The sequence below is a fragment of the Hemicordylus capensis genome, chromosome 7 (genome assembly GCF_027244095.1).
Source record: "Hemicordylus capensis ecotype Gifberg chromosome 7, rHemCap1.1.pri, whole genome shotgun sequence".
In the NCBI taxonomy this organism is placed as follows: domain Eukaryota; kingdom Metazoa; phylum Chordata; class Lepidosauria; order Squamata; family Cordylidae; genus Hemicordylus; species Hemicordylus capensis.
The window spans coordinates 14,272,676-14,521,050 of NC_069663.1; the positions used below are offsets into that span (position 1 = coordinate 14,272,676).

Below are 248,375 nucleotides of genomic sequence, written 5' to 3' on the forward strand. Positions count from 1 at the left end.
TACTACGTTTCCAAAGGCTTGCTGAAATCCACCCTGCTCCCAGTAAAGAGGACTGTCTCCTCAATAGAGCATATTCTCTGTCCACAGGAATGTCAGATGGACTCATTCAGAGGGATGTTGGTTTGGGGAAATGGGACTGTAGTTCAGTGGTGGGGCATCGGCTTCACATACAGAAACTCCCAGGTTCAATCCCTGGCAGCACCTCCAGGTAAGCGGAGAGGGACTCCTTTCTGAAACTTTGGAGTGCTGCTGTAGTCAGTGTAGACAATACTGGGCTAGATGGATCAAGGCTCTGACTCCAGTATAAGGGAGCTTCCCATGTTCCTCCTGAACCGGTCTTTCAAGGGACAAGGCCATAGCTCAGTGGTAGAGCATCTGCTTTGCCTGCAGAAGGCCCCAGGTTCAGTCTCGGCATCTACAGGTCTGGTTGGGAGAGACTCCTGCCTGCAGCCTTGGAGAAGCCCCAGCCAGTCAGTGTAGACCAGTGTTTCTCAACCACCGGTCCATGGACCGGTGCTGGTCTGCAAGGTGTTGAGTGCCAGTCCGTGAGGTATCACTAATAAAAATCACCCCTCCAAAAAAAACCAATTTCGGGCCAGCAGGGGCTCTCCAGAGTTCATTTCCAGGCAGTCCTCATTGCTGAATAACCTTCATTCGGTGTTGGGGGCAAGGGGGCGGGGTGACCCCCTTACTAACTGCTCGTCCGAGAAACCGCACATGAATAATGTACCGGTCCATGACTCCAAAAGCGTTGAGAAACACTGGCGTAGACCATAATGAGCTAGATGGACCCACTGCTCTGACTTGGCATGAGGCCACTTCCTATGCTTCTAACTGGATTCCACTGATTTCAAAGGTGCTTCGCCTGGATTCACTCTCAAGGTGTAAACAACAATCAGCTGCAGGCAACTTCCTATGTTCCTAGGAAAGCTCTATGAATGGGCACTGGTGACTCCTATTCTCGCATCTGTACAAATGGAAGAGACTACCACTTCCCGGCTACTGTGTAAAAGATACTTTTTTTATTATACATGGAAGTAAAAGTCCCCCCTCCCCCCACACCCAACCTCCTGGTGTTTTTTTTTTTTAAAGGTTTATAAATTACAATTCCTCGACAAGTATAAACAAATCTTCTTCAAGACCAAAGGGGGGTAGGGGGGAGGGAGGGAGGGAGAGAAAATAAGAAGAAAACCAAAGCGTCTTGAGTTCTAATTTCATCGTGAATAAAGTGGCCACGATGCTCCTCCTTCACTCATTGCATACAGGAAGCGCTGCAGGGCCTCCTACCCTCCCGCTGAGTTTGGGATCCGCAGGAAAGGGGAGGCAACCCCTTCGCGGCTGCAGGTTCCGTGTGCTTGACAGGAGCCCCCGGGGCACACGCTGGCTTGTGGCTTGGAGACGGTGCGCTAGCAACGAGGCAATTACATGGCTTGGATCTCCGAAGAGACACTGTCCAAAGGCTGCCAGTGGCACTCTATCAAGGCATCGTAGAGTTCTTCGCTCTGCTCCATAAACTGTTTGTTGGCTTCACTCACGTCCATCTGGGGCACTGGATCTGAAAGAGAAAAGAAGCCTACAGGAGTGAGTCCTGGGTGAAAACAATGCGCATTTCACTTCCCCAGATCTAGAGATTCTCTGTGTATTCCAGGGATTTTCACTATCTTTTCAAGCGGGGACCACTTTATTATTTGTTTATTTATTTATTACATTTTGATACTGCCCTATCCATCCAAAGGATCTTTGGCAAAAAACCTTCAGTGTGAGAGCCATTTCCCATTGTGCTGGCCTCTGCACAGTACTGCACTTTTCTTAGTGCTGGGACGGCCAGAGACGGAGCCATCTCTCAAGAGTTCTGTTGGGAAAGCCCTGGGAAGGGATACACTCGGTCATGCCTCCCAGGATGGTGCAGGGGCTCAAGAGGGTTCGGTTTCACTTACAGGAGCGCCCCCACCCAGCACTGAGCAAGGTGCAGCACTGCTTTGTACCTTACAAGAACTTGGTTCTCTGAGTGCATTTTCCAGAGGTAGTAGAGGCGACTGTAAACATAATGCTTGGAATTTGGAGCATTACCTGCAGAGCACCGTTCTCCACTTGAGGAGAAGAACCTACAGCGAAATGGAGGTGACCACTGTGGATGTATGGACTCATTTGGTTCGTATTATATCATTCTCCACACTATGGACTTTACGAACTCTCCAATGCCACATATTTAGTTTCATTGATATGTTTCCCAATCATTAATGTTTTGTCCTGTCTTATATTATAAAGATTTTCAATTATAGAACTACACTGGATCAAGTTATTGCTAGCTTTTGACGGCGAAATTCCGGGAATTCTGGGTTTGTTTAATGAGCAGAGGCCATCACCGCCCATCAGGTCCAAGCTTTTATTGATCACAACATGCCGGATGTCTCTCTTCCAAGAGCACACCCTCATGTTTTTGGCAAGAGTCTTTTCTACTGTTTACAGGCTATAGGATTGAGTACAGAGCCTATCAGAGGCCAAAGTTCCGTGGTATACACCAATCATACTAGTACAAGCAGAATAAAGCTTAGCCATTGGTAGACAAGGTGAACAAGGCAGAAACCAGCAGTAATGCACCAATCAGCTTTAGCTGTGCTTATGCCTAGTCAGGGAGGGCAAGCTATGGTCAACAGGTGTTTACTGAGGTGGGGCAGAGTATTGTTTCTAAGAAAAGGGGTCCTTTAACAGCAGGGTGCAGAAACTTGTGACCTATGTAGAGAACACAACTATGTGAAAGGGAATAGTGGAATTTCCCTTCATTACTTTTCATTACATGTTTGTTGGGGATCTTATTGTTTCTTGTTGGTTTCATCTCCACATAGTGACAGAGGGACTGTGCAGACTATTAAAACTTTGGTTGACACTTCACACAGGCCCACTAAACAGTTACTTAGGCCTGATGGGGTCCAGCACACTGGTATATTCCATTTGGAGCATTGTTAGTGACCCAACTCCAAAAGGAGTCAACTCAAAGCCAGCTGGAAAAGTGTTATGGAGAAGTTCTTAAGGGCAGTGTAGAGGGGAAAACATATGCAAAGCGGCATTCCCCAAAGATTTTTAAATGAATGAGCCTTCAGTGCTCAACATTTTGGCCCAGCCAACCACCTGCTCCTTTAATTGCATTCACATTAACAGCTCCAAAATGGCAGCAGCAACCATCTTTCAAGATCTGCACCCCTGGAGATGGAAGATCGGCGAGAGCATTGCAAGACTTCCAGTGTGTTCTCGTGCCTTTATTACCCTGACAATCAGGCCTGCAGCAGACAAGTTGGCAATGGTGTTTTAAAAGCTTTTAAAACACACAAGAACTCCTATAAGCAGCAAAGTAGCCAAATTTTCAGATGGCACTAAACAATTATTTATTTTATTTTATTTTATACCACCCTTCCAAAAACGGCACAGGACGGTTTTCACAGAGAAATAATAAATAAATAAGATAAGATGGAACTCTGTCCCCAAAGGGCTCACAATCTAAAAGAAACATAAGACAGACATCAGCAACAGTCACTGGAGGTCCTGTGCTGGGGGTGGATAGGACCAGTTACTCTCCCCCTGCTAAATAAAGAGAATCACCATGTTAAAAGGTGCCTCTTTGCCAAGTTAGCAGGGTGAAATCTCTAAATAGTCAGAGGAATGGAAGTGAAAATGGGCAGGAATGTCCTCCAAAGATTACTCCATGGAGAGAGCAAAACAATTTGTCCAGTGGTACCCTAATCTTGACCCTAACCTTTTCCCTCTGTGCAAAAATGACTTCCATTTTATCTGAATGGTCTTGGGGCAGCGATAATGGAGGAGAGATCACACACAGGTAAGTGCAACAATGAGATCACCTACATTGCATTTCTAGGGGCATAGACGTTGCCAAAAATCACAAGGTGCATTTGTCCCGAGATGGTACTGATGGCCAAAATTTGTGGGCCCGACTTATGGACTATATGGGGAAACTCAGGAACGATGTGCCCTGAGCTGCCTGGGATTTAAATCCAGACTATTGCTGTATTATGTTACCCACTAGAAAGCTGAATGGCAAGAATGGGGAGAGCTCCAAGTCAGGAGAAACTGAATATTAATGAGACTGATATACACAGGTGTTTCCTCTAAATGATGCTTCTAAATACCAGTTGCAGGGGAGCAACAGCAGGAGAGAAGGCATGCCCGCCCGTCTTGCCAGTAGGCTTCTCAAAGGCATCTGGTGGGCCGCTATGGGAAACAGGATGCTGGATTAGATAGGCCTTGGGCCTGATCCAGCAAGACTGTTCTTATCTTCTCTTACTTGTGAGCCCGGTTATCAGACAATACAGGCCACTGTCCCCATTCAGGCTGCAAAAACAGGATTCCACAGGCAGCTCCACTGCACTGAGCGTACAAAAGCCCTATTCTGTTGAAGGTGGAGAGAGATCCAGCAGTCGGGTAACATATCTACGGTTTCAAAGCTTACTTCATAGGGATCTCCAGGGTCTTCAAGCTTTTGCATTGGGCACCATTCTAGGGCTTCTTGGGACTGGGATTAAAGGCCAGCAAATTGCTATTTCCAATACAGAATTAAAATAAGCAAACTTACCTTCTAGCGCGTCTTCACCAACCTCTTCGTAGTTCTGCAAAAGTGAAAATTGCAAATTGTGAGTGATTGGGTGGTACTTAGCATACCTATTGCAAGAGAGAGGTCTTATTGTCTTGTAGATTTGGCCATCATCCAATGCATTGCAGGACTTTTATGTCAGTATATGCCCCCCAGGAAATATCCACAGGTCAGTGTTCTTCATTGTAACGCCCGGGGGGCCATCGGTGGCCCCCATCAACCCGAAGTGTGGCTTCCTGATTGCTGAAGCGGAATACTCTGCACGGTCCCCCAGCACCATGCAGAGGTGACCCTTCCCATCATGCAGTGTTTTATCCAGCCAGGGAAGGGGGGCTCATTTAAGGGAAAGTGAGGCCCTTTGAGCCTCTGCACCATCTTAGAAGGTGTGCTGGGGAATGTAGCCCTTCCCTGCGCTTTCCTCCTGGAGTTTTTAAGAGAGATCTCTCGTAAAGGGCTCTCCCAGCATGAGAAAAACACAGAGCTGTGCAGAGGTCAGCACAGTGGGAAATGGCTTTCACACTCAAGGCGTTTTTTGTGCAAGGGGCCCATGCTTGAAAAATAGTGAAGATCACCATCACAGGTCATTTTCAGGTTATTTATTTATATTTTTATACCAACCTTTATCCTAAGATCCCAGGACGGTCAATGACAAGATAAAAACTCAATAATAAAATGTCAAAGAACTAGAACATAAAGGTTATATGCATCCCGACAGCCTGCACGTCTGCACAGGTTTTTCTTCTCATTTCTTTCCAGCCACGCTTTTGATTTATGAACTTACAAGCAAGTACAGCAGAACCAAACGTGACTAAATTCAAGAAGATGCTTGAGCTACTAGCACAAAGAAATCAGCATGTAGCTACAGCAAATATTACTTTGCTTTTGCATAATTCTAAGAATTCAGGTAAATAGGAGCTCCCATTTGGAACAGTCTTAACAACAATGTAAAGATGAGCAATTTGTGAGTTTGCTTTGTCCTTACCTGCATGGTGCTTTGTGTGTAGCCGTACTGTGGATAGCTGTAGCTATAACTGCCTGTGTTCTGGTCATATCCCCATTGGGCATAGTAGTTCTGATATTGTTGGTAGTACTGGTTATAGTTATAGTTGTACATCTGATTGTACTCTACTGTCTTAAGTCGGTTCCTTGGGGAAGAAGGGGCAAAAAAGAGGAGTCACAAATACTCCAGAAGATTTACAAACAAACAAACCAAGACAGAAGAGCAAGACAGTTTAATCTTCAGGCAAATCTTATGCGATGGGCTCATTTCAATGCCATTCAAGCTTCTGAGTCTATCGGTACTACCTTTTGGACTGGTTCACACAAATCTTCGAATTTAGCCTTAATGTAGGTTACCAACAGCGTGGTTGTGTGCAGAGGTACTCTTACCCCCAGAACTTGGGGCCCCAGCCTGTGGCCTCCAAGGTCCGGGGGGAACTCCTGCCGCCACCCCACACTGGCTGCCACTGCGAGGCTGAACTGCCATTTTTTCCAACAATTCTAGCCACCGGGTGTGTGTGTGTGAGCCAAGCAGGTCTCCCCGGCCTCCCCCCATGGTGGCAGTGGCAGGTAAAGTGGGAGCAACCACTGAGCCTGACCATCTGGCCCAGTGGCCCCTGAGAACTGCAAGGTGCTCCAGCGTACCTGCACAGTTCTAATAGAGTGTTGTGACATTCTATTCCAAATGCGCAGGTGCGCTGGAGTGCCTTGCAGTTCTCAGGGGCTACTGGGCCGGATGGTCAGGCCCAGTGGCCACTCCCGCTACCACGGGGGAGGCCTGCTTGGCTTACCCACCACCCTCTGGCGGCTAGAATTATTGAAAGAATTGGTAGTTCAGCCTCACTGGGGTGGGGTGGGGGGCTCACGGCAGGTGCGGTCTGAACGCCAAAATTACCTAGGTGCACCACCTAAAGTGTGAACCCACACCAAGGTGATTTATGGCCCAAGATGAATCTGAGACTCCCACTTTGACGTGGGTTCAGACAAGCATGCTAATGTTGGTAACTCACATTAAACCTAGATTTGAATGATTGTATGAACCAGGCTTCAATTTAAGGGTCATTTTACCCAGAGTTAAATGGCTCTCTTTACCCAGAGTTTATCCTTTCCAGCTTTTCCCGATACCTTGCTTCCACACAGTCACTTCTCCTTCCTCCTACCTAGTTGTTTGCTCCCACACAACCAAAAATTGGAAGCACGCACAGCTCCCAAACATGTCCTACCCCACTTTTGGTTGTGTGAATGACTTCACTGTATATTTTGCCCTGCGTCTTCCCACCACCCTACCAGATTCTTTCTCATTTCTTGCCAACATAGTCTCTCTCTCTCTCTCCATTCTTTCCTCTAGCTTCTTTTCCTTATGCCTTGTCATCTCTATGTATTCTTCCCTCACATTTTTAATTCTATGCTCTGTCCCCTTATTTCAACCTCTCCCTGCCTGCCAACATAGCTCCCACTGTCCCTATGCCATTCATGAGGGTCTTCCCAGACATCCCAGACCAGATGGGAACTCCATATCCCCCCACCGCAAGAAGCTGGACTACTTGCAAACATTCTGTTAAGAATTTCTGAACATTCTGAACATTTCTGAGTGTTCCATGACATTGCAACGGCTTAGCCAATGGCTTGCGAAAGTGAATGTGAGGAGCTTATAAACAACATGGCTTATTGACAGGTGGTATTTAGCTTTGAATTATTCTTTTCCAACCAATGAACTAAGCAGCATGCAGTCTAAACTGGTCATGACTAAACACTACTGAACTCAATGAGTCATGACTAACTTAAGCCCCATTAATTTCAACGGAACATAGACACAACTAACTGAGTCTGGCTGCTGCCCACTCCCCCCCCCCCCCGCAAATGGCCTCCTGTGGAAGTAAAGAGCAAATGACAGACTGTGTCACAGGCTACTTTATCTGAGTTCTGAAGGGACTATAGGAAGGTTTGGCAAATCCTAAGCCAGAAAACATCATCTGCTTCAGGGCAGTGAAAGGTCATTCAGTAATGTCCCTGTTAAGGTTACCAGCTCTCTGATGTTTTTTTTCCATATACTTTTAACATTAGTTTTATCGGCAGACATTTCCAGATGAAAATCCTTATTTCCATGTTATGAGAAGCAGCACCTGTGGATTTCTGCAGATTAAACTGCTTTTGCAAATCAAGACACAGAGGGGAGACTAGGCTAGCTTTTTTTTCTGGCCAGCTGACTACCTCAACCTATGGTGTAGCAGTGGTATAAACAAACCTATGGTATGTTTATTTATGTATTCACATTGATATCCTACTCTTCCTGCAAAGAGATCAGAGTGGTGTACATGGTTATGTTTATCCTCATCACAACCCTATGAGGTAGGTTAAGCTGAAAGACAAATGACTGGCCCAGAGTCACCCAGTGAGTTTCATGGCTGAATGGGGATTTGAACTCGGGTCTCTGCAATTCTAGACCAACACTCTACCCCAGGGCTGCTCAACTTCAACCCTCCTGCAGATGTTGGCCTACAATTCCCATAATCCCTGGCTATTGGCCACTGTGGCTAGGGATTATGGGAGTTGTAGTTCAAAAACAGCTGGGGCGCCAAAGTTGAGCAGGCTTGCTCTAACCATTACACCATGCTACACAACCTCCTCCGTTGTCAAACAGAATTAAAGGGAGTTCTGCTTGCAAGAACACAAGTTAAAGGAGGGTGGAGGGACCAATACAGAAGCAAAAGAAAAAAGAAAAAAAGAGTGATTTGGCTCAATGTGATTCTGAAGATTCCTTTTCAGGGACTTGGTCAACAATAATGTGGAAAGGTGTCTAAAACCATACTGTGCAATGCTGCTGCTGCTACTTTTCATGTTACTGTTGCCAAGTTGCGAAAGTGCCCTTGAAAAAGGACTCTTTTGAAGCACTGGGCCAAATAAATCTGTGAATCATCTGAGGAGTTCCTTTTTTTGTTTCGGCTTGCTAGAATAGCCAGAAGACATTTACGGCTTTAAATAATTTTTAATATATTGTTTCCCAGGGTTCAAAGCAGTTTTATATACAACGACGAGAAGGGAAAACACACCTAATAATTAAATGTTTATTCATATTAGCATTAGGTAGTAGCCAAGCGTTAACGTACTACCAGACTTACGCTTTTGGTATGGCAACACTCAAGCGTATCGGTTTAGAACCGAGACCGACGGCCCCTTGGCATTCGACCAAGGCTCTTTTCTGTTCCAATTCATCTGAGAATTTCACAAAACCATAGCCTCTGTCAAAACACAACATACAGTAAGAAACAAAGAGGAAACGAGCAAGGGAAGGAAAAGATGAACAAATCCCCTTCCAAGGCTCAAGAGAAGTACAGTGTTTCCATTCCAATTATCTTCCTACCTATATGAGACTCCTCTTATCCCTGATCTGTAAAACCATCACTAAAAAATCAGCTGAAAGTTAAAGAGTCACGATCTGGAAAGCATCCAGCTACCTGGCTGAGTCCTGGCCCTGGGCTCATGCTCTGACTGAAGGCTCCCTCAGTTTTCATTTTTTTAAACCCAGTTTGGTAGCAAAGACAGCTCCTAGCTCCACACTGAGGAAAGCAATACTTGGGAGTTTAATATATAATATAGCCTATTACAGAATAACCTATTATAGAATAACTCTGTTCATGATTTGAAAATGTAGAAAAGTGCCTATGCGGGTAATACTAATAAGGCAACTGAGATGAGAAATTAGACCTGTTTACTAATCACCAGTAAGCATTTTTATATATAGCTTCTTATACCTCAGATGTTTTTAATCTTTTTACAATCAACTGGAAAAAGTTTTTTATTCACCATAGCTACTGATGGGAAGTTCCAGCAACAAAAACTGGAGGTGGGGAGAGAAAGCCAGCTCCCTTAAAATTCTGATTTAAAACTACTGGGATTTGGAAAGCAAGGAGGTAAAAGCCTGTTGAGTTTAGCAAGCAGCCAATTTAAGGCTTGAGAGCAGCCTTCAGGTAGATTTGCGTATGCTGTGTCCGCTGTTACAATAACCTTGTAGTTGCATATGCTAGAACTGCCCTACACCAAGCAGAATCTCTCTCTCTCTCTCTGTTTCTCTCTCTCTCTCTCTCAGATTTAATCTAACCAAATGTTTTGACTACTTTGTGGTGCAGAATTAATGCAACCACACTTATAGCTTTGATTACTCTTAGGCCTTTCAAAGGAGTACAACAATATTATGCGGGGGAAATGCATCAGCATAATAGAGCAACAGAGTTATGACACCATGGTTTACCCAAGAGATAGAACAAATATTGTCAGACAAATGCTTTAGGTAAGTACACAGGCATATCTTTCTTCTGTCACCCTTACTCCAGATTAATGCCAGAACATTTCATAGAAAATACCTTTTTCTAGAGATGCTATAGAGCCAGCAGAGTTTATTTTATTTTTACATTTCTATCCTGCTCATCCTCTAAGGAGTCCAGAGTGGTGTACATGGCTATGTTTATCCTCACAACAACCCTGTGAGGTAGGTTAGGCTGAGAGAGAAGTGACTGGCCCAGGGTCATGCAACAAGTTTCATGGCTGAAAAGGGATTTGACCTTGGGTCTCCCTGGTCCTAGATCAACACCACTACACCGGCTCCCAAGAGTTAGATCATTCTGGCTTTCATTTCTCTTTGCCAACTCATGGAAGCAAGAAACAAGACTCCCTGCCTTGCAATTTACACAGTACCAAATTCAGAAGGATGAAGTTAGAAGCTTACTTGGAAACGCCTGTCTGGTCCACAACGACTTTGCCACCCCGACATGACGGATACACTTTCACAAAGAATTCATATATCATCCCATCATCTACATCAGGGGAAAGGTCTCCAACAAACAGCGAATATTCTGGGCTATGGGGGCAAAATCAGGAATATGTTTTTGAGAACCGTGCTCGTACAGAAAGTCAGTTAGCAACAGAACTGAGCTATCCACTCAGTTACCATGCATTCGTTATTTGTTACAAGCCTTTACTTGCATTAATGAATCATAACTTGGTGAAACCAGAGGGATAGCTATAGCTGCAGAACTAAAACAATAGTTCTATAATGCATGCAGATATTGCTGCAGGCATATCGTAGGGCATTCCCTTTTCTAAGTGGTTTTTCAAAATGGTTCTTGTATCTACAGGTTTTTTGTTTTGTTTTTCAAATCTGCAGCTGAAGAAACCAGGACATTTCTTCAGCCAATCAAAAGTGTTTTCAATCAATTATTCTAGCCAATTAATTATTGTATTCCTAATTCTTTGGGCCTCAGTCATCTGCAGAGGCTCAAACTAAATCGAGTGCCACCCACTGAAGATGTCAAACATTAATATAAAGCCGGTTCAACACTTGGCATTCCATGTGGCGAGCAGGGATGTGCACGAACCGGCAGATGGTTGGTTCGGCAGCGGTGTGAGGTGTTTACCTTTAAGCAGGAGGGAGGATGCTCTCCCCCACCGCTGGATTGTCGAACCGGACCGGAGATCCGGGAAAGGGCCTTCGAACCGGTTCGTGCACTTCCCTAGTGGCAAGCATGTTGAAAGATATTGCATCCAAGGTGTTACAAGGTACTGTGGAAGATGTAGCCACATGCAAGAATGACTTGGCAATGCCCAAATTCTCACACATGTCAACCAGGGATTTTTGACTTCTTCTTCTTTGGACATCGTCTCCCTGCCCCACCCCAAAACACCATTATCCCAAGTCATATTTTAATGCCCCCCACCCTGTTGAAGAAGTGGGTTTGCCATGTGGAGGGGTGGGGTTGGAGCTCCTGCTCAAGGGACACACAGGCCCACATGAGCAGGTTCTACGGTTTCTTGGATTCCAGTCTGTTTGCCTTACTCCGAGTGCCCCCATCAATGAGGCGAGGAAAGAGGCAACTAGGGAGAAGGCTTTTTTGATGGTGACACCCCATCTATGGAATAGCCTCCCCAGAGAGGCAAGGCTGGCACCACCACTATGCTCTTTTAGCCGCCATGCAAAGACCTTGTTCACGCAGGCTTTTTAAAAAGCCTTTTTAGTCATATTTGTTGGAACCTTTTTGTTTTGTTTGTTTTAATGCTTTTAAAAATTGTATATTTCACTGTTCTGTGAGTCACCCAGAACACAAGTTTATGGGACAGCCACATAATATTTATTAATTATTACTACTATATTACTACTACTACGATGATGTATTTATCCGAACAGAAGATGACTCTGAATTTAAGGCAACTCCCTTAAAGTACAGGTGAAATACAGGTTATACCCCATTTACCCCAAAGACTATGAACTTAAGGCGGCCACCCAATTATGTGTGAGCACTATAAATTCCACCCAGGCCTGTCATCAGTGACTGCGGCAAACTGAGGCATGAGCTTGCTCAATTACACGTTTGTCAACCACCAAGAAGCAACCATCAAAGTGAAGGATTGCTGAGTCTGCAATACAAACCGCTCACTCTTGTTACAACACCTTGGGAACTTACCGTCCTCCCAGGGTTACTTGTGCAACATTGGATGGTGTCACCTTCAGGTGGCCACCTGAATATTCCTAACAGTATTTGGCTTACCTGTTATCCGGCTGCTTTCCATACGTTGCGTAGTTTAATTTAAATCGCTTTGTCTGGAACAGAAAAGCGGAAACCAGATTACAGGTACACTCCCAGCATGTCTCAACAACCATATAAGGAAAAGGCATATCTGAGAGAATTTCTACTCAGCATGGTGAATGGAGTCAATCAGCTGTGGCACCCTGGAATCTTGGCAAGAGTGGTACAGATGTGCACACCCAACTGGTCATGGAACACGATGGGGAGGAGATCTAATTTTGCAGGAGTCAGCACAAACTCTTCCCTTTGCCAAAGCAAGGTCTACCCAGTCTCCCTGGATGGGAGACTACATGTGAGCGCTGTCCGCTGTAAGACATCCCCCTTAGGGGATGGGTCCGCAGCCAAGTGGTAATGAAACGGCTTTGCATGCAAAAGGTTGCAGGTTCAGTCTGGCTTCTCCAGGTAGTGGTGGGGAAAACTCCTTCCTGAAACCATGGAGAACCACTGCCAGTCATGGTCTACACGAGGGGTTCCCAACCTGTGGTGCTCCAGATGTTGCCTAACTACAACTCCCATCACCCCCAAGCCACAATTTCCTATGTTCTTAATGCAGTGGCTTCCTGATTTTAAATGTGATGCAGCTGCAAGCTCCTTCCTTTGGATAAATGTTCTGGTTAGTTGAGTTTTGCCAGAGATCCACTGTCAGGATCCCTTTTATTCTATTTACCCCAGGCCTGCTCAACTTAGGCTCCCCAGTTGTTTTTGGACAACTCCCATAATCCCCAACCACAGTGGCCAATAGCCAGGGATTATGTTGTAGGCCAATATCTGCGTGAGAGCCAAAGTTGAGCAGCCCCGATTTACCCCATCCTACTTCTATGAAGCACAATCCTATGCATGCTTACTCAGAAGCAAGCCTTACCAATTTGGTTTACTCAATTAATTATGCAGATTACTTACAGGTGTGGCACCCGGAAGAGGTTTCCCATTGATTTTATGTAAACACTTTTCTGCAGTGGCTAGATCAGCAAACTCTACAAAGCAGTAGCCTGCCGGAATCCTGGAAAAGAAGCATATTGTGAGATTTGCATTTCTGCAGAGCGAGAATGCATCAAGGCAGGAATTTGACAATTCTTCTCCCAAATGAACCTGCCCAGCATTTTCCTAATTTCAACAGAAGTATTCTCTGGGGTTCCCTTCAGAGGGGAGGCAGGTGGTGCTGGGCCTTTCCAGTTAGTACCCTGCTTAGGGAATGCACTCCTCAGACAAGTTGGAGAGGTATCTATGCTAAGCTCATGAAGGCACCAAGTTAATTTATTCACTCAAGGCAGGGGTTCTCAACCTGTGGTCCTTGAGATGTTGCTGAACTACAACTCCCAACATCCACAGCTGCAATAAACTGCAACTGGGGATGATAGAAGTTGAGTTCAAAGAGCATCTCCCCACCCCTTATGTTGTGCAGGCCTACCATGATGCACTTCAAAGGTAGCGCACACCACCACCAAGGTATTTTTGGCTTCATGCACTTATTCAACAACATTTGGCCATGAAAAAACAGACAACATCCCGCCAGTATCCCAACCCTAGTTTCACAAATGATGTGTTTATCCAATCCATATCCACATTTTAAACAAAGATACCTCCCCAAAGCATACACACAAGGGTGGTGGTGGTGGGTGGGTGAGTGAGGATAAATTACAAAGAAAGCAATACCCTGTCAATCTGTTCCGAATTATTTTTACACTCAGGACTAGCTCTCCCATTGTTGCGAAGGCTCTTGAAATGAAGTTCTCATCCATGTACGGCTCCAGCTAAAGAGGACAAAGTTAAAGGAGAGAGATCAAAATGTAATGTAGCAGTACAGGAAAAGAGTGCCATTAAAACAGTTGTGAGAGTCTTCTTCATAAGCCCTGTATTACATTATAGACTGTAAGCCTCTTGTAGACAAGGATCTCTCCTGGCACTTTAAAACAGGCCTCAGCAAATTTGCTTTGGATCTAGGAGCCACCTCAAAAATTTGGGAGCCAGACAATGGACACTTGACAAAATTACCAGGCTTAGGACTGACACTGTGGAGGGAAATGGACTTTGTTGGAATTATTCAACTTCCCTTAATCCCTTTTACAATTAACGTAGAATAAAGATTTTATGAAATAACTCTACCTCCAAATATCCTAGTCTAGTCACTACCGTTAAGTTTCTAGGCACTATGGCTCCCTGGTGCTTGGGGTTTGTCAAACTCTGGTTTAGAAGGTACCATGGACACTGATGGCGCTATATGGAACGACAACTTGCATACAACGAAAACCAGTTACACAGTTTACGTACGCAAGAGCCCCATTCACACTAGGAGTGTGCATGGACCGTCTGGTGCAGTTTGGTCCCAATTTGAACCGAACCACAGGCATGTGAACCAGTTCAGTTGAACCGACTGGCTGGTCAGTCAGTTCAATGAACTAGTTTGAACTGGTTCAAAGTGGTTTGCGGTGGTCCAGCTCATGATAAAACTGGTTCTTCACATCCCCAATTCACACATTATGTTCAACACTTGTACAATCTGTGTGTGCAGGCACAGATCTGTACACAGACACAGTTATTCATACATTATGTTGACTGCAGCAGTACACTTCCTATCTGTAACCATGCATTTGAGGGGTCTGTACCCAAGCTCACTTTTAAAATGAGTGCAGGAACAGTCATTCACACAAAAACGTGTGTGCACAGACATCTAAACGCAGGTAGAACATAATGTCTGAAGAGGGCTAAGGATTATTGCCAATGTGTTCTGAAATTAGATAAGAATTGTATACTGAAGAGAACTATAGAAATAATATATATTTTAAAATTAATGTTTTTTTACACTGAGGAAGAACTGCTTTCGCTGCAAGCACACTCAACTCTGCCTCTCCAATCTCTACCTCCATTCTCCTCAGCTGTGTCTGCTCTTCATAGAGTAGTCTTCCAACTAAATAAGATACTGTCCGACCCCGCCCGCACGAAACCAGCTCCCCAACTGACCTTATTATTATATTTTATTATGCAAACAACAGTACCTTTAGTAAAAGTCCATTATTGCCAGTGCATGACAAACACAATTAATACACATATACTCACTCGCTATGACTTTAAGAATGGCATTTTTTAAGACATACCAGAAATTGGGGTAGATCTCACTAACTCTACCAAGACCACACACTGCCCTCTCAACCCCTTACTCATACATACATATATACAAGCAGGCCTGCTGGATCAGACCAAAAGGTCATCTAATCCAGCATCTTGTTTCCCAGAGGGGCATGAAAGCAATAGCACTCCTCTGCTGTTGTCTCTCAGTGGCTTTTCAGAGATACAATGCCTCCGAAACTGATAAATGGAAAGTGTGCCATGGAGTTGGCTTTGACTCCTGGCAACCACAGAGCCCTGTGGTGGTCTCTGGTAGAATACAGGAGGGGTTGACCATTGCCTCATCCCGCGCAGTGTGAGATGATGCCTTTCAGCATCTTCCTATATCGCTGCTGCCCAATATAGGAGTTTCCCATACCAGAAGGGATTTGAACTGGCAACCTCTGGCTTGCTAGTCAAGACATTTCCCCACTGCTAAAATGACATCATAGTTGCCATGAATGTGTCTAATCCCCTTTAAAAACTACCCAAGCCAGCCACCATCACCCTATCCTGCAAAGTGAATTCCATAAACTAATTCCTCCTTTTCTGCAAACCTTGCCCTGGCAGTCTGTGAGAACAGACAGGCCCATGGCATCTTCAGCTCTCCACAAAATACGAAGGCCTGAATCAGCCAGCCCCAAACCCAACCTCCACCTCCCTTTTTATTATGTTATTATTACATGCTGTGTATAGTGGTTAGAACGGCGGACTAGATCTGGGTTCAAGTCACCACTCAGTCAAGCTCACTGGATGACTTTGGGCCAGTTATGATCCCTCAGCCCAGCCTGCTTCACAAGCTCCAGATCTGTTGTTTTTGCTGCAACAGACTGAGGGTCTTGTGGTGCCTTAAAGATGAACAACTTTATTTTACCATAAGCTTCCATGGACTTAAGGCCACTTCATCTGATGAAGCATGGAGATGAAGTGGGCTCTAGTTCACCAAAGCATAACAGGCAGAAAGAAGGGTGTCTTTGTCTTCAAGGTACCACAAGGCTCTTTGTTGTTGCTGCTGCTACCCTCACCTGGTTGTTCTGAGGACACAATGGCTGTACCCTCATTGAGCTCTGTAGAGACAGGGCAGGAGAAAAAACAAAATTGCAAAAGAAAAGAAAAATCAGCTGATGATCCCGCAAACTGCATAAAGCACCACATTTTAAACCGATTATTCTCTTCCATGTTTTATTTTGAGGATGCTTTTAATTGATGTTTTATTATATTGTTTGTCCTCTGCTAACTGAGCAAAGAGGCACCTTTTCTAAAGTGGAGACTCTCTTAAGCAGAGAGAGAGAGAGCAGCTGGCCCTATCCATCCCCAGCACAATACCTCCAGTGACGGTTGCTGGTGTCTATCTTATGTTTCCTTTTTAGATCATGAGCCCTTTGGAGACAGGGAGCCATTTTATTTATTATATCTATGTAAACCACTTTAGTAACTTTTTGTTGAAAAGCAGCATATAAATATGTCATATTCTTGTTTTTAATTTACTGTTCACCACCCTGGGATCTTAGAACAAAGAACAGTATAAAAATATAAATAATAAACAAGTGCAGGGGGAAAGGAACTGTCCCTACTCAGTCCAGCATCCACTCCTTGCTGGGAGCTGGAGACTTTCTGTAAGATTTTGCTAACCCTTTTGAGATAGGGAACAATGTTCATTCCTTTTCCTGTGTCGGAGCCCTTATGGGACAGGGAGCCACATTTATTTATTATTCTATGTAAACCACTTGAAAACTTTTGTTGAGAAAGAGTATGTACACATCCAAAGAAGTATTAGCTAATAGTTCTATAGTTGTCATTTCTATAGTAGCGGGTGCTATTTCTCCAACTTTTGTTGAGAAGCAGTATATAAGTATTCTGTATTAGCTGTTGTTTGTGCAGGCGGCACCATCAATGGCCATGGCAGCTTACTGAAATTGCTTAGGCAAAAGCAGACAGGTCCCTGCCCTCAAGGAGCTTACAGTGTAAGAGAGGCGAGAGAAGGAGGCGAGACTTGGACTGTGCCATTAAGACACTCGGGGGGTGGGTGGGCAGAGGTGCCGTGCCGTCTCTTTTCTCTCCCCCCACCCCGGTCTTGGAAGCCTCCGCCAAACTTCCGACCCCTCAGCCCACCCCAGCTGCCCGCTCCCCTGCTCACTCACGTCCCCCATCCACAGGCTGGCGGCCATGCTGCTCCGGCCGTCGCGGGGGCCTGGGCCGGTGGGGGGGCGACGGGGAGGCCTCCCCGCTCAGCCCCACCACCGCCACCGTCTCCTCCTCCTTACGCTGTTTCCTAGCACGGCGCGGCCCGCTCTCTCGCCGCCCCGCTCGGGGCCTCCGGGGACAGGCGCTTCCCCGCCACCTCCTGCTAGAGCGGCTGGACAGGTGTAAGAGGGTGGCCTCGGCTACAAGCTGGCGTCGGCGGCCTCCGCAGCGACTCCTGCCGGCCGGGAGGAGCAGCCGCAGCCCGCCTCGGTCCCCGGCGCCGAGCTCCCTGCAAACTAGAGCAGAAGTTTGGCTTGTGTTGCCGGGGGTGGGGTCTGAAGTGTTATTAACCTTAACATTATAATAATTCTTTATCCCTCGGGGGAAAGAAAAGCAAGCACATGGCCTGAAATTCTTCTTCCTCGAATTATTGTTGTATATTTCTTATCCTATGTTTTTGTGAACCGCCTGGGGCCTTTGGAGTCAGGCGGTATATTAAATAAATGATATTATTATTAGTGTTGCTAAGCATGTGCAGGGTATGGGTGGGGCGGGGGCGGTGTAGCCATAATTGAGCGGGTGGGTTCAAGGAACCTGGGGCCCCCCAGCTAGGGTTGCCAACGTTTCATTGCCAGAATGAGGGACACGAGGGGGTGGGGTGGGGGGGTGGGGTGGGAGGTGTATGCAGTGGCAATCAAGAGCCTGAGTATCATTGACGTATCTGTAATTGAATTATATATGCTACTGAATAAATGAGGGGCAAATGCTGACCCTCTAAGGACCAACATGTCATCCCTGAAATGAGAAACATCCTGCGCAATGAGGGACAATTGGCAACCCTACCCCCAGGTCCACCCCTCCTAGTTTCTTCACTATCTCCCTCACTCCGAGGGTATGGGGGTGATGATGATGATAATTAATAGCAACCATTTCAAGCTGCTGTAAGATATTCCCCAAAGGGGATGGGGCCATAGCTCAGTGGTACAGCTACCTGGTTCATCTCCAGATTGGGTTTGGACTCCTGCCTGAAACTTTGGAAAAGCCCCAGCCAGTCAGTGTAGACAATAATGAGCTAGATGGACCCCTGCTCTGGGTATAAGGCAGCTTCCCGTGTTCCTGTGTTTGATGTTTAAGACTGCAAAGGAGTTCTAAACGCAGCTCTGAAGTACAAGGTAGAAGGTAGCTTCCTGTGTTCCTATGGGATTGCCAGGAGTCAGTGCTTTGGTTACAGAGGGTGGGGCGGGCCTCCCTTTTTGCAGTGTCCCCATACCTTTTGTTTTTAGGAGACATGATTTGGCTAATACTGTGGGGAATCGAGGTGAGGCTTATGGATTTTATTATGGACTCCTTTCCCTTTCCCTCCATAATTCATAAGAACAACATAGGAAGCTGCCATATACTGAGTCAGACTATAGGTCCATCTCACTCAGTATTGTCTACACAGACTGGCAGTGGCTTCTCCAAGGTTGCAGGCAGGAATCTCTCTCAGCCCTATCTTGGAGATGCCAGGGAAGGAACTTGGAGCCTAGATGCTCTTCCCAGAGCAGCTCCATCCCCTAAGGGGAATATCTTACAGAGCTCACACTTCTAGTCTCCATTTTGTATGCAACCAGGGCAGATCCTGCTTAGCTTAAGGGGACAAGTCATGCTTGCTGCCACAAGACCGGCTCTCTTCCCGACAAGACCAGCTCTCCCTGTACTTGTATGGTTCCATGAAAAGGAAGAGAGGGTTATATTACGATAATCCTGCTAGCAAGACCCAGTGCCCAGTCCTATGGCCAGGGGCGTCATTATTTATTTTATTTATTTAAAATATGTATATTTTAATATACATTCCTTCCAGTACACTACTGCTTGGGGTGACTCACAACAATAAATACAATATAAAATAAAAGTAATAAAATTAACCAAATTAAGTTAACAAGTTAAAAGTCAGGCTAAAACCACAATCAGAATTAAGTTTCATATTAAAAGCCACTTTAAAAGCAACAAATTGAGAATTATAAAAACTAAAGAACGTACCAGATATAACCAAAGATGGAACATTAAAAAGCGTCTTTTAAAAGATTTTTTTTTAGTTTTTTAAAAACACTGAGGGAGGGAACATGGCAAAGCTCTTCAGAGAGGGTGTTCCAAAGCCAAGGGGCCACAACTAAAAAGGCCCTGTCTCTAGTCCCCGCCAACCAGATCTCTGTTAGTGGCAGGGCCATGAGCAGGGCCTGAGATGATGAGCTGTCTGCTGCTTCCACCATCAGAGGTGTTCTCCTATAATATCAGAGACTTTTAAAAATACATCATTATTCTTGGGATGGTGGTGGTATGACTGAGTTTAATTCTCAAAGTGCAGGGGGGTGGCTGCGGTCACACGATCTGATTTATTATTTGTTTGTTTTTCTATGTAAACCGCTTTGCAGACTTTTGTTGAAAAGTGGTATATAAATATTGGTAGTGGTACAGGTCACAGGCCCCAGATCATTTACCTAGCAATGCCTCTGCCTATGACTCCTGAAGGCACATGGTTTCAGGCTGCATGGTTCTTCCTAGTTCTGTGGAGGAAACGCCTGAGAAAAAATCTCCCAACATTTCTCCCTGAGAGGAACCCAGAAACACTCTTCAGATTTCCAGCCAAAGTTCTTCCCAAATGGCTCCTCTGTCAGCGATGTACTTGAATGCGCTTTTCTTTTTTTTAGGAATGAGTTTTATTAAAATCAACCATTCTACATAGCGCTCATACAGAGCATGAAAGACATTAAAAGAATACAGCAACTAATAGAATCACTAACGTACTGAAGTTGTGCTAAAAGCCACTAGGAGGAAGCGTCTGCCACGCTGCTGATGGTAAATGTAAATTGGCTGTTCTGTGGTTTGTCTGCATTTTCTTTAATGAGTCAGATACAATTCACATTGAGGAATCAGGGGGGAAATAATCGTCCCCTTTAGCCCTGTTTTGGAGGAAGGACTGTCCACACTCCACATTTCAAGCACACATCCTATTGCTGAACGCATTGCTAAAAAAACAGCTGTATTTTCTTCTAGCCTGGCAATGCCGGCACTCATGTCAAGAGAAGCAGGCAGGGTGATTCTGTGTGGCACCCCAGCTGGCTGGGGCAGAGACTGGTGTGGAGAGGCCAAGGAAGTGTGCAGGAAGGAGGTGGGGCGGCCCCACTCCTGGTGTGAGAGGGCCACACTCTGCCTCATAGGAAGCGGCCTTATACCGAGTCAGACCCTTGGTCTATCTCGCTCAGTATTGTCTACAGAGACTGGCAGTGGCTTCTCCAAGGTTGCAGGCAGGAGACTTTCTCAGCCCTGTCTTGGAGATGCTGCCAGGGAGGGAACTTGGAGCATTCTGCATGCAAGCCAGCAGGTGCTCTTCCCAGAGCGGCCCCGTCCCCGTCCCCTGAGGGGAATGTCTTACAGTGCTGACCAGGCCTGAGCCAGCCTCAAAATTTTGCGGGTGGGATTGCAGAAGTCAGGGGAGGCAGATTATAAAATGTCCAGTGAAAACAGTCAGTGAGGCTGGGAAGGAAAGAGAATGTTTTGGTGTGGCAGGTACACATCATGCCACCAGCTGGCTACAGGCCTGGTGCTCACATGTAGTCTCCCATTCCAATGCAAACCAGGGTGGACTCTGCTTAGTAAAGAGGAAAATGCATGCTTGCTACTATAAGACTAGCTCTCCTCCTCCTCCCCACATGCTTTTTCAGCTTCTCCTGGCCAGCTTGCCACGGTTCACTATCTGCGAGGCTTGTTTTTCTCTCTTGCTCATTTGCAAGATAAAAAGCAACCCTCCCAACTAGTGAACCAGTTCAAGCTGGCCGGGAGAGGTTGAGGTCTCTAATCTATGAATGCAATGAATATTTATATACTGCTTTTCAACCAAAGTGGTTTAGATAGATAGATAGGTAAAAATGGCTCCCTGTCCCCATGGGGCTCCCAATCTAAAAATGAAACCTAAGCTAGACACCAGCAACGGCCACTGGAGGGATGCTGTTCTGGGGATGGATAGGGCCAGTTGATCTCCCCCTGTTTAATAAAGAGAATCACTTTTAAAAGGTGCCTCTTTGCTCAGTTAGCAGGGGAGATGGACCCCTGTTAACTGCCCTGGCTGTAACTTCAGCTCTAAGTCTGTGAACATAAGGGCCCTGCTGGATCAGGCCCAAGGCCCATCTAGTCCGGCATCCTGTTTCCCACCGTGGCCCACCAGATTGCCTCTGGGAAGCCTGCATGCAAGGGCTGAAGGCATGTCTTCTCTACTGCTGTTGCTCCCCTGCAACAGGTATTCAGAGGCACCCTGCCTCTTAGCCTGGAGGTGGCTTATAGCCATGGAGACTAGTAGCCAATGATAGACCTGTCCTCCATGTCTAAGCCCCTTTTAAAGCCATCCAAGCTGGTGGCCATTAAAAGGCCTCTCTAAACAAATGAGTTTTAAGATCTATTTTTAAAACCTTAAAGAAGAGAACACAGTGGAGCTCTTCTGGGAGGGCATTCCAGAGCCAAGATGCCACAACTGAGAAGGTCCTGTCTCTAGTCCCCGCCAACCGAAATTTGGTTAATGGTGGGCCACGAGCAGGACCCAAAATCATGAACAGAGGGCCCTGGTAGACTTGTATGGGTGAATGTGTTCCAAGAGGTACCCAGCCCCAAGCCATGTAGGGCTTTAAAGGTCAAAAATCAGCACTTTTAATCTAGCTTGGAAGCAGTCTGGCACCCAGTGAATGTGCCACAGGATGGGTGTAATAATAAATATTGAATATTTACTCAATGCTAGCACCCTCAAGCACCCTTGCAGCAGCATTCTGGACCAGCTCAAGTTCCAAACTGTCTTCAAGGGCAGCCCCATGTAGAGTGTATTGCAGTAATCCAACCCAGGTTCTGATTGAACCGCTTGGCTGCTGCTCCTATCAACCTTTGAATTGAATCAATCCCAGTATAAGCCCATGTGGTGCTGGTGGCCTGAGGAGGAGAGAGAAAGGAGCTCCTCTGGGCAGGAGTTTTCACTGTGGTAGGACAATGTGGAGCAGAAAATCTATTTTATTTGTTTTTATTGTTAAATTTATATACTGTCTTTCATTAAAAGAATCACAAGGTACAAGCAACAGCCAAGGAGTTCAGAACCTGGGTTGGATTACTGCAATACTCTCTATATGGGGCTGCCCTTGAAGACAGTTTGGAAGCTTCAGCTGGTTCAGAAAAGACTCATGTCAGTAGCTGCTGTCATTAAAGGAGCTGAGTAGGTATTGTATCTCTGGTATTGTCTCCAATATTGTCTCGACTAATCAGGGTCAGGATATTTATTCATTATTTATTTCTGTGCCACTTCTCCATGATAGTACCCAAAGTGGTGTCCAGTTAATATTTGATAAAAACACAATGAAATTAAACATTCAAATAAATGGCCTACATGATGAGGGAATTACTCAGAGCAGCCCCATTGAAATTCAAAGGACATTAGGCATTTGAGCAATAAGATGCCTAATAAAATAATTGCTTTTTAAAATAAAAGCAATAAAAACAGACCATAACAACAAAACTACAAGAGGACAGCACCAGTCAATCGACAGACATCCAGCCTCCTAGTGTCAACAAATGCTTGTCAAAACAGGGAAGTCTTGGTCAAGGAGCAGAAAGATACCATTGAGGGGGCCTGCCAAATTTCTAGTGGGAGGGAGTTCCGCAGCCTAGGTCAAACTCAGCTATGTTAAGGGGTGAACAGGCTTGGAGAAAGACATGGCAGCTTTTCAAAGTAGGAGTCAGAGGCTTGGAACAGCTGTTGCCATCTTACAAAGAAAGCCCTACAGTGAGAATCTGTTTCCTATTATATTCTGTGTGATGAAATGCCTTACACTTCTATCAGCTTTCTTCTTTCCCCCACAGCCCCTGCTTTTATGACAGGGATCATATAATCTGATGGGCCACATAATCTTAAGAATGTTTCCCCAACCAGTGTTTACAAATGATCAGAGACCTGGTGTGGTTTTCAAGAACCATGTTGCTCCTTCACTCACTTGCCAGCCCATCCGCCTTTAGGGACGCTTAAAAGTGGTGGGGAAAGTTCACCATCTGCTGGTTTTATTGCCCATCCCTCATTTGCTCCAGGGCTTTGTAACAGCGATGGCCCCTTGTAGATCGTATTTCAAGGAAGTGGTGGGGCCCTTCATCTACACGCTAGTAACAAAATGCCCAGAGAGCATTTTTGGAGAGGTAGTGAGCACGAATGGTCTCCTTTGATAAGCAATAGCAATAGCAATAGCACTTACATTTATATACCGCTTTATAGCCGGAGCTCTCTAAGCGGTTTACAATGATTTTAGCATATTGCCCCCAACATTCTGGGTACTCATTTTACCAACCTCGGAAGGATGGAAGGCTGAGTCAACCTTGAGCCCCTGGTCAGGATCGAACTTGTAACCTTCTGGTTACAGGGCGGCAGTTTTACCACTGCGCCACCAGGGGCTCTGCCCTGGTTTGCATTTGGATGGGTGAATACATGTGAGTGCCATCTGCTGTAAGATATTCCCTGTAGGGGATGGGGCCGCAGCTCAGTAGTAGAGCATCTGCTTGCATGCTGAAGGCCCCAGGTTTGGTTCCTGGCAGCATCTTCAGGTAGGATTTGGAAAGACTCCTGCCTGAAACCTTGGACAGCCACTGCCAGTAAAAAAATACTGAGCTAGATGGACCAGTGATCCATCTAAGGCAGAGTTTCTATTAGGTTTCTATGTCCCTAAAGGTACAATGGGATATGGCAAGAAACAGGTTCAGATGAAGACCACCAAGAGCTATCATGAACGGTTAAATGAGCTGGATATTAAGGGGAGATATAGTTGTTGTGCCGTCAAGTCGGCGACTACAGAGCCATGTGGTTTTCTTTGGCAGAAAACAGGAGGGGTTTCCCATAGCCATCTTCAAATATTTGAGCACTGTCACATCATGGCTCCTGCTTGAACAGCAGGTGGAGGCCGTGGCCAGGGGTGCCTTTGCCCAGCTTTGGCTGGTTCACCAGTTACGGTTTCTCCTCGACCAGCAGGCCCTGGCAACAGTAACTCATGCCTTTGTTACCTCTCGTTTGGATTACTGAAACACGCTCTACCTGGGGTTGCCTTTGGAAATGATTCGGAAGCCTCAACTAGCCCAGAATGCAGTGGCCCGCCTCCTCAGGGGTGGCCATAGATTTGAGAGTGTCACACCTCTTTTACGGTCACTGCACTGGTTGCCTGTTTGCTTCCGGGTCCAATTTAAAGTGCTGGTTCTCACCTACAAAACCCTCATGGGCTTAGCACCTGTATATCTCTGGGATCGCCTCTCTCGATGCCAGTTGCATCCTGACCTGTGTGGTCTTCTCAGCTGGTCCTCCTCAGTGTCCCGGGCCCTGGTGTAGTGCATGGTGCATGGTGCTTGGGACCGTAGGAGGGCCTTCTCTGTGGCTGCCCCTCTTCTTTGGAACACTCTTCCACCCCCAGATTCGTCCAGCCCCTTCCCTGGCTGTTTTTAAAGCCCTTCTTAAGACCCACCTGTTTTGCCAAGCGTTTGCAATTATTGTTGTTGTTGTTGTTTGTATTGTTGTTCACCACCTAGAGTCTTTGGAGGAGGTGGTAGATATGAAAATTTTAATTAATAAATAACTAGAAGAAGGAGTGGACTTGCTCTCTGTTGCTCTTGAGGTAGTACTAGGGCCAATGGGTTGAAATGGCACCAATACAGATTAAGGCTGGACATCAGGAGGAATTTTTGGACTGCAAGACCTGTTTGATAGTGGAACAGCCTTGCCAAGTGATAGACTCTCCTTCCCGATATGTAAACAGAGATGGGAGTAGCCACCTCTTGGGGATGTTACAGCAGATTCCTGCACCCAGAAGAGGATTGGACTAGAAGACCTCAAAGGGTCTACAAGGGACCTCCAACTCTAAATTCTGTGGTTCTGTGGAATTGTGTCTGCATAGAGCTGAGATCATCCCTGAGTTCCTTGGAGGAAGAGTAGGAGAAATATCTAATAGACATTTAAAGCAGGGCTGCACAACTTTGGCCCTCCTGCAGATGTTGGACTGCAACTCCCATCACCTCTGACTTTTGGCCATTGTCACTGGGGATCATGGGAGTTGCAGTCCAAAAGCAGCTGGGGGCCAAAGTTGTGCAACCCCAATTTAAAGAAACAGATGTAGATGTCATTAGAGGTGCTGGGCCCAATCCTGCCCAGGGAGCCAGTGTCTCCCCTGGTGCTGAACTCTCGGCAGCTGTCTTGTGCCCATAGTGGCCCTGAAGAGTGGCGGATATGCAGAAATCAATACATGAAGGTTTTGAAGCTAAACGTGATCATGTGCTAATTGCTGTGGAGCAAATTGCTGTTAAAAGGAGAGCTAGGAGTGGGGAATTGAGAAGGCAAATTTTGGGGTGAGTGTCTGTCTACCACTCACAGGCTATAATATGGGAGATGCTTACACTGCCACAAATCTCTGGATTAATAGACAACTTTGGTCCTTCAGATTTTATTAGGAATGAATCTTGGAAAAGTTATTGCATTCTGTGTCATCCTTGCCCTTCAAAATCAGAAAAAAGAAGACGAACTTGCAAATATTATGCAAAAAGGTACCATAAAATAATATGAGGGTATATTTCAAGGATCATGACTAGAATACTTTCTCCAGCAGCATTACGTCTTCTCTGTTTACATCTTTCATGAGCATCCCATGGAAGAGAATCAATCAAGCCCTTTTTAGATTTTAGTTGAAAACAGATGGTGGGATCCTTGCCAAGGTGTTGGTGTTTTCATGCTTCAAACAACATGGGCCTGGCGGTAATTGTCTGTGAGGCTGTCCTATGCAAGCTGCTATCTTTGTTAGCTCTACAGTGATAATATCCAGATGGCAGCAGGCTTTGGAGGTCTAGCTTACAGGTCTAGCTTGAGAAGGTGCTGCAATTATTTTCTTGGGGTTAAGCTCCAGATGCTTCAGATCTCAGAACAGGGATGTATATCTGTGGAACTGATTAAAAAGCTCAGTCTGATATTATAGACTGCATCCTGAACTGAAAGACTTGTTAAGTTTCCTTGAGAAACAAATTTACATTTTAAAATGTATTATTAAAGCAAATTGTCTGCCCTTTTGTATGACTGATTTTTGTCTGTTTTAATTATGCCATTGCAAATATAAAAGACTCAGTTAAAAAAGAATACAGCCACAAAGAACATACATTAAATTTGCCATAAACATACCATAAATACATAAACAGTTAAGGAAATACATCAGGCTTTTTGCAACGGGGGGAAGTATGGCCCTAATAAATTATTGCCTTGTCTTAAAAACTTCAGGCCAGTCACTTATGTCTCAGCTGGACCTGCCTCACGGGATTGTTGTGAGGATAAAAAGGCCCATGTGCACCACTCCCTCTCAGCTACAGAGAACATGACCAAATCCAGTTCCAAAAGAATTAAAGCTGTTGCTAGTCCCTTCCATTCTCAAGCAACTCTTTCCAGCCTCCTTAAAGTTCAAAGAGGCATTGCTGGAGTCCTTTCTGCAGTTTTTGTATGGCCAAGGTTCTAATGCTGGGAGTTAGATTTTTGTCCCATTTATTCCTTCACAGCTACACAAGTTACGATGTCTCTGGCTGCCCCACTCCCCTGAGTGGTGAGAAGTCTCATGGGTTCATAGTGCACCTTGATTCTGGTTTCCTTTGGCTGGAGGGTCACTGCAGTGCAGACTGATGATGTCTTTGCGATATTTGGTTTATTTAAACAAATATACAGGCGAAACACTGGATTAAATTGGGTACCACTGTAGCTCAATCACAGAGCATCTGTCTTACATGCAGGAAGGAAGTCCAGGCTCAGTCTCTGGCAACTCCAGGGAATTTGAGTACCTGTTGGACCCAAATGATACACAGTGCTGGGTATGCAGAGTTTTCTCCTAAGCGGAATGGATCTACACTTTCTTAGGTGCCAGCCACATGCAGGGCACCTTGTGAAGGTTGCAACCACAAGCAAAAAGAATAAAGTATCCCAATGCTGCGGTGTAAACATGTAAATATTTTTAAAATATTTTAAAACCTCCCCTGCTAACTGGGCAAAGAGGCACCTTTTAACGTGGTGATTCTCTTTTATTTAGGAGGGGGAGAGTAACTGGCCCTATCCACTCCCAGCACAGCATCCCTCCAGTGGCTGTTGCTGGTGTCTGTCTAATGTTTCTTTTTAGATTGTGAGCCTTTTGGGGACAGGGAGCCATTTAATTTATTTATTTTATTTATTTATTTTTGTATGTAAACCGCTTTGGGAACTTTGGTTGAAAAGCGGTGTATAAATATTCGTTGTGTTGTGCTGTATTGTATCTCCTCTTTTTGTTTTTAGGAGGACCCTGAAGATGTACCTATTTTCACAAGCTTTTAACTGAAATCTAATTTTTAAATTTTAATGTGTTTTTATCTATTGTGATTTTTATCTGTTTTATGAATTTTAGATGTTTTATATTTTATATTATGTTTTAATCTGTACACTACCTAGAGATTTCTATATTAGGCGGTATAGAAAATCAATCGATCAATCAATCAATAAAAATTGACTCAAAACTGCATATTCTACTTGATAGTTATAGTCCATACAATCTTACAAAAAGGAACTTGAGTGCACCCAATAGACAAGGACTATAATTAATGCAATTGCAAATTATTTTATTCTGTTATGGATCTGATTCTGACTTGTGATCAAGATGCATCTAGTCCAGCAGAACCCAAGATGTTAAAGGCTTTTTCTGTCAAAAGGTGGGGAGAGGAATGACACTTGAACTTTTAATTGTGCCTGCACAGAAACCCACTAGAGCTATTTCTCTGAAATGGTGTGGGGTGGGGTGGGGCTGTTGGGTCTCTTTCATGCACTTAATGCACCTTCTGAAACATCCTCATGTCTGCCATGAGGCTTTGTGATTGTGAGCATGAATTGTCCCCTTTGCTAAGCAGGGTCTGCCTTGTTTTGCATTTGGATGGGAGACTACATGTGCGTGCTATAATATATCAGGGGATGGGGGCCATAGCTCAATGGTAGAAAGTCACAGCTTCTATCTCTGGCAACATCTCCGAGTAGGGCTGGGAAAGTCTCCTGCCTGAAGCCTTGGAGAGCCGCTGCCAGTCAGTGTAGACAACACTGAGCTAGATGGACCAATGGTCTGACTCCGTATAAGTCAGTAAGTATATCCTATGTTCCATCTTGAGTAATAGGGCCAGTCTACAAATATTTTGTTTTTCATCCTTTTATTCTTTTCTTTATTACAGTCACTGACCAGTACAGAAAAAGAAAGACACACAGAAGCCCAATAAGATAAATCTAAATTAAGGTAACCATAGAAGATTTTTAAATCAGACTAGACCGTTCATAATAAGCTCCTGGAAGTTTTTCACACAGGCTTTAAAAGCCCTTTAACTTGCATCTCCTCCGGAATGGGTGAGTGTGTGTTCACGTATCAGCCAGATTTACCTCAAAGTCCCTGAGAGTTATCAGGGAGCAGGTTATACATAATTCAGGTTTTTCACTGCACGTTAGAGTGTAGCTCGATTTATATCTGGGGTTAAAAAACCCACTGTTTATGTTTGTTATTTGGAACAACTTTGAGTTTGCAGTAAAGCCTCCCAGTAAGCTTGTGGTAAAGCCTGCTGTGTGTAAAAGTCCCTGGTGAATTTATTCTTATTGTGGGACAATGCTGTGGATTTGAAGTACATGGGAGGTTTAGGGAAATGAGAGGCATTCTTTCCTGATGACCAGTCTGAAAGCTCTGTTTTCTCCATTTCATGTGGCCTGGGAGAGGGATGTGTAGTCGCCCCAGAGACCATTTGTGGTCCCATGGCTAGGCTTCCTTTCTCCTGACCTCTGTTGACCTTTCATACAGCATTCATTTGTCATGTCAAGTGAATGGCCCAAGAGAATTCCCTGAATTGGTACGTGAGCCAGCTGGGGAGGTCAGTACCATCAGGGGCGTAGCAAGGTTGGAGTGGGCCCAGAGACAAGATTTTAAAATGCACCCCCCCACCTCACTGAAGCTCAGCTCAAAAGGTTTTGTAAATTGTGGATGATGCAAATCATTGAATGGTACTAGAGAAAGACATGCTGTTCTGGAAGTCATTTTTAAAATGGAAGTCATTTTTGCACAGATGGAAAGGTTAGGGTCAAGATTAGGGTGCCACCGAACAAATAGTTTTGCTCTCTCCATGGAGTAATCTTCGCAAGACATTCCTGCCCATTTTCACTTCCATTCCTCTGACAATTTCCATTCCTGTGACTTTTTTGGGATGTTACCCTGCTAACTTGGCAAAGAGGCAGCTTTTAGTGTGGTGATTCTCTTTATTTAGCAGGGGGAGAGTAACTGGCCCTCTCCACCCCCAGCACAGTACCTCCAGTGAGTCACTGTTGCTGGTGTCTATTGTGTGTTTATTTTTAGATTGTGAACCCTTTGGGGACAGAGTTCCATCTTATCTTATTTATTTATTATTTCTCCGTGTAAACTGCCCTGAGCCATTTTTGGAACGGCGGTACAGAAAACAATCAATCAATCAAATAAATAAATAAATAAGCAAGCAAGCAAGCAACCAGGGTATTTCTCCTTAGCAAAGGGGACAAGTCATGCTTGCTACCACAAGACCAGCTCTCCTCCTGTGAGATGGCTCTGATGGCCCAAATGTGTGGGCCTGGCTCATGGACTAAATTGATGGGGGGAATAAGTGAGGCGCTTGAAGACTGGGTAGGATGGGGGAACTCCATAAAGCAGATGGGCATTTATTTATTTTTTTAAACCGTGGAAAATTCTGACAACCACCTTGTGGGGCCTTCTGGATCCTCTGTGTGGCATTTGTATATCCTGAGGATAAACATCTTCCAGACACATCCTTCCCCACAGGAGAGTCTGTTTCGACAACTGCTCCACAGCCCTGAGATTCCTTTCCTCCCACAGTCTGACCAAGGCTGTGCATGAAAATATCTTCCTAGAGACTGTGTAAAGACAGATCTGCGGCTGCAGAAGAGGACGCAGGTGTGATTTCCCCCCCACCTCCATCCACCACTTCCTGCCTTCTTCTTCCCCAACCTGTGGGGCAAAATCTGAGTTGTGCTTCCCCACAGCAGGCAGGTGGGGGAGGTGGACCTGAATCCTCATGATGGAGCACCTGAATCCTCATTTTGATGGCGCTTATTCACATGGCCCTTTTGAGGTGTGTAGGAGCAAATAGGGAGAGGCACTGGCATAGAATCATTAGGATGATAAGAGGGATGCTCTCTTTACAAATGCAGATGTAGGTCTTTAGTAATCTCCCCCCCCCCACACCCCATTGGCTAGAAGGAAAACACAAGGCATGCAATGTGAACTTGCACCAAAACAAAACCCGAGAGCAGAAGGGAGGGGCCTGCTTCCCACAATGCCGCGAGTGCAATTCAAAGTGATTTCACTCAACATTTACCCACAGCATGAAGCTATGTGTGAATAATTCCCTGGTTGTAGTCCAACACTCTAACTGCTACATCGCATTGATAAACTATCCAGAAACCCAAAAGAAATCAGGAGGCAACCCATCTAGGCATACACATCCAGCCACTGAGGCAAATTGGCTTGGCATGCTCCTATGCCTTTAAAAGTCATCTGATATGCAAAAATCCTCAAACAAGGCTTTAATGGAGCAAAGCAGAATCTGCTTATTTATTCCTGCAAATTGCTGTTAAAAGACAGTGACAAAAGCTGATAGAAATTTGGCAACCCTAGCAGCCATGTTGCGGTGTGTGGAGAGCTGGTCTTGTGGTAGCAAACATGAGTGGTCATTTTGATAAGCAGGGTTCATCTTGGTTTGCCTTTGGAGGGATGTGTACATGTTAGCACTGTCTGCTGTAAGATATTCCGCTTTGGGGCTGGGGCTGTCACTCAGTGGTAGAGCATCTGTTTGCAGGCAGAAGGTCCCAGGTTCAGCCCCTGGCAGCATCTTCAGGTAGGGCTGGGAGAGATTCCTGCCTGAAACCTTGGAGAGCTGCTGCCAGTCAGTGTAGGCCAGGGCTGCTCAACGTTGGCCCTCCTGCAGATGTTGGCCTACTACTCCCATAATCCCTGGCTATTGGCCACTGTGGCTGGGGATTATGAGAGTTGTAGTTGTAATGGTACCCCGGGGAAGTAACTTGCCTAGGGAGCCAGAGGTTGCCAGTTCAAATCCCCACTGGTTTGTTTCCCAGACTATGGGAAACAGCTATATCGGGCAGCAGCGATATAGGAAGATGCTGAACGGCATCATCTCACACTACGCGGGAGGAGGCAATGGTCAACCCCTCCTGTCTTCTACCAAAGACAACCACAGGGCTCTGTGGTTGCCACTGACTCGATGGCACAACTTTACTTTTACTTTACCCTCACTAGGGCACTTTCCAGACTAGCTGCTCAGCAGCAGCGAAATGCCAGGCAAGTCACATTCGAAACGTAAACAGCAGGGGGAGCAGTCTCCCGGAAATCAACAAGCCCAAAACCCAGCAACTTCCTTACGCCGGATATACGACATCCTAGCTCTATATGGCAGTGATTCAATTCGAAACAAGGCACTGTCAATGTGAACAGCACCCTGCTGTTCGCGTAGGGACTGCGGTGTCACGACACACCACACCGGGAGCGTGGAAGCACACTTCCGAGATCCGACGTGACCCCGTTGCAGAGTCTAATCTGGAAAGCGCCCAAGAGCCGACCCCGACCCGACGGCACAACTTTACTTTTGCTTTAGTCCAAAAACAGCTGGGGCCCTCCTGAATTGAGCAGGCCTGGTGTAGGCAATACTGAGTGAGCTGGACCCATGGTCTGACTTGCTACAAGGCAGCTTCCTATGTGTCATTCCTGGTTTTAATGCCAATCAGGCCCTAACCCTAGCAATAGGGAATGCAGCCCACGGTGGCATGCAATTCTCCTGGCTCCCTGGGCTGAGCAAGGACTGATCGTTTCCCTCCCGAACTCGCAGTGGGTGGTTTTTGTTTTGTTGTTGTTGTGGGACTGTGAACAGAGTCTCCTTTTGGAGTCGTGCCGGGCGGGGGGCAGGGGGATGCCGCCTTCTCCCGAGTTGGCTGGAGATTCTTTATGGGATTCCCAACAACGGCCTCCAGTGCCTGGCTACATCTGCACTCTTGGGATGGTGCAGGGGTGGTGGGTGGTGGCGGCTATTTTTAGTCTCTGTTTATTTGGTCTTTGTGTGTAGCTTGCCAGAAATACCCTCATTGCTGCCTCTACAAACACAACACCCAGGTCATGAAAGAAGAGAGAATTCCCGTCCCACACAAGAAGATGCACAGAGGGACAATTGCCTGGAATTCATCAGCTTCGAGGGATGCTTTCAGAGAACTTAAGGCATGCATGTCAGTTGCCAGCTGTTTCTCTCTCTCCAAGGGCCAAGTTTGAAGCATCCACACCATCCATTTCCTATCGGGTCCTGGGTCAGCATGCCAGATGGGAAGTATATGGCGATGTTTCAAACGTAAGAACATAGGAACAGCCCTGCTGGATCAGGCCCAAGGCCCATCTAGTCCAGCATCCTGGGTCACAAAGTAGCCCACCAGATGCCTCTGAGAAGCCCACGGGCAAGAGGTGAGGGGGCGTGTCCTTTCTCCTACTGTTGCTCCCCTGCAACTGGTATTGAGACTGAGGCATCATTCTGAGGTGGCCTGTAGCCCTCAGAGCAGTAGCCATTGATAGACCTGTCCTCCACGAATTTATCGAAACCCCTCATAAAGCCATCCAAGCAATTTTCTGTCAGAACATCTTGTGGCAGAGAATTCCAAAGGTTGATGTGAAAAAGCTCTTCCTTTTGTCAGTCGTAAATTTCTTGGCAATTGGTTTCATGGGATGACCCCTGGTTCTAGTGTTATGCCAGAGGGAGGAAAATTCCTCTGTGTGAACTTGGAGCCCTTTGAGAGAAACAGCTGGCAATTTGCGGCCCAAAGATGCATTGTTTGTGGTCACCGAGGCTCCAGACTTTCTCCTCCGTTTTAAAACCAAGAGCTGCGTCCTACCCAGCACCTGTTCCCAATCCCAGCTCTTTAAATGTAGAGGGAAAGCCCCCTGAGTCCAACCCAGTGGCTGCTTAGGAGATTGTCATTGCCTTCTGCCTCCCACCGTTCAGCAAATGAGTGCACACAGCTCCCATACTTGGGTAGGATGCATCTCCTGCCCAAGCACCTATCATGTGAACTGCCCTAGTATGTGTTGGAAGTGGGAGGCAAGGGGGCTTCTTCGTTTTTTCTTATGTTGTCATCATTCCTCATGTTTCCCCCTGGAAACTGACTCCCCTTGGTTCTTCCTTGAATTGGTTTGGACTAGATCCTAACCTCAGCTGGCCCCTTGACAGTCCAGAATCACTCCTATCTCTTAGAGGTCATGGAGAGCTGGTCCTGTGCATTGAGGAGAGCTGGTCTTGTGGTAAAGTGTGCCGTCGAGTCGGTGTTGACTCCTGGTGCCCACAGAGCCCTGTGGTTTTCTTTGGTAGAATACAGGAGGGGTTTACCATTGCCTTCTCCTGCGCAGTATGAGATGACGCCTTTCAGCATCTTCCTATATCGCTGCTGCCCGATATAAGTGTTTCCCATAGTCTGGGAAACATACCAGCAGGGATTCGAACCAGCAACCTCTGGCTTGATAATCAAGTCATTTCCCAGCAGTGCCATTAGGTGGCTGGTCTTGTGGTAGCATGAATTGACCCCTTTGGTGAGCAGGGTCTGCCCTGGTTTGCATTTGAATGGGAGACTACATGCGTGAGAACTGTAAGATATTCCCCTTATGGGATGAAGCTGCTCTGGGAAGAGCATCTGGTTCCCTCCCTGGCAGCATCTCCAAGATAGGGCTGAGAGAGACTCCTGTCTGCAACCTTGGAGAAGCCGCTGCCAGTCTGGGTAGACAATACTGAGCTAGATGGACCAAAGGTCTGACTCGTTATAAAGGCAGCTTCCCATGTTCCTATGCTTCCTATGAGTGTCTCCAGATTTACATGGATGTCCATGATCCGAGTTCTAGGCCTGCCAGTTTTGAATAGGGCCTCGTAGCTGTGCCTCTAATAGCAGTTAGGGTGACTCACTAGGTATCATACTGCAGGTGATCACCAGCTCAGCTCATGTCTGCAGACCAAACCTCTTTTATAGGTACAGGAGCAGGCCCTGCCAGAATTTTTCTGGACAATTGGCAACCTTACTTGTAGCATGCAATCAGATTTGGAGAATGTCCTCTTAAAAAGAAAAAGAAATGAAATGCATATTAGTAACTTCCTCTTTAGCAATCCCAGTCATTAGAAGAGAGGGAAACTGTTCTACACTCGAGTATTTTTGAGTTTTTAAAAACCACTCCACATATTTGCATTTTTCAAGTTTGGACAAATAGAAAGCAATCAAACAGCCAGAAGCTGAATATATGCACATCTCAAAAATGCATACATGTAGGAATGTTCTGTTCAGGTAATGGTCTTCAGTTATTTCAAACATTTGGGAGTGGTTAGGTTACCACCCTGTTCCTGAAAGAGCTGTCTCATAAACCTTAAATTATCAGTTTTATGAGAGAGATTCAACAGGTGCCGTTTCCCCAAGCCTAGAGATAGTGTGAGCAAAGTTTTACCTATTGTATTTCTGTCTGGCATGCAGCTGTTAAAAACAGCTGTTGGAAGAAAAAGGAGGGAATTCTTATATTTTTACCCCTCTCTTCTAGGAGTTCAGGGTTCTGCCTCCCCCCATTCGTAACATCTGTGAAGTAGGTTGAGTTGAGAGATAGCAACAGGCCAGGAGCACGTCCTAAAGAGCCAAGGGGGGTGGGCTCTCTCTCTCCCACCCTGCCCGTCCCTGCCTTAACAAGAGCTGTGAAGCCGGGCCATTCGTCAGGGATGGGCTCAGCCTCTGCAGCATTACCTGACAAATGGCCAGCCTGCAGGCTCTTGGCAGCCCCCTTTATGCCGGATATGGGCAGGATCAGGGGCATAGCTAGGGGAGAGGGGGCCCATGTTCACCCCTCTCTCCGGTGGCACCTTGGAGTGAGGGAGATAGTGAAGAAGATCGGGAGGGGTGGATCTGGAGGGCCTTCAGGAGCTGGGGGGCCCGGGGTTCTTTGAGCCCATCAGCTCAATTATAGCTACACCCCTGGGCAGGATGGGAGAGAGAGGAGAGCTGGTCCTGTGGTAGCAAGCATGAGTTGTCCCCTTGGCTAAGCAGAGTCCGCTCTGGTTTGCATTTGAATGGGAGATGTGTGAGCACTGTACGATATTCCCCTTAGGTGACAGGGTTCTTTTGGAATAGCATCTACATGCTTGCTTGCATGCAGAAGGGTCCAAGTTCCCTCCCTGGCAGCATCTCCAAGAAAGGGCTGAGAGAGACTCCTGCCGGCAACCTTGGAGAAGCCGCTGCCAGTCTGTGCAGACAATACTGAGCTGGATGGACCAATGGTCTGACTCGGTATATGGCAGCTTCCTATGTTCCTAAGAGGCACAACTGGAGCGACTGGGAACTAAAGGCAGCTGTGCCTTGTTTGGCGCGTGCGCGCACACACACACACACACACCCCAGTTTGTTAGGATGAGCCTACTGGCCCTGAGATCACTCAGTGAGCTGCAGGCCAGGATGGGACTTGAATCCCAGTCACCCTGTTTTTAGCCCAACAGGCTAACCACTATACGGCACTGTCTCTGTAATCCTTGCAATGACCTTTTGTAACTTCCTCCACCACCACCCCCCATGCCCCTTTTTCATTCTGGTCTTGCAATGCGCAAAGCATGCCTTCATCCCAGATGGCCCTTATGTTACATAGATCTGAGTGGGAGTACAACTTTGGGCCAAATAAGATGTTTGTTCCAGATGTCAATAAATAAAGACGGAGTTGATCAGCTGTGTTGAACGTTGCACAAGATGATGAGGCTCCCGCAGCCTGTAAACAGGGTTGCCGGATCACGTGCTGGAGATCACGGGGGTGTCTTTCTAACCGCTCCAGAGCTGGGCAGAACCATGCTGGTGCAACGTCTTCTATCCTGCCCTGTCCTTTCCCCGCCCCCTCCCTGCCACCACTGTGGGCAATCCGAGGGTCCTGTTGGGACCACAGCAGTTGTGGCGTGATGATGTTTTGATAGCATCGGAAGAGGACTGGGGTGAGAGGGAAGCCAACGCTACATCATCTCCCACAGCTGTAGCTCTGTTAAAGAGATAGCGGTTTCTGAGGGTAGGATTCCTCCACTCGCTGGCATGCCCAGAGCAAATCTAAACAGAGGTGGCTGCCAAAACGCACACCACATCTGGCCAGCATTAACACGAGAGCTGCTGGTTTTGAGCCTCCAAATGGGGTTTCCGGAGGAAAATTTAGAACGGCTCCACGGCAGCTGGTGAGCCATGGAATTGGTGGGGCTGTTGTGGAAACGCACATGTACGAAGCACGTGTATTTGTGTGCACAGCACATGGCCACTACAGCACACGTGCATTTTCCTTGCGTGCATGCAGACACTTCTTAGACACACCCCTCTTCTTCCTGTGACTGAATCATCATTCTTACTCCCAGTTCCCCGGATCAGTTGCTCTAACTTTTTCCGGGGGCTTTTCAGACATATACTGAAAGTGTATTTCTCTCTTATTTATTTATTGTATATATACCTCACTCTTCCCCCAAGGAACTCAGGGTGGTGCACATGGTTATGTTTCTCCTCGCCATGACCCTGAGTGGTAGGCTAGGCTAAGAGAAAAGCGACTGGCACAGAGTCACTCCATGAGCTTTTTGTGGCTCTCGGGGGACTTGAACTCGGGTCTCCCCAGTGCTAATTTGATACTTTAGCCCAGGACCAAGGGTGTAGCTATAACTGAGCAGATGGGCTCCTGAGGGCCCTCCAGCTCCACCCCTCCTGATTTTCTTCATTATCTCTCTCTCCGAAGGGCTATGGGGATTGGGGTGAACACAGGCCCCCTCTCCCCTAGCTATGCCCCTGCCCAGGGCTGCATAACATCGGCCCTCCTGCAGAGGTTGAACTACAAACAGGCTTCCCTGTAACAGAGAGTCCCAGATGTTGGTGACTACAACTCCCATAATCCTCTGCCAACAGCGATTGCAACTGGGGATTATGGGAGTTGTAGTCAACAACATCTGGGAACCCCTGTTACAGGGAACACTGACTACAGCTCCCTCAGCGCCTGACTATTAGCCACTATAGTCAGGTTTTGTGGGAGCTGTAATCCAACATCTGCAGGTGCGAAGTTGTGCAGCCCTGAGATAACCACTACTCTCTATGCTGACTCTTTTCCTTCATAACAGAGTAACTAGATCCGGGCTGCACAACCTTGGCTCTCCAGCTGTTGCTAGACTACAACTCCCAGCATCCTGGACAAGTGGCTACTGTGGCTGGGGATGATGGGAGTTGTAGTTCAACAACAGCTGGTGGGCCAAGGTTGTGCAGCACTGAACTAGGGATGTGCACAGAACCGATTCGAAGGCCCTTTATTGGCCTCCGAATCGGTTCGATGAACTGGGGGTTCCGCCGATTCGAAGGTGGTAGGGGTCTCCCTTTAAGAGCAGTGGGAGGGTGCACTGACCCCTCCTGCTGCAGCGCTGCTTTCCTCCCGCCGGCGTCAGTTTTTTAAAAAGCTCATTGGGGTGGCAGCATACCTCCGTGCCACCCCGTTGTCCTCGTCTTCTGGATCTGACCAGAAGTCGCTGCCGGCATGGGCCAGTTGCGAGCTGCTTCGCACAGGCAGACAGGAGTTCCCTGAAGGGGCAAAGCCCACTCTTCCTGCAGATGACGCCTCTGAGGAGCCCAGAGCTAGATCATATGATCTCACTCCATCTCCCCTGGCACCTGTTCAGGTCCCAGCAACCCCCATCCCCATCTCTCACTCACATCACACCCAGGATCTCAGGGCCATCAGCAACACTGAACCCGGGCTGAGGTTCAAAAAGCATCCATCTGGCCAGGAGTGTTCCCTGCAAGAGGGATTCCCAGAAGTTGTTGACTGCAACTCTCATAATCCCAGCTACAATGGTCTTTGTCTGGGGAATATGGGAGTTGTAGTCAACAACATCTGGGAATACCTCTTGCAGGGAACACTGCTGGCCACCTGAGGCTTACCATCCTATGGGGCTACTCAGGAGGAGGAAGCAAGTCAGGATGCGTTCCTTGGATCAGGACTCAGCTCGCTCCAGGTAGGTGGTGGAGCTTCCTGATCCTTTCTGAGCACTTTCACACCGGCCAGACCTTTGCTAGTGCAACATCTCAGCTTTGGGTGTTCTCTTGAGAATCTGCTCCATGTCCTTTTCTCACTTGAGCTCTTCTCCTGCATCTACCTCTCTTCCTGGGCCCATTCTCACAACCAAAAGCTGGGAAGGAGAAGCATCTGGACTGGCCAGGCTCCAAGCTCCATGAGCACTCCCAAGAAACAGTCATGGGTTGGCAAAAACCGAAGTAGGGCAAAGTGACTGTGTGCTGGCTGTGATCTGGGCAGGACAGCTGCATAGAAACATAGGAAGCTGCCATATACTGAGTCAGACCCTTGGTCCATCTAGCTCAGTATTGTCTACACAGACTGGCAGTGGCTTCTCCAAGGTTGCAGGCAGGAATCTCTCTCAGCCCTATCTTGGCGATGCCAGGGAGGGAACTTGGAACCTTCTGCTCTTCCCAGAGCGGCTTCATCCCCTGAGGGGAGTATCTTACAGTGCTCACATATCAAGTCTCCCATTCATATGCAACTAGGGCAGACCCTGCTTAGCTAAAGGGACAAGTTATGCTTGCTACCACAAGACTAGCTCTCCTTCCTCTCTCTGCAGCCAACCCACCTTGTGCGTATACTACTATGCATATTTAAATACCGCATTTTAACCAAATTTTTTCAAAGTGGTTTACATAGAGAAATAAATAACGAATAAATAAGATGGCTTCCTGCCCCCAAAGGCTCACAGTCTTCAAAACTTAAACATAAGGTAGACACCAGCAACACCCACTGGAGAGAGGCTGTGCTGGGGATGGATAGGGCCAGTTGCTCTCCCTCTGCTAAACATAGAGAATCACCACTTTTAAAAGGTGCCTCTTTGCTCAATTATCTGGGACAAGTTCTTGGCTTCTTCTCCACTCTACATCTTTTGGAGCTAATGGCCAAATCTGGGGACAAAAGTTAATAAATCAAATGCAGGAGAAATGGACTGGCAGTGGCAAGCCACAGAGGTCCAATTCAGAAAGGCATTAACAAGGCAAATTACGCATGGCGGATTCCTTGCTCCAGGAAGACTCTAAGCAAGTTTGAAGTCTGCTTTCTCTTCTCCTTCTGAAGCAGTTTGGGCAAAAAGAAGCAGGGGAACTGAAATTGCCCCAAATGTGAGTGTTGACTCTCTTTGATCATCCTGAGTCTCTCAATCTTCCTTTCTGCACCTCTTGGCTTGGAACAGAGAGAGAAGGTGGGTTTGGTGTGTGGCCCCCTTGTTCTATGAAAGGCCTTGATGATGGGGCTTCACCGGCTTCTTTGCCTTTGTTTTGAAGCCAATTTCCTTCTCTTGCACTTGGTTGGACTTTTTCTCTGTTTCTGAAGGTCAAACCCCAACCATCTTGCCATTGCACTTCCAGAAGAAGTCAACACCCCATAGGAACTTAGGAAGGTGCCTTCAACCAGGTCCGAGCACTGGTCCATCTAGCTCAGCATTGTCTACACAGACTGGCAGCGGCTTCTCCGAGGTGCAGGCAGGAGTCTCTCTCTCAGCCCTACCTTGGAGATGCTGCCAGGGAGGGAACTTGGAACCATCTACAAAGCTCCCATTGGTGCTCACCTGCTTAGTTAGTTTATTTACATGTTTCAAACATATGCATTTGTTTTTAAAATATTTTTTATTGTTATTTTTGTTTAAAAATATTTTTTAATTAAATTTGAATAATGTATAAAACACACAAAATGTCTTTAACTACATACTCTCTTCATAATCTTCATTGAGTATGCTGCTTTTCCATGGCAGATTGTACCCAAAGTTGTTTGTATTAACATCAGAATAGGACAACAGCAATTGCAGAACCGTGATATGTATCAAGAGATAACATTTTATGTATCATAATATCACATTTCAGGCAATCATTCCTATGAGATCATCTGAAGAAATGCAGACAGAACATCAAATCACCTGTTCAATAGACCAATCAAAATATTTTGTCACTAATTCAATATTACAATGAGACTAAATAATCCACTCCTCAGTTCATAATGAATAAGAATCTTCTCCTCAATGGTGTACTCCTCATGGCGTATTGGTTAGAGTGTTCAGCTAGGACCTCAAAGACATGGGTTCAAATCCTCTCTCAGCCATGAAACTCACTGGGTGACTCTGGGCCAGTCACTTATCCCTCACCCTATCCTACCTCACAGGGTTGTTGTGACAATAAACATAACCATGTACACCGCTTTGGGCTCCTTGGAAGAAAAGCAGGAAAGAAATGTATAAATAATTAAAAAATAAAAAGAATAAATGGATTGTGAATTCACTCCTCAGTTCATAATGAATAAGAATCCACTCCTAAATGAATCCACTCCCAAATGAACTCCCCAATTCAGAATGAATAAGGCCTAGATTGCCCCAGCATATCAGGCTAGCCCACCCTACTGGGCTCAATTATATGGTTGCCAACTTGCCAACCCTCCAGAACTGGCATCAGTCTCTTGGTGACTTTTGAAAGCAATCCTGGGAGATTTTAATAGCTTGTGAAAAATATTCAGGGGGGGAAATCTCCAGGAATAGCTTCAGTCAGAGCTGGCAATCCTACTCCACACCACACAGCTGGAGAGCTTCTTGCAAAGTCTGGGTAGGCTGATTCAGCACATCTGAACTTCAACCAAAAAACATTGTGAGCATGCTCTAAAAAAAGCGAGAACATTGGACCCCGAAGAGTCCCAAATCAAGGAGATGCTTTATTTACTCTTAAAAAAAAAAAAAAAGCTTGTTTGAAACACCAATTTTTTCTGGCCAAGCTGTGGAGAAGTGTCTGTAAAAACCTCACAACTGGCATCCCCTCCCTTTTTAAAAAAGCGATTCTTGTGACCCCCAGAACAATTTTACAGGTCAGGAGGTTTCCACCTCATAGTAATCGTTTTTGCTCCATTGGCTCTGCGTTGACTCGGAACAGGTGAGCACAGCCTGCAGAAATGTTGGCATTTCCCCACTTGGAGCATCCACCACACCCCTGATGCTCGGTTGCTGCTACTAGTGGTCCCTTAATTGCTTTCAAGGCAGCTGAACATTCCATCCTGTTCCTCCTTGGCAAGGTGGGCAGGGTAGAGAAATTCACCCTGCACACCTTGAGTTTATTTAACCAGTTGCGCTCTTGCAGCTAATAGAGACGGAAGGGGTGGGGAGCAGGAGGAAAAGGAGGAGGGAGGGAGCCTGCCTGCCTGCAAAGTCATTCCGAGATGACATGCTTCGGGGATTAAGGAAACCTTTTTTTTCAAGGGCTTGGCCAGAGTTGTTGATCTCCCCCCTCCGCCCCCCCCCCAGCGGAATGTTATGTCTGTATTCCAGATTTCACCACCAGGCCCACAGGAATTCTGAAAGTGGGGAGGTGGAAAAAGAAATGCTCTGGAATTCCGTGCATTTTCTGTTGCACCCGATTTGGGCTGCGGTCCAGGTTGTCAGTCACATCCAGGCAGGCACACCCCTTTGGAGGAGGCTATTTAAAAAGGCGCTGGAACTCAGCACCCTCCAAAAGGCATCGAGGAGGGATTTGCAGAGAGCTCAGGATGGATGACAACTCTGGGGCAATCACCACCTTCACTCTCTCCCTTTTCATCTTTGGGCCTGGCTGGGTATGTAATGCACCCTCTCGTCTCCGGGGAGCTCTTGGTGTCGGCCGGATGCATGCATGTGTTTTTTGCAACTGCTCAGATGCTTGCTGGGTATCAGTTGAGTGAAGCAGCACCGCTGGCAAGACTTCTCTGGGGGTTCGGGGTTGGAAGCCGTGCTGCTGCTGAGGAGGAGAGCTGGTCTTGTGGCAGCGAGCATGAATGGTTCCCTTTGCTAAGCAGGTCTGCCCTGGTTTGCATTTGGATGGGAGACTATTGTAAGAGATTCCCCTTAGGGGATGGGGCCTCTCTGGGAAGAGCACCTGCGTGCTTGCACGCAGAAGGTTCCAAGTTCCCTCCTTGGCAGCGTCTCCAAATAGGGCTGAGAGAGACTCCTGCCTGCCTGCAGCCTTGGAGAAGCTGCTGCCAGTTTGTGCAGCCAATACTGAGCTAGATGGACCAATGGTCTGACTCCGTATATGGCAGCTTCCTCTGTTCTGCATGCATCGCTGCAAATCCCAGCATCAGGCGGGGGTCCCAGCATCAAGGTGTATCCTGCATTTTGCCAGTGCAAAGATACCCCAGGTTTGCCACATCCTTTCTGGCCTGTGTCAGGAGCTACGGAAGCATGCCTACAGCTTAGCGAGGCTGGAGCCTGGATTTTAAGTACCATTAATTTCAGTGGCACTTAGTCATAGGAAGCTGCCTTGCACAGAGTCAGACCATTGGTCCGGATAGCTCAGCATTGTCCACTTCAGGGCTGTATAACTTGGGCTCTTCTGCAAATGCTGGACTAATAAAATAATAATTAATAATCCTTATTTGTTAGCCACCCCATAAGAAATTATTCTCTGGGCAGCTCTCAATATAGCATTAAAACATGGAGTCAACACAGAGAACACACATGAAATTGCAACACATTAAAACAAATACAAAATACAGGATAAAACAAGGTAAAAAAAATTGTTAAAAACAAATTTAAAATTTAAAAGGCCTGAGTGAGCAGAAAGGTCTTCACCTAGCGTCTAAAAGAACAAAGTGATGATGCCAGGTGAACCTCACTGGGGAGGCTGTGCCATAAATGGGGTGCAAGCACCGAAAAGGCCCTCTCCCTAGTAGCTACCCACTTCACCTCGTTTGGCAGGTGCCCTCGGAGCAGGGCCTCCAAAGAAGATTTTAAGGTCTGAGTTGGGACATATGGGGCAAGGACTACAACTCCCATCATCCCAGATTCCTGGCCACTGTGATTGGGGGTGATGGGAGCTGTAGTCAACCACAGCTGGAGGGCTGAAGTTGTGCAGCTCTGCATTAGGTTCTGGGGACCATTTTGGAATCCCCAAGTGCCTTCCAAATATCTGCTGAGCTTCATAAGAGCTACCCAAGCTAATCTCCTTAAATGTAATGAATCATGAAACAGCCAAATGGCAGTTGTTGACGCTGCCTGTATCTTAGCACTTTCCCTGAGGTGAGATTGGTGTGGTTCAGTGATCCGATTCAAGGCGTTCGTACAGCTGGAACAGCTGCAGAGGTGCGTGCTGGCTTCTCTTCCAGAAGGCTTTGTGGCGGTGGTGATGAGAGTGATCTGGAGCAGAAAGAACATGACTCATTTGATTTCCCAGGTAGCCTGGCTCAGCCTGCACTGCTGGCAGTTTAATAAAATAAATCTTGTTCTGACTTGTAGGCGGAGCGGAGCAGACCAGGGCATCACTGGCCATAGACATAGAATCCAGCATGATGGTTTTTCACGTGCAGAATGTTTTTATGTGTGCTGCTACTGCTTGGGGTATTGGGAGGCAGGGTTGCCAACATCCCACTGCCTGAATAAGGGGCACCAGGGAGGGAAGTATTCAGGAGTAACTGGGAGTATTCAGGAGTAAGCAGGAGCCTGAGTGCTGTACGTGTTTTTGCCTCTTTTAACTTAAACTACAGTAAGTGGTGCAGCGGGGAAATGCTTGACTAACAAGCAGAAGGTTGCTGGTTAAAATCCCCGCTGGTACTATATTGGGCAGCAATGATATAGGAAGATGCTGAAAGGCATCATCTCATACTGTGCGGGAGGAGGCAATGGTAAACCGCTCCTGTATTCTTCCAAAGAAAACTACAGGGCTCTGTGGGCACAAGGAGTCGAAATCGACTTGACAGCACACTTTACCTTTTTACAGTGTAAGTTACAACCTTGATTGCTTCTCCTCTGCTTATTGATATAACCATGGTTAGCCCAACTGGGTGTGATGTCCTTTTGTTTTCTAGGAAGAGAAGTGTGGTTAGTCAGTAAAAATAGGTTTCACATGTGAGCACTGTCTAGTAGTCATTCCTTGTATGATTTTCATGATCCTGATTCCTGCAGAATGCTAAGTTAAGTTAGCCCGTCATTGATGGCAGCTAATGTTAATCTTCTTGTTAATGTCCCCAATACGGGACTGTTGACTCTGGTAGGGAGAGAGAAGGGGGGAAAGGAGTTGGAGCTCATTAATTACTTCATTATTAGAGCGCATAACTGGTTTGATCTGAGCCATTGGTTCTTCCCATTCGCTGAAAATAAGGGACAAATGGCACCCCGTAAGGGACACTTTTGGGCTGAAATAAGGACGTCCCTGGTAATAAGGGACTGGTGGTAACCCTAGTAGTTTTGCAAATATTGTGCATGATCCATGCATGACTTCACTTGAAGGGAGGGAGAAGAATGTAGCAGTGAGCTGACCATTACATTTAGTAGTGCCTCTTTATTGTTACGAATGGGAGTGAGATCCCATCCTTAGACCCTTCTTTCTGGTTCTTTCCTGTGTTCACTGTTATTCCAGCTTGCTTATAGTTTGTAAATAGCACATTTCTTGGGCCTGCATGTAAAGTGAGTAGGATTTTTATTCTTGTACGGGTCCCTATAGAAAAATGGGACTGAGCACCAATTTTATGGTGCAGTTTTGCTCCCATTGGACATTGTGCATTATTCCTCACTTGTTTAAGAGACTGGGTCTTTTAATCAAAGTAGGTTTTTAATTTTTTAAAATTTTTATTTTACATTTTATATCCCACTCTTCCTCCCAGGAGCCCAGAGCGGTGTACTACATACTTAGGTTTCTCCTCACAACAACCCTGTGGAGTAGGTTAAGCTGAGAGAGAAGTGACTGGCCCAGAGTCACCCAGCAAGTCTCATGGCTGAATGGGGATTTGAACTCGGGTCTCTCCGGTCCTAGTCCAGCACTCTAACCACTACACCACGCTGGCTGGTTTTCTGCAGAAGTCCGCCCCCACCCCTGCTCTGGCCATCTTTGCTGCTCTTCTGAGAGATGTACTTGCTCCATCTCTGGAGTGGATCTTTATAGCTCCTTGCTGTGTTTGGCAAAAACTTCTTTTCTTCAGGCACCATGATTGATTTTTAAAATGTGCATTCTGCTTTTCTACTTGCTGTCTATGAAACAGCTCATGCTGTGTTTAACCACTTAAGCATTGATTCAGTATTTATTTATTGAAAATGTCTTATATACCATCTCCTCCAAAGACACAGTAGCTTTTCTTTTAAGCCAATCTTTTTTTTAAAAGCCCCAAACAATGCTGGGAGGGGCCATGGAGGTCATCTAGTCCAACCTGCTGCTCAGTGCAAGAAACTGCTACAGCACCCCTGAGAGACGGCTGGCGGGCCTCTGTTTGAAAAATGTTTCTCTGGGAGGAGGCAGTGCATGGCTTTGTGATGGGCACACGGGTCAGCCAATAAGCACTCTATACAGCAGATGGGAAGAAGGTGGCTTCCTGATTGCCCCAGGGGCCAGCCAATCAGCACTCCAGCTTTTGGAGGAAAGGTCCATCAGTGGCTACTAGTCCTAATGGCTACAGGACACCGAGTCCAGGCTCAGAGGCAGGCTGCCACTGAATCCCCATGGCAGGGGAGCAACAGCAGGAGAGTGGGCACATCTTCATCTTCGGCTTGTGGGCTTCCCAGAAGCATCTCATGGGCCATGTGTGAAACAGGCTGCTGGGCTCAAGAGCCCTAGGGCCCAATTCATCAAGGCTATCCTTATGTTCTGAAGAGCAGCAGAGCGTTATTCATCTTGGAAACATCGGTCCCAAAGGGCTGGCTGAGTGCAGATCCACAGTGGGCTCATCACCCAAGCAGTCTCTGTCTGTCTTCGCTCTTTTGGAGTGACTGGTTCTGCGAAGGCACTCATCATGTTTATTTTAATTAATTTTTGTTTCAGCTGAGAAATGCCACAGCATTGAATGATAGTATATTATCAAGGATAGGAAGAAAGAAAATTTTAAAAAGACGGGGAAAAGAAGAAAAAAAGCATTAAAATTATTTGAACATTAACATAATATGAACATAATGTGCAAAAAAAATCCCTCCTTCTGAAGGTATATTACTTCAAAGCATGAACAATTCATTAAAATTAGTGCAAATGGCTGAAAATGCCTTTTCTTTACTCCACCAGAAAAAGACACCATTCAAATGCTGACAAGGAGCACATATCAGTTATCCCAAATAGGAATGATTCAAGAGTAAATTTGTCATTCCGGTACTGTGTAATAATCCTTTTGGCAATCCACCGTGCATGCAGAATCCATAATCCTTGACGTGTGATGATCAATGGGGATGTACCAATGTTTTTGCAATGTTTTTGTTTCTCCACCAGGTGGCAGCCCAGGCATGCTCATACCCATGCCATTGCCCCTCGCAGCCCCTCCAGTGTCCTATGGGCATCAGCCTTTTGCTGGATGGCTGCGGTTGCTGCAAAGTGTGTGCAAGGCAGCTGGGCGAGGCATGTTCCCTCCAGAAACCCTGCGATCATCATAAAGGGCTCTACTGCGACTTCTCCAAAATCCACAGGGACAGCGGGATCTGCTTAGGTAAGCAGCTCCATAGGCTCTCTGCCTTGGCCCCCTACTACCAGAGCAAAGAGGCACCTTTTTAAGATGGTGATTCTCTTTACTGAGCAGGGGGAGAGCAACTGGCCCTATCCGTCCCCAGCACAGCATCCCTCCAGTGACTATTGCTGGTGTCTGTCTTATGTTTCTTTTTTAGATTGTGAGCCATTTGGGGACAGGGAGCCATTCTATGTATTTAAATCTATTTAAACGGCTTTGGAAACTATTGTTGAAAAGTGGCATATATAAGTATTTGTACTATCGTCGTATCCGTATCGTATCCTCCTCCCAGGATGTGCTTCCATTTCAAAAGAGGACAACGGGCCCAGTGTGGAACTTATTCTAAAGGACATAACATGTGCAGGGTGGCTCGAGTGATGCAGGCATTAACTGCAGATGGGCCTACTCTTGCCTTACATCGGAATACCTCAGATATTTATATATCGCTTTTCAAAAAAGGTTCCCAAAGCGGTTTACAAACAAACAAACAAACGAATGAATGAATAGCTCCCTGTCCCCAAAGGGCTCACAATCTAGAAAAGAAATGTAAGACAGACACCAGCAACAGCCACTGGAGGGATGCTGTGCTGGGGATGGATAGAGCCAGTTGCTCTCCCCCTGCTCAATAAAGAGAATCACCACTTTGAAAAGCTGCCTCTTTACCCAGTTAGCAGGGGTAATATTTTGGGCTCTTCCAGACAGTGATATATTCCAACGTCAACAGTGCAATTTATAATTATAAATAAAACAAAAAATACAAATGACATAAAAGGGCCTGCTAATTGAGCAAAGGGGCATCTTTTAAAGTGGCGATTCTTTTATATTTAGCAGGAGGAGAGCAGTTGGCCCTATCCATCCCCAGCACAGCATCCCTCCAGTGCCTGCCACTGGTGTCTCCCTTGTGTTTTCTTGAGCCCTTTTGGGACAAGGAACCATCTTTAATATAGTTTTGTTTTAGTTCAGTCATTAGTTATTTTTCTGTGTAAACCACTTTGAACATTTTTGTTGAAAAGCAGTATATAAATGTTTGTTGTAATAATAGTAGGAGTAAGACAGCATGTAATATTCTTAGCTCCACCTGCTGGCAACCTGTGGCAATCTCTGAATAAAAATGGTGCCTTTTCAAGCTCCATCAATTCTAACTTTGAAGGGGGGGAAACCACCAGTAGATGGCGCTAAAGAGTGTTACACAATGTCCTTGTGTGCATTTCTGGTTTTATTTATTGTCCTAATTTGCATTGAAGTTAGATTATATTACCATGTGGAAGAGCCCTTTCCAGGGGAAGGTGCTGAAAAGTACATATCAGTGCACCTGATACCTGAAAGACTGTTTGTAGAATACTTTATACTTAAGTCTTCATACCTGACTACAGAGGGAAATTGGCCTAAGCAACATGAGTTCTTCTACCCAGCAGTTCTCATGAGCCTTTCAAAAACAAGTGGATGTTCTGAGAGTGGTTAGCTTATTCCAGCTGTAATTTTTCATGCAACTACACACTCCTAACATTTCACTATATATATCTCCAGTGGTTCTGTTCATACCAGATCCCTGTATCCAGGTGTAGTGCTCCTGGGTTTTGTTTCCTTTGGATAAAGCATATTAGAGATGTAAGGTGTTTTTATATTTGCTTTCTAACACATATACAAGCAGAGCGAAGCAGAGGAAAACAAGTTGCCTGCTACAGGCAGAAGATGCTCTAGGGCAGGGATTCTCAACATTGGGTCCCCAGACCTTATTGGACTTCAACTCCCATAATCCCCAACCAAAGGCCACTAGGGCTGGGGATTATGGAAGTTGAAGTCCAATAAGAGCTGGGCACCCAACACTGAGAATCACTGCTCTAGGGAGCAACTTAGGCAGCAACCTCCACGCCATACACCCCAAGACTGCATTCCCAGTTTCAGCTAAGTCTGGTTGGCTCTGTCTGCCGACCAGCTTCAAAACATCTGTTTCTCAAGCACAATCTCTGCCCTCCATTGATGGGATGTCACCTTTTCTGTGTTTGGATGGGTATTGCATTCAAGAACACAGAGAGCTCTCCAGGTTATCAAGATCCATCCTAACCATTAGCATTCTGTCCCGCCCCTCCCGCCCACCATATTCATTCCAGCTCTGTTTTCCAAATTCAACCAACTGGTGGCTTCTCACACTCTCCGGCCAGCAATTTAGTTTGTTCTGTTACTCCAGTGAGGTTTGCTGAGATGTCTGTAGAGCAGTGTTCCCTCTCACGGGGATTCCCAGATGTAGTTGACTACAACTCCCATAATCCCCAAGCAAAAGCCTTTGCAGCTGGGGATTCTGGGAGTTGTAGTCAACATCATCTGGGAATCCTTGCTGGAGGGAGTGGGACTGCTGTAGAGTCCCCTTTGGTGCTCACACGGGCCTGTCTTCTGCTCCCTTCAGCCCACGAGGGAGCGACCTGCGATCTGCTGGGGAAGATCTACCAGAATGGCGAGAGCTTCCAGCCCAGCTGCAAGCTGCAATGCATCTGCATGGACGGGGCCATCGGATGCATCCCGTTGTGCAGCGATGGACTGCGGCTCCCTTCCCCCGACTGCCCCTTTCCCCGCCGGGTAAAGGTGCCGCACAAGTGCTGTGAAGAGTGGGTCTGCGAAGGGGGCGGCCAGAAGAAGAACCGCTACGGAAAGGGCCTGGCAGGTGAGGGTCACCTTTGAGGCTGCCCAGGGAAACTGACGGGAGGTGCAGGGTGCGTGGAACAAATATATATATATATATATACACTCTTCTTCTCCATCACCAATAAATGGAAGCCACAAGCATCGGACCCAATGAGGTGATGGCCACCAGCTTGGATGGCTTTAAAAGGGGCTTAGACAGATTCATGGTGGACAGGTCTACCAGTGGCTACTGGTCTGGTGGCGATGGGCCACCTCCAGCCTCAGAGGCAGGATGCCTCTGAATACCAGCTGCAGGGGAGCAACAGCCGGAGAGAGGGCATGCACAAACCTCTTGCCTGTGGGCTTTCCAGAGATATCTGGTGGGCCACTGTGGGAAACAAGATGCTGGACTAGATAGGCTTTGAGCCTGATCCAGAAGGGCTGTTCTTATGTTCCTCACCAACCTAAGTTTTGTGCACTTGGCTTTTCTTGTGAGTTTTCAGTAACAAATAATTTAGTTATTAGAAGAGATCTGCTGTGCACTGTTAGTCTCACACACTCACTAGAACTCTGAGACCTCCTCCTGTTCTTTATTGCTATACAATTTATTTATTCATTCATTTACAAGATTTATATGCTGCCATTCTTCAGAAGGGATTCCGTGGCAGCTTACAAGAAAACTCATTAGAAACCAGAATAAAATGACAGAGTAAAACAACAACCTCTAAAACTGTCGATGTGCAGGATAAGACAGCCATTAAAACAAAGTTAGGGCATGGCCTGCAGGAATGAAAGAAGTCTTCAACTGCCGTTTAAAATTAAACAGGCAGAGGGCAAGGCTAAGATCATGTGGCAGGGAGTTCCAGAGAGCTGGGGCCACCACTGAAAAGGCTTGCCCACGCCAGCCATGCTTCAGAAGGTGGCAAGATGCGCAGGAGAGCTTCTTTGCATGGTCTTAAGGGCAGAGCTATGTGGGAGCCAGCACGGTCCTTCGGGGGCCTTGACCCTAAGCCATTAAGGCTATGCAGCTCCATCTTGCTCACAGAAATCCTCTTGTCTGTCCCAGTGTACAGGAACACGGCAGCCCACAAGCCCAAGCCCAAGCCCCGGCCCACCAACTTGAAGGGAAACTGCCTGGTGCAGACCACGGAGTGGAGCGCGTGCTCCAAGACCTGCGGGATGGGGATCTCCACCCGGGTCACCAATGATAACGCCCAGTGCCGGCTGGAGAAGGAGAACAGGCTGTGCATGGTCCGGCAGTGTGATGCCCGCTTGGAGAAGAACACCAAGGTAATGCGGCGTCTGAGAAGAGTGGGTGGAGACGGGGGGGGGGGAGAGCACATGCCACAGGTGCTCATGGATGAATGGGGGTTGGGGTCCTCCCAGTCCTTGTCTACTCTAACCATGTTGTGTTGTGTTGATGGCCACCAGCTTGGATGGTTTCAAAAGGGGCTCACACAGATTCATGGAGGGCAGGTCCATCAGTGGCTACTAGTCTGGTGGCTATAGGCCAGTTCCAGCCTCAGAGGCACAATGCCTCTCGATACCAGTTGCAGGGGAGCAACGGCAGGAGAGAGGGCATGCAATCACCTCTTGCCTGTATGCTCCCCAGAGGCATCTGGTGGGCCACTGTGTGAAACAGGATGCTGGACTAGATAGGCTTCTTGGGCTTGATCCAGCAGGGCTGTTCTGATGTTCATGTGTGAGAGGCTGGAAGGAGCAGGTGGGGGGACCTCGAGGCCAGCAGTAGGCAACCTTTACCTTTATGTGGACCACTACATCATTGTCAAAAGCTTTTGCAGACCAGTATAGGAACATCTCCCTATCTTGGAGATGCCAGGGAACTTGGAACCTTCTGCCCTTCCCATCCCCTAAGGGGAATATCTTACAGTGCCCACACATGTAGTTTCCCATCCAAATGCAAACCAGGGAGGACCATGCTTAGCAAAGGGGACCATTTATTCTTGCTCCCACAAGAGCAGTTCTCCTCCTATAGACCATGTAAGCAAGTTGTTTTAGACATTTTAAACATAGTCTATGGCTGACGGGAGTCAAACCTATATATCAAGGGGTGTTAAAAATGCAGCTATTTCTAAAAATCTATTATGCTCACTTGCAAACATATTGCACTCATCACAAATCATTTACCTGCAGTAAGCCTATTAGTGGGGAAAACATAACACTTACCTAATGAGAAGGTGACACCTTAAGTGGCGCAGCGGGGAAATGCTTGACTAACAAGCAGAAGGTTGCCGGTTCGAATCCCCACTGGTACTATATTGGGCAGCAGTGATACAGGAAGATGCTAAAAGGCATCATCTCACACTGCGCGGGAGGAGGCAATGGTCAACCCCTCCTCTATTCTACCAAAGGAAACCACAGGGCTCTGTGGTCGCCAGGAGTCAAAATCGACTTGATGGCACACTTTACCTTACCTTTACCTAATCTGGAAAGCGCCTCAATGGAAAACAGGTGGCTGCATTGTTGACCTTGCAGCTCTCTGTGTGCTCTCACCCCTTCTTTCTCCCTACTCACAAGTGATTAGGATAAAACTGCAGTCATTATTCCCCAGAGGAAAGGGTGAGGGTCAGGGGCGTAGCAAGGTTGGAGTGGGCCCAGAGACAAGATTGTAAAATGGGCCCCTCCTCACCGAAGCTCAGCTCATGAAGTAAAGAACTCTTAAATGAGGCTGAATAGTAGTAACAAAAAGCATAGTAAAATTATGTGTGTGTGTGTGTGTATGTGTGTGCGCGCACCTATGTGCCACAATAGAACATCATCCTAAATTATTTTTTGTGGACGATGCAAGTCATTGAAGGGTACTAGAGAGAGACATGCTGTTCTGGTAGCTCCAGGTCTTAACACTCACATCAGTTTTGGAGGATGAATACAACTGAAGGAAGCCCGGGTGGATGTGTGGCTGGGGGACTCAGTCATGTGACTTGCCTCTGGGGACCCCCCCCAAAGCAATGGGCCCCCAGACAACTGTCTCCCCTTGCCCTATTATAGTTATGCCCCTGGTGAGGGTAACAATGGAGAAATGGCTGCTCTCTCTTCATGAAGTGATCTTTGGAAGATGTTCCTGCCCCTTTTCCTTTCCATGCCTCTGCCATGTAGTTTCTGTTTTTGGTTTTACTTTGAAAAGCGTTTAAAGTATTACTGCAGGCCAAACAGTCAGGACAACCAAAGCATGATAACCCAATGAACTGCTTGCATGCAGAAGGTTCCAAGTTCCCTCCCTGGCAGCATCTCCAAGACAGGGCTGAGAGAGCTTCCTGCCTGCAACCTTGGAGAAGCCACTGCCAGTCTGTGTAGACAATTCTGAGCTAGATGGACCAGCGGTCTGACTTGGGATAAGGCAGCTTCCTATGTTCCAGTGACTAGTGTCTCCTGTAACGGGGATTCCCAGCTCTGGTTGACTACAACTCTCATCATCCCTGGCCAAAGGCTATTGCGGCTGAGGATGATGGGAGTTGTAGTCAACCACATCTGGGAATCCCTGTTACAGGGAACCCTGCCCTGACTGTGTTCTGTCTTTTCAGAAGGGGAAGAAGTGTGTGCGGAACCCCAGATCTCGCCAGGCAATCCGCTTCGAGTTCACCGGCTGCACCAGCACCCGCTCCTACCGGCCCAAGTTCTGCGGCAGCTGCACGGACGGCCGCTGCTGCACCCCGCAGACGACCAACACGGCCAAAGTGGAATTCCGGTGCCCGGAGGGAGACTCCTTTGTGCGCAAGATGATGTTCATCAAGTCCTGCTCCTGCCACTATGACTGCCCGGCCGACAACGACATCTTCCTGGCCATCTACCGCCGGCGGATGATTGGGGACCACGTCAAACTCGAGAGGCAGTAGTGCGGACGCCCTGCCCTGCCTCCTAGCTGGCTGTGGCAGGAGCAGCTGAGATTTTTCTGCTGCTGACTCCATGGACAAAGCAGAGACTGAAGGAGGAAGGATTCAGTTGTGGGTCAGCCAGCAGGCGTCAAGGCAGAGGCCTAGCTATAACTGAACGTGTGGAGAGGGGCAAATGTCCCCAGGCTGACGAGGCAGCGGGCCTACTGACTGGGAAACAGCCCGCTCTTCCCTCTGGCCTCTCTCCTCCCCGACTCATGGGCAAGCGCACTCCCTGATAGCTCACAGGGACTTCGGGGTAATTCTGGGCAACTTGCGAATGCTCACTTCGGTTCTGGAGGAGATGTGGACTAAAAGCTGGGTGTGAAAATCTTCCATGTCCCTATAGTTCTTCTGTAGCAGAGACATGGGGGGGGGGGAGAAGAAGAAGGCAGGGGGTCCCATCTTTACTTCTTGCCCCAAGGACCACTTCGACCTTGCTGCACCCATCTGTGGTGCTGTGTGCCACTGCATATAGACAACATTTTTAGGAGGTTTAAGGCTTGATTGCGAGAAAGGAGAGCTGGTCTTGTGGTCGCAAGCATGACTTGTCCCCATAGCTAAGCAGGGTTTGCCCTGGTTGCATATGAATGGGAGACTCGATGTGTGAGCACTGCAAGATATTCCCCTCAGGGGATGGAGCCGCTCTGGGAAGAGCAGAAAGTTTCAAGTTCCCTCCCTGGCTTCTCCAAGATAGGGCTGAGAGAGATTCCTGCAATGCAACCGTGTACACCGCCCTCAACTCCTTGGAGGAACAGCAGGATCTAAATATAAACGATAAATAAAATAAGGGCAGGGTTAAAAGGTCTAGCAGCAACCAACTTGCAGCCGAAAGCCAGATATGAATATTTATACTTGCTTCTCAACAAAAATTCCCAAAGCGGTTTATGTAGATATAAATAAATAAGATGGCTCCCTGTCCCCAAAGGGCTCACAGTCTTAAAAAGACACATAAGTTCGCCACCAGCAACAGCCACTGGAGGGATGCTGTGCTGGGGATGGAGAGGGCCAGTTGCTCTCCCCCTGCTCAATAAAGCATATCACCACTTTAAAAAGATGCTTCTTTGTGCAGTTAGCAGATCCAGACTTCTCTTTCCTCTTAAAGGCCCCAGAAGTTTTGGCCCAGCTCTTAAAACACCTGCACATCAGTCCCAGTCTCAGGTTGGCTTTTGGTAAAGGTAAAGTGTGCTGTTGAATCGGTGTTGACTCCTGGCAACAACAGAGGGGCTGGAGGGGCTTTACCATTGCCTCCTCCTGCACACTATGAGATGATGCCTTTCAGCCTCTTCCGATATCGTTGCTGCCCGATAGTTGTCTTCAAATGGGTGCCATCCGCAGTCCTTTGCTCCATCCATCCCATAACCACCGCTCTGCTCTTCCCTCACTTATGTCAGCAAGGGACAGCAATGCACAGCACGGGGATGCATCCAAACCCTCACATCTGGCTTTGGAGTTGGATGGTGGTTGGGTCTGTTGATGCAGGCATGAAAACAGCTGGGAGGATCATCTCAAGATGATGTGGTCTGCTGACATTGGGAAGGCTGAGCTGCAAAACACAGGCAGTGCTTGGAGGCAACTGGAAACATGGATGATCCTGTGGGATAAAGTCATCCAAGGGTCAAGGCGCTGAGCCCTAGAGGAGCATCTTAGTAGAAGGCAAAGAGGGATAGTGCTCAGAGCGATGCACACACGCATGTTGAGTACTGTATGCCATAAGATACAAATAAAATCTATACAAAAGATATATTGTGATGAACATATCTTGCCATTTACAATAAAGAATGTACTTACGGGATAAAGCCATCCAGATGACAAAGCCATACACATGCCATAGAGGAGATGAGAATCTGGTTGGCAGGAGAGCTGTGGACTGGGGACCAGTGTTCCCTCTAACAGGGATTCCCAGATGTGGTTGACTACAACTCCCAGAATCTCCAGCTGCAATGGCTTTTGCTTGGAGGTTCTAGGAGTTGTAGTCAAAAACATCAAGGAATCCCAACAACAAGGGAACACGGCCGGGGACACTGCCACTGGGCAGTGGTGTTGCATCTGTGATGTTTTGGGTTAACCCATTCCTGGATCCAGGCCAGTTTTTGAATGGGGCTTTAGTTACTTGTACTCCAGTCCTGGAGTAGAGGCGGGGCTAGCAAACAGCCAGCAGCAAGAGCACGGAAATGCAATCTGCACTGGCCTCTCTGCCTATAATATCAGTTTCATTAAACTAGTGAGATTCCTGCTTCCACTCCCCTGCCTTGGCCTTGCATACCACAACTCTTTCCCTTGGATTCTACAGCATCGCACTTCTTAGGATTTGAGTCAATGTCTGGAGTCAGGCTAGAGCTAGGGAGGTGCAGAAACCGTATGACCGACAGTTCGGTGGTGGGGTGTGTGTGTGTGATCTTTAAGAGACTGGGGGTGGGTGTGCTTATCCCCCCCCGCCACGTTTCCCCCACTGGCACTGTGCCAAAAATCACTGCACGGAGGGGCAGCGTGCCTTCTTGCCGCCCCGGTTAGTGTCAGACTGGAAGTGGCCGGTGTGCGCCCGTGACGTGCGCAAACGCACCGGCCATTTTTGGTCTGATGCTGACCAGGAAATGTGAAACACATTTATTATTATTCTTTATTTATTTATTTGCATGTCTATTTCAACTAAAAACTACAGCATTAAATGATCGAGCTTAAGAAAAAGGAAATGAAGGGGGGAAAGGAAGAGAAAAATTAAAAATCCCTTGATCATTCACATAATAGCATCATAATTTTTAAAAACAACCTCCTCCTCCTGAGGATATGTTTCAAGCATCATTTTAAAGGCAAACGAGACAAGCACATTGTTTAACAAAAACCTACATTGTGCTGCATTTGTGTTCCAATGTCTGTCTGCTTGTACATGTGTTTGTGTGAATGAGTGTAGTGCCTGTGTTCATTTTAAGTGCACACCTGGGCAGAGGCCCCCACAAAAGCAGGCTGAAGACAGCAAGTTTACTGCTGGGTGTGCAACAAACATTATGGATGGATAACCCGACCTGTGTACAAGTCTGTGTACAGATTGCTTGAGTGTTGAGAATAACACACGGATAGGGCTATGGCTACCAAACATAGCTTCAGAATTCAGTGACTCAAATTCTCAACACCCTTTTTCTTGGTTTGTTGGATGCTGGAGAAAGAGAGAGAGCATTCTCCAGCATCCCACAAAAATGGCAGCAGTTTCAGAAAACGAGTCTCTAGAATTCCTTGAAGTCAGGGGAATGACATCAGTTTTAAACCTAGTTTAGGTTTGTAATTTAGATATTCCCTATCTGGAAAATAGGGATAATAATAGTGACCTTCCAAGCAGGGTTGGTTATTGGGCGGAGGATGGAAAAAAGAGATAATAGAATGGCTTTGCCCATTAAAGGTGCTAAAGGGCTGATGATGTGAGTTTATTTGTTGAACTGCACATATCAAATCAGCAAATAATAATTTCCATCTCCTGGCAGCAGTAGGGACCATCAGAGCTGGACCGTCCAAGAGAGCTCCATGTCACTTCAGCCATTACAATACTGCCCCCTTGTGGTCAGCACCAGCACTGATGGAACTGGATGGCTGCCTTCCTTTTTAGAGCATATTTCCAAAACAAGCTCCAGTTTTGCTATCTGGAAAAAATCCCACATTTCACTGAGCTCTAGGGTGCATTTCCACCCCTACACCAGCTGAAACTAATTAAAATGGCTGACAGAAAGCAGTCCCATTGCTAACTGAGTAAAGAGGCGCCTTTTTAAAGTGGTGAGTCGCTTTATTTAGCAGGGGGAGAGCAACTGGCCGTATCCATCCCTAGCACAGCATCTCTCCAGTGGCTGCTGTTGGTGTCTATCTTATGTTTCTTTTTAGATTGTGAGCCCTTTGGGGACAGGGAGCCATTTCATTTATTTATTTATAGCTATGTAAACCGCTTTGGGAACTTTTGTTGAAAAGCGGCATATAAATATATGTCATATTCGTATTCCATTGAAATCGATGGGATTTCAGTCCTGCACAGTGGGAGAAGAGGGCAATGCACCCCACCCCTGCTCTTGCCTCATTGCCAGTTTCCAACAGGCTAATCTGATGCCAAATCTATTTTAAAAATATTTTTATACTGATATCTCACTTGTTCTCCGAGGAGCCCAGAGCGCTGCACATGGTTCAATTCATGCTCACAACAACCCTGTGAGGTAGGTTAGGCTGAGAGAAGCAACTGGCCCAAAGTCACCTAGCCAACATCATGGCTGACGGGGATTTGAACTTGGGTATTCCTTAGACCTAGTCCAACGCTCTAATGCAGGGGTGAGCAAACTTCCAGTGGTTGAATTACCATCTGGAAGTTGTTGAACTTCGAGTTGTTGAACTCCCATCGTCTCCAGTGCTGGAGATGAGGGGAACAGGGGTGTAACTAGGGGAGATGGGGGCTGTGTTCACTAGGGCTGCCATATTCTGGCTCTACAAATCTGGGTGCCTAATTTCCATATTGTGTCAATAGTTGTGAAAATAGTTTTTGTTCAATCGTTGTGAAAAAGTTGTGAAAATAGTTTTTGAGCAGAATACTGACTGCATGTTTTTTTTGCTCCATAACTCTGCTTCTACAAGGGCTAGCACTTAGCTCCCCCCCCCCTTTTAAAATGAAAACTGAAATCTGGGTGAATCTGGGTGAGATGCTTAAAATCCGGGTGAAACCCAGAATTTTTGCGGGGGGAGGGCATGGCAACTCTAGTGTTCACCCCTCTCTCTGGTGGCCCCTTGGAGTGAGGAAGTTAATGATGAAAACAGGGTGGGGTTGGGGGCCCCTCAGGAGCTGCCCCCCCCGAGTTCTTTGAATCCATCCGCTCAATTATAGCTCTACCCCTGGAAGGGAGTTGTAGTTAAACAGCAGGGGAGGCAAGTTTGCCTAGCCCTGCTCTAACGACCACACAGTGCTGACTCTCCCTCAAAGAGGCAGTGACCCCCTAACACACACACACACACACACACACACACACACACACACACACACACACACACGCTCAACTGGAGCCAATTTCCTCCTGGCTCTTCTGCTTCCAGAACTGCCTCCTCAGTGCACTGGAGCGAAAGGTGAGACTAAGGCCCTCTCATTGGCCTGGCTGGGACCAATGGGAGAGGAGAGCTGGTCTTGTGGCAGCAAGCATGACTTGTCCCCTTAGCTAAGCAGGGTCTGCCCTGGTTGCATTTGAATGGGAGACCACATGTGAACACTGGAAGATATTCCCCTCAGGGGATGGAGCCATTCTGGGAAGAGCGGAAGGTTCCAAGTTCCCTCCCTGGCTTCTCCAAGATAGAGCTGAGAGAGATTCCTGCCTGCAACCTTGGAGAAGCCGCTGCCAGTCTGGGTAGACAAGACTGAGCTAGATGGACCAATGGCCTTACTCAGTATATGGCAGCTTCCTATGTTCTTAATGGACACCTGGCTCCTCCCCTTGCAGAACTGCTTTCATCAGCACCCATTCCATGTAGTCCTTATGACAATTATGGAACATGACATGAAAATATATACCTGAATTTGTTTCACTCTTGCCTCCTTGCCATTCTCTTCCCGCCGCCCCATTTTTGTATTGCACCATTCGCCATTATTTTGATTTCTAAACTGACTTGAGTAGGAACCCACTACTTTTACACACAGCCTATGCATAGTTAAGCCACCAAATGGCTCAGCAGGGAAGCAACCTGCCTAGAAAGCAGGAGGCTGTTGGTTCAAATCCCCACTGGTATGTTTCCCAGACTATGGGGGACTCCTATATCGGGCTGCAGCAATATAGGAAGGTGCTGAAAGGCATCATCTCATACTGCGCGGGAGGAGGCAATGGTCAACCCCTCCTGTATTCTACCAAAGAAAACCACAAGGCTCTGTGGGTGCCAGGAGTCGACACTGATTCGATGGCACAAGAAACAAGCATAGTTAATTAAAAGGCAAAGTAGAGGGTGATTTATTGGGGAGGAGAGCCGGTCTTGCTGGAGTGAGCATGCATTGTCCCCTGGTTTGCATTTGGATGGGTGACGACAGGGCAGCACTGCAAGATATTCCCCCTAGAGGCCGGGTCTGTAGTTCAGTGGAAGAGCATCTGCATCGGCTGCATCGGCTCACTCTCTGGCAACATCTCCAGGTAGGGATGGGAGAGACTAGGGATGTGCATGGAACCGATTCGGAGGCCCTCCGAACCACCTCCGAACCACCTCCGAACCACCTTGAAAGACTGCCGGTTCAGCTGGTTCAAAGGTGGGGGAGGTATCTTTAAGGATGGGGGAGGGTGCTGTTACCCCTCCCGTGGCATTCCCCCTGCAGGCGCTGCCTTTTAAAACGGTCCAGCAGGGCGGCAGCATACCTCCTTGCTGCCCCGGTGCCTCTTTGGGCTGGAAGTGACTGGAAGCTGCTGCTGCGCATGCGCACGTCACAACAAGGAGCTGCCGCCCCCACCGGACTGTTTTAAAAGATGGGGGGAATGCGGCAGGAGGGGTAAGAGCACCCTCCTTCGCTGTCCTTAAAGAGATCCTCCCCACCTTCGAATCGACAGGCACGGGTTCCATGCACCCCACTAGGAGAGGCTCCTGCCCGAAACCTGGGAGAGCCACTGCCAGTCAGTGAAGATAATACTGAGCTAGATGGACCAAGGCTCCGACTCGACTCGGTAGAAGGCAGCTTCCTGTGTTCATAGGCAGGGACTAGAAAAACAGGGGCAGTCCCTAGGAAGCGGACACAAAAAGACGTCGGAGCCTAAGAGGAAGCTGTCTTATGCCAAGTCGGTCCATTGGTCCGTCTAGCTCGGCAATGCTACGTTTTGTGCACCTCTCCCTTGTGCGCCATCGTAGCGCACGGGAAGGCAGACACGCCAACACCAGATTCTTTCAGAAGCCCACAGTCCCCGCAATGAGCTATAAATAGCCACAGAACAGATGTGCAGCTGGTGCTAATGTGGCCTGAATGCAAGAGACTTTGTGGAGGCTTAGCGGCTTACAGATTCTGCTTGTCGCATCATTCCAGGGAGGGAGCTCGTCCCGCTTGCCTGATCTCTGCGGGATCAGTGATGCTCCCGTATTCTGCTGTCTAGGTACGTCTGCATTCAGCAGCGACGGGGGCTGCCAGAGATTTAGGGCTGGCCGGTCCCGTATAAAACAACAACCCTCTAACCATCTCGTTTAGTGCGAGTGCAGTCCTGACCATAGAGTGGGGTAGGCAAACTTGGCACTCCAGCTGTTGAAATACAACTCCCATCACTGTGGAATGCAATCCTGGACCATCGTATGTACAAATATGACGAATATTTTTATACCGCTTTTCAACAGAAGTTCCCAAAGTGGTTTACATAGATATAAACAAACGAACAAATAAAATGGCTCCCTGGTCCCCAAAGGGCTCACATTCTAAAAAAGCAACATAAGATAGATACCAGCAACAGCCACTGGAGGGATGCTGTGCTGGGGATGGATAGGGCCAGTTGCTCTCCTCCTGTTAAATAAAAGAATCACCCTTTTAAAAATAGGCCTCTTGGCTCAGTTAGCAGTTATGTGGGCCACTCACTTGAGTTTGAGTCTTTTCTCAGTGGTCTCCTTCCCACCAGGGATGATGCTATTAGTCTTCACAACTTTGACCCTCCTGCAGATCTTGGACTACAACTCCCATAATTCCTGACTGATTACTACTGTGGCTGGGATGATGGGAGCTGTAGTCCAAAAATAGCGAGAGAGCCGAAGTTGTGCAGACCTATGATTGCATATACAGCCCATCCTTCCTCCAAAGAGCAAGGGCAATGTCTCTTTCTACTCCATCCTAACAACAACCCTGTGAGGTAGTCTAGGCTGAACTATGGTGACTGGCTAAAAGCAGGGATGGGAAGGACCATAGCTCAATGGAAGGGCATCTGCTGGCATGAAGAAGGTCCCAGGTTCAATCCCTGGAAGCATCTCCAGGAAGGGCAGGGAAGGTCCCCTGTCCCAAGCCTTGTAGAGCTACTGACAGTCAATGCAGGCCATACGTACCGAGCTAGATGGACCAATGATCTGGCTCTGCAAATGGCAGCTTCCTATGACAAATCTGATTCCCACCACCACAACTGGTGCCACCACTATCGAGTGAAATCCAGACAAGCCATGAATGGGTGGCAACAGTGAAGTCCTTCAGAATCCTGAAGTTTGTCAAGGGAAGGTTGCTCACCTTCTTTACAGACATCGGCCACCAGGTGGCAGTATGCAAACAGCAGTCAAGGAGGAACCACCAGAGGAGGGGACGCCCTTGTGTTTTTCAAGACTGACTCACACACACACACTTGCAGCCTGGCACGAGCAGAGGCGTATCTAGGGAAAACAGCGCCTAGGGCAAGCACTGAAATTGCGCCCCCTGTCCAAACATCTGACACCCATCTTTCAAATAACTTTACCATAATATCAGCTCAAAAATACAAGTCAAGCTCGTTCATCTTTTAATATTTCAAAAACTATTTAGCAGTGGACGTAGCCAGACAAAAAATGCTGGAAAACTACAAATTTCAGTATGCTGGGGCTCATGAAATACCCAAATACTATGTGGAGGTGTACTTGGAAAACTAAACAGAAGTGCCTGTCTAATTCTCTGCTATGCATTGTAGCATCACTATTACATAAGGATTTGACTTTTCCCAGATACTCTGAAAATAATTAAAGGATATGCAGAGTAAACTGTGTCAGTGCTTGGAATATATTCTAGTATTTCAGAAAGACAGTTAAAATGAGAGAAAGAGAGCAAGAAACTCCCAGTGGGCCTTAATAATAAGGATTTCACATTGATTCAAAGACAAACTCACCATTAATAGCCATATTATTAAGACATCACATTTAACTCACTTGTCACAAGAAGCAAAGTAAGAGTAAATGAATACAATCCTAGCTCATAAACCTCAGCTCAGTACTCACAAGCCCTGATTCTCTGTACATAGTGCCAAATTGCATATGTGTACAGTGACTTATATTATATTAATTTTTTTAACCTGTAGCCCCTTTGTGGGGGTTCCTAAAGGCTATGGGAGGTCTGCAAAGGTTTCCCCTCCCCCCGCTGGCCTCTAGGGCCTCACAGGAACAAATTTGAGCATGTGTGGTGGCCATTTTTTTTAATGGCTGCTAAAAACAAAATGGCCACCGCACATGCCCAAATGGCCTCTGCGAGGCCTGACATGGCCTAGGGCCTCACAGAGGCCATTTGAGCATGTGCAGTGGCAATTTTGTTGTTGTTGGTCATTTAATATATATTTTTTAACATTTTAAAAAATAGCGCCCCCTTCAAGTGTTGCCCGGGGCACATGCCCTGCCTGCCCTACCCTAGATACACCCCTGAGCACGAAGCGTGTGTGCACGACATGTAGAAGCTCTGCTAAGATCAGCAGAAGGACTTGCTCTCAAGTAAATGTCCTGAGGGTACCTTCATAGATGGGAGCTGTAGCTAGCCACTCCCAGATCTCTGATGGGTGTATCCATACCATCATCTCAGACTGCCCAGGAGGCGGCAATGGTAACCCCTCTCCTGTATTCTACCAAAGAAAACCACATGGCTCTATGGGCGCCAGGAGTCAAAATCGACTTGACGGCACACTTTACCTTTAAAAGCCACCTAATGGCACAGCGGGAAATGCCTAGCAAGCATGAGGCTGCCAGTTCGAATCTCTGCTGGTATGTTTCCCAGACTATGGGAAACACCTATATCAAACATATACTTAAGTCACATATGACTTAATATGCAGGAGAGATTTGAGAAGCTAAATGGAAGTATACTGTAGCCAGTACAGGTACTAGCCCAGAGTTATGAGACAATTTAACACACACCTGATCTAAGCTTTATCATAGGCAAAAACATTTGCTTTGATAGCAGTCTTGCAGGCCAGGGCCTACTTCATCAGGCATATTGGTGATGGAGTTTGGGGGTCAGCAGCTGACCAAGACTCACTGCGGAGTCCCAAGACAAACCCGGGGCCCATAGCCTCCGTGGGGTGACGGTGTCTGACTCTCTCAGGGTCCACCCAGGCAGTTTGTGGAGTACCCTCTCTGTGGTGGATGGCTCAGGCAGCTCATTCACGCAACTATCTCAGCTGTCTAGGAAAAAGACATCGGAACATCAGAGGAAGCTGCTTTATACTGATTCAGTCCACTGCTCCATCTAGCTCGGTATTAATAGTAGAACAAACTTGCTGGATCAGGCCCAAGGCCTAATCAGGGGTGTCCAACACTGTGCTTTGGTGTCCGACTGCTCCCATCAGCCCTGGCTACTGGCCACTGTGTCTGGGCAGGATGGGAGTTGTAGGCCAAAAACAGCTGGACACAGTTGTGGACAACAGCAGTGAGTTGGACACCCCTGGCCTAGCTAGTCCAGCATCCGGTTTCCCACAGTGGCCCACCAGATGCATCTGGGAAGCCCGTAGGCAAGAGAAGAGGGCATGTGAGGTGAGGGAGAGGAGAGCTGGTCTAGGGGGAGGAGAGCTGGTCTTGTGGTAGCAAGCATGACTTGTCCTCTTTGCTAAGCAGGGTCTGCCCTGGTTGCATATGAAAGGCAGACTTGATGTGTGAGCACTGGAAGATATTCCCCTCAAGGGATGGAGCCACTCTACAAAGAGCAGAAGGTTTCAAGCTCCCTCCCTGGAAGCATCTCCAAGATAGTGCTAAGAGAGATTCCTGCCTGCAACCTTGGAGAAGTCGCTGCCAGTCTGTGAAGATAATACTGAACTAGATGGACCAGTGGTCTGACTCAGTTCATGGCAGTTTCCCATGTTCCTATGTTCCCTCTCCTGATGCTGATCCCTGCAACTAGTATTCAGGGGCAGTGTTATCTAACTTAGACAAATATTCACATCACATTCACCTCTGTTTCCACATATACAGCACTGCAGCTTTTTGAATTGCTGAGCACAGCTCTATTTAATATGTGTGTGTGGTGGGGGGTCTTTTTGCTAATAGGCTGCTATTGAGCCTTTGATAGTCATTATTGAATCAAACTGAAATTATTATGGTCACGGACCAGCAATTATTAGACATACAAGAAAAACATCAAATGATACAGATCAGAAAATACAACCCAAATAGAAATCCATATGAATTAAAGTACACTAAAATAGTTGTGCTGCTTAGCATTCACATTGCACAACCATTTTAGGCTAAAACCACCACAGCACAACATTTAAGCATTTTTTTCTGTATTATCTATCTTAGTAGCAGAAGGCAAATATGTGAGATAAAACTCCTCCAATCTGCCTGGCTTTTCCTGCAAAACAGGGTTAATAAGCTTGTAACACACATCGCAAGAGTCATTATCTCATCCCCATCTGCATCTCCTTAACTCTGCTCCTTTAATGTGCATGTGCAAAACATACCGAGTTAGTGACCATACGTTGGAAAGACATGTTTTGAGATGTTGCAAGAGCGCCATCTGTTGGGAAGTCCAATGTCTGCAGCAGTGCCCCCTATGTTCATTCTCTCTCTCTCTCTCTCCCCCACCATCAAGCAGCTGTTGCCCATACTTCATGGTCTTTGGCATGCACATTGACTCCCCTGGCTCCAGCAGCAGTTAATTATACATGGAAACATTTGACTACTCTGATGCCCAGCTTCGATAATGAGCTGAGCTCATCAAACGGGACGTGCTCTTGGTCCCCGCAAGCTGTGCCTGGGACATGGCATTCCCAGCATCTCTCAGCAGGGCCTCCCCGTAAAAAACGGCTCTATCTCTTTATGCCAGGCCGTCCCTGTCCTGTGTGCGCATCGCTGATGAGGCTCATCATGGGTGTGTCAATTTGGCTCCAGCTGCTTCTGACGGGATAAGGGAGCCAGAGGGAGATTCTTAGTATTTGCCATCGAGATGCTGAGTTGAGCCAAAGATGTCACATGTGTCCCCAGAATGGTCTCCTTTCTAGCAAGTAAAGCCGCTTATCAGCCAGGCCCAGCTGCTTCTAGGGGAGGAGAGAGGAGGCTATGTTCAGGTGCACACCATGACTCTTTGTGGCTGAAAATTTAGCTCCCAAACAGGGCAGCGTGACCCCCGTTTGGGAGCTAAATCACTCCCCTGTGTCTGACATGAGACAGGGGTTGCCTGTCTGGGGTGCGAGGCACGGCGGCCTGGGTTCTTTGAACCTGTCCGCTCAATGGTGGCTCCGCCCCTGCCCTCACTCTGGATTTTATTCTCCTGGACTTTCTTCCTTATTTGGAGAGGCCCACCTTCCAAGCAGTTACTGTAATTGAGGCCCTAGTCCTCGCTCAAGCCTGACTATCACTACAAGAGCTGATCGTGTGGACTTAGAATTTCAGGCAATCCTGGGAGTGATTCACGCTTGGCTTCAGGCTTCGGGGTAAATGTTGAGCAAAGCCACTTCGAATTACACTTGCAGCATTGAGGGAAGCCGCCCCTCCCCTCTGCTCTTGGTTTTCTTTTGAAACAAGTCCACATGGCATGCTCAGTGTTTGCCTTCTAGCCAGCGGGAGGCGGGGTCGGGGAGGGAGAGTTCCAGCAAAGATAGATTTGCATTTCTGAAGAGAGCATGCCTCTTATCATGCTAATGATTCTACATCAGTGCCACTCCCATTTGCTCTGGCGTTTTCAGAAAAAGTAGCTTAAAACCAGCATTTTAAAAACCCAGACATACATCCAGATAAGCTGGAATTTGCATCGCAAAGCCCAGTTTGTGTGTGGAGTGGGTCCAAAAATCTCAAGGGACTTTGAGGTAAGTTTGGCTGGTGTGTGAACGCATACACCCTCTTCTGAAGGAGATTCAGGGCAGAAGCCTTGTGTGTAAAGCCTCCTGGTCAACCAGCATCTAACCAGGATTCAATCCAGGTTATCTATCCTGGTTAAAAGCTTGTTAACCAGAGCAGCCAGGATTGCTCTGAAATTAATCAGCTCTGCTGGGCTCACTAACCCTTATTAGCCTTTTAACCAGGACCCTTGTGATAGTTGAATGCAGCCATAACTGTATATTTAAATGACGGCCTATAGCAAAAGGAATCTAATAGAAAACTCCTGGCTTGTTTACAGAGTAGATGAACTTGAGTCTTATGAGAGTGGAGAGAAATATCTCTGCCCATTTTCTCCACACAGCAAATGCTGAGTATGCCTCCTCTTAATTTGAAGTATGCATTGAATCATTTTTAGTTAAATCTATTTTTTACATCCCAGAGTATTTAATATTTCATTAGCTAATGTCCACCAACATTACCTTCACACTGGCACTGCGCATTAAGAACAAAAGCGTATCCACTTTCCACTCGAATTAGCCACAAAAGAGATGCATCTGCTCTCAACACAGAGACCAGCACCATTATCCCCTGCTCCTCTGGCATCAGCCGGGGTAGAGAGAGACACTGTGAGCTCATCCACACCATCAAAAACTGTGTTCTTCCCGGGTTTGGGCGCTGTGTGTGCTCCAATTCTCGGTTGTGTGGAAGCAAAGTAAGAGGAAAATCTGGGTAGAAGTGATTGTGCGGAAGCTTTCCTCTTTCCTTGCTTCCATACAACCAAAAATTGGGAGCACCCACAGATCTCAAATCTCAGTAGAACACAGTTTTTGATGGTGTGAATGACCTCAGTGACTTCTCCTGCTGCCTTCCCATTTGTATACAATTAACTGAAAGGATCAAATTCTATATCAGCATTCCTACACACATATGCACATGCACACACAGAGATGCATATGCATGTGTGTGTGTGTGTGCGCGTACACACACACACACACACACACACACACACACACACACACACACACACTCTTTGTTCCAGTTCACCTCCCACAAGCTTCCTAACACAATACTGATAATGCATTTGCTGTTGGATTCCTTAACTTCATGTGGTCCAAAAGTGGGGAGCACAGCTTTCTTTGCTTCCTTTGCTCCCCACTCTCTCTCGCCCTGTGTGCTGCCTGCAGGCTGGCTATTCATCAGGTATATCATCTGTATAATATGACGCATGGAAGATTTTTGACAGTGAATAAGTTTGTTTTATATACGTTTTATAGGGCAAATAGTTTTCTACATCCTGTTTGGAAGTTTTGAGATTACCGATTTGATTTACAAGAAGTTTCAGCCTTCAGAAGGATTCATTCCACCATAATATTCTACATGGTTCCACTTGATGAAGGTCCTTGCTCAAAATAAAGGTCACCATGTCACCGCAGTGGACTTTTGAATACTTCGTGTGGACTTCGCAGCATATATGGACTCAGTCATAAGTGAATTATTTTCACTTATTTCACCTGTGAATTATTCACGGGAGTAATAATAATTGTATAATATCAGCTGTGCCTGTCATAGTGCGACATCACGTGTGTTTTGAGCAATGCTTGCAACTCACCACCACCACATTTCACGAAGACCTCTCAAGAGGGGTAACAAAATTTACCAGGTTGGTTGCCAAAATATCAGCGCTGTCCCTGATCAATAGGGGCCACTTGAATGTACAGTGCTTCTATACTGACTTTGTGTATGCTCCTTTCAGCCCCCGCCCGCCACTCGCAAGCATTTCAGTTTCCCCGTCCTTGGCCCCCTCCTTTTCCTGCTGTGTCTATTTTTAAGAGCGAGGGCCTAACATCTAAGGACAGCGTTCCAGGTGAGGGCAGCCCACTGCCTTATTTAGACAGACCGTATTTAGAGCTGTAATCCTGATCGACTAAGAAGCAGAAACCTTCCAGGAGCGCAGTGTGTGCAAGTGGAATTCAATCTGCTTCTCAGCCGCATGCCTCTCATTTCTGAATGAATAACTGAGATTTCCTCAGCTTAGCCTGTCCCCAAAGCTATCCATTCCCAAACAACTCTTGTGTCTCTGAGAAAGGGAGAAAAAGGCAGTGGGGTTGTCAGTCGAATAAAGAAATCTGAAAACCCTGTTTACTCATTAGTTATGAGTTAGAATTAGTTATGGTTATGAGGACCAGCCCTCATGTTGGATGCACCCTCCAACGTGACACAGATTTATAGTAGTCTCGTGTACTTAAAACAGGGCTGTACAATGTTGGCCCTCCAGCGGTTGTCGGACTACAACTCCCATCATCCCCAGTCATAGTGGTCAAAGGGAATGATGGGAATTGTAGTCCAGCAACAGCTGGGGTGGCGGGGCAAGGTTTTGTAGCCGGGCATAAAACATCCTTGTTCTTCTTACTCTCAGAATCACTGCCTAAGAGATCCTCTCCCTTAGACACAGTTCTCAGGGCCGGATTATGATATGCTCAGGCCCCCATGCTATGTCAAGCTTAAGAGGCCCCATAGCATTATCCCCCAAAAGTATTATTCCAACAAAAATGACAATGGAAATAGAAATAACAAAGCTTCACTTTTACTTGGCCAAGATGCAATGAAAAACGAATGATCTGTCACACAGTTATCCTGCCATAAGCCTATTTGTATTAGAAATAGCTGTAAATGAAAATACATTATGCAAAACTTGAAATATAGCCGTTTTTCTTTGTACTCAGAGGATCCTTATAATGTGACATCTAAACTAGCCTAAGTTATCTTCTGCTTAAATCTGGCCCTTACTGTTCCTCTCCACCTGTATATTAAACGGACTCTAAAGGTCAAGGTTAAGTGGATTTCGACTCCTGGCACCCACAGAGCCCTGTGGTTGTCTTTGATAGAATACAGGAGGGGTTTCCCATTGCCATTTCCCATGCAGTATGAAATGATGCCTTTCAGCATCTTCCTGTATCGCTGCTGCCTGATATAGTGCCAACGGGGATTTGGACTGTAACAGAGTAGTATTTTGGGGGTGGGGGAAAAAAAAGGAAAATTACAGATATTGGATCTGGTTGCACTTCTTTTGGAATGACTGCAATACACACACATTCAAGAGCATTTGCTGCAGTATTTGGATAGGCAGAGATGTTACTGATGTAACCTGCCACTTTCTGCATGCCAAGCAGGTGCTCTACCACTGAGCTTGGCCCATCCCAAACTGAAATTTTAGCTTACTGAGCACAGAAGCACCTTTGAAGTGGCCATTATGTTTAACAGGAGGAGAGCAACTGGCCCTATCCAGCCCCGGCAGAGCAACCCTCTAGTGGTTGTTGCTGGTGTCGTGTCTCCCTTATGTTTTCTTTTTAAATTGGGAGCCCTTTGGGGACAGGGACCCTTTTTAGTTCTGATTTATTTCTGTTGTTTGTTTCTCATGTAAAGCGCTTCGAGCACTTTTGTTGAAAAGCAGGATATAAACATTCATAGTAGTAGCTTTGCAGAGCATGCTTTGTATTTCTGATCTGCTGGTCAAAGATCGTAATAAAGGAATCTGAATCTGAAAATAGTAGTAGTGGTGAAGAGACAGCACTCCTCATCCCTCTGGAAGGCATCGAACCTGTGACTCATGTGAAAAAAACCCTCCTTCCTTTCTTCTGAAAACCTGTGCAGAAACGGCACTGCTGTCCAGTGGCTGTCAGGAAGATTATGCCGCTTCATCTCAAGCACGCCGCCGCCGGCCTGTTGATCTGCAGTTTGTGTGGTGTTAAACTTGTGCTCACATCCCACCCCCATCCCGCTGCTTTGCTGTGCCACTCTTCTGTTTGTTTGAGCTGAGTTTGTTTTCCGAAGAGCCTTTCATTTGCTCTGTCAGCAGAGCCCCTTGCTGGAGAGCAGTGACTCAGCAAGTCGGGAGGGGCTATGTCCAGAGGTTGCCACTGCGACGGTGCCTGCTCTGTTCCTGCACACGATGCTTCAAGAGAACAAGTGTAAGCACACGTGTGCCTTCACCCCAGAAGATGGACGCTATCTAGATGGTCATAGGAACCTAGGAAGCTGCCATATACTGAGTCAGACCATTGGTCCATCTAGCTCAGTATTGTCTTCACAGACTGGCAGTGACTTGCTTCTCCAAGGCTGCAGGCAGGAGTCCCTCTCGGCCCTCTCTTGGAGATGCTGCCAGGGAGGGGACGTGGAACCTCAGATGCTCTTTGCAGAGTGGCTCCATCTCTGAGTCAGGTCCCCTGAATATGCTGACTGAGGTCTACAAGGTTTGCAGCCGCTGAAAGAGGGAGGGAAGATACTCCCAGGGAGGAGGGGTGGGTGCTTGAGAATGCAAAGGCGTCCGGCAGAGTTTCTGAGCCATCAGAGAGTCCCCAATGAAGAATACAGAAATGAAATGAAATGAAATGAAATGAAATGAAATGAAATGAAATCAATAAAGTCCTGTGTGTTTGTGGGAATGACTGTGTGTTCATTTTAGTAGTGAGCCTGAGTATAGGCCCCCTAAAATGCAGGGTGCAGATAGTAGGCAGATCACTGTTGGACACACTGGATGCTGGACACACTGTGTGAACAACTGTACATGGGCACCTCGGACACACAGATCGTATGTAGTGGGGCTCGGTGTGCACTTTTACTTTGATCATAAGGTTAGACAGTAAGCCCATTCTTATGATCAAAGTAAAAGTTTTGGCTAGCCATGCTAGGAATGTAGGAAGCTGCCCTATACTGAGTCAGGCCATTGGTCCATCTAGCTCAGTGTTGTCTACACAGACTGGCAGCGGCTTATCCAAGTTTGCAGGCAGGGGTCTCTCTCAGCCCTATCTTGGAGATGCTGCCAAGGAGGGAACCTGGGACCTTCTGCATGCAAACAAGCAGATGCTCTTCCCAGCGCGGCCCCATCCCTAAGGGGAATATCTTCCAGTGCTCTCACATGTAGGCTCCCATTCAAATGCAAACCGGGGTAGACCTTGCTTAGCAAAAGGGACAGTTCATACTTGCCACCACAAGACCAGCTCTCCTCCAAGTCCTATGCATGTTCCCAAGAAACAGTTGTGTGTCGGCAAAAATTGGAGGGTAGGGAAGTGATTTAGCCACAATCTGGGTAGGATGGCACAGGACATGCTTTCCATCCACCCTCGATACAATGAATGCTGGTCGCACAAGGTGAGTCTGCCACCACCATCTTACCTGGCTCGCAGCTAGCACATGACCATTCCCTCCTCTTTCAGTTTTTGTCAACACACAGCTGGTGTGTTGACTGGGCTGTCAACCCGGGTGTGTGTCACCAGGTCTTGACAGCCAGTGTGTTGACAGTTCTTGGGAGTGTACATAGGGCTTGGAGCCTGGCTGGATGCTCCTCCTACCCTGATTTGCGTTGTGAGAACAACCTCGGTTTCCATTTCAAAGGGCTGTCTGGGATTGTCCGATTGGCTCTGTTGCTCAGGATTTGTCTGGGATAGGGATTGTCAGCTGCACAGCCAGATTAAGAGGGGGGCACAGTGCCCCTGGCCCCCCACCTCCTCTTGGACCTCAGTGACTTCTGCCTGTTTTGCTCATCTGTCAGTGCTGCTGCCCAGAGATCCTTGGAGACTGTTGTGTGTCCCCAGGTCAGAAAGTGGCCAAGTCCCACCTCCTCACATGATCAGAGCTCCAGACCAAGCGGGCAACACTTGGCATTAACCAATGGGCCATGCACGCTGTCCTTCCTGCAGAGCTCCATCAAGCCTTTGATCCATGGGCTGCTTCTTCCTTCCTTCCTTCCTTTCCCACTTGAGCTTCCTTTTTTGATTGTCCATCCCTGCCCCCAGTGTGAAGGTAATACACTGGGGGCAGTGCAATGTTTTAATTTTGTTTTAAATGTTTAATCTTTTGGGTTGTTTTGTTCTTGTAAACCACCTAGAGACTTAGGTAGTGGGTGGAATAGAAATATGTTTGTTTAAATAAATAAATAAATAAATAAATAAATAGGGGAGATGGCTCGGCAAGGAGGAGAAAGGAGGATATTAGGGTCCTGCCTCTTGGTTTGGAGAGTATCTAAGGAGGGATGGCTGGGAAGGCAAAGTATGCTGTCCAGGATGTTAACCATGTTAATATGGTTAACATCATTAACATATGCAAATTTCATGTAAATTTATGCCACCACCCCCATTTGAGGTCTCTTTTTTATGATGAATGTCCTCTTTTTTTGGTGATGTGTACCCGACCGCCCTATTCGTACATGCCTGGAACATGATGTGCAAATAGGGCTAAGGAGTCTTCTGAAACATGTTGGACATAATAAAAACACTGTAGGTATTTTGAGAAAGTATTTTCTCCTTTTTGTTTTTCTTCTCAAGGAAGGGGGCGACAGGGACCACTTACCCTCAGTGCAAGGGCAGGACCTGATCCAGCTGCCTGCCACTGAATCAGACTACTTAGCCCAGTACTGCTGACGGAGAGATGTCATTGCTATAAGAGCACAACGCAGTTAAAAGAGGCCCAATATCCAGATATATCTATATCTATATCCCAATATCCAGTATACAAAGAGGCCCAATATCCAGACTTGAGAGTGAGTGACTGGTAAGGTTACCCTGTGTCATGGCTGTTTGGGATTTTGACATGGGCGTTGCTGCCTGTTGTTCTTACACCACACTGACTCTCTTTGTCATGTCTTACACCACACTGACTCTCTTAGTCATGTCTAATTGCAACATGTATAAGCACCACACATACATGGTCAATCATCTGGCATGTTGAGGCATCTCTCAGTGGCAGAGCACCTGCTTTGCAGGAAGAACAAGGTACCAGGTTTAATTCCTGGCATCTCCAGGTACAGCTGGGCAACATCCCTGCCTGAAACTCACGCTGCCAGTCAGGGCAGGCAATACTAAGCAAGATGGACCAACAGTCTGACTCAGTACAAGGCAGCATCGTATGAATTAGAACTAGACTGGCCATTTTGGGGGAGACAGGTGATGCATGGCACGCAGAAGGCCCCAGGTTCAATCCTTGACATCTCCAGATGGGGGCGGGGGCTGCCTGAAATCCTGGAGTGCTGCTGCTAATCAGTGCAGACAGTCCTGAACTAGATGGGCCAATGGTTTGATTAGGTATGAAAACACCTCGATAACAAGTGTGGGTGTGTGTACGATTGCATGTTTTATATAGGCATATGTGCTAGCAAATCCTGGTTGGCTGCAACCTGTTTTGCAGTGATGAATACATGTGTTCCACTATAAAATGTATGACACAATCCATGCCGGAAGGACAGCTATGTTGGTCCTGTAGAATAAGAACAACAGTGAGTGAGGCAATTCCATGAATCTGTCTGATTCATGTTCAAAACAATGGCTGTAAGCTTTTGAGTTACACAAGGTTTTTCTTTGGCTGCCAGAGTGCTCTGAGCAAAATGGTCAAGGGCAAGAGAGTGTGTGGTGGGGTGGGGGCAATGATCATTGTTTTAAAATCATTTTTAAATTGTTTTAATGCACTTCCTGCTGAGATGAGAGCTTCTCCATCCCTGTTCGCTTTTAGGAAACAACTAAAGACACATCTCTTCAGCCAAGCTTTTTAGTAGTTGGTGTGTTTTTATGGGTATTTTAATTTGATCTTGTATATGTCTTAACTGTTAAATTCCTGGTTTGTTTTATGCTGTAAATCGCCTAGAGACTTCAATAGTGGGTGGAATAAGCAACCTCACATAGTGAAAACTGTAAACTGTTTTAATTGACCAACTACCAGTCCTACTATTACGTCATGATTCCTCCTAGCCAATTAACAACGGCGAATGTTAAAAGAAGTTAAAAAAAAGTTTTAGAAAACTTCTGTTTTTCAAACTCCTGACTTTGCATTAGCCTCACCCCACCCCGCTTTCTTTCACATGCCCTAGCCCTATTTCACCTTCCAAAGGAGCTTCTGACATCACAGCGATCCCGTCTTCCCCCGGCCCATTGCAGCCGCTAACTTGGGAGAACGCGGTCCCTTAGGAAATGATAGGCGGGGCTGGCAACCAGTGACCGCTGTGAGTGGGGGCGTGGCCGGCTCGCTGGAGTGACGTAGGAGGAGGCGGGTCTCCAGCTGTTGCAGGTGGAAAGGGCTGCTGGCGCTGCTGGCCGGGGAGAGGGAGCGCGGCGACTTCTTAAAGGGCAAGGAGCCTTAACTCTGCCCAGACCTGCAGGGGTCGTCCTGGCCTGCTTGGTGAAGTAGCCGGCTTAGGTAAGGCCAGATCAGGAAGGGGGGCTTGATGCGGAAGGATTATGGGGTGACCCACCGTTGTGTGCAAGGCAGGAGCCAGCAGGGGACTTTTGCACCCCCCTTTAGAGGAAGGCCATTTAGAAAGCAGCCGGTCTCTGAGGACCTCGCGGGTGATCTTTGGGGAGGAGATCCAGGAGGAGCAAAGGAGGGCCAACTTTCAAGGCATGGCTCCCCAGAGAGGTCCCCGGCTGTTCCTCCTCTCCCGGGTCGGCCTGCAACTAAGGACGGAGGGCGAGGAGAGACTAGGGAGAGCCTGCCGGTGAAACGATTACTTTGCAGAAGGCTGGCAGGCTGGCTGGCGAGTTGTTGTGGGTTCTCTGATCTGCATGTAACGCGCACTTCCTCCCCTGCGCCCCAATCCGGCGGCTCTCCGACTTTCTTTCTGTTTCTCTGAGAGTGGTGGGGGGCGATGTGGGGGGGAGGTCCTCCTCTTTTCCTAGACGCCCCCCGCTAGCTAGAGCTGCCTCTTCTGGAGCGCCCCTAACCTGGTCTCTTCTTCCTGGCGCGCCTCCGATGACTTTGCATCTCTGGGCTTGGTTGGGGTGGTGGTGACGTTTCTGCCATTACTCAGCAGAGACTGAGAAAGAGAGAGGGAGAGATCGGGCGAGCGCCTGCCGCTGGAAAACTTCGTTGCGTAAGACGGCGGCTGCCCAGCCAGGCTGTTGGCCCCTCCCTCCTCTCTCCTTGCCACTCTGTACATGCTCGATGATCTTCGCGAACGATCTTCCGCTTCGCCCAACTTTGAGCAGTGGAGCTGGGAGTACCTGTTTGCTGTCTGAGCTCTCTGTCTCCATGGTCGCCCCCCACCGCCCCTCAATCCTCCAGGCTTCCAGCTCCTGCCCATTTCCTTCATCCTGATTGATTTTGGAAGGCCGGATTAAATTATTAATTTAATAGCAAAAACTGCCTTGTAACGCTGCAGACTCAGCAGATCAGGATCCTTTTTTTTTTTGGGTGCTGAAGGGCTGTTGTGGGCTCTGCTGAAAGACTAGCAGATTCCCAGCATAGACAGAAGTCTGTGCCAGCCAGGGTAGCACTGCGGAATTTCTCTCTCTCTCTCTCCTGGAGAACATCCACCCGCTGGCTTGCGTGCCAGCACCAGCCCAGCTTTGCACATTGCCCTGGAATTCGGGGCTCTGCAACCAAGGCAGAGTACAAAGCAAACTTTCCGTCCCAGGAGACAAACCGCAAGAAGTTCTGTTGTCTTTAGCACTGGTTACGTTTGGATTAGCTTCTGGTAACAGGCAGTACCACCCCTGGCAAGTGGGGAGGCCTGGAAGGGACATTTTGGGAGGACACAGACGGCGGCGGGTACAGTTCTGCTCACAGAGTGGGTGTGTGTGTGTCTGGAATTTGGGATTGGAGGAGCCTGTCTTGCCAAGGAGCCAGCCAGGGCTGGTTGGAGTGTGTGTCAAGGGGCAAATTGAGGGGGGCCCCAGAAGAGGCAAATTACTTATATAAGTGGGTGAGTTGTGTCCCACATATTAGAGGAGAGCTGGTCTTGTGGTAGCAAGCAGGACTTGTCCCCTTTGCTAAGCAGGGTCCACTCTGGTTGCATTTGAATGGGAGACTAGAAGTGTGAGCACGGTGAGATATTCCCCTTAGGGGATGGGACGCAGTGGGGAAGTAACCTGCCTAGAGAGCAGGAGGTTGTTGGTTCGAATCCCCACTGGTATGTTTCCCAGAATATGGGGAAATCCTATATTGGGCAGCAGCGATATAGGAAGGTGCTGAAAGGCATCATCTCAGACTGTGCGAGAGGAGGCAATGGTAACCCCCTCCTGGCTGGACCTGTTGTGTATTCATGAATTGAAACGGAAAATAAGACTGCAATCCTAAGCCTGCTTAATTTAAAGTTATGTATGTACTGCTTTTTTGAACAAAAGGTTATCCAAAATGCTTTAAACTGGGGTGGGTGGGTTATAAGAAAATTGTTCCCTGCCCACAAAGGGCTCGCAGTCTAAAAAGAAACACATGTTAATTCCATCAGAACCAATGTGGATTTGCTTCAGAGAAAATATGTTTAGGTTAGGAGCATAAATTCAAAACATGCCATTATCTTTCGTTCAGAAGTCTGACATGTAGGACAAAATTTGCCAGCCCCTGAAATGCACTTTGCCCCTTTCTGTGCCCTCCCCCACCCCCAATATTTGTTTTTCTGGTGCTGCATGGCTTCTTTTGCACAGCAGAGAGCTGGAAAGTGAACTTGTCCTCATACCAGAGGGTTAGCTGTATTGCAAACACACACACACACACACACACACACACACACACACACACACGCCAGTCTCACAGCTGCTTAAAGACGAATTGATTTGTTTTGCATAAGCTCTCACAGACTACAGCCATCCATCCTTTCCATGATCTGCTTTCCTCCATGCACATTTTCCATGCACATTGGTAGAAGAGATGTACATCGACAGGGGAAAGTGAACTGAGAGGCCATAAAGTGCAAGATGTACAAGTCTGTGGTGTTTCTGTGCAAACCTCAAGGGTATGCAAGGTAACCACCATGACCATTTCTACTTCATATAGCAAAATAGTATACTTTCCATGCTAACAACCCTGTTTCCCCGAAAGTGAGACCTACCCCGAAAGTAAGACGTAGCACTAATTTCTGATGTACCGCTAATTGCCCTAGTGCATTTTTTGGGGCTAAAATTAATATAAGATACTGTCTTATTTTCGGGGAAACACGGAAATTCCAGAACGGTAGCCGTATTAGTCTATTACAGAAGATAACACACAGAGATGCAAAAACGTGGCACTGTAGAGACTCATACTTGTGTCTTTCATACAATAAAAAGTTGGAGGTTTTTGTGAGTGTGTGTTTTAACAGTTGCACTTCAGTGCTTAAAATTCTCTAAGGCTATTCACACAACCATGAGGGAGGGTGGGAAGACAGGGTCCAACTCACCGCCCTCACCACCCTGACGATCGTGCACATGCTGGGAATGTGGCTTGCACTTCCAGACGATCCGTGCTGCCCCAGAGGCCTGGACAATGCATGGCAGCCTCTGGATGTCCCACAATACACCATGCAGCGAGTGAGGTGCATTGCACGATTCCCCTGTGAGATGGCCGCTCTAGGTACCCATCTAGGCAGCCCAAACATTCACACAACCCCGCTGCCAGGGTTAAGGCTGTGCTTGTTCCCTTAACCCTGGCTTAAGGCCGGGGTTTAAAGTTGGGCTACTCACGAGGGCAGCACTGGGACTGCGCTAAACCCAGTTAGCTGCCTTCGCCTGAGTTTTGCTGCTCATGTGCACATAGCTTCTGTTTTAGTACATGAGCCAGCTTGGATAGTTGGTACCATCTGGGAATAACAGTCAGTGTGGCGTGGGTGGGTGGTGGGGAAGAGTGTGGGTTGGTGAACACCATGGGGATTATAACCACATTTGTTAAATTGATGTAACTGTTGTGTGAACATGGCCTGAGTTCAGTCAGTGGCCTGGTTCACACAGTCATTCAAATCTAGGTTTAATGTGGGTTACACCTCCTAACCGAGCAAAGAAGCACCTTTGAAAGTGTTGATTTCCTTGTGTTTAGCAGGGGGAGAATAACGGGCCCCAGCATAGCACTGCTTCAGCAGCTGTTGCCGGGGTGGAGCCACCATTGCACGGTAGGGTTCAAAGAACTTGGGCCGCCAATGAAAAGGGCCGCCGCTGCTGCCTTCCTTGTGTGTGATGTCATGCGCAAAGGGGGCATGGCCTGATCGCCAGAGGGCCTGACTCAGCCCCACCCCCACTCATTTCCAGCCAGCGTTTGCTGGCTGGATGCATTTATTTCCCTTGCTCTCCCTTGCTGGAGGGAGATAAAGGGGAATAAACGCAGCTAGCCAGCAAACGCTGGCTGGAAATGAATTCGGGGGAGCTCTCAGGGGCTCACTGGAGCCCGGTCTATGACCCTTTACACATGACGTCATGTGCATGAACGTCATGCACTGGACTACCAGCGGGTGGGACACTGGCCACCCTTCTGCTGGCTATGCCACTGGCTGTTGCTGGTGTCTCCATTGTTGTCTCCATTTCTTTTTAGATTGTGAGCCCCTTTGGAACAGGGAGCCATCTTTATTTTTTGTTGTTTTTCTATGTAATCCACTTTGAGAACTTTTGTTGGGAAGCGTTATATAAACACCCATAGAAGTGTGATAGTGTGAACCCACACCAAGGCGGGAATCTCAGATTCATCTCGGCGTGGGCTCACACAATCAACAACAACATCAAATATTTATATACAGCTTTTCAACAAAAGTTTCCAAAGCGGTTTACAGAGAGAAATAATAAATAAATAAGATGGATCCCTGTCCCCAAAGGGCTCACAATCTAAAAAGAAGATAGACACCAGCAACAGTCACTGGAGGTACTGTGCTGGGAGTGGATAGGGCCAGTTACTCTCCCCCTGCTAAATAAAGAGAATCACCATGTTAAAGAGGTGCCTCTTTGCCCAGTCAGCAGGAGTCATGCCGATGTGGGTAACCCACATTACACTTCAGTTCAAATGATTGTGTGAACTGGGCCACTCTGGTGTCTTCAAGGTTCTGAGCCGGCTCTAGGCTCACAAGGGCCTGTACAAAAAATTGATGCTCTTCTCCCTGCCTGCAGGTGAAAAAAAAAAAGCAAGTATTATTGGTTTTGACCCCAAAGGCAACCCTATAGGGTACCCTGTTTATGCCTCCCGAAGCATGGCACCCTGTCTGTTTAGAGGTTCCACACCCCTAAAGCTGGACCTGTGCACATGTGAGCTAGCAAAGGTGGTGCAGGAAAGGAATATTGGGGAAGGTATGAAATGCCTACGGATATTATTTGCTGTAAAGTTGTCCTCCCTCCCTCCCCCACCTTTCTTGTCACTTTCTTGTTTTGTAAGTGGTGGGGGAAGTTAAAAGGAATGAGTCACATAATGTTGCCTTCAGTGAGGTTTGTTGCCTCAGGTGGGAATTCTGGGAAATGCTTCTAGGGCTCAGTGGTTTCCTTGAGAAATTCCCAGAGTCCATCCCAAATAATCACTCCCGGGTGTGGCAAGGCAAGCCAGTTTCTGTGGTCTACTGTATGTGAGACATAACAATCCTGTTAGTAATATTATCCTTGTTTCTTGTGCCTACTTTTTTTTAAAAAAAGGCCTCTGTTTAGTGTGCAAAAATAAATCAACAACATTCTGCCGCTTGATAAACCAAATCCTCCCCAAACTCCTGCAGCTTGCCACAAGCACAAACTTGAAAAAGGAATAGAAACGGGGAAGTTTATTAAAACATGAAAAAATGTGTAATTAAACGACAGTCTTGAACACTCCGGCCAGGAAAGATAGAAGAGCAGATACACATTTTGTCTTATCTTTCAAATGTATATTAATTTGTTAGCAGTCACATAGACATAGCGGCTTATAAAGTGGTTTAATTCAGTTTCTAAATGGTGCTGCAAAGATTTGAGATTAGATCTTTAATTATATCTTTTCCACAGCTCATGATGGCACACAAGAACCTGTATTACAGATTTAAACCCCGTTCAAATAAAGAGACACTATCAATATTTCAATCTACATTTTAAGAAATCCATTCATTTCAGAATTATAATAGCCTTTAATAAACTTGTCTCCAGTTAAAGTAAAGCGGCTACCAAGCAGCAGCTGGTTCAGAATGAAAATGATCAGGCACTGCACTTTCAGCTGCATGAGTCATGCTTTATTTTCCTCTTTTTAAAATCCCATGTTGAGGCTGTTCTCATGCACAGCCTAACCCAGGTTAGGGACACACAACTTGGGTTAGGCTGCATGTGAGAACTGCTGGGATTGGGCCTGATCCGGGTGGGCCAGTGCCACCTAGCCTGACTTCTTAGCCTGGCTGCTAGCCAAGGTTTGATTTATTTATCTATTTATTTTATCATATTTCTCTGCCGCCCCAAACTTTTGTCTCTAGGAAGTCGACAATTTTTAAAATTTTTTTTAGGGAGCAAGCACTCCCTAAACCTGGGCTACCAGATCATGTGTTCATTGGGCTATATTTAGCCTCAGTGGACTAGGCGCCCGTCTCTTGGGGGAATCCCTCAATGCATTGCGCATGTTGCGTGGTGCATGGTGGGATCTCTGGAGGCCGGGACGTGTCATCTTGGTGTGCGGGGCGCTGTGCTACAGGCACACAGTGTGGATCATCTGGGAGTGCGTTCCGCGCTCCCAGCAATACGGGATCAGTCATCTTGGGGGAGGTGAGTTTCAGAAGCCTTCCCTGCCACACTGCCCACCCCATGTGTGAACGTCCTCCAAATGTGCATTATGATATTTTTCATAATTCATTTTTAATCCCATCGTATGTGTATTATGAAAACCTTACCAAAAAATCAAATACAAACATTTAAAAAAGTTAATACATTTTCCTAAAATCCAATAGTTTTTTATTTTGTAGAGTTGTATGGCAGGTTGGTGTCTGAACCAGAGAGGTAAAAAAAAATACTGATGAATCTGAACTGGAGCAACATTTTGAATGGTTTGACTTCTCCTGTGAATTGTTCAATGCATTTGTGCAGCTGTAGAGTTCTTAGTTGAGGTGCATCTGCATTGCCACTGACTTCACTGAAATTGGAGTTACTTGGAATACTGCAACAGAAGAGTTGTTGTTGGTTTTTTTATAAGAGTACAATTGTTTTTCTTGGAATTCCATCCTGCCTTCCCTGTTTGCCCCTTAGAAAATATATGGAGACTATAGAAAAGGCTTGCATGTTCATGTTACACAGGGCTGGTTGAGATGACTCCAGAGTGGTGTAATGTTTAGAGTGCTGGACTAGGACCGAGGAGACCCGAGTTCAAATCCCCATTCAGCCATGATACTAGCTGGGTGACTCTGGGCCAGTCACTTCTCTCTCAGCCTAGCCTACTTCACAGGGTTGTTGTGAAAGAGAAACTTAAGTATGTAGTACACCGCTCTGGGCTCCTGGGAGGAAGAGTGGGATATAAATGTAATAATAATAATAATAATAATAATAATAATAATGACTTTGGTTGAAAGCCTGGATCCCTGCGATGTCTCTGAGCCTTCAGAGTGTACATGGCCCTCTTTGTGGCTGTGTGAGCATTGCTTCTGATCTAGGTTAAAATAAACCCAGATTGGCTCTGGCATCCAAACTGATCCATGTCTATTTATTCTAACCTACTTACTTCAAATAAATGGGGATCTGTAACTCCCTTCCAACCTTGTTTAGATCTTGGTTTATTTGATGTAAGAAAGTTAGAATAAACAGAGATTGATTGGTTTGGATGCCATAGATGGTCTCAGTTTATTTTAACCTAGCTCAAGAGACCAGGGGAGCGGGGAGTGCATACTTCCAAGCCTTGGGGAGAGTGGCGTAGCAACGTTGGCTTTCTTTTGGTGGGCTCCTGCCCACCCGCTGCTGGCTCCTGCGGCCCTCGCTTACTGCCTCCTTTGTCATCGGCTTGCCTCCCTTTGCTGGCTGAGAGGTGGTATACTGCTGTCATCACCCTGGTGCCTGTTATTGCTGGGATGGGCTTGTAATGTCCTCACACCACATCATGGCTGGCAATGGGAGGCAAGGCGATGGCTGAGGATGCCGGCAGTGAGCAAGGAGAGCTTGTTGTGGTAGAGAGCATGTATTGTTTTCTTTGCTAAGCAGGGTCCATCCTGGTTTGCACTTGAATGGGAGACTATGTGTGGGAGCACTGGAAGATATTCCCCTTAGGGGATGGGGCCGCTCTGGGAAGAGCATCTAGGTTCCAAGTTCCCTCCCTGGCAGCATCTCCAAGATATGGCTGAGAGAGACTCGGGCCTGCCACCTTGGAGAAGCTGCTACCAGACTGTGTAGACAATACTGAGCTAGATGGAGCAGTGGTCTGACTCGGTAGAAGGCAGCTTCCTGTGTGTCGGCCTGTGTGCAGAGCACATGATTGGTCAATTATGGATTAATGGATCGTGTGTCTGCCGCGGCTGCAAGCAGCTGTGACGGGCACTCTCAGGGAGGGGTGGAGAAGAGAAGAGACCCCAGGAATGCACTGCACACTTGCGCAGGGCTCCAGGGGTCGGGGCGCTGCATGGTGGCGCTTCCCTTCACTCGACCCCTGGGCAAGCCGCAGCTGGGCCCAGGAGCACCGGAGAGAAGCCGCCGCTCGTCTGATCAGGCAATCCACCCATTGATCATTTGCGGGAAGAGCGGATCAAGCCCACTCTCCCCACAGAACCCCTTTTGGAGCCTTATAGTCTGCCTTCTTAAAATCAAAATTAAGTCCCTCAAGCTCTTTGCATGTGATAATTAGGATGTGGGGTACCAACCCATTCCTCCTTCCTCCCTGTTCTTGGACCCTGCAGGTTTTCTGTCTAGATAGCTTTTCCTGCCAAACTTTCTGTATAAGATAACTACCTCAGAACTGAATAGAAACATTTTCAAAAGACGTTTCAAAACAGCTACCTGGAAATGTCATGCTAAAAAGAAACAAACAGAAGTTCTCATTCTCGTTTTGGAAAAATCTCCAGTGTTTACTCTCTGTTCGAGACAAAATTCACCTGAAAAGGGCAGCTTTTCTAGAGGATTCTCTTGAACTCTCTGGCTTGGATCAGAAAGTGCTTCCTCATCTGCACCTTTGGCACTGCCAGGGTGACATAATCAAACAAGCCATTTGGGAAAGAGTCCAGCCGGACAGAGCAATTGCCTAGTAACTGAGGGGTTGCCGAATGCCAATGCACAAGTAGTGACGTGACTTTCTTCCTTGTATTTGCTTCTACATTTCTACCCCACATTTCCTCCAAAGAGCCCAAAGCAGTGTCTATGTTTATCCCAACAACCACCCTGTGAGGTAGGTTAGGCTGAGGGATGAGTGATTGGCCCAGAGTCATCAAGTGAGTTACATGAGAACATAGGAAGCTGCCTTCTACCAAGGCAGACCGCTGGTCCATCTAGCTCAGGATTGTCTACACAGACTGGCAGCGGCTTCTCCAAGGTTACAGGCAGGAGTCTCTCTCAGCCCTATCTTGGAGATGCTGCCAGGGAGGGAACTTGGAACCTTCTGCTCTTCCCAGAGCAGCCCCATCCCCTAAGGGGAATATCTTACAGTGCTCACATATGAGGTTTCCCATTCAAATGCAAACCAAGGCAGACCCGGCTTAGCAAAGGGGGCAATTCATGTTCGCTACCACAAGACCAGCCGAATGGGGATTTGAACTTGATTGAACAGTAAAATAGAAAAATGAATGTTTTTGTAATTGCTATGTAGTTACTGATTTCTGCCAATGGGATAATTCTGTTTTGTGCTCTTGGTTATTACGTTTGACGGTAATGGTGTGGTAGGTGCCACAAATGCTCATTATAGCATGATAGACGAAAATGCTCATTCTAGTTCAGGGGTAGGCAACCTTTGGCCCTCCAGCTGTTGTTGAACTACAACTCCCATCATTCCCAGTCACAATGTACTGGAGGGCCAGAAGCCCTGTTCTATCTTGACAGACATGACACATTATGGTCATATAACCATTAACAATAACAAGATCAGAGCAGCATTCCCCGTAACACAGATTCCCAGATGTCATTGACTACAACTCCCATTGACTACAACTCCCTAGCTGCAGTGGTCTTTGGCTGGGAATGATGGGAGTTGTAGTCAAAAACATCTGCGGGTCCCTGTTACAGGGGCCATTGGATCAGAGGTAACAGAACATTTCCTAGCTGCTGGCATCTGACACCTTAAGCCAGGGATTCCCAACCTGTGGTCTTCCAGATGTTGCTGAACTACAACTCCCATCACTCCCAACAGCAGTTTATTGTGTCTGGGGATTATGGGGTTTGTAGTTCAGCAATATCTGGAAGACCACAGGTTGGGAATTCCTGCCTTAAGCCATGGGGTGGGCAGATATCAGGTTTGCAGGTTCCATTTTTCCTTTTACTTGAATCCCAAGGTCTACCAGTCCAGCCAGGTACAAAACAGAGGCTAAAGCTGGTAGACATACATTTAGAAGCAAGGGAAAGGGTGCAGTTAACCCCAATGAAGATGGGTGGGGAAGACTGGTGCCTGTTCCTTTTGTGGGCATGAGTTTCATGACCTGTTAGGGTTGCCAATATTTCATTGCCAGAATGAGGGACACGAGTTGAGCGGGGCGGGGCCTGGGGCTGGCTGGCTGTGGGGGCGGGAGGTGTATGCAGTGGTAATCGAGAGCCTGAGTATCAATGGTATATATGTTATTAAATTATATGTATCCATTCCTTAAATTTTTATTATCAGTTTAGTGCTGCTGTGTGTGCACAACTGAGAAAAAGAGAGAGAGAAAGAGGTTGCTTGCTGCTGTGTAAGCTAGCACAGAGGACCAAGCTGCTAATCTGGCCGCCAGCACCAAAATGCAGGACAAATGCTGTCCCTATAGGGACCAACATTTCACCCCTGAAATGAGGGACGTCCTGCATAATGCAGGACAATTGGCAACCCAGCTGCAGTCACAGTAGCTCTGCAGCCTGAAGATGGCCTTCATGACATCTAGCTGCTTGCATGGTTCTGTCTTTAAACTGCACTGTTGGAAAGGAAGAGGTGCTGGAGAAGCAGAAGCTTGGCATAGGAATGACCAGATCCCTTTGGTGTTCTCTTATAGGTTAATAGACCACACTAGAAAAGTGTATCTGGGCCTGCTTCGGTCACATTAATCTGTGGGATTAAGGTGGCCATGAACTGGCTTTGATATAAGCAGAACTGTGGGGAAATATTTTGAATTCCTAAGCAGTAGAATCAGATTTTTAGGTACTGGGTCTGCACAGGGATCAGAGAAAAATGTCGGTTCCTAGAAGTTGGCATCAGAAGAGAGCCAGAGTGATGTAGTGGTTAGAGTGCTGGACTAGGACCGGGGAGACCCGAGTTCAAATCCCCATTCAGCCATGAGACTTGCTGGGTGACTCTGGGCCAATCACTTCTCTCTCAGCCTAACCTGCTTCACAGGGTTGTTGTGAAAGAGAAACTCAAGTATGTAGTATACCGCTCTGGGCTCCTTGGAGGAAGAGCGGGATATAAATGTAATAATAATAATAATAATAATAATAGACAATAAAATTCTGGCATCCCAGGTCCTTGGGAAGGACTCAATGTATGGATAAAACAAACCAGTCAATAACACCTGTCTGACTGTGTAAACAAGAAATAATAATAAATCACATTCTTAGGGATGTGACTAAAAAGGTTCCTGGCATTTTCACACTTGGTAAATGATTACCTTATATTCACTCATTGGCCAACTTCAGATGTAATCAGAACTTGTTTCTAGGGATGTGCAAACTGGTTTGACATTGAACTTCCGGTTTGGCCCCTGGTTCGGTTTGACCCTGGACCAACATCCACCCCCCTACCCCCCGGCTGTTCAGGTGGTTTGTGAGAATTTTTATGTTAAAAAAATTATTTTTAGTACTCCCCCCCCCCCACTCTGGAGGGCTTCTCCACCGCATATCTGCATTGGGCCCCTGCATGGCCAGGTCATATTTTTTTTTTGGCCGTAAAAATGCTTGTGACTCCCCCAACCCAGACGGGGGGGGGGTGTGTTTCAAGGGGGGGGGGCAAAACCGAACTGGCCCAGTCTGGGTCTGGTTCGAACTCGAATCGAACTGTGGCTCACTTCAGACCACAGTTAGGGAACAAACCAGGATCTGAAACCACCATTTGATTCTTCTTCTTCTTCTTCTGGTTAGGAACATAGGAAGCTGCCTTATATCCAGTCAGACCATCGGTCCATCTAGCTCAGTCTTGTCAACACTGACTGGCAGCGTTTCAAGCAGGTTTCAAGCAGGCGTCTCATCTCAATCCCTGAGATGCTGGCAGGGATTGAACCTGGGAGCTTCTCCATGCAAAGCAGATGCTCTTGCTCTGAGCTTCAGCTCCATCCCCTCAGGGGAATATCCTACAGCAGACCACGCTCACATTTAGTCACCCATCCCAATGCAATCCGGGCATGGGTGCAGCCTCCAGGGTTCACAGGCCACACCGCTCCCACGAGCCACTGCCTCAACCACCTCCTCCTCCTCCTCCTCCTCCTCTCTCCACATCTGCCGCACCCCAGTCCCTCTGGTTTTGACGCGACTGTGGGGTAGGAACATAGGAAGCCGCCATATACGGAGTCAGACCCTTTGTCCATCTAGCTTAGTATTGTCTACCCAGACTGGCAGCGGCTTCTCCAAGGTTGCAGGCAGGGTCTCTCCCAGCCGTGTCTCCCATTCAAATGCAGACCAGGGTGGATCCTGCTTAGCAAAGAGGACAATTCATGCTTGCTACCACAAGACCAGCTCTCCTCCCTAGGGCAAAGCTGGACAGGAATTCTGGCTCATAAGAACATAAGAACAGCCCTGCTGGATCAGGCCCAAGGCCCATCTAGTCCAGCATCCTGTTTCGCACAGTGGCCCACCAGATGCTGCTGGAAGCCACAGGCAGGAGTTGAGGGCATGCCCTCTCTCCTGCTGTTACTCCCCTGCAACTGGTACTCAGAGGCATCCTGCCTTTGAGGCTGGAGGTGGCCCACAGCCCTCCGACTAGTAGCCATTGATAGACCTCTCCTCCATGTAGTTATCCAAACCCTTCTTAAAGCCATCCAGGTTGTTGGCTGTCACCACATCTTGTGGCAGAGAATTCCACAAGTGGATTATGCGTTGTGTGAAAAAGTACTTCCGTTCGTTGGTCCTAGATTTCCCGGCAATCAATTTCATGGGATGACCCCTGGTTCTAGTGTTGTGGGAGAGGGAGTAGAATTTCTCTCTATCCACTTTCTCCACACCATGCATGATTTTATAGACCTCTATCATGTCTCCCTGCAGTCGTCTTTTTTCTAAACTAAAAAGCCCCAGGTGTTGTAGTCTTGCCTCATAAGAAATGTTCTCTAGACCCCTGATCATCTTGGTTGCCCTCTTCTGCACCTTTTCCAGTTCTACAATGTCGTTCTTTAGATGTGGTGACCCGAATTGTACGCAGTACTCCAAGTGTGGCCGCACCATAGTTTTGTATAAGGGCATTATAATATTAGCAGTTTTATTTTCAATCCTCTTCCTAATGATCCCTAGCATGGAACTGGCCTTTTTCACAGCTGCCATACATTGAGGTGACACATTCAATGAGCTGTCCCCCACAACCCCAAGATCCCTCTCCTGGTCAGTCACCCACAGCTCAGATCTCATCAGCGTATACTTGAAGTTGGGGTTCTTCGTCCCAATGTGCATCACTTTACACTTGCCAACATTGAACCGCATTTGCCACTTTGTCGCTCACTCCCCCAGTTTGGAGAGATCCTTTTGGAGCTCCTCGCAATCCGTTTTGGATTTCACTACCCGAAAGAGGTTGGTATCATCTGCAAATATGGCCACCTCGCTGCTTACCCCTACTTACCCCTCGCTGCTTACCCCTACTCTACTCCATAGAGTTATGGAGCAAAACGTGCCGTCACTATTCTGCTCAAAAATTATTTTCAAGCCGATTTACATAATATGCAAATTAGGCACCTGGATTTGGAAAGTCAGACTATGGCAATCCTACTTATATTGGAAGCCACCTAATGGTGCAGTGGTGAAGCGACCCGCCTAGAGAGCAGGAGGTTGTTGGTTTGAATCTCCACTGGTGTGTTTGCCAGAATATAGAAAACTCCTATATCAGCAGCAATATAGGAACCTGCTGAAAGGCATAATCTCATACTGCGTGGGGGAAGGCAATGGTAAACCGCACCTCTGTGGTTGCCAGGAGTCGACACCGACTCAATGGCAGACGCTTCCACTGTTCCCTCTAAGGTGTGCTTATGTGCGCGGGCTCACAGGTTTTTAGATGTCCACTCAGTTCATTTTAGATCCTGCTCAGGTTGAATCAGGAAGGCCCCATTCTGAATGCAGGTGTGCGCACACTGCCTTGATACTGCCGCCCAGAATAAAACTCATTCTGTACAGAGATGAAAAAAATTAGAGGGACCACTGGACCCTTCCTTCCTTTCTGACCTATATCAGGCAGCAGCGATCTAGGAAGATGCTGAAAGGCATCACCTCATACTGCGTGGGAGATGGCAATGGTCAACCCCTCCTGTATTCTACCAAAGACAACCCCAGGGCTCTGTGGTTGCCAGCAGTCGACACCGACTCAAGGGCACAACTTTACCTTTACTACAAGCCCAGCTCTCCTCCCTCTCTCTCCCCAGGTGGTGGTGCTGCTGCTCCATTATATGTTAAGTGCCTAGGGGATTGCGGTGGCCAGACAGGAGGCTCAAATGACATCAGGTCAGGGGGAGCATCTGGTCCCCTTTCAGGGAGGTTGTAGATCACTGTGCCCAATATAACCCTTAGGGCAATGAAAGGAATGTGAGTTTCTGGAGGAAGAGCTGGAAGGAGGCAGACAAATTGCCTCACGGGTAAAGAAACAAGGAGTTTTCCTAGACTACCAGTTCTTAAAGCTAGGTCCGCAAACTAGCTTAGGGGGCTTTCTAAATAAAACCATGTGGCTAAACTGGGGGACTTCTTATGGAATCATGGGAGTGTGATCTCCCCCTTCCCCTTTCTGTATTTGCACTTAAGATTATGAGGTTAATCGCCACACACTCATCTCTATAGTTACCCTTCAGTGTGATTGATGTTTCCCTCTGAGTACTACAAGGACAGCACAGAAAAATTAAAGTAATGAGCTATAATAAGGAAGATCTATCAAAGCTAAAAGGGGTGGGGGATCAAAACACCAAGCCAAGAGCGTGTAGATTAATTTAGTCTCTCGTCCAGGGAGTCAAAACATCGTAGTGTTTGTTTGAAGATCAGTCGTGACTGAAGCTGTTCCAGTGCAGTTTTGATAACTGGCTTGGCACATTTCTCTTGAATTGGTTTAGTCCTGGTTTGCATGAGGGGAACTTGGATATGTTTCACGGTGCTGATTTGCAAAGCAGGGTGAAGCAAGTTAAAGAGGTCATTCACACAATCAAAAACTGTGTTCTACCTGGGTTTGGGAGCTGTGTGTCCTCCCAGTTGTGTGGGAGCAAGGTAAGAGTAAAACCTAGGTAGACGTGATTGTGTGGAAGCACGGTAGGAGGAAATGCTACCCAGCTTTTCCTCCTACCTTCCTTGCACACAAGCGAAAATTGGGAGTACACACAGCTCGCAAACCAGGGTAGAACACAGTTTTTGATTGTGTGTTTGATTGCTTTAACTTGCTCCACCCTGCTTTGCAAATCAGCACCGTGAATCATATCCAAATGTGGTACGATTGTGTGAATGACCTCTATGTTTTTAAGAGAGTGCTGCAGCTGGAGGGGCTTTGCTGTGTGAATGTGCTACTCTGCACTGCCCACCCTGTGATCACTTAAGGGTTAAGGTTCTATTTCAGATCAGGAACAAATAGAGGTTTTGTCCAGTTGGTGGCTCCGGTTTGGTTTGACTGTCTGAGTGTGTCATTTGGTAGTCGTGAGTGTGCCTGTAAGAAGGAACATAGTCATTATTTGTTAACTGTTCTTTATGATTGAGCAAAGATGGCAGTGTATAAGAGAACTAAATGTGGAAGAATGGTAGGGCACACTGGCATGCTTTTTAACTTGGAAATATAGAAACAAGTAATAAACATTTTCAAGAGCTACGCACAGAGGCGGCCCTCTCCTGAGACTAGGTGAGGCAGTTGCCTTGGGTGGCAGATTATTGGGGAGCTGGCAGGACAAGATGCCCCCCCCCCACTGCCGCCATCGGAGCAGCTCTTTGGGGCCGATCTGACCCTGGCAAGTTTTGCAAGGAACATAGGGACCTGACATATACTGAGTCAGACCATTGGTCCATCTAGCTCAGCATTGTCTACACAGACTGGCAGCAGCTTCTCCAAGGTTGCGGGCTGGAGTCTCTCTCAGCCCTATCTTGGAGATGATGCCAGGGAGGGAACTTGGACCTTTCTGCATGCAAGCAAGGAGAGCCTCTCCTCACACTCCATACCGAGCTTGCAGTGGGAGATTTGCACCCTTTGGCATACACTTGCTCGGCAGAGCAGCCTATTAGGGAAGGGAAATCAAATGTTGCACAGGAAATTCAGCCTAAGATTGCTACATAAATGTATTGCTGCTGCCAGAGATATGCCATCTTGCATCACAAACTGACACTGTGAGGTAACTCCGTCTGCTTAAATTACTTTCTCTCAGCGCTGGCAGAGAGCCGTGGTTGCGTGGCCGTTGCCAGCTGGCCGAGGGTGAAAAACGGCTGCAGTTTCCTTGTTCCTAATGGGTTTTGGGTGTTTTACATAATCCGAGACTCGCAAAACTGGCTCTCTGGCCTGGAAAGCTCTGTTTGCTATTGTCCACTGTTCAGAGTGAGGCAAACTTCCTGGATTGACTTCCAGCTCCGCTCCCTGGGCAGCATAGGAGGAAGAGGCACGCTTCTCGGCCAGCATGTGTGGGTGGCAGTTGGCCTCATTCTCTCCCTATTTTCGTGCTTTTTTTGTCCGAGGCTCAGAGTAGCTTTGCAAAGCTCTGCCCTGGGCTGCGAGGGCTCCAGTTTGCTCCAGTTTAGTCGTGTTTTGTTCACCCAAGAGAATCCTCAGATGTCAGGTGATACACGCATAGGCCTGGTACATTCCCTGTAATGGGAAACCAGAGGTCCCTTCACCTGAACGTACGAACCGGGGGAAATGAAGTTTGCGGGGAGAAGCGGCCCACGGTTTCCTTCAGCAAATTGAAGTTTTGCTGTCGCGGACTCCATTTCTGCTGTGCCAGCGTTGTATGCGAACACTGGCATGTCAGTTTGGGCCCCACAGAGCAGGAGTTGAGGGAGGAGGAAGCTCCTCCCTCACTCCGGCTGTCTTGCTGGCTGCAGAGAAACTGCTCTCCCCATCGTCCGAACGTGGATGGGAGAGCGGTGGGGGTGGAACCTGCGGTCTATTGGACCGCGGTTCCGCGTTATGTGTGGCCCGGAGCATACAGTGATATATTTAACCTGGAGAAGGAGGGACAAGCCAGTGGACAGGAGGGTGAACTGAAAATGCCACAATAAGAAGAGATGAAGGCAAACATTGCCAGGCACCTCTTCTCAAGCTTCCTCTTGGTTGTGGATGAGGACTTGGGCATGTTATTTATTCGATCAATAAGTTTATTATGGTTTTTGACCAGCATAAGGCAATAAAATGCAGCATATTGAGGTAGTATAAACAGTAAGAAGGCTATACAATTGCTGAGTGGTTTGAACCTATACAGTTTATAAAGACAGTCTTTAAAATTTATTTGGTGTTATTGTTTGTAATAGAAGTTTGATTGTTTTCTCTTCTACATTTGTTTTAATCTCATGCTGGTCGCTGACCAAAATAGAGATTTGATTGATGTTGATGTTCATTACAGTCTTTGGCTGTCATAAGGTGGCTAGAGCACAGAAACTGTAAGCAGCAGCAGTCTATTTTATTTTAAGTTTATTTATTTATTAGATTTATATACTGCCCTTCCAAACCCCTGCTAACTTGGCAAAGAGGCACCTTTTAACGCAGCTTCCTACACGCAGGCAAGAGCAGGCGTGGCTGCCTTAGAGCACTCTTGGCTGCACGTGTGAACAGTCTCTCTAGTCTGTCAACAGCTGGAGGGCCAAGTTTGGATTGATCACTCCAGCATCTCCTAGGTGTAATACCCCCAAGTACGCAGCTTGGGGGTATTGCTGGACCCGACTCTGCTTTGGGAAGCTCAGGTGGAGGCGGTGGCCAGGGGTGCATTTGCACGGCTTCAGCTAGTGTGCCAGCTGCATCCCTTTCTTGAGAAGGCAGATCTGGCCACAGTTACCCATGGCTTAGTCACATCACGGCTGGATTACTGTAACACGCTCTACGTGGGGCTGCCCTTGAAGAATATTCAGAAACTGCAGCTAGTGCAAAATGCGGCAGCTGGGACTTTATCTGGAGCTACCCGCTGGGATCACATCACACCCATTTTGAAAGAGCTGCACTGACTACCAGTTTGTTTCCGGGTCCAATTCAAGGTGCTGGTTTTGACCCTTAATGGTTTGAGCCTGGGATACCTGAGGGATTGCCTGCTCCCAAGGGTTGTTGCCTGTTTGACGAGGTCATCTGAGGGGGCTCTGTGCTGGTTGCCGACAATGAGGGAGGCTCGGCTGTCATGCACATGGGACAGGGCCTTCTCTGTTGCTGCCCCCAGACTCTGGAATGCTCTCCAGGTGGCTATTTGCTCCTCAGTTTCCATCACAGTTTTTAGAAAGCATGTGAACTTATGGCTTTTTACCCAGGCTTTTATATGATTGTCTCTACTGCCTCTTCTTTGCATTTTGTATGGTTATCTTATGCTTGTATTTTAAATATTTTTAGTCAGATCTATGTTTTTATATTTTAGTTTAATATTTTAACTGTGTATTTTTTATAGTCTTGTTTAAATTTTTGTGTGAACCACCTTGGGATTGTTTTAATGAAAGGTGGTATACAAATTTAACAATAAAATAAATAAACAATGACACTTTTTTTCTTTTCGTCCTCTTGCTGCCACAGGCTAACTGGCTCGGAGTGTGTTCTGAGGACTCAAGGCAAAGCCTAACTTAACCGCCGTGTGGAGAATGACAAATGTCGTGGCAGGCGTATATGCAGATGGATTAAAATATACAGTAAGGTAAGGACTGCAGTAACAGGAATGCGGAACCTTCTTCAGTTACTGGGGTTTCATATGGGAGACAAAGTTTTCAGTGGCAGCGTGAAACGAGTGGTCTTCTGCTCTTCCTGATCGTCTCAATAGTGGAATTAAACCTGATGAAATCACGTGTGCTGGTTTGTGTTTGGACTCTTAAAGACATCGTTGCTGGTTCCTCGACTAACTTATGAGATAAATAAATGGTTTAAAGTCTGCATGTGAGGAAAAAATAACGGTTCTAAAGAGAGAAGCACAATGTCTTTGTTTTTTAGATGTGCATGCATGCCTCCTGGTTTGGGACCCCTTGTACCTTGGGGACCACTAGCTCCCAGTTGAATCTACCCAACTGCTTAGGTTGTCTGGGAGGGCTCTGCTCCGCATGCCAACACCTGCTCTGAGGCCCATTTGTTGAGCATGTGGGACGGGGACGGTGGTTGCCTGCAGGCTGTGGAACTTGCTTGCGGTTGGGATCTACATGGCTCCCTTGCTTCCTGCCTTTGGAGGAAACTGAAGACTGTCCCTCTTATCCAGGTTTTTGGACAAGGTCCTGAGCTCGTTTTTTTAGCTACAGGTGTGTTATTTTTAGGGTGTTGGTTTTTTTAAAAAAAGAACTTTTATTATTATTTTAATCTTGCTGTTAACTGCCCTGGAGTCTTAAGATGAAAGGCGGTATAAAAAGCATGTGACACAGCAGGCATCGTCTTCTAGAATCATAGCGTTGGAAGGGATCTTAAAGGTCTTCGTCCAGCCCGAATCAGGATAAATTAATTCTGTGTGTTTGCCAAGTCAAAGGTGCCACATTCGCTTAAAATTTGGCAGCATATTCAGGCAGCGTCTGCATCGGCATATTTTTTGCCAGAAGTAGGAGACCAAAAACCAGTCCACTCTGTGGTTTGGGGTATTCCCAGTCCACTCTGTGCTGATGTGCAGTCCCCACATGTGTCCCACTTGCATGGGAGTTGATTCGCCCCTGGGTGCCTGTGCCAGCATGCTACTCGAAATGCCAGGCTGGGGTCTACCTCCCTGCAAGGGGATCTCCTGATCAGGAAATGCCCTATCCTGCCTGTTCAGCTTGCAGGGACCAATGCTCCTTACAACGTCTGTCCAGACATCTTGAGGATCGTTGCAGGGAAATGGATTCCTTTAAAACCTGGAGTGAGTGCTTGGAGAAGAGAACTACTATTACTACTACTACTACTACTCAAGATATTTATATACCGACCTTCAACCAAAGTTCTCAGCTGGTCTTGTTGTGGCAGATATGAATTGTCCCCTTTGCTAAGCAAGGGGATCTCCTGACTGTATGGGCGGTTTGATGTGGTAGGCTGTGCTATGCCTTGGTTTGCATTTGGATGGGTGACTGTGTGTTAGTGCTGAATGAGATTCCCTTTAAGGGATGGAGCCAAAGCTCACGGGAAGAGCATTAGCATGAAGAAGGTCCTAGGTCAGGGCTGCTCAACTTCGACCCTCCTGCAGATGTTGGCCTACAACTCCCATAATCCACTATGGCCTGGAATTATGGGAGTTGTAGTTCAAAAACAGCTGGGGGGCCTAGGTTGAGCATGCCTGCCCTAGTTTCAATCCCTGGCGTTTCAAGGTAGAGCTAGGAGAGACCCCTGCCTGAAACCTTGGAGAGCTGATGCCAGTCAGTGTAGATGGAAGGGAGCTAGATGGACCAAGGGTCTGACTCAATATGAGGCAGCTTCCTGTGTTCCCAAGGCAGTTTTCAATTTTTAAAAATAGCTTACAATTTCATAGAAATGATGGGAAAGTGGGTTGGGAAAGGAGGGAAGATGAAAACAAGCAAATCCAGGTCTCAAGTTGACACTTTATTTTGGTACCTGACCAGGAACAGAAAAGAAAATCAAAATGCTGTGCATGTCTAATACAGCTTAAAATTAACATAAAAATAAAAATATCCACTAGTTCATAATAACCGACTAAGCTATAGTATCCAAATAATCAGTCATATCCAAGTTAAACATACCTCCTCAGGGTCTCAAGTTTTTCATACTGTTACAAAATGAAGTTCCAAAATGACCAGGTGGAGTTCGGAGAGGGAGAAGCCGATGGCCATTGATCCCAGTCAGGCTGATGTAGGAGGCTGTTCTGTCTTCCTCTGGTACATCCAGGTAGAATTGCCATTGATGGGGGCAGTTCTGGAGGGCAAGAAACCAATATGAAGACGATGAATAGAAACATAAGATCGACACCAGCAACAGCCACTGGAGGGATGCTGTGCTGGGGATGGATAGAGCCAGTTGCTCTCCTCCTGCTAAATAACGAGAATCACCACTTTAAAAAGGTGCCTCTTTGCTTAGTTAGCATGACTTCTATGAAACAAAGCCTAAAAGTGAATCCTAATTGGGGATACCAACCAAGTTGTCAACACTGTGACATATCGTCTTTTTTACTCTGCTGAAACCTGATTTCTTTTTGTTTTTCACTACTGCGCACACCTTGCCCTATAATATATTTTTTCAAAAAATGTGACTCATCAGTGAGATCCAATAGATCTCTCTTTTTTTACCCTCCTTCCTCGTACAAGATTCCCTTCTTGCCACATATCAGAGGAATGGCACACAGGAAGCCCCAGAAAATCCTCTTCTTAGAAGTGATTTGCAATTCATTTCAGTTAGGCTTGTAGATAGTAATTACTTCTGGCCACAGCTGACCTCGGCCGGATTTGAGCAAGAGATCTAGAGGAGGAATGCTGTGGGTGTCCTTAACAACTCCCGGAGCGAGCTCTTCCTCCTGCCAGCTTCAGCGCGAGTGATGCTTGGAGGCGGGTTCTAGAAGCTGGTTCATAGGAACATAGGAAGCTGCCATATACCGAGTCAGACTATTGGTCCATCAAGCTCATTATGGTCTACACTGACTGGCAGTGGCTCTCCAAGGTTTCAGGCAGGAGTCTCTCTCAACGCTTCCTGGAGATGCTGCCAAGCATTGAACCTGGGACCTTCTGCATGTAAGCAGATGCTCTTCCACTGAGCTATGGCCCCATCCCCTAACTGGAGCATCTTACAGCACTTGCATGTAGTCAACTATCCAAATGCGAACCTGGGCAGATCTTACTTAGCAAAGTGGACAGCTGGGGGACCTAGGTTGCATGCCTTTCATGCTACCACAAGACCAGCGCTCCTAATTACTGTTCAGTCAATGAGTGGCTGCATGTAGAGAACATCAGGGATGTTTAGACTGTGAGCCTTTTGGGGACAAGGATCCCTCTTATTTATTTATTATTTCTCTGTGTAAACTGCTTTGGAGACTTTGGCTGAAAAGCGGTATGCCAATAGTTGTTGTTTAGTCACCCCCCCACCCCCACCCCTGAGGTTCACTGAATGTGTGAAGGGGAAATAGGGCAATGCCTGTTCCTAGAGGAGAGCTGGTTTTGTGGTAGCAAGCATAGATGGTTCCCTTTCCTAAGCAGGATCTGCCCTGGTTTGCATTTGGATGGGAGACTACATGTGTGAGCACTGTAAGATATCCGCTTGAGGGAACAGGGCTGCTCTGGGAAGAGCATCGGTGTGCTTGCATGCAGGAGGTTCCAAGTTCCCTCCCTGGCAGCATCTCCAAGAAAGGAGATGAGACTTCTGCCTGCAACCTTGGAGAATCCGCTGCCAGACTGGATGGGCCAACGGTCCGACTTGGTAGAAGGCAGCTTCCTATGTAATGTCTCCATAGCTGCACAGGTGTAGGAGATCTGGGAAGGGACTATATTTTGACAGGTGTAGATATATTGGGACTTTTGATCATGCCTTGGTCGTCTGCAGAAAGCAGTCTGGATGCCGTGATGAAAGTCACGGATGCAGGCTAGCTGAGAACCGGAGTTCGCCTGTGTTTAAGCTTTGCAGACTGCTGGGCCGTCTAGGGATTCCACAACACCAAATGGCCATTTAAAGCATTCCTCGGCTAAAGAACAAATGCATTTTCCGTGTCTGGAAGGAGTCTTGATCTGAAGAGATAATGGAAATGTACATTGATTAGGCAGTGGTGGGATGGAGGGCGAAACATGAGAGAAAGACGAATGGTGACCCGGGCCAGGGCAGTGGCTCTCCGTACAGGAGCCAGGATTCCTGTCCAGCTTTGCTCTGGGGAGGAGAGCTGGCCTTGTGAATGGTCCCCTCTCCTAAGCAGAGTCTGCCCTGGTTGGTATTTGAATGGGAGACGACATGTATGAGCACTGTGCTATCTTAGGGGATGGGGCTGCTCTGGGAAGAGCATCCGAGGCTCCAAGTTCCCTCCCTGGCAGCATCTCCAAGATAGGCCTTAGAGAAACTCCTGCCTCTAACCTTGGAGAAGGTGCTACCGGTCTGTGTGGACAATACGGGGCTAGATGGACCAATGGTCTGACTCGGTATATGGCAGCTTCCTATGTTCCTATGGTTGGATGACTACATGTGAGTGCTGTAAGATATTCCTCGTAGGGGATGGGGCCCATATGTCAGCGGAAGAGCATTTGCATGCAGAAGGTCCGAGGTTCACTCCCTGGCATCTTCAGGTAAGATTGGAACTCAATTCAGGCATAATGCTGTGTGAGTGTACAGATGATTGTACACTCGTATACGTGTTTGTGTGAATGACTGCCCCTATGTCCATTTAAAAAGTGGACGATATGCACCCAACTTGGCCAGGTATCGAAAGTCACTGGGAGGTCCATGAGAATTAACAAGGTTGCACTCCCCTTGTCTCTCTCTGCACAGGTCATCCCACAGGGGTGACCAAATCAGTTTCTGTTCCAAAGCCAGGCCTGAAGCCTGATTGAAATGGATCTAGATGATCCATTTCCTCCAAGAGTGTCTGGAGCTGGTCAGCCACTACACACTCAAGGACCTTGCCCAGGAAGGGAATATTGGCCACAGGCCTATAGTGGTTTGCATCCTCTGGGTGCAGACTAGGTTTCTTTAGGAGTGGTCGAATAATACCTTTCTTCAGCAAAGCTGGGATCACTTTCTTTCTCAGTGAAGCATTTAGAATCTGCTGGACCCAGCTAAAAATGCCCTCCCAACCAGATTTAAGAAGCCATGAAGGGCAAGGGTCAAGTGTGCACATGGTTGGCTGAACTTGATTGAACACCTTGTCCACTTCCTCAGGCACCAATAATTGAAACTCTTCCAGCAAAACTGGACAGTTTTGTACTCTGGACCCCTCTCCCAAAGACACTGCATCAGCTGTAGAGTCCAACTCTTGGCAAATACTAGCAACTTTACCCTCAATGTGCTGTGCAAATGCATCGCAGTGTGCTATCAAGGGTTCTAACACATCCTGCCCGGGGCCAGATTTCAAGAGGCCCCACCCAGTGTTCCCTCTAACAGGGGTTCCCAGATGTTGTTGACTACAACTCCCAGAATCCCCAGCCAAAGGTCATTGCAGCAGGGGATGCTGGAAATCCCTGTTAGAGGGAACACTGGCCCCACACCACGCAGTGGGCCTTATACAGAGTCAGGCCATTGGTCTTTCTAGCTCAGTATTGCCTACACTGACTGGCAGCAGCTCTCCAAGGCTTCAGGCAGGAGTCTCTCCCGGCCCTACCTGGAGATGCTGCCAGGGAATGAACCCGGAACCTTCTACATGTGAACCAGGTATTCTTTCACTGAGCTACGACCCCATCCTCTAAGGAGAATATCTACTAGCAGACATGCTCACTCATCCAAATGCAAACCAAGGCAAACCCTGCTTAGCAAAGGAGGCAATTCATGCTCTTCTCCAGTGGCAGGCATGCCTAGCAGATAAACCTGCACTGAAAGGGCTGCTTGCTGGCTTTCAAAATACTTACCAATGGCCTATAAAACACTGTTCTTGGTGCCCCAAGGTTTGCAGTTTTCCACTAGTCAGGGATGCTGGGATCAAAGAAATGGGTGGGGTGGGGTAGGATAGATGAGGAAGAGGGAAGCAATAAAATTGAATGAATGAATTTTATTACAGTCAATGACCAGCAATTCAAAGATAAAATAGAAAATACAATTAAAGTAAAATCAAATCAAAACAACAGGACTGGGCAATTGATCATCAGAACATATAATTTGTTAGCTGCCGCAAAACAAATTGTTATCTGGGCGACTCACAACAGAGGATTAAAACATACATATAAATACATACGAGGTCTCAATTACAATTGATCAACAGCTCCCATCTCAGTTTACATGCTGCTGCACAGGATCTTGCTACCCCAGCTGAAATTTCTTTATACTGATCTGCCAGTAGGAAGGAAGTGTAATACTCTTCTGATCGGCCTGGCATGTTTTTTAGAAGTGGTTCAGTCCAGGCAATGCAAATGTCCCTATAATAGTATTATAAAAGAACATGTGAGATGGACTCAATATTGCATGGACATTGCCAGTTCCTGAGTGGTATTCTCTTAAATCTGCCATCCAGAACGGCAGGAGGTAGGACATTTGGAGTAAAATTGTTTTGCCAAACTATTGGCACTTCGGGATGAGGAGAGTTTTCATCAAAGTGGAAATTCTCATGGTTCTTAAGCTCAGCTTGCAAATAAAATTTGCAGTAAAAAACCACAACGGCCCAGAAATAAGAAGAATCTGCTTTTAAAAAAAACCAAAAACCAACCAAGCTAATGGTGAACAATACTATATTAAGTCCATGCACCAAGAGATCCTGAGTCTTTGAGGACCGTTAGCATTCGGAATAGTAAACATCTGATTAAGAGCTTCTCTCCGGTGCAAGCCCTGTTAATTACAGCATTAGGCCTCCAAGTACGCGAGGGCAAAACGTGACCCACTTCCTTGCTTCCTCCCCCACGTTGTGCTGTAACGTGACTTCCCCGCAGTGTTGTTGATGTTGTGACCAACGCACGTGTCTGTGACGTGAAGGTAAACCTCTCGTGGATGGTACAGCTTGTCCTCCTCCAATCCGCGGGCTTGCGAGCGGCCTGAATCTTCAGGCAGGCAGATGGGGTCAGCACTGCTTGGGGATTTCCTCAGATGCAGGGTGGGGAATGGACGAAATTGTCCCGAATAACGCTGCAGATGAGTGAGCTGAAACACTCTCTGACCGTGAGTGTGCTTGTATTAGTAGAGAATGTGTGTGGCCACATGTGTACACACGTGCATGTATACCCCCCCTCCCCCCCCACACACCCCAGCTTTCTGATTTCTCCTTATGTAGTGTGAAGATCAAGAACAACTATGTCTTTTGGGAAGGTGAGGGAGGAAGGAATGGACATGGATAGCCTGTGTAAGAGAGCTGGTCCTGTGGTAGCTAGCATGACTTGCTCCCTTTGCTAAGCAGGGCCCATCCTGGTTTGCATTTGAATGGGAGACTGCATGTGGGCACTGTAAGATATCACACTTAGGGGATGGGGCGACTCTGGGAAGAACACCTGCATGCTTGCAGGCAGAAGGTTCCAAGTGCCCTCCCTGGCAGCATCTCCAAGATAGGGTTGAGAGAGACTCCTGCCTGCAGCCGTGGAGAAGCCGCTGCCAGCCAGCCAGCCAGCCAGCCAGCCAGCCATTTTATTACAATCAGCGACCAGACTAAAAGTAGTTATAAACATACAATGGAAATAGAGTAAAACAACACTGCCAGTCTGCAGTAGACAATACTGAGCTAGATGGATCAGTGGTCAGAAGGCAGCTTCCTGGAGTATAAAATATACTTTTTAAAAATCTTCAGCACCTTTGTGGGCTCACTTTCTGTTGTGCCTTTGGCATTGCCTTTCCACCTTCCTGCTTGAGAGCCCTGGGGGTCCAGTGTAAAAGTGGAACAGAAGTCTTGTAATGAGAAGTGAAGACTGTGGGACACCTCTAGCCTCAAAGGCAGGATGCCTCTGAGTACCAGTTGCAGGGGAGTAACAGCAGGAGGGAGGGCACGCCCTCAAATTCTGCCTGTGGCTTCCAGCGGCATCTGGTGGGCCACTGTGTGAAATAGGATGCTGGACTAGATGGGCCTTGGGCCTGATCCAGCAGGGCTGTTCTTATGTTCTTATCATGAATGTGTCATGGTACCTTAGGCAAAACACACAGGATCCTGATCCCAAGGAGCATCCAAAAGAAGACAATTATATAGGCAAACATAGGAAGCTGCCTTATACTGAGTCAGACCATTGGTCCATCTCGCTCAGTATTGTCTACCCAGATTGGCAGTGGCCTCTCCAAGGTTGCAGGCAGGAGTCTCTCTCAGTCCTATCTTGGAGATGCCAGGGAGGGGGCTTGGAACCTTCTGCAAGCAAACATACAGGTGCTCTTCCCAGAGCAACCACATCCCCTAAGGGGAATATCTTACAGTACTCACATGTAGTCTCCCATTCAAATGCAAACCAGGACAGACTCTGCTTAGCAAAGGGGACAATTCATGCTTGCTACCACAAGAGCAGCTCTCCACCCCAACAGGCAGGTCCCTGGCCTCAAGGAGCTTACAACCTAAGATGGACAATGGGGAAAATGATGGAAGGGAAAGATCAAAATAGGGTGGGAAGAATGTGGTCAAATGCAGTTGCATGAATGGAAAACTTTTTTACAGCTTTGGAAATATACAATTCTGCTGGTTTTGGTTTTTGCCATTCAGAATTTTGAGTGATAAACTTTGAAGCCAAATGATCATTTTGTATGTGCAATCTCAAGCTCAGCATTCAGGAGCTTTATATCCAGCATGCCTCAGTGCAAAGAACATCTGAAAGAAAGCTTGCTCCAGCTCATGTATGTGGGGGCAAGGATTGGCTTTCAGATGCCTACATTGTGCCCAGAATGGCACTGGTGCTGCCATTCCCACGTTAACACAAACTATATGTAGAAGCCTCTCTACCCAGGGTTGGGTGAACCCCTGCCCCATCAGTAAATACTGGCTCAGATTTAGCCCAGCTGAATGGATTCTGATCTGGCCTGGATGGGAGTGGGGGGGAAGGAGCTGAATTCTCCTCTAGATCAGATTTAAAATCTGAGCCAGAGAAGAATTATGAGGGAGGAGGATTTGCCCCAATTGGAGACTCAATTGATTGTCCCCATCACTGTTTCCTCTAACATGGATTTCCAGATGTTGTTCACTACAACTCCCAGCATCCCCAGCTGCAATGGCCTTTGGCTGGGGATTATGGGAGTTGTAGTCAACAGCATCTGGGAATCCCTGTTAGAGGGAACACTGGTCCCCATAGTTATTTATTATTTATCATATTTCCATACCGCCTGATACAGACATATCTAGGCGGTGTGCAAAGTTAAAAACATAGCAAATGTAAAACAATATAAAACCAGTTAAGATTCACGAAGCAAGTAAAAACAATCTCAGAAGATAAAAACAAATTAAGAATTTAAAATTTCAGTTAAAAGCCTGGGGAAAGAGGTACCTCCTCAGTCTCCCTTAAAGGGCCCTTCCAGCACTCCCAGAAAAGTAGTATGTAGTTGCTACTTTTCCTGGGACGGAAACGCCTACATTTAACTTTAACATGTAGATTAGCCTTCCGAAGGAAGTACCACTGAGTTCATTGTAAGCAAGTGAGCCTGGGATGTTGACTGCAATTTTTGCAGAAAATATTATTAAACTGAATAACTCTTTGGAAGTCTTCTGCACACTGGTGTATGCAGGGCTTTGTTTTCATCTGTGCCCACTGAGACCTCTGCTAAATAATCTCTCAAATCATGCAGATTCTAGTTTTATCACCAGAAGTGACATTAATGGCACAGAACCAAGAGTGTAGGAAGGACCAGCACCATTTCTTATCCCACTTTATCTTGTAGACCAAGCCTACGGATTGCTGAAGCATGCATGATTGCCTTATTTCAGAAGCAAAAGGCCCAGGCCTTTTTCATGAGATAATGCTGAACCTTCCCCCTAGCATGATCAACCCCAGCTGCAGGGTTTCCAGTGAGAGTAGGTCTGTTGCCCAGTGTGGCCTCCCAAATGCTTGTGGTCCTTCGCAGACGATGAAAACCCTAAACGAATAGGAAATCTGATGGCGAATGTTGCCATGGGCAGAAGGCGAACTGGCTCGTCCAGTTCCCAGCTCTGCCTCTCTCTTTCCCTTTCCCCTTCTTTTGAAAGCACGCTTCAGTTGTGCATAGCAGGACACCAGAGGTAAACAATTTGTAATGACCCCGTCCCAGCACCAGCCTTTGGCAGCACCTGGCAGCCCTGGGCGGGCTGAATGGGGAAGCTCATTTGCACAGCCATGTTTAATTCCGTCTATGTTATAATCTCCGGGACCATCTGTGTCCCTGCCTAGGCTGGGGAGGCCAAAAGCTCTTGGGATTTATTCCAGAAGGTGAACGTCGAGAGGGCTGTTTATTCACTGGCTGCCCAGATAACATCCCCCAGGTCAGAGGAGGACAGTTTTGTTTGCTTTTGAAATCGCCGCTGAGCCGCTCTCATCCAGGCAGGGAGCCCAGCCCTCTGAGCAGCCAGGCATTAGGGGAGCGCTATGACGCTTGGGCCCTAGGAAGGATGTTATCTACGGTCCTTGCCCGCCACTGTGCATTCAGGGTTCTTTGTCTTCAGTGCTTTGAAGGAGAGAGGGAGAGGAGGAGGAGGAGGAGGAGGAGGAGGAGGCAGTAGACAGCTGGTCTTATGGTAGCCAGCTCCTCTTTACTAAGCAGGGTCTGCCTTGGTTTGCATTTGATGGGTAACTACCAATGTTCCCTGTGCCAAGGATTCCTAGGTGTTGTTGACTACATCTTCCATCATTTTCAGCTGCAGTGGCTTTTGGCTGGGCATTATGGAAGCCGTAGCCAACCACATCTGGGAATCCCTGTTGCAAGGAACACTGGTGACTGCCTGTGAGTGCTGCAAGATGTTCCCCAGAGGGGATTGGGCCATAGCTCAGTGGAAGAGCATCTACATGCATTCATGCAGAAGGTTCCAGGTTTATTCCTTGACATCTCCAGGCAGGGCTGGGAGAGACTCCTGCCGGCAAGCCTGGAGAGTGACTCAGTGTGGGGATTCTCAGAGTTGGTTCGCCAGATGTTGTTAGATGATAGCTCCCATAATCCCCAGCCACAATGGCCATAGGCTGGGGCTTATGGGACTTGTAGTCCAAGAAACAACTGGGGACCCAAATTTGAGAACCCCTCGGGTTGGGGTGTGCCCGAACCAGTTCAGTGCCTAAGGATGGAAGCGCCGAACTGGTTCAGGAGAGCGTACCCAAGTCAGTCAGTCTGGTGAGGGGGGAATCGGTGCTTACCTGCTCTTCCCAGCTCGGCCCCACTGCTCATCCGGTGCCAGAGCTGGTGTGCAAAAGACCATGCACGGTTGCTTCCTTGTTCCCAGCAGCCTGTGTGGCGGTCACGTGCGTGGTCAGCAACACCATGCTGACCATTCTGCAATATGTGTAGACTTGGCTGTAGGAACCGTCACGGACTCCGAGGGAAGCAGGGCAGAACATTCCACTGAGAGGAAGGGTCCTGTTCTTGTTGTTGTGTCTGTTTAAGGCAGAGGGATCATGGCCCAGAGAGGGGCCCCTAGCACATGCGCTGTGTGTAGAAGGCCTCCCATTCAATCCTTGGCATCTCCAGATAAGGCTGCCTGTCATCGTGGATGGTGCTGAGTTAGACGAATGGTCGGGCTTCCTCTTGGGCAGCTTCCTGTGTATATATGGTAGCACTCGGGGGCTTTTACAGGGGAGCTCTGACCCCATCCCTGAAGAGGAATATCTGATAGCAGACAGTGCTCACAGGGAGTCACCCACCAACATTCATTCATTCATTCATTCATTCATTCATTTTGATTTATATACTGCTTTTCATTAAAGTAAGCTCAAAGTGGTTTACAATATAATTAAAACAATGCATCATTAAAATACAAAAGTACGGATAATATAAATATAAAAAAATAACATCTCTATTTAAAAACCCATTAGAAAAAATGGTATATAAAAACACAAAGCAGCAGCAGTAAAAACAATACTTTCATTGAAAAGCCTGGGTGAAGAGCCACGTCTTTACTTGTTTCAGAAAAATTGTCATGGAGGCTGAGGAGTGGATGCCAGCCGGGAGAGCATTCCAAAGCCTGGGGGCAGTGACTGAGAAGGCCCTGTCCCGTGTGCTCAACAACCGAGCCTCTCTGTCAGCACACGGAGTAGAGCCCCCTCCAATGATCTTGTCGAGCGGGCAGAAGCCCTTGGGAGCAGGCAGTCCTTCAGATATCCACGGCCCAAACTGTTGAGGGCTTTCAAAGTCAAAACCAGCAGCTTGAATTGGACCCAGAAACAAATAGGTAGCCAGTTCAGCTCTTTCAGAATGGGTGTAATATGATCCCAGTGTGTAGCTCTGGATAAAATCCAAGTGGAAACCACTGTGAATCCTGCTTTGTAAGGGGAGCAATTTAATGCTGGCTACTGCAAGATCAGCCACCTAATGGCGCAGCGGGGAAATGGCTTGACTGCCAAGCCAGAAGTTGCCGGTTCGAATCCCCGCTGGTATGTTTCCCAGACTTTGGGAAACCCCTATATCGGGCAGCAGTGATATAGGAAGATGCTGAAAGGCATCATCTCCCGCTGCGTGGGAGGAGGCAATGGTCAACCCGACCTGTATTCTACCAAAGACAACCACAGGGCTCTGTGGGCGCTGGGAGTCAACTCCTACTCGACGGCACACTTTACCTTTTACTGCAAGACCAGCTCTCTGCCCCTCACAGAGTAGCTGAGCCCTAATAACATTGGGCTGCATAGAATTAGCAGGTCTAGGATACAGTGCTGTGTGCAACCACTGAAGGAGTCTGGTGGTCTGAGCACCAACCATGAAAACGGGAAACCCTGTGTATTTACTTGATACTGCTTTTCAGGGGAGGATTTGGGATTACTGCCTGACTCAATGTGTTAATTTAATTAAAAATTATATTTTTTAGAGAGGGGGGATCTGCTAGACGGCTCAGTCAGAACCCATTAGAGCTACAGTTGCCCAAACGCAGACCCCCACTTCCCTACCACTGCCTTATATAACTGATCCAGGCTTAGCCAGACCTAGCAAGCAGAAGTATGCGGTCAAACTGCTCCCCCCCCCCGCCGTCAGTCTCCAAATTCCAATGGCCTCGTCCCCCCTCCTTTTCCCCCACACAGTGCTGTCATTCCTTTGCTCTCCTTTCGGGTTTTGTACTCTTGGGGTTGTGAAAATTGGATCCATGTGTGAGATTTCCACCCAAAGCTGTTGATAAACCCTCGCTGCTGAGACTAGAAGGCAAGGAACATTGCCGTCACGATTGGGCACATTTGGGGGGGCGCGTTTGCCTATGTGTTAAATAACCCGGGGCCGACCTTAATCCTCTGGCCCAATCTTTTTATTAGTAATGAAGGGGGAAAAGGGCTGGTATGAAACTCTCGTAGGTTCAGCTCTCTTACTCTCCTGGGAAATTTAAGAAACGCCTTCTTTGCCAGACTTTAGAAAAAGGAAGTTTGTAGGTATGCACTCTTCGCTTTGTGGATTAAAGACTCTGGGTTTTTTGTTTAAAGCTGCAGTGCCTGGCTAACCGATATATTCCCTTTCCATCTTTTCCATGTGTCGCTTCTCTGATGGGTCCTGCGGGCTCACCTGTGGGCTGCCTCTGATTGGCTCCTCTTTTTGGTGAGTACGTTTTGTTTTGCTTCGTTACATTGCTAATGAGTGGAAAGAGTCCTCCTGGGCCGCTGCTGCGATTTGTTTCCCCCTAATTCAATTATTTGTATTTTTACCTTCAGCACTTCCCTTCTAATGCAATTGTAAGACTAATGTTGTTGGATTCATTTGTGCAGGGCACTTGCCAAATAGGAGATGACGTGAAATGAGACGGCATTCTAGAAATTAGTGAATTGTTCTTCTGCAATGCAGTGTTGTCTCTGTTTTGTTCCTTGGAACTCATTTCTCGATTATCCCCTGCTAACTGAGCAAAGAGGCACCTTTTTAAAAGTGGTGATTCGCTTTATTGAGCAGGGGGAGAGCAACTGGCCCTATCCATCCCCAGAACAGTATCCCTTCAGTGGCTGTTGTGGGTGTCTGCCTTATGTTTCTTTTTAGATTGTGAGTCCTTTGGGGACAGGGATCCGTCTTCATTTTTATTTCTCTATGTAAACCGCTTTGGGAACTTTTGTTGAAAAGCGGTATATAAATATCCGTTGTTGTTGTTTGTTTATAATTCATCTTGAGTTGTGCCATCGAATCATTGTAGACTCCTGGCAACCACACAGCCCTGTGGTTTTCTTTGGTAGAATACAGGAGGGGTTTCCCATTGCCATCTCCAGTATGAGATGATGCCTTTCAGTACCTTCCTATATCGCTGCTGCCCGATAAAGGTGTTTCCTGTATTCTGGGAAATCTACCAGCGGGGATTTGAACCAGCAGCCTCTTGCTCCCTAGGCAAGTTACTTTCATGCTGCGCCATTAGGTGGTTTCACCTTGAGTAGAAGTACCATATTTACCTGAACCTAAGACCAATTTCCCACTAAATTGTTTGATGTTAGAAATGGTGTGTGTGTGTGTGTGTGTCTTGAATTCAGAATCCTCTTCTTTTTGGGTGAATACAGATACCCCATCCCCAATAAATAAATAAATAAAAATAAATATGGAAATAATTTTAGAGTAGTCCTCGAGTCGGATAATTAAAGTACTTTTAGCACTGGTGGAATCTTCTGAATGCCGGTGATTATAAAACCCTGATCCTAAACATGTGCAGAAATAAATCTTGCTGATGCATCCATTGGTAGGAGTTTGTTCCAAGCAGGTGGACTTTAGAATTGCAGCTGTGAAATGAGACCTGAAGCATATTTACTCAGAGGTAAGCCCCATGGAGCTCAATGGGATTTACAGCTTGCTATGTGTGCTTTGGATGACAGCCAGAGTAGTGGGGAATACTTCTCTTCCTAGATTTCACAGAAGTTTGTTTGTTGATGCTACCCTGGGTGCTTCCACATTAGCCATTTCCTCTGGTGGAAATGGCTAATGTGATAGGAAATGTAATAGGAAACTGCTGTCTACTGAATCCGACCATTGGTCCGTGTAGCTCAGTATTGTCTACACAGACTGGCAGCAACTTCTGCAGGCAGGAGTCTCTCTCAGCCCTACCTTGGAGATGCTGCCAAGGAGGGAACTTGGGACCTTCTGCATGCAAGCAAGCAGATGCTCTTCCCAGGAAGCCCCATCCCCTAAGTAAAATATTACAGTGCTCATACATGTAGTCTCCCATTCAAATGCAAACCAGGGCAGGCCCTGCTTAGAAAGGGGACAATTCAGCCACCCCAAGACCAGCCCTTCTCTCATCTAGTGTTGACACCACTGGCTAACTTATTCCAGATCATCGAGCTGAAGATCCCCCCAACCCATTGCATTCTCTGTTGTCCTGCTGTCCTCTCTTAACTGCTGATGCACCGTGCTATTTTTTCTTTGCATGCTAGTACGCCTTCACCTCTTGCCTGTGGGCTTCCCGGAGGCATCTAATGGGCCACTGTGTGAAACAGGATGCTGGACTAGATAGGCCTTGGGCCTCATCCAGCAAGGCTGTTCTTATGTAGTTTAATCCTTGCAGGTGGGAGGTGACTGTTGCATCATTTGGTGTAGAGCACTGCTGGTGGCTGGCTTTAATCTCACCCTTGCAGTCTTCTCCAGGGATACCCACCCATCTCCTGCCACAATCATTTAAAAAAACAAACCCAAAAAGCAGCAGTGAATTTGATAAGGCTCCCTCTACCAACTCAGCAACAGAGCTGAAAAACATAAGAACAGCCCTGCTGGATCAGGCCCAAGGCCTATCCAGTTCAGCATCCTGTTTCCAACAGTGGGCCACCAGATGCCTCTGAGAAGTGCACAGGGAAGAGCTGAAGGCATGCCCTCTCTCCTACTGTTTCTCCCCTGCAACTGATATTTAGAGGCATCTTGCCTCTGAGGCTGGAGGTGGCCTATAGGCATCAGACCAGTAGCCACTGATAGACCTCTTCTCCATGAATTTGTCTAAGGCATCCAGATTGGTAGCCATTGCTATGTCCTTGGTAAAACTGTGCCAGTTTTACCAGGCTTCGCTGAACTCGCTGCAGCGATGAGGGCAAAGTCACATCAGTTTCACCCAAGAAATTTTGCTTACACAAATATGACTATGTGCTTCAGCTCTGACACACACACACACACACACACACACACACACACACACGGCAAAGTGACAGGCTTTTTGACAAAGCTTTCCCAACACCTGTGTAGTGAGTCTGGAGAAACCGGGTGAAACTGACATAGTTTGAAAGTTTCACCAGATTTATCCAAATTCACTGCCGTAGCAGGCAGGGGATTATCTATCTGTCTGTCTATTTTATACCGCCCTTCCAAAAATGGCTCAGGGCAGTTTACCATTAGTTTTCGTGCGGCTGCTTCTTATGGCAGAGGACATGCGGGAGATGGAGAGAGCTACTTTTGCACTCAGCCAAGATAATGCATATTTACTACTGAACAGGGTTCACACTACTACAGCATTGATTGATTGATTAAGTGTCATCAAGTTGGTGTCGACTCTTAGTGGCCACATAGATAGCATTAGTCAAACAAATTTTATAGTAAACCACCACAAGATTTATTGAATGGTGGTATATACATGTAATAAATAAATAAATTGCTCTTTTTGTCGTTATCAGAAGCATCCTGTTTCATTATGCCATAGAGGTTTCCAATCTTTTCTAATAAGTGTAACCTTTCTGTCACAAACCTTCAAGTTGGGTACCCCAGAGAGATTTTGTAGCATGTACGTACGTGCGCGCGTATACACACACACACGAGTTAATAGGGTTCCTAACCAGGGTTGTTCCAGATGTTGTTGAACTACAACTCTCATCACCCCCAGTTACAACTAATTGTGGCTAGGGATAGGCTACTCCAGTCACTGGCTTACATCTGATCTTGGGTTACTCATGAGTACTCCCATTGAAATTAATGGGGCACATAACTTGTCCCATTAATTTCAGTAAGTCTGCTTATGAGTAACTTAAGCCAGTGATGGGAGTAGCTCAGGGCTGCTCAACTTCGGCCCTCCTGCGGATGTTGGCCTACAACTCGCATAATCCCTGGCTATTGGCCACTGTGACTGGGATTATAGGAGTTGTAGTCCAAAAACAGCGTAAGTTGAGTAGGCCTAGAGTAGCTGAATAGGCAGTTTTGGGTGGTACTGATTTTCTAGATATATTTCAAACTGGCTTTAGGGCAGGCTATGGGGTGGAGACAGCCTTGGTCGGCCTGATGGATGATCTCTTTCGAAAGCTGCAGAAAAGTCCAAAAGAACCAACAGTGTCACACTCCCTCTGTCCATTCCTTGGTAGAGATCATCCATCAGGCCGACCAAGGCTTTCTCCACCCCATTGCCTGCCCTAAAGCCAGTTTGAAATATATCTAGATAATCAGTACCATCCAAAACTGCCTATTCAGCTACTCATCACTGCCTTAAGTTACTCATAAGCAGTCTTACTGAAATTAATGGGATAGGTTTATCGACCTTCCTTCTGAATTGCTTGGGAGATTTGGGAATAGGTGGCACTGCTTTGCAGCGGTTCTGTTCCTGTCTCTCTGGTGGATTTCAGATGGTGTTGCTCAGAGATAGTTGTTCTCTGAAATGAGAGTTATTGTATGGTTACAATACAATACAATACAATCCCTCAGGACTTCATCCCGTCTCTGATGCTTTCTAACATCTACATGAAACCGCTGGGCGAGATCATCAGGAGATTTGGAGCAGAGTGTTATCAATATGCTGATGACACCCAAATCTTTTTCTCCATGACATCATCATCAGGAAATGGCATAGCCCCACAAATGCCTGCCTACAGGTAGTAATGGACTGGATGAGGGATAATAAATTGAAGCTGAATCCAAGCAAGACTGAGGTACTCATGGTGAGGGGCCATTCTTTGAGGGACGTGATAGATCTTCCTGTTCTGGATGGAGTTGCACTCCTCCTGAAGGAACAGGTGCATAGCTTGGGAGTACTTCTTCACCCAGGCCTCACTCTGGATTCTCAGATTGAGGTTATGGCCAGAAGCACATTCTATCAACTTTGGTTGATATGGCAGCTGCATCCATTCTTTGAAGATAATGATCTTAAAACTGTGGTGCACTCTCTGATAATCTCTATGCTTTACTGCAATGCGCTCTACATGGGGCTGGCTTTGTATGTAGTTCTGAAACTTCAGTTGGTTCAAAATGCAGCTGCTAGTCTGGTCTCCGGGGTGTCTTGGAGAGACCATATTATGCCTGTTTTAAAGCAGTTGCATTGGCTGCCAGTAAGTTTCTGGGCAAAATACAAAGTGCTGGTAATTACTTTTAAAGCCCGAAGTGGCTTAGGACTGGGTTACCTGGGAGAGTGCTTCGTTCTACATGATCTCCACCGCACATTAAGATAATCAAGAGAGGTCCGTCTCCATATGCCGCCAGCTCATCTGGCGGTGATTCAGAAGTGAGCCTTCTCTGTAGAAGCTCTTGGGCTGTGGAATGCGCTCCCTATAGACATTTGTGGTTTAAAATCTTTACCAGCCTTCAAAAGAGCCCTTAAGACACATTTTTAGTCAGCCTTTTAGTAATTTCTGAGTTTTAAATTTTTAATTGTTTAGATCTTTTAATTGCTGTAATTTTTGAATGTGTTAGATTCTTAATTCTTGTTTTAATAGCTGTTCTTGTTTGTCTTTGTGAACTGCCTGGAGCCTCTGGAGTCAGGCGGTATATAAATAAATAAATAAATAATAGTGGGGGGAGGCAGGATAAAGGATCACCTTTATCCACATGCCTGTTGACACTCTCAGAGAACTCCAAAATGTTCGTGAGGCAAGACGTGCCCTTGCAGAAGCCATGCTGGTTCTCCTTTAGCAAGGCCTGTTCTTCTATATTTTTCACAATTTTGTCCTTAAGTATGCTTTCCATCCGTTTGCCCGGCACAGACATTAAGTTAACCGGCCTATAATTTCCCAGACCCCGCTGCATCCCTTTTGAAAATGGGATATACATTAGTTGCTTTCCAGTCCTCTGGTACAGAGCCTGATTGTAGGAACAAGTTACATATTATGAGTACCTCCTTGGAGCCCAAAAGGTTGTCTTTTGAGCAGATTTGATTTGACTGATGGTTTTCAACTGCATTCTTGCAATGCGTCATCCAGTTGCCTCCCCCAGCATCATGCTTGCTGTACGTGTACACACACACACACACACACACAGAGACACACACAGAGCAGTATAAGGAAGTATTGATTTTCTTTATCACATCTATATTAGGCATGTGCCCGAAACGTTTCGGAGGCCATTGTAAAGGCCTCCGAAACGTTTCGGCGCTGGGGCGGTATTCGGTGTTTCGGCTTCAAGCCCCTCAGGGCGGCAGCATTCCTCCCTGCCGCCCTGTTCCCCCTGTCGGCCGGAAGTGGCCGGAAGTTGCGAGCGCGCATGCGCCCATTGTGCGTGCAAAGAGGGGCTGCCGTGCTCCACTCGCCTGCTGCCTCTCTTCCCCCCCATCCCGGGCGTCATCTCCACAGTGGCTTCACTAAATCTGAAGTGGCTGTGGTTGGTTAGCTAAGGTCTGCCAGCCATGGCATGGTATAATGATGTCATGGCCTGGCGCCTGCCTATGATGTCATCATACCGTGCTGCAGCCGGCAGACTTTAGCAAACTAGCTGCGGCCACTACATATTGAGTGAAGCCGCTGTGGAGGCAACGGGGAAGAGGTGGCTGTAGGGCCCAGGGAGGAGTGGAAAGGTGGCAAGTGACTGTGGCTGTGGTGGTGGCCACTAAATCTTGAACAAGGGCTAGCATTGCTACGCCACTGGTTTATGGATCCGTGTTTGTCCAGAGTCTCCCCCACCACCCTGGGAGCCGTTTACCTTCTAAAGAGGAAAGCAGAAGTCCTCGTCCCAACATGTGGAGCAGCCTTGCCCACGGGGGAAATGTGCCTTCCCTTTTTTACTTCTTGCAGGCTGAGCAAGCCTAACAGCCAGACAAAGCAGCTTGATAAACGACACGTCCAGGGTGGGTTGTACATCAAGGAGAGCCATGACAGCTTTGAAAGAGCTAACCTGCTGAGAAAACCTCTGCGGGTTCGTTTTGTATGTCTTGATATAACAATGCGCGCAGCTACGCAAACGTCGGTCTGCGGCGCCTGCTGCTAACCGTCTTAATTATGTTCTTCTTGCCAACGAAAATAAACTGGGCACAGAGGAATGGTTTTTGAAGGAGCTGCCATGCTTAGGAAGGCTTCTAAAGCATCCTAAAGTCATTTTTATATCTTCAGGTGTCCAAAAACAGTCTCTGCCGTTCTCCGTTTGGGGCTTCAGTTTTCCATGCCTGGTCTTTGAATGTAAATGGCAGGAGTTATTTATAGCCTCGGAATAAAATCCTTTTGCTTTTCATGTTCCAGACCACAAGAGGCAGCCAGATTCGATTCTCATTATTTTGTTATGAGCTCTGCGGTACTGTATTTTCTCCCCCTCTCCAAATCCCAGCTCCTGAAGAGCTATGATGAAACATTCTCAATTATACAGCTTTGTTTTGCCATCACTGTGAAAACGAAGCTTCTAAATGTACATTTAGAAACCATTTTTTTTTAAGAGAGAGAGAAATTAAACTTGAGGCCAGCGGTATGATTAAGGAGATTTTTTTTAAAAAAACAACACACTAACATTTCTTGCAATGTTGAAGCAAGCGGCTGATATAAGCTAGTTACAATTTAATTTGCAGGGATTTAGGGAGTTTTGCATCTGCTGGTTTGGTGTGTTGTCAAAGAGCCTTTTTATTGTTCTAAAATTATTTCCCCTGACCCTTAAGGTTGGAGAAAAGATGGTTTGTGTGGGGGCGGAGGGACTTTAAATCAAGGTAAATGTACTAGACAGAACTGTCTTCTTAGGATTTAAGTTAAGTTCAAAAGTGTCAAACTGATTTCTGTAGAGTGTGTGTCTTTCCGTATACAACATGTTTGTCACCTAATTCTAGTATGTTTGAACTGCAAACCAAGCCAAATCCAGTTATTGACCGAGTGCTTTTTAACTTCATTCGTCTCTCTTCCCCCATAGATCTGCTTTTGAGAAGGCTTCATTTTTACGAGGATGGGTGTTGATTGTATAATACCTGACATTCTCATGACTCTGTTATGGCTGGCTACTTTAGTGGCAATAGAATAATTTTTATCCCTAATATATATAAAAAATTTCCCTCCCCATCCTACTAAGGTGGCAGCAACTTATGGGTTGAATGTGGTTCAGGGGCATTGCTAGGTACTAAAAAGATCTGGGGCCCAGGCCCACGGCCCTGCTTTTGATAATTAAATGCAATCATACTCCACCCCCCCAAGAATAATTATGTATGTTTTTCAAAGTCTCTAATATTAGAATTCAGCACCTCTGAAGGTGGAAGCAGCAGAGAGTTAGGTGAAGCCGGGAGCTCTCTCCCCTTCTCTGTGCAGGTGCCTCCACAGCTGCACTTCTTTTCTGGAAGAGGTCGTGGAAGAGAAAGGTGGCCAATGAGATTCGGGGGTGTGAGCAATTCACTGGGGGCCTGGCCCCATGCTCTTCTCCCTAATGTTGCCCCTCATGTAGTTTCAGGGACAACTTTGTTTACCCTTTGACTGACATGGAGACTTTCTGTTCATTTTTATGTGCAGTAAAATTGTATCTAATCCATCAACCAGTGTTAGTGAAGTGGTGTTCCAAAGTAACATCAGATGCCATTTCTCCCATTTTAAAAATTTAATCCATGCCGTCTGACATTTTGGAGATGAAAACAGGGATACACAACTCCCTTCCTTCCCCCCCTGCCCTCCGATACAAACACACAAGCTGTTTTCTGTTGAGCCAGCTCGCTGGTCCATCTCACTCCCTATTGTGTACAACATTGACTGGTAGCAGCATTCCAGGGCTACCGATGGAAGTCCTTCCCTGCTGGCAGCCCAAGACATTTTGCTGCTTGAGGCAGAGGATGGCATGACACTCCCTGCATCTCTGGGTGGACCCTCTGCATTCGCAGGCCATGCTGCCAAGGGACAGGTGGTGATGGGACATTCCTGGTTCAAGTGGGGCAGGAGAAGAGGTGTGCCCCAGCAGTGCGAGGAAGGGAAAACTGAACAGTGTGCCCTGGTGGGTGAGGAAAGGCAGTGGTAGTGGACAGTGGGATGGCACCCATGGTAATGGGGGACTCAGATCTTGGAGTAAAGAAAACATTAGAGACCGGCTCCTTGTATGGGATGCTTGCAGAGATGCCACCATGGTAGAGCTCTCAAGGTTTTCAGTTTGGTACTGCTAGTTTAAGAAACATAGAAGCTTCTTGTGGCACCTGGTTGATCTTACCTGCGTATCACTGAAGAAGGCTTTCATAGCCTTCTGCTTCCAAACTGTGTCCACGGCATATCTCGAAGGGACATCAGTTTTCAGTGGAACAGCGCCTTTGCCCCTGTGGTGGTGGCCAAGTGGAGGATATTACACACTCTGTCTTTTACTGTCCCTTCTGTGATGTGATTAGGAGGAAAAACATTGAGACAGGTCATAGAAAAATTCAAGGGCTCAGATGTGGAATGTCTGATTTATCTTCTTGCAGATGTGATCCCATACGTTAGCTACCAAGCTGCCACATTTAGGAACATAGGAAGCTGCCATACCATTGGTCCATCTAGCTCAGTATTGTCTTCACAGACTGGCAGTGGCTTCTTCAAGGTTGTAGGCAGGAATCTCTCTCAGGAGATTCCAGGGAGGGAACTTGGAACCTAGATGCTCTAGGTTGCCTTGCTTTCTTTTAAATTTAGAAAGAAATTTACATCTATGATGCTTTGTTCCAAATTGGAGAGCTGATCTCAGCTTAACTAATTCTATATCATTATTTGCTGAATTTTATTGTATGCTGGGTTTTGTTTTAATGTTGTTCTTTTTAAGTTGTGTTACAACCAGTGGTTACAACAATAAACTTCTTACTACTAGTAGTAGTAGTGGGGGACCCAGCAAATGCTGCCCCCTGTACCCCTTTCTTCACCTGAGGCAGTGCTTCACCCTGCCTCGTAGAAGGGTCGCCCCTGCTCCCAGCCCTACCTGGGGATGCCAGGGATTGAACTTGGGACCTTCTGTATGCAAAGCAAAGGGCTCTGCCACTGGGCTGCAGCTCCTCCCCAAATCGCAGCCCAGGGCCTCCCCCTTCACCCAACACTAAGCATTTGCTGAAGGCTCTTCTCCATCTGCGGGATCCATTTGCCCTGTAATAGCTGCCCTCCAGTGATTTAAAAGCTGAAAGGGTATTTGCTCTGTGGGTCAAAGATAGACTTCAAAAAACGTAATTGTCCTATTGTTTATCAGCATTCCGAATATCCCTCCACAGCTGCAGAGAGAGAGAGAGAGAGTGTGTGTGTGTGTGATAGAGAGAGAGAGGGGTAGGTGGGTGGGGGGGTGGCAAGCTGTACAAGGCATGGGGCCTTAGTGCTTATGTGCATGCATTTCAATGCAGGTGTATGGGAAATGAGATTACTCCCTCCCTGACTCGGACTAAACAGCTAGAGGCCTGGAGTAAGGGCCTGAAACCTAAAAAACAGAAAATTTATAATTTCCCTTTAACAACATTATAACAAGGCATCTACAAAAGGCAAAAATAGGGACAGTGCTTTACCAGAGACAGGGGCTAGAAAATAGGAAGGAAGTTCGTGTAATCAACATTAGGGCGGGAGAAGCCTCCTGTTTGGGAACTTTGTGCTGAACTAGAGGTCACTCCAGATTTGTTTACTGATTCTTCTTTGATCTATTGCTACTTTAAATCATATTCATAATTAGCCACGTTATCTTTATGTTTGGGTCCTAAAAACACATCCTGAAAAACAACCAGTTCACATAAGCATCTCTGAAAAACACTGAGTTGCAACAAAGAGTGTAGGTTTAAAAAAAGGTTACAGGTAGGTGCTCATCTCTAGGCCCAGGGTCAAATTAAATAAGGAATTTGGTGTGATTTTATTCCTAATATCCATGTCACCCCACCTTGTCCTCCACACAATAGGAGTGATTAGAATGGTAAAGGATTCTTTTCCCCCTGCAAATGATTTCAGTGCCTCAGTGATCACAATCTGTTCAAGAGATTGTGAGGGCAGAATCAGGATTTAACTGAAGTGGAATATATGTGAAATGATGTGGATGCTCACATCTTCAGTTGGTGAATGCTGACTCTCCCAGGCAAACGTACGTGTGTGTGTGTGTGTGTGTGTGTGTGTGTGTGTGTGTGTGTGAGTGAGAGAGAGAGAGAGAGAGAGAGAGAGAGAGAGAGAGAGAGAGAGAAATATTAAGGTCTGTTTGAATTTATAGAAATTTGCAAGGAAAATTTGGCTTGAGCGCTGAACAACTGTCACTATTTTTCCTTCCTGAAATGTGACTGGTTTGAAACTGACACAATTTGATAAATGCATACATAAAATAAAATCTTATTAAAATAATAACTGTACTGAGAGATAAAATGCCATTTTTATCAAAAGCAAATTTTGTTCAACTGTGTTCCTGTCTCTCCCCACCGCCCACCCCTCGGGTGTTGTTTCTTATGAACCAATAAACTTCCTCCGTCTCTTTGCTTGGCTGCTCTTTCTTTCATGATAATCCTTTCACCTCTTATCCTCTTAACTATTAGCTCTTGGAGGATTCACTCCTCTAATCATGTCATTTCAACCCCTCTCTTAATGACCAATGTTTGTTTTGTGTTGGATGACAAGTTGAAAGAATCTAGGATTCAGCGGCAACGCCTCCTCAAATGGCATCCATTCAAGAAACTGTCAAGCAGTGAATCTGTTTAATATAGTCAAATGTCTTTATTTTTGGAAATCTTTCTAGTAGGCTGTAGTTATTAATATGCATGACCAGAAACATTCCCCCCCCAAAGGCCTTTAGCACATGGGGGGGGGGTTGCATCTGTGTGCTTTTTGGTGACATAAGCAGTCTATTGTTGGCAACTAGCATCTCCTGTGGTGCTGTCTGTGACATGGAGCCCCAAGAGAGGAGGGGAAATGTTTTGAAAATTCCCACTACACAGATTTGCAGCCAGCTGGCTCTGACATACAAATGAAGGTGAAAGGATGACTCCTCGGAGTGTGAATGGAGCCCTTTTGGTTTCTTTTCCTTTTCCTCTGGGAAAAGTGTATATATACATGTAAACTTCCTTTTTTAGGAGACAATCTAATATTTTTGCATGTATTGGTGGCAAAGTGTCCTAATGCATATATTAGTGACAAATTAAGTGTAATTCAGTCTAGAAGACTCCTACTACGCCTATTTATATAACACTTTTCAACCAAAGTTTTCAGAGTGGTTTACACAGTGGTTTACACAGAAAAATAAACATGACTAAAATGGTTCTCTGTCCTCAAAGGGCTCACAGTCTTTAAAACAAAAACAAAAGGTAGACGCCAGCAACAGCCACTGGAGGGTTGCTGTGCTGGGGCTGGATGGGGCCAGTTGCTCTCTCCCTGCTAAATATAAGAGAATCACCACTTGAAAAAAGTGTCTGCTCGGTTAGCACTGCAGGGTGGGTACAACAGAGCATGTGCAAAAGTGAAACACATATCCATGGTGCCTCTTAAACCCTATATATACTGAATATATGGCATACATGTTTAAAGGAAGGTGTTTAATATTTCCTCCTCCAAACCCCTTACCACTTTGCTCAGGTGTCCCCCCCCCACTCAGGTTAACTAAATTTGGATATACTAGGGCTGTACTTACAACCATTAAGTGGGTAGGTGTGCTAACTGAGCAAAGAGGCACCTTTTAAAAGTAGTGATTCTCTTTATTGAGCAGGGGGAGAGCAACTGGCCCTATCCACCCCCAGCACAGTACCTCCAGTGACTGTTGCTGGTGTCTATCTTATGTTTCATTTTAGATTGTGAGGCCTTTGGGGGACAGGGAACCATTTTATTTATTTATATCTATGTAAACTGCTTTGGGAACCTTTGTTGAAAAGCGGCATATAAATATTCATCATCTTCGTATTAGGTAGGACAAGCATCCTACCCACTTTCGGGAGTTGTGTGCACTCCTGATTTTTGGTCGTGTGTAAGTTAAGTCGGAGAAGAGGAAAGAGGAAAGTGACCGTGTGGGAGGTAGGCACAGGCTTCAATGGCGTCCTCCTACCCAGCACCTTTGCCGAGCATATGATCAAGGAAACGCCACTGGAGCCCATGCCTGCCTCCCACACAGTCACTCCCCCATCCTCCAACCTAGCTCCTAACACACCTCCCAAATGTGGTAGGATGCTTGTCTTAACAGTCATGAGAACAGCCCTCATAACTGTTACCAGGATAATGTGAGGGAAGACTCTGTTCCTCACTGTTTGCCTTCCGAGTCCAGGGATGATCCACACTGAATTGGATCAAACAGCATTTCTTCAAACGTACAATCATAGGAGAGTGACAGATTTCTTGTGCTCACATATCTCCCATTCAAGTGCAAAGCAGGGCAGACCCTGCTTAGCAAAGGAGACAATTCATGCTTGCTACCACAAGACCAGCTCTCCTCAAAGGATATTCACAAATGGGAGCAGTTAACCTGAAGTGTGTTAAATCTCATAGGGTTTTTGGTGTTTGTTTTTAGTAAACAACGCGTTGTGATTTTTGCACACCAGTGTTTCACACACCATTGTGTTTGTGTGTGTGATTTGTGTTTTTCTGTTGGCTTTGAGAACATTGTTATATGTCTTTGTGGTTGGAACTGTAGTTTTAATAGGAGCCAAAGCCTGCTTAACATTGGCAATGGCCTGGACGGAAAGACTTGGATTACAACCCACAAACATTTGATTCTTTCATTACAGCCGAATCCATATCTGTCTATTGCTGCCTCCTCAGAGCTGCATACTTAAGGCTGTTCGTCAAGTTACATTGCTAGCAGGCATATGTTACAGACTGCTAGAAGTACAGCTTGGAGGAGCAACAGCTCTTTCAGTCCGCGTGTAATAGAGTTATGCGAAGAAAAGAGCTGCAGTTCTAGATGGCTCCTCCTGTGTACATCCATGATGTACTTGCATTTTTTTTTAAAGGGTGATGCATTGTCACTTCAGCTGTTAGTTTTCACATATGCATCATGTGGATCTGTACAGTAGTTCTAAGTCCAAAGCTGTTGTCACAATTGCTTGAGGGCTGGTACAGTGTAGAGGCTAAAGCAGGTGCATGGCTATAATTGAACAGGGTGGGGGGATAAATGTGCCTGGGCCCCTGAGGGAGGGGGCCCTGCTGACTTGCTCTCCCTCTCATGCTCCTCTGAAGAAGAGGAGAGCTGTTCTTGTAGCAGTCAGCATGAATTGTCCTCTTTGCAAAGCAGGGTCCAGCCTGGTTGCATTTGAATGGGAGACTAGAAGTGTGAGACTATTGTAAGATATTCCCCTTGGGGGATGGGAGTCCCCGCTCTGGGAAGAGCAGAAGGTTCCAAGTTCCCTCCCTGGCAGCATCTCCAAGAGAGGGCTGAGAGAGACTCCTGCCCGCAACCTTGGAGAAGCCGCTGCCAGTCTGGGTAGACAATACTGAGCTAGATGGGCCAAGGGTCTGACTCAGTTTAAGGCAGCTTCCTATGTTCCTAAGATGGTGGGGCAAGGGGGAGAGATTGGCAGGGATCCATCTTCACTTGAAGATGGACAGAACAAACCTTTTGTCTCAGTCTCCAATCTTGTTATGCTTCAAGTTCTGGCTAAGAAACTAATCAGGAAGTGCCCACCCCCATTGAATATTGAGTATCACCTCTGCCATGAAATCACCTTTCATCAAGTCAAAGCCTCATTCCCTGTCCCCTGATCTGCAACATGGAGATAATACTCTCCTATCTTGCAGAGCTTTGAAAGATTGCTGAGGTAAAGTTATTCTGCCTCCCAGCTCACAACAACCCTGTGAGACGGGTCTCACGATCAAGGACACCCGCCTTGAGAAGGTTAGCGGCCGCCCACATGACTGCCGGCTCCGTCATGGAGCCTGCAGGGGCTGGGGAGTTTGCAGGCCGCGCGGCCCCCGGAAGCTCCAGCATGCCCTGCGCAAGTGCGCAGGGCATGCTGGAGAGACCCCCAAGCCAGGAGGCTGCTTTTGAGCATCCCGGTCGGGGGTCTACTTGTGAGTTGCTGCGGCACGGAGTTGCACTGTGGCAACACACAGTTGAAAAAAACGGGTTTTGGCACTGGGCTACTTAAGCGGGTGATCCACTTAGGAACGGTGGTTCTCCCATCGTGTGAATAGCCTCAGTGTGAGTTGAGAATGTTATTGGCTCAAGTTCATCCATTGTGGGTCATGGCTGAATGGGGATTTGAACCCAGTCCTAGTCAAACATTCTGACTACAGCCTTGCACTGTGTGGTAACTACGTACGTCACCAGAATGATATTATTTTGCAGGATAGGCATTTGCAGGACAGGACAGAACGAACCTTGGGTCCCCAGATGTTGATGGACTCCAACTCCCATCACCCCCAGCCACAATTTTATTTATTTATTTATTTAAACATTTCTATTCCGCTCTTCCTCGAAGGAGAACATAGTTATGTTTCTCCTCACAACAACCCTGTGAGGTAGGTTAGAATGGCTTTCAGCCTTAACCATTTCCGCTTAAAACCTTAACCCTGTGACTGTTTTAAGTGGGGCTTATGAAGTTCTCCTCTGCTGTCATAAGTTTGGGTGATTTGCCCTTTTCTTACATTTCAACAAGATAACTCTGCTAGTAAAATAGATTACTACAAAAAAGAAAGTCACTCAGGGTTATACCCAGACTGGATGACTGCAATGTGCTCTACGTGCAGCTTTTCCTTGAAGGCTGTTTAGAAGCTTCAGCTAGTCAGAATGCGGATGCAAAGATGCGACAGTGAGTATTACATGCATTCTGTGGAAGCTTCACTTGTTGCCAGTCTGCTTCATGGCTAGATTTTGCTAAAGCCCTTCATGATATCTGTCAGGCCACATTTAACCCGTACGGATCTGCCAGGGTTCTCTCTTCTGCATTACAGGGCCTCCTTGTAGACCCTCTGCTGTCTTGGATTCAGTTGGAAGAGATTAGGGACAGGGCCTCTTAGGTTGTGGCTCCTTGCTTTAGAATACCTTCCTGGAGGAGCTTCACCAGGCTCTCTTTCTTAGGGTTTCTAAAAGTATTTAAAGACCCACCTCTTTAGAGAGACTTTTTAGTGCTTTTTTCTATTGTCTGTATATGATGAGTTTTACATTTGATTTTAATATACGTTCTCTTCTTGTCTAGTTTTTTTACACTATCCAGGCAGGCCAGACAACATTTATGTAAATCTTCTTCTTTCTGACTCTGTAGCCCAGTTTTATACTACTCTGCTGCTTGTTTTTACTTTTAATTTTTATGTTATTGACTTTGATCTATTATTCTTGTGTCTTGCCCCAAGCAGCATTGCATTGGAGGAGTGGGATATAAATATTTTAAAATAAATTTTAACTTACCTAGGTGCAAAAACAAGTGCTTTCTGGTATGTCGCTTAGGTAATACGTCTGCAAGCACTGGCACAAATGTCAGAGGAAGGTCTGGGGCTGACCCACTGAATACTTGTAAGCCTGCATATTTGCCTAAGAAAAGGACATGCTTGCTTTTTTCTTTTCTATGCTATTCCGAAATATTAGATACAAGGCTAAAGTCCTCAGTGCCTAAACAAGCAAGCCTTGGACTAATTTTATTTGTCAACATGTGTGGGAGGAGAGCTGGTCTTGTGGTAGTAAGGATAAATTGTCCATCTGCTAAGCAGTATCTATCTTGGTTTGCATTTGGATGGGCAATTACATGTGAATGCTGTGAGATATTCCTCTTAGGGGATGGAGCCATAGCTCAGTGGTAAAGCATCTGCTTTGCATGCAAAAGGTCCAGGTTCACTCCCTGGCATTTCCAGGTAGGTCTGGGAAAGACCCCTGCGTGAAACCTTGGCAAGTCAGTGCCAGTCAATACTGAGCTAGACAAAAAAATGGTCTGACTCGGTATAGTCGGCTTCCTATCTGCCAACATGTGTGTAATATAATCATCAGATGCCCATTTGTTTTAATGGAATACACCTTTTTAACATGCCACCACAGATCATAAGAAATAAGGATATATATATGTTTAAGTATCCTACCCTGCCTTTCTTGACTATACCTAGCTAGTAGAGATATGCAGAACCACTTTTTGAACCAGGCCGGTTGGAGTGGTTCAGTTCCAAACTGCTTTGAGCTGGTTTGTCAAACTGATCGGCCCAACCGATCGGTTCGACCAAACTGGTTCACATACCTTGGTCTGAATTTGGACCAAACTGTGTCACACAGTCTGTGCACACACCTAGCTAGCATACAACAGTTCAAACAAATGCTGGAGATGAAGGGACCTGGTGTATTTATTTCGGAGCTGCTGCACACCAGCAGCAGTCCTAGGCTGCCAAGCTCTTATTCTAGACTTCGCCTACCAAGCTGTTGCTCTGGATATGTTTTCCTTAAACACAGCCATTTGGTGGAAGCTGTTCCTTCTTCACGCAGAGGCCTCAGTCTTATTACAACTTCCTCAGAGCTGAGTTAAACATGACCTTGTGGTTCAGATTCAGCTTATTTTTTAAAACAAACAAGCCTAGGCACATGCACAATCCAGTACAGATAATTCAAGGGCAATTCTTCCTGACTTTAAATGAACAATTCTAGTAAATAATATACAGTGCTGTCAGTGTGCATGGTACTTTACAAAGTAAAAGAGAACAGGTCTCTGCCCTGGGGAGTCTACAGTAGTTTACAGTCTAAAATATTAGGAATATATCTTCTGTCCTCCTGCTTCTCAAAGCAGTAGGATCTCTTCTCACAAGAGCAGGATCTCTCCTTACTCTTCTCCTTCCCTTCTTAAAAAAAAAGTTGATGTAGTATTCATCGATCAGTTCCTGATGTGGCATTTTCCTGTACTGCCTCCTTTCCCCCAAGGTAACCCTACCATTGTGGGGCAGTATCCATTTTTCCCACTTGAGGAAGTATTCCTTATCTGAATCTCTGGCAGCTGTGGCCCTCTCCTGTAAGTTTAGACAGGGTCAGATGTGAAGAGCTGAAAGCCTGGTCTTTCCTCTTGTTTGCGAGCTCCAGCAGAAGTCTTAATGATGAATGGGATGTAGGAAGCGAACCCACCCCAGCATTGCACCATTAAGGCTGCTGGCTCAGGTGTAGCCCCATTTCTTTCTAGACCCATGATGATGAATGGGGTGAGTGGCTGGAGAATAGGAACTGAAACACAGGAGACAGTAGGAGAAGGTTAAGGGGAAAGAGAAAGGATGGAACTTCCCTCCACCACAAGTACAATTACTCTACACTAGAGTAATTAGTGATCAGTCTCAGAGGAGCCGCCAAGTGGACTAAAGATTGAAAAGCAGTGTGCATGTTAAAAACAATATAAGTTAGGATGATGATTTTTAAAAAGAAAGGTCCTTGCTGGAGCTGTTTCCTTCTGGCATTGTTCTGCTGTTATGGGGAAGTGAAATAAGTAGCAGGGAGTTTCTTTGTTGATATCGGAAGTGGATGGAAAATGAGGATTAATTCTTGTGTATCAATATGGATCTGCTGATAACCTGATAATGTATGTATTAGAATTTTGGAGTTATACAGTTACATTGATTGGCAGATGTAGGACAAAGAGAGGATCTCTCCCCCTCCTCCAGATATTAAAGGTAAGTAAAGGTAAAGTGTGCGGTCAAGTCAATTTCTACTTCTAGTGCCCACAGAGCCCTGTGATAAGGTTTCCTTTGGTAGAATACAGGAGGGGTTTACCATTGCTTCCTCCTGTGCAGTGTGAGATATCACTGCTGCCTGATATAGTACCAGTGGAGATTCAAACCAGCAACCTTCTGCTTGTTAGGCATATCCCTGCTACACTACTTAAGGTGACAGACCTCCACATATTGCATTATTAATATTCCATATAGAATTTGCTGCAACATATTAATATTCCTTATTATGCATGGAATTTGCTGCTACAAGGTGTAGCGATGGCCACTGGAGATGGGGGCTAAAGACCAATTAATGCAGAAGCGGTCTTTGCCTTTCTGTATTTTCAACAAAGCCTCCCTGTTCAGAGGCACTGTACCTTGGAAGGCATAATGAGGCACAGACAGTGAGGGAGGATTCTTGCCTGCCTGTGGGCGTCCTAGAAGCATCTGATTGGCCACTGTCACTGTGTGAGAAATGGTGGGCTAAGGTATCGACCTTTTGGTCTGACCCATCCAGGACCCTCCTTAGGTGGTCCTCCAGGCGCCCTCGCACTTCAAGCCGGTCTCGCGTTTAATGGCTTTGCTGCGTTTTACACCGTGGTCAAGGCTCGCGCCTTTCTGAGGAAGGGTCTGGGTGGCAGAAATGTTATTATTATTATTTTAATCTCCCGCACAGTATCCCCCTCCCCTCCCTTTGTAGACCGGGGCGAGGGAAGAAAGGGGAGGCCGACGACGCTTCTCCAGGCGGCCTTTTCTTCTCCCAGGCTTGAACAAGATTAATGCGGGCGACGGGGTGGGGGGCGCTCGCTGGTCCGCGCGCGCAGCCCTCACTGACCCAGATGGCGGTTGGGCTCTCCAGCCTCTCGGAAGCGCCCCGTGCGCGCGCGCGCGCTTTTACCCCCCCCCCCGCACCCGGCGCGCGCTTTGATCCCCCTTCGCCCCTCTTTCAATAAACCCTCCTCCCCTTCGCGTGCCGCGCGCGCGGAGCCTCTCTCTCTCACACACACACGTCCCCCCCCCCAACACCTTGGTCCCTTTTCTCATCCAATAACTGAGCGACTTAGCGGCCCCGCCTCCCCGCCTGGGCCAATCGAAACTTACTACTATGTTATGGGGCGGCGGGAAGGAAGGGGGAGAAGGTGGTAGGGGAGAGCGAGCGAACGACACGGGGAGCCAGGGCCCTATTCCTCCTTCTCCTCCGTCGTCGCTGGCTCCGTGGCTTGTGCGCTCTTCTCAGCAGCAGCCCCAAGGCTGAGCGCAAGGAAGACAACGGGCTCCCCTCCGCGCCGCTTCTTCGTTTTACCTCCGCGCGGTGCGTGTGTGGAGAGAGACGGACGGTGAGCGCGGAGGGAGAGGGCTGGTTGGCGGGCGCGGCGGCACACACGGGCACCGAAAAGAAGCTCCTCCCGGCAGCGGCGGCGGCTGGGTGCGGAGGATGATGCGTGGCGCCGGGAGTCAGTCGGGCACTGGGCTGCGTGTGGTGCCGTTTGGCCTGGCTGGGAGGCAGCTCTGCGGGAGGAGGAGGGTCCTGCGTGCTGGTGCCAAGTGGGGCATCAGCATGTGGCGCAGGGAAGGTGCGGGATGGAGGCCGTGGAGGAGAAGGGAGGCGCAGGAGCTGCTGGGCTCCTGCCTGGCTTTGTAGAAGAGAGACCACGTTATTAGCCAGCCTCGGGAAAATCGCCTCTGTGTGTGTGTGTGTGTGCGCGCGCGCGGCTTTCATCGGTATCTGAGGATGGAGAGAATTATGGGATGGAAGGCTGTGACTCAGTAAGGAGATCGCCTTGGATTTGGTGGTGGTGGGGCGGGGGGAGAGAAGAGGGGCGGGTGGGATGGGAGATTAAAGGCAGAGATGGCGGGTTAGCGGCAGAGATGGCATCCATTTAGTCTCCCACTCTTCTCGCCTCCCCCCCCCCGCCGCCACCGCCCATTCTCTCCACTCCTGGGGGTTGCTTACAGGGGGATGGTGGCACCGTATGTGAAAGCTCCCCCCCCATCCATGATAACCTCCTGTAGTTTGCCGTATTGACAGGAGCGCGGGGGGGGGGAGGATGGTGGGCAGACGGATATGGCAGTGACAGGTTTGAATTGGAAGGGGAGGGGGGCGCTCCAGCAGTTGTATAAGCATTTGGAGGGGGTGAACAAAGCAGCTCAGGTGGAGGGGATGTCGCGCACGTTGCAATGGAGCCGATGCAGTTGTTGTTTAGCCTGAGCAGGGCAGCTTGCAGGGAACGTTGTCGCTGATTTAAAATGACAATGAAAAGTGGGCATATGCAGAATGAATTCTTAACACCCCTGTTTAAATGTTTTGGGGACTGAATTAGGATTATATCAGTTGCCTCATCCTACATTTTGGTTATATTTAAGTATTCCTAAATGCAGTTTAGAAGTATTTTCTGATTTCATTTCTGGTATGTGTAGGTAGGGGTACTGTACTGTTAGGATACATTATTTTGGGGGGGGAAATAAAGTCTAAAATGACATTTAACATGACCTAAAGCTTAGAGAGAGCCAGTCTTCTGAATTCTGTACTTGTCATTCTTAGAAGTGAGTTTATGGAAAATCTGTTGAGATGTTGGTTCTTTAATTGGTTGTGATACTTATTTGCTGCAGGATGTATATAGTTCCTGTTTTTACATCAACAAGGAAATGAGATAAGTGATTTGTTTCTAAATGTGTTTTCTGCACATTTATACAAACTTTGAAATTGAAGTGATACACAGAATTGCTTTATATTTTATTCTCTTCTGATGAGTTATATTTGTGTTCATTGTAATGGAGCAGAATTTTCACTTTATTGTAACAGAATCCAATATATTTCAGTTTAAGGGTTACATATACCCATGTCATCTTTTCCGTTGTTGTTGAAAAAGCTTTCATTCAAGTAAATGGTTGAATGAAATCCAGCCATCCATGTTATGGATATGCAGGGAAGCAATTTGATGCAGCAGTTTAACTACGTTCATCTAGCAACTAGTACATGTAAAAAACATAGTAGATGAATGAATCTGATGAATTGGGCTTTGGCCCATGAAAGCTCTTGTCCCACTAAATGTGGCATAAGGTGGTACTTAAGGAATGACAAAACTCTCCATTGTGTTTGCTGCAACAGATAAATCCAGTTACCCTTCTGGAAATAGTAAACTTTGATGTTATGAAATTTATATTCAATATATGTGTGTTACCATGGACAGCCAGGAAAACAAACAAATGGATCATAGAACAAATCAATCCAGAATTTTTACTCGAAGCATAAATGGCCAGGCTCAAACTATCATACTTTGGACACATTATGCGAAGACCCAACTCCCTTGAGAACTCCATAATGCTGGGAAAAGTTGAAAGAAAGAGAGTCCATCCAGCAGCAAGGTTGGACTTGATTACAACAGCAGTGAATGCACCACTGAGAGACCTTAAAGGCCAAGTTGAAGACAGATCATCCTGGAAAGAATCTATGTGGTCGCTAAGAGTTGATACTGACTTTACGGCACTTAATCAATCAATGTTTGTTAATAAGAAATTACATGCCTAATATCTGGGACTAGCATATCTGTAGAACTTCCAATATACCATACAGCTTTACATTTCTAATATAAACTGGTAATAAGAATTGTATATTATAAATAACATACTTCTATCTTGATAAAATATTGCATCAAAATATTCAAAAGATAGGTTCAAGAGAGAGAATATTTCCCCCCCACGCATCTAGTATTGAGGGCTTCAGCAAATATCCACTTTTATCTCGAATCCACTGGCAGCTTTATCAGTTGTGCCAGCTGTCAGAGTTTTGTTTAATGATGTAATCCTGAGTTAATAAGAGAATTCCAGCTGCTGAATGTGTTGAACCAGAGTGTTGCATCTACACTGAGCATAGCCTTTTGTAGACAGAAATCTGTGAGGCCCTGAACCTGTATAATTTCTGCAGATGTCTTAATTTTATCAATCTTAGAGTATATTAAAATGTATAAAAAGCCAAGCAGCTTCTTTGGAACCCTCAATGCAACCCATTTGTTGTATCAAGCTATATTTTACTGTCCCATTGAGTAAATTTGTGAGGTATGCCATTTGTGGGTCATGTTACTTTACTAGCTGAGGCATTAGATTTTATAAATTCATTCTCTGCAGATCAAATATCACAGCAGGGCCAGTCCTACTATGAGGCAGAGTAAGATGATGTAGGTGAAACATTTTGGGGGTCATGGCTAGCTCCAGAAGGTGATAAAGTTGGGCACTTTCTGGAGCCCCTAGATCAGGAAAGAACCTAGTGCTACAACAGTGTTGCCCCTCTCACTTTAAACGGAGCAGCTAAAAACTGCAGAAGCCACATGAGCATTCTTGGTTTCCCTGTTCCACCTCTTCCAGAATTATGGGGCTCCACCAAAGATTCCTTCTACAGTGACCCCCAGAATGGTAGCATTGGCATTGTTTGGGTTACCATTAAAGGGCTGCAAGTTCTGGTGTTTTTTTTAAATTACTATATTCTTATCAGCATGGGGTGCACTATTAGGATTTTATGCTTCGTTCACCAAAGGGTTTGGATTATTTCTGTTCCGCAGTGTAAAAAGTAAGAAACTGCAGGCTCTGCAGATATCTGTGTGCTTCAGATATGTTCTTGTATATTATGAGGTAAACTTTTCCTTTGCATGATTTACATTAGACTTTGGGCAACCTGGACGAGAATCAGCTATTGCATCCTCCCTTTGTATTGCTACTGCTGCTTCACACGTCAGTCCCAGCTTGACTGTTTTCCTGGTTCAGGGGACAGTGTACTATTTATGGCAAAATCGACAGCACAACTTCTATATGGAATGCAATTAGGCCCTTATTCCAACTTTGGGCCTCTTGAAAAAGTGCAGTCAGGGTTTTTAAGATCTCTGTTTTTAACCCTAGATGTGTTCCTAACACGGCCGTGAAATTGGAGGCTGGGCTGCTTAGAATTGAAGCTAAAGCTTGGCTAGTAATTCTATCTGCATGGCTAAGGTTAAATCTGATTGGGTTGATTTCCTTAATACTGTCCAATAATTACTGATCAACTTGGTGGTGGTGAGGCTTTATATACAAACTCCTTTCATATGGCCTTTGATGTTGATATTTTGATCTGTCCTACTAGAATTGGATTATTGTTTACTGAAGAGTTGGTATGGTATTATGGAAGTATTAAAGGCTATGTTTCAGCACATAGATCCCATCTAGAACCTTTGCACAGATAATGTTCCTGTTTTAAAGAAGTTGTACTGATTTCAGTGGCTGGCATCCAAATGAAGCACACATGCTTTGAGCCTCTGCAGGCATGTAGCGGGAGCCCTTGCCCAACTCCCCCAGTCGTCTAGCATGTGCACTATTGCACAAGAGCCCTAATACTTAAGAGCACTGCTTGCACTTCAGAAGCACTCTGTACCATTTGAAACAGGTTGATGACCCTTGGAGATGTTTTTCTGAATGTACAGAGTGCTTTTGGAGCATGGGCAGAGCTCAGAAGTATTAGGGCTCTTGCACAATAGTGCGTATGCTGGTGGACAGGTGGTGTTGTGTGAGGGCTGCTGCTGTGTGCTCGCAGAGACTCAAAGCACATGCTCTTGGTTAGTATCTCTGAAACCTGATTACATCCTCTCCCTATTTTATTCTGTGGTTATGAAATTATTTTTTTAAAAGTTGGTTCAAAAGTTGGTATCTCTGCTGAATTGTGGCTTGGAATATGGAATAAGAATAAATAGACAAGATAATTTATCCATTTGTTTTATGTGCTTCAATTGGTTTATATGCTTAGTATGTGCTTGCGAGTCACTGTGTGCAAATGTGAGGTACAGAGGTTTTCCAACTGTGTTCTAGGGAACTCTGAAAATTTATTGGGGTTCTTCAGTGAGAAGATCAGTAATATGCTTCCCTGAAAGACAACTTGTTCATGATTATTGATTTTCCATTGCACTGTGCTGTTGCATGGGAGTATTGGGTATAATCTTGGTCACACGTTTGGACATTCAGTGCAATGGCAAATCTCAACGGGCTTGGCCAATGCACTGCATGAACTGTGCCCTAGATTGTATGCCATAATCCTTTGCAATACACTGTTTTTTTATGGCAGATGTTTAGGGATTCCTTGACAAATAACAGATGAGTCAGTCAGTATGGAAAGGGTTCCTTGAGAGTAGACAGTTTCAAAACTAATTGCTGCTGGAGAGAATGAGATGATTAATTTTAGCATTGGATTGTATTCTTCTGTGCCAAGTGGCTTGATATCCAACAGGAAGACCACTCAAAACTTTATACAATTCTCTGAAGAAGTAAATGAGGTTCAGGTGGAATTAGCTTAATTCATTTAATGGATTAGACAGGACTGTTATGGTTTATAGTTAATCCAAATAATATTAGTAGTTAATGCTTGTCCTGTTTAAACTTCCAGCTGTTAATGAATGCAGTTCTAACTTTCATATAAGGAAGCAGTTCTATGTCAATTCTATATTCCTTTTTGAATTGCTAGGTTTCTGGGTTGCAAGAGACAGCTGGATTGTGACAGACTCTTGTAAATTGTGTAAGCTTATTATAATCACTTTATTTCTTATATTATGCATACATTGTCTAGGTAATGTTATTGCATTGTTTTGATATGTAACTTATCTGCAAGTGGAAATCCCTCCCCTGGGAAGCCCATCTGGCCTCCTTGATTGCTGTTTTTAGGAGTATAGTTTAAAGTGCCCTGTTCTACCAGGTTTTTGACCTTGTGTGTGGACTGCTAACTGGATAGCTTCCAGTCCGTGACTATTGATTTGTTCATTTTTAGTGATCTATGTAGTTTTGTCTATTTTTGCATTTTAAGATTCTGTAGTGTTTGAAAAAACAGGTAGTTGATAATCTTTTTAACATAAAGTAAACTTAAAATGATCTGTTGGACAGGAGAGCATATCTTGTATGTATCTGTGTTCCTCCTTGTGTTCATAGTGAAAGTAGCTGTGCTTGTAAAACATGCAACTCTTTGCATCATGTGATGTGTTCACCTAAGTATGTATTATGAAGTGTAGATTCTTCCATCTGCTGTTGGGAAGCTCTGATGTTTCCTGTTGTTCGGTTACTTGTACTGTACATGGAATTGCAGTTCAGCAATCTTTTCTTAGGAGGAACAAAGTTAGTAAATACTGGAAATTCTGCCAAAGATGTATTTAGTACTGGCATTTATGGCATTATGCTACCATTGGTCTTCAGAATGTTGTCTATGTGAAAAGGTAGACAACAGGTAGATCAAGATGTTCTCCCTTTGGGTGTTTGAATGGAATAGGCAATGTCTATGACTATAATAGTCTCACAGGCAGACTGGATATTTTGTGATTATCGTAGGTAATCCCTAAATTCTACAACATCTGCTTCTAACAATGTTTCTTCTATGCTGGCTGTTCTCTCCTACTTTCTTGAAGGGCTGAGAATAACTATTCTTATCTTGGCTGCAAAGGGAAATCTATTTTAAGTTTCATTGAAAGGCATATGAAGTGCATTTTCCACAAATTTTAAGCATTCCACAAATTTGTACACAAGTCCTACTGAAATCAGTTTGACTTAGTGCAAGATAACGTAGTGCATGCATTATGAACAATGGTGTGGGGACTCCCAGACCCCACTCAGTAACAGTTGAAAGAATTGGGTCATGGCTGGTGACATGGCTACTTCTCAAGCCTACTTCACCCCTCTCTGGTAGTGTTCTCTATAACAGGGATTCCCAGATGATGTTGACTACAACTCCCGTAATCCCCAGCCAAAGGTCATTGCAGTTGGAAATGCTGAAAGTCATCAGCATCTGGGAATCCCTATTACAGGGAACACTGCTCCCTGAGGACCAGTGACATTTGTTATGAAAAATAACCATTTCATTGGCTGTTCTCAATAATCAATTTATTTCAAACATTCCCAGAAGTGATATGAGAGCAACCACAACACACCAGCTTCTATATTTCTTACAATTATATATTGTATTTTGTTAGTACATTTATATACTGCCAAAAATAAGAGTCTTATGGTGGTTTACAATGGGTTAAAACTATAACAATAAATCAACAATAAAAAACAAATGATCAAAATTAAAATTACATTTAAAATAACATTCAAAATTCAATGAAAAGCCTAACTGAATAGGTAGTCTCCGGTGCTCTTCTGAAGGCCATCAGAGATGGTGCATCTCTAACTTCTATATGGAGTATGTTCCACAGCCCTGGGGCAACTACAGAAAAGGCTTGCTGCTGAGTCACCACCAGATGAGCCAGCGGCAACCGCAGACAAACCTCCTCAGATCTTAATTGATGGCGGGGATGATATTGAAGAAGGCATTCTCTATACCGTACATGCATCAGGTTGCAGTATAAGTGATCAATGGTATTTGTGTTGGAACTATAACAATAACATTTCCAAAAGACATTTCCAAAAATGTTGGAACTATGTCTTCTATAGGTTATATAGTTTCTAAAAACATTATCAAATGTTGCTGGAGTAAATGGCTTGCTATTCGTGGTATTGGGATGAGGAGTTGATCAAGAACCATAGTCATGGCTGTAGCATTGCATGGTAGTACCTCCAGTGACTGTTGCTGGTTTCTGTCTTATGTTTCTTTTAGATTGTGAGCCTTTTGGGGATAGGGATCCATCTTATTATTTCTCTATGTAAACCGCCCTGAGCCATTTTTGGAAGGGCGATTTAGAAATTGAATTAATAATAATAATATTCTGTTCTATATTGTGATGCACTAAGGGATTAAGTGTTGGAGGGAGCCTCCAGCAGTGATTTTGAGCTTCCTGCATATTGCAGAGGAGCAAGAAAGGCAGAGCAAACCCTCTGATGTTTTTGATTGAACTATGCAGATCCTTAGGAAAGGCACAGAAGGGGGGAAGAAGCATTAAGGGTCTAGAAAAGGAGAAGGTAGCAAATCAAGGGAAGCAGGCTGGACCTGGGAAAGGAGGGCAAGTGAGTGGTGAAATGGAGAAGGCCAGAAAGGGGAGTCTGGGAGAGACGGGAAAAGGACAATGAATGACCAGAAAAGAGAGGTGTTAAAGCTTATGCATTGTTTTGAAATAATAAGCTAAAATGTTACCTGTAGGTGTTCTATTGCATTCTCTCTCTTTTAAAAAAATTGGTAGTTACTGTGGCTGTGTCCACAGTATAATTAAAATATTATATTGAGGGCTCTATTGCGTTAAAAGGTGCACACACATTAAACCTTCTGTTTTGCAACACAGCTTAGAATTGTATTCTGGAAGTGAGGAAGTTGTGCTAGTTATGCTCCCCGCTGTTTTAGGGTTGGCTCCCCAATGAGGCAAGATGAAGCGATAGCCTTAGGCAGCAAGTGTGCCTTGGGATGGTGAATGCCCGATTGCAGATGTCACTCAACTACCTGGAACTGCCATCCCTGGTGTTCTCAATCCTGGTGTGCCCCCTCCTCTCTGGACAAACTGTCACTGACTGCTTCTCTTCCTCTTTGCCTTTTGGGTGTGTGCCGGCCCTTGTGTGCCAAATGCTTTCTTCAGCATCAGAAGCCAACAAGCTTTGTGCTAAAATGGAGAACACAGCGGCACCTGGACACAGAGGCTGTTTTTGGTGTTGGAAGAGAGAGCACATTGCCAACAAGTTATAGGGACCGACCCAGCAAAAGTGGACGCAGTCCAGCTAATGTAGTAAGGAGTGGTGCATGCCAGTCCCAGAACAAGAGTGGCGCATGAACTGCTTGTTGCCTGATACAGCAAGGAGCAAGCAACACAATCTCTTCTGTTATGCTGGAACCAATGCATGTCGCCACTCCTTGCTATACCAGCTGGGCTGTCTCCAGTTTTGCAAAGTTGGCCCATGTGTTTTGTTGCCGCTTCCAACATCAAAAGTAGACATGCTTGGAGTTGGAGCATTGTGGCAACAAGAAACAGGGGCCTGTGAAATTGGAGGGTTACTGATATTTTCACAAGCTGTATAGATTTGCTCAAATTAATTACTATGTGTGCTTCTAACTCATTCAGATTCTTGTGGATTTCCACTGCCCTTGAGAGTTTGAATTCTACATTGACTGCATTTCTCAGCTTTTCATATTGTGTTTTGTTGAATGAACTGAATATTGAGTAATTCATCCCTATAAATGTTGTTACAGCAATGGATATGAATGAACGCACATGGACACTACTCTTTCAGTGAGCAACCCTTTTCGTAGTGGCAGGGAACAATTTTATTGCACATATTGCTCTTCCCGTTTCAGTGTATTCTGCTATCTTCTTTTGCCATGGATTGTCCATAAAGGATGATTCCTCTTCTCCGCTTCTTGCCCCAAGATAGTTTGCTTATGGAAGGAGACACTTGGTTTTTATCCTTTCAAGGGATGCTCTTCAGCTTTTGACAGTTTTGATAACTTTACTGGAATGTATTCACTATGCGCTCAACTCTCTCTCTCCCTTTTAGTATTATCCATATCCTGACACAGAAATCACTGACCCAGTTGCTGACTAACTTATCCGTTGGAAGTTAGTATGGAATTTATTAACTGTTGCAAAGATATTAATCACAACTGAGGGGTGTCCCCTAAGAATCTGAGATTTTCCTCAGTGTTGGGTGACTAAAGTAGTTTTGCAGTCAACTACCTCCTAAACTCACTCTTCTTAACTGCGTCATTTCACCAGAAATGAGTGTGGTATGGTCTCAGTGCAGTATTGCAGAGGCCAAGTGTATTTATGTATCCTGTCCAAATACATTTTGCTGCATTAAAAGTTAATTATAGATAAGTTTTTATAGCTATACGTAATTTGTAGATAACTTAGTCCTTTTTCATTAGTGTGGTTTTCCTGCAAAATTGAGAAGTTTCAAAACCTAAATCATAATTATTTTGCAAAACAATGACCTTTGTTTATATCACACATTTTGGTAAATCCCATTTGATCACTTTAATCTGGCAGAACACTTTTAATTCATGTGAAAACCCAAGTATATTTTCTGGGTAATCAGTTGTGATGAGGCATACTGTTGGCATGAGTCACCAAGGACTAAATGGATGAAGCTGCTTTAATCTTAGCTTCTCCACAGAAGAGTTAGGAGGACACCATAACAATAGAGTAAACCTGTCTTGTTGTAATGTTAAAAAGGTCCAACTCTGTTTAGGTTATAAGTTTTATTTTTAATTTTTAAAATTGCTTTCTGCATCTTTAAATTCCAGTTAATAGTGTCAGTCTTGACATTCTATACCTCCTTAAATGCCCTTTAGACAAAGAACAGTAGAATCTCACATGCCAGGGTTTGCTTGTTCTTGTGCTTGGTTCTCATTTCAAATTGCACTTCTATCATGCAGCAGATCTTATGATATTTTATAATATAGAGCAATTTTCATGAGGCGAGATAAAGGTATATATGCTTTCACTCAAGTACAGTAGTTATTTTGCCATGACAAATATTGTGAACACCCTTGGGAAATAAAGAGATCTGGGGAATAACTAGATCTGCAACAACTCCTGCTTGCCCAGCTGCCTGAACAGGAAACAAGTGAATACTGCCCCTACATGGTCATTGTCTTGTGGCATGATGAGAGAGGCAATGTCTGAGTTTTCCCTGCCCCAATCCAGTTAACTCTGGGTAGGTGAGTCAGACACGGTTCCAAGGGTGTCCTGTCCTATTTCTTGGGTGTGAAACCTTGCTGGTTTAAGAAATGCTCCTTCATCTTTGTTTTGAAGGATTGAGGTCAGTGTGCCCCCTCCTCAATTTTCTCCCACCAGCTTGATCAGTTAACTTGATGAGGGTGGGGTGGAGTTTAAATTTGGATCCAAGAAAATACTTTTTCCTTTCATTCCTATTAGCCATCCCAAAGGCCCCTAAGTTATGTGTTTAAAAAAAGAAAGAAAGGCAGACCTCCCCCCAGTTACTTAAAGGGGGATTTGGAGTAGGGGGATAGACATCTTCCAGTCCCAGTTTCCCTCTTCATATTAACCCTAGGCTGAAAGGTGTAAGTAGCAGTTTTCTTGCTTCCCTTCAGTTGAATGGCACCCAGTACATGGAGGGCTTGTGCCCCCCCCTTCTGCATACTTGTGGTTTAAACCCAGGTACAAAGAAGTCACCCAGGTACAAAGAAGTTTCTGGACTCAATTCTTTGTTATACTGGTTGCCAAGGGGCCACCCACTTTGTTTTTGGAAGCAAAAGATGCTAAAAAAAATCATTTCAGAATAAAATGGTCTGATACAGTTGGTCAGATGTTTATGTATCTATATAATTAATTCTCCAAGATGGGATGCGTGGGGGCGTGGCAGAAAGGAGACGATTGGCTGACAGAGAGCGTGCGAAGGTTCCAGCATTGAAGTGGAGAGAAATAATGGCGGCGGTGAGGAGGTGGGCAAAGCCCTACCCATGGATTCCCCTGAAGTAGCTCTTTGTATCCTGGCCACCTGTGTTTCTTTTGAATGAAACCCAGATGCATGCTTCTTGAACATGCTTTGTTCTAAAATCTTTAAGGACAGCGAACCTGTCCCTCTTATCTTTTTTATACTTAATGTTGATAATAAAAACAGACCATGACCCCTGATTTGTGTTAATAAGTTACTGTTTTGTGGATGAACAAAAGTAAAACAAAGCCAGCATTTTATTTTGAAGTGTTGCAAGCAAAACACACAGGCATTTCTCAGGTAATTCTGAAATAACCAAGCCTGCAGTGCTATTCACATTGGCAGTAAGCTCCATTGAGTGTGTTGCTGGGTAAACATAGGATCAGGCTGTTAAGTCTTGCAGCATGATCCTAAGAATGTCCCCACCTCCCACCCCCAAAGTCCTAATTAGCTCAATGGGATTTAAATTTGAGTGTGTGTGTGTTTAGGATTGGAGCTTTTATTCAACATGCTGGACAGCTCCTTACCAATATTAAAGCTATAAAACATTATGAAAGGACAAGGAGGATCACTCACATACACTGCAAAGCCAGCAGAGGAAGAGAGTTAGTGCCTGCAACTCTTTGCACCACTGCAAAAAGCTAAGCTTGCCAAAAAGAAAGAGTCGAGGGACTCTCACAGTGATGTGGGCTGCATAGTATATATGCAGGGAGAGGGGGAAAGTCTGGAAACTTGAATAGTGCCTCTAGTAGAAGGCGTCTGCCCATTTCTGGCCTCTCTGCCTTGCCGCCTGCCCTCAGCACTGCCCACATTATTTTGCCCAGAGTCCTCAACCTTTTCGGCAGGCTTATGGAGCTGCAGCAGCACTAAGAGTTGCTTGTGCTAGCTCTCTTATGCTGGTTGTGTGTGTGAGCCAATATCCTTTTGTTGTTACCTATCATGTGAAAAATTTGTGGCCTCTTGATGACCATCCTCGCTGTATTTTGGCACTTGCAGAATGTTAGTTCTGCGTCCAGTAATGTATCTTACCAGATGCAATTAAGTTAAATATTTTTCTTCTTCTTTACCTTCAGTTCCATAATATTTATTCTGTAGAAGTGATCACTTAGTTGTGATTACTTTGTTCTTATAACAGTTTACCAAAGGAAATTGTTTCAATTTGCTTTTGAGGAAATCTAGAAGGGGTGTTTTTAAAATAAGGTTTTCATTGCATAGGTAGAAAGCTATACAAAAACTGTTACACAAGCCATTTGTCTGACTGAGGCCGAGTGTAATCATAGCTGGCTTTCGGTCCCTTGCTGTGTTTTCACCCTGGATTCATTTGAAGGGGATTCCTTGCTGTGGCTTTAATTCTGACAATGATATCAACCATGCTTGCAGAAAAGAGGATTTGTGTGGCTTTTTATTCCTTTATGCTCCATGAATGTGGATTTTGACAAAATTGTCTTGTTGGCTTTATTGTCAGCTACATACTGAAACTAATAGATCATTTGTCTGGTATTATGCCTTTAACAGTCAGAATTATTTTGGATCTGGGTATAACATATCAGGAGCAATTTTTAAAACTGTGTAAGTTGAAACTATTAGCTGTTTGGAGGCTGTGTTACTAGTCAATAACATACTTTGTTATCAAATGCCTTGGCAACAAGCAAGATATGCACTGATTTTTAAAAAGTGCACCAAGGGCATTAAATAATAGCTTCATTACCTGGCATTAAAATTGATTCTGCAGTTGGATAAGGCACTACCAGTTCGGTGATGGTTATCATGAAGTATAGGGCTGCATTAACTTGTGCAAAATGTCTCTGGCTTTGCCAAGCTTGTGAAACAGTCTCTTCACATCTTTTTAGGTGAAAAACAATCAAGGGAGCCTGTGAACTTGGCCAGAGTGGTGGTGAAGTGGGTGGGGGTGCTTTTCCCAATCAAAATTGCCCTCCCTAACCTACTTTTCCACCTGCAGAGGAATAGTTTGGATATCTTTCCCCCACAAATGGAAAATAAGGTTGGGGAGAGTGCTTTTTATTTTTTATTTAAAAAAAACATCCTCCACCACCACTCCTCCAAAACGTGACTGTTCGTGACTGTTCTTCATAAAAAGAAAATAAAGCAAAATTTGGAGACTATTACATGGCAGGTGCTTGTAGTATCTACTTTTGTCCTAGAAGGTGTAAACAAGATTAACTAAAACTAAAGACAGCATTGCTGTTTACTAAAGTGAGAATTCCACTGGTTCTAGGAACACACATGGGGAGTATGCAGCACTAAATGCACAGAGGAGCTCCTCCACTATTCTTCCTCCGAACAAGAGGTGGCCACGATATACCTGCAGAGCGCAAACTGTATGAAGCTAAGCCGATGGTACAGTTACTCTACGGTGCCCAGCTCGACCCCTTCCCCAACTTTACTCTGGAACACATGCAGTCAGTAATAAGCATCTTATATGCTTATTAGAAGACAGGGACCCAACAAAATCCCTGGCGGTTGCTAAATTTTGTTATACATTGACCAAACTAAGAGAAGCTAGAGCACAGCAATTGGTTACTGTCAAAGATTCCTGATTTTATATATTTGATGACATTTTAGACTTTGTTTCCATTATTTTCTTTTTACTGTGTATATTCTGCGTATATTGATGTTTGATCTAAGATCGTAAATAAACAACAACAACATGCAGTCAAAGTTCCTAAGAGCAGTTCTTCAAGTACCAAGATGTCTGTCTAATGCTATCCTGCAACTAGAGACAGGCCTGATGAAAGTGGAGGCAAGGATATGGATGACCATACTGAACTACTGGCTAAAACTCTCCCTTTCTCTCTCAGGCCTAGCCCCCTAACGCTATGTGATGACTTCCAGTCCAGTTGGAAACAGACAACTATGAATAAAATAAAGTCCCAGGGTCTATCCCCACTTCACTTAGTTAACTTGGGGTACGACCCGGCCAAGGCACTCATCAAACAATGTATTACAGATATAGAGTGCCAATCTGACATAGGCAAGACCCCAAACTTCCTTGTCAATGAAGGACTCAGGTATGTCAGCTCCCCTTTGCCACACCTAATGCAATTGGAAGTCCCAAAGCACAGGTGAGCACAGGTGGGCCGTTACACTGGTGCGCTACCATGTTATTCCCTCAGCCGTGCTTGAAGGTCGCTATAGGAAGATCCAAATCTCAGGGCGCAAGTGCCCCGTGGCTCAGGGCAGGTAGAAACAACAGGACACATTCTCCTGCAGTGCCTGTTCTACAGGGACATCCATGCCTTCCTCATCTTACCACTATTACATGGCTCTCCTGAGTGAACGGACCAGTTTTACACCTCTTTGTTGCTCTTCGTTAGCAATCCTACTGCCACCTTCAGTATTACCAGGTTCTTTGTGGCAGCAGTTAATATCCAGTGAACGATGACCACCTATGCATGCCCAGAGCCCACCTCTATGAACTAGAGGACAGCCACAGCTACTGCCTTAGTGTGGCAGCCCAACAACCTATAGATCCGCAACTTCCTGACTATTACTTATTATTTCTGTGTGCCTTTTATGTCCTTATATTCGGCTGGCGGGCAGGGAGGGAAAGAGGCGGCCAGGCCGGCGGGACTGGGAAAGCGGATTCGGAGGGGGAGAATGGACTGGGGCTGAAGACAACATGAAGATGGCAGGGAGAACTAGGGGGTGCAGATGCTCTGCGTTGGATCAGCTAGTTTTGAAATAAAGTAGCATTTTAGTATCTAAATTTTGTTTTTATCATGGTTTGTGTAAATCTATGTTCTGTCATCTCTCATTATCTTGTATTCCTGTTTAAAATCTTTTGAATTTGTCCTTCTTTGTGCTTTGTTTTTGCCATTAGCTAAATGGTGATTATTTCCATGTCTGTGTGGATGTAATGTTTCCTGTTTGGATTAAGGTCTTGGGAAAGGTGCAGTCTTTTAAAACAAAAATTGAAAATTGTAGGTTGGTTGTCAGAAGTTGCCCTGTTCCAAAGGAAATCTGCATCTAGCATAACTGTAATAGGAGAATCAAAAGCTAGTTTAGAAACTGACCTGGGTTTTCATAGCATATGCCCCCTTGTTGTCTGCCTGGCAACATCTGCGTTGGAGGTTCCCTTAAATGGAGATGGGGGTATTAAGCATTTCCCAGTTGAGTGTGTTTAATACAAAATGAAACAGAAGCTTAATAGGGCAGCTGGTGGGGACCAGGGATACACTGGGGAAATCTTCATCAGCTGGATCTATATTGGAAGAGAGGACCTGAACAGAAGGGGGAGGTAAATCCAGAATTAATGGTAAGAACAAAGAGAAAACAAGCACAACTATAAACCATTGTGGGGAAGAGGGGAGCAGTGTTGACTGACAAAGGGCTAGACTAAAGAAGTTCAAAATGAGCATCGATGCACAAATTACATTATTGTATCAGACAGTGTCTAAATAGATTAGAACATATTCTGAGGTGAGCATTAATATATCAAATAATTAATGTGCGTGTTGAGGATTGAATAACTGAATCTGCTGAATGGAGAAACTTATACATCACAAATGTAATAAAGCTAGTTATAAGCTAGTTCTTGCTATCGGAAATATTTTTTGATCACACTTTGAACTGTGTCAGTTCAGGAGGTTTTTGGGCTCCATTCTATGACAGTATCAAACAGCATTTTATGGTAGTTTAAATATTAGAATTTATGCCAGAAACAAAAAAGCATGAATATGACTGGCTGAAATCCTTTATCCAATATAATGCCAAACAGTTAAGCATGTAATACATAATATCTGCAGCCTGTTAAAAGCTAGGAGGGATATCAGGTATAAAACCACAGCATGAGTTACTTGTGTTCACATTTTTCTTGGGTTATTCCTCCTTTCAGGCTTACATTGCCCAAAGTGCAAGTTAGTCAGTTAGTCATGAAGAAAGATCTGCCATGAAGGTAGATTTAGATTTAGATTTAGATTTAGATTTAGATTTAGATTTAGATTTAGATTTATTTATATATATATATATATATATATATATATATATACACATACACACACACACACACACACACACCACAAGACAGATCTTTATGTGTACTTTAAATCAAGGGTTTGAACTTTGAGATGAAAGTAACCTCATTTGCCAAGTGTTCTCTTACTTATTTTACACTCATTTATAGTACAGCTGAGTGTACATCTGGTGTGGAGTACCTAATTCTTCTGCTTGCTTCTCTCTGTTACAGAGGAAACAAATGTCATACTGGTACTCAGGTGCAGTGGCAGGGTGATGTATTACTACATTGGGTCACAAATTTGATAAACTGGTTTTAAGGCACACATGAAAACAAGCCCCCTGCCATTAACAGTTTTGCATCTCAATGGTAAGGCAGAAGGGGCCAGCATAATTATGTTAGTCATAAGAATTGGGGACAATAAATAAAGTCTGACTGTGTAGTCTACCACAGGCATCAGTGAGATTCCTGATAACTGAATAACTAAAATACAAGGGTAACATTCTCCCCTGCAATAAGTAGTGTATGAGTATTAGTCAGTTTCTAATCTATTATACAATGCCATATTTATATCTTGTTCTATGTATTGTGTTCTGTTAACTTAAATGTCACACAAAACAATGATTTGTTGGGGCACAAGGATAAACAGTTGTAGTAATTTCTTGCTTTGGGCCAGAATGATTCTGATTGTGTAGTTACCCACATCCTAATTGCGTAGTTAAACTTTGTTTAATAAGGCTCAGTGCCTTCAAAACTTGAAAGTTTAAACAGAGAATTGTGCACACTTAATAGACATTTTCAAAGTGGGTTTACCATGACTATTGTCTTACTGCAAGGTATTCTTGTAAATGTATATGAGCAGTTTGATCCACTCGGGAATGGGCTGTGTGAAAGATACGTATTGCCATCGGGGACCAGAGTGAGTGTGGCAAATGTGTCCTCCCCACCGCCCCAGACAAGATATTATTTACATATAGATAGATGAATAAATCAAGAAATTACAAAACCAAACCAAACCATGTCAGTTCTTCCATGAATGACACACATTTGGAAATAGAATAGTCTTTGGAGTCTAAATGAGCTTACAAATGTATTGCATCTTCTGTTACAATTCTGTTCATGTGATTAAGAGAAGAAAGCTTGACCCATACACTCGATTATTGTTTCTGAATAGCCAGATTGGTTGTGTGTTACTTTCTGATAGAATGAGCCCCTTAATTGGGGAAGCAGGCTATAGCTTCTATTACTGTGTGAGTTCTTTGGTGTGGAGGCCTTTGAAGAAAAAAGTAGCTTAATGAGAGAGAGCGAGAGGGAGAGAGGGAGCCAAATGTAGGGGCAAATTGGACATTAACACTTTTAAGGCTATTTGAATTTAGCTTGTTGATCAACCTCCTTCCTTTGTGGACACTGTGTGTGTGCGTTTGTGCATGCGCATGCGCCACATCAAGAGCATTTCAAAACGAGGACCCATGGCATCTGTCTCTACACAGCAAGTTATTTGTGCACCAGTGGTTCGTGTGGATTAGAAGCATGCCACTGCAGGATTGGAAAAAGAAGATAAAATTGGTCAAATTTCTCCCAATCAGTGTTTCAAGTTAGTACTCAAGAAGAATTCACCACTTACAGCTAGCCATCACAGAGGATAATTTTACTTCACCTCCCTGTAGCAACCATATCATGCATTCCAATTCTCCAGCTGTTGGCTTTGAGTTTACTTTTTGCTGGAGAGAAATATTTTAAAGTTTCTCCTTATTTTAATGTGTGCTTTAATGTTTGTTTGTTTGTTTGTTTAAAAGTCAAATCTATTAATATGATATGTTTCTTATAGGGGAATGCAAATCTACTCAATAGCAAACTGAATGTGTTCCTTAATGTTTATACTCTCTTTTGGTAAACAGACAATTTAGCTTTTGTGATTACTTTGTGCATGCCAAGATTCTTTACTTTTTTATTTTCTGTTGTGTCTTATTTCCTGCTTTTACGTGGGCCAGCAACAAATAGTTTAATTTTCAAATATACTACTTCTAAGTCCTAGCTTCCCTTTTTTTTCTGTAGAAGATGACATAATGTATGCAATACATTTTGTTTGTTTCCGCTTGGCCTTCCTGTATACAAAGTGTTATGTGCTGCCAAACTTGAGCCAGAAGCCTTGTGGATCAGACATTGGCTCTTTGCTCCTTATTTCATAGAGACTGCTGATCAGATGAGATGCATGCCACTGGGGCACACCACTGCCCCAAATCCTCCTGGCCTGGAAAGTCAGTTGACACCAGAGGGCTAATATTTTGCACTGCTGATACAAAGTTTCTAGGGTGCTGCCTTCCTTCGGACTGAGCAGCTTGTGTACTGAGGGAGGTCCCTGGATCCTCCTGCTGTGCAACTAGACTTTAGCCTGCCTGGTCTGCCTATAAAATAAAGTGTGCCATCAAGTCAATTTTGACTCCAGGAGCCCATAGAGCCCTGTGGTTTTCTTTGGTAGAATACAGGAGGGGTTTACCATTGCCTACTCTCTGACAGTATGAGATGATGCCTTTCAGCATCTTCCTGCCCGATAGCTTCCTGCCCGATTGCTGCCCGATATAGTACCAGCAGGGATTTGAACTGGCAACCTTCTGCTTGTTAGTCAAGAATTTCCCCGCTGCGCCACTTAAGGTGGCTGGTCCGCCCATAGTGCAGGTCAAACCGGCATATGTACCTCTACCACAGGGCTTCAGCCCTCCTGCTGTTTTTTTGACTACAATTCCTAGAATCCCCAGCCACAGTGGCCAGTAGTCAGCAATTATGGGAGTTGTAGGCCAACATCTACAGGAGGGCTGTAATTATGCAGCCCTATTCTGTCATCTAGGAAGTGTGACAATACCCAGCCTTTCTTCCAGCCTTGAACCTGGAGAAATGGTAGAGGTCATCCTGGCACATTCTCAGTAATCCCTGTCCAGTGTTCCCTCTAATTTTTATCATAGGTGAGTGGAAAGAGTTTTGTTCTGGGAGGCAGTATCAAGGCACACATAACTGTCACACAAATACACACACACACACACACACACACACACACACACACACAGAATTAATAATTTTATATAAAATTTTATATATATATATATATATATATATATATATATATATATACATTTATTAAACAGTTTTCAGCTGTTTTTGTTGGAAATAAAACCACCTTGATATGTTACAATTTGGTGGTAAATAAATAAAGCAAGTAGGCAGTCCTTTAGATAAGTGCTTAGGGCCACGTTAAGGTCTTTAAATGTCAAAACCAGTGCCTGAGACATTTTTGCACAGCCTACAGAACCAAAGTAGTTTAAGAAAGCCTTAATTCCATGTGTTTAAGCTATTTCTACAGAACCCACCCACAGGTATGCTGACCAACTTTGATATCATCCAGTACATTAATTTGCAGTAGGGGAGAGAGACAGCATTTTAACCCACAACAACACTTTTTCTTCTCTTCACAACCCCATCCCTGAACAATTTTCTTCACTCCAAACTTACCAGTGGCAGAGACAAGACTCCCCCCACCTCCAGATCCCCACTTTGACAGGTTTTAATTAATTTTTTTAAAAAACTGCAGCTGCAGTAGCTGCAGGGATGGGTGTGTGTGAGGGGAATGTTCCCTCTTTTACCCCCTAATGATCACCGCTGATGGTGGTGGGATGGGACATGGTGGTGGCGCCTGGCTGTAGAGAGGGTGGGGGGTAAGGAGGGCCCCCCTTTTAATATCTGAAAGCCTGCTGCTCTGCAGTGCGGCAGGAGGGCGGGTGGCGAGCTCGTCCCACCTCCCAAGTGTCTGCAAGGGCTCTGCTCTCTGCAGTCTTTTTCCGGCTTTCCTCCACATGAAACCTGACAGTAGGTAGCATCAACTAATCGAGCACTTCCATTATGAACATCAACCACTCTATGTACACAGTAACATCAAGTACTTCAGTCTAGGCAAAACCTGGGTCTACCTACTGTAGCTGTCTATGGGTAGACCTGGTGTCCGTGTTCCCTGCCAGCTGCACTGGGAGATGTCCTGTTCCTTACCTGGCCCACCCCCTTTCCTGGGCTTAATTCTCCATTTTCCCCATGCCCCCTGCATCCAGCCCGGACCCCTTTCCAGGTTTAATTCTCTACTTTTTTAAGGGGAAAGGACCAAGTCCACCCACTGTAGCCTTCTACAGGTAGACCAGGTGGCTAGCCAGCTGGGTAAACCACGTGTCTGCATTGTCTGCCAGCCACACATGGGGATTCCTATTCTTCCTCCTGATATCCCCGCTCGAGCCCATTCCCGGGCTTAACTGTCCATTTTTCCTGGCCTGCCACCAGCTAAGCCCTTGCCTAGATTAGCAGTATAGGAAGCCTTCATCTTTTTCGAAGTTCTTGGCAGGCTTCGTGGGGGCCTCTTGGTGCCCGGCTTATTGCCCCTTGACCGCCTTGTCCTTGCTGTCCTGTTGCTGCTTCTTGTTGAACTTGAAAGACTAGCCCGAGGTGCCCGTGCCTTGGGTCTGCACCAGTGTGCCTTTGCTGACTAGGCTCTTGAGGCCCAGCTTGATGCGGCTGTCGTTCAGGCAGTGGAGGCCAGGTTGACAGGCCCAGCCCATTTCTTTCTCCTGGGCCGGCCTCTGCCTCTCTCCCTGACCTCCTTCCCGGGCTTAATTCTCCACTTTCCCCGGCCTGCTGCCACTGGCAGGTGGCAGCCTTCCTTCCTTCCATGCACTCGCACCACCACATCCTCCAGCTCCAGCAGCAGGTGCTCTCATGCTAGCAAGCACCACTTCTCCCCTTTGCAGAGCAAGCTGAATGTGCCATCCAGGCTCCAAAGCATTGGGTGTGGGGATGACCTCCTCCGGGGTGCATGCAATGCAGAAGAGGGATCGGGGAGAGGTTTTGGCCTCCCAACTTCCTTTGTCCTGCCTCATCTGGCTTTTCCATTCTGGCGAAAGTGAGTTCTCCCCTCCCATCCCGCAAAGAAAATGGGATTCCATCCCCCGCTCCTGGATCGGAGTTTGCATGGTGCTTTCGGGGCAGGCCTCATTTTTATATCCCATCCCCCTCAGAGGATGAGCCAGAGGCACAATGAGTTACCCAGACCCAACCAGCAGCACCCAGAGGCACAATGAGTTACCTGGTCCCACCCAGCAAAAAGGCAGCTAATAAAAACAGAAAAAGATGGTATCTTATGTCTGGCATATTGAATGTTCATTACTGCTATCTCAGGTACATGCCAGAGGTATACAAAGGCAAGCTCTGATCATTGATTGATTGATTGTTAAATTTTTATACCGCCTTTCATTAAAACAATCCCAAGGCGGTTTACAGCAAAATTTAAAAACAAGATCATAAAAAAGACACAATTAAAATATTAAGCTAAAATATAAAACAAATCTGATTAAAAATTTTAAAACACAAGCATAAAAGCAATACAGAGTACAAAGAGCAGCAGCAGAGACAATCAAATAAAAGCCTGGTTTAAAAAAAACAAATAAAACAAATAAAAGCCTGGATAAAAAGCCATGATTTAACATGCTTTCTAAAAGCTGTGATGGAGACTGAGGAGTGAATAGCAACCAGGAGAGCATTCCATAGTCTGGGGGCAGCAACAGAGAAGGCCCTGTCCTGCGTGCATGACAGCCAAGCCTCCCTCATTGTCGGCACCTGGAGCAGAGCCCCCTCAGATGACCTCCTCAAGCAGGCAGCAACCCTTGGGAGCAGGCAGTCCCTCAGGTATCCCAGGCCCAAACCGTTAAGGGCTTTAAAGGTCAAAACCAGCACCTTGAATTGGACCCGGAAACAAACTGGTAGCCACTGCAGCTCTTTTAAAACGGGTGTGATGTGCTCCCACCGGGCAGCTCCAGATAAAACCCTCGCTGCCGCATTTTGCACTAGCTGCAGTTTCCGGATATTCTTCAAGGGCAGCCCCACGTAGAGCGTGTTACAGTAATCCAGCGGTGACATGACTAAGGCATGGGTAACTGTGTCCTTCTCGAGAAAGGGGCGCAGCTGGCACTCTAGCCGAAGCTGGGCAAAAGGCACCCCTGGCCACCGCCTCCGCCTGAGCTTCCCTAAGCAGAGTCGGGTCCAGTAATATCCCCAAGCTGCGTACTTGCTCCTTCCAGGGGAGTGCAACCCCATCTAGAACAGGTAGAATCTCCTCATCACAATTGGCTCTCCTACTGACCAACATTATCTCCGTCTTGTCTGGATTCAATTTCAGTTTATTAGCTCACATCCAACCCATCACGGCCTCCAGCCCCCCGATTCGTGACAACCACCACCTCCCTAGGATCAGGTGACAAGGAGAGATAGAGCTGAGTGTCATCGGCATATGATCTTCATCAGTAGTGGAATGTGAGAAAATGCACAACTGGTAAACTGAGAAATCTCTTGATTTTGCCCCCTCTAACTTGGGTTATAAAAACATTTTATAAAAAGCTGAAATAGAATGAATGTAATGAATGAGAAAGAAGAGCATAGGACAAAGAATTGCGTGTACATGTGGATGTTTGCATCCTTAAATTTTTTTTAATGGTTTGCTTATTAGTTGAAGCCACTAAGGCTTCACTGTAAAAAAGCAAAGTTATGAAGCAATTCCCATTCAGTTATGATTTTTTTTTTAATGGTTCGCTTATTAGCTGAAGCTACTGGGGTTTCACTGTGAAAAAGCAGTTATGAAGCAATTCATTCAGCTAATCAAGCTCCACCTATGAGTTCCTTTCAAAGGTGCATATCTTATGGACATGCCAAGCCAGTATAAACAGGCAGCCCTGCAAACAGACTTTTTTCTGAGATTGTATTTTAAAATAGATGTGTGTTTGTCCTGGGGTCTGTCTTGTTTACTTTGCTGAAATAACCAGAAGGGGTGTAGTTGTTTGTAAGACATTCTCTACTTCAAAGCCTTGGACGCTGGGAGATCTATAAAGCATGATGTTTTTGTTTGTATTTTCCCAAGTGAACACAATGGAAAACCAGTAACAAAGCAGGTAGTTCTGGCAATCGGCCCAAAATGTAGCTTGGTGGCCCCCTCTCACTGCTGAATGTGAACGCATCCATGTTATGTGCATTCTGCATTGTAATAAGTAAACACAAGCTGAATAGGGGCAAGCACAGTAGGATGATAGAAACGTGTTTTATCAGAGATATGGTTGCTTTAGACAGTATAGTATTCAAGAACTTTTGTCAGCTCCTGTTAACACTATATATCTAATGTAATTAAAAATTGTATACCATTATTAAAAGCATATGTCATTTCTAAACTACTTGTTCCAGGGGTATATGGGTGGCGAGTTGTATACATTTGGCAAAGAAGATTGACTAGTTTAAAAAGACAGGGAAGTTTTCGCTGGTATGGCAATCAATTACCAATTTGCATCTGGGTTGACATTTTTTTAATTTTACAAGATGGAATATAGGAAATGTTCCAGTTTCAGGAAATAAGTTTGAAGTTTGCTGTTGCTCAGTTTTGAGGGAAATGGTAAAGTTCAAAATGCTAAATGGTCAGAGGTCCAGTCTTAGGGTTAGGCTGCATATTATTTTAAGCACATTCCTTTTAAAAAAAGGTTAAATGGTGAAGGATTTGGGCACCTTGTGGATTGGAATTGTGGCAGTGTGGACTTGAACCTCTGACTGCTGTTAACCAAGGGACTAAAGCTCTCATTGCCCCCACCCAGCCCCCCACCCTTTGCTGTGTTTCTAATCTATAGATGGGTGGTCTGGCTTGTTTAAACCACCATGTAACCTGACCCTCAAGATGTTCCTTGAGTAGCAAATGAAAAAAGTTTCAAATGAGTGGTTTCATTTTAGGGTTTGAACTATAGAGAACTGAAATAATAATATTGATTTTGTTCTCTCCCCCCGCCCCTGTGTAGGTAGCAGTAACTTACTGAGATGCAACTTAGATGCGTCAGAAGCAACTAGATGATTTGTTCCATCCCCTCAGAATCAGGATTGTAATGTTTTATGCTAAGTATTGAGCTGGTGGTTATGGCTGACCAGGAATTCCCCAGTTCAAATGTGGCCTCAGCCACCAACTCACTAGATAATCTTAAATAACCAACACTTACTTTTTCACAACCTACCATCTACAATGTGTGGATAGTGATACTGACCTATTGGAAGATTGTTGTAAGGATCACTGAGTTTAATTTAAAATATTTAATACAAAAGGCATATATTTGTGAAGCCACAGGACCTTAAAATGTACTGTATAAGTAATAACTACAATTCATATGACACTTATCTTAGCAGCTATGCTAAATATTTGTGTAACTGATTTTATGAACTAGCTATCTCTTAACAGAAAACATACATTCAGAGACTTGAAATATATTTATTCTCTCTCTCTCTCGCTTTCAATGAAAGTATAGCATCAAACAGAGCTGCACACCTCCATTCCCTCAGTTCAGTGTGATAGGATAAAGTCAAACTGCTTAAAGGAAGTGTGTTTTCACCTAACCTTAAGAAACATTATTGCCCTGAACTCTTTTATAGAGCAGAAGCAGAGCTAGTGCAGTGGATAGAGTGATGAACCTGGAGACCTGTATTCAAATCTCGGATTACCTTGGGAGGTCATTGTGATAGCCTAACCTACCATGCAGAGCTATTGTGAGGGTAAAATGAAACAATCCTATGTGCATCATTCTGAGCTCCTTGGAGGAGTTGTTGGTAGAAATGTGATAAACTTACAAAAGAAAGGAAGAGGCTTGTGTTTGCTATATGTGCATTTTTACTGAACATGGATGGTATTTCTTTTTTACTCCAGAGATTCCTTGGTATATGGACTTGTTTGCAAGGGATATGTTTGTTTGTTCTGGAGCCTTGTGTTCTGTTGCTGCAACTTGTTCTACAGAGTACCCCAGTTCACACAGGACATTGGCCAGTCCTTTTATGCCTCACTGTTGCCTTGTGTGAGCTATGAGGGCACTGAAATACATGGAACTCTCCCCTCTGGCTGCATTTTGTAGGGCTAGATTGGTAGTGATGGAGATGCTGCCTTTCAGGGAGGTTGGTCCATTATTTCTGAAGTTGTCATTGAGGACCTTCTGAGGAGTTTCCAAGGAATCTCAGGGTTCCCAAGAACACAGTTTGAAAACTACTGGTATAGCTTATAGAAGGATAATGTGTTAGGTATCAACATTTTATTAACCCATTTTAAGACTTTGATCATATTCTTGCATATGAAAGGAAATATTTGAGGGACTGTACATGATCACAACACAGAAAGCTTTATGACAATGGTAAAGATAAAGTGTGCCATCGATTTCGCCTCCTGGCGTCTACAGAGCCTTGTGGGGTTTTTTGGTAGAATGCCGGAAGAATTTACCATTGCCGCCTCCTGCGCAGTATGAGATGATGCCTTTCAGCACCTTCCTATATCGCTGCTGCCTGATATAGTACCAGTGGGGATTCAAACCAGCAACCTTTTGCTTGTTAGTCAAGCATTTCCCCTCTGCGCCTCTTAAGTACCAAGCAAATAAACTGAATAAAACTACTACATTTAAAAAAAACAACCATTATTGTGGTCTTACAAGAATACAGGAGAAAAGTTAAACTTTCCATACAGTAGCTCTATCCAACAAGCAGTGATTTAATAGACTTGGGCTATGCTGCAGGAGAACAGTTAAGTGATAGGCAGATAGGCAAATAAGAATATGTCTTAAGTCATCAGCATTACAATGGGACCCTCTTGTGGCTATCAGTTGGAGTTCATGGTCAGTTCTACAAGTTTTACAAATTAAGAGCCAGTTTCAACTTGGCAGTGCTATGGTCACAGATTAACTTTTAAAAGCGGTATTGTAAATGCTTACATATGCAGATGCTTTATGGAAATTTTATCTGTAAAACACTTCTGTTTTACTTCTGTTCATGGATTATGCTGCAAATAGGTTAGAACTTTCTCTCTCTCACAACATAGAAAGAAGAATCTTGGATAACATCTTCACATTTAAATTTTAAATTTAGTGTTGTAAGCCATTTTGCAGATTGCAGAAAAAGTGGAGTAGATTTTTTAAAAACGAAAACAAATAAATGTAGTCACTGAGTGGATCACTTCAAAAAGCAAATACATGACTGTCAGAATATTACATGGATATTAGCTTATAGTTAAAAGCAGAGTGTGGGGTAACGCTTGAAACAGGTGACCAGAATTTTGTATCGGAGTTAGTCTGTTCATCAACAAATAATTCAGTACCAAGTGAGGTGTATACAGTGTATTCTGGGTAAAATTGTGATAAGAAGGATTCAAAGCTTTAATTCTGTACTGTCACTTCAAGATTTACCCAGGGATGTACTGTGTCATCAATCACTTGGCCTCCGTGACATATTTTTATGTTGATAGCAGAGAATACTTATTGCAGAATAGTCATTCAGAAGAAAGCTCATTCTGAAATGAGATCTTCAGTTTCTGGTTGTGCTGCATTGTTGTTTAGAGATTGTTGCTCAAGAGCAGTGTTGGGACTGTATTGTTAATAGGTCAGTGTGAAGATTTGTGCCCTTTGAGAGTTCTCAGATTAGTTCTTCTTGTGTATTTGTCCACAACTGTACAATAAAAACAATCTGCTATGCAGTAAACTTAGTTCTGATACTGATGTTATAATAGCAATTTCTAGGGTGATGCATTAAAGTCATGACACTTAATTAGCAGCTAGTTTGGCAGAGCTGCTAACTTATCTTTGTGCTGCTCCTGTAATCCTAATTGTGAATGTAACTGGATGATTATCTAATTGTAACTGGACGAGCTTGGATTTTTAAAATTCTGAATTAGATACTTCTATACATACATAAAAATACACATTTGCATACAAACCTAGACTTGTATGTTAAAACAATTTTTCATTTAAAATTGTGGATTCCATAAAGTTTAGCTGTCCGTGGGCACCTGATAGGAGATGAAGCCTGGTCTAATTTTGGGTTTTGTTATTGGCTTGCAGAGGTTTTGACTTGTTAAGTTACATTTCTTACAAATATCTGTCAACAGAAACATCATGACAACTGAAAAGAGTTTAGTGGCAGAGGCTGAGACGCCTAAGCAGCATCAGCCAAAAGAGGAGGAGGTAGTTGCTGAAACGGGAACACAAGAAGCTTCTTTGGAAAAAGTACCTGAGGGAGATAATCAATCAAAGAAGAAGCTGAAAGCATCCAATGGTGACACGCCCACACGAGAGGACCAGAACAAGAACAAAGAGCGCACTTCTGAAAGTCGGGGTCTGTCACGCCTGTTTTCATCATTCCTCAAGAGACCCAAATCTCAGGTCTCTGAGGAAGAAGGCAACGAGGCAGAAACAAAGCAAGGTGAAGGAGGTCAGATAGAAACAGATATAGGAGTTGATCTCAGTGAAGAGATTCTTCTGAAAGCCCCAATAGCAGCTCCTGAACCTGAGCTCAGAACTGACCCATCATTAGATCTTCACTCACTCAGCAGTGCAGAAACACAGGTAAGTATGACATAAGCTAGTTTTGTTTGGGTATATACTGGTTAAGAGACATCCAAGAAGACTCTTATCTGTTCAGCTTTATCCTATGCATGTTTATTCGGAAATAAGTGTCTGATTTTGCAATACAGGTAAGAATGACACAAACTAATTATGTCTGGAATTTTGCATTGCAGCCTTAGTATCTAACTGGTGAAGCAATTTAACCAGTTCCAGTTTGTAAGATCTGACATACCTGTGCAATGCATATTCACACAGAATAGGTCCTGCTGTGTTCAGTGGTACTGTATTTCCTAAAAAGGATTGACGTCTTAGTGTAGAACTTTGAAGACTTATGAAACCACTGCCACATCTAGCTAGAGTGCTGGGTTTGAATGAGGGAAGCCCAAATTCAAATACCTGCTCAGATCAGGGAAGTCACTGAGTGACTTTGGGTAAGTTACTGTCTAGCCTGCCTCTTTTGTTTCAAACAAAGATAAGTTGCTGAAGGCTGACTGACAACTAATCTTGCAAGTGTCCTGAAAATCCAGGTGGTGGGGAAGGACTTCTTTAAAAACTAGAACAAAAAATACCACCACCACCACCCCGAATTCCTAGCAATCATATTTTTAAAATTATGTTCTTGGTCCTTTTCTTTCACAAAATGCATGTTCTGAATTTAGGGCTGGCCATTTGTTTGATCAGAAAATACTTGTTCTTTTGATTAGTCAAGTATTTTAAAGCATTAATTTAGTACGATGAATGAAAAGATTTAGGCTGATTACAATGCCCTGAATTAGTTCAGTTGTGAAATGACATTAAATTCTGAACCATTGTAGTCATTTATTTATAGCTAGCAATTTTATGCAAATACAAATTTGTGTAATTCAAGAGATTGTACTGTTCTTCTTGGCTTTTATCCTAGAAAACCAAGAATAGTGCAAACACTTTGCTTCAAATGAAATTAAACATAACACATGGCAACTATAAAAGATCAATGTTGATTTTATAACATGTTTGTGTAGGGCAGGATACATCTGTTCCGAAATGAAGTTTTGGTGTCTGTACACAGAATTCTGAAGGACTGGGACAGAAGGAACCCTCATCCATGCCCTTGCTATCTTTGACTCCATGATGCAATTTTAAAAATTAGTCCACCACTAGCAATGGCACTGTTTTGCTTCATTGAATATTTGACTGCAGTATTTTAAAGCAGTCAAGGTCAATACTTGACCCTTAACCCAACCCAACCCAACCCAACTTGAATTTATTTATTCAGTTATTGACTTAATGCCCTGTTCCAAAGGCATAGGCAAGACTTATTTGACTATCCAGAGAAATGTTTTGCCAAGCTTTTTTCACTTGGCATTCTAGAAGAAGATGATATATACTTCCAAGCTTTCATCAGGTATAGGCTTTCACCATAACATTACATATTTTGTTGAAGATTGATTGATACTAGCTTTCAGTTCAAAGTTAACATTTAGTTGAACTGCCATTATTAATGTTAAACTGAGCCATTGTTTCTACAAAATTTTCTTCAGAAAAAGATTTTAAAATTCCCAAGATACTAAAATTCTATATCTGATAAAGTTGTTTGCTTTGTTGTGAGATCATGTTCAAATGATAAAAGTAATTGTGTTCTATATGTTTGCTTGTACAAACAATCAGCCAGCATTGCGATTGTTAAATACTATATAGCAAAATACAGTTTTGTTAAAACCAAACAAAACCTAGCTGACATCTAAACTGTTCAGAAGTAGTTCTGTTGAAATTAATGGGACAAGTTAGTCATGCCAAGCTCCCAATAATTTCAGTGGGATTACTTCTGAGTAGTTGTCTGGATAATAATCACTAAATTTTGTCATTCTGTGGTTCCAGCCTGCTCAAGAAGATAGGAGAGAAGATCCAGATCCAGATCCAGAGTGCAGAGATCTTGAGATTAAGGAAGGGGAAGAGCAGGTGGAGTGCTCCAATACAGACGAAAGAAAAGAAAACACCAGAGTGAAAGCAGACAAAGAACTAAAAAGTGCACAGAAAACCGCAAGGAGACCCAGAAACAGCATGCACTGCAAGGTTTCTTTGCTGGATGATACCACCTTTGAGTGTTCTCTGGATGTAAGTGTCTATCTGTATTGGGAAGTTTTGTGTTAAGCATCTAGTTTTGTTTGCTAAGATCAGTTCCCACCTGAAACCGGGGCCTCTATTGTGCTAGGCGTGATGGGGGAGTGGTAGTGTGTTTGGTCAGAGCATAGTTGGGGGGCAAACCAGGTAGATTACTCTTCTCCCATTCATTCTTAAGCTTCAAAAAGGATAGGGCTAATTGAAAAGGCCTCAGTGTGGCTACTCTATTTTTCAGCATATGGAGCTTAGTCCATAGTGAGACATTTTTTCCAACTAAATAAAATAGGGGCTAGGAACACCTGACAGGCTTTGGTGGCCTGGATTTTCTCCTTCCACAAAACAATCTCTAGGTTTTTGTGCTTTGCATATCTTGTCATAACTGATATCCGTGGAGGATACCTCAGAGGTTTTAGACTGCAAACTATCTAACAACTGGGCAGTATAATAATTGTACTCCCAGGATAGTGTCTAGGAACAGCAGGAACAACTTCTTTTTCTTGTCCCGTTCACCCTCACACGGGAAACAGTTTGCTTAGCAGGCAGGCTGGGCAAAAGGGCCCAACAATACTAGGCTTCTCTTGCTGTCTTATGCCAATCCATTGGAAGCTGTTGTTGGTTAAAGCTGTGGCTTGTTTTTACCTCAGATCAGCACACTGGTAACAGCTCTCTGTTACCTTTCTTCTGCACCCCTCTGCGAGCACAGTCCAGGTGCTACAGAGTGCACCTATAAGAGTTAATCTGTTTTTTCAACAGAACACTGAACTCTAATCTGAAACTTCCATGTGATTTCCATGTGATTTTAGTTAGATTTCTAAATCCTAAAAAAGAAAAGAGAAAAGCAGTGAGTATATTAACCTTGGAAGAATGCCAAATACAGTTTAAGGAATATAAATCACAGTTATTAATCAGTTGCTATAGTAATTCTGGGAAACCCATAATATCTGTAGTATTTATTTTAGATTTATATCCCACCTGATCTCAAGATGATCTTCGGTTGTATAGTATTGATTTTCATTAGAAATGCACATTTTTATCCCTGAGTGCTTGCCATCTAGCTACCCTTAGGTAAATAAGGGACTTGGTGAATAAAGGGGACAAACTATTGTCACAGTAAAGAAATTTAAAAGTAACATTTTACAGAGTGCTTTGTAATCTCTCCTTTTGCACAAGAAGATTCCATATGTGTGTTTGTGTACACAAACACACACACAAACGTATCTGAAAGGTTAACCAAAATTCTTTGTCTGTCTTTTACTTAGCACCAATCCTTTCCTGAGCTTATTAATTACCCTGATTAAATCTGGATGCACATACGTGTGCTCGTTAGGTGTCGATGGTTGCTTGGGCAAAACAATGACCTTAATTGCTCTGGTATAAATAGGTCAGTGGTTCTGTGTACTACTACACTACTATTGCTAACACATCTTAACAGGTAAAAGCTAACCTTATAATAGTGAGTTCACGTCATCTTCTTGTTCCTGTGTGCTGAGCATGGAACTCTGCTCGGCTTCTGACATAGAAACAGAAGCTACTAGATGCTACATGATATAGGGAGGAGCCATATTTCAGTGTTGGAAAACATGCTTGCTTCATATAAAGTCCCATGTGCCATCTATATCTATCTATATATCTATCTATACCTATATATTTCTCTTAGGTGTACCCGTTGCTAACCCCATGCATGGCAGCTCTCATGAGAGTTCGCGAGCAGCTGCCCAAATAGCAATGGGGATGGGGCGGGGGGTGGAAACGGTGGCGGTGGCTGGTGGGCAGGCCAAGTAAACTGTTGCAAATTTCAGCGGGCGGCTGGCTGGCCAAAAATGGCGGCAGGCAGGAAGAAGACGGCGGTGGTGGTGGGCAAGAAGGCGGGCGGGCAAAAAGGGGAGAGAAAGTGGCGGCGAACTAGAGGTGTAGATGCTCTGCACCCGGCCCAGCTAGTCTCTAGTATTTCTGGTTAAAGGATCTTAGGTTGAAACCCTGGAGATCTGCTAGTAGCCAGAGTAGACAGTATTGCACTAGATGTATCAGTGGTCTGATGGTATACAGCAGCTTTCTTTTATTCTTTTGGAATAGGGGCAGGAGGTGGATGGGAATCATTGGAACATAGAAACACAAGTCTTGGCAAGTTATGGGATAACACCACAGTGTTATCTGAACCAGAGGGGGTAAGATTCCTCTCCCTCATCCTTGACTCAAGGAATTTTCTCTGCTGATTTATGTACTTGAGCCTCCAGGGGAAACCAGTTGTTTTGCCTTTCAGCCAGACTTGCAAGTACAAAAATGCAGATAGTTTAAGCAGGTCATAATTCACCTGCCTGTTGATTAAACTAATTCCTTGCCATCATGCTGCTTCTGGATTTCCATCAAATCAGGCAAACAAACACAGTCAGGATTTCTGAGACCTTTCACTTCCTAAGGGAAGATTTAAGAGTTGACTTTGAGGGCAGAACTGCATGTTGTTAGGAAAGCTCAAGGTTCTTAATCCTATTTTCCTCATAAGAGAGGTGTGTGTTTACAGAAGAGCATTGTGGACTTAGCCCTCTCCCTTACCTGTTGATTTCTCCTTGCAGTTCCATTCCTGGCTGGCTGGCTATCTATCTGTTGATCTATTTATATAACTAACATATTTCTACACCACCCAAAACTTGCGTCTCTGGGCGGTTTACAATTAAAATCATTTAAACAAACATTAAAATAAGTTAAAACCCAATTAAAAATATTAAAACTAAGTCTAATTAAAAGCCTGGGTGAATAAATATGTCTTCAGTGCCTTCTTAGAAGTTGCCAGAGATGGGGAGGCTCTTATTTAAACAGGGAGCACATTCTAAAGCCTCAGGGCTGCAATGGCGAAGGCCTGTCCCCAAAAACCCGCCAGACGAGCAAGTGGCAACTGCAGACGAACCTCTCCAGATGATCTTAACGGGTGATGGGGCTCATGGTGAAGATGTTCGCTTAAATACCCAGGGCCTAAGCTGTTTAAGGCTTCATAGTTAATAACCAGCACCTTGTATTTTAGGAACATAGAAAGCTGCCATATACTGAGTCAGACCATTGGTCCATCTAGCTCAGTATTGTCTACACAGACTGGTTGTGGCTTCTCCAAGGTTGCAGGCAGGAATCTCTTCCAGCCCTACCTTGGAGTTGCCAGGGAGCGAACTTGGAACCTAGATGCTTTTCCCAGAGCGGCTCCATCCCCTAAGGGGAATTTCTTACAGTGCTCACACATGCAGTCTCCCAGAAACTTATCGGCAGCCAGTGTAGCTCTTTGAACACAGGAGTAATATGGTCTCTCCTAGTTGACCCAGAGACCAACCTGGCTGCTGCATTCTGTACCAATTGCAGTTTCCTGATTATGTACAAAGATAGCCCCACATAGAGTGTGTTGCAGTAGTCCAGCTTGAATGTTACCAGCATATGTACCACTGTTCCGAGGTCGTTCATCTCAAGAAACAGACGCAGCTGGTGTATCAGCCGAAGCTGATAGAAAACACCTCTGACCACCGTCTCAACCTGGGATACCAGAGAAAGGTTTGGATCCAGAAGAACCTCCAGACTATGTACCTGTTCCTTCTGTGGGAGCATAACCCCATCCAGAACAGGCAGATCAAAATTATCTCCCAAGTTCCGACCCTTCACACTAAGTACCTCCATCTTATCTGGATTCAGCCTCAGTTTGTTATCCCTCATCCAGCCCATCACTGACTCCAGGCAGACATTTAGGGAAGTTATGCCTTTGGGTATCATCAGCATATTGATAACACCCTGCACCAAATTTCCTGATGACCTCTCCCAGCAGTTTAATGTAGATGTTGAACAGCATCGGAGATAATATGGAGCCCTGAGGGATACCATACAAAAGTTCAGATTTTGAAGACAACAGTCTCCAAGAGACACCATCTGGAATCTGCTCGTGAGGTAGGAGCGGAACCACTGCAAAGCAGTGCCTACCACCCTCAAACTCCTCAGACGTTCCAGAAGGATACTATGGTCAATCGTATGGGCCGCCGAGAGATCACACTCCCTCTGTCAGTTCCCAATTGGAGATCAACCATCAGGCCAACCAAGGCAGTCTCCACCCCATATCCCACCTGAAAGCCAGTTTGAAATGAGTCTAGATCAGGGATTATCAGGGTTGGGTCCCCAGAATATTATTGGATTTACACTCCCATAATCTGCACGAAAAGGCCACTGGGGCTGGGAATTATGGGACTTGAAGTCCAATAACTTCTGTTGCCTCCAAGACTGTCTGGAGCTGGGAGGCCACCACCTCCTCAATCACCTTGCCTAGCCATGGAAGGTTGGAGACAGGCCTGTAGTTACTTAACTCTGAGGGATCCAAGGCAGGCTTCTTCAGATGTGGTCTAATGTTTGCCTCCTTAAGACAAAGAGGTATCCTGTCCCCTATCAGAGAAGCATTTATAATTACTACCAGGCCCTCTACAACAGCCTCCCTGCCAGATAGTATAAGCCATGTTGGACAAGGATCAAGAAGGCAGGTGGTAGGCCGTGCCATTCCAAGCAGCTTGTCCACATCCTCAGGAGTCTTGAACTGAAACTGATCCAGGGTCATCACATAAGAGGAGCTGCTGGACACCTCGACATCAGGCACTGTAACAATTGAGGAGTTTGAATCTAAGTCGGCCTGAATATGAGAGATTTTGTCCATAAAAAACTAATTTTAAACATCATAGCAAGTAATTGTTGGTTCCAAATACTGATTCAAGGGGGAAGGGGCACACACTAGCCCCTTCACAACCCTGAACAACTCCGCCGGACATGAGCTTGTGGACACAATATGGGTGGAAAAGAATCGCTTCTTTGGCACATGTATCACCTGAGCATAGATCTTCAAATGCGCTCCATGTAGTAATCTGTCAGATTCAAGTCAAGTCTTTCTCCACTTGCGTTCTAGTCGTCTACCTTGCCACTTCAGCCCCCGTAGTTCTTCTGTATACAAGGGGCCAGTTTCGAGGTGATTCAGAGAGGACTCTTAGGAGCGATCATGTCCACTGCCCTGGTACCCCTATTGTCAGTTGTTCAGTTGTCAAACTGAGCTAAGAAACAAGAAATGTGTCTGCCTGGGGGAGGGGAGGGTGGCAGGGAGGAACATTTGCAGGGGCTATCCCAGTCTGCTCACTAATTCACCCCTACAAATTTTTTTTCTGCCCCTGCATTTGCATCATGACTAGAAAGTCAGTTTAGGAAACACTTGTTCTCCAAGACAGCATGGAGTTCTGTATGTAAAATGAAAGGAATTTGCTAAATGGTTTCCTGAGCAGTATGAGCTCAGCCCTCTTTGCAATTTTGGCATCCTGCTCAGAGCCCATAACTTAAGGCTACTTCTTTGTGGCCCAAACAAACTCCTCTGCTGTTATAGCCAGGCCTTCACTAGAATCAAGGGTTCTCTTTGGAGCCGTTCAAGTCAACCTGATTTATCATCTGCAGCTCAACAGTGATTCTCTTGGGTATCTTAATGAAAGATGAGTGGGCAGCATTAATTCACTTTTGTTTCATTTTATTTATTTATTAGTAAATGTGTGCCTTTCCAGTTCTGGGGAGATGCTCAAAGCAGCTTACATCATAAGCTGCTTTGAGCACTTCACTGCTTTGAGCATTTAAAAAAAGGGGGAAAAAGCCTGAGCAGCAGATAAAACAGTCTGTAAGAAGCCAATAGATAAAAAGAAACTTGGGCAGTCATCTAATGAAACAATTCCTGGAAAAGCAAAATCTTGAGTTGACGGCAAAAAAATGGTCAAGAAGGGGCAAAGCAACATTCCTGGCACAATGAGTTCTATGTACTGGATGCTATCCCTGACAACTGAACCTCAGAAGGGGCTTAGCAATTGATCTCAGCAGATGGGTAGATTCACATGAGGGAAAATAACCATTTAGAGCTTTAAGGTGATAACCAACATTTTGAATTGTGCTCAGGCCAGTCGATAGAGCAACTGCAGTCTCATACTTCAAAATAGTGGCACCAGTCAGAAATATTGCAGCCACATTTTGTCCCGTTGCAGCTTCTGCATGGTCTTCAAAAGCATCACTATGAATATTTACAGTAGTCCATTCTAGCTGTTCACTAAGATAATGTGTGACCATAGCTAGGTCTGCCCTTCCCCGAAATGGGCACAGTTGGCACACCAGCCTAAGCTGAGCAAAGGTGCTCCTGACTATACCTCTTTCCTCACTATCTAGGAGCACCCTCAAACTGTGAATCTGGTCTTTCAAGGGGCAAACAACCCTGTTTCGAATAGGCCAATTTCTTGTCACCTGATCAATAACCGTCCTAACCGAGAGTACCTCTGTTGTCCAGTAAAGTTTATATACGCATGAATTCTCAAAAGCAACAAGGTTATGATGACAGGATCAGAAACCGCGGATTCTGAGAGCATGCTTGAGTGGAAGAGGCAAAAGTGTCTATATATCAGATCACATATTTCTGTTTGTTTGCAGAAACATGCCAAAGGGCAGGATCTTCTTAAGAAAGTATGTGATCACCTCAATCTTTTGGAAGAAGACTATTTTGGACTGGCCATATGGGATACCGCAACCTCCAAGGTAAGAAGAAGAATTCAAATATAAAAAAATCGAGGGGGTGTCAGAGTATGTGTGCATGTAAAATCTCTCCACCTGAAAGAGTTGGGACACCCTATTCTTCAATGACTTACTGCAGATTCTGATTAGAATCTTTCCCCCTCTGCTTTATTACAAAGTCTCTTCTGCCACCATTCCTTATAGTATTACTTATGAGGAGGCGTTCTGAAATAAAGCTTTTTCTCCCTCCCCACACTTTGTACAGGGGTTCTTCTAACTATCCTGCACATATAAAGAACTTGCAGATTTCTATCGGTCTAAAGCATTTAGCCAAAAAAGTCTTATTGAGAGATAGGAAATAAAAGTATTGGCAGTTTAAAAGAAAAGTTAAAAAGTACTCTGGCTCATCATTGAAAGAGCCACTTTCAGCACATTGCTAACATAAAAGCCTACATAAACTGCACAGAGGGCTTTCCCCTTGTTTTTGATAGATCAGTACCATGGACAGCATCTCCCTCCAGTGGATTTTCTAACATCCCTGCATAGGAATAAACCTTTTAAAAGTTTAAAAATTTGGGAGACCAGAGATTATATACAAGATATTCTTGCTCCACCATTCATCTTTAAGAACCCATCCAGGCAGCTTATAAAAACACATAAAATGTCCTGAGATATACATCCTTGGAAGCCATTTTCCTCCTCCAACAAGCACAAACATCCTTTTGGTAGTGAATGTGGGCTGAGCCCACATTTGATGGTGACATTATTTTTGGGGGAGGTGGGAAGGTGGGTTGGGATTGTACATTCTTAGAGCTCCTCCTGGACATTTTTTGCTGACCATTCCACTCTCTCTCTCCACTCCAACCACCAGTCCAAGGCAAGCCAAACCTCTCTTTGCCACAAAAGGATATTTGAGGCTCTGAGGTTACATGTCAGGGGATTCATGTTCTAACATCCAACTCTGCCAACAAAATTCCCTCATCTGAAGAGCCCCTGGTGGCGCAGTGGTAAAACTGCTGCCCTGTAACCAGAACGTTACAAGTTCGATCCTGACCAGGGGCTCAAGGTTGACTCAGCCTTCCATCCTTCTGAGGTCGGTAAAATGAGTACCCAGAATGTTGGGGGCAATATGCTAAATCATTGTAAACCGCTTAGAGCGCTCCGGCTATAGAGCGGTATATAAATGTAAGTGCTATTGCTATCTTCCAGGCATCTGCACCCTACCCCCTGCTGCCTGAGGTATTCCTTTGTATATATACACAGACTGTAGCCAGAACTAGTTTTTGAGGTATAGGGAACCCAAAGGTTCTATGGAAACTGGCCTTCAATTCTTATTTTTCTGCAAGAATATGGGGTCGCTAGGCCCTCACTCCCATTTTGATCCCCATAGTGCCCTCATGTGGACATATTGCTTTACTAATATGGGAGAGATATTTGCAACTACACTTTGAACTTGTCTGTTAAAGTGATCTTAATCTGGAATCTCTTAATATGTTAGCTTCAGAATCAAAGAAACTCTAGAATTCATTTCTGCAGCCTGCTTCTGTCACTGCTATATGCGATTACTGTCTGCTGTAAGTTATCCCCTTTAGAAGATGGGGAGAGCAGTGGTAGAGCATCTGCTTTGCATGCAGAAGGTCCCAGGTTCACTCCCTGGCAGGCATCTCCAGGTAAGACTGGGAACCACCCCTGCCTGAAACTTGGAGAGCTGTTGCCAGTCAGTGCCAGCAGTACTGAGCTAGATGAACCAATAGTCTGGCTTGGTATAAGACAGCTGCATATGTTCCTAATGCACAGGTGTGTGAATTGCAGCTGCATGCAAATGCATATGGATTTATGGTAAACACATTTATTTATATCCAGCATGCATTTCTGTACATGCACTGAGAAGAAATAGGGCACCAGCTGTTATAACATTTACCCCATGCAGAGCTTGAATGAAAATATGAGTCTCCTAGGCATTCTAGTATTGTTCAGCCCTAATGTGTGTAGAGTATGTAAATATATATATTAGTAATAAATATATTAATTATATTAATATATAAAAGTCAATTATATCGTATTATATACTGTATATGCAGTATAGAGAATAAAAATATTGCAGTTTAATTTTTTTCCTGCCTATTTTGTCAGAAATAATTTGGTTGTACAGTGTGGGAAAAGACTCGTTTCCTTAAACACACAAAGAGTTAATAGCCTATCTGTTGAGCACTGAAGGAGTTTATGTAGTACTTCATGCTTGCCTGAAAGGGAGAATTGTTTCCCACTGATTCATGACATAGTATCAGGATAAAAGTAACATTAATTACTCGGCCTCCTCATTGTCTTTCAGATTAGGCAAACAGGATGAGTTTTATGAATGCATGATTGCATTTAGAGCCAATAAGACTGTGTTTGGGGTGGCTTGTTTCGCTGTGGAAATCCAGCAGTTGTAGCATCAGCACTTGTATGTTTTTTTTTTTTAAATCCTGCCTGGCTTGCAAAATTACAGCTCTGCAACAGTTAACATGGATAGCATTTGTGCCCAGCTTGTGGATTTTGTTACACTAAATCATTCAAGAAGGGTGGTAGTGGTAGCCATAAACAGCTGCCCCGATAACATGTATGAAAAAATGTTCTGTAGGCTAAGGCCAATGAGCTTAAGGGGCTCAGTGAGTTAAGTAGGCTATTCCTTCATTGCAGTAGACCTGGTTTCCAAATCCTGCATTCGATAATGTAAAAATGAAGCAGGTAACCTCATTCTAGCTCCTATCCATTGTCACTATACAGGCCGTTACTCAGTATAACTTGTTAAAATATATGTATATATTTTGATAAATTGTCTTGTCTTTTATATGATTTTTCATCATTTTGATCTCTGTAAAAGTTGGTTATAAGTTTCCAAAAATAAATAAAATAATTGTGCATGTGATTTGTCATTGTCGTATTGAGTTCTTTAGGTAAGACCAAGAGAAATGTAAATACTCGTAAGTAAAATCAAAAGCAGAGATGTGAGGTGGGAAACTTTGGATATGTTTTCCATTTCTAAAACTTCTACTTGAAAACCTTTTAAGATACAGTGAGAGGAAATTAATATGATGGAGGTGTTGTGTTTTTTTTTTTAAAACCCTGTATAAATAGGTCAAATAGCACTCCAAATCAGATCACAGTCTGTTTATGGCATCAGGGAAATTTGTATAGTAGTTTGTTTGTTTTTTAAAGGAAAACAATACTGTACATTGTATGCAAATGAGGGAGAGATTTGCATTCTCCCCCCACCCCCCAACCAAAAACCCACATCTCTGATGAGAGGTACTTTTTCATGGCTACACTGCTTGTTTGTTGATCACTTGATAATCCAAAATGGTCTGATTTGAATTTAATGGGATAAGAATTTATCGGTAATGATTCACTAGTTACCTTTGTGTGGTATCATTACACACTGAAGTAACCCACTTACCATCCAAACATAGCTTGTTAATTCTGGGTCCTGGGATTGGCTTGTGATGTTCTTTGTAATACTTTTCTAGTTTCGTTTGAATAATTGCAACTTTTTTTCCTTACAGACATGGTTGGATGTTGCCAAAGAGATTAAAAAGCAGGTTCATGGTAAGTGGCTTGAGTTTTAAAACAAAACACAAACCAAACCTAGATATTTATAGCCTTGACATGCACTTGGGAGTAGCACGTGAGAACTGTTGGGAGTCCGTGTGAAAGTGCTGGAAGAGAAGAGATCGACACAAATTCAAACGGTGTATAATTCCTTTGTTTTACAATTTTATCATGTGGAGTGTCTTTTTTTTTATTTTATAAACTGCTCCTTTTGTATTGGACATTGTATAGAATCTACAAAACGAATTGTAGAGGACATTGGTTTTTTTTACACAAACTGTTTAAAATATAGCACCTATAGGAATATTTGTTACCCTATTTAATAAAGACTAGTGTGTCCCGCACAGAGCATCTGCGTGCTTGGACTTTATTGCTTGCTCACTCATTTGCTCACTCTGCCCCCTCCCTCCCCCTTGCACATAAGAACAGCCCTGCTGGATCAGGCCCAAGGCCCATCTAGTCCAGCATCCTGTTTCGCACAGTGGCCCACCAGATGCCGCTGGAAGCCACAGGCAGGAGTTGAGAGCCTGCCCTCTCTCCTGCTGTTACTCCCCTGGAACTGGTACTCAGAGGCATCCTGCCTTGGAGGCTGTTGGTGGCCCACAGCCCTCCGACTAGTAGCCGATGACAGACCTCTCCTCCATGAAGTTGATGTGGCTCATCTTGTGGCTCACTCACTCTTCCCCCTCCCCCTCTCACTCGCTCAGGGAGAGTCCGATATTGTTCTATTCGACAATCCTTGTCTTCTTGGTTCCATGTAATATTCTAATTTTCTGGGATTGTGGATTTGGGGTTTTCATGAGGTGTACGCCATGATCATCACAATTATAACAAATTAAGGCTTGACTTATCTCGCTTTGCATGTAATGCGTCTGTCTCATATATCAGTTTCACCTTTTAATTTGCATTACTGAAATTAATGGACTTTTGCACGATATTCTAATTTTCCGAGTTTCACCTGTATGTTTGAGATTTTAACCTTACCTGTGAGCTGCTTTGAGTTTTCATACAACTGATAAGGCAGCATATAACTTTGCACCTCCAGGCCCCAATGAAGACAGGACATGCTTAGTTGGAGTAATTAAGGGCCACTTTATTATTGTACAGGATAACAAACTTGCAACGAAGACTTTTAACAGTAACGAGCGCCGGCAGGAGAAAACCGGTGGGAGGAGTGTCCCCCCTCCCCCGCCCTTAAAGAGGCACCCCCGCCATGGTTCTGTGCACATCCCTACTACAGACTGCAAAAAGAGAGAAACTTCAGTCAGCCTGTATCTTGTAGATGCCTTCGGGTATGGAGTAAGAGAGGAAGGAAGCTTCCATTTGTAAAACTAGATCTTGACTCCCTGGCAAACCTCATTTGTTCTGATTTCTACCTTTTTGATTGTTATTTCCATGTTGGGAGTAAAGCAAGGAGGGAAATAGTAAGCTAACAATATCTTGCCTAGTTAGTTCTTGTGGTATTTAAGATTATCTGAAAGTAGTATTGTAAAGTGAGAATGGTCAACAAATCTTCCATTCTAATTGCAGGAGGCCCATGGGATTTTACTTTCAGTGTCAAGTTTTATCCTCCAGATCCAGCACAACTGACAGAGGATATAACAAGGTTTGCAAAGTTCTTAAGAAAACTAACAATTAAGCAATTCTCGTGTTTAGAAAAGGGCAATGAGAGGCAGAATATAAGTGTGATAAATACATAAAAAATTAAAAAGCAAGGTTAAAAAACAAAGTAAACCCACCAGCTAGAATCTAAAGAACTAGATGATTCATTCTGCAAATCCAAGTCAGCTTTGGACTTGCATTTATGAAAAGAGTCCCCTGTGCCATGTAGCACCAGTGTTCTCCCTCCCCCCCCCATCTGTGTGCAGAATGAGTTTTGTTCTGGGTGGCAGTATCAAGGCAGTGTGTGCGTACATGCATTCCGAGTGGGGCCTTCCTGATTAAACCTGAGTGGGATCTAAAATTAACTGATCAGACATAAAAAAACGTGTGAGCGCGTGCACATGCGCACACCTTAGAGTGAACACTGTGTAGCACATCCCTTTTGAAATGGATGGATGTTTCAAAAGCAGTTCCTGGGGTGGTCTAGTATTAAAAGGAAAAAAAGTTGTTTAAAAAAATCTGTTGGACAAATCTGAATGATTGAGAATTCCCAAAGTAGCTTATTGCTTTTCCTGGCTATAGCCGTTGCAATTTCATTTATTCCAGAAATTTAAATTCTTTGACTTTGTGTACCTCACATAGTGGTCTTGGTCAGGTCGCCAGTCTGTAAAATGGACTGTGAAAGGTCAGTTGCAAGCATGAGAAATGAAGAGTGTAAAGCTCTTCACATTCTAAACATGGTATAAGCAGTTGATGTGATCCAGTCCATTCATGTGCAGTCTTAGAATAGGTGTGTAGTCGCATGTCTCAAATCGGGCAGCTGTTGCCACCAGTTTTGTGGAGTGGTGGGTGGAGTCTGTCCTATGCCAGGGAAGGTATCTCGGAGGCTGTGCAGTTGCTAGGTCATGTTCTGTTGACTAGCAGTGAGCCGGAAGAGGCTGGATAGACGCAAAAGGGCCGCATACTAAGTTGCAGGTCAGTGCTTATAATTCTTCATGATGATGATGCTTTTTCCTTCCTTGCAGGTATTATTTGTGTCTCCAGCTGAGAAAAGACATTATCGGTGGACGACTTCCTTGCTCTTTTGCTACGCTGGCTTTGCTAGGTTCCTACACAATCCAGTCTGAGCTAGGGGACTATGACCCAGAACTGCATAGTGCAGAGTATGTCAGTGAGTTCAAGCTGGCCCCAAACCAGACAAAGGAACTGGAAGACAAAGTCATGGAACTACATAAAACATATAGGTGAATGTTAAATTTATCAACATTAAAGTATTTTTAATCGCTTTAAAATAATAAATAACTTTGATAGATATCATTTCATGAAATTCTTGCCCAAACCAGTTTTTCACTGCACTCAGAGGCCACAAGACTGGGCAAGAATGTGTGTGGGGCTGACTGCGCACCTTGAACTAAAATTCAAAATGTAGTTCCTCCCAGCACTATTCCCATGGAGTGGGCCCCATAGTATTTTTTTCTGTTGTATTTCTACAGATCCATGACTCCAGCTCAAGCTGATCTGGAATTTCTTGAGAATGCCAAAAAGCTGTCTATGTATGGAGTTGACCTTCACCAAGCCAAGGTAGAATATTTTTTATTCATATTTGTAACTTACATTTTTATTCTTCCTGTGTTAAAGCCTTAGTTCTCATATTTGTGTGTTGAAACTTGGGTGAATTGTCTTTCACCCAAAGCAAAATTGGTGAACTTGAACATAGGTTATCTTCAGAGATGATAACCAAAAATGGAAAATTTTCTATGGAAAAAAATGGGAAAATTTTCTATTTCTAAAATCTCTACTTGGCTACTTCAAAAACTTTTGAGATAAAGTGAGGGTAAATTGAAATGGTAGAAGGGTGGTGTTGTTTTTTAAACTGTATGAATAAGTCAAATAATATGCCAAATCAGATCAGAATCTGTTTAGGGCATTAGAAAACTCTAATGTATGCCAAAGATACCAAGCACACTCTGTGCACAAAAGACGGAGCTTCAGAGTGCTATGAAGAGCTTGAAATCCTTCCTTCTAAGTTGCAAAGCCCATGTTGTGAATGATACCGAATCACCAAAAGACCAAAGGTTAGAAGTAAGCAACCTGTGTCTCCCGCTCCTTCCGTGCAAAAACCTCTGGCACTCATTTTGTCCTCCACCTTTCCATTCAGATTATTCTTCTGTGACAGTGAAAATAAGTGACTGAGAGACAATGGAGCATCAGACACAGAGCATTTTTTTTCTATAAAGGGTTGAAAGGAGAGCTCTCATCTGTGAGCAGAACTTGCTTGGAATGCTCGGGTTTCTGGCTTGCCAATTGTGTTCTGATTTTATACTGCAAGTAGTGAAGTCCCTAGTGGAATCTAGGAATCTTGAGCACCATATCCAGTGGCTTGGCAATGAAAAGAGAATGTATCTTGTTCAATGTGCTTCAGACAAATACAATATAAACTCTGCACACTGTACTTTGAAACAGAGCACATTTTCAATACCAGAAATTTGAGCAGCCAGCCTAAAGAGAAAATTAAAATCCAAGGGGGATACTCAGCACCTGGAAAGTGGGGAAGGTGGCCCAAAAGTATGATAAAAATTGAGTAACAGAAAATTCAATTATGAATTTAGGGGGCTGAAAAAGGAATAAAGGGCGTGGAAGACAAATATATTTGATAATGAACTGTTAAAATATTTTATTTATTTATTTATTATTAAAACTTTTATACTGCCCTTCCAAAAGGCTCAGGGCGGTTTACATTAAAACACCATTAAAATCAATTAATAATTAAAACAAAAATTATAAAGCATAAAAAATAATTAACAATTAAAAACATTGTAAAACAACGATTAAATAATCAGAAGAATTTAAAAACAAGTTTTAAAAAGCTGAGAAAGCCTGGTTGAAGAGATGTGTTTTCAGGTGTTTTTTGAAAAATGCCAGAGATGGGGAGGATCGTATCTCAGCAGGGAGCGCATTCCACAATCTCGGGGCAGCAGCCGAGAAGGCCTATCTCTGTGTAGCCACCAAACGAGTTGGCGGCAACTGGAGACAGACCTCCTCAAGTGACCTCAATGGGCGATGGGGCTCATAGCGGAGAAGATGCTCTCTTAAATACCCAGGGCCTAAGCTGTTTAGGGCTTTCTCTAAGCACGTTTAGCACTTTGTATTTTGCCCAGAAAATACAATATTGGCAGCCAGTGTAACTCCATTAACAAAGGAGTAATGTGGTCTCTCCGAGATGACCCAGAGACCAAAATATGGATCTATAAAGTATGTTCCAATTCCTGTTCACCCTTGCAGGACTTGGAAGGTGTGGATATCACTTTAGGAGTCTGTTCCAGTGGCCTTCTTGTCTATAAAGATAAATTGAGAATCAACCGTTTCCCTTGGCCCAAAGTGCTGAAGATTTCATACAAGCGCAGCAGCTTTTTTATTAAGATCCGGCCTGGTGAGGTAGGTTCTGGGATCTTGCTTTGGTTACAATTTTTTTGTTTTTTTAGCTCTGAAATATATTGAGAAAGCAAATGAACCATCTGCATCTAACAGTGCAATTTGGACAATGAGCACAGATGTGTCCACTGCCATACATGCTTTGCTTAGCATACTGGTTTGATTCCTGTAGTGCCCTTTACATGGGACTATCTTTGAATGTAGTTTGAATTACAATTGGTGGGAAATGTGGTTGCCTGGTTTTGGCTGGAAGCAGCTTGTTATACTATACTGAAGAAGCTTTTCTGGGCCCAGTTAATGGTGTTTGCTCTTGCCTGTAAAGTCCTACATGGCCTTGACTGAGAATAGTTAAGAAAGTACCTCTTCAAATATGAGCCTCCCTGCTTTCTTTTTCTTTACCATCAAATGCAGAACGGGTTGCCACAAGAAGCAGGGCCTTTTCTGTAGTGGTGCTAGTCTTATAGAAACTCCAAGGGAGTCTCAGACTATTTGGGTTTTCAGGAGAGTGGATAAGATGTGCTTGTTCTATTAGACATTTGAGGGAGATTGATCCAGATGGCAAAAGTTTGCTGCTTTTTGGCCGCTCTGGGCTCCTTGGAGGAAGAGCGGGATATAAAATGTAAAATGAATGAATGAATGAATAAAAATAGTAGCAAATTGTAGATATGCCTATTTTTTTTGGAATTTCACCTGTGTAGGTATCCTCCCAGCCAGGCAGTAAATAACCTATTGTACATTTTCTGTGCACATGGGAACTTACACTATATGGCTTTTCTCTGTAGCATGAACAATATGAAAGTACAATTGGATTTAAACTCCCCAGTTACCGGGCAGCTAAGAAATTGTGGAAAGTGTGTGTTGAACATCACACATTTTTCAGGTTTGTATCTTTTATTTTATTTGCAAGGTTTATTGCAAAAAATAAAACACATTATTGCATAATGACTTTGGACACCAGTTTTTGGTATTGATTGTCAAGGAAGTAAGCTTCCATAGCATACCATATCTATAGCAGGGCTGCACAGCTTTGACTGTACTACACATGTGGGACTACAACTCCCATCATCCCTGAGTATTGGCTGCAATTGCTGAGGATGATGGGAGTTGTAGCCCCAAAATAGCTGCATCACCAAAGTTGTGCAGCCATGATTTATAGCAAGAATGAATGAATTTGCTGAGAAAGCTATTTCATTGCTTGAGTCTTAGTGTGGTGTAGTTAAGAACATAAGAAAAGTCCTGCTGGATCAGACCCAAGGCCCATCTACTCCAGCATCTTGCTTCATACAGCACCCTATCAGATGCCTCTGGGTAGCCCACAGGGAAGAGCTGAGGGCATGCCCTCTCTCCCACTGCTACTCCCCTGCAACTGGTATTGAGGCACCTTTCTTGCCTCTGAGGCTGGAGGTGGCCTATAGCCCTCAGACTAGTAGCCATTGATAGACCTGTCCTCCATGAATTTATCTGATAGTTGATAGTGTATTGACTTGAACACTGTACAGTATACACTCCCTTGTGGTCCCTGTTGGAGGCAAACCACTTATGGTCAATAGTGGTGGTGTGTTTTTTGTCCCCACTGTAATATTATTTCCAAGTGCAGCAGCTTATTTCCCCCCCCCATATGTGTAAATCGTGTTCAAAAGGGAGAAATTGAAGGTAGGCACTTGATGACACCATTGGGAGGTGCTTACCACCACCAAAATAGTTTATCTTGTGATTTAAGTAGTATAATTAATGCTGTTGGTCCCTCTTTTGTATAGTTAGCTGTATCAGTGTTAGATATCACTTTTGCTTTGCACAGTTGGTTCCTTCGTCAGAGTTGAATATAACTTTTATATAGATATATATAAATATATATATACACATACACACTTCCCCCTCCAGGCTAACATCCACTGAAGCAATTCCCAAAAGCAGGTTTCTGGCACTGGGCTCTAAATTTCGCTATAGTGGCCGGACGCAGGCCCAGACAAGACAAGCAAGTCGTCTGATTGACAGACCTGCACCACAGTTTGAACGAACAGCAAGTAAGCGGGCTTCTAGAAGCCTAGACGGTGGTGAGTACTTAAACTTTCTTCTCTGTTTAAATCGCTCGCATGCACAGTATCTGAATCTGTGGCTTTTTTGTTTACAGATTCTGGCTAGTAATTCAGTTCTTGGTTTTCAGATGTTCATATTCATTCTAAAGTTGTACTCCTATAAAGTGATTATTGAACATTTGAATTTGCAAAGTCACTAATTGTGTGTGGCACAAGGGAAAGAAAAAATTGAGAATTCAGTAACTTGAGTATGTTACAGCATGGTACCTGCTGAAGCTCTACTCCTTCCCATGCTGCTGGATAATGCAAGAAGCCAGTTCCTAGCCAGTTATTGCTAGTGTGGGGAGGTGATGCATGGGCTCTTCCCACATGGCCCAGGGCTTCTTGTATTACCAGTGGCATGGGAAGCAGCAGCTCTGCAGTAGCTCTCGTGTTGCTGAGGTAATGTAAAAACCCAACCATAGAATTTAGAAATGATCCTAAAGTAACCCTTAAATTATCCTTTAAAATTTAATAATGTCCTAATATGTCCTGTTAATTAAATCTTAATGATGCACTTTTTGAGATAGCAGTATAATAAATGCATATTGTGTAACATGTGCACAATTTCTTCAGCTAAACAAACCTATCAGATTGAGGTCAGACCCGTAGAGGAAGAGAAGCAGGAGGAAATGGTGTTGGTTGGGGTTCCGGAATCAGAACCTGTGGAACATTTTCGAGAGAAGCCAGGTATCGCTGTGGGTGGCTCTGATTCTCTCTCTCTCTCTCTTTCTCTCTGCGGTGCCTTTTCTGTCCTCTTCATGCGCTGAGACATCTTACCTGATTCCGAAATGCTTCACATGTTCTGGAGCACGTTTACCCCTTTGCAGAGGAATAAAATGAGACCCAATTGAACAGCACACAGTTTTCTGCTTCTGTACTTGAGTCCTCAAAGTGCTTGCACCAGTGTAGTAGTGGATCAGGATAAATACTTTGCATGTTTGACTAATTGTCAAATGACTGCAGCAGAAATATTTAATCACTTGATCAGCCTGAAACAGAGTGTAATTGAAAGAAGAGATCTTGAAATAGAGCTTCCCCTGCATTAACATTTTCAAATTAAAATGCTTTTTTAATTACTGTACTGGAAAATAGTTTTAGGATCGCATATATAATAATATCTTCAAATTCTCCTTGGAACTAGGGATGTGCACAAACTGGTTTGTGCACTCCCGAGAGCCAGGGGGGTGGCCTTTAAGGGGCAGGGAAGGTGCGCTTACCGGTGTTCTCCCCAAAATCATTGCTGTGGGGCTGCAGCATACCTCCCTGCAGCCCCGGTCACAGTCATACTGGAAGTGACTGATGCGTATCGTCAGTGGGCAAAAGCGGTGATGCAGGTAAGGGCACCCTCCCTGCTCCTTACAGGCCCCCCACCTCTGAACCAGCTTGAATGTCAGACTTCCAAACCAGTTTGGCACTCGAGAAAAGGACCGCCGAACTGGTTTGTGCATGTCCCTACTTGGAACACAGGACACATTTTGCTTCTTTTAATACTGTTTGAAGTCTACTATTCATGGGGACTTCTGAATTTTCTTACCAAAGATTAATTGTGTCTCTTAAGGCAAGATTGTTAAGACTTTTTTAAAGAAGTTATGTAGTTTCTAAACATCACGTTTCCCCCCTAATATATATTTGAGTGTATTTGTTATACTAGCCTAGTCCTTTCCTCTAGTAATGAATGAACTCTCTCATAATGGGTCTGGAACTAGAGTTCAATTTTTCTTCTTCACATTAACCTTTTATTCTGCCATTATTATAACCAACAGGATCTAATTAAAGTATGTTGCCTGTTGGTACAAGGCGCTCATATTTTTTTAAATATACAAATGATGTAGGCTTATTCTTTGATTTTCCCTTTTGCATTAATTCAGCTTTCTTTATAATTCTAGTGACTTACCTCCAAACTAAGAGTTGCTCATGTCAGACACTTCTGTGTGTGCATGGAGGGGATGAGTTATTTTCCATTTTCCATTTACTTCTTGCTGTAGTAACACTTCACACTGCAAGGCTAAACAAAGGTGCTTGAGGAACTGGCATTCTTCTATAATGCCATCCTCGTTCAGACAGAAGCATGCCCTTTTGTACTGTTTCCAGGTGTCAAGAAATGTTGGCTCTTTTCACAGCCCAACAATTTTTTACTCATCGAGCTGTGTTGGTACATTATTTGTCAAGATTTTTTTTTGCTCACCAGCTATCATTGTTCACTCATCACAGACAAGTAGACTAGTGGATTTCCTGAGCCCTGGCTATTTCATTAGGCAAATGGCAGAACTGTGATGGGCAGTATACGTCATAAGTGGCTCAAAAGAGAAAATTACAATGTACTACCTTCAAGTGTGTGCTTGTGTTTAAAAGTGGTGTCATCACTTTAATATTTGTATAGCACCTTTAACAAACTAGTTTTTGGACATAGCTACAACATAAGCAGTGCCCTGCCCACAGCCTCACAATGTAACTCCAACATTTTGACAATGGAGTTATGACTCCAACATTGTTGTAGACTGCCCAGAGATGCAAGTTTGGGATGGTGTAAAATATAAATAAATAAAATAGAGGGATTTTCCCCCACAGTCTCACTGGTGGTATATTAACCATGAAATTTTTCTAGAAAAGGATACTGTTGAGAATATTGGAAAGAAACCAATAGTGACTGAGGAAGTGGTGAGCTTGGAAGTGATTGAAGTACCTGCTCCAGAAACAAAATTAGTCGAACCATTTAAAAAACCATCAGGTACAAGTGTGACAGCTTCTCACTTCAGCATGGTTTGGTGTTTGCTACTATGGTGCCTAAGTCTGCTGCTTTTCCTCCCTTCTCTTGTTTGTAAGCAGTACTGTAATATAAAGCAGAGGTGCAGAAGCATTCTCCTGCATTTCTTTTTTTCCAGTGCTACTGTTAACTCACTTAAGCCAGGAGGTATTGCTAGCCAATTCAAAAGAGCAGAAACAAATGACTAGTTCAAGAAATGTAGGTATTAACAGGGTAATACAAACAAGCTTTTCTATTAAGACATCTTAGCCAGGATTCAGAGATCTACTTCCTCAAGAGGAAAAGAAGGCTTCTGTATTGAATGAAGTTGTTTTTCCTTGTGCAAGAACTTTGTACAAGGAAGTTGAGCTGCATCCATCTTCTCTTCCATATGCAGAACCTGTTCCACACAGCTGACTTTGCACATTCCCTTCCTTGGGGCTACACAAGGGACATTGGTTTATATTATAACTTAAAGCTTGTTTATATTTGATACAGCTTTTGACTAGGCTTGTTACTTTTATCATGATGCAGTCCAAAATACCTGCTCTTTGTAAAGCAGCAGAAAGGAATAACTGTTGGTTTGCAGACTAAGTATTAGGTTCTCATATGCCTTCACCAACAAGTTGTTACAGTAGTCTGTGGCCCACACGATGGGCAATGCAGCACCCGCATTGATGATTAGCCAGCGCTGCCTCGAACGTTGCAGGCAGCCCCACCCCATCAGTGTTGTGCAAGAGTGCATTGTGCAGTTCTTTAAAACTGTGTACCCGCAGGTCCTACTTTCAAACTGTTTCTCCTTGAATTAGGGGTGGGAAGCAAAATTTGGGGAATAAGGAGTTTGTAATGAGTGGCTTGTGTGTAAGGACTGTCAATACATTTTTAAATGTATTTAAATCGCCCTGAGCCATTTTGGAAGGACGATATACAAATCCAATCCAATCCAATCCATTCAATCAATCAATCAATCAATAATAATAAATAAATAAATAGAGGCTGAGTCTTTACTAAACAAGTTTGATCCTTTATAGGCAGTGTGTGCATGCCTGGTGACTTGTTTGTTTATTACTAACACATTGAGGAACTTTCCAAATATGAAATATGCAACTTTTATAAATACATCAAACAACCTTTTGCTTTTTTTGTCTGTAGTATATGATTTGTTGAGCAAGTTAGAGGACATTACTGGGATCCTATTTTAAAATTTTTTTAAAATGAGTACTAAGTTTTATCAGGCAAGTCATGTTCTGCCTGCAGATTTGCGCCTGGTCATCTCCCCCCACCTCCTTTAGTCTTTCAAATTGTTAAATGCATACATAACTTTTTTTAGCTGAACATGTTCTTGAAAAATTTGAAATAAGCACAATAAAAGAAGAGAAAGAAGAAGAAAAAGCAATTGTGGTGCAGGATGTAGAGCAAAGGCCAGCATTACTTGAAACTATTCACGAGGAGTCAGGTATAGCAGTAATGGCTTCTCACACCTGTGTGGCTGATCTGCTCCCCTACTAAGCCTGGCTGTGTGTGCATTTTCTCTCTCTCTCTCTCTCTCATCTACCACATAAGAATTCACTAGGGCCCTATTACAGTGAGCAACACTTAACAGTGGCATGGCATTCCCAACAGTGTGAGAATGCCAAAGGAGCAATAGTGCTGTCAAGCAGTGTAATATTGTGTAACTTTATTGAAGAATTAAAATGACTACTGTTTCTTTTTACACTGTCTGGCATTGTGGAAGTTAGGGAGCATCCATGAACCTGACTATGGAAGTGATCAGATGTGATTGGATGCAATTCTAACCTTTGTGGTACGCATGTTCTGAGATGCTCGTGTTGCACTGGTTCCCTGCCTGTTCTCATCATGCTCCAGAGCAATTGCATGATCCATGAGGATAAGCATGTTTGAACTTACAGTGTTTCTATGGAGTAGGTCCACGGTGGGAGAAGTGTGTGCCTTTGGTGGCCAGCACAGACATAACGGAGAGATGAGGAAGCTCACAATCCTGTAGCCTGCTCACAGCCTCTTAAGCATACTTCTGCAGTTCCTCTTTAGTGCTAAAGTGCCACGTCTAGAGTGTTGGAAGGGTTGCTGTACAAAGACCATACTTTGCATAGTTTAGTTTGATGATCAAGTATACTGAATTTATCAAACTGTTTCTAAATTTAGGCTTTGATAAAATGACTTATGAGGCAAATAAGTCAGAAGATATAGCAGACTACTAAGAATTTCTGAATGAACGTCTATAGCCAGAATTGGCATTTGTTATCCATGGCAAAAAAACATTGCTATTATAAGTTCTGTAGTTGCCTCAGTACTTCTAGAATCTCTTCTGAAGCTACCATTGCAATGAGAGAACCACTGCTGTTTAGCTGCTTCCCACACTGCAAACATTAGATGCTCCATATCATAAGAGGAAAAAGCCCATGATGTGGCATCTCATGCCATCATTGCTCCATTTTCCAGGAGGGGAGAAGCTGGTGCAAGAAGTCAAATCGTGGATATGGAGTTTCCGGCATCATGTTCACAATGTGGGAGGGAGCTGAATTCCCATGTAACCTAGTACCTTTGCTGTACAGGAAGACATTGTATTGCAAAGGCTCCAATACCGTGAAAGTTGCATCATGTGTTTGGACCCACCACCATTTTTTACAGGGAGATGTCTGTTAGTTTTCAGGTGGGCAAAAAATTTATAAAACACATTTGTATTCGGAGGAAGGTTCTCTCTCTCTTCCAGGGACTCCGACTTTCTTGTCTGGGTATAACTAGGTTAACAGCAGTAGCAGGTTAATATAACAATATTATGTACACAGCAATTAGCTGTTTCTATATTTCAAGTATGTGCATTATAAACTTTATATGGTGTAGTATTGACTAGCATTTGTGTGAGGCTCTTGAGCAAAATTAGAGTTTGCTATCCTAACCTGTTGGTTCAATATCTATTCAAATAAACTACTGTTTGGTGCTAAATATATCAGCTGCTTTGCACATCTTTCTTTTGCAGTGCTGTGACTTGAAATACGCTTTTTTCTCCTTTCCCCCCTTCCTTTGGTGATGGTGGTGGGATCAGAATCATGAAATGTTTATTTTACTCTGAATTGTGCCTTCTTGAGAATTTTTTTTTCTAATTCAGCAGTAGCAGTGGTTACACCTGACCGAAGCCCACGCCCTACATCTGCACCGGCCATTGCTCAGAGTCATGCAATTGAACCAATTCCTCCAGCAGCTGCATCTGCTAGCAAGGAATCGGCCATCGCTAAAGCAGAAAAGGAAACACTAAGAAAAGAAGTAAAATACGAAGAAACATTACCAGAGAAGGCCAAAACAGAGCCTGCTGAAGGATTTCAGGTATGTTAGGCCACAACAGTTAACCATTTAACATTGGTTTGTGTGAGAGTGAAGTGTAATCCCGGAGGATCATTTGTGTGAGATTTGATTCTATTCAGGACTGGCCATCTTGCTGCCATAAGTAGCTTGTGAAGTTATTCTCTGGATGCCCAATTGCCCACACTTCCCATTTGTGGCCTCTGACTACAGGAGTGGTTACAGCACCTGCCCAGTCCTGCTGCCACTGCCTCCTGACACTAAAAAATACTTCAGCCCAGAACTCTTCAGGATCATTTTTGGTGTCTAGATAATTTCTCTCATCACTGGTCAGGACCCTTCGAAGATTCCCCTTCCCTCCCCCTGCCCCCACCCACTTCATATGCTAAGTTTACCACATCGGCACTGTAGACATACCACCCGTTTGTCATTTTGCTCACCTGAGTATGATTCACTACCCAGGATGATGTTCTCCTCAAGCTGTGTTTAGCAGCAGTTGGAGAGCTGTCTAACCATCTGCCTCTTCCCTGACAGCCACATGGCCTCCTAGGATCCAGCATTCTCTGTGACGTTGCAAGGGATCCTGCCATCAGATGGATCATATGAAATTGCCTTTTGCTGGGTCAGGCCATTGGTCCATCAAGCTCAGTATGGTCTTCTCTGACTGGCAGCAGCTTTCCAGAGTTTCGGACAATGGTTTTTCTACCTGGAGATGCCAGATAGTATACCTACTGATTTCAAAGTGTGTGCTTTGTCACTGAGGTACAGCCTCATCCCCCGATTTGCGCATGACTTCATTGGTGCCCACAAGACAACATGGATTTCTTGTGCAGTCAGACCCATCTGGTGCTGTTTTTCAAGGGGGTTGGATACAGTCTTGAGATGGTTTAAACATTTGAAACTCCTATTGAAATCTAGTAGGATAAATTGTTTAAATCCCACTGATTTTGATCGTAAAATGTGCTTTCACTATCTCATTGTGCTCAGCATGAAAACTATTATGGGTGGAAGCAAGAAGGGATCCTTTTCTCATTCTCAAAGATCTGATTCTAAACCATTTTTGATCTTCAAAATCTTACAAAGATTGCTGCAGCCCTTCAGACAATTTTCCTTGCACTCCCTCCACTGGCAGTGACATGGCATCACTGGTGGTTGTTGTTGTTGTTGTTATTATTATTATTTTACATTTATATCCCGCTCTTCCTCCAAGGAGCCCAGAGCGGTGTACTACATACTTGAGTTTCTCCTCACAACAACCCTGTGAAGTAGGTTAGGCTGAGAGAGAAGTGACTGGCCCAGGGTCACCCAGCTAGTTTCATGGCTGAATGGGGATTTGAACTCGGGTCTCCCTGGTCCTAGTCCAGCACTCTAACCACTACACCATGCTGGCTCTGTTAAATCTGGTTAAATTGTGCCCTGTGTCTGCAAGGAATGGTATTTGAATAGGTATATTGTTCTTAAGCTGGGATCCAAAGAATTGGCCAACTTGTTTGATTGGGATATCATGCTGATATTGAATGTTTTGTTTTATAATGTTATATGAGGATTGTTTAAGATGAGTTTTGATTTGCTTTTGAATTTTTGAGAGCTCTGTTAGAAGGAGGAGTTTCAGCAGTAGTTTGTGTTATAGCACAGGAAGCTACTCTTCAAAGGGGGAAAGGAAAAAGTAAAAAAAAATCTCATGGGAAATTGCAAGTTCTAGGACATGCCTAAAGTGCCCTGGACTATGTTGTTAAAGTGCCTTTTAAAGGTAATATAGGAACATAGGAAGCTGCCATATATTGAGTTAGACCATAGGTCCATCTCGCTCAGTATTGTCTACATAGACTGGCAGCGGCTTCTCCAAGGTTGCAGGCAGGAATCTCTCTCAGCCCTATCTTGGAGATGCCAGGGAAGGAACTTGGAGCTTAGATGCTCTTCCCAGAACGGCTCCATCCCCTAAGGGGAATATCTTACAGTGCTCACATTTCTAGTCTCCCTTTAGTATGCAACCAGGGCAGACCCTGCTTAGCTTAAGGGGACAAGTCATGCTTGCTACCACAAGACCAGCTCTCTTCCCTAAGAGAGCTGGTCTTAGGGAAGATATAATGCCTAATATATTGGGATTATTTGTTGTTGAATCAATAGAAGAACATAATCTATTCTAGGCCTTCTAAAAATCTTTTCCTCCCATATATATTTTACTGTGCTATATTAAACAGTCTATGATTGAGATCCCCAGAGCATTTTTAATTGTCTCAATACACTGGTCAAACCTAATGGGATTTTTTTTATTTGAACAGCAGATTCCTGTGTCCTATTTCACAAGCTGCTTTTAAAACCCTTCTCAAAAATAACTTGCCATATGGCATGCAGATGTTTTAAAATCCTTTTGAACATCAGAAGCCTGCAGCGTGTGTGCAAAAAAAGAGGCTAGTTAATCAGGAATGTGAATTTCAGCCACCCTCCTCACTGTTCTTGACACACATCACCTCTTTAAGGTTGCCAGGTCATAAATCTATATTGATGGTCAAAGCCACAATTGAGGGAATTCCCTTGCCCTGGTCTAGGCCTAATCACTCCCATGTTCCGTGGCTCACCGGCTCATAGTCCACAGCCCTCTAAACCTTCCTAAGATGCCTGTCAATATTCTGCAGTTCCTTCTGTCGCTACACCCTGTGTGTGGTTTTTCCCCAGTTCTACGTTCTCCTCATTCCTTCATCTCCATGGGCTTAATCCAGAATACCTTCCACATGTGAAGGCATCTTCCTTTTGATAGGTGGTTGCTCTACACCTCATGCTAGAACATTGCACGAGAAAATCTAAAAATGTTTTTCCACTTGCACAAGTATAAGAACTTGCTACAGGATCTACTTGCTGTTATAGAACTGTGAACACTTCTGCTAATGCTTCCAGAAGGTTCTAGCGGCCATCTTATGTTTCTTATTTTTTGGATTAGTTAACAGCCTTTCACTATCCATTGTTTCCTTGGCTTCCTGCTTTTCAGGCTACTGCCTGTCAGGCCTCAGTGAGTTGGCTCCCGGGCTAGAACAGACAGTGGCTCTAAAAGGGGGAAAGTTGAGTTCCAGAGCAGGGAGACCAGCATCCAAGGGCTAGAGAGAGGTACCTAATCTGTTCCAGGCAGACGGCAGAATTCCAGAGTGAGCAAACCAAGGTCAAGAGCATGGTCAAAATCAATCGGGAGCTGGGATTCAGAGCAGCAGTACAGAGTTGAAAGGGTCAGAAGTAGATGTGAGGATGAAGTCAGATAGGGATGACGGTCAAGGAAAAGAAGATGAAGGAAGGCATTACTCCATCTGGCAAGTTGCTTAGCCTAAGTTGAGTGTTCCCTCTAACAGGGTTTCCATTGTTAATTACAACTCCCAGCCTCCCTAGCCAAAGACCATTGTAGTTGAGGATGATGGGAGTTATAATCAACAACATCTTGGTATCCCTGTTACAGGAAATACTTGCTGAGGCGCTAACTCTGAAGCCAGGGCTTTATAGGGCCTCACATGGCAGAATTGCCTCTTGAGGTATTCAGTTGGTAGCCTGGGGTCATACACAATAAGCCTAAAGCTAGTCCCAGCAGTTTTGTAATAGGAGCAGTGTACAGATCCCACAAGAGGGACCAGTTTAGGGCTTTAATACCAGCCAAATTGACAACTTTCTCTTTCCTGACCGAAACTGGGCTGCAAGCTACTTACTGGATAACTGTCCATTCCAAACCATCACATGACCTGTCCCCAACCAGTGTCAGAGCTTTCAGTGCCTCAAGTACAATATAAGACAATATAAGTACAATTTTCTCATAAAGCTCCGTGTTTTCTACCTTTGACACAATTATTACAGTACTCAAAACTTTAGACATGTTTTCAACTGGAGACCCATATAAAATGTATATGAATACTTGCTAAGAAATATTCTTATAGCAAAAATGTTGGGAGGAAGTATTTGGAGCCTTTAAAGTGCGGAGTTTGTGTTGAACTAACAAATTGTCACTGTCAGGTATGGTGTCACTTATTTCTGTACCCCTTCAGAGGACTGCATGTTAATTAATGCATGTTTACACCATGTTTCAAAAACGAGCAAATGTTTTTGAAACAAAGCTGTTTCCAAAATCCTACTAACCAAAAAAAAAATAAAAATGTTTTTACCACTTTATTTCTTAATTTAGGTGGGGAAAGTGCATATTGAAGTATCAGTACCCACCACTAATGGTGACCACCCCCAGGTTTGTCTGGTTAGGTTGCTTGTATCATTTTTTTAAAAGGCTGAAACATGAACATTCCAAAAATAAATAAATGAACCCACTTTTTTCTTTTTTTAATTCTCACAAACCAGCAGCGTGCAGAAAAAGAGGAAGACCCAATAAGAATGAGGAAGGTTAGCTATTTTTTCATTTTCATCAAGCAGAGTTCCCATATCATTCATGCATATGACATTTTTTAAAAAGACAGTGTTCCCTTTCTTCGTGTGCTCTTATTTTGATCAGAAAATGCTTCTTATCAGTAAGATGGCCTAGTTTGTTCCTCAAACTGTTCAAAAGTTTTTTTAAAAAATCTCAAGACATATTTTTATTATACTTTACATTTTGCAGTTCTTTACAAAACCCTAGCAAAAGTTTCCTGAGAACTCTGAGCATTCAGCATTTCAGGAAATGCAAGATGCTTGACTGAAAAAGTAATTTGATGAGAAAGAGAGCTGATGATTTTTCAGATTATGCACAAATATATTCAAAACAAATGTATGTTTTGGCTTTAAAAATAACACTCATTTTGCAGCACTCAGAATCCAGGAGGACAGTCCTGATGTCCTGCGCAGCTGTGTAGCTTAATTGCCTTCTAAGGAAAATATGGATTGTGTATCTATTGTGAGGTGGCTTGCAACAGCCAAAGCACAGTGAAGCTCTGGGGACTGTCTTTTTAAAGGAAACTCATTACATTCTCCCATGATCATGAGCACGACCTTACATTTCCTCAGATACTCCATACGTTCTTGTGGCTCCAGACTTCCATGCCCCATTGGCATACCACCGCTCTCCAAATGTTTGTTTATCCTTTTTTCGGTTTCCAATTTGCAAATCCTGCAAGAACAACCCTTTAATTTTTTTTGTGCTTTTTTTTTTTGTTCCCCCCCTTTTCTTTCACTTTCACAGAAAAGATCAAAGAGACTAGATGGTGAAAACATTTATATAAGGCATAGCAATTTAATGTTGGAGGTTTGTATGACTTTGAAGCTTCTTTCAGTTGAGTTTGCTTGGACCTTCTGCATTCTTTGCTGAACTCTTTTTCCTCCTCTGCTGCTGCACTTGTTTTTGCATGCTGTTGCATGAAACTGTTAAAATATGCTTTTGCATGCCAACAATAAACATGACACTATGCAGCCATTTTTCCTTCTTGTTTAGATTTTTTCTGTTGTATTTACCTGAAAATATGTGATTGGGATAGTTCTTCACTTAAGTGTGTCTCAAAGCTAAATATCTTCCTTATGTGGTTTTGCACTAATAGCAGTCTCCAAATCAGTGTGCCCTTAGGGGTGCACCTAGAACGTAGCCAGGATTTTGAAATAGAATTTTGTGACCACATTCTGTTACCTGAAACTCCTATTTTGAGGATAAATATTTATCTTGGGCAAGTACAATATTTATTATTCTTAGCATTCACATGCAGCTTTTCAACAATAAGTTCACAACTGGAAGGAATGAAAAAAAGAAGAGAGAGAAAATGGCTTCCTGCCCCAAAGGAATTTAACAATTTTTAGGAATTTTTCTTTCTGAAAAGAAATGCGAGAGAGACCCCAGCAACAGCTACTGGAGGGATGCTGTGCTGGACTGAATAGGGCCAGTTTCTTCACCCAGCTAAATCGGAGAGTTGCATTAATTGCGTAAGCAGTTAGGAAATCATATATGTGAAACGAAGTTGATGAACTTTGCCACCCAGTAAATCACTTTGCATCTTCTGTGCCTCCCAACATTTTTCCCTGGCGATGCCACCACTTTATACTTCATAGACCAAGCCCCATTACTAGGGAGTAGAAGATAATCTTCCTCCAGTACTAGGAGTCCAAACTGAGAATTATCCAAAGCTATCTGCCTTTGTCTGTATGCTTTAGAAATGGAGTTCAGTATTCCCCACAAGTTAAACTCGGTCCACTTAGGAAATTGTGGTATATCTAGCAGAATGGCATGTAGTGTTTCTGCCTTAGCCTTAGCTCTTGAATGCTAGGGGCCATAACCATAATTTATCCAGTACTGCTGCTGAGCTACCCTTACTCTTTTTGGTTCATTGTTCTGAACTAGGACTAGATAAGAGTCCTGGTTCTGTATGTTCTGATTTTCTCTAGGTTGCAGCCCTTTCTTTTTCTATCTATGTAGCGAATTACAGCCTTTGTCTCAGAGCAAGCTCACGTGAGAGAAAGAAATGCTGAATCATCCCTACTGAGCTGCCTGGCTAGACTTCTCCTAAAACTATTCTGTGTTATCGGTAGGTTCAAAATGCTGCCGCCACCACCCCTTTTGTCTGTGGAAACCTTCTGGGCTTGGAGTGGGATAACCCAGAAAAAAACTCTCTTAATTTGGCTCTTGGACAAGTACAAAAATCTTCCACATGCAAGCCTACATGTGGTGAGAAAACCGATAGCTGCTGAACGTTTGAGGATGTGTTTGCACCAGAGAAATCCTCCTTCAGGGCCCCCACTTCCTGAGTTAAAAAAAAGCTCAGAGAGGCTTCATTCCGTCTGAGGCTTTCTCAGCTTTTAGATACAGTTAAGAATACTTAGTAGGATTACAAAAATAGGTTATCTTAATGCATGCTTAAATGTTTACAGAGGCTTTTGCAACACCCTAGGTGTAGTGAGCGTAGGCTAGTTTTTATTTCAGTTATGTTGCAGGTAAACTATAATAGAACGGTATCTAGAATATGCAGATCACACACACACGCAAAGCAATATAACATCCCCAACGCCCAGCCTGACTAAACAAACGGTTCCCTATGTTAAATTTCCCGAAGTCATAAGCCCTGGTTCCTTGCCTTGAACTCACCAAGCTCCTGATGAAAATTCAAGCTTCCTGCCTTCCTATCTTTCAAGGATCTAAAGAGTTATTCTCCTTCAGCCAACCTCCATGGCCACATGTCCTCCTGTCCACCTCCAGCCTAACTTCCTCTAACAAAGAACTCCCTTCTTCCTGGCAACAGCTCTCTAGGTTCCACCCACCTGCTGTGCTGCTTGGCTGAATCCTGGAGTTCACCAGCCTGTCAGTCAAGACAGGGTTCACTTCGTGTTAACTCTTTAGAGCAGGGGTTCTCAACCTTGGGTCCCCAGATGTTGTTGGCCTTCAACTCCCATAATCCCCAACCAAAGACCACTGGGGCTGTGGATTATGGGAGTTGAAGTCCAATAACATCTGGGGACCCAACGTTGAGAATCCCTGCTTTAGAGGGAGGGGAGGCTGATCACTAGAATCTAAAAGGGAACAGACAGGTTTCAAAGCTTGGAGTGATATTGAAGAGGAGGTCCAGCCTAGGAAACATGCTAAAGACATAGCTATTGAATGACCACACACACTTCACCCTACATATATGTAGCATATCATGAAGTAGTTCTGCCCAGGCCCATTAAGTCAGAGACCAGAATAATTGTCCATCTTTCAGCATAATGAGAAGGAAGAATCAACACAGTTATCAGTTGAGCCACATCTTGGCAAAAATAGAGTGCACAGAAGTTTCATTCCAGTGTTTGAAAGCATTCATGCTAGAATAGTTCACTTTAGTCTCCCAAAAAAACATGGAAACAGGAAACAGAATGTTATCACAAACATTTGTGCTGACTGCATGTTTTAGGAAATGCACATATCTCTCGTATGTTCAAGGAAAGCTGCTAATTTAAGCCCTTTTCCTTGCAGAGTGTTGCTCACTATGTTCCCACGTACTAATATTTGCATTTCTAGTAACTCTAAAGTCATTGCATTTTATCACACAGTGGCTACTTGTAACAATCTTGGCTTCCTTGTTAAGTCATAAAAGTTAGATTTTTTTAAATGGAGCTTTAACTTAGAGGGGTTTGAAGTGCTGAACATGCCAATCATATATTATTTATATTGAGAAACTGTTGTGTGGCTTCTTATACTGACTTTAGTCCTACATGTTATGTGTTTTATCCACAATTACAGAAACAGCAGCTAATAGGAGTTTCTTGAACAATGTTTTGTTTTGTTAATGTACTAACTACTTTTATCAAATCTTAATTCAGTGCTTTGCAGCTTTTGGGTTTGATTGCTGCAGTGCAGAGCTTTTGGACATCAGTAAAATGGTTTGTAATCCAGTCAACAGGAGATCATCTGGCAGTGACGATTCTATCCTTGACTTTTTAGTCCGTCCTTAAGCCAATTGTTTAATCTATTATCTCCTTCTAGTAGCGGTTCTTAACTTGATGCACTTGTCTCTTTTCAGTACTATTCTCCTCCTGTTGTCATATGATGCTTTGTTTATTTAGCACATAAGATTCATTCCAACTACTAACTTTTTTTCCACAAGTCTGAACTCTAACCCTTAACTGTTTCGTTGCAGGTGTTCACAGGCCATGAAGCAAAAAACTGACTACCCGGACAGTTTGATTTTTCTGTCTTTGTCTTTCTTTTCTGGGACATGTAGAATGGTTCTGTCTAATTTGTATTTGGGAAAGAGAAGTGATCCACTGAAGCACAACTTTGGCCCTCCTGCAGTTCTTGGGACTACAACTCCCATAATCTCTGACTATTGGCCACTCTTGCTGGGGATGATGAGAGTTGTAGTCCAACAACAGCTGAAGGGCCGAAGTTGTGCAGCCCAGCACTGAAATATTTTAAGTGAATCCTCAGCATGATGGCCATTAAAAGAATTTCACAAAACCCAATTAAACTTAATTGTGATCTTGCTGCCATTTCCAGGCTATTCACCTTGAATTGAAACCACTATAAGGCCCTTCAAAGAAGTGGTGTGTGTTAAAGAATTTGCTTTTTACTCTTTCAGACTAAGATCACCTGTAGGTAGTTTTCTCATGACTAGCTAGGAAGCACAGACAACTTTATTTTTCTGGCGTTTTCAATACAAGGGTCTTACAGAACTGCCTCAGAAAACACAAAAATTGGCTGTTTTGGCTAGGGCAACTTTTCTGTACATACAGTGTTCTGGAATCAAACATTGTGACTAGAATTCTTAGAGTAAAGCATGCCTTCTTTCCACTCAGCAGTTGGTGACCCTTGCCTTAATTTTGTTAATGACTTCTCATTCAGTGGCTTATCAGCCACGCATCAGCAATACCTGTATCCAAGTATTCTTTACATTATGGACCTTTAATATGGCCCTGGTTGGAAGGGGGCCCTCACTGGCTGGTGTCCATTAAATTTTGAATACCAGAATTTTGCATTAAATTTTGGATACTCTGAAGCAATATGTGCATAAGGTGGCAATCTGGTGTCTTGGGTCCTGTATTACAGGCAGGCACATATAGTATGCCATATGTGGAAAGGCCAATCCTGACTCAGGAGAACAACAAGCTGGTCACTTCCGTCCTGGATGAAGATCACAGGCAGATGAGAGTGCTGTACTCTCAGGACAAAGATTTATCATCTTCCATTGCTTGTATTTCAAAGGCCCCTATGTATTTTCACTCTGCCAAATCTTCCATATAGGCATACTCAAAGTCTTGTGGAGGAAAAAATGTTGACCAATACAGCAGCTTTTGCAGACAAAGGAAATATGCCACCTATTTTGATATAAGAGCCAGCCTACATGATCAGAAAATGTATGCAGTGTTACCCACGGAGGCACTATCTCTTCAGAATTCTTATGACCTAGCACTTGGGTATTGACCGTGAGACAAAGGAGCCTGCTTCAAAGCTCCCACAATTCCCAAAGGCAAAATATAGTCACAGTGAGAAGGATAATGTTTCCCTAGACTCTGACCTAGACACTAGCAATTCAGATTTTTCCATTGGGGAGTATGAACTCTCTTCTGTATCAGTGTACCATTCATCCAAGGCCACAGCCTTCCCTGAAAATTCTCATGTGTGATTGCAGAGGGCAAAGCTAGAAGCCATGCAGAGTCATCACATGCAAGGCTCTGTGCCAGAGCACTAACCCCTGACATTCCTTTCAGTCCTCAATTGAGAAGTGAAGTTAGGGCAGTCATTTATCCTGCACCAAGATGTACATTCAATTCTGTGTCCTTTCAAAGCAGTGTTTGTGCTACCTTGGAACTGTCCCCAGCCCCACAGGTCATGTCTTTGACTCTCTTTCCTGACACACTGCTGTCTGGTTATTTGACTCCAGCAGCAAGAATGCAGAGTGGGACTTACATGGTTGAATACTTTCCTATTGTGGGGGGGGGGATTGTGCACAGAAAATTAGCACACGGTGGAGAAGGCTTCTCCCTGATATGATCAACTTTTCCATGGGCATAGTTTTTTGACATGGGGAACATTGAACCATGCAACCCTCACCCTCATTTTGAAGGGGCGCAGTCCCAGGGGGACTGTTTTGTGTATCTTTTTAAACTGTAGATCAAAGCACTAACAAATTGCGTTACAGTGGACACTGCAAGGGAGAGGTAGCAAATAAGCAAAGCTTACTTTTTGACGCATTCTGGAAAGTGCCTTTTGTGCAGCTTTAAACCAATTTCTGCTAATGCTTTGCAAAAAGAGTTTAGCTAAGCTGCTTTTGTTATGCTCAATAGTCTACCATACAGCATAGGACGAAACAGATACTGGAGCCAGTCTGTTAAAGATGCTAACAGTATTTGTGGTGCATTGGGGATTTCTAATAATGTTATCATCTATGAAACTCAAAGAAAATGGAAATGCAATCCTAGTGGTGTTGGTATCGACAGTTTTTCATTGGAAGCAATTTTCAATTTATTAGAGGATGCTTTTCATTCATTAGTATAATTTACCCCTCTTAATTTGAGGGATATCCATCTTAATTTGAGGGAGGGCTAAAGGGAAGGGTGATGTTCCCAATGCATGCTTGTTGAGATTGAGCGGCTTTGTGCAGCAAATTTGATCGCATAGGGAACAATAAATGCATTCTTTTAATACAATCTATGGCTTGTGTTTTGGATTTTTTCTTAAATGATAGGATTTAGATAAAACTCAAGAAGAAATAAAGAAACACCATGCCAACATCAGTGAACTGAAGAAAAACTTTATGGAATCTGTCCCTGAGCCACGACCCAGTGAATGGGACAAGCGCTTGTCTACTCATTCTCCCTTCAGGACTCTTAACATCAATGGACAGATCCCCACTGGAGTAGAAGGAGTGAGTACTTTACATAGCATGGTACTGGTGATTTGTTTGGCTTTGCTCTTCTTAACGAAACCAGTTTTAGGACTCTAGCAAATGCAAGAACTAAAGTAGAAGTAAGAGTATTATGGTATTGTTGCGGATTCTGTGTATTGAACAGGATGTATTTTCAACTTTTAGATTATTGTTGTCCTTGTTTTCAAACTGCATTTCCTAAAGTAGGCCTTACTCAGAACTGTAGGAGAACTACAGATGTCTTGGGTTTGGAACCTGACAATCAGATTGTGACACACAGTCTTTTCACTTAAAGTAGTTCTAGTGAGTAAAGACCATGCTAGGTTACATTTCCTTAATACCTACAGTATGTATATGTATATGTTTTGAAGACACAGCCCACAAAATGGTACACAGCTTGAGTTTTTGTAATACATTAAAAATATGTGTGTGTTTTTGTGTTTGACATCCTTACTAAACTTAGAATTAGACTGCTGTTGGTTAAATTGAAAGGTGCCTTTCTGCATGTGTCAAGTCTCTTCTGCTTGCTGGGAGATTTTTATACCTCATGTTAGAGTTTTGCATGAGAAAAATGAAACTAAATCCCCCTATGTTGTTTTGCTTGCTCAAGAGCTTGTGGAATCTCTTATGCAAGCAAAAGGATGAGAACTGCTATAAAATCTTTATATTATATATTGCAGAAGTGGCTAATCTGAGGCTCTTCAGCTGTTGCTGGACTACAACTCCCATCATTCCCAGCTGCAATAAAATAAAATGCTGCTGGGGGTGATGGATGTGATGGACTGAAGGGTTATTACATTTCCATGCTCTGATTTCACTGAAGAAGCACTCCATCCCTTTACGGTAGGCTCCTATCAGTTGAAGACTGGCCCAGAGTCACTGAGATTTATAGTTATATTTTTATGGATCCAGTGTTATAATTTCTTGCAAAGTTGTTCAGTGTTTTCAAATCATAGCTTTATTACCATTAAAATATTCATATATAATATTCAGATTCTTTTTTTGATACCCAGAGTCTCCAGACTCAGGGCTCTAACAAACCCTAGACCTGTCCAGCTTGAGTCTTCCTGATACAACGCAGCTGGAATCTACCACACCCAGCTCCAGGCAAACAGTTTATTTTAAAGTTTCTCTTAAGATCTTAGGGTGCAGTATACAATTAATGTGTGTTAGTATATGGGGAAGAGTTTTGCAAGTATTCCTTTAGAACCTTTTATAACCAGACAGAACCTAGTTCTACGTGTATGAGTTTTACTTTATAAAAAATAAACGTTGTATACAGAAAACAAATTGGGAAAATAGGAAAAGGGGGAATAAAGAAATACAAATTTAAAAAAGAAAATACAAAAGCGTAGCTGGCTAGTTTTTAAACTTAATTTTGCTAATTTTATATTATCGTTGTAGCCATCTCAAGCAGTATTGCACTGGAGGGGCAGGATAAAATATAATTCAAAATAACTGGTATTGGCCTACATTATGCGCAAGTCATTGGTCGGTGATGCTGCGCACACAAAAGGTCAGCCCTGGCGGTGTTGTGCAAGTGCACAGTTGCTCAACCACCACTGTGCAATGGAGTATACATTGATCTGGATCGAGATCTGTAAGACTGGGGGGTTCTGCGCCTGTGCCAGACCCTCGTGGTAGGATGCTGCAGCTCCTTGTGGCAATCAAACCCTGCCTCCACGTCCACAGCATGCTATTTAAAGGCGGGCCAGCACCTTGTTCCTCAGTTCTTTTCCGACCGCCATTGCATTCGGACCTCGGTCTGACATTCCTTGTTGGATAAAGTTCTTCAGAGTGTTTTCTCTGTGAGTTCATCTGGTTTAAAAAAAACCCACAAAAAACCACTGGACTGTTTCATTTATTTGACTTGTAGAAGTGGAGTTATGGAGCAAAATGTGTGGTCACTATTTTTCAAGTGTTTGGATTCTTTGGTGTATAATAACTTTTCCTTAATGAATCCCTATGAAGATTTATTACACACCTTCATTTCTTCTATTCATTTTGACTGTCTTTGGACAGTGCCAACTGTCAACTGCCATGTGCCAACTACACCCCCTTCCCACCCGCAAGGCAGTGGGATACTACTCAGTTTATGTTCTAGGGTTTTTTCAAGTGTTTAGACTCTTTGGTGTCTAATAACCTATCCTCATAATGAATCCTTATGAGGATTCATTACACACCAAAGAGTCTAAAAACCTCAAAAATTCCTAAAATATAAACTGAGTGACCAGTGGCTTGCAAGTTAGGGGATAGTTGGCACATGGGATGCCCCTAATTCCCCACCCCCACCCGCAAAGCAGTGAGATCAAAATTAACAGAAGAAATGAAGGTGAAGACACCAAAGAATCTAAACACTTCAAAAATTCCTAAAAAGTTAGTAGTACCCCAGTGTGGGTGGGATGGGGTGTGGGGTGTAGTTGGCAAATGGCAGTTGACAGTTGGTACTGTCCAAAGACAGTCAGAATGAACAGAAAAAATGAAGGTGTGCAATTAATCCTCATAGAGATTCATTATGAGGAAAGTTTATTACACACCAAAGAATTCAACCCCCTGAAAAATAGTAACCGCACATTTTGCTCCACAACTCCATTTCTACAAGGGCTAGAGCTTAGCTTTTTTTTCTTCTTTTAAAATTAAAGCTGGGGATCCATGTTAGGGTTAGGTTAGGGTGACTTCGAATCCACATTATTTCCTATGGTGGAAATATACAAAATCAGTAAAAACTAAATAAAATTATTAAAATTCAACCAATTGCCCCACTGCCTTGAAATTTGGGTGGTACCCATGGGGACCTACCCACTACCCAAATTTGGTGCCCCTAGGACCTTTATAAGTAGTTCAAATTGTATCTGGGGTGGTTCAGGGGGACAGATTCGGACACAAATCAAATCCATGCATATCCCTATTGGGGATCCAAGTCAATTGGGAAAAGTTCCATGTAAAACAGGTGTGTATCATCAACTACATCAGGGTAATCTTGCACACAGTCACCAGGAAGGCTTGCTTACCCAAATAACATTATGAGTGTATTAGAGACCTGATTCACGAATTCCGACAATGTCTGCAACTGGCTCAACTCATTCAATGACTCTTGGGCCTCATGGCGTCCTGCAACACAGTAGTATGTTATGTACGTTTGAAGATGTGAAAGCTACAACTTTGGCTGACTGTCAGCACAAGTGTCTGAAAATTCCAGTTCAGATACTACACTCCCTTTCATGGTGGTCAAACGGCTGGAATCTCTTAGAGGGGGGTCCTTTTCAGACTCTTGACTCCCTCAGTTTGGTTGGCAACTGTGAGAACCATCAAATTCCAAGCAAGTGGACCCCACAACAAACTCCGTTTCATATCAACTTCTTGGAGCTGCTAGCCATCTTCCAAGCGATGGAGGCCTTCTTATCACTTCTACAAGGCAAAGTTGTGCAGGTGTAGTTGGACAATACCGCTGCCCTGGCTTACGTCAACCACCAGGGTGAAACAGTGTCACGGGCCCTTTGCGTTCTCAGCCTCCAACTGTGGCACTGGTGCATCAGGCATCAGGTTTACCTGGTAGCCATCCACTAGACAACATCCTAGCGGACAATCTGAGTGGCACATTTACGCAACAGCAGCAACTCAAGTGAGAGATCAAAACAGGATATATTGCTCCCCTCTTCAACAACTGGATAGACCTGTTCGCAACTTCAGAAAACACAAAGTGCACCTGTTTTTGTTCAAGGGTGGGCCACGACTCTCAATCACTGGGGGATGCCTTCCAGATGGACTGGTCTCAGGAGATGCCATTCATGTTCCCACCACACCCGTTGACCAGCGACATGGTGGCACGTCTTCTGATTACTCCAGCATCATACATACTAGTGACTCCATGGTGGCCAAGACAACCATGGTTTCCACAGGTACTCAAACTATCAGAAAACGAGTACCAGAGATTGCCACAAGAACTCGATCTTCTGACACAGGACAATGGTCATATCCTACACCCAGACATACTCACACTCCATCTGATGGCATAGTGAATTGGCTTCTGAGTAACATCTTGCTCAACTGTAGAAAGCCTTCCACCAGATGTAACTACTTTGGCAAATGGCTATGTTTTACGACCTATGCCAGGGTACATGGTTTTCACCCTAAGCAAGCTACCATTAAGGATGTACTCCTCTATTTGACTATCTTGAAATCGCAAAGTTTTGTCTAATGTGTCCCTTATAGTTCATTTGGTGGCATTCTCTTCCAAACATCCAGGCTGTGGTGGTAAGACTCTTTTCTCTCACCCGGAAAGTAGAGCCTTCCTGAAAGGCCTCATGAATGCATACCCACCTCCTGTGGAACCATAGAGCATATCCTTTGTTCTCTCATCATTGACCCAGAGCCCATTTGAACCAATGAGTACTACTCCCATCAATCTAGTAACCTCAAAAATGGCCTTCCTATTAGCCATAACTATGGCAAAGTGCGTTAGTGAACTGACAGCTTTGAGGATTGACTCCCCATAAACCATGATCTATCCTGATAAGGTGCTCATGCGTATGGATCCCGACTTTATACCCAAGGTGGTATCTGAATTCCACCTCAATCAGGATATTGTTCTCCCTACATTTTTCAGGGATTCTTCTACACCTCTGGAACGTGCGATGCACTTTTTGGAAGTTTGCAGGTCATTTTTATATTACCTAGACGGTACATATTACCTTGCGGTAAAATGCCGCAGCTCATCGTGGTAGCTGAGCCCCGCCTCCACGCCCACAGCATGCCAGTGCCATGTTCCTTAGTCCTTGGATGACTGCCATGGAGGATGATCATTCTTATGTATGTTGACAGATCTCTACCAGATCAGAAGTTACAGGTGAGCAACCTGTTTTCCCCAATCTAAATTCCCATGCACAAATGCACAGATGCTGTTTTACGTAGTTGCACAACTGTGCTCTTGTGCAGCGCTGCCAAGGCTGGCTTTTAAACTCATGGCAGCACCAGCCAATCAGTAATGCTGGGATTGCCTTAAGGATAATGTTGGCCACTGGGTTTTACCTTATTTCAGCAGTTAGGGAGGTCCTTAACTGAGCTAGTGCTAATGCTTGCAGTGTCTCCATTTGGGACACTAGATAGAAGATGGAAAGATAACGTTCTTAGGCTAGTGCTCAAATAGGAACTATAGAGGCTTTCTGCCTCCCTGCCTTTCCAGGGATGGACAGCTCTTGGGAGAAAACCTGTACCATTTCTGATGTAGCCTGTGTCACTAGCCAATCCCAATGTGAGGTTTTTCTTCCAATCTTAAGGTTCCTCCTCCTAAATTGGTTTTAACTTAGAAGACTAAAGGTGCCCCTAGACTAGACTGGTTCTCCTAAAGGTGAGACATGTGCTTATTTGGAGTACTTCTGCAGTCCAGATGCTTTTGGTGGTGCTCTTGAGCTAAATTTGAGATCTGGGCTTCATCACAATGGGAGTTGTAGGCCAACAGCAGCTGGAAAGCCTCAGGTTAGCCAGTCCTGATGTATTGCATGAACTCTTGTGCAGATATTTGTGGGACAATGCTAGCAGCTAATTTTATTTTCTTCATGGTTGTTTTGGCTTCAGCCCAGTCACTTTAATTTGTTAAATAATTAGCATGTAATATTTCAGTTCCATTTGCAATAAATATTGCCTCTAATTTAGTCTTCAAGGCATCTAAATCTTGTATTTGTAATACTGAATAACTTTAGAGGGTTCAGAAAATGCATTTAGGTACTGATTAATGGGGAAATGAAAGGCAGGGTTTCAGGGTTGGGTGTTTTGTTTTGTTTTTGCAATTGCTTACAATTGCCTTTATGTTGAAATATAAAATTATGAATGGGTGAATCCTTTAATGACATGACACTATGTGCAAGGTGCTTCATATTTGACTCCTGGAGTTCTGATCAAAAGAACTCCTCCGCAAAAAAACACCACAAAACCCTCGTCTGCAATTGGGTAGGAATTACAGGGATTAGCTTGTGGATTTATTTCCTGCAACAGTAGTTGTTGTGAAGTGAGGACAATGTGGGAGAATGCTTATCCTAACTGATGAGTGCAGAGATCTTCCTTTCTCGAGTTCCATCTCCTGTTACCCTTGTGAGAATGTTGCTTTAGTAATAACTTAGACTGAACAACTGCTCAGTATAAGTAAATAACAGGTATAATGAGGCATCTACAGGCATTTGTATCTTATCTGTTTTGCTGTCTTACACAGAAGGAAGAATGTGTGGTAACTTGGCAGCCATTAGGGTTGTGTTTGTTTTTAAATTTAACTTTGCAGTAATCTTGATATTGGGGATGATTTCTATTTTTATATTCTGCATCACACCAGAACTGAACTTTGCATACTTTGTGTATGACCAGGTCAAGAAAGCCACATTTCAGTCCTGTGACAGACAGGTTGGTGGGCCAGAGGTAAAGCTGCCATTTTGATATGTGCTTCTGAAGCAGACTTTTTGCTATTGCAATGGCACACAGCGAGACCAAAACCCTCAACAGCAGCTGCTGAGTGGCATTTTCTTTTGGCTGCATTGTAAAGTAGATTCATCTCTCACAGCCTCCTGATCTAACACCTTAAAAGGATTTGCACCGCTGCAAGCTTTTGCAGCTTTCAATTGCTTTTTCAGTGCATGGCTGGTTGACAAAGCTGCATGAAGATGTTACCGTAGATTTGGAGAGAAAGAGCAATGATGAAAGTTTAACTGTACCCTGTTCTTTTTATGTTGTCTTCCTTTCTTTTTCTGTTTTTTATTTTAACTCTCATGTTACCCTTGCATTCTGTATCATTTCTTTTTTGCTGCCCAGCCCCCCAGCTACTTTCTCCCCGATACCCATCACTTAGGGGTGTGCAAAGACCCTGTCCCCAAATATCAGACTGATAAAAGAAGATTGACTCAGCTGAGGGAGCTCAGAGCCAAATTTTTCCTTTCCTAGATAGCTCCCTTGTTGTTGCTCTGGATGGCAGATGCAAAGGATAGAAAACATCTTATGAACAGATTAAAGCAAAAAATTCCCACAAGTTTTTCAGTCGAAGCTCATTTTTCATGAAGTACTATAAACTCTGTTTTACGTCCTTTACACACTGATGGCACAGATGGAATAAAATGTGAAACAAAATGCCATTCTTTATATGTATTAATCATGAATAATGCAAAGGTTTTTTGTTTTGTTTTTAAGGAACTGAACACTTTGCACTTTAACCACAATTTAATTTTGAAGTGGAAATTTTGATACTCTGTGGCAATATCTTCAGCAAAACTGGAAACAATTATTTGCACTACAGTTTTGGCATTGAATCGAACAGTGAGCTCATGCCATTTTGAAGATCAGTATAGCATAGGAAGTTATGACAAACCTTTTTGTATGAGTTTGTTTGTCTTTGTAATGCAACAAAATTAATGTACCACAAATATTTATACAATTTAGCGCTCAATGATATATTTTAACACACCAATAGTTAATAGAAAATTGGTTTTGTACTGAGAATTGTTAGCATTTAGGACAAGTTCATACAGTCAGAAATCAGCTTTCTCTCTCCATATAATCTGGCCCCCATAAGGAACGTGCACCAGTCATGCACATCTTGACTCTCGTTCACTCTAGCAATTTCTACTATTCTTGTCCTTGCACATCCCCAAGTATCATTTTGAGCACTTTCCATCTGTCATTTGGTTCATCTCTCTGTCTTTCTTGATCTTCTACCATGAAAGCAGACACAGGAACGTCCTCTGTTAGTTCAGGATGAAGACAATATTAAAAAGCAAGAGACAGCTCCTGAGGGAACTTTGCCCCAGCAAGCAGATGAAGAAACCCAGGCAAAGATTTCTATCTCAATTCCCGAGGAGCAGAAATCACTCAAAACATGCCGCCTGTACTCTAGCGTGTTTCCTTCTCCACGCATTCCCTTTATGATGTCTTTTTTGGTGGTTCTTGCACTGACTGTGTGGTGGCTGGTGTTTTTGTGATTTTGGACATGCAAGGGCTTATTTGAAACATCGAGACAGAAGCTCTTCAACTCCTTGCTGAAACTGCCATGTCTCCTTACATACTAACCCTTCAGTCTCCTAGGGATTGAGTCTCCCAAGCAATCTTCTGGAATTCTTTTCTTTCTTTTCACAAATCAAAACTTAGTCTTGTTCTTCAGCATATAGTTTGGGTGCTTGGAAGAGGCACAGAGGATCGCCAAACGTCATAACAACAAAGTTTGAAATTTTGCAGTCCCTAAACAAAACTGTCAAGCATGTTTGTGCTCATGAGCTTTTGAAAAGGTTCAGCTCTTATATCTGCATGTAGGCAGTAATAATTTTAGTTTTATAGTTAGTCTTTTTTGAGTTCAGCAGCTTGTTGAGAGGAAGAAGGAAGAAGATTTTCTTAAAACCCCTTCTCAACATTTTACAGTACATCCGGGAATTGGATAACATGGAAGTCAATTGTAAAAGTTGTTTTAAAGTCTTAATGTTCTTAATTGCAAAGTTGATTTATAACAATGCCTATTTAAGAGAGCAAGATAAAGATTATAACTGCCAGCTGTAATAAAACAAAGCTGTACAGTTTTGATCTTCAGAAATAATTTAAAGGTGTGTTCACCTGTGGTACAGCATAGAACATTTGATTCATTCCTTTAGTATACATTGAAAAGCATTCCACACCTTAATTCTAAAGACTTGTTCTTTTTAAATTGTATCTCACACATCAGTAGGACTCCTTGATGTGAGTTAGGATGCCATGGGTGTCCTGGGCGGAAAGTGAAGTGGACTTGCATATACACTGCCCAACACTGGCAGCAAGGGTGACTTATTCTTTCGTTGCCTGCCTTGTGTATAAAACACTATACTGATAATGCATCTATACTTATATTTCTTGTGTGTATTTACATTCGTCTAGATGAAAAAGTTGTAACTTCTGGCTTCTCTCTGGGGTAGGATTAGGGTGGTGGAAAACTAATAATCATATATTAGAAACAATGCTTAATTACTGTAAACCTAAACTGTTCCCTTGTCCAAAGTCTCTCCCCGCCTCCCCATGCTTTTTTGTTGCTGGATCTCTGTTCTGTATCACACTCGTTGACTTGTGCTTCAATATAACTGTTATCAGTATGGAAATAACATGTTCATGATTGTGTGTCCTAATTATGTTCATAATTGGGTGCATATTGATTTTCATAGTGTGTTCAGTTAAGATTTTCTAAACATGTAATAGAGCATATGTTTAGTTTCTAACTCTACATATATTTAAATTTTTGCCTGTTGCTTGACTTTTGCAACATGCAGATATAAACCTCTGAATAGCTATTTGATATTAAAAATTCTTTATATAATTTTAAAACATAATTATAAAGTTCAAAGTTTGGCTCTTCCTTAACGTATTGTGTTGACATATAGGTGAAGGGAGCTTATTTTTATTCATTCATTCATTCATTCATTCAATTTATATACCACCCTTCCTAAAGTGGCTCAGGGCAGTTTACATTAAAATAAAAAACACATAAAACAAAATTTTAAAAAACCATTTAAACCAGATTAAAACTAAAACTGGATATCATTAAAAACCAGGCTCTCCTGAAGGCCTCCAAGGAAGATAATCATCTCATATCCATGGGGAACACATTCCACAACCTAGGGGCAACAACTGAGAAGGCCCGATCCCAGGTCGCCACCAGATGAACTGGTGGCACCCAAAGATGGACCCCTCCTTATGATCTTAAATGAGCAGTGAGGATGTTGTAGAGAAAGGCACACTCTCAGGTAACTTGGACCTAAGCCATTCAGGGCTTTAAAGGTAATAACCAGCACTTTGTACTTTCCCCGGAAACATATCGGCACCCAGTGCGACTGTTTAACAACAGGCATATTGTGGTCTCTCTGGGATACCCCAGAGACCAAACTGGCAGCTGCATTTTGGACTAACTGAAACTTCCAAACTATGTACAAAGGCAGCCTTACATAGAGCGCATTTTAGTAGTCCAACCTGGAGGTTACCAGCTGGTGTACCACTGTTTTCAGATCATTATATTATACCCTTAAACTACATTTAGAAACATTTTGTAAGTTATTTGAGAGCAGAGATGTTATATTCAGCTCCGCTAAGCAAATATAACTCTGAAGGGAGGAAAGTAAGACATGCTATGTAAGCTTGTTGACACTGAGGGGTGTGGGGAGAGAAATAATCCAAAGCATTCTGCAGGTAACATTTGTTAATATTCTTAATTAGTTCTATGGATGAAGTATGACTTTAAAATCATGCTTGTGTAGCTTGTCTGTACAGACAGACGCACACACACACACACACACACACACACACACTCCAGGAGCAAGGAAAATGGCATGGGGAATTGTCTATGTCTCTTTCTATTTGTGACAGTATTCAGTTATTGAATAAATGTACTTGTGTATTTGTAATTGTGTAGACTGGGTTGAGGGGAGGGACGGGACACTGTTTCCTATTGCTGGGAAGGAATCTATGTAGCCGGTGGCATTTTAGTCAGCCATAATATCGTTCATGGATTTAGGTTTTGTGGACCACCCATATGTCCTTTAGGACTCTCTAGACAAATCTTGACTACTTTGTCTGAAAGGTATAGCCATACAATTTACTCTTGCAAACACTTCAACACTTGTATTATGCACAAACATTTAGCTAGCTAAAATGCATACATACTGTATTGTTTTTTAATACAGCTGAAAATATAGACCTCCTATGATAGTTTGTAATGGAGTGGACTTGTCTTATTTGTCTTGAAAACCACGTGAGAAATGCTTGTTGTTTCTCTTTTTCAAACCAGCTCAAGTGAGAAGAATCTCCACTTCTATTACAAAGTCCTTCATTCTTGCTAAAAGGCTGGAAGGAGAGGCAGGGTCTTATCTCACTTGCAGGAAGCTTTGGGAAGGGACAGGTTCTTGCTGCCCTTCCTTTCTGTTTATGGTCCAGCCCTGCCACTGATGCCAGCCTGCCCCATCTCCTGACTGTCTTAACTCTGGGCGTGCTGGTCTGCTCATCTTCAGATCAATGGTGGAGGTACCCGTGACAGAAGTGAGAGCAGAGTTTTCTAGCATGGAACAGCAGCCTCTGCTGGTTGCCACTGCTCTGCTAGCTGGATTGCTTTCTTTCTCTTCTCTTCCAGCAGCTTCCACCCACATACCTGTGCACTGTCCTTTGCCCCTGAAATGGAGCAGGCAGCACATGCAAGTCTAACTGTGGAAGCTTTTTATTCTGATCTCTTATATTATTTCTTTGTTTTAAATACATATGTTCGATTTTTGTATTGGAAAAATGTAAAGTACTGGTTTTTGCTTGGTTTTGCAAAGAAATGCCAAATGTAGAAAGCAGTGACCATTTCACTGGCTGTTTCAGCTGATGTATACAGCTGATGTATTTTAGATACTGTTCTTCAACAAAAAAGCTCTCGGAGCACAAGGATAAGAAAATGGCTCCCTGTCCCAAAAGCGCTCATAATCTTAAAAAAGAAAATAATAATTAAAACCACCACCACCAGTAGAGAGCTGCTGCCTGGCAACGTAGACAGGGCTGAGCTAGATGAACCTGTGGTCTAACTTGGTATCGTAGGAGAGATGCTATGCTGGGCTAAATGGGGAGAGTTGTTCTCTCCTGTTTAAATATGAGAGCCATCACTTTAAAAGGTGCCTCTTTGCCCAATCAGCATGGGTTCAGGTAAGGTCTGATTTCCTATGGCATTTTGAATTTTAAAAATGTGTTCACTGAAGCACAGGTTAATTAACAAGAAAAGAAGTACCTACCAATAGCATTTAGTGAAGGATATTTGAATGGAGATACAGAACAGATGGCAAATGATTAAATTAGTGGGTGAGTTAGCTATACCAGGTGGTTATTTGTGTAACCTGATACTGATTAATTTGTGTTCAGATGAATCTTGATAGATGCAAGGTTTACTTGAAACTGGATATTAGAATACAGATATATAATTAAAAGGAAGAGACCACTGGTTGACTTTTTAAAACTTTGGCGGGGGTGGGGTGGGGACTCCAAGTGAGAACAATAATTTGCACTAGAAACAAACCTGAGAATGTGAATGTTCTAGATCTGGATCATGATCCATTGACAGTCAAGAGAGTTTTGCCTCCACAGCAGTATTGTCTTTGGCAGCATCAATTTATTTTGTCCCAAACAAGTGAATGGCACCATTCATTTATATTGGAGACGGTAAAGGAGTGCACTCAGAAATATGAATGGGATAGACCTGTGTGATCTTAGGCCAGTATTTTTCTCTCAGCCTAATATTAAGACGGGGCTGTAGCTCAGGGGTGGAGCACCTGCTTTGTATGCAGGAGGACCCAGGTTCAGTCCCTGGCATCTCCAGGTAGGGCTGGGAGACACTCCTGCCTGAATGAAGAGCCATTAACAGCCAGCGTAGACAATACTCAACTAGGTCTGTAGAAATCAGCGTCCTATACTGTGCTAACCTTCAGGGTGATTGTGAGAACAAAGTGGGAGAAGGGCATGTGTACCTTGCCTTGAGATTTTTGGAGAAAGATACAAGATTTTAAATAACAGTGTGTAGTCCTGATGTCCTCATGCTTGGAATTTCCCCACCTTCCACTTCACTGGTTACCATTTCATTCGGGGCTAGGTATTTGGAGCGTGACATCACATTACATGTTATTTTATGGGGAAGAGAAGAGAGACATGGGGCTACTGCTTTCAGTCCATAACACCCTTATTTTAGTACTTCAAAATAATAGTTGAATAGGTACCTCAATACAACCCAAATTAATGTCATTATGCCATCTGTTTTTTGATAAGTGCTATTTTTTCCTTTTTATTGGTGTTTGATGTAACATAAATTCATTTCAGTTTACATTAGTATGTGTTCAAGTATGGATTGCCATGTTGATGTTGTCAGCCTCCGTAATGCTGACCATTTGCCCTGAGGAACTACAGTGACCCTGTTTGGCCACTGTTTTAGCAGTGCCATATGCTTTGACACACTTTAAAGCTATATGAAACAAAAAGAGTAGAGCAGTTTTATTTACCCCTGTCTCATTTCATATATTGTAGAAAACCATCTACTGTAAACGTGAACCATATGTGTGGTTGTAATCACATTACTCAGATAGTGACCATTGGATTTCTGGAGGCTCAACAGACCTCCAATTAAATAGAGCATTTCTTAAAGCCTTATGGTTATTTTTCTGGAGCTTTAGTAGTACATATTTAGTCTTTGAAATGTGCTGGATGCCCATAGTGTATTTTACAAATGCTTTTGCTAAATAAGTGAAGCTATTGGTTTTCACTGTTGCCTGCTTTCCTTCTGCAAAGGGAAAAGGCAATACATAGAATTAGCATTCCCTCAATCCATAATGATTTTTAAACCTTTGTGTAGTACAATCTAGAGGGTTTCTTTTGGGAAGGGCGACTCTAGAATTGCTTGTTTATTCAAATAATTTTATTAATAACCTCGATTCCAATGGTTCAGCATCGTAAATGATGAAGTTGTAATAACTTAGAAAATGAATGAAAATTGAGGTTGCTGGCCTTCATCCTGAAACACTAAGTGTCCTGTTGATTTTTGTGTAATGTGCTTGCATATAATGTGTGCTCTAGTGTTGCTGTCGGAGTATCTTGTAGGGGGCTGCTGTACTAATCAGTGCAGCAAACTATTGGAAGCTCACTTAACAATTTGTCCTAATTTTCATTTAAACTTAGAGTTAACTCAGAGACAAATCTGTCTCTGATGGCAGTCAGCTTATTCACAACTTTAAAATATGTCCAGTCTTACCCAGGCAAATCTATGAATGGTGATTCTAAATTAATGGTAGCTCTTGCTGTTCTTATTATGAATTCTTATCCATCCTTATGTAAAAATGGAAGTGTGAATAGTTGCATTAAATTAGGGGTCTTTATTTTTTGCTTCATAATACTTCTTGCTCAAGTACTTTGGCAGCTCTGTTGGGACTGGATGTTGTTCATCAGGTGGTCTGTCGAATTCTTACTGGTGAGTGAGGTATATTATAAAGTTAACTCCTACTTAATTGCTAATTTCGCACTTTTAAATACTTTTCAGTGTCTGCTTCTGCGCATACTTTCAATATTGGGGATAACCTAATATTATTGCAATATCGCATGACTAAGGTCAGTTGATTAGAATTTCTGAGTTAACTTTTGTGTGGTAGGAAAGATTTTTAATATTCAGGTTGGAGTATTCTATTATTGGCAGTTTTATTAAGACAGTAATGCTTGCTTGTGGCTGTACTCCTAGGTATTCCTTCCAGAGGTATCTTCTCTTTTGAAATAACTGAAAATTGAATAGCTGGGCAAGGCAGATCAAATCAAATCATAATTTATTTCAGTCGTTGACCAGCATATGGCAGAACTTATAGCTGTTTTAATTTAAGGTTAACTAAAAGATAAAGGAGGATCAAGCTTTGCAATTTTTGCACTATATGATATTAGTTTATCCCCTACTTGATTTTTTTAATTTTAGTGCACACCTTCTGCCTGTTACAAAAGCCCACCACTAAGAATGATTTTCTCCATTCATTGCGATGTCAAAGGCTGTACTTGTACATACAGCGGTAATGCACACATGGTGCTGTCAGCAAAATACCAGAAAGTCCTTAGATGTATAGTACCTTCATGTGCACATCAGAGCTGTATCATGCACAAGGAGCCTCTGGGTCTGGACATGTAATTTTTCAACATTAATGAATGTAGCAACCAATCGGCCGTGTTTAACTCCTCATAGATTTGTGGCCTGCTTGCAAAGGTATCCAGCAGACACTGCATCATGACTTATTTTTCCATCTAAACTTGATATGCATAGCTTTATGTTCCTAGCAGAAAGGCTGCAATATCCTACTTCAGTGTGTGTTGAAAACCAATGGTCTGATACCTTAGAGGCTACCTACTTAATGGAAATTGTCTTTAGTTATCACAAATATTTATTTATTTATTTATTTATTTAAATACCAGCATCCTTGCAATTTTTTAAAGCTCAGTAAGATCAGATATTTAAGTTCAATCACCTATACAGATGAGATGTGTTGGTATGAACGAGAGATGGCCAAATGGTGGCATGTGGTCCATATTGTATATGGTCCCTAAGAACCTGAAGGTTCTGGACTATGGCTGTAGGTGTAGTAGGGAAATCCCCTTTCATAGGGGCTGACCTCCGATTCTCCTGCAACAGGCTCTTTAAAGGAGAATGCCCCAGACCCTTCTGGCAGCAACAACACGTCTCCCTTGTGGAGTGTGCAAATGACTCAGTCCTTGAGCTAATACATATAGCCTGTGTGCTTGTACACATAGCCCCCAAGGCTTAAAAGGTTAGCTATCCATACTATAAAACACCTGATTTTTGTATTTCTTATTGTATATGGTTACAGCTGACCTCTTCATGCAGCTGGTGCAATTAAGTAGTAAAAATAGTCTATCTTCAAACTGATCTTATTGTGCTTTCTCTCCCTGTTTTGGATTTGCATGCGGCTGACCATTTGCAGATGTTTTTATTGAAAACAAGTATGTTTGCTTGTCATTCCCAGTCCAAGTTGTGCAGAATATTTCCTAAACAAAGAGCATTTGGCAAATTATTTCTAATACACTTAATTTCCTGCTCATTCCATTGAGCTTAGTTTGTTCAGGGCCTTTTGGGTTTCCTTCACAAACTCAAGTTTCATTTTCTGGCCAATTTTAAAGTACCAAAGTCTGTTTACTAGCAAAAGACTTTCCCTGCATGTCTGAGAACTTTCCTGCTTCAACACTGAGCTGGTATCATGCCTAGAGCACCCAGACTGATGCAAGGGGATGCTTGCCCACTGGAAACCAGCCCATCCCCTCGAGCTATTAACAGCTGCCATGGAGTTGGTACTGCTCAGCCTCCCTGAGGAGAAGTTGCTGGGTAGTTTGGAAATGAAAGCATTATGGGGAGGCGCACCTGTGCACACTCAGTGCAGCCCATCCTTTGATGAGTGGGGGGAGCTTCTATTTTTGCCACTCTCTCCTTCCCACAGCAACCCTCTCAAATTCCCCTAGTAGTGCTGCCTATGCACCTTTACTGATGATGTTCACCAGTGTTTTTAAATAAGCCTTTTGGTTGTGCATCTGCAAGCAGTAAGCAAGGTCTGCCCATACAGAAGAAATAAATCATCCTCTCCCCCCCGCCCAACTTTTTATTTTAGAAAAAATAACTGATTGTTTAATGCTTGTTGTTCAGTTGGTTTTCCTTCCACTTACTGAATAAAGGAGAGTGTGTGAAGAATGCATGTTTTATTATTGGCTGTGTATAATCAGCTACTATATAATTAGGCACTGTAAACATACAATTGCTAATTATTTTTATTGGCTGTAATAATTATCCTTTCCACTTAAGGAGGGAAATCTATTCTAGAAAAACAGTCCTTTTAAAACTCTGGTCCATCTTTGAATGGTCCATATGTGGTGGCTGCTTTCTCTATTCCGATGATGATGATCTATTTTATACAATGGGTGATTAGGGAAGGGCTAATTTTGTGCACATTTTCTGGTCTTGTGAATGTTTTAACTCTTGTCTTTTCTTCTGTTACTATTCCTTTCCTTCAAGTTCTGACTAGAGGGCTCGCAGAGGTGTACGAAGACCTAGTTGAGAACTTTCTAACAGGCGCACGATGGAAGACAGAATAGCACCAGCCTTGGTTAAATCCTCTGGCTTGGCACAGTCTTCCAAAGTATCTCAGGTGCTATGGACACACTTGCTTTCTTTTAGGGAGACTGGATTTCTTTGTTACGCACCATCTTTGTACTGTCACTGGTTTTATAGTAAACATTCAGAAGAGTTGATATTGCAAGGGTTTCTACATTAACATCTGCAACGTTTGTGTATGCTGACTGACAGAACTGTCATTAATGCTGCCTCCTTTACAATCATGACTGAAGTTCTGTCTGAGAAGCTTCAGCAGTCAAGAAGACTGTTAACCCTAACCCTAGAGTTGTTCATAAAATGGGTATTCTAACCCACTAGAATTTTGCAATGGGAAAATTGGAATATTTTGAAAAAAATAATTTATTTCTCTAGAGCACTATAGTACTTCTCCCCTGCCCATTTAGCTTGTGGATGGATACAGCATTTTTCCAGTCGCAAAATACAAGAATTAATGTGCATTTTTCCTCCATTAAAGGATTTCTAGAACAAGCATCATTCTTAGCAAATGAAGGCAAGCCATTTATATTTAGTTTTAGAGTGACTGCCTGGTTCAGACTGTAGTACTATGCAGAAAGACCTCTGTGTGATACAAGCTGTAGCAATACAAATGTGATATAAGCAAGAGCCATGCTCTTGTGTGCCAGTGATGTCCAAACAAGACATGATGCAGGAGACCCATCACTGGTTCTCCTGATGACACTACTACTACTACTACTACTACTACTACTACTACTACTACTACTTCTTCTTCTTCTTCTTCTTCTTCTTAAAAAACAACTTAAAAGCTGCTGTGGGCAGAGGGCGGGGAGTGAATTGGACTAGGGCTGCTGTGCTGGAATGGGGGTTAACCCTTTCCCTCTGTTGCTCCTTCAATGAAATGCTGTTAACCATGAAAGGGGAAAATATACAGATAAGATTCAGGTATCTGTCTTTCTTGAAACCCACTCTCCCTCCCTCAGCTAATATAGACTTTCTTAAATGCAGTGTGGAGGGAAAGGGTTAAACCCTCCTCCTCAGTGCCATGACTGCAATCCATTTTGAGGGCCCACCTCTGTTTTTAAACCTAAACAATATCTGGGAGATCTTACAAGATTATCACTTCTTGTCTGGCCTTGAATACGCATGGTGATCCCATACGGGTGTGTTGTTATATAATGTTGGCAGTGATCTCTGAATGCCCCCTCCTCCATGTTAGCATTATTCCCTTGCTGGCAGAGAGGTAATGTGCAGGAGAGTGGTTGAGGGGTCCAGTGACACCCAGACCCCTGTCTTTCAAGGCATAATTGCTGTTATGGTGCTAAAATTAGGAGGTTGCTGTAGTGGCCCCACATGCTTGTATGACTGCTGGACCAGGGCAAATCCCTGTGGCAAAGGGGGAAATTCATGCAACCATTCTACTCTGTCTGCAGAAGACCTGTTGTCAGGATATGCCATGCTGCTTGTTCCAGTGTTCCAGGCTGTCACTTAGTCAGTCTGAAATGCTTGAATGTTCTTCTTTTTTCCCAACACATGGATTTCAATGGATTGCCTATAGGGCTTGTCCAGAGACCTGTGTTGATTTCGGCTATATCTCCAGATTCAACCAACTTCGTTCCAAATTCTTACTGGCCTTTTTTGTGTATTCATTTCTTTTTAGAGTGTGAGTGATTCTCCCTTCAAAGAGGATGTGGATGCAATGGCGGAGGGGGAAAATATTACCTCTCACTTTGAATGGGAGGTCTCCAAGCACTCAGTAGGCTTTAAAGAGAGCCAAATGTCAAACACACAGGAGTCTACACAAACTCATGAATTTGACACTTCTTCCATAAACAGCAAGGAACAGGAGGAGGAGAAGGGTTCTGTTGCTCTCATTGAGAGTAAGGAAGACTTAAAGTGTGAAAAGGGAATTTACTCAAATGTGGAAAAGGAAACTGAGGACTCAAAGCATGCTGAGGTGGAGATCTCTGTAATCCCTGCTTCACCTCCAGTGCACCTTCATGAACAAGAGGAGGAGACACATGATGTTGAAGAAGAAAAAATCTCAAGCGAGCCACTTAGAAAACTAAATGGAGAGTGTCACAGCTCAAATACTGATCATGAGTTTCCTGCCCTCATTCGCTGTTTCCAGGTAGTAAATGTGATCTCGGAACATCTCCTCTCTTTGCGGTCTCCTCTGCTACATTTTCTGGAGGCAATCTGCAAACACTGCAGCAAGCATATGCTACAAATCTGCAATGAGGGATTATGTTTAGATGGCCTGAAATCATTCCCCAAACTAATCGGCTACTTAATCTCCTGCAATCTGTACAGATGATTCCCCTCCTCTCAATTCTTGTCTAAAATAGATGTGCCTCATTAAAAAGATGTTTTATCTTAATTCAAGCAGAATGTATTGCAAAGGCAGGGAAACACAGTTGACACTAAAGGCATTGGATTTTATCAGATTATTACTCGAGGTCTGCTGGGAATGCATTACAGAAAGTATTGAGCCATAGTCTCAGGTCTTTCTTTTTAGCACAACAAAATATAGCTTTTCAAGTCTGTAGACATGAGATTTTGGAATTTCCCAAGGGACATCCTCTTCCCTGCCCCCTTCCAATCGTGATTAATTTTTTTGCCTGCTTCAGTGTTCCTATCCAATCTAAAATACCTGCATATTTTAATCTGCTAATAATCAAGGTGGTAACTGTCAGATTTTTTAAGGTGAAGGGGACATGACTGAGTTGGAGAAGCCTTGTGGTGCTCTTACTAACATGACATTCTCTTTTGATTAAATATCTGGTGGTGGCACAATTGATTCTTTTTCTGGTACTCTTGAGAAGTCAATACAGTTAATGGTGATCTGGCAATGATTTAATAAAAGCAATGGGCTGCACCTGTTTCATAGTAGAAATTTGGTTTTTGCACTCACTTTAGTATTTTCCACACACTCTTTAATACGTCTAGTTTCTGAATATGTTAATGCATTAGCATGTTGGTGGGCTTGAGTTCCTATCCATCCCACATTTCCATATTCTTTTTGGCATTTCTTTTAATCCTGTATCAATTTCTACATTTTAGTTTGCAAATATGGCATTATCTCTTTGCATTTTATCATCCAGTATTATATTGACATTTGAACAGTTGGTCACTTCTGAAATGTTGCTTGAGTAATGACAACAAAAAGCTGAGATTTATAGACTGAGTCCATGGCGCTTTTATCAGATCAGTATCAGAATGCTTGTCAGTAATGTTGTTGGAGTATGAGGATGCTAAATGTCATTGTTTCTAAAATCCTGTTTTGTAGCCACCCCTTGTGAAGACTCAGACAGTTACCATCTCTGATGTATCCAACACTGTGAAAAGTGAGATTCCAACTAAAGAAGTTCCTATTGTCCATACAGAGACCAAAACTATCACTTACGAAGCTGCACAGGTAGGACGAATGGGGTGGGGTGGGGTGGTGCAGTATTTTTATAACCTTTGGAAGTCCAAAAGCTTCACTTTGTAAACTATGTAAAATGGAAATTTGATCAAATATAGAAATATTGCTGTAGGAAATGCCAGCGTTCTGCCAGTGTTCCTTGTAGCAAACACACAGTATGTAGTTGTGTCACATGCATGTACAGACTTCTTTAAACCCCTGTGTACACACATCTGTGTACAACAAACATCTGTGTACAATAAACCCCTGTGTACAACACATCTTGTTGATATGACCAGAGTTTCCAGATGCATATGCAAGCATCCCCCAAGGAAACCTGCTCATACAAGTCAGAGAAAAGTGAAGAGAAAACTCATGTTAGAGACTAAAATGATTTGACAGTGGTTGTTTGAATTCCGATCACATTAGATTAGTACTCTGGTCATAAAACAGGACTTTAATTCCAGAGTAAGACTGCAAACCTTGTAAAGGGCCTTGCTTTTGGATGATGGGTGGGTGGCAGCAGCACATAGCAAATCTCCTGTCCAATTTTTACTCTGGGGGCAAATGAATGGCAGAAATCCTTCCCGTCCATACAGACTGTCTTCAGTTACATTCCCAAAGGCAATATGGCTTCTGGGCAGGAAAAAGGCTCTACTAGACTCCTGCTTATTAGTCTTTGAACTCATATGCATGAGCAAAGATGGAGAAAGAAGAAGATTGCTCACCACCTAACAATCGCCAGCATCTCCTTAGGGCGTTGGTTCTCTCCCTTGGAAACTGCTGGCTGAGAGTAATAAAAAGGTGGCCATCTACAGGGCATCTGAGTTCTAAATCAGCATTTATAATTGGTTAATCTTGGTTATCAAAGACTTAAGATTTTTTTAGAGCCTCTGAAAATTCAAAACAATGTTTGTGCTTAGGTAAGAGAAACTTGTTCTTGCCTTTATTTTCTCTCTTCTGCTTTTCATTATTTGTGATTTTAACTGACAGTAAAGAGACTGTTCTTGCATGCACTTGTATATTGTAACATATTCCCCAAAGCAAACTAGCATCAGCGTTTGGTACAGATGTCACAGTGGATCTATGGAATGAACAGCTGTCCCATACTCTTGACTCAGTTGCTCCCAGGCAACATCTTGCCAGCCAGTGGAGTTCATTATCTCCTTGGTATACGCAGAAGATCTGAGATATGAAGCGACATGGGAGATGGCTAGAGTGCAGATAGAGGAAAGCTTGAGCCAAATGTGATTGACACAGCTTAGAATTCATTATAAAGCCTACACACTAATGGTGGTTGTATCAAAGAGATTAATCTGCAAATTCAGTCTGGTTGGTGGAGATCTTGCAGCATTAACCCGTGACGGTAGTAATGGATAGATGAAAGTGTTTTGAAATACACGAACAGGGAATATTTGATAGCCAGACAGAAAAGCTCTCATTTTGAAAAGCATCAGAGGAACAGTAGATTGACTAAAAGTTAACAGAATTATTTTCCACTTCGGGGAAGAGGACAACCGTTCGATAGATAAGGTAGCACTCTGAGGATGACAACAAAATAATTGAGCTAAAGAGAATTTTGTAGCTTTCCAAGAGGACAAGCACTTTCCCACATTGTATTTATTAATAATTATCTGAAGTGCAACCTGTTTAGTTTGAAGAATTTTGGTATCAGGCATCTTGCCAGAGCAATTCATTTCTGTCCACAGAAGTCTTTGTGATAAAACTAGCTATATTAGACGAATGCTTTTGCACAAGGGCGTCAACTGAAGTCATAATACAATCAAACTTCTGGCTAATTGAGTTTACATTTGCAAATATTGCAAGAACGGTCCTAGCTGTTAATAAACATTGATCTCTGATAAAACATACCAATAACCTGGGGCATTTTCCTGGTTTCAGCCCTCCAACTGATACAGGTTCATTAAAGGCTCTTTATCATTTACCAAGGTATTATCCCCCTGCAACTATCTTTCTTTGATAACTGTTGCTGCTTCAATTAGCTCAAGCTCCTGTTGCTCCAAAAGTGCAAATCTATTCGATGTGGAAATGGAATAATTCAAACTTACAGGCTATTTTGATGTCTTGCTATCCTTGGTTGCCATAAATGTATCCAAATGTGTTTGCTTCGAAGTTTTCACCCATCCTTGCACTTCTGGGCTGGTATGCTGGTTTATTTTAATTTTTTTTATTTTGGCCCATTATAAGTTAGCTCAAATGTTTTTGACAGAAAATAATCTGTTGTCCTTTAGTAAAAACCAAATTATCCAAAAGAAAACAAAAACGAAGCAATCAGTCAACTGATCAACAGTGCTCTGGCTGATTAGGTGCATAACTCTCTGGGAGGCAAACCGCAAACAGGAGAGAAGAGTTTAAAAAGGAAAAAAACCCAAAACTAAATAACTCCTCTTCTAAGACTCCAAACATAAGATAGCATAAGCAGCCCAAAGAAGATTTAAAAGTATAAAAATCCGAACATATGGGCAAAAAAAAAAAAAATGTTCCCATTGAACAGAGCTAACGTATGGCTGCTCTGTAGTTTCTCCAGGACACGGGAGTGCATGATGACCATCAAAACCTGTCCCTTCTGTAGAGTTTATATCCAGGAATAACTGTGTCCCACTGGTTCTCACTGTTCCACCAGGTTTCCGTTACACTCACTATGTCTATGTTTTCATTAGTAACCAAGCCCTCCAGCTCACCCATCTTCACTCGGAGGATTCTGGCATTGGTATATAGACACCGATACTTCCTCACCTGGTGTTGGTGTGTGCTATCCCCCTTACCAGCTTGTCTGTCTTAAAAGATAGCACTAGGTGACTGCAACTCTACCATTTTGGTTATAGCATACCACAAGATTCCATCTTGCCCAGGGTTGTAGGGGCCATGGAGCAAAGGGCGGATGACGATTGTCCCCTGGGTTCTGGTGGGGTTGGGGTTGCCAAGGCACACTCTCAGCCAGAGTGCCCCCTTGCTCCTCCTGCCCCCAGCCAGCGAACAGAGCGCTCACCTGCTGGGAGCGTGAGTCACGCCCTACTCCTACCCAGCCAGTGTTTCACTGAAATGAAACATTCCCCAGCCAGTGTTTCATTGACTAGGGAGGGATGGGAGATGGTCAGATGCAGGGGCTGGGGCCAGTGCTGACGACAGGGCCTGTCAGCCCCAACAGGGCTTCCCTTTGCCACTCACCTTCTCCTTTCCCAGTCAGCGATTCCACAAACCACTGACTGGTGAAGTGAAGTTCTGACAGGCCCTGTCCTCAGCATTAGCCCCATCCTACCCCTTGCATCTGACATCCAACATGGGGTGTGGATTGGGGCACTTGGTTGCTTTATGTGCATGATCGTAAAGCCTAGTGGGCGGTGAGCTGCTGGAGGACTTGGTCCTCAGGCTGCTGCCAAGCTCCCTATGCCAATGATCTTGCCCCTTCTGCTGTCTGTCTGTCTATCATATTTTTATACTGCCTGATATGTACATCTCTAGGCAGTGTACAAAATTTAAAATATTTAAAAGTCAACACAGATTAAAAAACATGACACACTAAAAACCTCTATCTATCTATCTATCTATCTATCTATCTATTTATCTATTTTATTTGAAACATTTAATATACCGCCCACTCCGAAGACTCTGGGTGGTGTACAAAAACTTACAGAGCAAGACAGCATTAAAATTACGTTCTAAATTGAAAACTAAAGTAACTAACAACAACAACAAAAACAAATAGGCAAACTACAGGGTAAAAGCCTGGCGAAAAAGAAAAGTCTTCAATAGAGATTTTAAAATCAATAAGGAAGGAGCATGACACAATAATAAGTGTAAAACAGTTATTAAAACAAATTATTAAAATTAATTCTAATTAAAAACCTGCAAGAACAGGAGGGTCTTGAGGGTCTTCCTGAAAACAAACAGAGAAGGAGATGCTCTTATTTCAGCAGGGAGCATATTCCAAAGCCCTGGGGTAGCCACAGAGAAAGCCTAGTATTTTATACAGCCAATGCAGGTGATCCTTCAGCACTTTAAAATATGGTGTTTGCTCAGCTCTTCCTGGAAGATTTACTAGCTGTTTAGCTGAATTTCCATACCCTAATGGGAGAGAGATTAGAAATGCATAGGGATCCCCTTCAGCTGGACTGATATGGCATGTACAGGATGCTTTTCGGTATCCATTCACTGCCATAGAACTCCCTAAGTACTCTTCCTTTCACCAAAGCCCAGCTGACTACTTTGCTGTTCAAGACTTTAGCAATAGCAGCTGAACTAATGGGGACTCAACTTGGGAGGAACAGAACTGAAAGACAGCCTTTCAGGCAGACTGGGACAGGGCAACCTCAAATTCTAGTCCTGACCCTATTTGAGTGGTGCTTAAAAGATCACTTTGGGGTATTTGAGGAACATTGAAATATCTTGGCTTCTGTGGAAACTGCTTCCACCTAGTGATAATTCAGAAGGTATGACATTTGGCATTTCATCAAGGTTCACGTAACTTCTTCAGTTGTTTTACTAATGGTTCATCCTAATAAACTAGTACATGAGCAAATAACTCAAAAGTGAGCTTGGGTAGCTCAAATGTCTGTTTAAAGCAGGCTTTAGAAAAGTGGATGTTGATCTCCCAACTTGAGGTGGTAACCCAGTATAAACACTGGACTGCTAACCTGTGTGTGGCTAACTATATTTCAATCTAATAATTCCATCATGATGACATCCAGAAGGTTTTACATTCAAAGCAGACTAGCAGGATCATATTATTTGTTGTTCACTAAACTGTGTGTTTTCCGTTCTTTATCACTAGAAATAACACCTGGCTTTTTAAACCTTCTTAAAGGACCAAACAGTCCCCATCTCCACTTTTTACTGCTAAGGTGTGCCTTCTGAATCAAGGATTCTCCCGCACCCCGCCTTCCTTATATTTGTATAGGTATTCAGCTACTATAGTGAAATGGGGCCAAAGTCCACCATAGTGGTGAGGAAGCAGTTGCTCTATGCACAGCCTGAGAAAATTGCACTTACCAAACGGGCATGAGTGACCAGGTCATGAATCTCATGTAAATGGAGCAAAATATCACCATTGAGCATGTGCTGAACTCGCGTCTCTTTCTGACTTCTGTTTCTTCATAGTGAAGAAACACACTCTTTGAGCACTTTGAAACATTGGCCATATGGTGGCACAAGAGCTTTAATGGATCTTGCAGTGAATGTCTTTCCCTGTAACTAAATATGGTACAAATACCACATTTTTGTGAAGACTGCCCTTTTTATCTGGGCTTTTGGCCAATGAGCTGTCCCTTGCTCTTTTGAGATTTTTTCCTGCCTTTGTTCTGTGTTTTTATTTAATTGTTTTAATCTTGTTGACTGCACTGAGGTCTTAGGACAAAGGGCATCTAAAAATAAGGTGTGTGTGTGTGTGTATGCGTGCACATGCATAGTTATCTGGTCCTTTTTGTTTGGAAATGTGAATGCAGCATGTATTTTCCCAAATAGTGGGTAACACCCAGAGCATTGGCACACTTGCAGAATGAGCAAATAGCACAAACTTTAGTTTGCCGCTGTTGTGCAACACTAGTCTTGTGTGCAAGCTCCAGCCTTTGCAGAATTAACTAGAGTTATGATTTTGCACTAGCCTAGCATCCTCTTACAAGTGCTCCATTGCTCTGGATGTAGGGCACTGATCTTGTGTAGCATTAGTCTTTGGAGATGGGTCCATAGCCTACAAGCTTTGCATGCAGAAGGTTCCAGATTCAATCTACCTGGCATTTCCAAGTAGGGCTTGGAAGGATAACTAGAGAGCTTCTGCCAGGCATTGTAGGTAATACTGAGCCACATGGATTCAGTAAAAGGCAGCATTTGTGTTTATGTGATTGGGAGAAGGACTTGGAATGATAGTGTATCTTGACAGGATACACTTTGTCTGATGCCTAGCCCATGGAACATGAAAAATGTGGTGTTACAAGGTGACAAATTACATTCCTATATCAGTCACTTTGCTCTTGGCCAAGTTAGCTGAGCTGGCCTCAACGTATGATGATGAGGTCTTGCAGGTTTAATGCTTTGGGTGACGCGTGCCAAAGAGAGTACTTCAGGATTGACTGCTGTGAATCTAGACACATAGGTAAAGGGCCTAATGTGAAAACCATGCCACTCCTTGTGTTTGATGCTTTGTCTTGGACAGTTTGCCATCTTCTAAGTAGAGCTTTCTTACCTATGTATGCTCTCATTTGGATGACAAACCTATTGGTAGGATTTGTCCGCAAGTGCCAGTTGTACTCCAGAACTCTGTGAGGCAATTGAAGGAGATTAACAGGGTAGAGCACAAGTGACCCCAAATCTAGGCAAACTCTGCAATCCCCATTGTGTATACAGGAAGACCTCGATAGTTGTGGGGGTTCCATTCCATGGTTGTACCACAGATATGGAAACCGCAAATATCAAGGCATTGTTTCAATGGAGAATTGGGGGTTAGGTTCCCGGTTGCTTGGAAAATGCAGAAAATGTCGATTTTCAGCCAAATTGGAGAGGAATTGTGGGGGGACACTCCTTACCATGCTTTGCTGCTCCCCCCCACAATCTGCTGTGTTCCTGGAATGCTCTTTTTGGGTCTGTTTGTTTTTAAATGGGAGCCATGCTCCGAAAAACAAAATGGCAGCCGGAAATGACCTCTGCAGTCATTTCCAGACACCTCCAACCCACAGATACATGAGGTTGATGTGTGTTCCCCCCCACCCACCCACACATATGCCGAGCTCATGTATCTTTTACCTGAACACAGATATGCAAATCCTCAGATAAGGTTTCCTTGTATTCAAAAGAGATAAGGTGTTTGTTCACTGCCTTAGCATCTGTAAACATGTGTACTGTACTTCCTGTGTGGCAAATGGCCTGGTAAAGCTGGCCTGTCCCATCCAGATACATGATTGGTGTCTTCTGACAAACTTCCAGTTTTCTCCCCCACAGGGCTGTCCTTAGGGCATGGCAAGCAGGGTGACTGCCCCGGGCCCCGCTCTTTTAACCCTCATTAGAATTAACTGGAAGGGGCCCCCACACCCCACCAGGGCTCTCTCAAGGACAGCCATGCTCCCCCTCCTCAAATTGTGTTCATGTTCAGCAAAATGGTGATGGTGGTTATTTGGAGAGAGAATCTTCAGAGCATTTTGAGAAGTGCAGTTTCCGTTATAAGGATTCTGGTGCAAGAATGGAAGTGTAACACATTCATCACCGGTTCCCTGTCACCTGCCACATTGATGCAGGCTCGATTAGTTGTATGTTAAAAAAAAACACATGCAAATTAGCAGCCCTCCAGATCAGTGTGGCCTTCTTTGCTGAACAGATTACTAACTCCAGGTGAGCAAGATGATGATTTATACTTGTTATGTATCTCTGCCATAGACTGATGATGGCAGTGGGGATTTAGACCCTGGAGTTCTACTAACTGCTCAGACCATCACTTCAGAGACCACCAGCAGCACTACCACTACCCAGATTACGAAGGTAAAAGATAATACTAACAAGTCTGTGACCTCACTGATAAAATATCTGCACATCAACTTTTACAACTGTAGTCTTCTTCTGTCTTGCTTTGGGTGACTTTTCCAATGGAATTGGTAGCATGTGCAGAGACTGATTGGAGCTTCTTCAGAAGCCTCATGCCCCCGTCTTCTCCTTGTCTTGTCAGTGCTCTAGGTGAGACACAGGAATTAATGATGATTCACTCGAAAGTTTACAGTTTGGACTAACCTCTCCCCAGATAGTGGCAAAAATAAGGGGAAGGCCTGTTTTCAGCTTTTTATACACCTTTATGATAAGTCATGCCTATATGGTCTTATTTATTTATCGTATTTATATCCCTCTTGAAATGTGCATCTCTAGGCACAACTTAAATTAAAACAATCTCATAGGATAAAAACAAACAGTTTAAAATAAAATCATGAGAAAACAGGTGTGTCATATCGGAATAAAGGTGTGACATGGAAAAAACAAACCTTCTCTAGCTAGGAGAAAAATGTGTGTGTTGAAAAACCACTGCGGATCTCTCCCAGCACAAACATATTTTTCTAGCCTAGCCACAGAGACACTTTCAGACCTGACAGTTACTCCCAGGAGCTATTCTGTCATTAAACAAAAGAGTGAGCAGCTGTCCTGAGCAGAGAATTTTTAAAAATATTTTCTGGGTCACAGGTAGGGGTGTGCACGGAAGTGCTAAGGGTGGTTCGAGTTTGAACCAAACTGTCTGGTCTGCGAGCTGGTTTGTTTGAACCGGTGGCAGTCCAGTCCAAGCAGTCAAACTGGCTTGACTCAGTTTGGATGCTTATAAAGGGGAAGCCAGTAAGGATACAAGCATCAAGGGGAGCAGGATTGAAGAAGGGTGGGCAGGAGGTTACCTTATGTGGCATGTGGCTCCTCTGTGGTGGCAATGGGGGGGCAGGGCCTAGGGGCACCACTTCTGCTGCAGAGGAACTGCACACTGCAACGGCACATAAGATAACCTCCCACCCGCCCTTTTTCAACCCCTCCCTCCATGCTTGTAAAGGGGAATCCTTACTGAACCAGGCCAGGTTCAGCTCGAGCTGGTTCACACACCCCTAGTCACAGGTTTCCTTTGAAACCATAAATATAGTAAACTCTTCTCCAACAATTGCTTCCAAAAGAAACTGTCTGCATGTATGTGTCTTTCAACAGCCTTTTTCTGTTGGATCTAACCATTACTAAAAGGTCCATGACATTTCAGAAATCAGTATCCAGAACAGGAAATTGCCAAGAAGCAAAGCACCGCTGAGTATGTATTAGATGGTAACCATTTAACAGAAAGCACCTTAAGTACCAAGCCACCACAAAGTATAATGATTATCTGTGAATAATAGCCACTACTGAACATTTCTTCCATATGATGATGCCCCACATACTGGTTTTAAAGTCTGAAAGCTGGTTCATATAGTGAAACCTAATTGTATGGAAGAATCTCCATACAATTCAGCTGAACATGAAAAAACAACTTTCAGATGTTGCAGTCCACTGCATGGAGCGCCACCATGTGGAAGTAATTCCTGGCAACCTTCTCATGGGAACAGTTTAATGTGGAAAAAACAGTCATTCACATAATAGTCTAGAGTTCCCCAGAGAAGTCAGTGACAAGGGAAAACTTTGGGAATGTAGACTTCCAGTTTACAACATGGGGAAATCTTAACACTTGATAAAGTCCCCACAATTTACCATGCATGAGAATGCATGTCAGGGGGAAATATTGTGCCATGTGTGTTCAAATAAGTGAGCAACTCAGTGGCAGAACACCCTACCACATGAGCCCCCTTCAGACACTATGTTGTATGTACATACTGGCATCTGTACACACATGCGTGTTTTTGTGTGAATGACTGTACATTCACACAAAAGAAATCAAATCACTGCTAAACACTGTCCATATATTCAGTAGCAATATAGCAATGGAGTTTGGACTAGACAAGTATGCTGCATTAATAAGGAACAGAGGAAAAATAAGAAAAACAGAAGGAATAGAACTGCCCAATGGAAGCAACATCAAGAACCTGGAAGAGAAAGAACATTACAAATACTTGGGCATTCTCCAGGCTGATAACATTGCACACACTGAAGTTAAAAGAAAAATTGGAAGTGAATACATCAGGAGAGTTAGAAAAATCCTAAAATCCAAACTCAATGGTGGGAACACCATACACGCCATAAACACCTGGGCTGTACCTGTTATCAGATACACTGCAGGAATAATAGACTGGACCCAGGCAGAGCTAGAGATGCTGGATCATAAGACCAGGAAAATAATGACCATCAATCATGCTCTGCACCCCCGCAGTGATGTAGATAGGTTCTACCTCCCTCGCAGCTCAGGTGGAAGAGGAATGCTGCAAGTCCATCAAACAGTAGAGAAGGAGAAAAGAGGCCTTGAAGAATATATCAAGGACAGTGAAGAAGATGCACTTAAAATGGTAAATAATGTGAAACTATTCAACACCAATGAAACAAAGCAGGCCTACAAGAAAGAACAAGTCAAGAACCGAGCAGAAAAATGGAAAAATAAGCTACTGCATGGTCAATATTTGCACAATTTAACTGGAAAATCAGACATCAGCAAGACCTGGCAATGGCTTAAGAATGGCAACTTGAAGAAAGAAACAGAGGGTTTAATACTGGCTGCACAAGAACAGGCACTAAGAATAAATGCAATAAGAGCAAAAGTAGAAAAGTCAACAACAAACAGCAAGTGCCGCCTTTGTAAAGAAGCAGATGAAACTGTGGACCACCTAATCAGCTGTTGTAAAAAGATCACACAGACTGACTACAAACAAAGGCATGACAAGGTAGCAGGGATGATACACTGGAACATCTGCAAAAAACACAAGCTACCTGTAGCCAAAAATTGGTTGGACCATCAAATTGAAGAAGTTGAAGAAAATGAAGATGTAAAAATATTATGGGACTTCCGACTACAAACGGACACACACCTGCCACACAATACACCAGATATAACTGTAGTCGAGAAGAAAGAAAAACAAGTTAAAATAATTGACATAGCAATACCAGGGGGTAGCAGAATAGAAGAAAAAGAAAGAAAAAATCACCAAATACAAAGATCTACAAATTGAAATTGAAAGGCTGTGGCAGAAAAAGACCAAAATAATAATCCCAGTGGTAATTGGCGCCCTGGGTGCAGTTCCAAAAGACCTTGAAGAGCACCTCAACACCATAGGGGCCACAGAAATCACCATCAGCCAATTACAAAAAGCCACTTTACTGGGAACAGCCTATATTCTGCGACAATATCTATAACAACAGCAACAGCATTGACAATAAAATTCAGCCATCCCAGGTCCTTGGGAAGGACTCGATGTCTAGATAAAACAAACCAGTCAATAACACCTGTCTGACTGTGTAAATAAATAATAACAATAGAAAACACCATCAGCCAATTACAGAAAGCAACATTACTGGAAACAGCCTATATTCTGCGACGATATCTATAATAACAGCAACAACATTGATAATAAAATTCAGCCATCCCAGGTCCTTGGGAAGGACTCGATGTCTGTATAAAACAAACCAGTCAATAACACCTGTCTGACTGTGTAAATAAATAAATAAATAAATATAATAATTGTCATAATCCAGTATACCACTTGCTTCAGTATAGTTACCAGTTACCAGTGTTGTGTGTGCGTATTGGTGTTGTTTAAAGACATTTTGCCCCTATCTGGCATCTTTTGCATGCAACCCTTGTCTATGGATTCAGCCTCCTTATTTCCTTATGGCTCAGCATCTCAATAGGTTTGAACAGCTCATTGGATACCCTGCCCTAATATTTTTGCCCCCTCAGACAAGTTCATGTCTTTTGCTGATTGCAGAGTAATTGCAGACATCATTTGATAGCCTGAATATGTGAAGCCAACATCCATTCCCATATGGTGACTCACTATATAACTTTGCCTCTTACTGTCTGCAAATTTTCAAAATTGAGAGCCATGATGGGAAGTAACAAAAGATGCCAATATCTGATTTGATAAAATAAAGCTGTTGAGTTTATTGGTGCCATGGGACTCTGTTTTCTTGCAACAGAAAACACAGTTATTCTCCTGGTGTTTGTGACGGTGATTGTTGGTAGCATATTCATATTGGAATATGTGAACTCTTAGTTATGTGAAGGAAAGGGTTGAGGATGCCCAAATGAGCATTTTTTAGTTTGGCCTACATGACTACATGAAATATATAATGCAAAAGTAAATAAAGGTTTGTGTTATGTTTCTGTTGCTTATGTGTAACTATGACCTCTCTTCTCAGCCATTGACTTTTCTGTCTTCTTTCATTGGAGGAGTTACATCTTTACTTAGTGAGCTGTTTATGCAGTCCTTGGGGGCCCTGTGGCTACAAATTCATCCTATACTCCCAGTATTCTACAGATAGTATTTCTCTGTAGTCCTTTGCTGGAGTGTGTTTCCTCTGTTTTTCTGTGGTGTATATAAAGGCTGCTTCAATACCATTGACTTCAGGGGGTTCAAGCAACCTAACTGCATAGTTGTAGTCAGAACACTCAGTGTTCTCTAGAAGCTTCAACTGTGCATTGTATGCTAGAAGTGAATTGCGCTAGTATTAGAAACTGGGGATCATGGAATACAAAAACATATTTCAAGAAGATATTCTTTTAAATAAAGAACCAACCTTGGAGCCCATATTAATATACTTTGCCCAATGAATTTTCAAATCACAAAATGCCAAATTACTATAATATCAATATAGGTTGTTATGTTCACCTTATTAAGCAAAACACCTTTTTATGTGAATTGCTGCTCATTTTTTTCTTTGTGCATTGTGTATTCTACTATAGAAGAGAGCTCCCTCATGCTTTTGGTCCTGCAAAGTGATGGAAGTTTGCAGACCTCCAAGGAGGAATAAAAAATTCCTGAAATGATCTTGAGAGTATAGAAACAGGGTTGCTCAACTTTGGTCATCCTGCAAATGTTGGCCTGCAACTCCCATCATCCCCGGGCACTGTGGCTGGGGATTATGGAAGCTGTAGTCCAAAAACAGCTGGGGGGCCTAAATTAAGCTGGCTTGGCCTAGAGTGAAAAGCACTCAAAAGGTGAAAGAAAAAGGCAGCAGATGAAATTGACAGGCGTCTATGCGGCTTTTCCGTCAAGTTCTATATGCTTTGGTCACCTTTTGGACAAACAGCAGAGCAACTACCTTTCCTTTCAGTTTGGCACTACAGTGTACAATCAGAAGCACGGGGTAATTTCTGTAACAGACAGGCACATTTCCCCCCAGAACACTGGGAGCAGGAAGTTAACCATTTAGATAGATCACTGATCCTGACATCATACCCTTCAGCTCTGTGGATGGAAGGGGGTCTGCTGTGCATTGAAACCATCAGTTTACTCGAGCCTATTGGGGATTGCATGTGCTATATAATTGCATCTATTTTCAAAATAAATGCACCCCACACATTGATTTAAAGACCAAGCAATAAAACAGATGAAGTTTCAGCGTCTAAACCGCTAGGCTGGGGCTCTCTATGACTTTATTTCTGTACAGGGCCTGGCTAGCTTGTAAATGCTTAACAAATGCTGAAGCCTTTTCTCCGTGCCCCCGCCCTGCCCGCCATGTGAGGTTTTTATTATCACCCTTCCTTCTTGCCCTCCCTGCTTCCTTAGTCAAGTATTTGTGCTTAGGTAGGTAGCAGCTTGTAAATGCACAGCCCCAGGTTTAGTTACCTAGTGTTAGTGATTCTACTCCCCTTAATAATAGAAATGCATTTTTGTGTTTAACAGAGAGAAAGGAATTGTCACATGCTGGCTTTTCTGTCAAAAGCATCTCATATGATAGGCAAGATGAACTTTACTGGATCACATTTCATTATTTTGACAGAATGAGATCAGTTTTCCAGTTGATTAGGAACCACATCTTCTTACAAAGAAATGCTGCTGTTAATTACTTCTGTTTGTATTACACAGAATGCCTTTAATGGTTAGGGCTGCTGCTTATACATCTCTTACTTTGGATAAGGTGAATTAGCACCAGGTCTCCTGCATAAGAGGAGTGCATGAATTTAATGTAAGAGATTTCTGCTAGCATAAATTTAGTAGAAAGTAGGGCTGCAATGTTTAATTAATTAAATTAAATTAATACATTTTGAACAATTTTTAAAATGCCCTGATTAATCTGGCTGCTAATTTCTTCTTTTTTAAAAAAATGTTTGGTGCAAGTATGTATAAAAACTGCAGGTGACAAGCATCATCTTAAGAGTCATTCTTCCTTCTCTTTCACACAAGAGGCACATCTCTTGTAAGATGATGGCTCCTGTTGCATATGCATGCTTCATCTAGAAATCAAGAATCAGTTAATTAACAAAAACTTATACGATTAATCAACTAAGATTTTAATTGGCCTTGGTAGAAAGAAACTACAGCAAGGACTGTTTCAGATGTTACTTTTCCCCCTGCTCACTGTCTTAGAGCCAGGGCAAACACCCTATTTCTGTCTGTGTGATCATTTATCCTATCAGGAAATTCCGGCTACAGGACAAAAATTTGTTTTTCTATTTCCTTTTTGTCCTTGTGTCTTTTCTATCTCTGCTTCTCTTAATCTGGTAACCAGCCCTGAAATATGGAAATTGGATAGGTAAAAAAGGAAACAAATTCTGGACATGTGCATCGTTGTCATGTCCAGATGGATTGGATGCAGAACTGACACACAGATCTTATTGGGTGTAAGTGTGCAACATCTAAATTCAGTTATGAATGTTCAGAGATGATTAAGATCTTGAAAAAATGTTTTCTTCCTTTTCCCTATTGCATTATTAGGATATGAGCAAGGAAAAAATAATGTCTGAAGCAGTTTGGCACTGATGATATTTGTGTGTGTTGAGAGATCTGCTATTCATAGGAGCCAGTATAATCTGGGGTTTTACCCTTGGATCAGGAAAATCTGACTTCAGATCCCTACTCCTGCCATAGATTTGCTGAGCAGACTGGAAAAGTCACAGTATCCATTTTTCTTAGAAACACAGGAAGCTGCCTTATTCTGAGTCAGACCATTGGTCCATCTAGCTCTGTATTGTCTGCTCTACACTGTCTGGCAGCAACTCTACCGAGATTTCAGGCATGAGGTTTTCCCTACCCTGCCTGGAGGTGCCAGGGTTTGAACTTGGGACTTCCTGCATGCAAAGCAGAAGCTCTGCCACTGAGCTACAGCCCCCCCCCCCTTTCTTTTTTAATAGAAAGAACTGTGACCTATTTTAGGGATACCATAGATTTGAACAAGGTGTGTAGAATACATACCAGCCATTTTGAATCTCATAACAACATAGTGGTAGCTCTTACCACATGATAGCTAGATGAAAACTATGAATGTCACAGCAGTAGCAATTATTAGGAGAAAATATATGCACATGTTGAGTTTCAGACTCAGTTTCAGACTCAACATGTGCATATATTTTCTCCTAATAATTGCTACTGCTGTGAACTAGGGAACCATGTGAACTGTGAACCATGAGAACTAGGATGTGAAAGAATGATATGGATCTGTCCTAACAGTCTGTGATCCAGATCCTCTGACAACCTCTCATTCATAACAGCATTTTAGCGATGTGTTTTTTCTTTAAATTCTTCTTTTGTAACATTTTGCATCTTCACATGCTGATTTTGAATGCTGATTTTTGAATGCTTGTTATTTTACAACAGACTGTGAAAGGTGGAATTTCAGAAACACGAATTGAAAAAAGAATTGTCATCACAGGTGATGCGGACATCGATCATGATCAAGTGAGACATTTATTTGAGCAACTCTTCTGAATATTTGCAAACTGTTTCTGGAACTTTAATCGGCAGAACAATGAAAAGATCAGTTACTCAATACATATTGCGTGTCTTTGAGGATTTCTGGAAGGATTAGAAATTGATCTGCAGACCAGAACATTAAATCCAAATACTGAACTCATTTTGAAACTACTGTATTTAAATTAAAAAAATACAATCCACCATATTGCCATAAATTATAAATTATAATTTAGAAAGCCCTAAACGGCTTAGGCCCTCGGTATTTAAGAGAGCGTCTTCTTCACTACAAGCCCCACCACCCATTGAGGTCATCTGAGATCAGTCTCCAGTTACCACCAACCCATTTGGTGGCTACATAGAGACGGGCCTTCTCAGTCGCTGCCCCGAGATTGTGGAATGTGCTCCCTGCTGAGATATGATCCTCCCCATCTCTGGCAGTTTTCAAAAACACTTGAAAACCCATCTTTTCATCCAGGCTTTCTCAGCTTCCTAAATTTTTAGGTTTTAATTTCTGGTTTATTTTTAAATTGTTAAATTGTCTTTAGTTTTTGTATATGTTTTTAACTTGTTTTATGCTATTGTTAACTGCCCAGAGACGAAAGTTTGGGGCAGTGAACAAATTTGATAAATAAATAAATAAATAGATCCAAAATATTTTCCTTGATAATAAATTACAGTGTAGTAGAAATGCAAAAGAAATATTTACAAAGGGTTGAAGAATTTGCTTCATTTGCTAATTCAATTGTATGTGTGAAAGAGAGACCTAGCAACTATCCTTCATGCCCTGCTTGACATCTTGGTTAGATTGCTGTGATATACCCTTCGTCCAGCTGCCATTGAAGGCAGTTTGGAGGGTACAGGATGCTGATGTCCACCCATTGATGGTGAGAATTTGTTTGAAATATCTGCTTATCTTGGAGAGCACCTTCTCCCATATGACCACACCCAGCATTTTTAGAGCTGCCATTGAGTCCCTGATCTAGGTGCCATTACCTTAGGAGTTGCCTCCCTTCTGGGAACAGCCTGTTTCTTTGGTGGCCCCAGGATTATGGAATGTGCTTCCCCAGAAAGTCAATCTGTGTCATTTCCTGGTCTCTTTTCAAAGGCCTGGTGAAGACTTTGTTTCAGCAGACCCTTGGGGAATAGTTTGGAGCTGTTTACTGTTGCTTTAAATATATTATTTTAATTGGATTTATTTTGTGCTTTTTTTTTTTTTTTGCAAACCACTTTGTATAGAGTTTTATCAAAAGGAGATCTAGAAATACTGGCTGACATGCTGCACACTGAAAAGCTCCAAGAAAGAGAGAAGAAAAGAAAAGCTGGCAGACTTGCGCAAGAGTCCCTTATGCAAATACTTAAGCTGACACTATCATATTTCAGCAACGTGACTTCTATTTCACGTTACATTACGCAACATGTCAGCCACTGTGAATAAATAATAAAATGTTATAAAAGTATCCACTGGATTATATCTGATGAGGTGGTGGTAATAGAGCGTACAATGCTGCAGAGGATAATAGTCCTTATTTTAACCAAGGACTCTAAGTAATTGGCATTGTCATATAGGAAGCAGGTGGCAGAGCTAGATCAAGATTGTTGTAGCATCACAGTTACAGCCATGAACACTGTTGAGATTAGTCTGTTCTTTGTCACTTTTCTTCAGGTTCTTGTACAAGCCATCAAAGAAGCAAAGGAGCAACACCCAGACATGTCTGTGACCAAGGTGGTTGTCCATCAGGAGACTGAGATTGCAGAATAAATAGCAAGACCAGCTGTATATAAAGATAGATATATATATCGGGTAATGTTCTACAGCTATTTTTCATTAGTAAAACATGGGGGCTGTGTATTGCGAAATGTTTTCAGGGGAAAGCAGTGCATTTTCACAGCCACCTCTTGTATCTCAAGAGAGTGACTGAGTGAAAAACATTGCTGAGTATTTCGGAGGTTTGTATGCTGTTTCCATCCTTCCTGGATGCAATGTACAAGTTAGAGGCCTATCCCACAGTACCCTGTGGCATTGCTAAGGTGAGCCATACATTGTGCTGCAGAATTTCCTGCAGCTTTTCTTTTTCTCCATGTGTGATTACATTTCTCTTGTAGCCTGCATCTTATTACCATTAATAGTTTAATGTGGACTGCAAGCAAAATGCAGCCTGCTTTGACTATTTAATGTCAATAAAGTGGCCCTCACAGTTGTTCTTAAGTTGTGTACTACCTCAAATGGCTCAGTGCCACTCATTAAAAAGAAACTGAATTTCACAGATCTTATGTTCTCTAATAAAGTAAAAAAATACGTTAACTTTACAGTGCAATGTTGTGCTAAAGTGTAACCTGGGATTGAGAGCTCACTGCAACACCAACTGAGAGAGTGTCAAATTGCAGATCATATTTCTATGTGAATTATTTTGCAAGAGATTTGTCTCAACCTGACACAAGCAGAGTGAATTGTTGTAACAGTTTATTTGAACTGGATTGTTTTTTTGTTTGTTTTTTAAAACTTGTTTTAGATTTGGTACACAGAACATCATTTTGGACATTTTTAATAAGGTGGCATTCACTGAAGTTTTGCATAGCTGTTGCTACAGTTTTTGCACAAAACCATAGCTGGAGATCCCAGTATCATTTGTACAACCAGGCCATAAGCTCTTTCAAATGTTCATCTGGGGTAATTTGGAAGAGGGAAGAGCCCACATGCAGATCCCTACACACGAGCAGAAACTCCATGTGTCTCTGTAAAATTACCCCACAGATGAATGAGGAGAAAACAAAGCTGGTCTGCTGGCGGCCATCTTTGGCTTTTTTTAAGCCAAACTTTGGGTTACAGCCCATTTGACCCACGAGTATACCCCTTAGGTTCTGGCAACCCAAGGCTAGAGGAAATCTGCTGCTGTACAGCAGCAGCTCTCCTCTGATTGACCCCTCTAACCTTAGGACTCTATGATAAAGATGGCCGCTGGCAGCCCTGGAACGATTTTCAGTGCTGATCTCCGCACACGATTGGCAAACCCAGGTACAGGGGCTTGTTTTATTCACCAGCCTGAGCTAAGATGGCGAATGTGAAGCTGCTTTTGTTTATCAGCTCTGCAGATAAACTGAGAATTAACTTTTATTATGCTCCTACCTTAGTCTTATTCACCAACCTAGGTTAAGACCTGGGGAGAAAAGTGAGGGTACCCTGTTGTAGGTGAGCTAGGCTTGCAGGGGTTACATGAGTTCACTTGTGCCTGCAAACTTGGCTTCATGTCTGCTAGCCCCTTTCTGCTGCTCATGTGTATAACTTTTCTGTGTGCTACTTCAGAATTAGCCTTAAGGTCCAATTTAGATGCCTGAAAGCAAGTCCCATGGTTCAGTGGCCATTACACTTGGTTGTGGTTGTCTGGGTATTCTGCTACACAGCCAACTCACAATTTTCAGCCCATAATGAGATATGTGAAAAGTTACTAACTCATTGCAAGAATTAAGCTGTTGTGTCTGTTCTGGCTTAATTAGCATAGTTCCAGGTATTTGGCTTAGGGTTCTCCAGGCCTATCAGGGCACATACAGCCATTAGGAAAGGAGGCTGTTCCAAATGCCCTCAGAATCTTCTCTGGAAGGATAGTGCAAGGACACTCGGATGATCTTATGGGTAGATTCCTGCCTTGCTTCCATGCCGGGGAAATCTTCTAGTTTCCCATATGTGTGACTTGAAGTAGCAAACAAGAGTTGCTTGCCTCTGACCTTCCAGAATAGCCCACGCACAACCATGCTACAGTACCTCATTGTTCAGAGCCTACAGTATTTATTAATCCACTAGTATGTGTAAGCCCGTTGTAATAACGGGCTCTAGTGGGGGGGCGGTTCCCGCTGCCGCCTCACCCGCCTCGGGCGCACTCCTTGGGCCGACACCTCCGCCGCCGCCTCGGGCGCTCTCTCCGCCCGCCGTTTCTTGTGGCGGCGGCCGCCGCCATCGGAGCCAGTCACCCCGCCACGGCCACCGCCTCCTTGGCCCGCACTCCTTTGGCCGAGGCCGCGGCTCCGCCGCCGCCTCGGCCGCACTCTCCGCCCGCCGCTTCTGCTCCTTCTGGTCTCCCGTGGCGGCGGCCGCCGCCATCGGGGCCAGTCGCCCACCGGCGGCCGGGTCCAACATGGCCGCCCATCTCCGCGCATGCCCAGAACGGGCGAAAAAGACACGGGCGGCACGGACGCACGCCCAAGGCTTTTATGGGTAAGGATATTGTTGAATTGTGATGGTCACATGTTTCTTAAATTTGTGCGAACAAAACTTGGGCACCTCCTGAAAGAGGCCTCAAAACTCAGCTTATTTATACAGTAACATTCTTTAGCATATATCCTCGGACTTCATGACAGTTAAGCAATGGGAATATGATGAGGAGAGCTGGTCTTATAACAATCATGAATTGTCTCCTTTGCTAAGCAGGGTCAGCCTGGCTTTGCATTTGAATAGGAGACTCCATGTGTGAGCACTGTAAGATATTCCCCTTAAGGGATGGGGCTGCTCTGGGAAGAGCATCATCATGCTTGCATACAGAAGGTTCCAAATTTCCTCCCTTACATCGCCAAGATAGGGCTGGGAGAGACTCCTGCCTGCAACCTTGGAGAAGTTGTTGCCAGTCTGTGTAGATAATACTGAGCTAGATGGACTAATAGTCTGACTTGGTATAAGGCATCATATCTTATGATGCATATCCCACAGAATACATGGGGACCCTGACATGTGTGATAAATCTTTGTGTGGACATATGTAGCCCAAGGATGTTTATCACAACTGAGCTGGTTAAATGCCATTTTCAAGCAAGCATGTAGGGGAAAGATGTTCCTCTTACGTATCAGGTACCAGAAACAGAAAGGTTCTGGATCGTGATCCATTGCCATGGATATAAGCCACAAGGTTAACTTTAGTGGAAACATTTGTCAAACCAATTCCCTTAAGGCTTGTCAGATATAGTAATACCTGTTTTACAGTAGCCTTACACAGCTTAAAAGAATGCAATCTTGCATATTTAGAAAAATGGTTCCACTTGCTCCTAGTAAAAGGTTTGCGGTTATTTAGCAATAGCTTATCTAGCTACCTATTCTTCATACTGTTAAGAGAAGTGTTTTCAAGTTCGGGCGCAACCCCACCCCCCATCATCCCTTTTCAGAAGCTCTGGATGTTGCGCCAGATGATAAAGTGTTTCTTTCAGTAGTCTGAGTAGCGACGCGAACCATGACTGGTGAGGCCACCATGGAGGAGGAGTTACACCTCTCATGTCATCCTCTATCAGCTTTGCCAATACCTGGATGAGAAGGGGCTGTAGAGGAAACATATACAGCAGGCCCCGACCCAAATAGTGTTGCAAGGCAGCCCCCATGGAGCCAGGTCCCAGCCTTGCCCTGGAACAATAACAAGGACATTTCTTGTCCACCATCGCAAACATGTCTTATCTGGGGTTCTCCCCATAGACTGAACACACAGGGCAGCTGTTTGTAGAATTATACTGGCAATTCGCTAGCAGATGTTGTAGATTTTCAAAATTGTGTTCTCTTTTCATTGGTTGATAACATCATAATTTTGTAATCTCCTCAGGTGACGTTCACTTCAGATGAAGAAGGCCACCCACGATATACCAGCAAAACTACAAGGAAGCTACCTTGGAGCACCATGACCTCAAACTTGCCAGATTTACTCTCAGTCAAACATTCTATCATTTATTACTAGGAAGTTGTGCTTTTTGATGTTTACTTGGGATTCTCCTTAATTACAGTGAATCCTTTTTGATTATCATTTTTATATTGTGACCGACAGTATGCCATACTTTTCACTGTACTGGAGTATTTTTTTTTCTACAGGTTTTTATTTTATTTTTTAATTTTTTTTCCACATTTCATTTCCCACCACTCTTCTGGATCTGCATTATGATGTCAGAGGCCTACACAAGAAATTTAGGGCATACCAAAGGGGTGCTTCTAATTTCATTACCCTTCTTCGTCCTTCGTCCTTCTCAAACAGCTTCTTTTCTCCTTGGAACACCTGATAGCACAGGGATGGCAATGTCCTAGAAGTGGCCCCTCTTGCCAGAGAAACCAGCAAATCAGATTTCAGTTTGTGCAACTTGCCTCTTGTGACTGACTGATCCAAAGCACATCGAGAGTTTCCCAACCACCACTATTTTATATATAGCAAATAGGGCCACCCACAAGTGTGTGTCCCCTCTTTGCCTCTGGGTTTTCCTTGTGTTTGTGGGTTTGTCAACTCCTAGATGCTTGATCATAGCAGGAGGTTGTGGTGTAATTACATGCACAGGTATTTCAGTAGTTGACTAGATTAAGGAATCATGGAAGTTGCTTCACCTTTTTATACTGTGAATTCTAGAGCTTCTAAATGAACTGTGACGAGGCATTTGACCTTCCTCCTCTTCCTCTCTCTCCTTTCTCTTGTTGGACTCCTTGGAAGACTGCATCTTTTTATCAGTACCACTTATCTTTTTGTTTTCGATTAAATTAAGCCTATTAGAAATGTGTATTTGGGAGGTATGGACTCTGAACACTCTCAAGTAGACTGTAATTTGCAGGAATCCTTTTTTGGTTCCCGGTCATTTGTGTTTGGTGGGTTTTTGTTTCTGTTTTGGTGGGGGGAATGGGGTAGGATAACTCTGAATTATGCTGGGTATTGTTGTTGTTGTTTTTAAAAGCACTATTTAAACTTAGCACATTAGCCACATTTCAGAACAAGTGATGCATGGTGTTTAACCTCAGATCATCCCTTAGAGACCATTTCTGAGTTTTTAAGCAGACCATTTCAAATGCATTATCCAGGCTTTAGGTTGTTTCCACTGGTTTGCTGTTAAGACTAGGCCATTTGGGGAGCAATTGTACATGAGGATTCCTTCATTTAATGCTCCTGTCGAGGCAGTATGAATGGCGATGTATGTGTGGGTGCAGTCCACAGTACACGCCGCTCTCTTTCATGCTGATGTGACTGTGTAGAACTCCCTACGTGAGCCTCGCAGAAATGAATAGAAAGTGAAGAGCCGCAGTCCTTAGCTTGGGCTTCTTAGCTGCCATGCTGGAATGAAACCAGATTGCCCAGGACCTGCTGCAGTTCTCAGCTTCTTTATAGGCACAGACTGATTTGCAAACACCACAACACACTCCCCCCCCCATACACACACACACACACACACACACACACACACACACGAGCAGTAGTAGGTGTTACTGAGAGAGGGTGAGGACTCTGTGGAGGATCTCCTCAATATCATTTATTCAGCTTTTAAATTGTTTCTTTTAAAAACAAATTACATAAATAGAAGAGAGTTGGCATTAATATTCTTTTTGGAGAGAAGCTTCTCAGTTCCTATAAGCATTGCCACTTGCATGACAATTAATAGCATTTAAAATTGGGGTACAGTTTGCTTGCTCTGTATGGATGCAGTGACCTTCCTTTCATTACGTAGGCGACTTCACTGGCAATGCTAAAACGGCAGGCCTTTCCTTCCAGCATCATTTGAAAATCCCGTAAAGGTTTATACCCATAGAGTTATGAACAATATTATTTCTGTGAGAGGTATGAGGTTGAAGTTGTGAATATGACTTAATAGTAGCTAGGATGGGGAGAAACCTGGCTACTGAGCTTGATTCTAGCATATGAGAAATGGAGAGCTTTCTGCTATTTAAATTATTAAGAAAATATATACACATAGTTTAAAAAAAAACCACAACACTTCTGTGAGCTGTAAGCTCCAGGCGCTGTTCAGCTGGAACTTGTCTTTAAGCTACCTTGCCCCACTGCATATAATCTCCCCCCACATTTGAGCACATTTGAACAGGAGAGTCAGTGTGGACTTGAGGGTGCAGGAATTCAGCATGGCTTGATCACCTTTGCTTTAATGTGCTCTGGGGCACTGCTAACTATAGCCAGCTTCCAGTGGCTGCACTCCTGTGCTCACTGAACTGAGAGTAAAGCCTGGCTGAAAATGGTGAACCTTCCTTCCTAGTGAATATGGATACAGGATTGAGTTGCGAGATGTCCAGCTTCTCTTGACAAACAAAAGCAATGAGGACCTTTCCTAAGAATGTTAGACTGAACTTTAAACATACACACACTTGTATATAAGTCCATAGCACTTAAAACAATGTATTTATTGTGGACAGAGAATTTGAGCGCACTACTTTCTCTAGTGCTGAATCTTAGTACTTCTGTAGCTTCTTCTAGAATATTAAAAGTGAAAAGCAGCAGCCTTGAAATAGATTTGTCATTCTAAAGAAGGTGTATAAAAAGACTTACTGTTGGTGCAGCTTGGTTTCTCCTTTATGGATGGAGCTTTTGCCTTTCAAGATGTCCTTTAAGGGGGTGTCTTTTTTTTATGCATGAAAATTAATTGAACTGGTGCTTATTCTTACCTAATGAGGGGCATGCACCTCAGAATCTCCCTCTTCTTGGCCATTGACTTGCCTGTTTCTGTTCCATTTTAAGAGCTCTCCACTGTACCCCATTTTGGTTCCCAAAGCCACCTATGCAGCAGTCCTTATCAACAGACACTTTGTTGCCTACCTTTCCCTTCCCACTCCACCCCGTTAATTCAGATTTTGCCACACCCCCAGTTGCTTTCCTTTTCCTAAACATCTGAATCCCACAGTCCCAACTCCCTCTATACACACCTTTCCCGCCCCCAATCCCAAGTGAAGGGAAGCAACAATGTGTGGGGAAAGGTGAGAAGCAGCACTGGGATGTGGAAGATCAAAAGATAAAGCAACCCAACAGGAGGGCAGTGGACATGCCCCTACAGAAGGAAGCAATGTCACAAGGACATCATGAAACGAAATAGCTCACTGAAGGTGCCACAGTTCTGCCTGTTATTTTTTTCGTAAAACAGTATTTATTCATCAGAGTGTCACTTACTAGGGCAAAAGTTAGCCCTAGTAAATTCAGTTAATACAAGTTGATCTTGCTTTGTCTAATCAAAACTGATTTCCATCTAACATCAAAGTTAGGTTCCTCTACCTTCCTTATGCACTAGATGCAAGATGTAGAATACATCCAGGGCTCTCTTTGCTTTGTGCCCCCTTCCTCCCACAAAATCTCTGCTAGAGTAGCCCAATTCTGCAGCAAGTAATGCTGAATTCTGCTCCGAATTCTGCTTATATAAATTATGGAATTGAAGCAGATATACAAGATCTTGTATTTTGCATCATTTTATTTTGCTTTTTAAAAAACAACAGCTATTTCACATCATTTATTCTGCTTCTGCTAATTATAAGAAGTGAGCAGCTGTTTTGAAATCGATAGGTTTCCAGGCACTGAAGCCCTTCCCTCTGATTACTGAGAATCTTACTCAGCAATAATTCTGATACCTGGAATTTCCTCAGGCGTTGCTGGCGTGTTTTTTTGTTTTTGTTTTTTTAAGGCAGCCATAAAGAGTAGAAACTTGCTTTAAAAAGTGTTGCTGGAGACTAAATTCTGTGGCACACTGTTTGCCTGTTCTGCCCTTACCCAGGACTGCTGCAGTGCACCCAGCTTGGAATGTGCTCCTCTTGGAACGTGTGATATACCATTTGCTTATCATCAGGGCTGTTGTGGAAATTGTGAAAAGTTGCTGGCTGACATCAGTGGAAGTCCCATTTAAATTAACAGGGCATGTTAGTTATGACAAACTCTTCCTTTTAATTTCAAAGGGACTTCCATCGAAGTTCAGTAAAGATGTCAAACACTGCCTTTAGTTACTTGTGGCAAGTAAAGATGTCCTGGCAACCAGGCAGAGGGCAGCACTTGCCAGTTGAGTAAGCTGGCAGTGCTTTCAGGCTGTTGATGTGCCACAAGTGGCTATCATTAGGGTTGTTAGTTGGCTGGTGTACAAACTTTATTGGCTAGTAACATTTGGGCTTTATTTGCCAGGCTGGCTTGGCTTTTCACAGCAGGTGCTCTGAAAACAGCTTACGAGTATCCTTGAGGTAAGATACCGTGGAAGCACCCTCCTGAGCTGTCTACCAGTGAGGTGGGAATTGCCACTTCTTATGAGGGAGGGGTCTTAGCAGGCTGCTTACATCCTCAGACCTGCCAGCAGAATAAATCTGGCTCCTAGCAGTCTAAATTTCTGGGGACCAGAGCTGTAATATCAGTGCAGTGAAAGCAAAATGGATGATTTTATTTATAACACTGAGATATGTTCCCAGTTACTTCCTCCCCCATCTAGAAGGTCATCCATAAACTCTCTTAACTGTATAATAAATGGAAGCTAATTTACGCATGAATGTTTGTACAGAAGGAAGGCAGCAACAGTGACCTATACTGACCAAATTGAAGGGCAAAAATCATGCAACGTCTGTTGCTAGACACGAGTGTGCAGCCAACAAAGTACTCATAAACCTTGTTTATTTGGGTTTTCATAAATTGTGCTTTGCCATTTTCCTACAATGGACAATTAAACATGAGTATTCTGACAATGGGGGCTTGTTTTTTGTTTTTTATACATTCAATCAAAAATTATTTTGCTGCAGATATGAAGGAGCTTTGTAAAATTTGTATGACAATGGTGAATTGTATAGAATAGCTAATTACATCTTTCTTTAAAAAAAAATAGGAACAGAGCAATCTTTATAGCTTATGTAGCTGTTATTTTGAACTTTTGTAGTCAAAGGGAAAGTGGATGTAGCATTTAGACATAAATGTTCAATCTTGCTACTTGTATTGCATTTTTTCAATAAATTTTCGAATAAAAAATGTCATCCTGTTTGTCCTTAAAATGCTTCTTTGCCAGCACAGCCCTCACTCTAAAAAGCCGCGGTCTTAATTTTATCTACACATGCAGCGATGGTATGTGTACTGATAAGCAAATAGACTGAAAATGTATTAGCATAACTCCACTTACTGGACCAACAATCTTCTGATGAAGCCGTCTCTATTTCAGTTCGGTTTTCAGCCATGAATTTGCCGAGTATACTTGAACAAAGTTAGTGTTAATAGCGGTTTAATGATTTTTTTTTAAGCAAAAGCATTTAGACCTTCAAAGTATGTAACATTTAGACCAGCTTCTCTTGAAAACATGGTTACCTTTAGGCTTCTCAACTCGTGAAGCAAAAAGGTGACACCTCACCTTGGCGCTTCCAGATTACACGCTACAGCGGGTTAAATGCTTCCGCTTGGCAGGATCGTTTTGAAAACGATCCCCAAAATCTCAAACTTCTACAATGGAAAAATGCAACTACTTTTTGCAACGTACATGCAATGTTGTAGCACTATAACACAAAGATAAAATCCGAAGGAAGGCATCGGAAATGTGAATGGCACGTTGCTGTCAACGCAGGGACTGTGGTGTCACAACACAGGAAGTACAGAAGCACACTTAGCAGATCCGTAGTGACTCTGTTCTAGGGTTTAATCTGGAAAGCACCCTTAGCTACCTACACATTGATGAGTTGAATGTTCTCCACCTTCATTTGAAATTAGTTCCGTATTTATGAGCTTTCTTGGCAAGCATCAGCTGATCAGTTTTCCAAGATTTATCTCCTGACTTGTAATATGGGCACATGGACCTTATCATATTGCTCCCTTGGAATTTCAGCCATGGCTCAAGGCCACTTATAAATTTAACATACACAGCTCCTCCCAAAATAAATATACTTGGGAATAAGAGGGTTTGGGATCTGGATGGGGGTAGCAAGTACAAAATATTTGCAAGAAACAATCCCGAGAACTGACTCCAAAATGAAATCCCAATCAAAAGGAACCTGGTCAGGTTGTTTGATGCACGGTTCATAGCAATCAATACGAATTTAATCAGCGGGGGGAAAGCAAATGTTTGTTGTTGGTTTTTAAACATATTGGGGCATGCATTTTACAAAGTAGCTGTAGGTATCTGGTATTTTGACTGTTAAATGTGTGGATTTTTAATGGAATGGGCTTTGTTCAGCCCAAAAACTCATTTAAGTTTAATATCAGAACTTCTCTCAATTCTAAGAACCAGTTATTCTGTGTATTTCGGGTCTTGCACTAGCCTGCTGTGATTCAGTTAACCTCCTTAGGCCAGGAAAAGACTTGAAACGTTCCTAAGTACTCAAAATGCAAATGGGGGCCCTATTGTCTCAGGAATCTGGGGGAGACTTTAAGCTTTTGAAATAAGTGTCTGAGCAATCAGATCCTTCTCCAAGGGGAAGACTGTAATTACTATCTGGGTGGATCTGCTAGACTCTAAATTTGCAAACCTCTTCTCTATAAAGGAAACAGTGGGTTTTTTGTCGGTAGATCACTATGGGGGGTGGTAGTCATATCGGAGGGACTCGCGCAGCTGCTGATCCCAGAATGTTACTTTTGTATTAGTTTCGCTTTGTCAAACAGACCATGCTGCATGGCTCCTAGGCGCATGTAGAATTCAATTCACCACGATGCAAGCTTTTCCTTTCTTTTTTTCAACTCCAACTTAAGACCTACTGAGCCTTTAGTCAGGAAGAAAGATACCTCGCTTGTGCATTTTAACCATTTTGCCTTGTTTGACTGTAAACTGTCCTGATTTTGATTGTTTCAAACTTGATCTGGGCTGGAAACTGGCAGCTCTGCCAAAAGATTTTTAAACTAATTTGAGGGAAGTCCAGGGCAAGAAACACCCCTCACCCCCACCCCCGTTCTTGTTGGATGGTCAGAGTTGAAGAGAAACTTCTGGAGGGAATCTAAAATAGTTTTGTAGTACCTCTGAGTATTTATGGGCTGAGCAAATCAATCCTGAATCAGATAAATGCAGATGGGTGGTGACTCTAACCAGATTTTTTGTTTCTTAGAAAATAGATCACAACACTACACACAAAGCAAAACATGATTTTGGGGGGCGGGGGCAACATTACAGATTACAAATGATGGCATTAGAAGTTTATGTAAAAAGAGTGCTGTCAAGTCGATTTCGACTCCTGGCGACCACAGAGCCCTGTGGTGGTCTTTAGTAGAATACAGGAGGGGTTTACCATTGCTGCCTCCTGCGCAGTATGAGAGGATGCCTTTCAGCATCTTCCAGTATCACTACTGCCTGATATAGTACCAGCAGGGATTTGAACCGTCAACCTTCTGCTTGTTAGTCAAGCATTTCTCTTCTGCGCCACTTAAGGTGACATGTAAAAAATGTACACTTCCTCTTATCTCTTCATCCTACATTTCTGCAATGGTCTAAACCAGGGGTTCCCATGTGGTACTCCAGATGTTGCTGAACTACAACTCGTATCATCCCCAGGCACAATAAATTGTGCTCAAAACAATGGGACAGAGACCACAAGCATGGGATCTTGGTCCTGCATAATATTTTCCCCAGTAGTCTATGGATAAGCTCCATCCAAGCTTAGTTCATACCTGAGCGCTTTCCAGATTACACCCTACAACAGCGCTCATTGACTGCGTCTCGGCGGGATCATCTTGAAACCATAAATAAATGGTGTTGTGCAAAGCCATCAGAAGGGGGAGCAGTCTTTTTTAGCTTGTGCAAACCGCCTACAATGGGAAAATACAGCTTTTTTTTTTTTTTTACGTGGTAGCACTGTAATTCAAAGAAAACTCAAAAGAAGGCATTGGAAATGTGAGCAGCACCTTGCTGACAGCACAGGGACTGTGATGTTGAGACACCGGCAGTACGGAAGCACACTTAATGGTCACATAGTGACACTGTTGTTGGGTGTAATCTGGAAAGCACCCAGATCAGCAACAGTAGAAATCAGTTCAGTACTTTACTCTGCAAGGCCAGCAGGGGGAGCATGTTGCAAAGTTTGGCTGGTGTCTGTGCTACCAGACAGAAACAAGTCTCCAGTGTCTGCAGACCTGGAAAGGATGTACATATTATGCCTTTAAAGTGTGAGGAGCTGCTCTATTGAGAGGGAAAGTCCAGAAAATCTGTCCCTCAAAAACTCCTCTGTTTCTTTATCCTGGCTCACTTCCATGTTTCTCCCTTTCCCCTGGCTTTCACATGGGCTTCCCTGGGATTCAAAAGGCCAGCTGGTTTTGAGCACCAGAAATTAATTTCTGACATATTTTTAGGGTGTCTGAAATTGGTTTGTCTGAATTAGCTCCAGTGCGGGGGGGAGACAAAAGAAGGGGAAGCAGCAGCAGTTCAAGGGAAATGGGGGGCAAATTTCCAAGGTTTTTTTCTTGCTACAAAACAACCCAGTGAATGTGCTTGTTGTGCCTGACATAGGAAGCTGCCATCTACTGAGCCAGATCTGCACGAACCCTTTCAGAGGCCCTTTTAAGGGCCTCCGAACCGGTTCAAAAAACCAGCTATGGGGCCAGTTCGAAGGCGGGGGGGATTGCACTTCAAGGGCATGGCAGGGCACACTTACCCCTTCCTCCATTTCTCCCCCACTGGCGCTCCATTATCAAAGGCTCCTTCAGGGCGGCCGCATACCTCCCTGCTGCCCCATTCCCTCTGCCCGGAAGTAGCAGGAAGTACCTGGTGTGCTTGTGTATGCTGGGCGCATGCGCATGTTGGGCGCACGAGTGCAATGTGTGCGCACACACACACCAGTTTCTTCCTGCTACTTCAAGGCAAAGAAGGAACGGGGCAGCAGGGAGGTATGTGGCTGCCCTGAAGGAGCCTTTGAAGGAGCAGAAGGAGAGGTAAGTGCACACTCTCCTGCCTTTAAAGTGTTCCATGCACATCCCTACCATCTAGCTCAGTATTGTCTACCCAGACTGGCAGCAGCTTCTCCAAGGTTGCAGGCTCTCTCAGCCCTCTCTTGGAGATGCTGCCAGGGAGGGAACCTGGGACCTTCTACACGCAAGCATGCAGGTGCTCTTCCCATAGCAGCCCCGTCACCTGAGGGGAATATCTTGCAGTGCTTACACATGTCTCCCATTCAAATGCAAACCAGGGCAGACCCTGCTTAGCAAATTGGACAATGCATGCTTGCTCCCACAAGACCAGCAATCGTTTTGAGCAGATTAAAACATTATTGCTTCTGCGGCAGAATAGCTCTACCTTGGAGGAGATAACGTTTTCTGGTTGCTAATGTGCAAGAAACCACTAGTGAGTCTCACATTAATATACATATATATCGAGAAAAAGAGCCTCTGAGAAGGAGCTGCTCTTCTTGAAACACATCAAAAACAAGCACAATCGTTGGTGCAAGGATTCCCAGCCCTGGCTGGGTCATAGGAACATAGGCAGCTGCCATATACTGAGTCAGACCATTGGTCTATCTAGCTCAGTATTGTCTTCACAGACTGGCAGCGGCTTCTCCAAGGTTGCAGGCAGGAATCTCTCTCAGCCCTATCTTGGAGATGCTGCCAGGAAGGGAACTTGGAACCTTCTGCTCTTCCCAGAGTGGGGTCCTCAGAGTGGGTTATCCTGATGTCAGATGCAGGGGGCCAGCTAGCCATGCCCCCACGCCTAATGTTGGATGCGAGGTGTGGTCTCCCACCCAAATAGGGCCACATGGCCCCGTTTGGGAGGGAGATCGGCCCCCACCATGTTGGCAGTGAGGTCAGGAGCGGCTTTCTCCTCGCCGCGCCGCCAACACAGCATGGACCAATTTTGGTCCCAAATGGGACTGTGCAGCCCTGTTTGGGGGCAAAATAACACACACACACCTGCATCCGTCATCAGATGCCGTGAGGGCAAACCCCCTTGGTTCTTTGGACCCGTTCGCTGAATGGTGGCTCCGCCCTGCACCATCACCATCGAGTGCAGGGTGAGCAAACCTGCCTTCCAGCTGTCATTGAACTACAGCGCCCATCATCCCCAGCCACAAGAGGGGTGATGGGTGTTGTAGTTCAACAACAGCTGGAGGGCCAGGCTTGCCCACCCCCATCCAGTGTGTTCTGTGCAAAGCGAGAAGGCTCACATGTGTGTGTGTGTGTGTGTGTGTGTGTGTTTTAATGCCTCTTCATTGTAATCACTCACATATATTTTTATTTGGGCCATTACATCTGTGACTGCCTCTTCTCTCTTGGGGACTGTTTGCTTTCCTAGCCAAGCCTTGTGATTTCGATTAGGGGGTGCTTTGCAGGTTGCAGCCAGCTCCCTCCTGAGTTGTTTGGCACCATCTTCCCCGCTCTTTTCCTCCTCCTCGGGCGCTGCTTTGCTTGCAGTTTGCAAGTGGGTCATTTGCAGCTTAATGCTCCCAGTTTGGAGTAGGCCTGGAGCCAGTCGCAGCTCTCAAGCTGTCTTGACTCCCGGGAAGATCTCCACGAGGGGCTGTGCTCCAGGAGGAGAGATCCGATCGCGTTTCAGCCCATTTAGCACAAAGGAAAGGCATCGATGATGGGGCAGGGCAGGGAGCTTGAAGCTGAGCTCTGCTGAGCTGAGTTTCCAGGAACTGCGCCACGCAGAACAGTTGTGACAGCTTGCAGGAGGAGGAAGACAGAACCAGGGCCTTGCCCAGACAGAAGGTTTTACCGTAGGATTAAGAGGGGTGAAATACTGCAAGTGACAGAGAGGAGAGCTGGCCTTCTGGTAGCAAGCATGACCTGTCCCCTTAGCTAAGCAGAGTCCACCCTGGTGGCATATGAAAGGGAGACTAGAAGTGTGAGCACTGGAAGATATTCCTCTCAGGGGATGGAGCCGCTCTGGGAAGAGCAGAAGGTTCCAAGTTCCCTCCCTGGCAGCATCTCCAAGAGAGGGCGGAGAGAGATTCCTGCCTGCAACCTGGGAGAAGCCGCTGCCGGTCTGTGAAGACAATCCTGAGCTAGATAGACCAAGGGTCTGACTCAGTATATGGCAGCTTCCTATGTTCCTATGTACAGGGCCTGTCGGATATTTCAGATTTGCCCCCAAACCTGATGCAAAAAGTAGATTTTTAAAAAATAAAATCCTGGTCCTAAATTGTGCTAAGCTCCAATGTGCAATGAAAAACCCAAATCGCATTTGGAGTGTTCCCTGATAGCTCGCAGGGACTTCAATGTAAATCTGGCGGCTATGTGAACGCACACCTGCCCTTCCAGAGCAAAATCACCATCTGGCAGGGCCCCAGCCGAGCCTGGCCAGGAGGAACGGAGAATGGGATGGGGCTCTTTGGAAAAGAGGACAGTTTTCCTGTACCTTTAAGACAGGAGTTCCCAACCAGTGGTACCATTCCATCAGGGCTGTCTCTAGCAGGGCTGCTCACCTTTGGCCCTCCTGCAGATGTTGGCCTACAACTCCCATAATCCCTGGCTATCGGCCACTGTGGCTGAGGATTTTGGGAGTTGTAGTCCCAAAACTGCTGGGAGATCTAAGCTGAACAGCCCTGTGGGAGCCCCTCCCTGCAATAATGAATCAATATTGTTCTGACTCTGCCAGAACTAGAGGAGTCTCTGCAGCTCAGTGGCGGAGCATCTGCTTTGCATGTAGATGGCCCCAGGTTCAATTGCTGGCAGCATCTCCAGGTGGGGCTGGGAAAGACTCCCACTTGAAACCTTGGAGAAGCTGCTGCCAGTCAGTATCGGTCACCAGCATTTCCCAATAGGGGGTGCTAGTGCCCTTAGGGCTGTTTCAAGGCCTCTCAGGGGCTACGCAGAGCCCTCCTGCCTCCGCACTATTTGTTCTCCATCTGAGGATTGATGGCCTGAGGCCAACACGTCCTCAGTCATGGCTCCCTCACTGCCAATGGGGAGGGAGGAGGGTGCCGCCACCTCTGCTCCTGATTGGCTGGCTGTGTGCTGAAGCTCAGCATGTGCCCTCCCCTCAGCCTGACTGACAAGCTTCAGAAAATTAGCACTGCGTGCTCCCAGGGAAATTGATGGGACCAGGAAACTTGTCCCATTAATTTCAATAAGCCTGCTTATGAGTAATTTTAGTGTGGATGTCATCCAGTGACTCAAGTAGCCTAACTGTAACACTCATTTGTGTGTTTTAAGTGTGTGCATGTACACACAAATTTAGCCCGTTGCAGTTATGACACAGGCTACTCCAATCACCATCTTCCATCCAGATTAAGCTGCTCATCAGCAGACTTATTGAAACTGATGGGACACGTTTACTTATCTCATTAATTTCAGTGGGAGCCCTCGTGAGTCACTGCGTCTGCTATGACCCTGTGGCTGGAATAGCCTGTCTTAGAACTGTTGATATTTAAATGTGTGAGTGTGTGTGCCTGAGCATGTGCACACAACCTGGGCTGAAGGTTGGCTGCAGAAGGGATACACTTGTTTAAAACATTGGGAAGCCCTTTATAGACAATACAGAGCTAGATGGACCAAGGGTCTGACTCAGTGTAAGGCAACTTCCTATGTTCCGATGCTGTGCAACTGCTTGGGGGCCCTGGGCATCCCTCCCTCTAGCCTCCCCACCCCTGCTTCAGACAGCCCTGATCCTAACCCCACTTAATGAGGGAGACGGGCTGAAGACCTGCCACTGAAAGATGAGTCTCAGTGTCTCTCCTTCCCTCCCACCCCGCTTCCTCACTCTCCATTTCTCATATTTTCTTGTATCAAAGGAGGGCCTGGTTTTCTTGTTCACACGCTGATAAAAACAGCAGCGAAGTCTTCTTCTTCCTCCTCTTCTTTTTCAAGCCAAGCAAATGCATGAGCATCTGCAACTTGCCCTTGCTGAACAGTGTGAATTTGCAAAGTTAAAGTGGGGGTGGAATCTGAACTCAGGGAGAGGTAAAATTCCAGTGCTGGATATTTTAAGTGTATTTCCCTGCAGAAGTTAAAGGATCTGACTGGTTCATGGCAGTTGAAGTTTATTTAACTTGGGCCATGTCAAAAGGTGGTTTCTGGTCCTTGGGGAATTTTGGGAAAAGAGGTCAACAGAGGAAGGAAGAATGCGTACATGGGTCTGAAGCCAAGGGCTGAGGGTTCCCAGAGGAAGTTTGCTGGTGATGGCCAGGCTGTTGCCACTCCGGAAAGGTTGTTGAACCAAGGAGCCTCATCAGCTGAAAAAGCAGGCAGCTCGAGACTGAATTCAAGGGCAGGTTCTCACAGCTGGTAGGTGTCCCCTTTGGAGACCAACAGGCCAGCCCAGCTCAGCCCAAGAAGGCCTGCAAGCAGACATCTGGTAGCAGCATCTAAAGAGGCAACATCATTGCAGATCAGGATGCAGCAAACAGGAGGTAGCGAACAGGAGATAATAGTACATGGGCCAGCTAGGTGGTCGGCACCATCTGGGGGCAGAGGGGCTCTTACCCCTGGACTTCGGGGGCAAAATCCAGGGCCTCTGCACCCCTTGGGGGGCCCCCAAATACATGTCCTGGGTGGTGTGATGGCCGCACCGCCAGCCGCGTGCTGCACTGGGCAGCCGAGTGTGATTGAGATCTGCACCAGCTGCTCTAGAGATGGGGGGAGTGGGGAAAGAAAGATGTGGGGTGGGGATATGTTGAGTTGCAAGTTGGAATGCTTCTGCTAATGCAGATTTGCACCAATATACCTGTTTTATATTCTTATATTCTTGTGAGTTCAGTTGCTGTTTGTGCCCTCAAGAACCCTGCAGCAGCCCAATTTGCGATAGTGTTTGAAAAGCTTTTAAAAGGGCCAACACAGAAACTAATAAAACATTTTATCAATGTTGTCAGAGGAATGGAAATGAAAATGGGCAGGAATGTCCTCTAAAGAGTACTCCATGGAGAGAGGACAACAGGGTGTCCATAGTTACCCTAACCCTGAGGAGAGTTGGTCTTGTGGCATGACTTGTCCCCTTAGCTAAGCATGGTCCACCCTGGTTGCATATGAATGGGAGACTAGAAGTGTGAGCCCTGTCAGATATTCCCATAAGGGGATGGAGGAGAGCAGAAGGTTCCAAGTTCCCCCCTTGGCATCTCCAAGACAGGACTGAGAGAGACTCTTGCCTGCAACCTTGGAGAAGCCGCTGCCAGTCTGTGTAGACAATACTGAGCTAGATGGACCCGTGAACTGACTCGGGATATTGCAGCTTCCTGTGTTCCCTAACCCTTTCCTCTGTGCAAAAACGACTGCATTTTTACCCTAATAGTTTGGGGAAGGGATTATGGGTATGCCAGCGCTCCTGGACTGATCTGAAACTTGCCTGCTTTGCCAAGACAGCCTTTCCTCACACTCTATGCAAAGCTTGGGGAAAGCACTGAGAGAGGAGTGGAGGCTGTTGGCAACCCTTCCCTCCTCCCCTTCCCTTGCACCATTTTCAGAGCTTGCAAGCATCCGTTTTGAAAGGGGCTGGCCCTAAATCAGGGGTAGGCAACTGGAGCTGGTCTCGTGGCAGTGAGCATGAACTGTCCCCTTTGCTAAGCAGAGTCTGCATTGGTTTGCATTTGGATGGGTAACTATATGTGAGCCCTGTAAGACATTCCCCTTAGGGGATGGAGCCATAACTCAATGGAAGAGCATTTGCATGCTTGCATGCAGAAGGCTCCTGATTCACTTGCTGGCATCTCCAGGTAAGGCTAAGAGAGACTTCTGCCTGGAACCTGGGAGGGCTGCTACCAATCAGTATAGACCAGGGTTTCTCAACGTTGGGTCCCCAGATGTTATTGGACTTCAACTCCCATAATCCCCAGCCAAAGGCCACTGAGTATTGAGACAATACTGAGCTAGATGGAACAATGGTCTGACTCAGTATATGCTTCCTTTGGGGATCAGACTGAAATGCTAGAGCATCTGCTTTGCATGCAGAAGGTCCCCAGGTTCAATCCCTGGCAGAATCTCCAGGTAGGGCTGGGAGAGATTCCAGCCTGAAACCTTGGAGATCTGCTGCCAGTCAGAGTGCTGACAGTCAGAGAGCTGCTGCCAATCAGAGCACGAATGATCTGACTTGGTATAAGGCCACTTCCTGTGCTCTTATATCTGACATCCATAGAAAGTTGGTGTGGATGTCAATTGCTCTAGGAAAGCTAGATGGACACAGCGGGAATCCTAACAGTGTTCCCTGGAACTGAGCTTCTCAGCAGTTGTTGACTACAACTCCCAGCTTCCCCAGCTGCAATAGCCTGCGTCTAGGGATTATAGGTGTTGTAGTCTACCACACCTGGAAATCCCTGTTACAGGGAACACTGGATCCTTCCTCCATTGGAGGAGCAGCAGCAAGCGAATGTGGGAGTGCGAAGGAGGAGTTCAAAGTTTGGCTCAAAAGCCATCTGGGAGAAAAGCCCTGGGAGTCGTCATGGGCCTGGTGTGGAAAACAGGCATGCGTGATGAGCCCACGACGTCTGCAAATCTATATTCCAAACCAGATAATTATGAAGTGCAGCAACATTGCTAGCTCACTGCATACAGTGCAATGTCTTTTTTTGTTGATGCAAAGACACAAGGCAGAACTTTCCGGAGGGCAGATCTAGAAGCAAGGATTAGAGAATGCCAAGAGACACAAATCCTGCCCTACATCTGATTGTCAAGCAATATCATCACAGAACTCGAGGGCCGCCAAGAGGTCCGACTGTCATCAACTTCCACTCCCTGTAAGGCAGAATTCTCCATACAAAACCAAACAAAGCAAATCCCACCACCCTTTCAAGGCCGAACTATACAAGAGGTTCCTTGCATGATTGGCCTGGATGTGCAATTGTCTTAGTGAAGCAGATGTTGCTGTTGGCTCCGGCGGGCAGAGGTGCACCTAGGTAATTTTGGAGCTTGGACCTAAAGGCCTTTGGAGCCCGGCTCCCCTGCAAGTTAAGCATCATCTCCCTACACAGACACTATGACACACACATTATCTTTTTAGCACATGGGTTTTTGCAGGGACAAACAGCAACTGAACTAGCAAGGCTGAAATAATATAAAGCAGCTATATTTATGCAAATATTCAGTAGCAGAAACATTTCAACACACAACTTAACATATCCCCATCCCACATATTTCTTTCCCTACTCCCTGCTCTGTCTCTAAAGCACCTGGCACAGGTCACAATCACACTTGGTTGCCCAACACAGTATGGGCCAGTGGTGACCACACCACCCAGAACAGACTAAAGAGGATATAGGGGCCCCCATGGGGTGTGGAGGAAGCCCTGGACTTTGGCCCCGACGTCCAGGGGGTAAGAGTGCCTCTGAGCATGTCCTCTCCTGCTGCTGTTGCTCCCTTGCAACTGATATTCAGAGACATCTTACCTCTGAGGCTGGAGGTGGCCTATAGACACCAGACTACTCGCCAATGACAGATTTGTCCTCTCCATGAAGCTGTCTAAGCCCCTTCTAAAGCCATCCAAGCTGGTGGCCATCACCACATCCCATGGCAAAGAATTCCATAGATTAATTATGTGCTGTGTGAAAAAGTACTTCTTGCTCTTGTCAGACCTAAATTTCAGTTTAGGATGACCCCTGGTTCTAGTGTGTGTGTGAGAGAGAGAAATTTATCTCTGTCCACCCTCTCCATGCCATGCGGAGTTTTATACACCTCAATTGTGTCTCCCCTTGGTTGCCGCTTTTCCAAGGTAAAAAGCCCCAGATGCTGCAGCCTAGCCTCATAAGGAAGGTGCTCCAGGCCCCTGATCATCTTGATTGCCCTCTTCTGCACCATAGATTAACTATGTGCGGTGTGGGAAAGTACTTCCTCTTGTCGGTCCTAAATTTCCCGACCTTCAATTTCATGAGTACCAGTTGCAGGGGAGTAACGGCAGGAGAGAGGGCATGCCCTCAACTCCTGCCTGTGGCTTCCAGCGGCGTCTGGTGGGCCACTGTGCGAAACAGGATGCTGGACCTTGATGGGCCTTGGGCCTGATCCAGCAGGGCTGTTCTTATGTTCTTATGGGGTGACCCCTGGTTCTAGTGTTGTGAGAGAGGGAGGAAAGATTCTCTCTGTCCACTCTCTCTACTCCGTGCAGAATTTTATACACCTCGATCCTGTCTCCCTGTAGTTGCCTCTTTTCCAAACCCAAAAGCCCCAGATGCTCTAGTAAGGAAGGTGCTCCAAGCCCCTGATCCTCTTGGTTTCCCTCTTCTGCAACTTTTCCAGTTCTGCAAGGTCCTCCTTAAGAAGGATCTCTTAAGGGCACCAGTGCTGGGACTGCCGGAGGAGTAAGAAGAACGGAGAGTCACGCACTGTGCGGCTTGGCATGGCTCTCTGTCTTCGGATGGGAGTGCCTGGCAATGTAGCTCATTCACGGCCAGCTCAGTGATCCATTGCACCTGCCTATCTACCTGGGATGATTGGGGCGGAGAGAGATGCAGCAGGTGGGATGACAGACCCCAGGTGTGAGGGGGGTGGTGGTGGCACAAGACAGAGTGGATCTCTCCCGGCAGACATTTCT

The 248,375-nt window shown here is 44.5% G+C and overlaps 3 protein-coding genes across 40 annotated transcripts; 2 read left to right on the forward strand and 1 right to left on the reverse strand.

Annotated features, from left to right (window-relative positions):
• Window positions 1-1,000: 1,000 nt before the first annotated feature.
• On the reverse strand, window positions 1,001-17,696 carry TRNAU1AP (tRNA selenocysteine 1 associated protein 1). 3 transcript variants are annotated; one of them, XM_053268900.1, is made up of 9 exons: window positions 17,547-17,696; window positions 13,834-13,931; window positions 13,081-13,180; window positions 12,142-12,194; window positions 10,326-10,457; window positions 8,722-8,841; window positions 5,586-5,748; window positions 4,586-4,619; window positions 1,001-1,573 (listed from the first exon to the last, which is right to left on the reverse strand). In XM_053268900.1, exons 2-9 carry the CDS (start codon window positions 13,917-13,919, stop codon window positions 1,422-1,424), a joined length of 840 nt encoding a protein of 279 aa, XP_053124875.1. In that variant the 5' UTR covers window positions 13,920-13,931; window positions 17,547-17,696; the 3' UTR covers window positions 1,001-1,421. The 3 variants fall into 3 exon arrangements, with proteins under 3 accessions (XP_053124875.1, XP_053124873.1, XP_053124874.1); XM_053268898.1 differs by having other exon boundaries at window positions 17,424-17,663; XM_053268899.1 differs by having other exon boundaries at window positions 1,001-1,555; window positions 17,424-17,660.
• A 24,437-nt stretch (window positions 17,697-42,133) lies between these two features.
• On the forward strand, window positions 42,134-55,272 carry LOC128333026 (CCN family member 2-like). Its single transcript, XM_053268016.1, has 5 exons — window positions 42,134-42,221; window positions 46,826-47,039; window positions 49,462-49,716; window positions 50,743-50,966; window positions 53,219-55,272. The coding sequence occupies exons 1-5, from the start codon at window positions 42,156-42,158 to the stop codon at window positions 53,528-53,530; spliced, it is 1,071 nt and encodes a 356-aa protein (XP_053123991.1). The 5' UTR covers window positions 42,134-42,155; the 3' UTR covers window positions 53,531-55,272.
• A 19,054-nt stretch (window positions 55,273-74,326) lies between these two features.
• EPB41 (erythrocyte membrane protein band 4.1) lies at window positions 74,327-235,998 on the forward strand. Of its 36 annotated transcripts, XM_053266903.1 has the most exons (26): window positions 74,327-74,455; window positions 92,915-93,032; window positions 131,094-131,122; window positions 152,847-153,303; window positions 155,161-155,397; window positions 161,857-161,961; window positions 165,483-165,525; window positions 167,059-167,134; window positions 168,156-168,374; window positions 168,624-168,711; window positions 170,413-170,565; window positions 171,345-171,442; window positions 172,444-172,616; window positions 173,214-173,327; window positions 175,246-175,368; window positions 176,714-176,839; window positions 178,511-178,725; window positions 183,025-183,066; window positions 183,839-183,901; window positions 189,795-189,974; window positions 208,253-208,723; window positions 209,882-210,010; window positions 217,382-217,483; window positions 225,196-225,276; window positions 226,955-227,092; window positions 230,861-235,998. In XM_053266903.1, the coding sequence occupies exons 4-25, from the start codon at window positions 152,854-152,856 to the stop codon at window positions 227,048-227,050; spliced, it is 3,384 nt and encodes a 1,127-aa protein (XP_053122878.1). In that variant the 5' UTR covers window positions 74,327-74,455; window positions 92,915-93,032; window positions 131,094-131,122; window positions 152,847-152,853; the 3' UTR covers window positions 227,051-227,092; window positions 230,861-235,998. The 36 variants fall into 36 exon arrangements, with proteins under 36 accessions (XP_053122878.1, XP_053122877.1, XP_053122876.1 ...); XM_053266902.1 differs by lacking the exons at window positions 74,327-74,455; window positions 92,915-93,032; window positions 131,094-131,122 and adding an exon at window positions 125,691-125,930; XM_053266901.1 differs by lacking the exons at window positions 74,327-74,455; window positions 92,915-93,032; window positions 131,094-131,122 and adding an exon at window positions 125,944-126,360 and having other exon boundaries at window positions 183,028-183,066.
• The last annotated feature ends 12,377 nt before the right edge of the window (window positions 235,999-248,375 follow it).

What these genes read in the sequence shown, in the direction of transcription:
- TRNAU1AP (XM_053268898.1), bottom strand. Translation starts at nt 17,450, where the DNA reads ATGGCCGCCAGCCTGTGGATGGGGGAC. An exon ending in GACCAGACAGGCGTTTCCAA is followed by an intron (nt 8,842 to 10,325) that starts GTAAGCTTCTAA and finishes GTGTTTTGACAG; the next exon opens with AGGCTATGGTTTTGTGAAAT. An exon ending in AGTGTTGCCATACCAAAAGC is followed by an intron (nt 5,749 to 8,721) that starts GTAAGTCTGGTA and finishes TTCTTCCCCAAG; the next exon opens with GAACCGACTTAAGACAGTAG.
- LOC128333026 (XM_053268016.1), top strand. Translation starts at nt 42,156, where the DNA reads ATGGATGACAACTCTGGGGCAATCACCACCTTCACTCTCTCCCTTTTC. An exon ending in GGACAGCGGGATCTGCTTAG is followed by an intron (nt 47,040 to 49,461) that starts GTAAGCAGCTCC and finishes TGCTCCCTTCAG; the next exon opens with CCCACGAGGGAGCGACCTGC. An exon ending in CTACGGAAAGGGCCTGGCAG is followed by an intron (nt 49,717 to 50,742) that starts GTGAGGGTCACC and finishes TGTCTGTCCCAG; the next exon opens with TGTACAGGAACACGGCAGCC.
- EPB41 (XM_053266899.1), top strand. Translation starts at nt 126,326, where the DNA reads ATGGAGAGAATTATGGGATGGAAGGCTGTGACTCA. An exon ending in GGATGGAAGGCTGTGACTCA is followed by an intron (nt 126,361 to 152,846) that starts GTAAGGAGATCG and finishes ATCTGTCAACAG; the next exon opens with AAACATCATGACAACTGAAA. An exon ending in AGCCTGCTGAAGGATTTCAG is followed by an intron (nt 178,726 to 183,024) that starts GTATGTTAGGCC and finishes CTCACAAACCAG; the next exon opens with CAGCGTGCAGAAAAAGAGGA.